Below are 282848 nucleotides of genomic sequence, written 5' to 3' on the forward strand. Positions count from 1 at the left end.
ATTTTTAATTTAATTTTAATGAGAATTCTGTAACCCCAGATTTAGGAGCCTGAGGCAGGATTATAAATTCAAGCCAATTTGGCTACATCATGAGGCCGTATTTCAAAAGAGGGTGGAGGACTGGTGATGTAGTTTGGCCCAGCATGCTTGAAAGCCTATCTATTAAATAAATAGTAAATAAACTCTTTTAACGAATCAGTTTATCAGCTGAGTATTGGTGGTGCATGATTCTAATCTCAACACTTGAGAGGCAGGGGTAAGTGAATCTCTGTAAGTTAGAGGCCAGCCTGGTCTACAGAACGAGTTCCAGGACAGCCAAGGATACGCAGAGAAATCCTGTCTCCCAAAAAAAAAAAAAAATTAATTTATCTTGGTAACTGGGGTTATCAGGGTTACAACATTAAAATCTTCACCCAAGTACCTGTCCAGGGAGAACACAAAGCCTATATATTTTGCTTTTAAGTTTATTTATCTCTGTATGCATTTATTTTGTGGAGGTAGGGGTACACACTACAGCTCATGGGTAAGTCAGAGGACAATCTTCAGGAGGCCATTCTCTCCTTCCACCATGTGGGTTCCAGGGACTGAACTCAGGCCCTTATGTTTGGTGGCAACAAGAGACTTAACCTGCTGATTCATCTTGCTGGCTCCAGTCGACATACTTCAGCAGACAGAGCCACTCATACATCTTTGGAAACCTGGGCTTAAAGGAAAATATTGCTTCAAACTCCTCTGAGAAGTAGGGCCCATTCAGTTACATGCTTTCTGGACTGTTTCTGTATGCCCAGCTTGGTCCTGGGTGATCATAGGTCACTAGAAAGAGAGTAACCGGGCCTGGAGATGCAGCTCAGTTGATAGATTGCTCAGCTGGAGGGAATCCCTAGGTCTGGTTCCCAGCACCACATAAACAGGCTGTGGTGGTGAATGCCTGTGTTCCTCGCACTTGGGTGCTGCAGCAAAAGACCATAAATTCAAGGTCATAGGGAGTTACATAGCCTGGGCTACATGAGACCCTAAAGATAGAGAGGAAGATAGATAGATAGATAGATAGATAGATAGATAGATAGATAGATAGATAGATAGACAGATGATAGACAGATGATAGATAGATAGATAGATAGATAGATAGATAGATAGATAGATAGACAGACAGACAGACAGACAGACAGACAGACAGACAGACAGATGATAGGACAAACTAGTGAACAAGAGTAAGGATACCTGGTAGGTGAGCAGGCCCTGGGGTGGCTCCCTGGGGAATTCCAGGTCTGACCCAGTCTGGGCTTCCCCAGCCTAGCCTGGAACTTGCCTCAGGATGAGTCCCTAGCCTGGTGGGCCTCTTAGAAAGTTGTGAAGCTGGTTTGAGGGTGGGAAGCCAAGAGGGAAGCAATTTCCATATAGCCCAGCCTTTATGGAGCCCGCCCCACCTGATACCAGAATAAAGGGGAGCAGATCTGGCCGGGGATCCCAGCACTTACGAGGAAGCAGGAGGTTTTTAAAAAGGTCCAGACCGAGGAAGGCTACAGCAGAGGGTCAAGGACAGCTTGGAAGGGGAGGAAGTGGAGAGAGGCCATTCAGAAGGACTCAAGACATCAGTACCCAGGGAGGAGGCCGGCTCTCACACTACCGGGAAACAGACAGAGTGGTCTCCCTACTACACCAGCCCAGGTAGGTTCCTAGGCTGAAACCAGAGCCCTGTTTTTTGTTTCATCAGGGGCTGGAACTGGGTTGGGAGGAGGCAGCCTTCACGAGCCAGGCATGGTGACTCTATCTGTAATTCTAGCAAAAGCAGGACGATTGCTTTATGTTTGAAGCCAGATTGGGAACAGAGGAAGACCCTTTCTCAAGACACAAAAGACAGAAGACAGAGACGATGGCTCAGTGGTCAGAGCACCTGCTGTGCAAGCATGAGGGGCTGAGTTAGATGCTCCCCAACTTCTACCATGTTAAAAAGCCAGTAAACCCGGCATTTGGAAGCAGGGATAGACAGTAGATCCTGGGAACTTGCAGCCAGTCTTATACTTAATAATGATCTCCTGGTTCAAGGCGGACCCTATCTCAAGGCAATTAGACAGACAGGGATAGAAGAAAATACTGATATTTTCCTCTCACTCTGAATGTGCACACATGGGGCATGCACTCATGTACATACACCACCCATGCCTGCACACATGAGCACACACATGCATGGACTTAAACACTCTCGGATTTTTTTTTAAACCATGTTCAGCGAGATGATTCAGATGGTAAAGGCACTTGTTCCTAAGCCTGATAACCTGAATTTCATCACTGAGACCCACAGAGCAGGAGAGAATTCATGTCCACAGTCCTCGGCCACACATGCACCATGGCACTGTGTACTTGCCAGTGAGGGAGTGGGGATTAAAAGCAGAGGAAGAAGAGGAAGACCCCAAGCCCTCCAGCATCCTGTGTGAGTGTGGGGTGAAGCACAGGAGATAGGGGTGGTACTAACCACAGGCTTCCTCTCCCTGCTTACTAGAGTGTGGATGTGGAAGGCCCCCACATTAAAGGCTGGGTGCTCAGCATGCAGTGCTAGAGGTGATGGAATCTTTAAGACAAGTGGGCTAGCGGGAGGAAGTCACCAAAGGGGACACGACCTTTCCTTTCTCTCTGCTCTTTCATCTCAGCTTCTGTGAGGTAAGCAGCTTTCTGCAAGATATGTTCCTCTCTCTTTACAGGCCCAAGCAGTCAGGCAGACCGACCAAGGATTACAACTATCGAAACTGTAAGACCAACATTATCTTTCTTCCTTAAAAACTGTTTCTGTCTCTGGGTGTGATGACTCGTGCCTTTAATCCTAGCACTCAGGAGGCAGAAATGGGTAAATCTTTGTGTTTGAGGGCAGTCAGATCTACATTACAAGTTCTGGGACAGCCTGGACTACATAATAAGACTCTGTCTTAAGAAAGAAAGAAAGAAAGAAAGAAAGAAAGAAAGAAAGAAAGAAAGAAAGAAGAGAGAGAAGAAGAAAGAAAGAAAAAGAAAGAAAGAAAGAAAGAAAGAAAGAAAGAAAGAAAGAAAGAAGAGAGAGAGAGGGAGGGAGGGAGGGAGGGAGGAAGGAAGAAAGGAAGAAAGAAAGGAGAAAGAGAAATGAAGGGGAAAAGTTTCAGATAACAAAACAATCTTCCACCTTGTCCAGCCAGCATAGTCTGTCTTACCAAACTGCTGAGAGGTTCTTCTAGAAGCAGACTGTAGCTACAGAGCTGTCACTTTTGAGACAGGGCAGAGTGTACTAGATACACTCTGTTATCTAGTGTTATGTTAGTGTACACTAACACAGCACTCCAAAGACTGGGAAGAATTTAAACTGGGCGTAGTAGTACATACCTATAATCCCAGCACTCAGGAGTCTCAGGTAGGAGGACCCTGAGTTTGAGGCAAGCCTAGACTTCATGGTAACACCCTGTCTCAAAATAAGATGTAAAAAGATACCAGTGTGATGACACACACACTTATAATCCCAGTACTGTGGGGCATGGAGATGGGAGGACCAGGAGCTCAAAACCAGCCCGAGCTAAGAGAGATTCTGTCTCAAGAAAAAAAAAAGTAAATTGGGGCTGGAGAGATGGCTCAGTAGTTAAGTAGTTAAGAGAACTTGTTTGCTGGGGACTTGAATTCCGATCCCAGTACCCACATCAGGTAGCTCAGAACAACTTGTAACTGCAGTTCGAAGGTACCCAACACCTTCTTTTATCTTTCATAGGCATTATTCTTTCACTGGAAAACCCACAGACAGCCAGGTGGTGGCCGCTGTAACAGGTGGTAAGGGCTGTGTCACAGGCCTTTAATCTCAGCACCGGAGGCAGGTGGATCTCCAAGTCTAAGGAAAGCCTGGTCTACAGAGTGAGTTCCAGGGCTACATGGTGATACGCTGTCTTGGAAAAAACCAAATAAACAAAAACAAACAAACAAAACCCCACATATACACAAACACGTGTTAACAATTAAAATAAGTTGAATAGAGAGATGTTTTGGAAGGTAAAGGTGTTCTTCTGAAAGCCTGACAGCTTGAGCTTTACCTCTAGATCTTGAAATGGAAGGAGAAAACTGATTCCCAAAAGCTGTCCTCTGATCTCCAGTGTCATGCCTGGCATATGCTCAAACCCACACCCTTCTCATGGACACACACTCTACCCACACATGCAGTAATAGTACATTCGAATTTAATTTTAAAGGTCTTTATATATAGATGCTCTTTTTCGAGACGGGGATTTTTCTCTGTAGCCCCGGCTATCCTGGAATTAACCATGTAGAACAGGTTGGCCTTGAATTCACTCAAGCCTTTTAAATAAAATCAAATAAAATGTAAAAGGGAGTCAGGGGATAGAGTTCAAAGGTACAGCGTTTGCCTGGCATGCATAAGGCCCTAAGTTTAATCTCCAGTACTGGAAAAAATTAACTATATATATTTTTTATATTTTTATATTTTTTTAAAGGCGAGGGCATGGACATTTCTGAGTTTGAGCTTCCCAGTCTACAGGCTTCTCCTGGCATGGATCTGACTTACTGACCTATCAGGTCACTCTGGGCGGGAACAGGACAGGATGGCGGAGACTTTGAGACCTAAATAACCTTGACCCAGGCACTCTACTCCCACACTCTTAACTCGGCTGGGGCGAGTGTGCTGTCCTGCTGCGCTTTGTTAAGTCAGGTCAATTCTCACACCCCTCTCTTCCCAGCACCTCTGAGATTCTTGCTGGGCCTCTGCCCTGAAACTGGAGCCCCACAATGATGAAAGTCCAGGGTGTCCTCTGGATCTTGCTTGGACTGTTGCTGTGGCCAGAGTCAGAGACAGGTGAGTTCAAGGGTAGAGGCCTTGGAGGAGGGGAACTTGTTTTGTTGAACCTTAGCAGGTCAAGGCTCCAGCTCTCAGCAAACTGCTATTAGGGCACCACATGTTTCCAACACCCATAGAGTCAAGGGAGTCAAGGAAGGGATGCCAGAGAGTAGACAGGGCCGGGGTGGGCAGAGCGGGGAAGAGGGCTTGGAAGCAAAAATCAAGGTTAGCTTCCTGAAGAAAGGACTCACACAACTAAGATGGGAGGAGCGAGAGCTGGGTTTGGTTGAGAAGCAGAAAAGACCTGATAATTTAAGCAGAAACAAAGTTACAGAATGGATTGCCCTCCAGACACTAGGGTACTGGATTAAAATGGCCTGGAGGCTCTGGGTGTGGAAACAATTGTCTGTATCCCCAGAACATGAAAGGCAGGAGGACCTTTAGCCGGGGATATATAATGAGTTAGAGGCCAGTCTGCACTATATAGCAAACCCTATAACAAAAGAACCAACCTTCCTAGATGCAAATTAAACCTCCTGCACTTCCTAACTGCATGACCTGAAGCAGCTAACATGTCCTCTCCATCTCAGATGCTTCATCTGTAAACAAGAAGTTTTGTGAGGATTAAATAAATTTTATGTATCACTTAGAGTGATGTCTGACACATAGTTAATGTTTAAATAAACATTGGCAATAATTCAACAACCTCTAACTCTGCTGTGAACCTGGTAACCTAACATCTAGATTCCCTTTCTTGAAAAAGGAAAACCACATTCTCCTCTCCCCATGGGCTGTTTGTTTTTTTGTCCATCTGTCTGTATATCTGTTTGCTTGAGGCAAGGTCTTACTTTGTAGCCAGAAAGGGTTGGAACTGTGAAGTTCAGGCTAGTCTTGAACTTGTGGTGGTCCTTCTGTCTCAGCTTTCTTGAGGGCTGGGATTACAGGCATGAGCCATTGTGCTCAGCTTCCTTGGTGTAAGAGGCCTCAGGTTAGAGAAAATAGCTACATAAGCCTCAGGTAATCCTTTGACATACTTTTCCTCCTAAAATTGCCCAACTGTAATCTATCACCAGAAACTGTCTGAGCTGGAGAGATGTCTCAGTGGTTAAGACAATGCACCATTGTAGAAGATCCATGTTCTGTTCCCAGCACCCACACTAGATGATTTACAACCACCAGTAACTCCAGTTCCAGTATATCCAAAACCTCTAGCATCCACATGCACATAACCCCCACCAATTAAATACAAGAGTAAAACTTGAAATAATAGTAAATTTTAATAATTCATTTTTATTTTATGTATGTGCATTGGTGTTTTAGATGCATGTGTATCTGCGTGAGGGTGTCAGAAACCCTGGAACTGGAGTTACAGATAGGTGTAAGCTGTCATGTGGGTGCTGGGAATCGAACCTGGGTTCTCTAGAAGAGCAGCCAGTGCTCTTAACCTCTGAACCACCTCTCCAACCCCAATAGTAATTTTTAAATGATCTGTCTTTACCCCTACATATGTAGAAATTCTCCATGCTTTTGGTCATTGCCAACACATACCACCAACCACCTTCTTCATTAACCTCTCTTCTGTTTGCCCCTCATTACTCTAGAACCTTGGAAACCCATTTCCGTATAGTAGCCCAAACACCAAGCTTAGAATGATGTCTTGGTCTGTTATTGTGAATACACACCATGGCCACAGCACCTCTTATAAAGGAGAGCATTTAATGAAGGTCAGTTTACGGTTTCAGAGATTTAGTCCATCATTAGGATGGTGGGAAGTATGATAGTGCACAGGCAGACCCCATGCAGGAGCTAAGTTCTATATCAGGATCCACAGACAGCAGGAAGAAGAGAGACAGCTACCTGGCCTGGTTTGAGCATTTGAAACCCCCAAGCCCCACTCCAGTGACACACTTCCCCCAACAGGGCCACATGTCTTTCAACAAGGCCATGCCTCCTAAATCCCTCTCAAATAGCACCACTCCCTAATGACCAAGCATTCTAAAATATGAGCCTATGAGGAACAGTCCTACTTAAGCCACCACAAATGCCAGCCTGGCCAGGCCTCTCCGCTACTCATAATCTTATTTTGGCTCCCCAGTGTTTATGGACAGTCCAAACTCCTTAACCAACAAGGAATAGACTGGGTGTCTCAGTTTCCCCCCTACGCAACGGTAGTGCTGGTCACAGTGGTGTCAGAAGGAATTAGGGAAATACGACATGAACAGGAGAGGGTCAGAAACAAGCGATGCTGGGTTGCTGAGCTGACACATTTTCTCCTCCTTCAGCCTCCTCCTTACCCCTGGTCATGGACTCCATCATCCAGGCCCTTGCTGAGCTTGAGCAAAAGGTGCCTGTGGCTGAGGCCAGCGGCACTGCCTCTGCACGGATACTGTCAGCCAATCACTTCAGCCCCCACAATTCTCTTCACCAGTACTTGCTGCGGAAGGCACCAAGCCACAACACGACAGAGTCAGAGCTCCACTCACTGAGCCCAGAACTTCAGGCTCTGATTTCAGAGGTGGCCCAACATGATGTACAGGATGGGAAAGAATATGGAGTGGTGCTGGCACCTGATGGCTCCACCGTAGCCGTGAAGCCTCTACTGGTTGGGCTAGAGGCTGGTTTGCAGGGGTACCGTGTTACCAACTTGTCTTCAGACTGCTTGGATACCCCTTGTGATGCTGGAGACACTACAGCAAACGTTGCAGCCATCTGGCCAGGACTAATGGATGCCTCCACAAACGCCTCTTCTACAGATGTTGGAGCCACTTCACCAAACGGAAAAGCCAAGACTCCCACCACTGTGGACAGACTCCTGGCAGTCATCTTGGCTGGAGACTTGGGACTGACATTCCTCCACAGTTCCCAGACTCAAAGTTATCCAGGCCTGGGAACTGAGGGTTGCTGGGACAAGCTTTCTGCCCCCAGGGTCTTCACACTGTTGGACCCCAAGGCATCCAGAATCACCATGGCTTTCCTCAATGGTGCCTTGGATGGAGCTCTCCTTGGGGATCACTTGAGCCGGGTTTCTAGGCCCCTGCCACCCCTCAGCCACCTGCTGAGAGAATACTATGGAGATGGAGTGGCTGGCGATCCAAATTTCCGAAGTAACTTCCGAAGGCAGAACGGGGCTGCATTGACTTCCACTCCTACCCTAGCCCAGCAGGTATGGGAGGCTCTTGTTCAGCTACAGAGACTGGAGCCAAAACAGCCACAGTTGCAGAACATGACCCAAGAAGAGCTGGCTCAGGTGGCTACCCTTGCTACCAAGGAGTTCACTGAGACTTTCCTGGGTAAGGAGTTCCCCCTGACTCCTCATAAATTCACATTCCCAGTCCCCTGTGGTGAGTGGGATCAAGGGTCCAGAGAATTTCAAGGGGACAGCAGTAAAGATAGGGACAGCTGCATAGTCAAAGAAACGCAAGAGATGGTCCTTGAGGAATAGATAAGAGTTTACCTGATTTAATTTTTTTTAAAAGAGGGATTGGGGGGTATAGCTCAGTTGGTAGAGTGTATGCATAAGACTCTGCATTCAATCCTGTCACCACAGGAAAATGCACAGTGATGCATGCTGGCAATCCCAGCTCTTAAGAGGTAGAGACCAGAGGGATATCAAGGGCAGCCTGGAATATATAATAAGGGCAGCCTGGGCTTCATGAGACCCTGAACTCTAACACCACACACACACACACACACACACGCACACACACACACACAGTAGCATACAATTGAAAGTCAACACATGGGGACTAATTTTTTTTTTTTTTTTTTTACCAATTTTATTGAGACAAGGTCTGCATAGCCCAGGCTGGTCTTGAGTTTGCAAGCCCCTTTCTTTAATCTCGTCAAATGCTGGAATTAACAGAAATGCACCATCATACTCACACTTTTGGTCTTTCTCCTGGAAGTGGCAGAGACATAACAGACTCCAAAACTGTGTTTGTCTATCTACCTATCATCTAACTATCTTTCATCTATCTATCTATCTATCTATCTATCTATCTATCTATCAATCTATCTATCTATCTATCTATCTATCCATCATCAATCATCTATCTATCTATCTGTGTGTGCCCTCTGAGTCACCTTCCTGTCCTAAAATTAGACTCTTGCCGATTCATGGAGACCAGAGGGATACCCATAGGTTCACCTTAATAGAGATTCAGTCTTCCAGAATGAAATGCTTGATGATCAGAGTCTCCCTTGCTCCTGAAGGATGCCCAGCCATTCTCCCTCGCTGCCGCTGGGGAGCCGCCCCCTACCGAGGCAACCCGACACCACTCCGGCTGCCACTGGGATTCTTATATGTGCATCACACCAACGTGCCAGCGCCACCCTGCACCACCTTCCAGCGCTGTGCCGCTAACATGCGCTCCATGCAGCGTTTCCACCAGGACGTGCGTCGCTGGGATGACATCGGCTACAGGTGAACATGGCCTAGGCTTCCGTGGGAGAGGTTGGAAGGTAGGGAGTAAAACAAATGGGCGGAGACTGGCAAGTAGAAGAGGGAGTTTGTAGTGGGCGTGGTCAAGAACCAGGATTGGGTGGAGATGAGGAGCAAGGTCCCGGATTGGGAAGGAGATATCCCGGCAAGGGATAGAGAGGGGAGAAGAGTGAAAAGTAACTTGACCAGTTCTTCAGAAAAGGCAAAGTTTTTGTTTGTTTGTTTTTCGAGACACGGTTTCTCTCTGTAGCCCTTACTGTCCTGGAACTCACTCTGTAGGCCAGGCTGGCTTCAAAGCCAGAGATCCGGCTGCCTTTGCTCCCCAGTGCTGGGATTAAAGGTGTGCGCACCCGGCTGCTTTTTGTTTTTCTTCTTTTTCCTTTCTCCTCCTCCTCCTCCTCCTCCTCCTCCTCCTCCTCCTCCTCCTCCTCCTCTCCTTTTTTTTTTTTTTTTTTTTTTTTTTTTAATAAAACAGGGTCTTATAACTGGCCTGGAGCTCTCTATGTTGAAAAAGCTGGCCTCGAACTCATAGAGTTCTGCCTGCTTCTTTCTTTGAATGCTGTGATTAAGGCATTCTGCAAGAGAGAACGGTTTCTGGGGTGGCACGTGGTATTCAAATGATACTGAATTGGATGAAACAGAGGCAGTGTACCACACTCGGTTTCATGGCACAGAGACAGACTCTGGGGGCATGGCCAGATTGGGACGTAGCCAGGTAAATTGCCCTACCCCAACCCCTCCGCAGTTTCGTGGTAGGATCCGACGGCTATGTGTACGAGGGCCGCGGCTGGCACTGGGTGGGCGCACATACGCGCGGCCACAACACTCGCGGTTTCGGCGTGGCCTTCGTGGGCAACTACACTGGGTCACTGCCCAGCGACGCAGCGCTGAAGACGGTTCGCGACGTGCTTCCGACCTGCGCCATTCGCTCAGGCCACTTGCTGCCAGACTACAAAGTGCTGGGCCACCGCCAGCTAGTTCACAGCGACTGCCCCGGTAATGCGCTCTTCAACCTGCTGCGCACCTGGCCTCACTTTACCGCGGTGAGTCTGCCTGTCACTACCCATGGCATCGTCTGTCCTGTCTGTTCTGAACACACATCTTCAGCCCTGGCCCTGCCCATGTCAGCTTGTCTTTTGCTTAACTGCCAACACCTCTGCTGGCTCCCCTTTAATTTATAACCTCAGTCTGACCTTCATTACTCATGCCTGTTAGATTACAGACCTCCAGGTGCCCAGCTCTCTCCCCCAAATCGGGCCACACCTAACTAAAGTCTCTCCGAAATTGTAGAGCAGGCCACTGTTGCCTTTCTGATGTTCTCTGACACTCGTGTCCAAGTGTTATGAGAGACTTCCTGAGGGGTCACACCTCAAATAGTAACAATTCTCTACAAAGTCCAACTTGGTTGTTTTTATTGGGTTTACTTACAGGAGTACGGATGAGGGGTTCCTCACAGGATCAGGAATGACTTTAAAAACAGCTGTATCAACTGGGTAGTGGTGGCACACTAATTAATTAATTAAATTTAATCCCAGCACTTGGACGGTAGAGGCAGGCGGATCTCTGTGAGTTCGAGGCCAGCCTGGTCTACAAGAGCTAGTTCCAGGGCAGGCTCCAAAGCTACAGAGAAACCCTGTCTCAAAAACAAACAAACAAAACAAAAACAAAAGCAGCTGTATCATGGGAACAGCCACTTCACCATGGGTGATGAGTGATGAAAGCTGCAATCCTGAGCCCTCTACACAACTTGTAAGCAGCTCGCTAGCGAAGAACCCCTCTGGGCAATTTTTGGCAACTGTGTTGTCAGTTCTGTGCCTCATCTTCTCCCGCAGCAGCTATTTAAGCTTCCCTCTAACCAGCCTTGATGGAGGGACCCTAATTCCTTCCTTGAGGGAATATTTCAATTAATAGTAAGTTGCTCTATGGCACTTAAGCAATCTTGAATTATAAGTTTATTCTTTTTTAAAAAAGGTTTATTTTATTTGTAGTGTCTGCATGTGTGTGTGTGTGTGTGTGTATGTGTGCATTACACATGTGTCAGTGCCCAAGGAGATCAAAAGTGGAAATCAGAACCCCTGTGGCAGAGTTTACCAACCCTTGTGGGCTACTTGATGGGTGCTGGGAACAGAACCCTGGTCATCTACGGGAGCAACAGGGATCTTCCCTCCTGACAGGCTCTCTACTCCTGACTTTACCTTCTTATTTAAGCCAAGCATGGTGGCTCATGACTTTGATCCCATATTCAGGAGGCAGGGACAGGCAAACTTCTGAGTTCAAGACCAGACTGGGCTACAGAGCAAGTTCCAGGACAGCCAGGCTGCACAGTAAAACCCTGTCAAAAGAAAAAGAAAAGGTTTTGTTTTTCGAGACAGGGTTTCTTTGTGTAGCCCTGGCTGGCCTGGAACTTGCTCTGTAGACACAGCTGGCCTTGAACTCACAGATATTGTGTGACTCTGCCTGACCACCACCGCCCAGCTAACAAAATCTTCTGGTCTATGGTTTGACTGCTTTGCTGACTCTTGGTGGTAGACTGCACGGTGTGGATACCCACCCTACCTCTCAAGCCCCACATCCCTGAAATATGTCAAAGCCAGGAACTCCTGAGGTGCTTTGGAACTGAAGATTCTCTTTTAGGACCTATCATGATTGTTTGCAGCCTGATGCTATTCAGATAAGGCTCTCATCTGAAGAGCAATTTGTCTTAGATCCTCACTACCAAATTTATGGCATCTTTTATTAATTTATAACAAGGCTCGAGACAAAACCCTTCTGCCTACCTTATCCCAGGCCATCCAGCCTAGTACTGACTCCAGCCTCCCATCCAGAAGCCCTCTGTTCACACAACACTAACCTGAACTGTGTGACCCTTTACTCCAATAGATTGTCTGCATGACCTCAGTCCAGTCCCTACCCCTGCCTTGCTTTTTCTACTCATCTCAGCCCTAATGGTTCTTGATGGCCTCTGGCTCGTGAAGATTCTTGGGGTTTTGTTTTGTTTTGTTTTGTTTTGTGGGATACCTGCCAAGACTCCTGAAGATTCTTACATTAGAGCAATTTAGACATAGTGATCACAGTCAGCCTAAAAGCCTAATCCTAAACCGGGCAGTGGTGGCACACACCTTTAATCCCAGCACAGAGGCAGGTGGATCTCTGTGAGTTCGAGGTCAGCCTGGACTACAAGAGCTAGTTCCAGGACAAACTCCCAAGCTACAGAGAAGCCCTGTCTCAAAAATCAAAGAGAGAAAGAAAGAAAGAAAGAAAGAAAGAAAGAAAGAAAGAAAGAAAGAAAGAAAGCCCTAATCCTAGCCTCTGATCACACCAGGACAATCCCATTACCTGTGTCTGTTTTGTTTTTTTTTTTGTTGTTTGTTTGATTGATTGGTTGTAAAACAAAGGCTTGAGGTATAGCCCAGGCTAGCCTTAAACTCATTAGCTTATGCTGCCCTCCACCTCAAGTGCTGAGGTTGTAAGGTTTCAAAGTATATCACATCCAACTGCTACTTCCATTTTACCTTCTTTTTAACATGTGTCTATGTATGTGTGCATGTGTGTTCTGATGTCTGTTGTTTAAGGGCTACTTCCTGTGTCATCATCAGGAAAGTCATCTACTTCCTTTGAGAGAAGGGCTGTCATTGACCAGAAGCTCAACAAACAGACTAGGCTTACTGGCTAGTAAGCCCCCAAGGGTCCTCTTGTCTCCAGATGCCCAGTGCTTGGATTAAAAGTTTCTGCTTTGTCCAGTATCTTTATGTGGGTTCTGGGGATCAAACTCAGGTCTTCACATTTGCAATGCAAGCATTTTACTGGTTGAGTCATTTTTGATTTTGATACAAGGTTTCCCGTTTTGAGACAAGTCCAAGAGGGATGATTCTGAACTTCTGACCCCTACTTATCTTACCACTCCTTTTCATTAAGCTATTTATCTGCCCGCCCTTGCCTGCAGATGGTTTTGTGATTGATTTAGTGTGCTTGTATTTTGTTTGTTTTAATTGGGACTTGTTGTGTAACCTGGATTTGGGGGGGGGGGCAAGGTTTCCACCATGTAGCCTCAAACTCATAGAGATCCACTTGTCTCTGCCTCCTAAATTAAAGACTAAAGGTGTGTGCCATTCATGGGTGGCCCAATGTTAACCTTGAACTTTCAAAATCATTTGGCCTCAGTCTTCCAACTGCTGGGATTACAGATGTTTTCCCACCACACCCAGGTACAACCAGCTTTGTATCCACTCTGTCACTTTGGGCCCCTATCCTGTCCCATAGCCAAGACTCCATAGCAAAGAGGGCAGACCTTACCGTGCATACACCCTAAGTCTCATATTATCTTATTTCTTCTAGGCTGAAAACTAAGAACTCCTGAGGGAGCCTTGGAGATCCAAGAAGCACTATCCCTGATGCTCCTTCCAGCAGCCACAGACCACAGACCTCCAATACAGGGACCACTGAAAGGAAGTCTCCATGCGCATCGTCTTACTCTGGCTTTACTCAAAAGTCAACTTGGAGACCAAAACCCAAGCCAAGTGTGTGGCTCAGTGCTAGAGAGCCTAGTTGACAAGAAACCTTTTCTTTCTTTTTTTCTTTTTCTTTTTGGCTTTTCGAGATGGGATCTTGTGTCCCTGGCTTTTCTGGAACTCACTCTGTAGACAAAGCTGGCTTTGAACTCACAGAGAACTCCCTGACACAGCCTTCTGAGTGCGTGCACCACCACTGCCCAGCCAAGGCTCTTGATCCTGACTCCAGCATGACAAAATAAATAAAACTTTGTGTGGGAGCTTGCATCCGTAATTTGGTAGCTTGAGGAAGGAGGATTGCTTTGAAGCTATTATAACAATGAGTGCTAGAGAGTTAGAATAAAAATGAAGGCAGTTTATTTTACAACCTTGCAAAGTCAAATGCCAACAAAAATGGCAAGCATGTTCCATTAGGGGGAAAACTGTCTTTTGAAGGGAAAGCCAAGCCAATCACCTTGTTTGTAAGGCATGTCCCCCTTAGGCTAAAATTTACTTATAAAATCTTGCAGGTGTGAGGCCCGCCTTCTCTTTGTTTTCCTGTGTTCCTCGCTGGAACTTTGGCTTTTGTAAGTTCCCTTTTCTTTCCTTTATTAAAGCTGAATATTATATATTAAAGCTAGTCTGGCTAATCATAACTGCTGATCGACCATGCCCCTTCAGTCTTTTTTTATGATTCTATTCATTCTAGATTCTATTTCCCCTTTTTTCAGTGTACAGCCTTAGTCATAATGTAGCAAGCTGCCTGTATTGCCAATCCCAAGATAACCTTTGGTTTGAAAAGGTTAGCTCAAAGGTCAAACAAAAAGGCACAAGCTATTAGGAAAAGGAACCCAATGCCTCTTACTTATCTGAACTCAAAGCCCATTTAAGGGACTTTTGTATTGAAAATGAACCACTGTATTTTGTTTCCCACCAAGGTTCTAACCTCTACCACAGAATCAAGAAAACAAAAACAAATAAATGAATTTTAGTATAAAATGATGAATTGGAGGCAACCCTAGAACTTCCTGTTGTGGGATGAGAAATTGAAGCCTGGAAGAAAAGTAACCAGGGAAAGCAGTGTTTTAAAAAAAACAGGTTTCTGGGGGCTGGAGAGATGGCTCAGCAGTTAAAAGAGGGACTGAGTTTAATTCCCAGCAACCACATGGTGGCTCACAACCAACTCTAATGAGATCTAATGCCCTCTTCTGCTGTGCAGCTATACATGCAGACTGAACACTGTAACAATAAATAAATAAATCTTGGGGGGGGGAGTAGGTTTCCACCTCATGGTGGTGGCATATGCCTTTAATCCTAATCCTAGCACTTGTTAGTCAGAGGCAGGCAGATCTCTGTGAGCTCGAGGCCAGCCTGGTCTTCAAAGTGAATTCCAGAGCAGTCAGGGCTACACAGTGAGACCCTGTCTCCAAAAACAGAACAACAACAACAACAACAACAAGCAGACTCCCACCACAGACCATCAGAACGCAGTTTTACAGGAAGACAGCATCGAACATAACCTTTACTGCCATCCCTGAGTCTAGGAGACAGAGATTCTGGGTCAATGATAGAGGATCCCTCTCAGGGAGTATTAACTCAATGACACATTGGGAGTACAGATTGAACCCCATGTCCTAAAGAAAAAAATCTGCAACAAAATTGAAGCCTGAGACTGTAGCTCAGGGACACAGTGCTTCACAGTATATTGAGGGCCCTGTGTTTCATCTCCAGTACTAGAAAAAATGAAGGAGAAAGTAAGAAAAGAAAATGTTGGGAGCAGGCTGGGTTTGCAGCAAAATAATAAAACTGGAGAATTCTGGAGATACCTCAGCAGATAAGCCTAAGGATCTGAGGTCGAATCCCCACTACTCATATAAAAAACTGCGTGCTTCCAAATGCTCCCGTAACCCCAGTGCTGTACAGGAAGATTGGTGAGGCTTTCTGTGACAGCCAAGATCCAAGCCTGGTGAGCAATCCTGTCTCAAGGAAAAAAGGCAGAGAGTATAGAGCAGAACACTTGACAGCATCCTCGTCTGACCTCCGTGAATGAATGCCACGCCCCAGTTTGGCAGAACATGGAATAGCTCCTGTACACAGTGAGTTGCCTGAATGAGGTGGACCTGTCCAAAGTAGGCACAAAGGAGAACAGAAATGTCTGGCTCTACAGGACAATTGTTGGCTGTCAGAGGGTACATTTCAGAGGTCAATGTCTGCTTAGCATATTTGAGGCCCAGAGTTCCAGTTCCAGCACTGCAAATAAAAAGCCTCCCAGTTTGATTCAGTCATTCTCCATTGTAGGAATACTCCATAACGTCACATTGCACCTTTTGAATTATCATTTTAATAAAAATATGGCTGAGTAAGGGAGCACACACTTTTACTTTCAGCTTTTGGGAGTCGGAGGTAGGCATTGCTCTGTGAGTTTGAAGCCAGCCTAGTCTATACAGCAAGTTCCAGTGCAGCTAGGGCTAGTGAGACCCTGATGTAGGAATGTTTCTATCTGTCTGCTGTTTCATTGGTTAATTAATAAAAAAAAAACTGCTTGGCCTGATAGGTCAGAAGATAGGTGGGTGGAGTAGACAGAACAGGATGCTGGGAAGAAGGGAAGTGAGGCAACCACCATGATGCAGTCGCCATGACTCTCCTCTCTGAGATGGATACAGGATAGAATCTCCCAGTAAGCCACCACCTCGTGGTGCTACACAGATTACTAAATATAGGTTAATCAAGAGGTGAGAGTTAGCCAGTAAGAGGCTAGAGCTAATGGGCCAAGCAGTATTTAAAAGAATACAATTTGTGTGTTGTTATTTCGGGTGTAAAGCTAGCCATGCGGGAGCCGGGCGGGATGAAAAGCAGGCCTGCTCGTCTCCTCATTACAAGACCCTATCTCAAAAATTAATTAACTTAAACTTTAAAAAAAATAGGAATCAGCACAATGCCTTTAAACCCAGCATTTCAGAATCAGAGACAGGTAGATTTTAGGCTAGCCTGACCTATATAACAAGTTCAAGTTCTGGACAAGCCAGAGTTAGAGAAACCCAGACTAGAAAAAAATCAAAATAAATAGATAAATAAGATAAAAACAGAGCTGAGGGTGCAGCCCAGTTATAGAGGGCCTGCATTCCTTTAGAGTTAGAGAAACCCAGTCTAGAAAAAAATCAAAATAAATAGATAAATAAGATAAAAACAGAGCTGAGGGTGCAGCCCAGTTATAGAGGGCCTGCATTCCTTTTCCATCCACACTGCAGGAACTAGGCATGATGCTGTACACCTGTAATTCCAAGGCTCAGGACAGAAAGCATAAGAATCAGGAGTGCATGGTCAGCCTCAGATGTATAGCAAATTCCCGACCAGCCTGGGAATACATGAGACCTTATCACAAAAATACGTGTAAATAAGAGCTAGAGCCATAACTCAGTGTTTAAGAGTACTTACTGCTCGTTCAGAGTTCAGTTGCCAGGACCCACACAGTGTTTCACAACTGTCTGAAACTGTCTCTGATCCCAGGGGATTCAATGCCCTCTTTTGACCTCCATGGGCAGCAGGCACACATGTGATACTCATGCACACGTGAAGGCAACAAACAAAAGCTCTCATATACATAAGAATAATCTTTTTAAAGACAGGGTTTCTCTGTGTAGCCCTGGCTGTCCTGGAACTCGCTCTGTAGACCAGGCTGGCCTTAAATTCACAGAGATCCATCTGCCTCTTCCTCCCAAGTGCTGGGACTAAAGGTGTTCACCATCACCTTACCACAATGTCCCTTTTTCAAAGCAAGAGTTTCAGGACAGGCACAGTAAAGGAGAGCATTAATCCAAGTGTGAGACCTCAGAGCCTGGGCACCTAGTGATTGCCAACACTATATGACCACAGAGCCATCCTTATTCTTCCCACTCCATGAAGCCAACTCCCCACACACAGAGTGCACTATGTAGCCCAGGCTGGCTTCCAATTCATGGCATGCAATCTTCCTGGTTGCACCTAACCAGTCCTAGGATGACATGCGTGTGTTGTCCCATGGATTCTTGATATCCTTGTCTTCGTCCAAAGTGTACCTTCTACTTGGTACAATCTTCTGCTTTCTTCTCATGCTTCAGCTTGCAAAGGTTACCTCCCTAGAGAAGCCTTCCCTGATTTTTTCCAGCCTGGGAAGAGTGGCATTTCTGCTCAACTGGTCATCCTTCATCCAGTATATCCCCCTCAGTCTTCTACACAAATTCATAACATCCACTGAATTCAGGACCTGTCCCCCTCCCCAGACTGTGAGTAGCAGGAGGACAGAAATCACTTTTATTTATTCTCTCCCCCCACCCCATCTAGCACACAGTCAGCACTCACGAAACATTTGTCAAATGTGAGCTTTAAAAAACTTTTTAGCTGGGTGGTGATGGCACATGCTTTTAATCCCAGCACTCAGGAGGCAGAGGCAAGCAGATCTCTGTGACTTTGAGGCCAGCCTGGTCTACAGAGCTGGTTCCAGGACAGCCAGTGCTGTTACACAGAGAAATCCTGTCTTAAAAAAATTAATTGCGTGTATCTGTGTACAGATATGTGCACTTGTAGCACTGAGTGTAAGTACACTCAAAAGCTAGACCTGAAGCTTCAGGTCATGTGGAGCTGGACATACAGGTGGCTGTGAGCTACCCATGCCATACCATTTCCTGCTTAACCTCAGAGTCATCTCTCCAGCCTTGAATGTGAGCTTTTTGAGACCGATACCATCATCCTTTACAAATAAGGAAGCTCAGAGAGAGGAAATGACTTGTCTGAGGTCACAGTGAGAAAGAGGGTGGCCAACACTCCAACCTGGGTCAGAACACTGCTGACTCACTATTGCCAGAACATTTGCCCATTTCTTTTTTGTTAAATATTTATTGCATTTTATTTATTTTGTCTGTGCATGTGTACACATGGGCACGTGTCATGCAGAAGAACGGAGGGGTCAGAGGACAACTTGTGAGCGTTGGCTAGCTCCTTCTACCATGAGGGTCCCAGGAAAGCACCTTTTATTCACCGAGCTATCGTGAGGGCCCAACCTCTTTTTCAAGTAAATAATTAAGAAAACAGCCGGGCGGTGGTGGCGCACACCTTTAATCCCAGCACTCGGGAGGCAGAGGCAGACGGATCTCTGTGAGTTCGAGGCCAGCCTGGTCTACAAGAGCTAGTTCCAGGACAGGCTCCAAAGCCACAGAGAAACTCTGTCTCGAAAAACCAAAAAATAAATAAATAAATAAATAAAATAATTAAGAAAACATCAAAGATGCTGACTAGATAGTGCACCAAAATTCACAAGAATTTCACAACAGAACATACCCATGTCACCAGCACTGAAACTCACAAACAGAGAATGGTAAATTCATGTTGTATGAATTTCACTTGCTTTTAAAAGTAAATGTGGGACAGGAGCTGGAGAAATGGCTCAGTGGTTAAGAGGACATGCTCCTAAACCCAAGTTTAGTTCTCAGCACTGTCAGGCAGCTAATAAACAGCTGTGACTACAGCGCCAGAATAATCCAATGTATCTGGCCTCTCTGGAGACCCTCACACGCGCTCGCACACACACACACACACACACACACATCTTCATACATACACAGAGAGATACATATACAGACACACACATGCACACACAAACACATGCACACACAGACACACATGCACACAGAGAGAGAGACGCATGCACACACACAGACACACATGTACACACAGAGACGCAGACACACACAATACACACAAGGTGGGGGTGCATTTTAATATTTATCATGGTAATTAATCCCAGCATTCAGGACACTAAAGCAGGAAGATCAAAGGTTCAAGACCAGCCTGGGCTACATAGGAGACTCTGTGGAAAGAAAAACATTCAAGCTAAAAATAAAGATCAGTTGACAAAGCATTTGTCTAACATAAATGAAACCCTAGGCTCAAGTGGGGAAATAATTCAAATGAAACCAAACAAACAAATAAAACATGCTGGATATCTAGTACACAACTATTAACCCCAGCACTTGGGAGGCAGGGGCAGGAGGATCAAAAATTTAAAACCAGCCTTATCTACATACCAAGTTCAAGGCCAGCATAGGATACAATAGACACCCAACTCAAACAAAACAGAAAAAAGGAAGCCATCGTCCAAAAGTCTCTTTTATGTCCTTACTCAGTCACTAGCCCCTCTGAATGAAACTGATTCCCTGACTCTTTAAAGAGATTTATTTTTACTATTTTTAACTGATGTGTGTGTGTGTGTGTGTGTGTGTGTTACTTGTGCTCATAAATGGGTACCGATGCCCAAGGAGGCGTGTGATCCCTTGAGCAGGAGTTACAGGCAGTTGTTAACTGTCACAGGGGTCACAGGGTCTAGGAACTGCACAGGTTTTGGTCCTCTGCAAGGGCAGTGCACACATTTCACTACTGAACCGTCCCTCCGGCCCCAATTCCCTGACTTGCAGTATCTTCATTTGCTTGGTTCTGAACTTTTTACTTCATTTTTTTCTTTGTCTTTTCTTTTTATTATTTGAAGCAGGGTCTTGCAACACAGCCCTGGCTGCTGTTGAACTCATGGAAAACCTCCTGCCTCGCAAGACTTAGAACTCTACATGAATGGACTCACCCAGCATATACGCTTTAGCTTTTGTTTTCATTCAGCACCGTGATTCTTCTGACGTCATTAGTTCAAGAACTTACTCATTTCCTTGGCTATGTGACACTCTTTGGTATGGAGATGCCACCGGGTGTTCGTTCTGCCATCAGTGAACGCCCGGGTTATTTGGAGTTATTAGTTGCAGTGTTGGTGGGCATGTCTATTGGATGTCTTCCTAGCAGGAGAAAAGCTGGGTCAGAGAAGACCTAGACAATCATGCTGGGAGGATCAGGACTAGAGATATGGCCGTTGCTGAACACGCTTGGACTTTGGTTCTACCCTAACACTGTGGTGGGGGGCTGTCCAGCCAAGTCTTTAGACTCAAGGACCAAGAGTCAAAGGCCAGCCTGGGGTACACATGCAGTGAGTTCAAGGCCCAGTCTGTGCAATAAAAAACAAAAAAGACAGGTGTGTGGTTCAGTGATAGAACATAGGCCTTGCATCCTCCCGCCCTAGGTTTCACCCCTAAGGTGGAGGAGGGTGGAAAACGGCCCAGGGAGTAATGACACTTGCCATATAGGCCTGGAAACCAGAACTCCATCCTGGGAGCTCACTTAAATGTAGAAGGAGAGAACTAACTCCATATGGTTGTCCTCTGACCACCACTGTGGCATCCACGCACAATAATAATACATGTTGATTCTTCTTTTAAAATCCATTCCAAGATGAAGGGCCGTGGTGCATGCCTTTAATTTCAGCATGCAAGAGGCAGAGGCAGGCAGATCTCTGTGAGTTTGAGACCAGAAAAGCAGAGCTGTTAGACAGAGAAACCCTGTTTCATTAAACCCACCTCCCAAATAAAAAATACATACATACATGCATGCATACATACAAACATGCATACACAAAACCTATTCCAATAAAATCTTGGCAGTGTCCCTACACAGGTGACTCCTCCCACACGCTGGCCAGCAGCAGATTTCCAGGGGTCCCTGTATCCTTTATCTAGCATGCGCCCATTTCACAGAAAGCAACTAACTGAAGCTCAAAGAGAGAAGTACATCCTACCGCCCTGTCTTTCTCGCCAGAAGCCAGCACTGCCACCCCTCCCACCTCCACATCCTGCCCCCATCATGCCCTCCTAGCCTGACTGTAAAGAGAGGGGGGGAAGAGACAGGCAGGGTCACGTGGAGCTAGGTTCCGAGGAAGGAAGCTAAGCACAGTGCAGACGGCTGCTGATTTTGGGACTGGCCAGGAAATCAAGGTAAGGGACGGTGTACGTGTGACACCCTCAAAAGTGTTCCTTGGAGGCAAACCTGAAAAGAGACCAGGCAAGATGAAGACAGAATGTGGGCAAACAATGCGCAGAACTGTCACCTTCTGGTCTCGCAGCAAAGACTCCGCCATGGACCCACCGCTGCCGAGTGAAGCGGTCCAAACGCAGCCCGCGCCACCCTCTCCACTGGCATCCTACCGCTGGCACACTGGAGGCGGAGGGGAGAAGGCTGCTGGAGGGTTCCACTGGGGCCGCTTCGCGGGTTGGGGAAGGACCCTAAGCCATCAGGAACCGATGGTGAGCAGCCAGCCAGCCCCTCGATCTCTATTTCGTCGGGTCCTCTCTGCACCCCCTAAGGTGTCACGGTCCAATCGCCTCCGGCTTACCAAGACCCTCTGGGGGAGGCACAAGAACGTGGCACCGCCGGAGGCTACATCAAATCCCAAGGCCCCAGGTACGTTCTCCCCTCTACCCGGGTTGGGGCCAGGCTGGGTGGCCGGATGCCTGGGTGTTTGTCTGTCAACCTAACATCAGCCCTCTAGACACAGGAAGTTGTGGGGAGTATGAAAGCCCAGGAGGAAGCGGCTGGGGCCCCCAGCAACCCTCATCTCTCTTTCTCCCTAAACTGGGGTGAGGGAGACTAGCAAGACCTGTAAGCAGCTGGGTTTAGCCTGAGAAGAGGCCATTGAACAGACGCACCTTAGTGCCATCCGGATGTTCAATGGCTCTTGGCCCCGATGGTTGTCTCCTTTATCCAATTGACCAAACCATTGATTGGATTAACTGGATCTCAGCTGCCTCATAGCCTATGTCTTACTTTGTTTCCTTGAATCTGAAACTCCCCATCCCTGCCTTTATTCATATATATTTCATATATTCATATATATATATATATTCATGTATATATATGAATATATATTTCATGTATTTTGTATGTGTAGGTATAGCCCATCTCCCTTATCACAGCACCTACGTTGAGGTCAGAGAAGAACCTGCATGTATTAATTTATGTTGTGGGGTCAAAGTGGTCAAATGACAGCTTTCAGGAGTCACTTCTCTCCCGCCATCAAGTAGGGCCTGGGGGATCAAAGTCAGATGCCACCCTTGGTGGCAAACACCTTTACCTATCTGAGCCGTCATGCTGGCCCAAGCAGAAGTGTTTTGATCATCGAATTCATTCTAGTCCCTAACTGAGGGCACCGAGGACAGCTGTGGGCAAAGCAGATGTTACTCCCTGCCCTGCAGAGTTCACAGAGTGGGGTGGTGGTGGTGGGGGAGGTAAATGTGAAGATGACAAATGAGAAAACTGGGAGACAGAGGAGACCATGAAGATTAGAACCTAGGAATGCAGTACAAGACATCCATTCGTAAGAAAGAGTTAAGGCTGTGGATGTGGCTCAGTGGTAGAGCACTTGCTTAACATGGGAGAAGCTGTGGGATTGTGGGTTTTATACCCATTGCCAAGAAAGAGAGAAAGAAAGAAAAAAAGTTGTATTACCCCTAGTGGTGAAGCCGGGTAGAAAATAAAGTGAGAAGATTCAGTCTTTGTTTCCTGGAAGCACAAGGTTAATTCAGCTCTTTCCTAGAAATCTTTGAAACTCCTTTAGTTCATTTCAGAGGTAGATATAGCAACGCACACCTATAATCCCAGCACTTGGAAGACAGGGGCAGGAAGATAATTGATCTAAACTAGATAACAAGACTCTATCTCAAAACAAATGAGGGTCTGGCAAGAAAAGGCTCCTGGTGGTAAGCCCAGAGAGCCACGGGGTGGGAGGAGAGAAAGGACTCCGGAAGGTTTTCCTTTGACCTCTGCAGGACGCATGGTGTACACTTCTACTCCCTGTATAAATAAACAAACTCAGGCTGTCCTCTGGCCTGCACTTGTGTGATGGCAAGTGAGTGTGTACAAACACAAACTAAACAAGCATCTTAAAAGGCAATCAGCATATAGTATTATGTGTAGAAAAATGGCTTCATATTGTAGGGATTTTTTTTTCTGAGACAGATTCTTGCTATGCAGATCTGACTGGCCTCAGACTCACAGAGATCTGCCGGTCTCTGCCTCCCATTTGATGATATTGAAGGTGTACACCATCATACCCAGCTATTTCTCTTTTTTTTCTCCAGTTTAGGGACTCACACATGAAAGGCGAGGGCTCTGCTCCTGAGCTAAGCTCCCAGCCCTGTAGAATCATTCTTTGAGGCCCTACAGGGTCCAGTACCTAGTTACCCACTACATAGGTCCAGACAGAGCTTTCTACCAAGCAGCCCTGCTCCTTCTTAGCGCTTTCTCTCCCGTGGCTCACTACTACTACTCCCACGATTGGGAACTGAGTGATGGGGGAACGTGCTTAGTATAAGCCAAGCCCAGGGCTCGGTCCTCAGTACCACAAACAAATGCTAGTTCCTAACCGGTTGCCAACACCTTCCCTCCAGCCTTTCTTGCCCTTCCTTTTATTTCCCTGGCTCTTCTCCATCTGCCAGCCTTTGTTCAGACACTCCTGCTTCCTTCTCTTCCAGCTTGGCTGGGTGAAATTGAAATTTCAGTTTAAAATCTAGTGCAGATGCCCTCTTTCGGGTGGGGAGGGGAGTCTTCCCTGGCCCACTCTGCACCAGCGCCACCTGCCCAAGAAAGAAAATTCCCATACAGTTCATTTTTGCTTTTTCTCTACCTTTCTCAAATTGAAGACTTTTCACCTTAGAGAAGTTTTCTCATCAGTGCATGTGGAAGTCAGAGGATAGCTCTGTAGAATTGGTGCTCTCCTTCCATTTTTCCATGGGTTCCAGGGATTGAATTCACATCAGGCCTGCATGGCTGCCACCCTTACCTGTTGGGCCACCTTGCTGGTCCCAGATTAGTTATTTATGTAAGAGGCCAAGGTTTGTACCCCCTCATTCTCATATTCTCTTTCTTCCTTCTTCCCTTTTAGAATAAGATCTCAGTCAGTAGCACAAAATGGCCTGAAACTCATCATCCTCACAATTCAGGTCCTAGCATTACAGGGGTGTCCTGAGTCTCAGCCTTGCCCACTGTCTTGGTTAAGAGAAGGGTGGTTGTGTTAGAAGCCTGGCTTGACCACTCGACAGCTGTGTGATTCTGGGTAGGCCACTCAACCTCTCTGGGCCTCAGTTCTAATGCCCTTTAAATGACTTTTGAAGGACTGGGCAAGAGAAGGCGTGTAAAGTGGTAAACACATGGTACTGGACACAGAGCCGCTGGGCTGTGTCCACTTCTAGGGCTAGTGAGAACAAGCCCCACAGAGGTAGAGATCGGCCCAGTGGCACCCAGTGACATGGTTGCTGCACAATGCACCTTTTCTACACGCATAGAAGGTCAGAGGGAGAAAGGGGAGGCTCTATAACCAGCATTCCCTCCTCTCCCCAGAGCCAGAGCTGGAGTTAGAAACAACCCCGGATCCTGTTGCACAAATCCCTGAGCCTCCCACTCCTGACATGCCAGTTTGGGACATTGGGGGTTTCACCCTGCTCGAAGGAAGGCTGGTGCTTCTTGGTGAGGAAGAGGTAAGAAAGAGGAAGGAGAGGGGAGGAAACTGGGCAGAGGCAGTGGCAGAGAGGTAAACACCAGAAATGTGAGCTTCATCCGTTGCCTCTTTCTGACCACCAACTTCTATGGGAGGACAGGGTCCTCGCCAAATGCGAATGGGAAGCGCCAGCTCAGAGAGCAGCATGCAGGCGTCCATGGGAAACCTCAGGGACCCAGGTAAATTGGGGAGACTGGGGAGGCTGCAGAGCTGGGAGCTTTTCAAAACGACTCATAGGCTACTACTATGCTTCCTCCCTTAACCTCCTACCTCTGACTGCCCACAGATCGCACTGCTGGAAAAACTGAGCCTGAAGCCACTGGTTCCAACCAGGTCCACAATGTTCGGGTATGGCAGCCAGTGTGACAGGGTGGGGAGTGGCCAGGGTGAGCAAGGTCTCCCAGACCTGGGTCTCACACAAGCTGTACCATCTAACTAAATCTGGAGACCCAGTATAGATATTAGGGCCAGGTGTGGTAGTGCATACCTGTAATCCCAGTACACAGAGACAGAGACAGGGTTGCTTGAGACAGACTGCCTAAAAAATAAACATTCACATACACACACCAAATGACTACTGTTTTAAATTTTGTGATCTTCTTACCTCTGCCTCCTGAGTAGAAAGAATTACAGTCCTGAGCATGGAGGACCAGGGAAAAAAGGGATCATGGGTTGGTCACTGGCCAGTTCTGACCATCTGCATCTGTTCTTGGTTGAATAAATCTAATGAGAAAATTCCTCCTTTTTATGATATATATTTGGGGGTCTGTGGAGTTTTTGTTTGTTTGTTTGTTTTATAGACAGGGTCTCTCTATGTAGCCCTTGCTGTACTGGAACTTACTATGTAGATCACACTGGCCTTGAATTCACAGAGCTCCAACTACTTCTGCCTCCTGAGTCCTGAGATTAATGGTGTACACCACCATGCCAGACCCAGGTTATATATTTATTTGGTTTTTTGAAACAGGGTTTCTCTGTGTAACAGTCCTGGCTGTCCCGGAATTCATTCTGTAGATCAGACTGACCTCAAACTCAGACAATCACTTGCCTCTGCCTCCCAAGTGCTGGGATTAAAGGCAGGAACTATCACTGCCCACTGGGTTTTATATTTTTAAAACAGTCTTATACTGTAGTTCAGAATTTTCTGTAACTTGGTTTGTAGCTGATGCTGGCCTCTGATTCTCAGAAAGTCTCCTGCATCAGCATCCTAAGTGCTGGGATTATAGATGTGAGCCACCACACCCTGTTCCTTCTCTATTTTACCAAGAGTCTATAGAGAGTTCAGGAAAATGAGTGGCTGGTGTTTTAGAGATGCAAGCTGCTGGGGTTGGGGAGCCCTGCCAGGCAAACATGAGGACCAGAATTTGGATCCTCTTCACCCATCAATTGCTAGGTGAGCATGGCAGCCTGCCTGTAAGTCTGGTACTCGGAAGGTGGAAACAAGGAATCCCCAGAACAAGCTACCAAATCACTGAGTTCTGGGTGCAGTGAGAGACCCTGCCTCCTGGTGAAGAGTGCCTTAGGAAGAATTCTTTGTTTTTCTTTTTGAGACAGGGTTTCTATGTGTTCCAGCCTGACTGTCCTGGAACTCGCTTTGTAGACCAGGCTGGCATCAAACTGATAGAGATTCTCCTGCCTCTACCTCCCTAGTGCTGGGACTAAAGGCATGCGCCGCCATGCCTGACTTTGAGGAAGATCCTTGATTCAGCCTCAGGACTCCACATACACATGTGCATACATGCACACATGCATATCATACACAAGGACACATGAAAAATATTGTAAATGTAAGAAAGGGAAGCCTGCCTATTTTACTAAGTTCTAACTCAAAAAGTATAACTTTTCATTTTTCTTCCTTCTATCATTTTTTGGATTTTGAACAAAAGCCTGCACATGCCTTTCCTGGCACTCTGGGCTTTTTCAGCAGCCCTTGCCCCCTTTTACCATGCAGATGGTTGCTGACCTTTGTTGTTGTACATGCTGGCTTTCTTGGATACTAACTCAAAAGGCATGACTAAAGAAAGAAGGAAGAAAGGGGGAGGTAGGGAAGGAAAGGGAAGGGAAAGAAATACAAGCTGTTGGGCAGGGGGGTTGCATGAAGATAGCTCTTGTTTTGAGAGCATTTGCTCCTCATGAAGCCCTGAGTTCGATCCCCAGTATTGTAAAGCATAAATATAAGCGTCATCTGCTGATTACAGATATTAGTGCAACCTGGTCATGTGCTGGGTCCTTCAAGACTAGCAGAACCTGAAGAACACTCTGAGAGGACAGAGCTGAGGAGAGAGTACAGGGTTCTACTTGGCTCACATACCTCTCTTCCCACTTAGGGTTTACTCAAGAGGCTGAAGGAGAAGAAAAGAGTCAGGTCGGAGCTGGGAGCCCACGGCCCTCGAGATGGGTAAGTCTCTGGGAAAGTGGAGGGCTTGAGGCTCAATGTTATGTCAGTCTTCGCCTCTGGGTTCCTTATCCTCACCTTCACCCCACGCCTCCCGTGTTCTGTGTTCTTTCTATTCTGTCTCATACCAGGTGGACTTGGAGACATATAGATCCCAGGCATTTTCTCATCTCTTGGTTGAAGGGTGGGAGTGGTCTCTGGAATAGATGCTATCTGAACACCCTGGATCTGGGCGCTCCAAAGAATGCATGGAAATTAAGCCACAGAGGGAAGGAAATAGCAGGTCAAATGCTAAGAGCCCGAAAGGGACAGCAGCTAGGGTGGCTAGGGATTAGAAAGGTCTGAGTGAGCAAGGAATGACCACTTGTTCCCCTTCCCTGGCTCCAGACCCCCCAGTGCTCTGGGTTCCAGGGAATCACTGGCCACACTCTCTGAGCTGGACCTGGGTGCTGAGAAGAATGTGCGAGTCTGGCCACTGCATTCTAGCCTCCTGGGGGAGCCATACTGCTTCCAGGTAAATGAGGAATGTACCTTCGCCTTTACTAAACTCTTGGCTCCACGTTAGCCTCTTTTAAATCCTTGAATCCCGTACCCAATAGGTAACCTGGACTGGCGGGAGCCGCTGTTTCTATTGTCGCTCCAGCGCTGAGAGAGACCGTTGGATCGAGGACCTTCGTCGGCAGTTTCAGCCCAGCCAGGTCATTGAGGGGGAAGGGATGGACACAAAAAGTCCTCTCACAAGCCAGCCACCCCCTTACATGCCACCCAAAGCACTTTTCCCCAAACCCTCTTGTACACACACCCACCTAGTTCACACCTGTGCAACCACCAGTCCCATGAATGTCAGACTTGCTCCCGCATCCAATTCTGGATCTATTTGCTCCCCAAGTCAGCCTACTAAGTAGTCGCCAAGTCCTTACGCCGGGCCTACTCCTTTTATATCTAAGCCCCGATGTGTGCGACACTCCCTGAAGCTAGATGTGTTTTGCTTAGCATTTCCCAGACAATCGTGGCCCCAGCCTCTTCGCTAAGAGGTCCTGCGATTTCACTGCGGGCAAGGCTCCGGATCGCGGTGTGCAACGTGTAGTCTCAGTGCGCGTCTTGGAGCCCAGACACCTCCGAAACACAACTTATACCCCACTCCCGCACGCAGGACAATGTGGAGAGGCAAGAGACGTGGCTGACCATTTGGGTGCACGAGGCCAAGGGGCTGCCCCGAGCAGCGGCACCCGGAGTGCGTGCGGAGCTGTGGCTGGACGGGGCGCTACTGGCACGCACAGCTCCGCGGGCTGGCCCAGGTCAGCTCTTCTGGGCTGAGCGCTTCCACTTCGAAGCACTGCCACCAGCTCGTCGCCTGTCACTGCGGCTACGCGGAGCAGGCCCGGCAGGTGCAGCCGTGGGCAGGGTAGCGCTGGAGCTGGACGAGGCGAGCATCCCCCGAGCGCCCGCAGCGGGCCTGGAGCGCTGGTTTCCGGTGCTAGGGGTGCCAGCCGGCGCAGCTCTAAGGGCGCGAATAAGGGTGCGACGTCTACGCGTGCTGCCGTCGGAACGCTACAAGGAATTGGCCGAGTTCCTCACCTTCCACTATGCGCGCCTGTGTGAGGCGCTGGAGTCCGCGCTGTCTGCTCAGGCCAAGGAGGAGCTGGCAGCAGCCATGGTGCGCGTGCTACGGGCCACTGGCCGGGCTCAGGTGAGGAGCAGATAGGTGGTCCCAGAGCAGACAGATAGCACTTTCTGAGTTGTGCTGCGAAGGAAGGGCCTATACAGTGTCCATCAGGGCAGGGCATCGTGAGGGGCGGGACCTACACCCTCAGGACGACTCCTGAATTTTGACTACTTGAGGCTGGTCTGGAATTTTAGCTGTTAAGGATGAGGCTTTAACTTGAATTGTGAGAGGTAGACCCTGAACTTCACCTGAGAGGGGGTAAGGCTGAACTTCAGCGAAAGGGAAGGGGCAAGAGGTGAGCCTCTAATGCTACTAGGCTCCATTTCTGTTGTGAGAGGTGGAGGCTGTGGCTTCATCTAAAAGCTGTGCCTGAATATCAGCAGGAAGGCACAACACCTGTGCCTAGGTATGAAAGCTGGGTCAATGGTTGGGATTCCCACTTTCATTCAATGTTTGATCCCTGTCCTCCACAGGCGTTAGTGACAGACCTAGGCACCGCAGAGCTGGCGCGCTGTGGAGGCCGAGAAGCACTGCTATTCCGAGAAAATACCTTAGCCACCAAGGCCATTGATGAGTACATGAAACTGGTGGCACAGGAGTACCTCCAGGAGACCCTGGGTAAGCTGAGAGAGGGATTGGTGCCAGGGGTTCAGGAGGCCCCTAGTGACCTGTCTTCTGGGAGTGAGTGGTGCCTTGGGGGTGCTAGAATATTGGGTGGGAGTGGAGCCTTGCTATTCCCCCAAGATGTTAGGTGCTTCCACAGTAAGTTGGAGATAGGGTTGGAGGCTGGGTGTGATGCGTCTGGGCTCATGACCTTAGACTGTCTGCTCTGGACCACAGGGGAAGTTGTGCAGCGTCTCTGTGCCTCCACCGAGGACTGTGAAGTGGACCCCAGCAAGTGCCGTCCACCAGAGCTGTCCAAGCACCAAGCTAGACTCCGAAACAGCTGTGAGGAGGTTTTTGAAGCCATCATCAACTCTTACAAGTGAGAACCATTGACCCGGCAACCGAGTCCAGCCCTGCCTCTCAGCCTCTGTGCTGCCCTGGCCAACCAACAAAACGCTGGGCACTCAGTTAAATTTGATTCCATATTTGACATATGTTTATATGAAGTCAAATATAGCTGCCCTGGTTTTGTTTGTTGTATCTGGAAAACCCTACACTCATGCCATACTTAACCTAACCCCAAGTAACCTAAGGACCCATTTCTTTTGCTTTTAACCACAAATGATTCTGACTGCTTAACCTTGGTCAACATAAGATTTTAATTTCAGATGATGCATTATCCTAATCCCACAACCCCTGACCTTAAGAGACCCTGTATTCCAAATCTCATGAAACTGATTATAGGAAACATGAGCATCCAGTCCTTCAGCTTCTGACCCTAGGATAACTTGCATGCCTCCTATGACTTATGATCCCAGGCAACATTGTAACTTTGCCTCATCTTAAATCATATTATACTCAGGCACCTTACTCTCATGTGGAATTATAACTCTACCCCAAACTCAGGACCACTGTTCCCACGTGATCTTATCTGCCCAAATCTAAGAATATAAACTTCAGAGGTTGCCACACTTACGCTATAAGTTCTGAGCCTCTGGGGCCCAAGCCACAAGTACTATTGTTCCAGATAGCCCCATCCCTGCAACCCAAACAATAGGTCCAATGAAAAGAATACGCACACAGGCTTCATGAATCATAGATCATAGACAAGCCATGTAATGTTTTCTATACACCAGACCTCTGGACTTATAACTTTGATCATGCATGACCTTTATGCCTCTCTATCCCCTTCCTCTAACCATTGCTTCCTCTGCCCCAGTTGGTTCCCAGCAGAGCTGGGCACTGTGTTCTCAAGCTGGAGAGAAGCATGCCAAGCACGTGGCTCTGAAGCACTGGGCCCCCGACTGGTGTGTGCCTCCCTCTTCCTAAGGCTCCTATGCCCTGCTATCTTGGCACCCAGTCTCTTTGGCCTGGCACCAGAGCACCCGGCCCCAGGCCCAGCCCGAACCCTTACACTCATCGCCAAGGTCATCCAGAATCTTGCCAACCGTGCTCCGTAGGTGCTGGGAGAATGTGAGGGTGATGACGGGACAAGGGAGTAGGGAGTTGGCAAGTGTCTGTCATGACTCAACCAGTTTGGCTCCAACGCAGGTTCGGTGAGAAGGAAGCCTACATGGCCTTTATGAATAGCTTCCTGGAAGATCATGGACCAGCCATGCAACACTTCTTGGACCAGGTGGCCGTGGTGGATGCAAATGCCACACCCAGTGGCTACCAGGGCAGTGGAGACCTGGCCCTCCAGTTGGCAGTTCTTCATGTCCAGCTCTGCACAATCTTTGCTGAACTTGACCAGGTGTGGCCTGAATCCCAAAACCCTAGATGTAGGGTAGAAAGGCAAGAAGGCTGGGAAGCGTTGGTGCCAGAGAGTTCACAGAGTGTCTTCCTTGTATGCCTTAACAGACAACCCAAGATAGCTTAGAACCACTGCCCACCATACTTCGAGCCATAGAAGAGGGCCGACCTGTACCAGTGTCTGTGCCAATGCGTCTTCCCCAGATCCCCACCAAGGTTCATTCCAGGTAACCCCAAGTCTGGCCTAGGTTCTCGTGGGTGGCAAAAGGGGTTCCTATGTTAAGATGAATAATGCCAGGAGCAGAATCATGTTGGGATCAGAGGTCAGAGGCTGTGGAAGTCATAAGGTAAGAAGACAGACCGGACTGGCTCACTAGGTGGTCAAAGAGTAAATCTTCACAGACTCAGATAGAGTTCAAGATTGGGACAGAGTCCTGTCAGAGATCAGGAAAGAGTCACCTCCAGGGTCAGGGAAAGTAGCCCTGGGGCGGGGGAGGTGAAGGCCATGAGTCAGAGGTTGTGGATGGGGTCAAATCTTGGAGACAAGATACTACAAAGGTCAGGAGGAGCGAAGATCAAGCTTAGGGCTTAGGACAAATAGGGCTAGTCATGGGGTAACAGGTTAGAGATCATTTGTTATCACAAAGCAAGAACAGAGCAAGTTCAAGGTCCAAGGTTGGAGAGAAGATGGGGTCAATTGGGAAGAAAGTAGAAATCCTTGTGAGCAGAGGTAGATGTTAGGGTAGGGCTGGGATCAATGTGACGGAAAGGGTCAGGTCAAGGTCAGAAGTCAGAGCCAAAGCTAGAGAGGGAGAAAAGAATAGATTGGGATGGAAGTCACAAGTTAAGGATAGTTTCTCAGCAAAGTCATAGGTCAAAGTGTGGTCCTAAAAGATAGTTATACAGATGTAAAAAATGGGGTTATTTCTGGTTTTAGGCTAGGGTAGCGTCAATTCCGGGATCAATTTAGGGTCTGAACTTCCACATCCCACCTCCAGCTTCTCTTCAGGGGAGAAACCCGGTTTTCTGCCACCTCGAGACCTCCCCAAGCACACCCCTCTCATTTCCAAGAGCCAATCTCTGCGCAGCTTTCAAGGGGCAGGGAGCTGGGCCCATCGGCGGCCAGATGAGGAAAGGTCCCAGCAGCGGCCGCGGCAGGTGCAGCGCACACAGAGCGTCCCTGCCAGACGGCCTGCCCGCCGCCGCCCTTCTGCAGGTCCCAGGCCAAGACTCAAAGAGTCACTAGGCACTGGCCCTGTGCCATGCGGACGGGCCTGGACTGGAGCTTCTGCCTCACTGCCTCGAAAGCCGTCGGTGCCATGGCAGCGCCAGCTGGATCAGCCTGGGGACCGATACCAAGCTTTGGGAACGCATCGACCGGTGGGCAAGGTGACATCCCGCCCAAATCCTAGCCTGGGTGTGGGGCAGGCCGCGGATAGAAATGGAACTAAGAAAGGACCTTAGTACTCGTCTAATTGACTATGAGACTCTCTTCCCTCTCCCCCCGCCCCCGGGGGCCCTACAAGTTCTCTATCAGAGTAGAAAGGTGACAAAATGAGGAAGGGACCTGAGGATAGGTCAGATTACAGCTCCTATCTTCCCCACAGCTGGCAGAGTTACAGTGCGAGGTGGCTGCACTCCGCGAGGAACAGAAAGCTCTGTCCCGTCTTGTGGAGTCGCTTAGTACCCACATCCAGGCCTTGACGGAGCAGCAGGAGCAGCTGCGCTGTCAACTGCAGGATCTGGACTCCAGACTGGGTGCTGGGTGAGTCCCTGCCTCTTCGTCAGGGCCGCCCAAATCTCATCCAGAAAGTCCTTCCCCACCGCCCTGGCCCCAGCTTCTAAAAGCTCCAACCTGTAGATGAGCAACCTCCATGTCACCAGCCCAGGCCCCAGCACCCTCTCTCACACCTGTCTTTGACTGGTGCTTTTACTTACCTTCAACCAGTTCCTCTTAACCCGATTGGACCGTCTGGGCCCTTCCCACCCATTGGTCAGTCTCCGCCTTCAAATGGTGATTGATTAATCCTTCTATCTTTTTGTCTCCCTCCGTTTTATTTTTTTTCCTTCTGTGAAGCAAGATTTAGCCCAAGCTAACCACAAACTCTTAGTCCTCTTGCCTTATCCCCTGAGTGCTGCAGTTACAGGACTGCACCACATGGCTAGTCTTTGCATCTTAGCTCTGAGCCAGACCCTGCTTCCGACACACTCTGCTCTCTAATCTGAACAAACCCCAACTCCACTCCAAGCCCCAACAACTATCCGGATGGATTCTTGGCTGTCCATCCAAGATGGAAGGGATTTTCTCAGCTTTTGACCTTCCCCCTGTCTTGCCTCTGACCCCCCACAGGATCTCAAAGTTGGATTCTGAGAGTAGTCTTCCAAGCAATGGAAGCCACAGGCTGAAAAGTCTGGTGAGATTCTTGCCTGAGATTGGAAGGGAGTGGGGAGTCTGTTTGGTGAACACCCCCACCTCAACTGCAAACCTACTTCCACTACCTTCCCAGGAGCACCGCCTGACTGAGATGGAATGTACTCAGAACCAACTGAGGGATACCCTCCACAGCCTACAGCTTCTTTCAAGGACACCAGGGTCCCGGAGCCAGCCCCTGCCTCTCAAAACACCATGTGTCAATGGGGCTGAGCTGTCAACGGGCACCTGAGTTTCTCATTCCACTCCACATGGTCTGGAAGCCAAGAGAGCCTCAGCCCTTCACGGGCATTAGTGGAGGCAGAGTGGGATACTGTGAGGTTGTCCAGTAAATCTTCATCTCAGTAAAATTCTGCCCCTACAAATGATTAATCAGAGATCATTCCTAGTTCTCCATCTCTCCCAAATTCTTACCTGGTTTGAAGCCTCCTAAAGATGGAAGTAATAAGCAGACTCTCACCATTGCTGTGACCTAGGCCATTACTCTAGGAGATTTCATTCTCTCATCTGTGAAATGTATCCAAAATTCTCTACAGAGTGCACAACTTCTAGTTAAAGGTATTCAATAAAAGGTATTAATCACTATTATGGGAAGTGTGTGCTTTTCAGTGAAGCACAGATCTTCCACCCTCCTCATCCTCTATCAGTATCTCAGGCCCCACAAGTGGTAGAATCTTTCTAGATTCCAAATCACAATCTAAGCATGGAGGCAAATGAAGGAAGGGAGTGTAAGGGCAGAATACAGTTCAGTTCTGTGGCTGGTTGAGTAAATGGGCAGGCATTTGACTCACGGATAAAAGGGTAAGACAAATGAAACAGTAGGCAGATGACTAGGTTAGCATTCACTGAATGTTTGACCTGGTAGATGTGTAAGGCAGGTCACTAATCATAATAGGTAGGTCTACTTAGAGAAGACTGACTCGTAATAGGAAATTAATACTTGAACTAAATGAGTAATCAAATGTACACACACACACACACACACACACACACACACACATTTATTGAGGTTTCAGGGGACTCCCAAATGAGCCATGGGAAAACAATAAAGTATATAGACACGAACTCCTGTCTTCTTCTCTTGGAGAAGATAAGTACACAATCGAAGGATGATTGTATGGGTGGATGCTGGTAGGATTGTTGAATCCCTTTATTATATGAATGAAGAGATATTTGGTTGCTGAAGCAATGGGCTGGTACATGAGATATGGGTGGATAGGTTAAGTGCATTTTTGGATGGATGGATAGGTGATTTGATTATTGAGTTGTTGAGTGGTTGATAGATTGAGCATGTGGATAAACAGGTGGACAAGTGGTGATTGTTGAGAGAACACAACCAGCTTGTGATGTGTATATATGAGCTACTCGGGTGTCTGAGATCTTGAAGACTAGGTGAAGGAGAGCTTATCCTTCGAGACAGACATAAAGTAGTTCTAGGGTCTTGGAGATGTTGAAGCCCAATGTAAACAATGAAGAAAGACCAGGCACCATGTGGTTAGAAGAGACTGGAAGCTAAAGACTGTCTGGGTGGGGTCCTCAATGATCTAAGAATGACCCAAGGGAAAACTTATGTTTCCTTCCCACTCCTCTGGTGTTACTAACAAACCTAGTGTAGGAAGAACCAGTGGGGTGCAGGAGGACAAGATGTTGTTATGGTAACAGAGGCCCTCCCTACACGCTCAGGTCCTGAGGACTCTTTAAGGGTGACCTGCTTGGCCACTCCCAATATGGCGGCGCGCCCGTTGGACACCCCCCCCGGAGTGGCACAAGGGGGGGGCAGACCTCCTCATCATGGCGGCGCGGCGGGGCTGTCGCGCTGAGGTCACGGCGGCGCGCCGGGGGGGCGGGGCTGCGGGGGGAGCGATTTAAAGGGACAATGTCCCCCGAGCGGTGGAGGCGGCGGCGGCGGCGGCAGCTGCGGAGGCCGTGGCACCAGCACCAAGAGCCGCTGCAGCTGTAGCGGCAGCGACGGCCGCACGAAGGAGGGGAGTTCCCAGCCGGCGGCGACGCCTACCGGGTGAGGCCAGACCCAGCCTGGGAAGCTCGCGGGCGGAGCGGAGCTGGAGCGAGCGGGGAGGGGGAGGCCTGGGCCGGGCCCGGCCGGGCGGGACCCCCTGAGGCGGGGGGCGGGGCGGGGCCTGCAGGGGCGGGGCCTGGTCGGGGGCGGGGCCGTACAGGTGGGGGAGGGGCGGGGGTCTCGAGGCAGGTGTCTCCCCCCCTTCCTCGACTCGTCCCGCGGGGTCTCCCGCCCCGAGGTGCACGGGCGAAGGGCGCATTCCCGGGACCCTGGGTCCCCCGCGGGGTGCGTCCGCGCAGCGCCACCCCTACCTCTGCGACCCTTGCGGGTCTAGGGTGGGGAACGACCATCCGGGCCGGAGCCCCCTCCCCAAGCTGCCAAAGTGCTCCGAAGTTGCGGTCCTACCCGATCCCCGCCGGCAGTGCCTACCCCAGTGGGCACCCGCAGGTGCTTTCTCTAGGCCTGGACAGGGACCCCTCCTGCCAAGACTGTCAACCCACCTTGTATAGGACCCCCGGGAGCACCCAGACCCCGAGGGCAACGCCTGCTACCAGGCCTGGAGACCCGGCCCCGCCCCGGTTGCCTGGGCCCGGCCTCACCACCATCTCCCTCGGGAGAGCGCCTCATTCCTGCCCTTCACTTTCTGCTCTACCTTGAAGGTATTTATAGGTGGAGAGGACAGCCGGCCCCCTTTCCCCCCAGGGTCCTTATTTCTGAAACAGGAACCCCATCGGTCTCTTTCATCCTCGAGCCAGAGCAACCAATATCGGTGGAGGATGCAACCAATATTATTGGAAGGTGGCAGGGTGGAGGAGCCCAGGCTTGGTATGCATGAGAGATCATGCTGAGGAGAAGGGAAAGGGTTAATGGTGGGGTCACTTGAGGCTGTGAAGAGGTTAAGGGGTTAACTCTGGATAACCTTACAAGAAGGGTCCGAGTGTGGGGAAAGTATAGGGATAATTGACAAGGGGGAACAGAAGTGAGAAAAGTGTCAGGGCAAAGATAGGGGCATTTGAGACAGTGCATTCAGGAGCTGGGAGTGTGGAAGTGGCTGGGCTCCTGGAAACTGGAGGCATGGTCATAGGTTGTGCAGGTCCAGGAAAGCCAGGAAGCAGCTGGAAAGGTGAAGCTGTAAGTGAGCGAAGGGAGGACTAGGGGGAGGTAGAAGGATTAAAGAGGGAAGACTGGGGTGACTGAGTGCATGTGTAAGTGAGGTAAATGAAGGCTGCAAAGAAGCTGGGAGAAGAGAAAGGTGTGGTATGGTGAAGCATGCTAACAGTGGAGGTGATGGGGTTATGATACATGCAAAAGGGCCTCAACACCATTTACCCCCTCACTTCAACTAGAGATAAACTGAGGCAATAGGTCTCGAAGGTAAGGACTGGGGTGTTGAGGGAGGGGGAAACTGAGACAGAATTCCTTTCTTGCTTTTCCTAAGGCCTTCTCTTTCTTTGTCCCCAGGGCCACAATGTCCCGCTGAATCTGCCAGGTACTGAGTGAAGATCAGCGGCTACCACCCATGGAGGGGTTACTGGCAGGTGGCCTGGCTGCCCCAGATCGTCCTCGAGGCCCAGAGAGACTGCCTGGCCCAGCTCCGAGAGAGGACATCGAGGGTGGGGCTGAGGCTGCTGAGGGGGAAGGTGATATTTTTCGATCTACTCATTACCTGCCTATCACCAAGGAAGGACCACGAGACATTCTGGATGGCCGCAGTGGCATTTCTGGTAAGAGGGCTCTGTGGCCCTAAGGAAGCATCCCGCTTAGTCCCCAAGGCTCAGAGAGAGCCCGGTCACCCTACTCCGCAAGGGTTGGGATTCGAATTCTGCTTGATGTCCAGAGCCTTCTCCTGGTGCTGCGCTTTGTTTTTTATTTTGCTCTTATGAAAACAAATTCCTTTGGGAGCCCATGACTATATCACAGTTGCCCAGAGGAACTAGATACATACTTGGAGTGGCCTGGCTCCCTCCTTCTGAGCTAGAAAACAATTGTATTCTAATACCCGTACCAGCACCTTGAGCTCTTGGCCCAAAGCCCACTTGTTCCTCAGGGGCAACCTGTTCCCATCAGTGTAGCTCACTCAGCTCCGTGTAGTCTTGATGGAGTGTAGCTCCTGAGCCCTGGGCCAAAACAGCTTGTGCCCTCTAGTGGTGAGGTAGAAACTGGGGCGTTAGAGATGCCTGTCACCCCTGTCTCTGCCTTGCTCTGCCCTGTACACTGTCCCTACCTCACAAATCGTTATTTATTCATTAAATACGGAGCACCTGCTGAGTGCCAGTTTCTGTTCTGGGTGCTGGAGAAACTAATCATGACAAAGAGGCAAGAGTTCCTTTCCTCCCAGGGTTGGTGTCCTAGAAGGGAAGATAAATGGACAACAAGTGGACAGATGTCCTAAGAGAGAGGTGATGATGGAGGCTATGCGGCTCTTAACCAGAGTGCCAGGATCATGCCCGGGAGACCTGGGGAAAGCCTCCTGAGGGAGTGGTATTTGAGGTAGAGCATGAAATGAATGGTGGAAAATGCCCACCGCGTGGTGGGAGCAGTAAGTGCAAAGGCCTATTGAAGGAAAGGAGCCTGGCATGTTTAAGGAATCTGGCGTGGCTGGGGAATACTTTCCCTTCATCTCCTTGGTTGACCCCCCCCCCAAAAAAAAAACTCTGGGTCCCAAGAACTTCCAAGCACCTCTTTGGTGATTCCTACATGCCAGATTCTTTGTGTGACCAAATTATGTCATACTTAGAGCCTTGGTAGGGATAGTCTCAGTTATTCATTTACCTCACATTAGGAATGGGGGATCCAAGACCCTCAGGGATGAAGTAAGTATCCCAAAGTCACAGAGTCACAGAGTCAGGCAGTAATGTGGCCTCACAACCCTCCTCCTTTTTCATGTTAGGTTTTCCTTTTTTAGAGAACTGGGGATGGCACCTTGGCCCCTGCACACTCTGCTAATGCTGTTCCACTAGATCCGTCCCAGCCCTCTTCTTGTTTTTTTAAGTTTCTTTCGTCAAGTTGTTTCTTTCTTTCTCTTTGTGTTTTGTCATCCTACATGTTAGGCAAGCACTCGACCACTAATCTTCATTTTCAGGCTTCATCTTATTTATTTATTTTATTTCTTTTTTGGTTTTTTGAGACAGGGTTTTGCTGTAGTTTTAGAATCTGTCCTGGAACTAGCTCTTGTGGACCAGGCTGGCCTTGAACTCACAGAGATCCTCCTGCCTCTGCCTCCCGAGTGCTGGGATTAAAGGCGTGCGCCACCATCGCCCAGCCTATTTTATTATTTTTGATGATATGAAAATATTGCGTGTGAATATATAGATGTGACTGCTAGTGCCTGCAGAGGCCAGGCCCATTAGCTACCTGGAGCTGGAGTTACGGACAGTTCTGAGCCACTGGGCCTCCTTTTTTTTAAGTTTTTGGTTTTCCCCATTATTATTATTTTATGTGTATGGCTGTCTTGTGTCTACGTGTATCTCTGTGTATCTCCTGCATGCAGTGCTTTTAGGAGCCAGAAGAAGGAAACAGATCCCTTGGGACTGGAGTTACAGATAGTTGTGAGCTTCCATGTGGATGCTGGGAATCGATCCCTGGGTCCTCTGGAAAAGCAGACAGTGCTCTTAACCATTGAGGTGTTTGTCCAGTCCTTCTTTTTTGATATTTGTTTGTTTCTGGGTTTTTTTTTCTTGAGACAGGATTTCTCTGTAAAACCTGGCTGTCCTGAACTCACTCTGTAGACCAGGCTGGCCTTGAACTCAGAAATCTGCCTGCTTCTGCCTCCCAAGTGCTGGCATTTTAGAGTTGTGTGCATCATGCCAGGCTTCCTTTTTAGTTTTTTAATATTTTTCTTCTTTTTTCACTTTTCTGCTTTCTTTCTTGTGTTCTGTTTTGTTTTGTTGTCCCAAAAAGTTAGGGAAGTACTCATCCACTCAGCCACATTCCCAGATCCCTTTACCCATAGCCCCCTCTCTGTACTTTTGAAGCTCCTTGATCTCCCACTACCCAGCAGCACTTCTTATGATGCTCAGGTATTTATGAACCTACTGTCATAGAGTCAAGTAAGGAGGGGACCAGGCACATGCCATCCCTGCTGTCATGGGCCCCTTTATCCGGGGCAGGGAAGAGAAACATGAACCAAGACATAGGATGAGGAGGAAGCAACCTGACAAAAAAGCAGAAGGTATCTAGAGAGAGAGAGCCCTAACTTGTAAAGGTTTGAAGGGGACTGCTGGCACCTGTCAGTCTGAGGCATCGGGAAGATGGTGAGTAACAAATCTTGAGGGCAAAGGGTTATCCCTTAGCAGCCCCCTCCTCAGAACCCAGAGAGCAGCAGGACTTTATCCCAGGTCACACAGCTAGCCAGGGCAGGACTGGGGTTTTGACTCTGTAGGAATCTGAGAAATCTGTAAATTCCAAGGGACTGGCACTTTTTCTCCATGTGCAGATAACCCAGGCTGGAGAGGTGGGGAAGGAGGGTAGGTGTGTGTCTTCACCACCCCACACCTGACTGCAGAGCAACCAGGGATTCATGTGTGTACCTCCTAGGTGGGAGGAGTAAGGAGCCACCAAGGGGGACAAAACCCATCCTCAATGGGTTCCCTGAGCAAATGGGAGCACAGGTGGGGGTGGCTGCATTGGCAGGATCAAATCATGGAGGTTAGAGAAGGCCTGGATGTTTCTCCCACTGCCCTCTCAGCCTGCTTGACCCCCCTCCTGCCCCGCCCCGCCTTCATAGACTAGACACTTGCCCCGGGAGTCTTGTGATGTCTATAAATAGGAACAGCCTCTGAGGCTGCTATTCTGTCCTGAAGCCTGGGCACTCCCTCATCCCCATGCAGCCCTCAGAACCCTTTAAGGATCCCAGGAATGACACCGCAAACTTCTCTACCTGGACAAGGATATGCCCATTACCTGTTCTGTCTTCCATTATGGCTATCAGTTGAGGCCCTGTCTGAAGTTCCATTGCAGTCCCATATACCTCTGAGGTGGGCTTCACAGGTGCAGAAAAGTCTTGTTGGATTTACATGTTCAGATCAGTGAAGAGTTTGGTGCATGCCTGCCATTGTTTGGGGGACAGGAGTCCTGGGAACAAAGAACATATCATTTCGGGATCCTGAAGGGAATGAACCAGAGCACAGAGAAAGCAAGCCTAAGGCCGCAAATGTAGCCTCCAGCTCCCACCCCAGGACATCATCAAGACAGCCGTGACACTACAGAACACCTACCTCCTCCTCCCCTCCACACATCGTTGGTTCTCTGGATGGAATGCTTCCTGTGATCTCATTGGCCCTCGTCAGTGGCCTCTTGAAGCTGGGTTCCTGTCTTTTGCATTGTACTGAGGAGGAAACTGAGACTTGGAGCCTGGAAGGCAACTTCTGATCACACTGCTGAGTTTTACACTTGGAACTCTCTGACATCAAAGTATGGATTCTTGGCTACTCTGTCAAGCTGCAGGATGCCTGGCTTAGAGTCTAAGTAGATCATGGACACTCTTTCCTCTCATTTATAAGCTGCCTCAGGAGCCAGTGAGGGATTCCGGCACTGCCACGGACTCAAGTGTTGCATCCCAGATGCCTCATGTGACCCACAGGGGCTTCTGGATCCCCTTCAGTGTGGAGGATTCAGGGCAAAACCCCCACCTCCAAGGTGTCTCAGATACATGCCCTGCTTGTTCTCCTTCCTCCAAAGTTGCTGCCACTAAAAATAGGAGCCTCATTGGAGCTGCTCAGACAAAGAGGCCAGTGTGCCCCCCGGCTCATGAAATTCTTAGACAACAGCCATTGCACACAGCCATCAAATCTGGGACACTCAGAATTTCAGAAACAGGACACCTGGGACCCTCAGACCCACATCTCTAGGCTGTACTAGGGCTGGTTAACCACTAATTGGTCACCCTCTCCTGATTAGCTCTCCTCTGTGATGTATCCAGGAGAGAACCTGTTTCTTATGATTGTTTTCCTAGCCCCCACTATCCTCTCTAGCACCCCATCATAACTTCAGTCCTTAAAATCCAAGAATGTCCTGCTTCCTGTGAGTCTACCTCTGTGGTTCTCAAATGGGGACACTCAGGTTCCATAGGGGACACTTTGGGAATGTGTAGAGACATTTTCGGATGACATGATTGCAGGAGAGGTAGGTATTAGTATCTTGTGGGTGTGTAGATGCCAAGGACATGCTGATCATCCTGCATCAGTGCAGAAGTACCTCATCCCAGAGGAGGACTCCCCCATCCAACTGTCAACACTAAAACCACTCTGCTCTAGGATATGCAAATTTTTGTGCCCCTACCCCACATTTTAGAGGCCATGCCATTGTTACAGGCACTTTCATCAGGTTCAACAGACAGACCCCACCTTCCTGACCACCGTCCTCATTTTCATTCTTCTGTCCCCAGTGGTCAGCTTTCAGTTCCCAGGGAAAATTGGATGGTGGGGGATTAGAAGAATCTGTGCCAGCCCTTGCCTTTTCTGGACTATCCTCAAATTGAGGTTGATCCAGCAATTGCATCTGTCAGGCCCTGGCCAGGGCACAAGTTCCCCCAGCGTGTTAACCTTGGCCCAAGCAATTGGCTTACTCCCTTCTTGGCATGCTTGCCATGTCAGGCAAGCGTGGCGGGTAGAGGTGCGGGCCAGGATTCCTGTGGTGGCTCCAGGCATTGGCTCTACAGGTGGATAATGGAGAGTTGGCTCTATCTGTGTTGTTGTGGGGTGGTGGGCATTCCCAAGAAGGGATTCCATTCTAGGATTTAGGCCTGGAAACGGGTCCAGAAGGCAGGCATGGGCCACGTGGGGCTCAGGGTGGCCAGGCTCCCCACTCATCATCTGGCATGGGTTTGTTTAGTACTTGCATGCCAGGTGCTGGAATGCTGCCATGAATGAGGCTGCAAATGTCCCAGTTCTCAGGGGGCTTATGTGCTTACAGGGGACCCAGACATGCAGTTATCCATAGAGAGAACCTGGCAATATCTGGGAGGGCTAAAAAATAAATGAAGCAGATGCCAGGCATGGTGGCACAAGCCTGTAATCACAGTATTCAGAAGGCAAGAGACAGGAGAATGGATGGAAGAAAGACAAGCTTGGCTGTATAATGAGTTCTAGACTAACTGGAGCTTTGTAGCAAGATTTGTCTCAAAAGCAAAACAAAGCCAGGTTTGCCTATTTTCCCAGCACTTAGAAGGCAAGAGGCAGAAAAACTGTAAGTTTTGAGGTTAGCTGGTCTTAAGAAAGACCTTGTCTCAAAAGCAAAACTAAAAGTAGGCATAGTGATACATACCTGTAACACACCTGTAGTTCCAGCACTTGGAAGATAGAGGCAGATCTGGAGTTAAAGGTCATCCTCAGTTACATATTGAATTTAAGGCCAGTCTGAACTAAGTGAGACCCTGTGCCCACAGATAGATAGATTGATAGATAAATAGATGATAGATAGATAGATAGATAGATAGATAGATAGATAGATAGATAGATAGATAAAATCAAAACAAACCAACCAACAGAAATCCAACAAAGTGGCACAAAAATAAACGTTAGGTTAAAAAAGAGACAATCATAATATCTCATTTGAATAAGTACCAAGTGCAATTGGAAAAGTCCTGCAACTGCTGGGCATAGTAGTGCCCACCTTTAATCCCAGCACTCAGGAGGCAGAGGCAGACAGATCTCAGTGAGTTTAAGGGCAGCCTGGTCTATAGAGCAAGTTCCAGGACAGACAGGGCTGCCCAGTAAGACCCTCTCTCTCTCTCTCTCTCTCTCTCTCTCTCTCTCTCTCTCCCTCCCTCCCTCACACACACACACACACACACACACGGGTGGGGGTGGCTGAGGCCAGAGAGAGTTAGGACTCAAAGCTTCATAGGGATGGAAGTTGGGGGAGCATGCACTTGGGTTACAGCAGCAAGGGCCCAGGAAAGGCAAGTGAAGTTGGAGAAACCAATAAAGACCCAGACCTCATGCATGTGCCATTGTTGTGGCAGGTGGGACTCTAGCTTTTTCCTGTAGCTAGAATGAGAAGCATATGAGTTTTCCCAGGGTATGACTTAAAAATGAAGAAACAAACACTACCCTGGTTGTTGAATGTCAGGAAACCTGGAAGGCAGCAAGTCCCTAGGATCCTCCAGAAGACCTAAGGGGATTCCTTGAGAGAACCTCCTTTCAGGGTACAAATACAGAGGTCAGAAGCCTCTGAGGGATAAGGTTGGAGGCCTACAGGGCCCCTCTTAGATACCCCACAGGCTCTTGGAGCTGAGGTATGGAGGGCCCCGGCCAGGGGAACCCCGGCCCTGGCCAGAGGGACCCCAGCCCCTCAGGGTCTCCCCTCTCTGTTGCAGATGGGCAGCCCCATCCTGGCCTCAGCGAAGCCCTCCCCCGTGCCACCTCCGCCACCCATCGGATCAGCAGCTGGTGAGTGCCACGCTGGCCCTGACCTCAGGTAGGGCAGGGGGATAAGCAGGAGTGTCTAGGCTCCATCAAAGCCCTCTGGGGAACGAGAAGGGGATAGGAGGGAATCAAGAGGCCAGGCAGGAGGAGGTGGCTCCCCATAGACCAGCCCCCGGGTGTGTGCTGGAGTAAAGGGGGAGGTCTGATAGCAACACAGAGGTCAACTCTCATTACCCCTGCCAGGAGCCAGGCCAGAAAGGGACTAGTCTGTACGCTGGACTCTTGGAGTCTAGTCTCTCTCTTAAGTGATGCTTAGATTGATGCTATGCCTCCCAGAGCCTCAGTTTTCTCATCTGAAAAATGGAAAGTTCGCTGTCACAAGATAGGTTTCACAAATTCGCCTTGAGAACTCAAGGGGCGGGGAAAGAACAGGGATCATGCCGATTCTTTTGTTGTTTATGGTGCTGGTGACAAAACTCAAAGGAGCAAGGACCTACAGGGTCAATGCAAGTGCTCTACCATCTAACCCTGAGCTGTAGCCCAACCTTGCTACTCTTTATTAAAGAGTTGGTAGATCTAATATATAATTATGATAATCTCAAGATTAACAACAGGTCTAGAAATGAATACTAACTATTATGTTCTGGCTCTCAGTTCAGCCCACTGACTCTTTGCGACAACACTGAAAGGATGGCACTTTTCATGTTGCATGGCACCAGTGAGGCTCAGAGAGTGGTACTGTGGCATCCACTTAGCCTGTCTGTACTACCTGTTTCCTCACCTGATCCATGGGTGTGATCAGTCTTCCCCTCTACCCCCATCTTGTGAAGGCAGGGTCCCTTAAAATGAAGGGAGCTATACATCAGTCATCCCAGAACTCATGAGGGAGATGCAAGAGAGTCAGGAGTTCAGGATCCTCCGCTGCTACATAGTGAATTTAAGGTCAGAATGGACCACAGAGACCCTGTCTCAAAGAAGTGTGTGTGTGTGTGTGTGTGTGTGTGTGTGTGTGTGTGTGTTGTATGTGCTTATGTGGGCACAATGGCACATACTATTCTCCCAGAACCTGGGAATTTAAAACAGGAAAGTCTTGAGTTCAGTAGCAGCCTGGGGTACATAATGGGACCCTGTCTCAAATAAATTGGCCTATACTGGTAGTACAGACCTATAATCTACAGCTACTCCTGAAGGTTAAGGAAGAGGATCTTGAGTTCAAAACCTGATTGAACTACAGAGTGAGTGCAAAGCTAGCATAATTTAACAAGATCCCATCTCAAATTTTTAAAAAGGGAGAAGGTCTAGGGATGTGGTTCTATGGTAGAGTGTTTGCCTAGGTTTGATTCCCAGCACTGGGGGGAAATGAAGAGAGAACTGATCAGGAATACTTATATTTTAAAAAGTCCGAGAACCTGGTGTGGTGGCTACAAACTTTAAATCCCAGCACTCGGGAGGCAGAGACAGGCAGATCCCTGTGAGTTTGAGGTCTGCCTAGTCTACATAATGAGTTCTAGGCCACCCAGGGCTATGTAGTGAGACACTGTGTCCCCCTGAAAAAGTTCTGTCCATCCCAAGGCTTACCAGGTATCAGGTGATTCCTAAGCACTTGAATTATATCTGTCTTTACCCTATATCTTGTTGTAGGGTTGTAGTCCCCATGTTGGCAAGCTTTTAAATAAGCATCTGCCTTGTGTGATAGTTTTCATTGGTGACAACTGTCAGAAAGTTCCTTAGATATTGTATAAGGAAGACAAGATTCCTGACTCGGAAATCATCTCCATTTTTAGGATTGGAAAACTGAGGCCCAGAGAACACTTTGCTCATCTGCTCTGACCTCCCAGCCCTACCTATCTCCCACCCAGGAAGGTCAGAGTCATTGGAACCATTAGTCACTCCTGACTCTGCCCCTCCAAGAGGGGAGGAGGTTCATCCTTTGAGCTGTCCTGCCACAAAGTTGACCTTCACCAAATTTGGGGGAGAGATGTGACAAAATCGCCAGTTTGGGGAGGACCAAGACAGAAGCAGCTTGGAGCCCAGGTCAGAGCCTTGGATCCTCCCTGGGGAAAGGTGAGAGTTGACTGTACCACCAGATTTGGGGATGCTCTCTTGAGGCTCTATCCCCCAACCTGTGGTCTCTGCACATTTCCCCAAAGATGTAACAGGGCTGGGCTGTACAGATAGGTGTACTCTAGGAATTAAACCTGGCTTTGATGGACTTCCTCACCTTTACCCTATTACTCCGAGCCTCTCCACAGTCACCCTTAAGCTGGATTTCAAGGAACTGCTCCAGCAAGCCCAGGAGGACTACTACCCTATCACTACTACCTAGGGAGGGAAGCTGAGGCTCATGCTAACCTATCCCCATTGGCACTTCCTTGCAGCTACTGGGATGGAGACAGCCTGGACTTTCAGCCGGGCTCCCCACCACCCCATCTTCTGGGCCCCTTCCCTGCTTCCCTTGATGTTCAGGGGTCTTGGGAGCACCCCATGGTCCAGGAGGCCAGGGAGGGCATCCGGTCTGAGCAGAGGTTCGAGGATTCAGTTATTGTGAGAACTATGAAACCCCATGCCAAGCTCAAGGGCTCTAGAAAGTTCTTGCACCACCAGGGTGAACTGAAGCTCTTAGAGAAATACCCTCCAAGCCACCACAAGTTTGACTGGCTCCAAGATGCAGATGAGCAGGGGCCACTGAAGGATGCAGGGTTACACCTGGACCTCCCTGCCCACCCACCGAGTGTCACTTCCTTCCGGAAGGTAATTGTGCCAGTGGATGACACTCCCAAGACACTGGACATGGAGGTTATGAGTACCAGAGAGGACCTAGAGGACTTTGCGGGACTGGCCCAGACTTCTGAGTGGGGCCTCCACACATCAGCCTCAGAAGTGGCCACACAGACCTGGACAGTGAATTCTGAAGCATCTGTGGAGCGACTGCAGCCCTTACTGTCCCCAGTTCAGACAGAGCCATACTTGTGTGAACTGTTGCAGGAAGTCGCTGATGGGGTGGACAGCCATGAGGAGGAGGAGGAGGAGGAGGAAGAAGAACCGGCTGTGTTTCCATGCATTGAGTGCAGCATCTACTTCAAGCACAAGGAGCACCTCCTAGAACACATGAGCCAGCACCGCCGAACACCAGGCCAGGAGCCCCCAGCTGAGCTGGCTCCATTGGCCTGTAGTGAGTGTGGTTGGGCCTTCACAGAGCCTACTGCCCTGGAGCAGCACTGGCAGCTGCACCAGGCTTCCCGGGAGAAGATTATCGAAGAAATACAAAAGCTTAAGCGATTTCCAGGTGATGAGGGCCGTGAAGCACGGCTGCAGTGCCCCAAGTGTGTCTTTGGCACCAATTCCTCTAGAGCCTTCATGCAGCATGCCAAGCTACATGTCCGTGAGATACTGCCCAGCCGGCAGGCCAAGGAACCTTTCAGGGGTGGCAGCCCAGTCATAGATGCTAGTACTTTTGTCTATCCCTCCTATGGAGACTCCTCAGGCCTCAATACCTGCATCTACTGTGGCTTCATGGCACCTAGCAAGAGTCTTCTCAGGGAGCACATAAGGCTAGTGCATGCCCATGCCCAGTGGGAGGAGCATGGCGAGTCTTTTGAGGAGAACCTCACTAGCCAGCCAGGTACTAGCCAGGATGCATACATCCACTTCCCTGACAATGCCACCATGGACTATTTTGGCAAATCTGAGCCTCTCTTGGCCTCTGTGTGGCAGGAGAACCCTGCTGGATATGACCCAGGCCTAGCCTTTGGCCCAGACTATCAGCAGCCAGGCATGAGAGATTTCCCACTGTTAAACTCAGGCCAGCGGCCTTTTGGAAAGCTGGCCTTTCCTTCCCCTATGGCATCTGCTTCCTACTCCATTCAGCTCAATAGAAACAAAAGCACTGTCCAGCTGCAGAGAATGGAAGACAAGAGTCGCCCTTGGAGTGAAGAGGAGGAAGAAGATGAAGACGTAGTACTGACTTCTGAAATGGATTTTACTTCTGAAAATGGGGCTTTTCCACCCTCATCCATCTCTAGCCTCATCCCTCAACCAGCCCTAGAGTTGAAGCAGACTTTCCAAGATGCTCTGCAGGCAGTTGAGGCCTCACAGGATCAGCAGCAGCAGCTCCAAGGAATGGTGCCTATTGTTCTGGTGGCGAAGCTCAGGTCCCAAGTCATGGCTGCAGCCAGCCGGGCATCCCCAAAGCTGCCACCTGAGGAACTGGGGCTAGGGAACACCCACCCGCTGGACTTCCTGCTCCTAGATACACCTTTGAGTGGATCGCTGGGTCTGGACACACTCCTAGAAGGGGATACGGCCATGGCTCTTAAGCATGAGGAACGGAAATGCCCCTACTGTCCTGATCGTTTCCACAATGGCATCGGGCTGGCCAACCATGTCCGAGGCCACCTGAACCGCGTGGGTGTCAGCTACAATGTTCGGCATTTCATCTCTGCAGAGGAGGTGAAGGCCATTGAACGCAGGTTTTCCTTCCAGAAGAAAAAGAAAAAAGGTAGGGCATCGGCCTTGCTTTGAGAATTCATCTCCCTCTCCGTTTGCCTGGGAGGCACAGAGCTGGAGAGCAGACTTAGCCACCCCCACTGTGAATCCTGCTTTAGCATCCTGCAGGGTGAAATTGGGGGCCTCCCCTCTTGAGAGACCTGGGAGCCATGGGTAGTGTTGTCACCAAATGTTGGTGGATGTGCAGGGATGCCCCAGTGCCCTGGTCACAGTGACAGCTGGAGGAAGGTGTTTGGGCACAGAAATCAGCCACAGGCAGATAATTCCATTTGATGCGTTCATGCAGTAAATGTTCTTTGAACTGTGTCCTCTCTGTTCTGGAGCAAGCCAGACAACAGTTCTGCTCTGTTAGAACTCTTGGCCTACACCAAATAAAAGGACTCTTGGTGGGTGGGCTTCAGAGCATGGGGCCCCTGTGCAGCGTGAAGATTTCAAGAAAAAAAAAAGGTTCTGATTCCAGAGGGCTGCCTCTAGGGAAAGCACACTGGGTGGTTCTGATACTGGGTAGTTCACAGCCCACTTGGGGAAGGTGCTAGTTTGGTGCTTGAGTGAATGAGAGTACACACACACACACACACACACACACACACACACACACACACACACACATGAGAGAGAAAGATACTGAAGTGTTGGGTAAGTGGTAGACAGCTAAGAAATTAGGCAGTATGACATCAAGTGACCAGGGCTGAGAAAAGAAACCCTAACTCTACCTTGAGGGCTCAGAGAGGCTCCCAGACGTGGGCATCCCATCCTCTCCTTGTCCGTTTCTTCATACAGCCTACAATTAATGTATAATAATGGAGTGATGCTAAGCAGAGGTAGACACAGAGAGGGTATTTATCCAGTACTCTCATATTGCAAATTCAGAGAAGCCTCTTCTAGAAAGGGGTCCTTAATGCTGCTTGATGTGCAAACAGGGGTCTGGGAAGTGAGGCTTCTTGGAGTGTCTGGTTTGGGGAGGGTACACATGCTGAGAGTTTCGGATCAAGCAGAAACATCAACAATAGAAGAAAAGGCAGGCATTCCAGGGTGATCTGTAGAAGCAGGGAAGTTGTGGGAAGGAGGTAGAGTTGGGATGGAAAGTGGCTCCCCTCACCACTACTTCATCTCAAGAAGGCTGTATCTTTTTTCTGCAGTGGCTAACTTTGACCCGGGCACCTTTAGCCTGATGCGATGTGACTTCTGTGGGGCTGGTTTTGATACTCGAGCTGGCCTTTCCAGTCATGCCCGGGCCCATCTGCGTGACTTTGGCATCACCAACTGGGAGCTTACCATCTCACCCATCAACATCCTGCAGGAGTTGCTAGCCACCTCAGCAGCTGAGTTGCCCCCCAGTCCCCTGGGCCGTGAGCCTGGTGGGCCACCTGGAAGCTTTCTGACTTCACGACGGCCACGTTTACCTCTGACCATGCCCTTCCCACCCACCTGGGCTGAGGACCCTGGGCCAATCTACGGAGATGGTAAGGGGAGGGAACAGACCAGACTGGAGCCCTTCCCCTTCCCCAGGGCTTCAGAGGGATGGATGGGTGAGTTGAGGGTGTCCACTCTGCTTTCTTGGAAGCATTTCATCTGTCTGTAATTCTAGCACTTAGGTAAGATGCTCAGGGCCAGCCTGAACCGCATAGCAAATTCCAGGCCTGAGCTAGGCTAAACAGTCAGACCTTATTTTTTTTTTAAAAAGCATATTAACGCCGGGCGGTGGTGGCGCACGCCTTTAATCCCAGCACTCGGGAGGCAGAGGCAGGCGGATCTCTGTGAGTTCGAGACCAGCCTGGTCTACAAGAGCTAGTTCCAGGACAGGCTCCAAAGCTACAGAGAAACCCTGTCTCGAAAAAAACCAAAAAAAAAAAAAAAGCATATTAACAAATTTTATCACCACTATATTGCCACATAAGGGTAATTTCTGTTTTATTCAAGGACTTGTTCATGGCCTTTTCTGAATTCAATTTCTCAGTGAGTTCTTTCTAGAAGCAATGGCACTTTATAAGCACAAAGCCATTGAACTCCTTACAGCGACCCTGTGAAAGTGGGTGTTTTCATCTTATCCATTTTACAGAGGAGGAAGCTGAGGCACAGAGAACTTAATTTACCTGCCCCAAATTACATAGTTAGAGGGAGCTAAGCTTTGCAATCCAGGTAGTTGGGCAACAGTTGGTTCTTTGTTCTGGGAAAATCTCCTATGTTGAATACTACATCCAATAGAACTTTGTCAGATGTCAGAAATAGTCTTTAACAATCTCTGCTGGCTGGAGGGTCACCATGGGCTACATGTAGCCATTGAGCACTTAAAATATGACTAGTACTGATCCATTGGTGATCTTACTGTAGTGGGTAGCACAGACCTAGAATCCAGACTCTAGCTGGGGGTGTGGTTCAGTGGTAGAGTACCTGCTTAGCATGGGCAAAGCCCTAGTCTGGTTCAGTCTCTAGACTCAGACAGTTCTGTCCTGCCACTCTGACAAACCCTTCCCATACTCGAGCAATTGCATGCACTAAGGCTTCAACCTTTGTCATCTCAGATATGCCAAAAAAACAAGCTGGTAGGGCAAAGGATTATTTTATTTTGCTTTGATGTTCTGGGCATGGAACCCTGGGCCTCATGCATGTTAGACAAATGCCCTCACCACTAAGCTATGCTCCTAGCCCTAGGATCATTGGGTATTTATCTCAAAGAAACTGTGAATTATTTGCTTTGTTCCAGCCACATACAGGCAGAGCTGGACTTCTGAGCTTCTTGTTTGGTGGTGTCTTAAAATCTAGAATCGGTGTTTGGTGTTAAATTACAGGATGGACACAGCAGAATTAGAGGAAAAGTGAAGGACCTGGTCTTGCAAAACTTGACATTTCTGGGAGCTTTTAAAAGACAAAGAACTCAGCTAAACATGGTGGTACACACCTTTAATTCCAGCACTCTGGAGACAGAGGCAGGTGGCTCTCTGAGTTCAAGGCCAACCTGGTGTATGTAATGAGTTCTAGGATAGCCAAGGCTGCATGAAGAGATCCTGTCTCAAGAAATAAAAATGGGAGTCAGAGAACTGAGCTGCGAGGTGTAGTTGAGTGAAATTCAAACTCCTTGACTCTGAGGAGTGAAACACATCTAAACTGGCAGAATTAATGCAGGGTACAGGGACTGGCTTTCTTCCGCGGTTCCTCTACCTACAGTTTCCAGGCTCCTGCCTAGATGTATATTTTAGACTTGGCCAGATCCACCGTCCCATCTGTAAGCCATGTAAAGACACTTGAGAATTTTCAAAGGACAGGGTGGGGATGTCAAAAGTCCATCTCTTGCTGGGTGGTGGTGGCCCACGCCTTTAATCCCAGCACTCAGGAGGCAGAGACAGGCAGATCTCTGTGAGTTCGAGGCCAGCCTGATCTACAGAGTGAGTTCCAGGACAGGCTCCAAAGATACAGAGAAACCCTGTCTTGAAAAATCACAAAAAAGTTCATCTCTTCCTTGAACAAGAAGGAAATTGAGGTACAGCAGATAGGTTGGTGACTGACTGAAGCCATATCTCAGAGAGAGGCAGAGGAATGGCACGTGGGGCTTTTTGCCTTTGGTAAAGATTGCTGGTGATTCAGCTTTTCCACCTGATTTGGTTTGTAATGTCTTAGGGATGACTGGAAGGTAGAGCCAGCTCTAAGGATGTCTTTATCTGTAGAAAGCAATCTCTGGGAGCTCCAGCTGTGACCCCTTTTTCTGTGTTACCCCAGCACAGGCCTGCATATCATGCACACATTTCTTATCTGGCGTCTGAGCCAGACACTCCCAAGGATGAGACCAAGTACCTAACAGCCAAATTCACTTATGACCAAAATATTTACACACACACACACACACACACACACACACACACATACACACACAAAGAAAAAAAATCAGTGTGTCACCTCCCAGAGGGAGCTGACCCAAACTCTAGGGTGTGAGGAAGTAGAGTCGGCTTTGCTTTGGCTTTATCTAAGGGGAGGAGAGAGTTATGGCCTGTTTAGGGAACACATGAAGATGGGGGGGATAAGGAGTAGCTGAAATTATCTTAAGAACTTTGCAAAGTAAGGATGTTCCAAATCAGGCTCAGGTTAGGGCAGTGGTCCTGCGTGGCAGTTGTTTTAGTAGGTTCTTCCCCTTTTGCCAAGTAAGCCAGAAGGGGAGGATACCAGGTTGGAGGCGGGGCAGCGGTCAGATTCTGGTTCCACCCATCTGTCAAGGAACAGCTGGACTCTGCAGTTTGAAGTTGGGGCGGGAGAGTGTGGGGTGCTAGAATCGTACGTAGGTAAGGAGGAACCGAGTTTCTTGGATGGCGGGACTGCTCTATCCAAGATCAGCTATAGATACCAGGGTGACGTGGGGATGGGGAGGATCACCGTGGTCAAGGATCTATTGTCTTTCAGGGTTGTTCTAGAAGGCTTGCCTTGAGTAAGGAAAAAGAAAGCGACAGAGTCTCAAGGCAGGTCCTAGCTCTGCTGTCAGGGTTCTAATTCTGAATGTTAATATTGAGGTGAATGTGTGTGACTGGAGTGTTCCCTTTCTAGCCGTAGGGATGTGCGGATCACGGTCTAGGGCGGCTGCTGGAGGCGTCTGGAAGCTTGACCTGTGTGCGTGAGCCCTAGCGCTCCAGGCAGCTCCCAAGAGCTTCCAAGTCAGCTCCTCAGCGCCCAGAGCATTTCGCTCGAGGCGCTCGACGCTCTTCAGGTTGCCCTGGGTGCGCCCGGAGGGGCGGAGCAGAGCACGCTCGGTGGTAGCAGCGCGCGGCGCTCCGCTGCTCTCGCCTGGGGCGGCCGCCCCGCGTGCGCCGGAGCCAAGATGGCCGCCTCCACCGCCCAGTGCCGAGTGACAAAAGCGGAGAGCAAGGCGGCGGCGGGGCCGCGCGCGGGGGGTGCCCGGGAGCGCGCGACCACGGGGGCGCCCTCGCCAAGTCCCCCGAGTCCAGACCCGGTGGTTCTCCCGGCGCCGCCGCCTCCGCCCCCGCCTCCGCCGCCACCGCCGCCGTCGCGGGACGGGCCCAAGGCCGAGCCGGAGCAGGGTCCCGGGCCCGTGCCCGTGCCCGCGCCCGCGCCGGGTAAGAGTTGGCGGAGGGGAGGGATTCGGGAGGGGAAAGTCGGCGTCCCACCCGCGTGTGCCGCCGCCACCCGCACACCGGCCGTCCGGTCTCTGGTACCCCCCCCCCCTCAGGCGCTCGGGCCCTGGGCCTCCCTCAGCCTCCTGGAGGGTCCCAGGCTTCGGAAGCACTCTGCCGCTGCTCCTCGGGACGCTCGCCGGCTCTGACAGAAGTCCCCTGCCTCTTTTGGAGTCTCAGAAGCTCCCAGTTGTCACGGTTCCGATCCCCTCGGTGTGGAAAACCACCTTTGGCCCTGCCCCATCTGACAGACGCGCCCACTTCTACCTGGAGACTTTGACAAAGTACTCGGTGTCATGATCTCGGTAGCCCCCTGGCCTATCTTCTTGCCTCTGTGGGACTCAGACTGAGCAAGGAGCGACCTTCCTAGCCCCCTGCCCTATTGCATTCTACTGGTCGTCTCCGAAGCCCATCTGACACAGTTCTTCATCCTCAGGTCTTGTTCAGAATTCGACTTCATCTCCCAGTATCCCCCATCCCTACCCCCTTTAATGGAAACTTAGACTAAGAAAACCACCCTTGAGTCCTTCTCCGCGTACCTCTTACCGGAGAAGGCGTCCTCCCTGGATGGAAGCCTAAGAAAGTTCGTGCAAACTTGTGTCATCATCACTCTGGCTGTCCCCGAGCCGCCCAGGCTCCAGATTCTTCCTTTGTCCCATTTACAGTTCAACTGCTGGAACTAGCTGTTGTATTTGAAGCTCCAGCTCCCTTGGCTGGTGGAGGTTCCCCCCCTCCCTTTCTGTCCTCAGCTTCTTGCTTTTTCTGCCTTGCCTCTCTGGCCTCCAACTCTGGTCTTTGTCTCTTTTGGCTGTTTTTACCTTCACCCCCTTATAAGTTCTACTCAGAGAGGCATTGTCTCTTAAGATGACCTCAGATAGGAGTCTCAGCTGAAATGTGTTCTCAGACCAGTCAGCCTTCTGCTGGACTGAAGCTACTGTTTGTCTCCTGTCATTGAACAATCTGTGTCTCTGCATTGTGCTGCTGTGGGGGTTTGTGGGTACAGCCTCAGCTCTCATGGAACGAATGGCTTCCAGGAGTGAGAGCAGATGCCAAGGATGAGGAAGAAGTACTTTCAGTTCTTTCAGTCCCATTCTTGGGATGGACAGCCTGACTATTGATTGGGCTGAGCCTGTCTCCTCCACCCCACAGGCCTTTGTTCTGAGGAAAACACAATGGTGGCCATGGACTTGGGGTCTCCCTTACTCCCAAAGAAGAGCCTGCCTGTCTCTGGGGCCCTGGAGCAGGTGGCCAGTCGACTGAGCAGCAAAGTGGCTGCAGAGGTTCCTCATGGCAGCAAACAGGAGCTGCCAGACCTCAAGGGTGAGTGGCCCAAGCAACAAGGCATGTTTGCTGGCCAGCATAGTCATGCTCACAGAAGCACTTTCTGGCCTGGCTGACTACCATGGGTCCCCAGGTTGGCACTCATCTTCCTTCCAGCATTATATAAAGCACCAAGGAGATAGACACCCAGCTGTCTTCAACATTGAGTTTCTATAGCTTTGGCCATATGGCCCTTGGCTACTACCTTACTGGGTGAAGAAGGGGCATCCAGGGAAGCAGTGGGCAAGGTGGGTAAGAGATCAAATTCAAACCCACGTCACTAGCCAACCTTGTTAGTTTTGAGCTTTCATATGATGATACCTATTTGTTTTTCTGTAGACTACAAGGTTGTTGAGAGTAATGATAAGCATCTTACTAGTTCCTACGTGTGTTAAGACGAGCAAAACCAAACTCGCCTTTGCATCATTAAAGTTGGGCAAGGAGGCCAAGAAGCAGATGGGGAGTGGGCAGGGCCATGGCTGGGACCTCTGACTTAGCATTTGAAGTATGCATTGAGTTACAGTGAGTGGGTTAGATATTAGCTCCATATGTGATGTATGTGTATGCATGCATGCATTTGTGTATGCATGCTGCCAGGGCATCCTGGTATGTTGCAGGTCTGAAAGACATCCCCACTGGCTAGGCAACAGAGGGTCCAGCCCTCCTGTTGTGCGCCCTTGGACACAACTCTTCCCTTCTCTGAGCCTCAGTTTCCTTACTTCCAAACAAGAAATATTAACCCCCACCAAATTAGAATTGTTACGATCAAAGGGATTTGACAGAAGCAGAACACTTCCTTTGAACTTAGATAAAGGGAGGAGAATGGGTTAGTATACCTACAAGACCTCATGGCCTTTCATCCTGGCCTCCATCTCACCCTCCAGCCCAGAGCCTGACCACCTGTGAGGTCTGCGGTGCCTGCTTTGAGACACGAAAGGGCCTGTCCAGCCATGCACGTTCCCATCTGCGGCAGCTGGGGGTCGCAGAGTCAGAAAGCAGTGGTGCTCCCATCGACCTTCTCTACGAGCTGGTGAAGCAGAAGGGCCTGTCTGACGCTCCCCTGGGGCTGCCCCCTAGCCTGACCAAGAAGTCCAGCTCACCAAAGGAGTTGGTTGCTGGGGCTGCCAGGCCTGGCCTGCTCACCCTGGCCAAACCTGTGGATGCCCCTGCTGTCAACAAAGCCATCAAGTCACCTCCTAGCTTCTCAGCCAAGGGCCTGGCCCACCCATCCAGCTCTCCACTCCTCAAGAAGGCCCCACTCACTCTGGCAGGATCTCCTACACCCAAGAATCCTGAAGACAAGAGCCCCCAGCTATCCCTGAGTCCCCGGCCGACCTCCCCAAAGACACAGTGGCCCCAGTCTGAGGATGAGGGGCCTCTGAATCTCAGTGAGTGTGGGTACTGGGAGCTGAGGGGGGTGCTGGGTATTACATTGTCCTTGGATGAGAAGGACCCAGGGTAGGAACTGAGGCCTGCATCTTCCAGATCGTGGGTCATCCAGGTCAGTACTGATTGAGGCATTCATTATGTCCCCTATTGGGGTGTCCTGAGATGATGATTTTTTCCCCATTCTGCCGATCTTCCCCTGGAGGCCTGCTACAGGTCCAAGCCTGCAGGGTCCTATTTGCTACTTAGAGGTGCTCTTGTCCTTCTCTGGCCTGATGGTGGGGTGGAGAAGGTAACCAGGGTACCTGTGGACCTGGCTTTCCTAGTGGGAGTCTGGGATATTTTGAATCATACAGGTAGATGGGTAATCTCTAACAGAGAGGAAGTCCTTACACTGCCCTTTTTTTTTTTCATGTCTTCTGGTCATGTGTGCCGAGGCTTCTCCCTGTTGGTGCACACAGGTAGAGACCCTCCACTGTGGCTGCCTGCACTTGACAAGTTGGGTTTGGGAAGAAACCCTCCAAGTTCAGCAGTCAGGTTTTGAGGTGTCCATTGTACTTTTTCCCATATGTGGCAGGTATTAGAGCCTGGTGACACCTGTGTTTTCTGGCAGCCACTTGCATTGAATCTGCTGTGGTTTTAGGAGTAGGGGTGCTCGGTAGCTTGGTGGTGCCTCCTACTCTTCACCTTTTGTCTTCTTCCATAGTTCCCCTATCAGAGTTTCAAGGGAGCATCAAGATTTGTCACTATATCCTTAAACTCCCCTACCTTCACTTGGTGCCAGTGAGCTAGGCAGGGAACAGGCTGCTCTGCTACCTGAAACCTCTAAAAAACAAACAAAAACATGTCTGCAGCATAAAACTTGGACCCATAACCACCCAGGCAGCTGAAAATCACACCAGACCCTCCTGCCTTCATCCCCTAGGGCCGACCAAGGAGGCGGCCGTGAACCCCCCCTGTGTTTTGTCTCCGCAGCTTTAGATAGTGACGGGGGCAGAGAGCTGGACTGCCAGCTGTGTGGTGCCTGGTTTGAGACCCGCAAGGGCCTGTCCAGCCACGCCCGTGCCCACCTGCGCCACCTGGGCGTCAGCGACCCGGATGCCAAGGGATCCCCCATAGACGTGCTCCACGGGCTCATCAGGAGGGACGGCATCCAGATCCGCCTCCCACCCGGGCGGGGAGCCCTGGCCCAGCTGGGGCGTCCTCCTTCTGCCTCCACGGCCCTCTCCTTGCTCCCTCCCCCACCGCCGGCCAAGAAGGCCAAGCTGAAGGCCTCGGGTATGGCCATCCCCTGGGGGAAGCAGGATCTCTCGGCCGCCGGCATTTTCTGGGCCTCTGATGTGGAGCCATCTCCTCTCAACCTCTGTAGGTTCTCGCTTCAGCTGCCCTTCCTCCCTGTGGGCCCTGGAGCCCCTCCCTGGGGGGTCATGGCCCCCTCCCTACTCCCTCCCTGTTGTCGTAGGGAGTAGACAGGGGCCCTTGGCAGTGGGCCGGCTCAACCCAGAGATTTTGTTGGCAGTGGGCTGCTGGTACCTCTCTCTTGGTCTTGGCCTCTATCACCATTTCCCTGCCTGAGAATGAAGGCCAAGGGGAAGGTCCCACCTTTTGGTGTGGAAGGTGCCCTGGGTCTGGAAAGTATATGGCACCTAGGTTGGCTGTGTCCTGTCTCCTGCCCTGTCCTTGTTGGGACCCACAAAGCTATGGCGTATTGGTACTGCCCTCTGCCAGGACAAAGGTCCTATTAACCTCTGGTGCCTCTCCCTCCCCTACCTTGCCTCTACCCAGTGTTTGACCCCACCCACCAGCTCCCTCACTTGCACCTGCCTTCCACTACTACCCTAGCTTATGGATACATTGCTGCCCATACCTAGCTGGCCAGGATACTCCTGCAGGTAACTATCCTGACGGTGCCCGCAATTTTAACTGCCCCTTTTCTTCCTGCTACAGCTTCAGGTCCAGAGCCAACAAGAGACATCCGATGTGAGTTTTGTGGTGAGTTCTTTGAGAACCGAAAGGGCCTGTCTAGCCACGCGCGCTCCCACCTCCGCCAGATGGGTGTGACTGAGTGGTATGTGAACGGCTCACCCATTGACACACTGCGGGAGATCCTGAAGAGACGGACCCAATCCAGGCCAGGTGGACACCTCCACCCACCAGGGCCTAGCCCAAAAGCCCTAGCCAAGGTGGTGGGTAGCGGAGGTCCTGGCAGCTCACTAGAAGCCCGCAGTCCCTCAGATCTTCATATTTCACCCCTGGCCAAGAAGTTGCCACCGCCACCGGGTAGTCCCCTGGGCCACTCACCAACTGCTTCTCCTCCTCCCACGGCCCGGAAGATGTTCTCAGGCCTTGCTACTCCTTCCTTGCCCAAGAAACTGAAACCTGAACAAATGAGAGTGGAGATCAAGCGGGAGATGTTGCCAGGGGCCCTGCATGGGGAGCCACACCCTTCTGAGGGTCCCTGGGGCACGCCTCGAGAAGATATGGCACCTTTGAACCTGTGTAAGTGTGACCGACCCTGTGTAGGGCAGGTAGACCGATTGGCTGGATCCCCTCCCTATACCCCCTTAGGAATATTTATAAATCACAGGACTGGAATGAAGATACTTAAGTCCAGAGAACATAGAACTTGCTGCCATTTGTTATTCCTGCAGAAGAGGCAGAATCATGTAATTAATGTCCTCCTTAGCCAATTGGTAGTGGCCTCCAACTAGATTCCTAGGGAGAATAGCTGCAAAGATCCATTAGTAATACCTGCCACTGGCTGGAATAGAGGGATGGCATTCGATGTTTGAACTGTGTCTGACATTCCTGGCTATTCGGTACTTGACATTTGGAATCCGAGTCAAGATCTCTGTATCACAATAATGTAGTAGTGATTTGGGCAAGTTTCGTCATTTGGAAGATGGAGATCAGTATAATCCCCTGCCTTGTGTCTATATAGTTTTCTTGAGAATTAAGTATGATAAAGCACTTAGCATGATGCCTTGTTGCAAAAAGGTCCTTATATATCATAATTGCTATCACGTCACTGTTATTTGCTTCCCTGGCACTCTGTCACACTATTTCATTCTTCGTGGGTTCATTATAAGCAGACAAGTGTGACTGAGGCTTCATCTTAGAACGCATATGCCAGCTCCCTGCCACGTGCTCTGAACCCTTCTGATTTTAGACCCTCCCACCTACTTTGGGAGATGGGGTTTTCATCTCCACCTTGCAGAGAAGGAAACAGGCTCAGAGAGAGGAAGTAGCTTGCCCCACCTCTCTCAGGGAGACCTGTGAAGCCAGCTAAAATTTGAGGTAATAAGACAGATAGGAGAGCTGGATATATGACGTGCCTCTGGTGGCCCAGATGAAGCAGCAGTTCAGTGGAGTCTGGAGGGAGGGGCTGTCACTGTCTTGGGCTTTGAGCTTGGAGGCTTCCTGCCCATAGCCACTGCCTCCTTCTCTTTCCCCCACTGTGGACCCCTTGCAGCATCCAGGGCAGAGCCAGTACGTGACATCCGTTGCGAGTTCTGTGGTGAGTTCTTCGAGAACCGCAAGGGCCTTTCCAGCCACGCTCGGTCCCACCTGCGCCAGATGGGTGTGACTGAGTGGTCTGTCAATGGCTCACCCATTGACACACTTCGAGAGATCCTGAAGAAGAAGTCCAAGCTGTGCCTCATTAAGAAAGAGCCTCCAGCTGGAGACCTGGCTCCTGCTCTGGCTGAGGATGGCTCCCCCACAGCAGCTCCTGGGGCTATACATTCCCCACTGCCTCTGTCACCCCTGGCTAGCCGGCCTGGAAAACCAGGAGCTGGGCCGGCCCAGGTTCCCCGGGAGCTCAGCCTGTCGCCCATCACAGGGGCTAAGCCTTCAACCACCAGCTACCTGGGCCCAGTGGCAACCAAACGGCCCCTGCAGGAGGACCGCTTCCTCCCAGCAGAGGTCAAGGCCAAGACCTACATCCAGACTGAACTGCCCTTCAAGGCAAAGACTCTCCATGAGAAGACCTCCCACTCCTGTAAGCAGTGGGTGGTAGGGTCTTGGGATGGCATTTGTCAGGGCAAGCAGGGCCCCTGAGGCAAGGTCCCTGTGGGAGGTGGGATTAGCTCCTGACTTGTTTAGGCCACCTGGGTATGCCAACACTCTTAGAACAAGCAACCTCCTCTGTCTGTAGCCACCGAGGCCTGCTGTGAGCTCTGTGGCCTTTACTTTGAAAACCGCAAAGCCCTAGCCAGCCATGCGAGGGCACACCTTCGGCAGTTCGGTGTGACAGAGTGGTGTGTCAACGGCTCTCCCATCGAGACGCTGAGTGAGTGGATCAAACACCGGCCCCAGAAAGTGGGTGCCTACCGAAGCTACATCCAGGGTGGCCGCCCCTTTACCAAGAAGTTCCGCAGTGCTGGCCATGGCCGTGACAGTGACAAACGGCCACCCCTGGGGCTGGCACCTGGGGGCCTGTCCCTGGTTGGCCGAAGTGCTGGGGGGGAACCGGGGCCTGAGGCTGGCAGGGCAGCTGACAGTGGTGAACGGCCTCTGGCAACCAGCCCACCCGGGACCGTGAAGTCAGAGGAGCACCAACGGCAAAATATCAACAGTGAGTGCTGGTGGAGGAGGGATGGGAGGGCAGTAGGCGCCTTCTAGGGCTCACCCAACCACTACATCTCAGTTGCTTAATCCCCTTCCCTTATCAGTATGCCATTCTACCTGTGCATATGGTGTCCAGTCTTGGATCCCCAAAACCTCTGTCTCCTTATGCTCACTGAAAGCAGGAGTGTCTCCAGGGTCCTAGTTCATCAAGTATCTCTGTCTCTGCTTTAGAATTTGAACGCAGACAAGCCCGCCCACCAGATGCCTCTGCAGCTCGGGGTGGTGAGGATGCCAATGACCTGCAACAGAAGCTGGAAGAGGTGCGGCAACCCCCACCCCGGGTCCGGCCAGTCCCCTCCCTGGTGCCTCGGCCCCCCCAGACGTCACTGGTCAAGTTTGTGGGCAACATCTATACCCTCAAGTGCAGGTATGCAGTTCTGGGCCTTTGCTATCTGAAGCCTGGAAATGTGACAGTCTCTGTTAGGTTGGGAGGTGGGGGTCCCATGGGCTATTTTGGGGTATGGCAGCCCAGGTTAAGCGCTTTTCACTCACAGTACAACTTACCACCCTGATACACTGAGCTTTGTAGCCAGCCAGACCTGGGTTCAGTCCTAACTCACTTCACAGCTTGACCTCAGGCAAGACCTTACCTGCTCTCTGCCTCCAATTTTCCACCTTTAAAAAGAGTTCAGTCTGGTGTGGTGATACACACCTATAATTCCAGGACTCAGGAAGCAGAGGCAGGCATATCTTTGAGTTCAAGGTCAGCTTGGTCTACTTAGGGAGTTCCAGGACCACTAGGGCTATGAGGTAAAACCCTTTCTTTAAAAAAATATAGACACCAGCAAATAGGGACTTTTGAGACTTGAACTAATCCAACTCAGTCTATATAATACAGGCCAAATCAAAAGTAGCATCCAAAGTAGGCCTATCAGCCTAGCACTTGGGAGGCTAAGACAAGAAGATTGTTACCAGTGTAAATCCAGCTGGAGTACATAGTTTTGGGCCAGCATGAGCTACAAAGGTAGAGACCATGACTCCCAGAAAAGACAAAGGATAAAGAAAGTAAAATTTCAGCCCAACTCTCTGAAGCCACAGAGCTCAAGCTCTAGGCCTATGTTCATTGGAGACCTAGCTTAAGGCTACCATAAGGGGAGGAAGGATAGTTCTTGTGAGAGTTAGACTTTGTTTCCCTGTGCCCACCACCATCTCAGAGCATGCATCTCAGGTGGCAGAGGCACTTGGAGAATCCCCTGCTTGCCTGCCATTAAAGACTTCATGCCCAGCAGACTCCACAATAGAATAGGTAACTGTCCATTAGGAGACACTGCTTCCCTTGAGTCCTGGTCTTGACATATCTACACTGAGCGGTGGTAAATATGCCTAAGCCCTTGGATTGGACTACACTTCTGCCTGTCTTTGAAGCATTGGCCACTTCCTTTCTCTTCTTTCTCAGGTTCTGTGAAGTGGAATTCCAGGGCCCACTCTCCATCCAGGAAGAGTGGGTGCGACATTTACAGCGGCACATCCTGGAGATGAACTTCTCCAAAGCAGACCCTCTGCCTGAGGAGCCCCAGGCCCCACAGGCACAGACAGCAGCTGTAGAGGCGCCCTAACATACACGCATTCCAGATCCCCTCTTGTGCCACCTGTCACCTTCTGTTTCTCCTCTGTCCTCTTCCCATTTCCCTCTTTCTTTTCCGTTTCCAAAGGAGCAAGCCAAAACCTCAAACCGGCGCCCTTTGGGGGCCGGGCACACTACATCCTGGGCGCCGGGAGCCAGCGAGCCACCTTCCCTCAGCCTGAGGACTCTGGGGCCACAAGGGTACCCTCCTTGAGCCTACCTGGTTGGTCCAGCAGGGGCAGTAGCCAGGCCTTTGGTGGTGGCCAATCTGGTTACAGGGGAGAATAGCACTTCCCTGTGTCTAGCAACCAGGCAGGGCTATGTCTGCCATCCGTGGCCATTTGCAAAGACCCCAAAGACCCCTGTTCCCTTTTGCCCCCATGAATATCTATTCTCACTCATGCACAGGCAAACATACACACACGCGCACCTCGTGAGACCTGGGATCTGCCCTAGCCCCCACAGTTCCCAAGTCAAACAACCACATCATGCCACGGTGCTTGCTCAGGGGAATCCACGCTCCCTCTGCTAACCTACTAGGGCTTGGGAGCCCCCACTGAGCCCACAATGCCACGGAAATTCTTGTTGGCTGCCCCCTCCCCCCCCAAAGGGGGCCTTCCTAGCTTGGAAGAGTTCAGAGCTGACAGCTGCCTCCTGCCATGTCAGAGCCTCAGGGGCTCCAGGGCTGGGAGGGTAGAGTGAGGGGTGGGACTCTCCTCTCCCACCCCTGCCACCCTCCCCCTTTTCACTGTTGCTTTCTTTGTATAGCTCCCTAGATCTTTCACTTTTTTAAAAAAAAAAAAAAATGCGTTTTGTGTAGAGAATAAGGAACGTGGATCTTTTTATTTTCCAATCCTGGGCCAGCTAGATACCGGGAGCTAATTGACCTTTTAACCTTTTTCAGTGGCCATCTTTTGGTTATCAATGTACCTAGAAATATGTAAATTAGATTAAATTTCTCTTCTGGAAACACCCCAGGGCAGGCAGCCAGTGTGTGTTTTTCTGTAAAGTGGACAGGCTGGCATTGGCTGATAGTGGGGCTGGGGATCAGGGTTATGCCTGGCCAGAGTCCCTGGGTTTCCCTGCTGGCCACCGAATTGACCAGACACGACTGGGGATAAATCCAAGTTCTCTGCTGTTGGCCCATGGTACTGTTGGTGGTAAGGGGCTCTGGTTACCAGGAACAGTGGCTCCCCTGAGCAGAGGAACCAGGGCTCTGGTTGGCTGGACTGGGAAGGGAGCCAAGACAAAAGGGCTGATTGGCTTTAACCAGCAGCAATAACATCTTCTGGCACTGGTGCTATTACCAAGGGAAGGAACTCCTTTTGGGTGTTGGGTAGAAGCACACATCTGCTGGCGCTTTGGGTGGGAATGAGATTGCAGAGTTGGGACTCGGCTGTCTTTAAGATAGGACTTTAAATGCAGTGCTGGGGACCCTATCCCTGGTCTTGAACATATCACACAAGTGTTATGCCACTTGTGTTACCTCCCTAGATCCAAGGTAAACGTCAAGAGACACATGAACCCAGATAACAAGGGGAAAAGGAGCTTTGTTTTTGTTTTAATAATTTATTTGATTTTTCAAGACATGGTTTGTAGCCCTGGCTGACCTGAAACTAGCTCTATAGACTAGGCTGGCTTTGAACTCAGGATCTGAATGCTGAGATTAAAGACGTGTGCCACCACTACCTGGCCTTATTTAAACTTCTACAATTTTTCTTTCTTTTCTTCCTTTCTTTTTTGGTTATGGGTTTTTTTTTTTGTTGTTGTTGTTTGTTTTGTTTTGTTTTTCGAGACAGCCGTGATGTCCTGGAACTCACTTTGTAATCCAGGCTGGCTTACAGAAATCTGCCTGCCCCTGCCTCCTGAGGGACTAAAGGCCTGCACCACCAGGCCTATCTTCTTTATCATCTAATATTCATTCAATATTTCTGAGGTGATAAGATCCTGTTGGCTCCTACTTTTTTATCCCGTGTGTCTTTTTCAGTTCATCATTTTCACAAACTAGCCAAGTGCTGCCAAGTGAGAATGATGTCATGGGGTGTGGACAGTAGTAAGCCCCTACCCAACCCTTTTTCCCCCCAGCCTCTCTGCTAGGGGAGGAGGGTTTAACAGGCTCCTGTGTCAAGCTTGCAGGGGTGGTGTACTTGACCCAGGTGTGTTCTTTTATTTGGTGGCTGGTCTCATCAGCCACTGTCATTGGTCATATACAAGACTGAGAAAAGTGGGATTTCTTATGGTAAGAACTGACCCAAATATGTTTCTTTAGCACTTGCAGGAGTGGAAGGGTGGTGTGATTAAGACAGGGTTTCTGTACGTAGCTCTGGCTGTCCTGGAACTCTACTAGGCTGGCCTTGAACTCAGTGATCTGCCTGCTTCTGCCTCCTGAGTGCTGGGATTAAAGGCATATGCCACTATCACCTGGCTAAAATCAATTTTTTAAATATAAAAGCAATAGAGTGGATTTTGAAAGATCCACTGACAGTAACATGGGAAGGCCTTCCTACCCACTATGACACTGATGGCTGTCTTTGTGCATAGTTATAATGGAAAGGTTTTCTCTTCTTTCTTTTCTTTTCCAAGATAGGATTTCTCTGTGTAACAGCCCTAACTGTCCTGGAACTAGCTCTTGTAGAACAGTCTAGCCTCGAACTCATAAGAGATCCACCTGCCTCTGCCTCCCAAGTGATAGGATTAAAGGTGTGCAATACCACCATGCAGCGGAAAGGTTTTCTTTATCCATTGCAGTACACTGATAGCTTTCTGCAAGGGTCACCTACCATTCTTACAACGGGGACCTTTTCCTAAAACTCACGAAGCAGCCTTTAACCTTTGAATGGCTTGAGCTCAATCCACAAGGACATCAGAAATTAAAACCCTGGGTGACCATGATGACTATGGCAAATGCCACAAAGTCAACCACAGGATTTAGAGGAGATATCATGGGGCCTTACTTTATTTGGATGCCAGTGAGTGGTATCCCAAAGCAGTAATAGCGCATAAAGCAGACCGCTGCATGTTCTGACTTTACATGTAGAGTGTACTGCAAGTGGCTTTCTTCCATGGGGCAACAAGGTCTGCAAAAGTAAGTTTGGAGAGGTAGTGTTATCCAGACATATCCTGGATCAATGGTAAAAATAAGCTCTTATTAATCACAGCAACTATACTACTCTACCCCCATTCCCCATCTAAATTTTGGATAAACACATTTTTTGCTGTCCTATCAACTGTATTTTAGCATGTTTCTTTGAAGGATCTGGACTTTTAAAAGAATGCTATTAGTACTACCCCTAAAGAAACTGGTAACAAGGACTGAGAGATGGCTCAGTGGCAAAGAGGACCTGGGTTTGGTTCCCATTACCCACATAGCAGCTCACGCCAGTAACTCTGATCCAGGATATCCAACACCCTCTTCTGACCAGCTCAAGCATTAGGCATGCATGTAGTTGCATGGCATTCAAGTGAAACATACATAAACCTAAAAAAATACAGCACCCTACTTCAAAATTTCCCCAAATCCAAAAGGGTGCATGAATCATAGAAGCACAATTTGATGCAGTTTCCCAGATGTTAAATTTTATTTACAGTGCTCCCTCCACACCCCCACAGGAATTATGAGATCTGTCTCATGGTGACTTTTAACACAGCCAGGCATGGCACTTAGAACAAGGCTGGTGGTTCCTGAGCTGTGTTTTTTGTTTTATGGAACTGAGCACTGAGCCCAGGTTCTCATGTGAAGTATTTGTAATAATATGTGATGCATTTAAATATATTGCATGCATAACAAATACCATACGTTGACTTTTATCTGAACAATTTTTTGAGACAAAGGTGATCCTAGCTAGCCATAAATTTGCTATGCAAACTAAGCTATGCTTGCACTCACAGAGATCTGCTTTCCTCTTGAGTGCCGAAGTTAAAAAAAAAAAATGTTACCAAGCCCAAATACTAATTTTTGAAACAAGGTCTTATACTCACAGTGTTCCTCCAGGCCCAGTCTCCCAAGTGCTAAGATTACAGGTGTAAGCCACAATGACCAGGTTTTGTCTTTTAAAATGCATCTTCTATTCTGCGGTGTTGGGGAATCTCACACAGGCCTTCCATACATGCTAGGATAAAGTGCTCTACCGCTGAGCTACATCCTCAACCCTTACAAATAATTGTTAATGTAATGCTTAATGAGAAAATATTTATTTCGTGAAACTGGCCCCAACTCTTTTTCACCTCTGTGAAACAGGGTTTTAATGTGACCTGGAGTGCCTTAGAACTCATAATTTGACCTCAAACTCGAGACCATTCTCTGCCTCAGGCCCCTGTGTTTTGGAATTACAAGCCATCTACCACACGTGACCAGGTTCATTTATTTAAACATTATGTAATTTTTGTCAGGACCTTGTTTGGCAGTTAGATCTTAATTTTCTCATTTCAGCGTGGCTTTACCATTCTCGTTTTTGAACTAAAGGCCAAATAAATACATAAACGGATTCCGCTAGCATTTCAGTAGCTGGAGTCCAGTGAACACACACCCGTCGCCCTCCACGCGTGGGCTCGGGCAGCTGGGTTGCACGTAGCCCCTCCCCTCCGAACTCTACCTGTCCTTCGGCTCCCCTTGGCCTATCAGCTCAGGCTTTGATCAACAGGAGGCGGGGGCGGGGCGGGGCCATCAGGGGTTGGCAGTGTCTCCAACCACTGTTGCGAAGAGGTGTAAAAATAGACAGCTCAGCAGCCCAGTGGACGTGAAGTCCGAGGCTGACACGAGCCAGTGAGATCAGGGGGCGGGCCGGGCGTGTGTGGAAGGGGCCCCCAGAGATTGTTGTGGCGTCAGATGCGCAGAGTAGCGGTGTCGGTCCACGGCTCGGGTGTTCGCTGTCGCCATGAGCTACACAGGTAGGCCCAGCAGAGTGAAGGGCGCGCTCCGGACCGGGGAGGGACAAGGACAGGCCGAGTCACGCCAGGCTCGCCCACGCCTCCCGTGGTGTCGCGGTCACTGCCCTCTCCGGTCACAAAATGGCGCCTCAGGCCCTTCGCTTCGGGGTCGCATCCCTCAAGCCCCAGCTGGCAGTGGCCTCAGCAGGACATCCCAGTCTCCCAGCTGCTCGAAGCCATGCTTGTCTTCTGTGACCGTAGGCCCCGAGCCCCGGCGTTAGGTCCCAGCTCCCACCGCCTACGTCCCTGGCTAGTGCCCCACGGACCTCCAGGTCCTAAGACTTAAGATTCTCAGGCCTGAGCTTTTGAGATCAGTCCGTTGTCTCGGCTGCTATCGCCATTGCCTCCCGCGCACTGTTTCGGTGCTAAACGTCGCGGATCCTTACCCAACGCCACTCCCCTCTTCATCTGGTCCAAAGCTGGGAGAAGCGCCAAGCCCCAGGGGGATGATCAGTAAATAAATGAAGGATCTGAGCTATGCAGGGAGCTTTAGGGGCCGAGCGTGAACCTTAGCGAAGAATGACTATTTTCCACATTAATCCCTTCAACTCACCGAAAAAGTGATGAGTAGGCACTGGGAATACTGACCGAAAATTTCTTAAGCAGTTTATCGGCGGGGGCAGACATTAGTAGGCTCATAAATGAGTGCACGCTGTGTTCCAGGGCCCTGGGTATCCTGAAGGGGTTCAGAGTTTCGAGGCCTCCGGGAAGAGGTGAGGTTTAAGAAGAGATGTAAGCAGAGTAAGAATAGCTGGCCCAATAACGTCCTGGACTGGAACCGCCTACCTCCTTACATCTTGCTAGGGAGATCAGTGGTATCTGAGCAAAGAGGAAGGTGGGTGATGTGCAGGATGAGGAGGTGTGGAATATGCTTAAATGACTGTCAATCATTTCTGGGTAAGTTGCCAAGGCTGCCTGGGTATACCTTGGCAGTGGCCAATGAAACTTATCAGTCAGCGCCTTAAAGCCGTAGACAGCGTCTCACACTTCGCTGGAGGTATTCCAGGCTTGAATTTAAGTGGTTGCTAGGTAACCCACATTCTGCTAGGAATATTCAAGACTTTGAATGAACCTAAGCAACGGGCTTCTGTATAGGCCCCTTATGCAAGTCCTTGGTTAAGAGCTCGCCAAGAACCTTGGGTTGGTTCTCAATCAGGGTGAATCTGCCTGCCTCCCACCTCCCGGGGGGGACATTTGACAATGTCTACAGTCCTGTTTTGTTGCCTCATCTTAGCGTGTGGAGGGGGCTGGTATGCAGTGCTACTGACATCTAGTGGATAAAGGGTAAGGCTGCTTGCTGCTCTGGGTCCTCAAGTGCCTAGTGTGGCTTCCACCACTTTTTTTTTTATACTGAACAGCTGAGGTTATGTAGGAGCGTTGGGTGGTTTTGCAGCGATATTGGAGAGGAAAATCATTAAGTAGAACTAATGCTTAATGTCTCTAGAATTAAGGTGTAATTCTCTTTACCAGGTCTGTCCAAGACTTGAAAATAGTTCTGCATTTAGAAGCAGGGCTATTGAAGAACAAGAAGATGAATGATTGTATTTTAGGGGATAGCTTGATAATAGAGCATTTGTTTTTACAGATGAAGAAAGCGAATTAGTTCACTAATGGTGAAGTTTGAATTTCAGCTTCAGATCTTGTAGGCTGTAGTCCTGGGTTTTGTGGGCACTGAAGTAGCCAAGCTAATGAGATCATGGTTAGTTTCCCTTTCCTCTGGCTAAGCTAAAAAGCCAGCTGTAACTTTATACTATGGTTCTTTCCCTTTAAAGATGCTAACCAAGAAGCTGGTCTTTGTGACTTAGAATCCCAGCACATGAGAGTTAGGAATGTAAGTTCAAGACTGGCCTGGGTGACATTAGCTGTCTCAAAAAACAAAAACCCAAAAAAGGTTAATAAATTCAAAGACATTTTAAGACACTTTTGTTAAGAGTCTTACATTATAGCTTGGACTGGCGTCTCATCTTAAAATGAGCCCAGGCTGGCCTTGAACTCATAACAGTCCTCCTGCCTCATCTTCTTTTGTATTGAATTAAGTAACTTTAATGGACTTAGAGGCTAAGTCCTGGAAGCTTTGAAGCATATGTCACTTTTATTATGTGTATACCTATATTTGGGTATGTGCACATGTGTGTGGATGTCAGGTCCTCTGGAGGTGGAGTTACAGGTGGTAGGGAGCCAATATGCTGGTGCTGGGAACTACGCTCAGCTCTCGGCAAGAGCAGTGCATTCAGCTTTGGAACCCATCTCTAGTATGAAATGGGAAGGATGGGAACAGGAGAAAAACTGCAGGAAAACAATCTAGAATCAGGCCTTCAAATGTCTGACATAGACTGGTCTTTTTATAGAACACTTATCCCACAGCATCACTGTGTTCATGATGCCACAAGTACTGTAGCTGGTGGTTCTGGGCCAGATTACATTTAGGGTGACAGTTGTCAACCCCACCTCCAGCATGACTCAAGCTTCTGTATCTGGAAAATTAATTCTAGCTATGGTTGTTTGCCACATGGTTTGGTTGCTCTGTAGGGCCATGACATGAACCCTTAGCAATACGGCATCTGTTTTTCCGCAGACTAGAAATAACCCAAGAAAGAACCTACCAGAAGTCACAAAAGTCATTTCTACATGACTTAGTGATCACACCAGCTACCTCTGTTTCTCTGGAGTGGGGGTGGGGGAGACTACATCATCTCAGGAAGGCAGAATCATTGCAGTTTATCTCAGAGGTGGTTTATCAGCATCCTTCTCCATCTCTCTGTATTTGCAGCACTGGGGATGCAACTTCAGGGCTTTCTGCATACCTGACAAGTACTCATTGTGTGTGTGTGTCTGTCTGTCTGTCTGTCTTGCAGCAGCCAGTGCAGCCTGGATAGCCAAGACTGGGGGAGGGGGGGTGCTGGGATTGAGACATGGAGGCTTCTTTTCAGGTGGAAGAACAGCAACCTTTATTTTGCCCAGCAACCTTTTATACCTGTACTCCTGTGGAGACCCACCGGCCAGAAAGAACACAAACATCCTTATCAATTACAGACCACAAGGAAGTTCCCCTATCGGCCAGGGGGAGTGAGGGAAGCTGGATCACAACAACTCCCCCCATTTTATTTTATAATATTTTATTTTATAATACCTTGCCTGTCATGGGGCCCTCTAATATTCCCTGTCTTAGGTGGCATCCTGCCCCCAAAGTATTGCCCATCCATGGCTACCCAGACACATAGCCATAAACCAAGTATCCCCAGGACTGATAGTGCCAAGGAGCCAGACCAGCACTGCAACCATCTAGCATGCACTAATTGGGTGGTAAAATTAACAAAAACAGTATTCTAAACCCCTCTCATATGACAGTTGAGTTCCATAACAGTAGCAGAAGCATGCAATACAGTGCCATGAGTAACACATAACATGATTAATTGTTGAAAAGTCCAAAGATAGTCCACTTGCTCCTGAACCAGAGCTACTTGTTGGTTCAAGATCAGTATGCCCAATTGAATATGTCCAAAGCATTGCTGACTCTTTTCAGCAAGCTGATTGACAGTCTCAGCCGTCTTTAGTCTGTGAGAGAGCAAGTCCGGCAGCAGGAGCTGTGGTGGCAAAGCTCTGCTCCAGCTGCCTTCTGGCCCCAGACACACTCTCTCTGGGTCCAAACTGCTGTATGGAGTGGAACAGAACTCAGGAAAGCAGGCTCACTGCTCCTGCTCTGGAGCCATTGAAGGGGTCCCACTTTAATAACCTTTTAAGGAGTTTGGGCATCGTCAACCTGTGTGGCTACTTCCTGCTGAGCGGGGGTGCTGCATTCTTGGGAGTATTTTACATCAACATTTCAGGGGGTCGTGGTGATTCAGACTGTGTAAATTTGCAGTGAATCCACAGGTTCTCATCCTCTGTGGAGACAAAAGCAGAAATTCTTTTCCAAAGCATCAAATCTTTAGGCCCACATTTTAAAGTAAAAATACCTTTCTTAGCAGTTCCCAGAATCAAATGTCTTTCTCCAGTCCAAAACACAAAAGACAACACAATCAACACAACGTATATCTCTACACATTTCTATCTTTTGAGGCCCTCAATTCACCCTCCTGCCTCCTCTTTATTGCTTCCCTACTGGCCAGTCTGCCAGAGGGCGCCCCTCAGAGCATCTCTGGGGATGAAAAAACACATACACATTTTAATCTGACTTGGCTTGTTCCCAGTCTGGAACATTTAAACCCCCTCCTGTACAAAATCTTTGGCTGTCTTCCTTGTTACTTCTGTGCCTTGTTGCTTTAAGAGTTTCAGTTACTTTTTGAAGCCTTTCGATTCACCCTCCTGCCTCTTTATACTTGCTTATCTTTTGGAGGATGTCCCTCAGAGTTATCTCTGTGGATGAAAAATAAAAACACTTTACCTTCCCCAATACGCTCATCGGATTTAGCCGGCGGCTGGAGTGACCCTGTTCACGTATCCCCAGTTTCCAGATCTCGGTGGAACCTCCACTTTAGCCAGCACAGCCTGGATAGCCGAGACTGGGGGGAGGGGTGCCGGGATTGAGACACAGAGGCTTCTTTCCAGGTGGAAGAACAACCACCTTTATTTTGCCCAGCAACCTTCTATACCTCTACTCCTTCTGTGGAGACCCTCCTGCCAGAAAAAAACACAAACATTCTTGTCAATTACAGACCACAAGGAAGTTCCCCTATCTACCAGGGGGAGTGAGGGGAGCTGGATCACAACATGTCTGTTTGTCTGTCTGGTATCAGAGATACGGGTTTGCCCCACCTGTCAGTCCCTATCTTTAGTTTTTTGGGTTTTTTTTTTTTGTGTGTGTGTGTGTGTGTGTGTGTGTGTGTGTGTGTGTGTGTTTAGTTCAGGTAGGAACTAAGTCTCTCATGAGTAAACATAAACCCTTTGGGGGCTGGAAAGAAGGCTCAGAGGTTAAGAGCATTGGCTACTGCTCTTCTAGAGGTCCTGAGTTCGATTCCCAATAACCACATGGTAGCTCACAACCATCTATGAGATCTGGTGCCCTCTTTTGGCATGCAGGCAGAACACTGTATACATAATAAATAACTCTTAAAAAATAAATCATTTGCTCTTCAGTTTTCTTACTGAACTTAGAATGTGTGTCTGTCACTGTGTAGTGTTTCATTATAGTTGCAGTATACTCAGGCTTCTGTATCTGTGAGCTCAGTTTGTGGGTTCAGCCCATCGAGGACTGAAAATATTTTGGGAAATGTGTATCTCTACTAATATCTCTACTAACAATGTACAGACTGCTTGCCATTATGCATTAAATAATAAACAGTATGACTTTTTGTGTAATTTACATCATGTTATGTCTTATAAGTAATTAAAGATAACTTAAAAATACAGTGGGCATTTTATTTTTTAAAAAAATGCATTTAACTTTATTTTATATGCATTGGTTTAACAGTGTCAGATTCTCTGGAACTGGAGTTTCAGACAGTTGTGAGCTGCCATGTGGGTTCTGGGAACTGAACCCAGGTCCTCCAGAACAGCCAATGCTCTTAACGACTGAACCATCTCTCTAGTCCCTACAGTGGGCATTTTATAAAAGAGACTTCAGCATTTGTGAATTTCCTTTCTTTGAGTGAGAGGGCCTGTTCTGGAATAAGTCCCCAACAGATAACTGACAACTGTACTTAAACTTGTATGTGCCAAGCCTGGTAGCACAGGCTTGTAATTCAAACATCTGCAAGGGTTACAGAGTGAATTTGAAGCCTGTTTGGGCAACTAAGCAAATATATCTCAAAACACAAAGTAAATTAAAAAGAGGACTGGAGATACAGTGCAGTGATGGAGTGCTTGCCTAGTAATCTACCCACCATACCATCGTACATTCCTATAATCCCAGCATTTGGGAGATGGAAATAGATTAAGTTTGAGGTTATGTACCTACACCCTACTTAGCAAACCAAATCAGGGCTGGAGATATGGCTCAGTAGTGGAGTCCAGGTCCCTGAATTAGATCCTTACCCCGGGCGAGGGATGGGGGGAACATCTAAAACGAGAGCACATTACATAGCTGGCTGTGATAATCTATACCTGTAGTTCCAGCTATTATAGCTCAAGCAATGTAGTGAGACTGCAAAAATTACCATATTTATGTAATATACATAAAGTCTGGGGGCATTTTGGTGGCAGTGCTGTTATAGTCATAAAAAAGTGGGTAGAATACATTGTCCTGATTATTTTCTATAGGTGAACTCCCCCGTGAATATTTTTGTGTTTAGTGGGTGTATGCACACATGTGTACAGGTGTGTGAACCAGAGGTCAACTTTGGTGTCATTTTTCTAGTGCTGGCTACTGTGGTTTTTTGTTGTTGTTTTGTTTGTTTGTTTGGTGGGGTCTCATTAGCCTAGAACTTCCTGATTGCACTGAGCAGACTGGTAAGCAAGCCCAAGGATTCACCTGGTCGTCCTCCCTAGGGAACTGTCCCACCATCCCATGGGTATATACCCCTGTGGGTATGGGGCTGATACTCAGGTCTCGATGCTTGGGCAGCAAACACTTTACTGAGCTATTTCTCCAGCCTTGCTTTCAGTGACTTTGTTGTTTTGTTTATTTAAAATTTTATTTTATTTATATGTATCTCTGTGCATTTATGTTTATTTGTTTGTGTGAGTATATCAGATATATGTATGAAAGTGCCCCTGGAGACCAGAAGAGAACATTAGATCCCTTGGAACTGGAGTTAACAGATGTGTGTGAGCTGCCTGATGTGGATTTTGTGATATGACCCTTGTCCTCATGATTGAACAGCAGTTTCTCTTAAATCCTAAGCCATCTGTCCAGCCCCTCTATGTCTGTGCATCACTATATGAATGCCTGCCCCCCCCCCCCTTTTTTTGGTTTTTTGAGACAGGGTTTCTCTGTAGGTTTTGGAGCCTGTACTGGAACTAGCACTTGTAGCCCAGGCTGGTCTCAAACTCACAGACTAGCCTGCCTCTGCCTCCTGAGTGCTGGGATTAATGGCGTGCACTACCACCGCTCGGCATGAATGCCTGCTCTTAAGAGTGTGTCAAATCCCTAAAACTATAGTTACAAATAATTGTAAGCCACCCCGTGGGTTTTTTGATTAAACCCCTGTTCTCTGAAAGAACAGGCAGTACTCATAACCACTAAATCATTTCTCCCATTTCTCCCTCACCTCAGTGTTTCATATAGACAGTTATTAAATCATCAGTACTTGAAATTTAAGCATCTTGGGAAGGCTCTGGACCCCTGGGGGGAAAACTAATTAAACACAACCTCTTTAGGGAGAATAGCAAAGAGTCAATCTATGTATTTGTGTTTTCTCCTTCCTCAAAGCCAGACTTTTCCTTCCATGGACAGTAAAGCTGAAGCTGAGTCCACAGTTTTCTTATTTGGAGCCCTTGCACCTGGATGTATTTGGAATTCCAGCTTGAAAAAACATGGTGTCTTCTTCTGGCGTCAGGGTAGTACCCTGTAATTAAATGCACTGGGGACTAGGATATAGTTTAGTGATACATTGTTGACATACCAGAGGGATCATCCCGAGGACCACAAAGCATAAGCCTTATTTATTTTGCACCACATTCATAACAGTATCCATTCTTCCAGGTCCCAGTGTGCATTTGCTCACATTTGAAGAGGGTACTTGCATGTTCATGAAGTGTAGTCAAGTGATTTATCTGACCTCATCCCTGTTGTTTCCTGCCTAGCTCTACTCTGCCCTGTCACAGGCCAAAGCAGCTTCTCTGTTCGTTAACCAATAAAAGCAACACATATACAGAAGGACTTCTCACACCACATCCCCAGTTCCGAGAGTCCTTGATTTGCAGAACTTTTTGGACTTGAAAAGGACATACCTTTTAAGAACTTTGGACAGGGAATGGGATCAGCATACTGGCTTTGATGAGGATGACATGAGATGTAGCTAAAGCATCCACCAAGGAAGCACTTGTTCACTGTTCATTGCTGGCTGTTGTTGCTATGGTTTTTTTGGGGGGGGAGGGAGGAGCAGTATCTCACTCTGTATTCCAGTGCCTTGAACTCATGGCAGTCTGCCTCAGCCTCATGAGTGCTGGTTCTTAGGCTGCAAACCTTCTACTGAACAACTATATAGGAATTTGTACCCAGATGTATCGTATTTAACATATGTTTTTGTTGGAAATGTTGTTTTTGTTAAAAACACTATCATTAATTTTGAGTTATGGGCTTAGTGGTTCTTAATCATTATTTTAACACTAAGTGTGAAAAGATATACAGGATATTAAACAAGACCCCCCCCATTTAAATTAGGCATGCCTAGAACTCGCAATCCTCCTGCCTCTGCATTCCCAGAGTATAGGGTTACAGGTATACGTGTGTAGCTTCATAGTGACTGCTGCAGAGTGGGTGAGTGTCTGAGTGTCCCTTATCCAAATGTTTATGACTTAAAGTACTTTCAGATCTTTTTTTTTTTTTTTTTTGATTTTGGAATATCCCTAATGATGCCTTTGGTAGGGTAGGGCCCAAGACTAAACAGTAAATTATTTATGTGTCACATGCACCTTGTACACATAACCTGAAGGGTTTTGTTTGGTTAGTTTTATTTTTGAAACAGGGTCTCACTGTGTAGCCCTGACTGACTTGCAACTTTTATGTAGACCAGTGGCCTTGAACTATAAAAGATTTCTGTCACTAAAAAGAACTCATCACTCTATCCTCAGTCTCCAAAGTGATGAGTTCAAGATCAGCTCAAAGTACATACAGAGATACGTCTTTAAAAAACTAGGGGATGCCAGGTGGTGGTGGTGCATGCCTTTAATCCCAGCACTCAGGAGGCAGAGGTAGGCAGATCTCTGAGTTCAAGGCCAGCCTGAGGCTTATGCTTGTAATACCTAGTATCTAGGAGACTGAAACAGGAAATATGAGACAAGTCTGGGCTACAGAGTGAAACCTATCTCAAAAAACAAAATAGCCAGGCAAGGAGACAGGATTTTTTGACATTAACATAATTTTAAAACTAACCCCGCTTTTGTTTGAAATGAAAGTAACTGAATGATAATTTGGGTACTCATTCACCACAATAGGCTAGAAACTTAAATGTTTATACTTTTTCTGTAGTACTTGTAGCAAGTTAGACATGACTGTCTTTCCATTGGTTGTGTTCAGAGGTTTACTTAAAGTATGGAATCTTGCTGGACAGTGGTGGCGCACGCCTTTAATCCCAGCACAGGAGGCAGAGGCAGGTGGATCTCTGTGAGTTTGAGGCTAGCCTGGTCTGCAGAGTGAGTTTCAGGACAGGCTCCAAATCTACACAGAGAGACCCTATCTGGAATCTACAGGTTTTAGAAGCTTCTCAGCTGAAGGGCAACCTACCTGCTAGTCTCTGTTGAAATGAAATGTTGTCTTAGTTGCTTTGCTGTGGCTGGTTTGGGGAAATTAACCACCTTGTGCATACATTTATTTAGGTTTTGTACAAGGATCCGAAACCACTTTGCAGTCCACATACTCTGACTCCAGCGCCCAGCCCACCTGTGATTATGGTAAGTGTGACCCTGGTGGGAACCAGAGTGTTCTTCTGCCTTCTGCTTGGTTACTACTGACTTTGCTGTCACACTGTCTTGCTTAACCCAGAATGATCAATGGTATTGTGGTCCATTTGAATAGCTTGTGCTTCTTTGAGGGCAATCTGTAAATTTAAATCTGTGTTGCAGTCAGATTGACTTCCTCACATTCTGTGAAAGTGATATGGTTCTTGTCCAGAGAAACAGCTTCAGCAAATCTTGAGGATCTGGGAAGAAGCCAGCCAGAGCCCAGCAGTTTTTAACATTGGAACACATGACATTGTTGTCTACAAAATTTTCAATAGAGAACAATACAAGTGATTTACAAAATAAAATTTGCAAAAAAAATAGTGCTTTAAGAACGTTTATCATTTTTGTGTTGAGTACATTCAGAGCCATCTTCTGCTGAATGCAACTGAGAAAGTTGATGGAGGAGAGGCCGCGCTGTTCTTTCAGCACCCTCAGGGTCTTGACAAAGCCGGTCATAGAAGAGCCTGACATGTCCTACTGTCTAGCTGCATTTCAGAGATTGCAGCTAGTCTCAGCCAGTGGACACACATTGAAGGGAATTTCCAATTGATAAATCAACTGTGAACAAATAGAAGTAGCCACCCAGTGAGTGCCGCAGGTGCTGCTCTGTTGCCAGTGCAGTCCAGAATTGAGAAAGCTGGTCTCTGGAGCTGTTCCCTTCTTTCACAGTGTGGGTCCTACTGGGCGTCACACTGGCCTGTTTCCCTCTCTACCTTTTCCTTTCTTTCCATTTATCATTTATGTTTGTGTACTGCTGCATGCAGTTCTCTCCTTCTACCTCTATGTGGCTTCCAGAATGAAACTCAGGTTAGTCTGCTGGATTGCCTCTATCCATTGAAAATCAGTTGAAATCTATTACTATTACTGAACTCTCTGTTCTCTTCCAGTCGCCTATTCTGTGTTCATTATTGGTAATATAAGTCTTGAAATCTGTAAGTCTTGAGTCCCATGGACTTGTACTTTTATTTTAACTTTTTGCCAGTTTTCTTTTTTAGATTTAATTGTGTTTATTTTATGTGTGTGGGTTTTTTGCCTACATGTGTGTCTGTGTCCCATATGTGTGCAGTGCCCATGGAAGGAAGGCATCAGATTCTATAGAAATGGACAGATGATTATTAGTTACCATGTGGGTGCTGAGAGGATCCTATATAAAAACAGCAAGTGTTCTTAACTGCTGAGTTATTGCTTCAGCTCCTGGATTTATTTTTTCTTTTATTTTCTCTGATATTTTTGTTCATGTTTTGAGGCAGGGGTTCAGGGGGTCTCACCCTGTAGCCTGCTGGCATGGAACTCACAAGAGGATCCGCCTGCCTCTGCCTCCCGAGTGCTGGGATTAAAGGCATGTGCCACCACTGCCCGGCCTGTCCTGGAACTCTTCTATAGACCAGGCTGGCTTCAAAGTCACAGACAATCACCTTCATTTGCTTCCCAAGTGCTGGAATTACAGGCATTTGCCACACATCTGGCTTATTTTTAAACGCTTTTTAAAAAATTGTTAGTGCTGGAAAGATGACTCAGTGCTTAAGAGTACTGCCTGCCCGTCCAAAGATTCTGAGTTCAATTTCCAACAACCACCCGGTGGCTCACAGCCATCTGTAATGTGTTCTGATTCCCTTTTCTGGCCAGCAGGCATACATGCAGGCAGAACCACTGTATATATAATAAATAAATATTTTTAAAAATTGTCTTGCTTATAATTTGCTTGCTTTTGTGCAGAAAAAATTTAAAATCATTTCATCATTTTTTTTGTCAAAATAAATCCTGAAGAGGTTTTTGTTTTGTAACCCTGTCTGGATTGGAACTTAATATATAGGCCAGACTGGCCTTAAACTCACAGATTTGCCCACTTCTACCTAGTAATATTAAAGGCATTTTGTAGCGCCATTTTTAGTCATACATTGACTTTTTAATTAATTTCTTTTTATTTTTAAAATTTCATTTATATGAATGTTTTACCTACATTTATATTTGTGCATCACTTATGTGCCTGGTGCTCTTAGAAGCCAGGAGAGGACATTGACTCCCCTAGTACTAAAGTTACATCATAAATTCTGTGTTGATATCTACCCGTATATTAGTTAGGATTCTTTAAAGGATCAGGACTAATTGTGTGTGTATGTGCGCGCGCTTGTGCTTGTGTGTGTGTGTACATATTAAAAAGGGCTTATGGACTTATAGGCTGTGGTCCCAGCAGTCCAACAATGGCTGTCTCCTGTTGGAAATATCAAGAATTTGGTAGTGTCCACAAGACTGGATGTCTCTGCAGTCCTCATCTGGTACTGGAGTCCTGGAGGATTCCTAGGGAACTGCTGGTGTCCAGTCTGCACTGGACTCCTGAAGAAGGTTCTCAAACCAGTGAAGGAGCCTCAGCAGCAGGATAGATGAACTTACCAGTGAGAGTGAGGGCAAGCAGGCAAAAAAGCTTCCTTCTTCCATGTACTTTTCTGTAGGCTGCCACCACAAGGTGTGTCTCACATTTAGGGTAAGTTCACACCTCAAATGATCCAGGCAAGAAAAGTCCCTCAGAGGCTGCCCAGCTGCTTGGGTTTTAGTTGATTCCAGATGTCAAGTCCAGATGACGGCCGACCTTAGCCATCACAACCTGGTATCTCACTGCGCAGGTAGATTATAGTCTTTAATGTTATCCAGTAGAGCATGTTCACTTGGTCTGTTGGTGTCTCTTACTGTGCTCCTCTCCTCTTTTTGAGACAGGATCTTGTTTTGTATCACCAGATGGAATGGAACTTTTGTCATTCCTCCTGACTGTCCTTCCTCAGTGCTGAGTTTATAGGTGTAGAGGACTATACTCAACTTTACTTTCTTTTAAAATTTCCTCTGCTAGCCAAGAGTAGTGGCACAAGCCTTTCATCAGCACTTGGGAAGCAAAGGTAGGCAGATAGATCTCTGTGAGGTTCGAGGTCAGCATGGTTTATGTAGCAGGGCAACCAGAGCTACATTGTGAGACCCTGTCTCAAAAATAACTATGCTGGGTGGCATTGGCATTTGCCATTAATCCCAGTACTGGGGAGGCAGGGGCAGGGGGAATCTCTGAATTTAAGGTCAGCTTGGTCTACAGAGCAAGTTCCAGGACAACTAAGGCTACATATGTATATACATACATACACTTTCTTTTGTCAACCATGAACTTACTCCCTGTGGACAAAATCAGTAGAAATGCTTTTTCTGAAGAGTCAGGTCTGTGGACACACATTCTAGGTCCAGCTTCCTTTCTGCCCCTGCCTCCTAAAAATCCATCAGAGAGTTGCCTTCATTCCAGGTATAGCAAGTAGCATATAGTGAATGCTTGCCCAAAGGGACGCCTGTAGCCCATGTAGGCATTAAACTTGTGATCCTTCCAAGTAAATGTGATTGTAGGCCTGTGCTTAACATCTGGTGGCAATCCTCTCATGGGGGTCATTTGTCTGTCTTTGAAATGTAAAGAAGTCATCCACTGATTCACTCCCACTACCTTCCCTGTGCTTCCTCAATTGGTTCTGGTAGCTCCTTGGTAGCTAAACCCTTGATGACACAGCCTGCCCCACAAACAGAGTTCAAATGTGTTTGTGCTTGCCTCCCAGACCTTCTCCCTGAGAGCTGATGTCCACTGTTTCTGGTATTGTTAATCAACGCTGTGGCCAGGCTCTGATTCTCCTTGTGACTCTGCTGACCTTTCTTGCCTGTGGACATGACTCCTGGATCACTCTTCCTTTATAAGATCTTTCTCTTCCATATGTTCTCTAAACAGCAAGCTGCATTCCAGTATGAGCAACATCTAGGAGTTGGGTTGCTCTGAGATATTTGCTGCACAGGCACAAGGTTTGGGTTTCCCCATCTGGAGAGGATGTTTGCTTTGTGAGCTTTCATGCCACAGATTATTAAATGTAGTAGTCTTCTAGAATTTCTTAGCTGGTCTCGATCATCTTCCCATTTTGTTGTATATAGCCCAAATGCAGATGGTTTCCTGTTGTCAGGGGGTTTCTGTCCTGTTCCTGCAGTTGTTAAGTCCCAAAAAAATCACACAGAGATCTACATTAGCTATAAACTGATTGGGCTAGTAGCTCAAGACTTTTTTTTTTAATAAAGATTTATTTATTTATTATGTATACAGCCTTCCTTCCATGTATGCCTGCAAGCAGAAGAGGGCACCAGATCTCACCACAGATGGCTGTGAGCCACCATGTGGTTGCCAGGAACTGAACTCAGGACCTCTGGAAGAGCAACCAGTGCTCTCAACCTCTGAGCCATCTCTCCAGCCCCTAGCTCAGACTTCTTATTAACCCTTATAATTTATATTAGTTATATTATAACTTATATTATTCATGTCTATGTTTGCCACATGTCTCGGTACCTTATTCAGCCAGGCAGTCACATCTTGCTTCTTCTGTGGCTGGATCAGGACCGCAGACCAAGCTTTCCTCTTCCCAGAATTCTCTGTTCTCATTGACCACCTCTACTTCCTGCCTCGTTGTCCCACCTATACTTCCTGCTTGGCTACTGGCCAATCAGTGTTTATTTAAAATATAGTTGACAGAATATAGACCATTGTCCCACACCATTTCTATTTAATTTCTCCATTTCTCTGTCATTCACTAAGCTGTCTTCTCACTGTGGTTTAGTTTCCTGCTCAAGGTTAAGTATGGTTTGTCTGTCAGTGGAGCAGAGATAGCCTAGGAGGTGACTGGGGCTCTCACCAGAGGGACTAGCAGAGTGGGCATCTGTGCTTGTGTCCCTCTGGGGAATCCCATTGACTCAATTCTCATGAGACTTTTGCACCTTTAGACTTTACTCTTATAAAGGTATGGATTTTTACTACATGTGATCAGTCTTAGAGTACATTTAGTTTATGATTCAGATTGTTCTTTTTTTTTTTTTTTGGTTTTTCGAGACAGGGTTTCTCTGCAGCTTTAGAGCCTGTCCTGGAGCTAGCTCTTGTAGACCAGGCTGGTCTCGAACTCACAGAGATCCGCCTGCCTCTGCCTCCCGAGTGCCAGATTGTTCTTTTTTAAGCTAGGGGTTATGCTTTCTCCAACACAGTGTTTTGTTGTTTGTTTTGTTTTGTTTTGAGACAGTTTATAAAAATCTGATATAGTCTCATAGCCTGGAACTTCCTGTGTAGACCTTGACGACCTTAAATTCACAGAGTTCTGCCTGCCTCTGTCGCCTGAGATTTTTTTAAGCAGGGTCTCACTATGTAGCCAAAGATGGCCTGGGACTTATTGTGTAGCCAAAACTTGTTTTGAACTTGAACAGATCCTTCTGCCTCTGAAATGCTAGAATTACAGATGTACATCACTATGATTGGTTCTGGGAACTGCTTATTGTCTGTCCTTCCCCTGCTGAATTGTGCACCTAGTAACTGTGATGGCATCATTCAAGGACTTCTTGGCCCTCCCTCCCTGTTAAGGCAGATGTTTAGGGTTCCTGGACCATCTGTTTCCCTGCTCCAGTTGGGTGATAGGGTGTGTTGCATGACTTTTCCTGGAGCATTGGGAACAAATGTCTATGCCCTGAGTATAGGGGTGTGTGTGTGTGTGTGTGTGTGTGTGTATGAAGAAAATCCAGTTCAGTCTAGCTTGGTGAACCTGGGTTTAATTGGGGTTACTTACAGGAGTGTGGGTGAGGGGTTATTCCTAGGAGCGCATATAATTTACAGGCATCTACATCACAGAAGAGTCTTTCTCAAAGCAGTTATTCACTGTTCATGTGTCTTTGGGTAGGGAAGGAGCCTTGTGTGCTGTTCACTACTTTCCTAAGTGAATTCAGGTAGACTCAGTCTTGTCAGGACATCATGAGGGCAGCGACACCTGATTTGATTTTAAGACAGCAATGGCCATGTAATACTCAGAGGGCAGATTTCCACAGCCATGTGATGACTACATTGTGAATATGTACTTTTTGTACAGTAGTTTGTTGTAATATTTATCCCTTCAGTAAGTCAGTCATTCAGTCATTTGTTATTTTATAATGCAGGATAAAACTCCATCTCTGACTTTTATCCCTAAACCTCATTGCTAAAACATAATTGGCTAGCTGTGTTTGATGCGTTTATATACAAGGCTCCTTAGGCCTTACACTTGCTAGGCAGACCCTGTAACCTGTAGTCTCTGAGGCACTGTGAGCTCTCTTCTTCCTCCAGTTAATGCTTATCCAGCAGTGGGAAGGTCATCTTATAAGTCTGTAGGGAAGAAGTGTAGAAGCCAAGTTTATTACCTGAGAGGGTTAAAAACAGGAGGCTCCTTAAATCCCCAAAGCCCCGGAATGCTGAATATCAGAGCAAGGAGTGGCCAGGTATGTCTGTGTGATATTGTTCAGTGTATAGCACCTTGGAAAGTTGAGTCAGATACTGAGAGCAATTATACTTTTGAATTAAATTGTATTAAGCTAAAGTTCATATTATACTAGAAGCTACTGTAGAAATAATTGCCCTTTTTGCTTTTCATAGGATATGGAACTTGGAACTCTGGGACAAATAGAGGCAAGTATCTGGCCATGCTCATCTCCTTTGGGCTGTACCAGTTATGTTTCTCTAACTGCCCGTGTGATCAAGCAGGGTTTAGGTGGGTGTCTCTGAGGCTGGCACAGGAAGCCTACCCAGCCTCAAGTGGCTAAGAGTTCACCTATCTTGTTTTTGACCAAAAACACTTTTTGTTTTCCTGTGTTTGTCTCTGTTTCCTCCTCCCTTCTTCTCACCTCCTCTATCTTTGACCCTCTGTCTTCCTATCTGCAGGCTACGAGAACTATGGTTATGGCTATGGCTATGGCCAGGATAACGCCACCAACTATGGGTATGGTATGGCCACTTCACACTCTTGGGAAATGGCTAACTCTGACACAAATGCAAACCCTAGTGCCTCGGGTAGCGCCAGTGCCGATTCCGTTTTATCCAGAATTAACCAGCGCTTAGATATGATGCCACACTTGGAGACAGACATGATACAAGGAGGTGTGTACGGCTCAGGTGGAGAAAGGTGAGTTTGGGTGCTGCTAGGGGCTAAGGCTCTTCAGGGTTGACACTCCTGTCTGCTGGAACCTTTCCTGAACACTCCTAGGTGTCTGCTTTGTTTCCCCTTGCTCTGTGCTTCCCAGACGCTGTGCTCCTATTGAGGTCCATTGTGCTTCCCTTTTCTGACCTGTCATCCTCCCTGCTAACCCCCTGTTTCCACCTCCTCTGTGTGCAGGGGGACAGCAGGCCCCAGTTGTCTTGACTATACCCACAGACTAACTCCTCAGGAGTAAAGTATCTAATGTCTCCCTTCAAGACAGCTAGGTATTCAGTCCAGATTATGGCATCTCGCACAGTGCCAGGGCAGGGCAAATTGGGTTTGGTGAGAAGAGTGAGATAAGCCTTTGGGGATAACCACTGGGAGCCAGGTCATCTCCACCCTAGAGGCTAGTCAGATAAGAGTACTTAATGGCCACTTGCTGATGCCTTATAAATGTGAACTGAATTTGTTGAAAGCACCCCTAGGGAAACTTTGTCCTAGTTTTGTGGATAGGTCTACTGAATATTTACTTGTATTCAGGTCACACTCTTTGCCTGAATATAAGTAAATGGTGGAACTGTGCCTCCCCCTCACATTTGTCCCACAGCTGAGGATCCCATATGTGTGTTGTCATTGACTGAATTGATTGTGGTTTGGTTAGGGGCAGTGCTTGTGTCATAGTAAGAAGGACACATATATTTCTAGCATAGGATGAAGGGAAGCTGGATAGCTTCGAATAGTAGCTAGGGGAGACCAAGCCCTGAGGAGGTAGGGACTGGTCTCGTCACTGAGAGGATCAAATGAAGTCTCAGGGCTCCTGGGGAAGAACAAGAGACTTGGCTTACATGGTTCACACTGCTGCAGGGTAGCTTGCTATAGTGTAGAAACTTGGAAGCAGTGCCTGGAATAAATGGCAGGTGCCATATCTTTTGTTGATGCTTCCTAGTGAGGCTTGGAGAAGAAAATACAGATAGGACCATATATCTGTGAGGTATGTGGAAAGTGAGCCTAAGCATGGGCTATAGTTGAAGGCAAATCATCTCTGTCCTCAGCAGGTGGTCCAGCCTCCTTACTAGGTGCTGTGTTGAAATTTGTGTTTACCTGTTTTCAGCGCTGGGGCTAGAAACCCCAGCCTTGAAGCTAGGCAAATGCTCTTCAGCTGGACTACAAACCCAGCCTTTTCTGACCCCTTGGTAAGCTCATAATATCTTCCAAGAAATGTTACACATTTCCTCTCACTTGTTCGAGGTAGTAAGAGTTTTACAGGATTTAAACTCCCAACCATCAAAGATGAAACTAACCCAGTGTTGTCACAAGTGTTGAAAAAACATTCTTTGTTCTTGACTTTGCTCATAAGGAACAGCTTTGACCATTGTAATTGCCATAGTTTAAATACTTTTGAAAAACTCTGGAGGCAGCCTTGCCCCTCAGTTGAATAAGAGCTATCCTTCCCTCTGTCACTACTTAGGGTTCCCAGGCAAGTGCATGGCTGTGTTCAGGTTCACTGTGAAGAGCTCTTGCTGCCCCTGATGTTCTACTCTGTGACCTTTCTGAGCAGTAAGCCTGTCTTACAGCCTTTTCTGTTATAGGACTAAGATTGGGAATGACTGAGCAGAACATGGCAGGAGCAGTAGGCTAGGCCAGTTGGAGTTGAGGAACTCCAAGGGACTCTCCCTGATGCTTGTCATCTGTCTCCACAGATATGACTCCTATGAGGCCTGTGACTCAAGGGCCATCCTGAGTGAACGAGACCTCTACAGGTCCGGCTATGACTATGGCGAGCTTGATCCTGAGATGGAAATGGCCTATGAAGGCCAATATGATGCCTACCGTGACCAGTTTCGAATGCGTGGAGGAGATACATTTGGTCCAAGGGCTCAGGGCTGGGCCCGGGATGCCCGGAGTGGACGGCCAATGGCCTCGGGCTATGGGCGCATGTGGGAAGACCCCATGGGGGCCCGGGGCCAGTGCATGCCTGGTGCCTCCCGGCTGCCCTCCCTCTTCTCCCAGAACATCATCCCCGAGTATGGCATGTTCCAGGGCATGCGTGGTGGGGGTGCCTTCTCTGGTGGCTCCCGATTTGGCTTCGGATTTGGCAATGGCATGAAGCAGATGAGGCGGACCTGGAAGACCTGGACCACAGCCGACTTCCGGGTGAGTAAGCTGGTGTACCTCTCCTGATCCTTGCTGGGGTACAGCTACCATCTCTAACTTGGCTGCTTCTTTCTGACCCAGACCAAAAAGAAGAAGAGAAAGCAGGGTGGCAGTCCTGATGAGCCAGACAGCAAAGCTACCAGAACAGACTGCTCAGACAACAGTGACTCAGAGAATGGTAAGTTATTCAGCCTGGGGTCCTGCTTCCTGTTTCTTGCCCCCAAGGGACTCCTCAACTGAGCTTGTCTATCCTCCCCTTGCAGATGAAGGCACTGAGGGGGAAGCTGCAGAGGGTACTGAAAGTGCTGAGGCTGTGGAGAAAGGCTCCCGAGCAGTAAGTAACCCTAGACCCAGGCTCTTGGTCTCTGCAGGTAGGGCCTAGGAGGACTGAACTGTCTTGAAGAAGCACAGGCTTTGTTACAAGGGTCACAGACAATGTGGTGTCACCTGTATGCATGGGTGGTGAGTGGCCAGCACAAGGAGGCTGTGTATTTGGGGGAGAGTACAGACCACTTCACCAGCAATGTGTTTCCTTGGAAGAGATGGGGATATGCAAGCTTCTATGAGCAGGTGATGGGAAGGGGTGATGTTCCCAGTTCTAACCTTTAATCCTTTAGAGCCAGTATAAGTAACTGCCCTTTTAAAAGTTGAATTTTAAAATTGTATGTTAGGAAGGAGAGGACGAGGAGGGAAAAGAGGATGGGAGAGAAGAAAGCAAAGAAGATTCAGAGAAAGGTGAGTTTTCCAGGGGTGCCTAGGTACTGGGGAGGCTCTTCCAGGTGCTGATAGTGGGAGGGATCCAACTGAGGGCAGGGTTGTGGCAGAAATATGGCTGGCTGGGGACCTTCCTTATGGGACTGGGTATGTGTAGGAAGGGCCTCTTCTTACTTTGTGCCCTCCCAGTCTGCCTGTTTTTCCTAAGCGGAGGTTATAGATGGTATGGCCCCCAGCCTAGCACTTTGGTTTTGCCTTCAGGTGGGGCCAGCAAGCAAAAGTGTGGGGAGCCCCAGGCACACCCCCTCCCCTTGGTCCCTCAGTAACACACAGTTCCAAGTCCTCAGTGGCTGGTGTCCGAGCTGGGACCCTTGGTGCAGTTTTTACGGCTCTGGTTTGCGTGTCCTCTCCCTTAGCGCCTCTCCAGCCCTTGTTGGGAGTCCGTGTCCCCCCACCTGAGTGATGAGCGCCAGCAGGTACCTAACAGTAAATCCAGCCTCAGCCCACTGTTGCCGCGGTGCCCGGTGGGGGGTGGGCAGGGCCATGTGAACGGCCTCCTTGCATCCCGCCACCCAGTCCCTCTGAACACGCCTGTGTTCCCACCAAGACAGCCTGTCTTTGCCTTCCAGCTTCTCTGCACCCACTCTGCAGAGAGTGAGGGTGTTCCAGAAAATGGAGGGGTCAGTACATGTTCCCCCCCTCTCCTGGTGCCTAAGCCAAATCTACTTCCTGCTAAGCCCAGGGCACCCAGCCCTGCTCATGGCCTGAGGCTTTATGTATACAGCTGCTCTCAGATGGACCCTCTGGAGTGGACAGCGGGTGATCAGCCACAGGTCACAGGGTCTAATCTGTTAGAGTCCTGTTGGTAATTCTGCCTTTCTGTTACCACAGGAGCCCTGACCGCCCAGGATGAGAGCAGCCTGGCCAAGCGCAAGTTGCAGGCAAGCAAGAAAAGCCAAGACAAACAGAAAAAGCGACAGCGAGACCGTATGGTGGAAAGGTAACTAACTGTCTTCCCTCCATCCCTCTGCCTCCGCCTCGCTCTGGGGCTGCCACCAGGAGAGCAGGGCCATAGCTCTGCCATCTCGCCGCCCTCTGGCCTCCCTTGGGAGCCGCCACCTGCTCTGCTGTGCATGGACCCTGCTTCCCGCCAGGCCCAGCTCCCAAGTCCTGACTCGTCCCCTGCCCCTCTGTGGCCACCTGGCGACCGCTGCCATCTATGGCCTGAGACCTGGCACTGCTCAGCACCATTACCCAGAAGTTCCAGCGCTGGGTCACTCAGCGCACAAGCCCTGAGGTGCGCAGGGGGCCCGATGCCCCTGAGGGAGGGGGCCAACTCATCAGAGACTCAAGGTCCAAGGCGCCTGTGCCACCCCAGCTAGCTGCCAAGAGGCCACCGCCGTGCCCAGGAGAGATGACAGCACCTGTGGGCTATGGCAGCCTCTGGGTCTGCTGTTGGCCCTGCCCACCGGCCCTATCAGGCCGGGCCTGTCTGTGGCTGAGCCCTTCACGTCCCTTGGTCGGGTCTGTCTGCCCTCAGGGCTCCCGCATTGGCGCTTGCCTCCTCCGCCTCAGACTCTTGCTCTTGCTGGACCTTCCACTCAGCCTCGCCGGCGCCCGGCCCCTGGGCTCTTCAGACAAAGCTGACCCCCGTGGCCCAGATAAGGACGTCCGGCAGAGGTAGGGACCCGCCCCGAGGCCTCGGTGGCGGCTGGCCTCCTCCGCCCCTTGCCACGGTGGCCTGTTCCAGCCCAGGCCCTAGACCCCAGGCTTCTGCTGTGGACACGAGGCCCAGACAGCACCTCACCCAGTGATTCCAGGCTGCCCTCTGGCAGGCCAGGCGGGCACCCTCCTTCCAGCTCAGACTGGTCTCTTCTTGGAAGAGGAAGATGAGGCAGCAGGTGCCCAGGCCTGCTGCCTACCATCCCTCCTGACACCACCCCCAGGCATTCTGAGCAGAGGATGGGCTGGGCCTTTGAGTCCCCCCGACCCCAGAAGGAAGATGCAGCACCTTTTCAGGCACTGCCTCGGGACTGTGTACTTCACTCTGCACCTCAGGGCCTCCTGGCTCTCGCCAGGGCATCCTTCCTTCTGGTCCCCAGCTGGGCCAAATGCACAAGCTCCTGCCCAGCCTTGCTAGAGAGGCCCTCCGACAACCTTCCAGCGACTTTGCCTGTTTGCAGCAGCAGCTGCCTCGGGTTCAACCTCTCCTGCCTGTGGGAAGAAAGAGTTCTTCCCCTAATCCCTACGTTGCTGTAACTGCAGCCTGCAGACTGTCCCCTTCTGTTCCTGACCCTGTCAGTCCCAGCCTACCCCTCTGCTGGGACTGCACTTCAGTTCGAGGCCTGTTTTCAAGGCCTCCAGCTGGGTTGGGTAAAATAGCAGTAACACTCCCTAGGACCATTGCAGCCTCAGCTGCTTGTTTCCCTCCTGTGGCAGGATCCAGTTTGTGTGTTCTCTCTGCAAATACCGGACCTTCTATGAGGATGAGATGGGTAGCCACCTTGACAGCAAATTCCACAAGGAACACTTCAAATATGTAGGCACCAAGCTTCCCAAACAGACAGCTGACTTCCTTCAGGTGAGCGTCTGAGCAGCACATCTGCTGCTGGTTTCTCCAGTCTCTGGAACCCCTGGGCCTGGCCCAAACATCTGTGTCTCCAATAGGAATATGTCACCAACAAGACCAAGAAGACAGAAGAGCTCCGAAAAACTGTGGAGGACCTTGATGGTCTGATCCAGCAAATCTACAGAGACCAAGATCTGACCCAAGGTGAGGAGGTTCTATCCCAGCAGGATGGCTGCCACCAGGTAGGCCCCCAGCCTACCCTTCTCTGCTTCTCAGTGAAGTGACATGATGGTCCTCTGTTCACTGAGTCTCAGGCTTGGGTGGAAGTGACAGGGAAAGTTAAGAAGCTAGTCCGATGTCTTTGGCACTTGAGACCAGTGATGACTGCTTTCTTCTGCCCCACTGCAGAAATTGCTCTGGAGCATTTTGTAAAGAAGGTGGAGGCAGCCCATTGTGCAGCCTGTGACCTCTTCATTCCCATGCAGTTTGGAATCATCCAAAAGCATCTCAAGACTATGGATCATAACCGGAACCGCAGGGTGAGTTGGGGCCCAGGTATCCTCTGATGGGGTTGTAGCCTCTGCTTGCCCATGAGACTGTGAGGGAGGCAGGGGCAAGATGGAAGGCCAAGGAGATACGTGGCCTCTTTGACAGAGGTGACATTGAACTGAACTTTTTAGGAGCAACTTGGGATATGTGTCCTTCATATGCACAAGGATCAATATCTAAATTAGTTTCAGAAAACAGAGGCCAACAAATAATACTGATGTGGCTTAAAGAGAGAGGGAATTAGCTTCAGAGGCTTGCTTCAGTCATTGGCAGTGTTTAAGTAGTCAAGTAAAAGTATTAAAGTTAATAATGAACTAGAGACATTTGCCATGAAGGATATAGAGAGCTGGTCTGGGGCCATGTGGATAAGAATGACTTTGGGAATGAAAAAGAGAAATGCTGGCAATGCAGGAACAGGACACTGGCCTGTGGGAGGAACCAGGAGCCCTGGATGATTCCCATTCCTAGGAACTGAGTAGATGGTGGTGCTGCACTGATTGCAGACAGAAGAAGTGGTATGTGATGCAGGGAAAGAAGCACAATTAGTAAGAAAGTTAGTGCATCCTGGCTCATTTTCCAGTGTGTTCCCAGGCTTTTTTGAGGCCAGAGTATGTGGTATTTATTTGGGTGGTTTTTGTTTTGTTGTGTTTTGACCTTATAATTATATCATTTTCCCCTTTCTTTTTCTTCTCCCAAATCCTCCATGTGCCTCTTCTATTTTTCTCTCTCTGAAATTCGAGGCCTCTTTTTCTTTAATTGTTGTTACATACGAGAATATGTGTGTGCACACGCACTTGCACATAAGCATGCTCATGTCTGTTTGTCTGTTCCTAACTAGATAATGCAACTTTCTCAGCCTGCATAATGTCATTTGTATGCTTATGTCTTCAGGACTGATTTAAAATTGGATAACCAAGTGTTGCACTCTTCCCTGAGGAAGACTGTTTCTCCTATTCTCAGCATTCTTATTTTTTTAAAGATTTATTTATTTATTATGTATACAACATTCCTTCCAAGTATGGGTTGCATGCCAGAAAAGGGTACCAGATCTCATTATAGATGGCTGTGAGCCACCATGTGGTTGTTGGGAATTGAACTCAGGACCTTTGGAAGAGCAGTCAGTGCTCTTAATCTCTGAGCCATCTCTCCAGCCCCTCAGCATTCTTTAGTTGCCTTTAGTTCTTTGTCTAGGATAAGTCCTCTTGAGTTTTCCGTTCCACAATAGCACGTCTGTTGGTTTCATCCTGTCCTTTTCAAGTAACGTTTAGGCAGCCGTGTTATGAGATTTCATGTATGTAGCTTCTAATATTTCTAGAAGATACAATCTCAACAAATTCCCTGTTCCTTTAGCTCTTAGAATCTTTCACTCCTTCTTCCTCAATGAATACTGAGCCTTAAATCTAAGAGTTATGTTGTAAATGTATCCTTTGGAACTGGACTCCACAGGTCTGCATATATTGATTGGTTGTGGTTTTCCCCTAATGGTCCCTGACTTTTAAAGAGAAGTATCCTTGATGGTGATTGAAGACTGCACTTATCTGTGGGAGTAATGACAAGTATTTAAAATGTATCTCAGGATTATGCTGGTTTAGTAAAGTGGTAGTTTTAGGTTCTCCTCCAAGATCCATGACTTCATTAGCTCTGGGTAGTTGGGTAGGTTTCCTGTCCCAGGCATGAGTTCCCTCCTGTTGAACAGGCCTTAAGTCCAATTAGGGAGAGAAGGTTATGGAAGTTGTAGAGTGCATTGTATTAATGAAATGTAGGAACAATTAGCAATAACTAAGAAAATATAAAGTCAGAATTTTGCCTGTGATGAAATTACAGGTGAGGTAATTTTAGTGCAGTTTAAACGCTACACGTTTGAAAGTTTCAAACTAGCCAGATATGATGGTGGCTCATACCTGTAATCCCAGCATGTGGGAGGCCAAGACAGAAGGGTTGTTGTTAGCTCCAGGCCAGCCTGGGCTGCAGAGTAAAGCTCTATTCAAGAAAGAAAAGAGCCGGGCAGTGGTGGCACTCACCTTTAATCCCAGCACTCGGGAGGCAGAGGCAGGCGGACGTCTGTGAGTTCGAGGCCAGTCTGGTAACAAAATACCTGACCATTAAATCAGCATAAAGAAGGTGAAGTTTATATTGGTTCACAGTTCAAAGGTACAATCCACCTTGGTAGCAGGAGTTTGAGACAGCTAGTTGCATTATGTAGCACCATGGAAACAGCCAGTCTTGCTTGGCTTCTTATAATCATCTCAGGACTCAGGGTCACAGAGACAGGTAGGTTTCTAAAGCTCTTTGATCAGCCAGTCTAGATAAATTGGTGAACCTCAGGTTCAGTGAGGGATCCTGAATCAAAACACAAGCACACATACACTAACTAGTACACACCCTATATACACAACTTTTTTTTTTTTAAATTAGAATTCAGTGGTTTTGGGTAGATCCCACAGACCACAGAGGTCTACAAACACACCACAGTCTGCTATAGAACACACTAGCTGTTACCTACCCCTAACTTTTCATTCATCCCTGGTTCTAGGAAGTTTCCAGTTTACTGTTTATTTGCTTATTTCTGACATTGCTTATAGATACTCAAATAATGCATGGTCTGTGATTGCTTCTTTCTCTGTGAGCATGGCATTTTCAGGGATCTCTACATTGTACCATGTATCAATTTCATTCTATGTATGGATTAATATATTCATTGTCTAAATATATTGGGTTTTGGTTTGGTTTGGTTTGGTTTTTTGAGACAGGGTTTCTCTGTGTAACAGCCCTAACTGCCCTAGCTCTTAGACCAGGCTGAGTCCCAAGTGCTGGGATTAAAGGTGTGCGCCACCACCACCCTGCTTGTTTTGGTTTTTTTAAATTCACTCATCTTCTTAGGCAGTGGTTTTCAACCTTCCTAATGCTGTAACCCTTTAATACAGTTTCTTATATTGTGGTGACCCCAACCATAATTATTTTTGTTGCTATTTCATAATAATTTTGCTGTTATAAATGTAAATATTGATATGTGGCCCCTGTGAAAGAGTCATTCAACCCCTCCCCCTAGGGATCATGACCCACAGGTTGAGAACCACTGCTCTTAAGCATTTGAGTTGTTTCCAGCTTTTGGCTATAAAGAATAATGCTCTTAGGAACATTTGTTTACTGGTTAACGTGTGGACATGTTTTTTATTTCTCTTGGCTATATGTTTAGGAATAGAATGTCTGCATTAAAATATAACTCTTAATTGCTTTAAGCAACTATGACATTGTTTTCCAAAGTAGCTACACTATTTTATATACTCACAGGCATCATAGAAATGTTCAAACTTCTCTATATTCTCACCAATGTCATATGTTTGAGATGGGGTCTCATGTAACCCAGACTGACCTCTTTATGTAGCTGAACTCCTGTCTGGAATTATAACCATGTGTCCCTGTGCCAAGTTTATATAGTATTGGAGATCAGTCCGTGGTCTTATGCATGCTAGGCAAGCAGTCTGCACGATGAACTTACATCCCCAGCCTTTTCAACAATGTTTACTCCCTAACACTTGGTCTAGCCATCCTAGTGAGTAAAAAGTGTTATTCTTGGGGAAGAGTCTACTCAGATACCTAGATCATTTAAAAATTGTGTTGTTTTCAGTTATTAGGGTTACTGTATTGCTCTTAGATGTTTTTTATTTGTATTGCTGTGGATTGAATATAGGACCTTGTTCATGATCTAGCAGTCTTCTTACTAAACTATATCCTCAGTCTTATAATTCTTTATATATTTGAGATATAAGTCCCTTATGTGATAGGCTTTGCAAATTTACTTTTACCATTTTGTAGGTTTTTCCACTTTATTTTTTCCAGAGTATCACTATATAGCTCTGACTGTCCTGGAATTCACAGCGTAGACTAGGCTGGCCTCAGAGAGATCCACCTGCCTCTTGCTCCCAAGTGCCATTAAAGGTGTGCACCATCATGCCCAGATGTTTTTTCACTTTCTTGATATGTCTTTACTTCACAGAAGGATTTGTTAATGTTGTTGTTGTTGTTGTTTTAAAATTATTTAAATGTTATTTTTAAGTGTGTACCTGTGTGTGCATGCATGTGTACACACGTGAGTGCAGTTGTCTCTGGAAGTCAGAAGAGGGCATCAAATCCACTGGAGTTAGAGCTACAGGTGGTTGTAAACCATCTAATATGAAGACTAGGAACACACTCAGGTCCTCTGGAAAAGCAATGCATGCCCTTCATCCCAGCCATCTCTCCAGCCCCTCACAAATGGTTTTTGTTTGCTTGCTTGCTTGTCTGTTTTGCCATCCTGGAATTGAACAAACCTAGAACTCTGTATGTATAGGCAAGCATTTTAGCACTGAGCGACATCCTCAGCTGTTTTATTTTGAGGCATGATCTCACAGTATAGGTCAGGCTGGCCTGGAACTCGCTAGGCTGCCCCCAGATGGCCTGGAACTGAAAATCTTCCTGCTTTAGCCACCTGAGTACTTGGATTACAGACATGCACTGTCACAGCCAGCCAAAAAAGGTTGATTTGGTTATTGTATGCTATTTAGTTTTATGTTTTACTTGTCATTTTCTCTGAAAAATCTAGTTGGTAGTCTGATAGAATTATGTTGAGTTTTAGATGAATTTGGGAAGTCCTATTTTACAATATTGTTTTCTGTTGCTTGGTGCAGTTGTCAGAGTGTTACTCTTACAGTGTTGTCTTCTATTGAATGATTACTTTGGGGGTTGTTTCTTTGCTTTTAATATTTCCTTTCAACGGTTTCTCAAAGTGTGATTTATAACTGGTATGGTGGCATAGTCTCTTAATCCAAGTGCTCAGGAGGCAGAGGCAGGTAGATCTCTCTGTGAGTTCAAGACCAGCTTGGTCTAAATAGTGAGTTTCGGGCTGACCAGGGCCAAGTTGACAGTTGTTTTTTAAAGCATTTCTATTGCATTCTTACTGCCTTTGGGTTTCTGCCTGGTGAGACATCAGCTTATAAGTTTGGATTTATTTTTTTCTTGTTGTTTTCAAGTTTTTTTTTCCTTTTTGGTTATGTATGTATGTATGTATTGGGACAGAGTTTCTCTGTGTAGTCCTGGCTGTCCTGGAACTCACTCTGTAGACCAGACTGGCCTCAAACTCTGAGATCCATCTGCCTCTGCCTCCTGAGTACTGGGATTAAAGGCATGTGCCACCATACCCAGCTTAAAATGTATTTTTAGTTGCCACTTTGAAATATGATGAAACTGCCAGGCTGTGGTGGCACCTATTTTGATGAATGAGTACTCAAATTATTCAGTTACATAAGTTAAACTGTTGCATGAAATCACTGTAAGAAAAGCTACATCTGCTGGGCGGCGGTGGCGCACGCCTTTAATCCCAGCACTCGGGAGGCAGAGGCAGGCGGATCTCTGTGAGTTCGAGGCCAGCCTGGTCTACAAGAGCTAGTTCCAGGACAGGCTCCAAAGCTACAGAGAAACCCTGTCTCGAAAAACCAAAATAAATAAATAAAGAAAGAAAGAAAGAAAGAAAGAAAGAAAGAAAGAAAGAAAGAAAGAAAAGCTACATCTGCCAGTGGTTGTGGGTGGTGGTGGTGGCGGCAGTGGTGGTGGTAGTGGTGTTGGCGGCAGCACAGGACTTTAATCCCAGCACTCAAGAGGCAGAGGCAGGCCAGTCTCAGAGTTCAGAGCCAACCTTGTCCACTGAATGAGTCCCAGGACAGCCAAGGCTATGCAGAGAATCCCTGTATCAAAAAACAAAAAAACCTGACATCAGATTGCTTCCTGTTTGCTGTTAGAGGCTTTTGGTTTGTTGTTTTAAATATGGATCAGTTTCCTTTGAATATCTTATAATTTAGATGTCTTAGAAACCACATTGTGACTGACCCTTCGCCCTCCACATTGTAGCATCTTGTTAATCTTTGCTTATCTGTGTGTTTAATGACTAGCCACATTGTGTTTTGTTTTGTTTCCTTTATATGGGTGTTGGAGTTAGACTCCCAGCCTTGTACATTCTAGACAACCACTGTACTACGAAATTACATTCCCAGGACAAGCCAAATTCTTTAGTGAGGTATTTGCTAATGAGGTCTTTTTCATTCCTATGGTGAGAATCTGATGTTATCCTTCAAGGGAGGAAACCATGGACATGTCACTGCTACCCCGAAATGACTGTGAATCACCTATCTCTTTTTTAGTCACACCAGCTAAAGAACTACATGGCTGGTTGTTCTTTTGTTTTTAGATGCTCCCTGGAATTTAACTTGCTCTCTAATTTGAACATTAAATTTGAGGTATGGCTCAGTGGTAGAATGTCTCTCTAACATGCATTGACACCCTGAGTTCAGTCCTAGCTCCCATTTTCCCCAGTTGGGACTTGTTACAGGGTTAGTTTTTGAAATTATTGTTTGAAATTTATTCTCAATCCAGGAAGGCTGTTCTTAGCTCTTATGCTGGTTCTTTGTAGCACAATCTCTAGTTCGTCTTGGATCTTCCAGGCACCTTCTACATTCTCCATTGGTTTGAAAGAGCCCTTCATCTTGAACGTCATTCTTGGTGATGAAGTTCATTCCTTTGGGAGATACTGAGAGGGTGGTCTCTAAGGGGCTATCCCAAGGCAGAGTTTGAGCCAAGGCTTGAAGAATGAAGGCAAAGAAGCACTTCTCTTTGTGTTACTCCTCAGCTTTTAGAAAGAGATAAGGGAACATGAACTGGCTCTAGCCTGTCTCTTAGCTTCTCTTTCAGCCTGGGCCCTTCCCTTTATGAACAAACCAAGGATATGCGGGTCCTTATAGTCTTAGCATGCTGTGCTCTAAGGCAAACCTTGACTCTTTACAGCAACTAAGCTGTTATCTCTTTATCAAGAATTGAGCCTCTGCAACAGGTAGCAGGGACAGGAAGAGAAATGCAGTTGCTGCTGCCACTGGTCAAAGTATTTTCTTCATTAAACATTTCTTCATCTACTGTTTGTCCTTTGGAACAAACTTAAACTGGTAGGTCTTATTTTCAAGTTTTCATCAGTTTCATTAGAGCTTGGAATCCACAGAGCCCTTAGGCTGCTGTTCTAGATATCTGTGTGTTCTAAGTAACATTTGAGGGTGTTACTGTGCGTGTTAGTGTTTGGGAGGGTTGTGTAGGTTTGGACAGTATATGCTTGCACATACATTCAGTATGCTTTGGAGGCTAGACGACAACTGTAGGATGTTATTCCTTAGTCACTGCGAGCCCCTTTCTGTCTACCTGCCTTCATTCCTTTCTTTCTGCTTTTGACAGTCTCTTAACTGGCCTAGTTAGACGCCCGCAAACCCCAGGGACCAGTTTGTCTCCACTTCGCTATACTAGGAGTTCAATCCCATGCCACCACATCCACTTTTTTATATGATATCCCAGGGTTGAACTCAGATCCTCGTATTTGCATAGCAAGTGCTTGACTGAGCCATCTCCCCAGCTACTGCTTTCTGGGTTTTGTGTGTTTATTTTGTTTTCGTTGAGTTTGCATCTCACTGTGTAGCCTAGGCTGGCCGTCAAATCTCTGTGCCTTTCCCAAGGGCTGGGATTACAGGCATCTGCCTGTTATATCCACCTGTGAAGCCGTTTTAACTTTAATTCCAAAAATCAGATAAAGATAATACCAAGATGAAACTATAAATTAGCTTACTATTAAAGATGGGAAGGTACAAAGAGAAAATATAAGTATCAACCTAGTAGTAATTTAAACACATAGTAAACTATAATTAGCCATCAGGTAGTTTTAGCACATGCCTTTGATTTCAGCACCCAGGGGGAGGGGGAGGGAGGCAAGAAGGGAGGGGGAGAGAGGGGGGGGGAGGGAGAGAGGGAGATAGGAGAGAGAGAGGAGAGAGAGATATTAGCCTGAGATCTGTGACTGTAAAGGATGACTCGGTAAGACTCTAGCAACATTCTTGGAATAAAATACTGGAAGGGAAAGTGTACATACTGTAACAGCAATCTTTTTAAAATTACAGTTATTCTTTTGTTTGTGTGTGGTGGCATGCATGTGTACTAGTTCTACATACATGTAGAAGTCTTGAACAGCTTTCTTTTTTGGGAGTTAGGTTTTCTCTCTTTATCCTGTGGGTCCCAGGGACAAAACTCGAGACCCTAGATTTGGCAGGCTGTACTTCACCCATTGAAGACATCTTACTAGCCTAGGGTTAACATTCTTAGAGAAGCTGAGTGATTATAACAAAGTGGTCTTAAGGTTAGTGGAATGTGGTAAGGGGATGGGATTTAAGATATAAAAAAGGCATGTTTAACAGTGGCCAGAAATACTAGACAAAAGGCTGTTTTGAGTTCAGACTCTTGCTAAGCAGATTAAAACTTACTGCAAAGCCAGTACAATTCAATATTTAAAAAGCTGACATGGGCCAGTAATTAACGACTAGACAGTCTCACAAGAGCCCAGTGTGTCTCAGAACTCAGCATTTGTTTAACTCAGTGTTAGTGCATGCAGGTAGGACTAGGAGATTCTGGTGAATCTCTTGGAATTTTAGAAAGCTAATCTGGTATTATACTGACCTCTGTCTTGATCTGGGAAAGAATCTTATAGTTAAATAATGAATAATTTGTCAAGGATAAGTAAAGTGGAATAAAGACCTATGTTGGGCTATCAAATTTCTGAAAATAAAGCTTGTTCTCTAGAGCCTTATGGAGGTGAGGGTGGGAGCTGATCTCACTAAAGTCCTCATGGAGACATGGGTGTACTTGTTCTCTAGAGCTGTTATGGAGGTGGGGTAGATGCTTGTTTCTCTAAAGCCTCTTTGGAGATATGAGGGTCTGCTTGTTCTCTAGACCCCTTATGGAGAGGTGAGGGTGTGTGGGTATGTGGGTATGTTTTGTGTGTGTGTGTGTGTGTGTGTGTGTGTGTGTGTGTGTGTGTATGTGTGTGTGCGCGTGCGCATGTGCGCGCATGCATGCATGTATGCTGAGATTGAGTCCAGGGTCTTACATTTGTTATGCCATTGTTTCACCAAGTTACATCCCCAGCCCTGGATTTTTTTATTTATTTATTTTTTTTTTTTGGTTTTTCGAGACAGGGTTTCTCTGCGGCTTTAGAGCCTGTCCTGGAGCTAGCTCTTGTAGACCAGGCTGGTCTCGAACTCACAGAGATCCGCCTGCCTCTGCCTCCCGAGTGCTGGGATTAAAGGCGTGCGCCACCACCGCCCGGCCCAGCCCTGGATTTTAAATTTATAAAAAAAAAAATAGAATTGCTGGGCAGTGGTGGTACATACCTTTAATGCCAGTACTTGGAGACAGAGGCAGGCAGATCTCTCAGTTAGAGCCAGCCTGGTCTACAGAGCAAGTTCCAGAACAGCCAGGGCTACACAGAGAAACTTTACCTTGGAAAAAAAAAACAAACAAACAAAAAATAGGATTATAGACCTATATTTAAGTTTAGTAGGAAAATACTGATGCATTTTATAAACTTGTGGAAAAGAAAGTTGTATCCCTGCTTCATACCATGTACTGAATTCTAGAGACTTTAAATGTGAAAAATAAAAGATCAGGAGATCAGGAGAAAATTAGATCATGTGTTTACCTTGACTGTTCCAATAAATCTTCCCGAGCAGTCCAAGTACTCTGGAAGCTAAGGGAGTTGACCTTACAGAAACTCTGGACAGTTATTTCAGTGTGCACATCAGAGCACTCAGGGTTGGTTGCTGGAGGCCAGGGCAGCAGAAGAGCAAAGATCCTTTTTATCTGACAGCAAAGACATAACAGCCAATGCTGAGAAGAGGCAGGTAAAAGGAGTTTCTTTTGCCTGATCTGTCCTTGAATCTTTGGGCTCAGATGATCTTTCTGCTTCTGCAGTAACTGGTCCTACAGATGCATCCCACTGAACAGGTCAGGCTTTATTTTTTCCCTGAGTGCTGTACAGTCAGTTGTTTTAAGGCTAGTGCAGCTATATGTGAGTCACTGTTGGACTAGAGGCTGAAAGAGACACTAGATAATCAGGCACTATCACTTGGTATTACTCATCTGGTTACAATTAAAAGCACCAACCTGAAAGTATATAAGTTGTACAGTATTTTTTAAATATTTCTCATGTTTGGTCATTATAACCAAAACCTGGAAACACAGCTGTGTTTCAACTTCTGGACACATAGATGGAGGAAGAAAGGACCTTAACCTGTTACTTGCACACTCGGTCTGTTAGTAGATAAAATATATAAAGAGGACTGACGAGGTAGCTCAATGGGTAACGGTTGTTACCTAGCCTGACAACCCCGTTTGAGCCCTGGTACACACATGATGGAAACAGAAAACCCTTTCATTCTTTCTTTGACTATCATGTTTGCACTCCTACCTCTGAAGAAATGGCCCAGCATGTTGATGTGTCCTCCAGACCTGTGACTCAGATGTGATAGAACATCTGCAATTCCAACACTCAGAAGGCTAAGAGGATATAAGTTTCAGATCCAGTTCATAAACTAGGCATATTCAGAGCTGGAAAGAGGGCTCAGCAGTTAAGAGCACTGGCTGCTCTTCCTGAGTTCAATGCCCAGCAACCACCCAGCAGCCCACAACCATCTATAATGAGATCTGGTGCCCTCTTCTGGCATGCAGTCATACATGGAGGCAGCACACTGAATTATATACATAATAAATAAAATCTAGAGATAGAGGAGAGAGAGATCCACCTGCCTCTGCCTTCCAGTAAAGGTGCTGCAATTAAAGGTGTGCACTACCACAGCCTAGCAAGGAAGAGTCTTGTGTAGCCCAAGCTGCCCTGAACTGACCTGTATAGTCAGTCAGGCTGGCCTTGAACTTGGAGTGGTCCTCCTTGCTGCCTCCTGAGTGTTGGGTTTTCAGGTGTGCACTGATGGGGCTGATTGTATTTGTTTTTATACTCTCTTTTCGTTGTTGTTTATTTTGTTTGTTTTTCGAGACAGAGTTTCTCTGTGAAACAGTCCTGGCTGTCCTGGAACTCACTCTGTAGGCAAGGCTGGCCTTGAATTTACAAAGATCTGCCCACCTCTGCCTCCCAAGTGCTGGGATTAAAGGCATATGCCACCATCACCCACCTTATACTCTCTTTATAGACAGACTCTAAACAGTCTCCTTGAGTGTGGTGGTGCACGCCTTTAATCCCAGAATTTGGAGGCAGAGGCAGGAGGATCTCAATGAGTTTGAGGCCAGCCTGGTCTACAGAGTGAGTTCCAGGACAGCCAGGGCTGTTTCACAGAGAAACCCTGTGGAGCATGGGGGAGAAAAAAGAAAAAAAAAAAAACCCTACCTCCTAGTGTGCTAGGGCAATTTGCTCCTTGTTTTGTGTGTGTGTGTGTGTGTGTGTGTGTGTGTGTGTGTTTGTAAATCAAAGGACAACTTGAGGGAACTGGTTCATATTGTCAGGCTTGGTAACATATGCCTCTACCTACTGAGCCATCTTGCCAGCCCCTTTATTATGGTTTTTACATTTTACTTTTAAGAGGTTTTATTACACCTGTTTGTGTGTGTGTGTGTGTGTGTGTGTGTGTGTGTGTGTGTATCTGGGAACTGAACCTAGGGTTGCAGGAATACTAAGTAAGCAGTCTGTCACTTAACTATTACTTCCAGTGTTATGCCCAAATCCACAATCCCCGACAAGCCAACAAGGAAACCATGAGTCCCGTATGTAAAAGCAAAAAAACTTTATTTTAATCAAGTTTGCAAACTCGGTCTCCCCCACATATCCAACGTACTAGAATAACTGGAGAGCCCCGAGCTCGATTAGAATAGGATTTCATAGTAGTAAAGATGGGGGTGAGGAGTTTCTGAAGTTTTAAGACCCCCCAATTGGCTGACATTCGTCTAGGGTTTCCTGGTGACTGTGCGCTGGCAGGTGTTTCTGTTTACAGTGCTTGGGATGCTAGAAATTTCCTTTGAATGGTCTGTTGGGTGGGGGTCGGGTGATCTCAGCTTGTGGTTTCTCCTGCAGCCCAGCTTCATAAAAACTGTTGAGACTCCAGCCTCTATTGAAATTCATCGATGGCCAGAGTCCCAGGTGATAATGGTCGGAGGAAGTAAAGACTTAGATTATCATGGCTGGCTCTCACATCAGCTCCCTCCACCTTTTTTTTTTTTTTTTTTTTTTTTTTTTTAATGTATACAATATTCTGTCTGTATGTCTGCAGGCCAGAAGAGGGCACCAGGATGGTTGTGAACCACCATGTGGTCGCTGGGAACTGAACTCAGGACCTTTGGAAGAGCAGGCAGTGCTCTTAACCTCTGAGCCATCTCTCCAGCCTCCACCTTTTTTTATTATTTTGTGTGTTTTGTCTGCATATATAAATGCTCACCATGCAGGTGCCTGGTTGCCTATGGTGGCCAGAAGAGGGCATTAGATCCCCTAGAACTGGAAATTGAACCTGTCTTTGAAAGAGTAGCCAGTGCTTTTACCGCAGAGTCACCTCTCCAGCCCCCGGGAATCTTTTTGTTTTCTGAGATGCAGTCTAAATTGCCCAAGTAGCCTTTGAAGTCTGTGTATGTCCGTGTAGGCCTTGAGTAGCTGGAATTACAGCTTGTGCCACTAGGCCTGGCAGTTACTATAGTTCCTATGTAAGCGAATCACATTTCATATACAGTAAATATGGTATGGATGAATGGAGCACTTCAGTAAGATCAGATCAGTCCCCTAGTTCCTTCCAAGCTTGTAGAGTGACCGGACAATTATGTCCAATGCGAATTTACAGACACTAGGTCTAGTTACTGGTGAATCTTAGCCTCAACTGGGTTTGCTGGGCTTCCAGAGCAGCCTCACCAGCTCCGTTTGCCCCACCCATAGCTCATGATGGAACAGTCCAAGAAGTCCTCTCTCATGGTGGCCCGCAGTATTCTTAACAACAAGCTCATTAGCAAGAAGCTGGAGCGCTATCTGAAGGTGAGGCTAAAAGGTAAAGGCGCTGTTCAGCCCTGACCTCTTCGTGGGCCTGGTCCCCCATACTGTCCCTGTGAATCCTTTCTCCTTTTAAGGTCTCCATCAATCTCTACAGGGTGAGAATCCTTTCACCGACAGCCCAGAGGAAGAGAAGGAGCAGGAGCAAGACGAGGTGGACAGTGGCGCTCTGGATGAGGGGGCTCCAGGGCTCTCAGAGAGCGTGCCAGCACAGCCCCCGGTGCCCCTGGAGCCTGCCCCAGAGACTGCAACACCGCCACCGCCACCGCCGCCGCCTCCAGAGGAGGAGGAGGGCGCCGTACCCCTGCTGGGCGGGGCGCTTCAGTGCCAGATCCGAGGGATCCCGGGTCTCGACGTGGAAGACGACGAGGAGGGAGGTGGGGGTGCTCCATAGCCCGTACCGAGAGCGGCAGGGCTCGCATGGCCGAGGCTGGAAGCCCAGCCCAATAAAGTACTTTCCCAACCCAGGTCTTCATTTGTGTTGTTCCTGAGTAGCGAGGGCGGGCCCTGGAAAGCGTCCAGAGACTAAGTGCGCTTGCGCGCGGGTGGACGCGCTAGAGAAGCTCACGCGTGCGCGAACCTGGATGCTCTTGCGCACTAGCTTACCCTTGAGGCTCAACTTCAGAGCCTAGCAACCAGGAAGGCTAGGCGGGGCCGCTAGGGCGGGCTCAGTTGGAGACCAACCAATGGTAGTGCTAGGAGGAGGGACGTAGGTCCTTCGTTTTCAGTAGCAGACGGCACGTTGAACGCATGCGTTCCAAGGGACGCTAAGAAAAGGGTCTGCTGGCGGATCGCGTCGGAGACATGGAGCAAGGCTACGGAGGTTAGTACGGGCTACTGTGCACGGACAGGAGAAAGACTGCCGCGCGGCGGTACGCGGGCCTAGCCGGCGGCCGGAACTCGCTCGCCGCAGCCCGCTCCTGCGGAGCGTCCGCTCGGACGCGCGCGCGACGCTTATTGGGCCTCCACGCAGTCGCGGGGGAAGGCGGCTGAGGCGCCGAGGCCGAGGCTGTGGCGGGTTTCTGAAGGCGCCCTGGGCCGGTTTCACTACTCAAGCCTGGAGGATCTCGGCCCGGCCCGAACCCGACTATCCTGGCGGTCTCAGTCCCGCCTTCTCTTCCGAAGACGCCACAAAATGGCGTCCCCAGGGGCGGGGCTATAGCGCGCCGGGGTGAGGTCCGGCCTGGGCCGCGGCGGCCGCGGGTGGAGTCCCGGCAATTCGTCTGCAGCCGGCGGCCGCCGTTGAGCACGTGCCCTGGGCCTTGCTTTCCCAAAGCCCAGCGGTGCGACCCCTCGTAACGACCTGGCGGGGTCTCTGCAGTGTGCGCGGTATGTGCTGCCCCTGGGAGGTGGACTCCTTCAAGGACCGGACATTGAAGGTCAGGTGCAGCGTGGTTTTGTGCAAAACCTGATGTTCTCCAACCAGGACTGCAGAATAGCCGTCCTCCCAAGTGTCACTTTACTGAGGGACTGGAGCGCTTAACTGTAACATTACGGTGGCCTAGAGGGACCAAGGGATGGCCAAAGCGGAAACGTTGCCTTTCCTAACTGAAATTTTTAGCATCTTTTTGCAGTTAGGCCTCATTTTTCGAGCGTTAATCTCTAGAATGTGAACCTCCGGGGAGGCCTTTACTCTGGGCCGAAATTACCTGCAAGAGACAGTTGGAACCCAAGGAATGGAACTCGAAGTGGGCTCAGGGAGTTGTTAGCAACTTTCAACTGCTGGAGAAAGGAAGGATCTTGAAATACCTGGAACTGGACTTGGCAGAGACCTAGGTGTAATGAGCACACGGACATCGTAGTGCTCTTGACCTTTCAGATCCTAGCTGGGTCTTGCATTCTTAGCCTTTCCCACCAGATACCTGTCAGAACCCTGCTTTATGTTCCTCAGGTTAGGGAACTTCATGATGACCCCACTTTCTACATACCAAAACTTCACATACTCCGTTAAAATACTTACAGCCTGTCTGGTTTCCTCCTCCTCACTGTTTGATGGCAGCTAGAAAGACTAGAGTCTCACAGGGACACAGTTTGTACTGGGAGATGGTTCACTTACTGTTTGTTACAAGGGCTGCTTGGTTAACGGGGTGAGGCAGAGACAGGAATCCATAGCCTGCAGAGGCTCAAAGGCAAATTCTTCCGACAGTTAAGTTCCATAACTGAAGAGCTTCAGCTCTGTTAGCTGTTAGTAAGCAGTTAGGTTTGGTGGTACTTGCTGAATGCCTGTTCTGTCAAGGCATTTGTTAATGGTGGGTGTCGGATAGTCTGGAGAGAGAGAGGTGAGGGTTCACTTTATCAAGATGAGACTGTTTGACACCAGGGACTGTGCCACTGTGGAAAGCTGTGAGCTAGGCTGCAGGGGCACAAATGAAGAGAATATAATAAATACCCTCCCATCCAGATGGGTGTTGTTTGTAGGGTAGGTAAGGAACGCTGAGGGTCAGGCTGAGGATCAAAAGCCCAGGACGTTGTTAGTTACATGAAAGCCAACTCTACAATGTAAATCACTAAATTCCCAGCTTGTTTCTCAGTTATGTGGCGTTTCTGGCAGCAACTTGAGCTGTTTTCCCACTTACGTGGTGGCTGCACCAGGAGGGTGAGCGCTATGGCCTGATGCTGTGTAGTTGGTGCTCTGTCCTCCCAAGTTTGGCTCCCTCATTTTTCTGCCTTGACCTTAGTTCGTCCAGGTAAAGTGTGATGGTCTCCAGCTGCAGGGTGGGTGGCATTGACAGTTGCTACTTCTGACAAAGGAAAACCCTTTAGATTGTGGGAGATTCTCAGAGCCCACATTTTCTTGATGGTGGATAGAATCTTGACACATGATCTGTTCACAGGCTATGGGGCATGGAGTGCTGGACCTGCCAACACCCAGGGTAAGTAAGTGGTTTCTGCTTGGCGAGTTGAATCATGGGTTCCCCCACACTGGATGCCCCTTTGTAGAAGAAGCCAATATCTGCCTTCACCAGGGTAGCCTTGCCTTGCCTTGCCTTCCTCCGGAAGCAAGCAGAGGCTGGTTAATAAGTAGAATGTGTCACTCCACCTCCCTCTCACTACCCAGTTTTCTTTTAAAATCTGGAATGAACTCAGTAGACATTGCAAGTGGCCCCAGGTTTGGGTCCCGGTAGCACCCGTCCACCCCTATTAGTCTGTGTGTACAAATCACACATTTCCTTTTATATTTGATATGTCCTGGATTGTGTTTTGTTTTGGGGTACTTTTCCTGTGAGCATTTAGAGAGATAAAACCTGTTTTTAACTCAAGCACTGTACAAAAACAGTGGACTGGATGTGGACTTAAGTTTTTGTTCACCCTTTTGTGAGTCTAGAACCTGCCCTACCCTCTACCCCATTCCAGGGCACAAAGGCTTCGCCTTTTTTCTTTTTCTCCAGTCATGGGACATGTCCCTAGCATTTTTGGAGGCAAGCCACTTTTCTGTGTATCCTTTTGTGTCCCAGGAGGTGGTCTCTAAGACACCCATGCCACATAATGTGCTATTGTTCGGCTGGGACTGATTTTCCACTTATGTCCTGTTGGTATGATTGGCTCCTGGTGAGAACTGGGCCACTACAGGGAAATATCTGAGATCCAGGCCAGACTGGCCTCTCGGTTGGCACTATGGTATAGGTCAGCATCCTGGGGTCTGCTGTTTACCTTCCTTTCCTTAGCTTTCAGGGGAGAAATCAAGCTGGCCTGGGAGAGAAATGTTGATATGGTCTGTACCCGTTCTGTAAAACATGGCAAGGACCTCTGCCACACTGTCACAGCCTGTCTTCTGGGGAAGTGAGGTGGCAGCTGTCCCTAGGGGAGTTGTAATTCTGACACTGAAGCCCTTCTGTCTTGTTTCTCCTAAGGTACATACGGAAGCAGTGTGGCCAGCTGGCAAGGTAAGACCTTCTGAAAGGGGTCTTGAGTGGGCAAGTGAAGCTCTGAGCAGCCACCCAGATGGGCTGAAGTACAGGTCTCCAGTTCCCTTCCTGGCTGTGTACACAGCTTTGTTGATGGCTAAGAGTTGTTAGGACACTGGGTGCTGAGTATCAGTGCTGGAGCTAGGCTCTTATGAGGGGGAGTTTGAACTTGGAGAGGGATTGTGGGTGCAGTGCAGAAACTGCAGCTCTCAAATGTCTTTGTCAGTACCCTGAATTGCTATTCCAAGGCTCTTAGCCACCTCTGGCTCTGTTTAGGGAACAAATCCTACTGTCTTTAGTGAAAGCCTGCTAGTACAACACCTGTGGCCCCTATCTCTGCTCTTGATCACTTGTATATTGCTGTATGATGTTGGTGAATCTTTCCCTACTAGACCAAGAATGCTTCTGTGCACGATGTCACGGGCAGCCTCATGTCCTGAAGTCTGACATGGCTTCTCTTTCTTCTGATAGGTTATGACAACTACAGCTACTACAACGCCCAGAACACCAGTGTCCCTGCCGGAGCGCCTTACAGTTATGGCCCAGCCTCATGGGAGGCCACCAAGGCCAGTGATGGTGGCCTGGCAGCTGGGAGCTCTGCCATGCATATGGCCTCTTTTGCACCAGAGCCGTGCACTGACAATTCTGACTCACTCATTGCCAAGATCAACCAGCGTTTGGACATGTTGTCCAAGGAAGGAGGCAGGGGTGGGACCAGCAGCGGTGGGGAGGGCATACAGGACCGAGACAGGTGATTAAACCTTTCCTGGTGGAATCACTTTCTGGCATCATGAGGTGGGAGTGGGTACCAACTCTTAAAAAGATGTCTTTCCTGCTCTTGTGTATTAGACAGGAGTTGGGCCCTACAGGGAGTGGGAGTGCTGCAATAAGACTTGAAGGCTAAGCCGTTGGCTGATTTAGTTAATTCCAGACTCCGTCTTCATCTGGCAAGGGTTCATACTCGCTCTTGTTAGCAATGCTTGAATGAGGCCTTGGGCTATTTTGCCTTCTGGGCATTTAAATGGATACTGGGTGTTTTGGTTTTCTGTACTGAATCTAAGGTCAGTTTAATGTAAAGTTAGGCTGAGGACTGATGATTGGGTGGCCTGGGTGGCTTAGCCAGTACCCTGGCTGCTCCTAACAGGTTGTGTACTTCCCTTGCAGCTCTTTCCGCTTCCAGCCATTTGAGCCCTATGACTCCAGGCCCTGTTTGCCTGAGCAGAATCCCTATCGCCCCAGCTACAGCTATGATTATGACTTTGACTTGGGCGCTGACCGCAATGGTAGCTTTGGTGGGACATTCAATGACTGTCGGGACCCAACACCAGAACGGGGCTCCCTTGATGGCTTCATGAGGGGCCGGGGCCAGGGCCAGACCCGATTTCAAGACCGGAGCAACTCCAGCACCTTCATACGCAGTGATCCCTTCATGCCACCCTCGTCGTCCTCGGAGCCACTGCCTGCTGCATGGAATGAACTGAACTACATGGGTGGGCGTGGTCTGGCTGGGCCCTCCACCAGCAGGCCACCTCCTTCCCTCTTCTCCCAGTCCATGACCCCTGACTACAGCATGATGGGCATGCAGGGGGTGGGCGGTTTTGGTAGCACCATGCCTTATGGATGTGGCCGGTCCCACACTCGGATACGAGATTGGGTAAGTTCACCAAGTTATGTCAGGCCTTCTTGCTTTTTCTTCCTGGCAGCATTATTGAGGTAAAAGCTGTGTGCCTGCCTGTGCTGTGTGATGCTCTTACTCCCCAGTGTGCCGTCCACTTTCACTAGGTTCACACCACTTGGTTTTAGAGCATCTCCATCAGTTCATCTGTCACAGAACAGGGCGGCCTGGGGCGGCCTGGTGAATCACATGTGTATGGCTGGCTTCTTCAAGCATGACACTGGCTCTGAACTCCAAATGTACTACAGTTTGCTTTTTAAGTCTTTTCCTGCCTGTGTTCTCTGTTCTTAAAAACTTTGATCTCATCTGTGGGGCACTTACTGGCCCAGGTTAGCGGTACATGGCATGTGCTTGTATCTGTAGCCCAGAAGGAGAGGGTTTGAGCGCTTTGGACCGGACAGCATGGGCAGGAAGCGGAAGCAGTTTCCATTGTATGAAGAGCCTGATGCCAAACTGGCCCGAGCTGACAGCGAAGGAGATTTATCTGAAAACGGTATGCTCTGGGGACCACTGTGCTGGGTAGGTGCAACATGAGTAAGTTGCCTGCTCAGGACTTGATGTGGCATTGTTTGCTGGCAGCTTTATCCCCTGTTGTCAGTCTGGTCAGTGAGCTTGGGAGCATGATTATGCTCTGGGGGCCACCACCTAGGGGCTAACACTTCTATTGCCCATATCTGGCAGATGATGGAGCTGGTGACCTACGGTCAGGAGATGAAGAATTCAGGGGGGTAAGTTCACCACAGATTCTTTGTCTCTGGGGTTTCTTCTGTCCTTTATCTTTCTTCTTTACAGAGATGAAAATAGCTGTCCTGAGCCGGGCGGTGGTGGCGCAAGCCTTTAATCCCAGCACTCGGGAGGCAGAGGCAGGTGGATCTCTGTGAGTTCGAGGCCAGCCTGGTCTACAAGAGCTAGTTCCAGGACAGGCTCCAAAGCCACAGAGAAACCCTGTCTCGAAAAATCAAAAAAAAAAAAAAAGAAAAGAAAAAAAGAAAGTAGCTGTCCTGATAGACTCAACCACACAACTATCTATCTCTTGGGAGCACCCTGTAACAACTTTTTCTCTTCTCCCCCCATACATTACATCCCAACCAGTTGTCCCCCTCCCTACTTTTCCTCTTCCCCAGAAAAAGCTCCCAAGTCCTTTCTCTTGCCTTACTGTGTTGAATATAGCTGTCAGCCTTCTAATTGTAGGACTCTGTAGGGTGCCACTGGCCCTGTCTGCAGCCTGTTGTCCTGATAGCCAGTCACTGGGGAGTGGCTGCAGAGGCCAGTTCTCAGGCCACACTACATTTCTGAGGAGGATAATTTTCTTTCTCTCTGTATGTGGAGTTAGAAAATTTCTTCTAGGTACTTCTGGCAGTCAGGTGGAGAGAAGGGTGAGGGTGGGCTAACAGGTCTTCAATAGCTCTTCTCTTCTGGGTGGCAAGAAATGGAATCCAGAGCTTAAACAGTGCCCTTCAAGTGCTCTGTCACTCTCCACCTGGCTCTACCCAGCCTTGACGCTTTTTTGAGAGTCTTGCTTGTTCCCCGTTCAGTTGACTTAGCTCTTGATGCTGGAAGTCTCTGCACATCTCTTGTCCAAGGCATTGACTCTACTTAGATAATCATAGGATCTCTATTCTAATTTGTTAGAATGCTAAATACACTTGGAAATTTGGGAAAGCCTATTTCCAATCAGTGTTGGAATTAGAATAATACAAACCAGAGCTGCTTCTAGTGGATGAGGTCTTGTTCTGTGGTACAGGACTCTATGGGATTTGCTGCTGCCACCCCTCCTCCTTCCTCCCTCCCTCTCTTCCCTCCCTCTCCCTCTCCCCCAGAGGTAGGTTTTATCACTTTGGAGAGAACCAAGTTAGTGACTTGGTAGTCATTTTTTGGGGGGGGGGGGGGTAGTCATTTTTTGGTAGTCTTTTTTTTTTTTTTTTTTTTCTTCAATGGTTTATTATTTCATGTGTATAAGTGTCTTGCCTGCATTCCTGTAAGCACACCATGTGCATGCCTGATGTGTCCTGAGGTCAGGGGTGTTAGATAGCTTGATGTTCGTGAGCCACCATGTGGCTTCTAGGGATTGAACCCAGGTCTTCTCCAAGAACAACAAGTGCTGCTGACCACCGAGCCAACTCTCCAAGCCCCCTTTGTAGTCTTCTAGTGGCAGTGAATCATAACAGAGCACTTGGGCTCTGCTCTGTGGCTCTGAGGTTTCCCTTATACTGCCTCATTTCCTAGCACCATAGCAGGCCGAGGTCTGTGGTGAGAACACACACTAGGTATTAGGGCCTAGGCTGCTTATAGAGAATTTTGAAACTTCTACCTCACTGCCTGACATTGCATTTACCTTTTTTAGGAGGACGAATTCTGTGACTCCAGGAAACAAAGAGGTAGGCATCACCCAGTATCCTTTGCAGCCTTCCTCTGTCTGACCCGCACTCACTGCCGAGCTCCATGGCATGGTTGAGGAGCTGCAGCTGTGCAGTGGGTCTACACTGTGGGAACCACCCCCAAAGCTCTGCTCCAGTCTTTGGGGCTGTGCAGTGGGTCTACATTGTGGGAACCACCCCCAAAGCTTTGCTCCAGTCTTTGGGGCAGGATTTGCTTGAAAGAGTTCATTTGCCTCAGTGGATATAGACATAGGTTATAGGAACTGGGGAGCCCATCTCTGGGTATTACCAGATACCCATGGTAGGAAAGTGTGTTTCCAAAATCTAAAGAGAAAGAAGCCCCTTTTTTTATTCCCTCTTCCCATATTCTGGCCCATCTTTGCTGTTTCTGCCATCTAGTTTTTTTTATTTTTGGGGGTTTTTTTGTTTTGCTTGTTTTTGTTTGTTTGTTTGTTTTTTGTTTTTTTTCTCAATCATCAGCCTCAGTCTATGTCTTGGCCTTTGCCAGAAATACTGGCAGCTTTGATTGTGTGGACAGAGAACAAATACCTGCTGTGGTTGGTCTTGAGGTTGCGAGGGTGACCTGTAAGGTGCTCTCAGGCCCAGATCTCAAAAGCAGTTACCAAGAACAGGTCTTGTCAGTTCTAGGGCAAGAGACCCAAGAGCCCAACAAGGTTATACCACTAGGGTGACTTGGAGAAGCCTCCTGCACTGCAAGGCCTTTGGTTCACTCTGCAGCCACTTGGTCTTCTTTCTCCATGTTCTTGTGGGCCTGTCCTAAGGGGTTTCCCTCCATGATCACAGGCTGGCCTTCACCCCTTACGATGTGCAGGCCCTTGGCTCCTTTAAGGTTCTTGGGTTAACTATTCCTCAGATGTCCCCACCTCGCACATTAAAGTTTTGCCCACAGCACAGGATTCCTCCCCAGCATTCAGCAGATCATGCAGCCGGGTAAATGCTAAAGCAAAGGTGACATGTTTGTTGCGCACAGGTCCTGCTACCCAACCGGGATGACTATGCTATTAAACAGCAGTCATAGTTTCAGGCAGTGACCTCTTGCCAAAAGTCCCACACGTCCTTTTGAGAGGCTTCTGAGCAGCGCACGCCGGTCGCCATCTTCGTGGGACAGTCTCGGGACTGGCATCAGGGGTAGGGGTTACAGTTCAGATGCTTATACAACCTTTTTTCAGCATCCAGCCCTGAGCCTGAGCCTGGGGATCTGGCGTGGTCTCATGCTGATATACTGGCCACAGGGCTCTCCTGGGAGCTATGCCAGCCCCGGGGAATGGATGGGAGGACCAATTGGTCTCTTCCCATTTTTGTTTCTAGGATTGCTTCCCACTCAGCCTTGATAAAGTCCAAGGTTGTTGGTTTTGTGAGTGGAAGATAGAGATCGGGCCAGCAAGGACTGTCAGACCTGCTGAGTCCTTAGTTCAGGTGAGGCCAACTGGATGGTCACCACAGCCCACCTAGAGGTGGGATGGAGGGCGGCAGTGCAGCTTGCTTTATTTCCTGAGGCCTTCAACTGTGCCTCTGGAGATATTTGCTGCTCTTTGAGTGACATGGGAGAAGACCCAACAACAGAGTGCTATATTGGACCAGTAGGCTGGGACAGAACAGAGTAGGTGGCCATGAGTGGGATGGGCCTCTGCCCATCAGGCCATGGGAGGAGTGAGGCAACTCCTCTGGGTTCTCATCAAAGGTCCTGGTACATAGGAGCCTGTAACAGCTCCTCAGTGCCTTGGGGTCCTGGCTCTGCCACAAAAGAAATGGAAGATGGGCACAAGGTGTGGCTGCCAAGCTGCAGCATCCAACTTGGCCCTGGAGCTGACCTTGCCTGCAGGCTCCTCAGTGTCTCGAGGGGACTTTTCTGTTACAGGAGAAAAGGAGGATGAAGACGAGGATGTGAAGAAAAGACGGGAGAAGCAAAGGAGGAGAGATAGGATGCGGGACCGAGCAGCTGACAGGTAACAGCTGACAGGCCAGTGAGGCAGATTGACAGGCTAGGTAAAGAATCTGGGCACTATCTACCTCTCCAAGCTTACCTGTCCTCCCTCTGTAATGCATGGGAGTTTGGCTTGATGTAACTCCGGCTATCAAGAACTCTTTAGCCAGGTTATTGGGAGGTACGACTTAGAGAAGTGTGTGAAAGGTGCATGTAGTTAGCTTTCTGGTTTTGCTCTAAGAATCCACCTCAGAGACCACCATCTTTCCTCGCTGTTGGGATTAGGGCCTCTACGCTAGGACTGTGGAGGTCAAATGTGCCCATCAGCAGGCCGAAGAGATGCCCAATCCTGTCTGCTGACTTGGCATTCAGCCTCCCAGGAAGTGACCTTCATTCGACAGAAGTGGCAGGAGGAGGATGTCTTGGTTCTCTGTACAAGTTGACTAATCTCTGGAATTGGACAGAGTGAGAATATATGTGTATGAGATTCTGCTGGCCAAATTTGTCTCCGAATAGAAGAATGATAAAATGCCAGACCCATAGAGTGCTATTGTAATACACCATGGGTCTGTCTGTCATGATTCATTGATTGAGTAGCTATTGGCTGGAAATCAGAGTCGCTACAGTAGTGTTTGTTGCTTCTTACATAACAGGTGCTCTTACCTACAGAGCCATCTCCCCAGACCAAATGATTTCTTAAATTTATTACTGATTGCAGGGTAGGGCATGTGTTTATGCAGAGGGGTATGTGTGTGTGTGTGTGTGTGTGTACATCTGCCACAGCATGCTTATGAAGGTCAAAGAACAGTTTGTACAGGTTAGTTCTCTTTTCATCCTGTGGTTTCCTGCAGATCCACACGAGTCTTTTAAGCTTGGTGTCAAGTGCCTTTACTCATTGAGCAATTTCTCCAAACTACTATCCTTGTTCTTAAGGCTCAGGTACTACCGTAATTTTCCTGTGCAGAAAAATGCTTAGCAAAAGAGGTCCTAACAGTAGAAACTAGGAATCGACAAAACACAAAATCATCTTTTCCTAGAAGTTCACCAAAACCTTTGATTTGGGTTGGTATAATGGGGAAAGACAGTTGTTCCACACCAGTTGCCTGAGTTTGATTCCTGGGATCCACCTAGTAGGAGAAAGCCAGCTCTCACAGATTGTCCTCTGACCTCTGCACAAACACATGCTCCACTCCCCAATAAATGAATTTTTTAAAAAGTCATTTGGTCTGGGGTGATGGTTCTGTAGGTAGGCGCACTTGCTATGTAAGCATAAGGACCTAAATTCAAATCCCCAGCACCTACAAGAAAAGCCCAACATAGCCTTGTACATCTGTAACGCAACACTAGGGGTGGGGGGGTGAGACAGGAGGATCACGGGTTTGCTGGCTGGTAAGCCTAGCTCCAGGTTCAGTGAGAGGCCCTGTCTGAAAGGAATGAGGTGTAGAGTGGTAGGGCAGGACGTCTAGCCTCCTGTTGGTTGTGCACCCACACACATAAGCGGGAAGGTGTATACACCCCTTGATTTCTAAATGATGAGAAGGTCTGGGTGTCTTCATTCATGACAGAGGGAGAGGTAATATCTTTGTTGGGGATGGAACCCAATTCATGCCAAGTAAATGCTGTAATAACTGAATTACATCTGTGGTCTCACATCTTCTGGTTGTTGTTGTTGTTGTTCTGCTTTTAATCTTCAGTCTCAGCACTAATGACCAAGGATTTCAAAGAAATTTAAGATTGTCAGCGAAATCTAGGCATGGTGGTGCACATCTTTAATCCCAGCACTTGGGAGGCAGAAGCAGGCAAGGACAGTCGAGGCTACACAGAGGGGGCTGGAGGAGGGTGTCAGAGAGAGAGCCCCCACAACTTTTAGTAGTTTATCATCAGCCCTCCCTAAAGGACCTGTGAGTGTTTCCATTTCTTTCATCACTTTAGAGAGTTCTTTTTGGCCCGGAACAGCTGGTATGCTACTGATGGAATAGTTTTCAGAAAATATTTGAGAGGCTGTACACTCTTCAGACAGTAATTTCTGTTTCCTAGCTGGATTTATTGCTCAACACCTAACAGACGGACTGGGAGGCGCTCTCTTTGAACTCCTTAAGGACAAGAAGAATCCTGTTTCCTTTTGCATTTCTGTACTTAGAGAAGAGCTAGTGATCCCTTTCCTTGTATTACCACTCCTTTCCGTGTTGCCTTTCTAGGATTCAGTTTGCCTGTTCTGTATGCAAGTTTCGTAGCTTTGAGGATGAAGAAATCCAAAAGCATCTGCAAAGCAAATTTCACAAAGAGACATTGCGGTTTATAAGTACCAAATTGCCCGACAAGACAGTGGAGTTCCTCCAGGTAAAGTCTTCCTGGAAAGCCCTGCCAGCATTAGGAGCCTGCAGAGGGTTATGGGGAATGAGAGGCCTAAACATAATCCAATTTCTTTCCCCAAAATGAAACTATTGTATGTGTTCCTGTGTCACAGAGTGATAATAGTTCTAACCACAGTGGGTTTTGCTCATGGAGCTGCTACACTAGCATCTTCTCACCCTTTGTGTAGTTGAGAAATGTCCAGATAATGCGTTCTCATTTCATTTGGTGGCATTTTTCCATCCTTCTAGGAGTACATCATAAACAGGAATAAGAAAATTGAGAAGCGGCGCCAGGAATTGTTGGAGAAGGAAAGCCCTAAACCCAAACCAGATCCATTCAAAGGTCAGTTGTGATCCCAGTGTCCAGGTTATTCTGGATGCTTTTTTTAGAGGACTCGGGTTTGATTTCAGTTATCACAGCTCACAACCGTCTGACTCCAGTCCTGAGATCCAGTGCCCTCTTTTGTCTTCTGTACATAGACAAGCATATAGACAGAATGCCTGTACACATAAAATAAATAGATTGAAGAAGAAAAATAGACGGTGCAGAGGCTTGAACAACTCTTCTATGTTGCAGTACTTAACTAGCGTGCATGAGGCCTGGAATTATTTAATCCGTACACCATAAAAAAAAAAAATAAAAACAGTCCAGAAGCTGAAGAAATGCCTTGGTATTCAGCACTTGCTAATCTCCTAGAGGTCCTGGATTTGATACCCAGGACCAACATGGCAGTTTACAGCTGTCTGTAACTCCAGTTCTTCTGACCTCCTTGGGCACCAGGCACACATGTGTAGCGGCGGTTGGAGGAATTTGGAAATAACCGAAAATAGTCCTTTTAGAATAAATCAGTTTTAATAAAAGGAGAATAAGGGAACTTACAAAGCCAAGGCTCCAGCGAAGCAGAAGGTGACGCGGGGAAAAAACAGGGGCGACTATCCCCCACCTGGTTCTTTTTAAAGGTACCTTTCTCCCCTGGGGCAGCCACGCCCCTGAACGCAGGGATTGGGCCAGCTGCCCCAACACACATGTGGTGAACAGACATGTGCGAGCAAAATGCAAGTCTTTTAAAAATTAAAAAAAAATACAGTGCAATGCCAGCCTAGGACTACCAATAACGTGAAGCCAAGTCCTGTGGGGAAAGCACAGGGTGGAAAGAAGCCCTGGGTGCAGTGAAACAAGAAACAGAGCTGCATAGCCTCTCATCAGAGCGATGTGAAACAACCCGATGTCGACAGAGCTGGAATGATGAGGTGTGGGCATAGCACTTTACAGTAGGGAGTGGGGCAGGTCTCCTGCAGGAATAGCTAGGAGAGTGAATTCCAGCCTCTCACCTTCTGTCCTCATGATGACCTTAGAGGGTGGCACAGGGGGACAGTGTGGACCTTGCTGGGAAGGAGGAAAAGAACTGCTTATATGGGTTCTGTTCCAGGGATTGGCCAGGAGCATTTCTTCAAGAAGATTGAAGCCGCACACTGCATGGCCTGTGACATGCTGATTCCTGCACAGCATCAGCTCCTCCAGCGGCATCTGCACTCTGTGGACCATAACCATAACCGGAGGGTAAGTCTTGTTTTGATTCAGACTGACTCCTGGAGTGACCGACTATTGATGTTGTCCCAGGAGTGCTTGCATTACTAGCAGGTCCTCAGTGAGCTTGTCGTCATACTGTATCCATCATTCCCAGTTCTATTAAAATGCAAGTTGAAGTATAACTGTTATTCTCACCTATGTGGAAGAGGCTGAGTTGAGAAGCAGGCTTTTATTCTGTCTTATTCTCTCTCTCTCTCTCTCTCCCTCTCCCTCTCTCTCCCTCTCTCCCTCCTCATTTCAGACAGGTTCTCACAGGGTAGCCGCCAGCTGACCTGGAACTCAAAAGACCCACCTGCCTCTGCCTCCCAGGAATTAACAGTGTATGTCTCCACACCCATCCTTGCCTTATTTCGAGGTGGGGTGGGAGTAGAAATTTGGTGACTGGATTGGCTGTATATAGTAGCTGAAATTCTGAATTGAAACTGGGTTTCTGTAAGGTGAGGCCAAGGGCCATTCAGAACTCAATGGCCTGGGGGACCAACCTGGGTTTTTGTACTAGTTTGGTTTTTCCTTGATGATGAAACTGAGTCTAAAGGCAAGGTTTAAACCAGGGGTTGGCAAGGTTTTGTTGTTGCTGTTGTTTCTTTCATAAAATGTCTGATTGTAAATACAATTTGCCTTCATCTCTGAATTCCACAGTCACAAATTGAACTAACGGAGGATTGAGAACATTTGATAGAGGAATTGCAACTGTACTGAACACAACTGCAATTCTTTAATTGTTCCCCAGCCAATACCTTACTATAGCTGATAGCACAGCCTTCGTTGTGTTAGGCTTACAAGTCATCTAAAATACAGGGAGGATATGCATAGATCCTGTACAAACACCAAGACCATTTTATAGGACATTTGGATGTCCTTTTAGTTTGTTACCTGAAGGGGCCATGAAATCAGTTCCCTGCAGTTAAGATGCTCTGGGTCCAGAGGTCTGTGCTGTGCAGCACAACTGCTTTAGATAGGCAGAAGCAACCACAGTTGATAGAGTGGGTATGGCTACATTGCTGACCATTTGGTTAGCTTGTCAATCAAGATAGAGTACCAAGGCTGGGCAGTGGTGGCGCACGCCTTTAATCCCAGCACTCAGGAGGCTCGGGAGGCAGAGGCAGGCAGATCTCTGAGTTGGAGGCAAACCTGGTTTACAAGAGCTAGTTCCAGGACAGGCTCCAAAGCTACAGAGAAGCCCTGTCTCAAAAAACCAAAAAGAAAAAAGAGTACCAGTGGCTGCCTACCCTTCTCTTAGTGCTTGGTGGTGCTTTTGTTTTGGTTTTTCAAGGCAGGGTTTCTCTATAACAGCCTTAGCTGTTCTGGAACTAACTCTAGTCCAGGCTGGCCTCAAACTCAGAGATCCACCTGCCTCTGCCTCCCAAGTGCTGGGATCAAAGGTGTGTGCTACCACCACCTGGCCTAGTTTCATTTCTTAACTGTAATAAAATGCCCCAACCAGAGACACCCTGAGAACACAGCCCACAGAATCAATTGACCACCTGAACTCATGGGGGCTCTCACAGATCAGAGAACCTTCAATGGATCTGAGCTGGGTCCTCTGCATATATGTTATGGCTGAGTAGCTTGATGTTCTTGTGGGAAATAACCCTGACCATAAGCAACTTAGTGAAGAAAGGGTTTACAATTCCAGGCTGTAGTACAGCGTTTCAAGGAAGTCCAGGTGGAGCCTGCAGGCGCTGTCACTTCAGATTAGAGAGAATGGATGCATGCGTTCTTAGTGCTCAGCTGGTTCTCTCTCCTCTTACAGGTGCCACCCCCTGACTCAAGCCAGCCTGATCTAGATAGTACAGCATTGAGACTTTCTTCCAGGTGATTGGCTTGTGTCAAGGTGACAGTTAAAGTAGCCATCACACATACTGGCTAGTTTCTGGTTTCTACTTTTGGTTGTCTTTTGCAGTTGGCTGCTGAGCAGTTCAAGAAAACAAGTCTCCATGTGGCTAAGAGTGTTTTGAACAACAAACATATAGTGAAGATGCTGGAAAAATACCTCAAGGTTTGTATTTGTGACTCCAGTGAGCCAGAAAAGCCTTGGGGGCTGGGGAGGGGGGTGGAAGATTTGTATGGAATGTAGCCAGAGTACAGTGACCAGCATTTCTGAATTTTTACTATTTACTTGTTTATATATTTATTTGCATTTTTGGGTTTTGTTTTGTTTCCTTCAGGACAGGATTTCTCTGTGTAACAGCCTTGGCTGTCCTAGACCTAGCTCTGTAGACCAGGCACGTGTCACCATACCTGGCTAGCATTTCTGAATTTTGAAAAAAATTGAAAGACAATTAAAACACATGAGGGCTATCCGGGTGGTGGTGACGCACGCCTTTAATCCCAGCACTCAGGACACAGAGATAGGTGTATCTCTATGAGTTCAAGACCAGCCTGGTCTATTGAGCAAGTTCCAGGACAGACACCAAAGCTACAGAGAAACCTTGTCTTGAAAAACCAAGAAAAAAAAAGAAAAGAAAAATACCAGGAGGGCTGGATCTGTGACATTGGGGGTTTCTAGAGACTTGCCTGTCTGAATGGGGATGTGGTGCTGTTTAGTAGATGGCTACATCACGCCATGCAAACACCAGAGAAAGTCGTGCTTGTCTAGCTGTGAAGTACTGAGCAGATGCTGATGATGTACTTTGTATAAAGCATCCAAGCTGGGTGCAGTGACACATACCTGTCGTCCCGGCTACACTGGAGCCAAGGAAGGCCTGGTCTCATAACAAAACAATGAAATAAACTACAAGTGAAATGAAAAGTGCTTAAAAATGTGGTGGCACATGCCTGAAGTACTAGCCCTTGGGAGCCAGATGCAAGAGGATTACTGAATTTGAGGCCAGCCAGGGCTGTAACACCAGGCTGAAACTGTAGATAGGGTCTCTGGGTGGCACTAGTGGTGGAGTACTTGTTTAGCGTGTGTGATAACTAGGATATCATCCCCGACATTCCCTTCCCAAAATGTGCATGACAATTAACAAATAAGGAGCCATGAATTTGAGGACAGAGGGAAACATAGGAAGAGTTGGAGCAAGGAGAGCGGAAATAGTATAAGTACAGTACTTCTATGTGTGTGAAGTTCTCAATAAATAAAAGTAATCAGAGCTGAAAGCTGCAGTATGCTGCTTTGCAGACTTCCTCAAAACAAGAGATCCTCACAAACTGGGCCTCTGGCTCTAGCACTGATTTGTGTTTCCTCTTTGTTCAGGGTGAGGATCCTTTTGCCAATGAAACAGTCGATCTTGAGACAGAAGGAGATGACAATGTTGGAGGGAAGGAAGAGACTCCAGAGGAAGTAGCTGCAGAAGTCTTAGCAGAGGTGATTACAGCAGCGGTGAGAGCTGTAGAGGGGGAAGGAGAGCCAGCTGCAGAGCGTAATGAAGTTCTAGCTGAAGAGGAAGGCCCTGTGGACACAGCAGAGACCAGAAGTGACCCCCACACTGAAAAGTCGCTAGAAGAGCAGACCTGTGAAACAGCATCTGAAAATAGGAACACTGAAGACAAGGCTAGAAGCGAGGCCACTGAGGCCAGAAATGAAGCATTCATAGCAGCAGCAGAGAGCACCATACCTGTTACAGCTATCCCAGGAATCATGGACGATGAAATGGGGCACACTGATGCAGACTCTAAAGATACCCCCACGGAATGACCTCTCTCTCCCTGTTCAAAGGGATGTATTTTATTCTCTCTTTGATTTTTAAGCAGTACTAGGGTATGTGTTACTTGGTGGAAAGACTCAGCCATTTCCTTCCCAATGTACCTCAAGGGCTGATGCTGTACAGTGGATGGCTTCCCACCTCTGTTAGAATACGAAAAGAGGTAAACATTTTCCCAAGTGGCCTTTGGCTGTCTGCACTGCAGTTAGACTAATAAAGTAGATCTTCCTGATGCTTGGTAAATACAGCAACTGACAGAATGTGGGGTTTTGTTTTGTGGTGTTTGTCTTTTGCTTGGGAAACAGCTTGATGATAGGAATATAACTTGCTCGAGTTTTTTAATTATTTAGGGGGATTCCCTTATTTACCTTCATGGTATGTGGGACATAATGGTTCAACCATCCATGTGGGTGAGAGATTTTCAAGACACTGTAGACCAGGCTGGAACTCACAGAGATCCACCTGTCTGCCTCCTGCGTGCTGGGATTAAAGGTGTGCACCGCTGTTGCTTGGTGACATTTTTTTAAATTAGATTCATTACTTTAACTTTGGCATTGAGACAGCATATTGCTTGGCCCACACTGACCTCAGAACTCAATCCTCCTGTCTCAGCCCTGGAATACTGGGATCGTGTGTATACAGCCATGACCAGCTGGATTTTGGTTGTTATAGTGTGCCGCTGTATTCTATGTTCCGTCTCTGTCATATCACAGCATTGGCCTTGGCCTGTGCGTGAGGTCTGAGAAAGCCCCTGGAGCTTTCCATAGGCTGTGTTCGCTGATCAGTTTACTTTTTTTGGGTGGGGGGGGGGGGGTCAAGACAACGGTTTCTTTGTAGCTTTGGAGCCTGTCCTGGAACTAGCTCTTGTAGACCAGGCTGGCCTTGAACTCACAGAGAGCCACCTGCTGCCTCTGCCTTCCCAGTGCTGGGATTAAAGGCATGCGCCACCACTGCCCAGCTCAGTTTTCCTTCTTTGTGTTCCATCTCACCATTAATGCAGGATGTTAGTTTTGTTGTCTCTTAATTTTGTTATTCCCACATACAAGTTTTTAGGAAGAAAGCATGAAATTATTCCATTGATGGAAAATACATATAAATTCCCATAGATGGGCTCTATCTGTACAAGCTCATACAGTTAATGAAGATGTTTCCATTCCAAGCAAATAGTATTCCTTTGGTAGTTCAGAATCTGAAAAAGGAAGGCTTAGTATGTTAAGGTAGCATGTACCAAGTTTTTATAGGATCAGAATGATGCTTTTTTTTTCCCCCTTTTGAAATTACAATGCTGTTTCCATCCTTGGACGGTACACAGCTCACATCTTGGAAACATCAGCCAATGGTGATTATTAATTATAAAAGAGGCAATAAAATACTGTAGAATTCCATCAGCACTTCTGTCAGGGAGCATTACTGGGATATGAGATGAACTTTAATGGGAATATCAATGTCAAAACTTAATAAGCAATAAAGCAATGCTACTGAAACATTTCTGTTCATTGCTGCTCAGATGTACTCTTAAAAGTGTTCTGGGAATGGAACCAAGCGCCTCATGGCAAGTGGCATTTATTTTTCTTACATTTGTTTATTTAGTGTGTGTACATGAACGTGTCATGGTGTGTACATGGATTGCAGAGGACTGCTTGCCAGAGACTCCCACCGTGGGTGGGCCCCAGGGATCCAACTCCTTTCAACAGGTTGGGCAGCTGGTACCCTCAGCTGATGAATTCCAGGGCCATAGAACCTCAATAGCACCAGGATAAAGCTACCTTACTTTTCTTTTTTCATAAACAGCAATGTGTGATAATGTCCCATGGCCCTTCTGTAAAGATAACGGGATGAGTGGGGATCCTGGCAGGTCCCATTGTGGGTGGGGTCTGAGGTGGGGTGACAGAATACACCATACAGAGACAGTGAGTGTGGAGTTTTATTGAGAAGAGGATATTGGGAGGGTGGAAGGGAGAAACACAAAGATGACAAAGATGGAGGAAAGCAGAGAGGGGGAGAGAGCTGCTTGCTTGGGCAGGAAGAGCGAGATGTTGGGAGTGGGCAGAGCTTGTCTCTTTTTTTTGTTTTTTGTTTGTTTGTGAGTGCTGGGATTAAAGGCACCATCACCCGGCCAGAGCTTGTCTCTTAAAGGAACCTCTGCACCTGGTACAATCAGGGAACTACTTACCATACACTGAGGGATGCCAGGTTCCCAAGGGGCAGGGCCAAAGTGTGCCTGGATACTAACACCTTCCTCCTTTGAACTTCAGGCTTTTTCCAAAGTGTTTCATTTTAGTTTTCAAAGTTGAAAACTATTTTATTCATTTTATTTTATTTAGGGATGTTGAGGCTCCAATTCAGAATGAATTGTTTAATCTTTTCTTTCCTTTTTTTGTTTTTGTTTTTTGAGACAGGGTTTCTCTGTAGCTTTTGTAGCCTCTCCTGGAACTAGCTCTTGTAGACCAGGCTGCCTGCAACTCACAGAGATCTGCCTGCCTCTGCCTCCTGAGTGCTGGGATTAAAGGCGTGCACCACCACTGCCTAGCTTTTGAATCTATTTTCAATAAAGGGGAAAATGGAAAAAAATATTTATGTATTTTATGTATATGTGTGTTTTGTCTACATGTATACACACCAGAAGATATAGGATTCCATGGAGTACAGTTATAGATGGTTGTAAGTTGCCATATAAGTAATTGAACTCAAGAGACTCTGGAAGAGGAGCCGGTGTTCTTAACTGCTGAGCTTTCCCTCTACCCATAAGATTTTTTTTTTTTTTTTTTTTTTTTTTTTTTTTTTTGGTTTTTCGAGACAGGGTTTCTCTGTGGCTTTGGAGCCTGTCCTGGAACTAGCTCTTGTAGACCAGGATGGTCTCGAACTCACAGAGATCCGCCTGCCTCTGCCTCCCGAGTGCTGGGATTAAAGGCGTGCGCCACCACCGCCCGGCTTATTTATGGATAGAGGGAAGGTTTTTATACCCCCACATTATACCATGGTACCCTACACTCCTTTCTACACAACCACCAGCTGTAATTCTCCCAAGCTTCATGTGGTCTTGGGACTTGAGAGAGAATGTGGAATGTGGAGAGCTAGCTGACAGATTCTATCTAGCCACCTGAGATGAGAGTCTTCGTCTTCGGTGAGCACTTTCTTTCTCTCTCTCTCTCTCTCTCTCTCTCTCTCTCTCTCTCTCTCTCTCTCTCTCTCTCTCTCCCTCCCTCCCTCCCTCCCTCTCTCTTTCTCTTTCTTTTTCAAGATAGAGTTTCTCTATGTAGCTATGACTCCTGGAACTCACTTTATAGACCAGGCTGGCCTTGAACTCACAGAGATCCGTCTGCTTCTGCCTCCCAAGTGCTGGGATTAAAGACGTGCACCACCATTGCCCTGCATAATGAGCAGCTTCTTTGGGGTCACCCATGTTCTGTAAGTTAACCCAACAAACTCATTGCTTTGCTAAGATGGACTTTGGGATCATTACTTTGTTCTGTCACTGGCATTCTATCCGGGGTTACGGGTGTATTTATATCTCCCCAGGAAATGTCCATGGCACAAACTGTGAACCAAAATAAATTGTTTTTTCCTAAAAGGTGTTTTTTTGTTTGTTTGTTTGCTTTTTGTTTTTGTCACAGCAAAGATAAAAGAAAGTAATTCATGTCACCCCAGGTGCTCTACCAGTCTGTAAGGAATTAGGAGATCTGGGTTATAAAGTGTGTGTGAAAATTCCAGTGTGAGCCGGACGGTGGTGGCGCACACCTTTAATCCCAGCACTTGGGAGGCAGAAGCAGGCGGATCTCTGAGTTCGAGGCCAGCCTGGTCTATAAGAGCTAGTTCCAGGACAGGCTCTAGAAACTACAGGGAAACCCTGTCTCGAAAAAAACAAAAAAAACAAAAAAAAAAAAAAAGAAAGAAAATTCCAGTGTGAAAATATTGGGGTCAGGTTCAAATTGCAAACTGACAGAATCAGTTCAAGACAAAACAAGTACTAAAGTTTTTCCAAAAGTGACAAAGCTATATGTATGCACCCTTGATTTTAAAAAAGTCATTACTAGGGCTGGAAAGATGGCTCATTGGTTAAGGGCACTGACTGCTCTTCCAGAGGTTCTGAGTTCAATTCCCAGCAACCACATGGTGGCTCACAACCGTCTGTGATGAGATCTGGTGACCTCTTCTAGCCTGCAGTGGCACATTGCAAATAGAACATGGTATATATAATAAATAACAAATCTTTTTTAAAAATTATTACTAAATGTTACATGTATATTCCCTTTATTGATGATGAGGCTCAAACATGTGGCCTGGGATGTGCTAAAAAAGTTCTCTATTGGGCTGGAGAGATGGCTCAGAGGTTAAGATCTGGCCTGCAAGTATACATGCAAGCAGAACACTATATGTAATAAATAAATAAATCTTAAAGTTCTCTATTGCTGAGCTATACCTATAGCCTGATAAATTAAAAAACATATGTGTATCAGTGGGTTATTTTGTGGGTAAGTTGAGACAGGGTCTCTTTACACAACCCTAGCTGTCCTAGAAATCACTCTATAGACCAGGTTTGCCTCAAACTCAAAGAATCCCCTGTAATGGTCTGCTCTGTCCCTTTAAGAGACAAGCCACGCCCACTCTCTCCCAAGTCCACTGAGGCAGGCTGATCTTCAGCTTCCAGCAGTCCTTTCTTTTCCATCTCCCTCTCAAAGAGGCAGCTTTTATCTCTCCCTTCTCCCCACTTCTCCCCATCTCCTCTTCTGTCCACCCCCACTCTCTCTCACCATTACACCCCCTGTCTCTGCCTCCCAAGTACTGGAATTAAGGGTGTACACTCATGTTCAGTCCCAGTTAAACTGAAAGCCCACAATAGAAGCAGGAAAATCATGAGTTTCAGGCCAGCCTCAGTTATACGGGGTGTTGGAGGTCAATCTGGGCTACAAGAAACCCTGACTCGGCAAAACAATAACAATAAAATATTCCTCCTACTGCAGTCCAAAAGCAAGAAAACACTTGAAAGTGTGTAAAGAACATGATTGGTAGAATGTTTGTCTAGCGTGCACAAAGCATTGGGTTCCACCCAGCAGGCGGATCTCTGTGAGTTCGAGGCCAGCCTGGTCTATAGAGCAAGTTCCAGTACAGTCAGGGCTACACAGTGAAAGACTATCTTGAAAAACAAAACCACAAATGAATTAGGCCTGGGGGGATGACTCAGTGGGTAGTGCTTGATTTAAGGTGGCGAGCAATTGAAGATACATAACCTGTAACTTCACATTATATAGCATTCCTGCATGTGCTATATAATGCATGAGAAAGACAATGTGTGTGAAATATAATGTAAACAATATATAGGGTTTCTCTGTGTAATAGTCCTGGCTGTACTGGAGCTCACTTTGTAGACTAGGCTGGCCTCGAACTCACAGAGATCCACCTGCTTCCACATCCCAAGTGTGCACCATCACAGTCTGGAAAATTTCTATTTTCTAGTAGCTACATTAAGCAAGACAGGTAAAATTAAGTACAATGTTTAATTTTTTTACATTTATTTAGTGTACACATGAGTACAGAGATTATTGGACAGCTTGCAGGAGTTCTTTGTTACTTTCACCAAGTGCCTAGATTTGAAATCAGGTGTTGTTTACTACTTCCCCAGGACTAGATACATTGTATCCTTCAGGGAAGCACTTCAAGGCATTGTGGTCTTTAATGTCTTTAATCCCAGCACTCCGAAGCAAAGGCAGGCAGATCTCTGAGTTGGAGGGCAACCTGGTCTACATAGTGAGTTCCAGGACAGCTTGGGCTACATAGACAAAACAAAATAAAATTCTGGGTGTTCTAAAGGATGTCCCTTATTGAAAGTTAACAACTCAAAAGCTTCAGGAACTCCCTGATGCACTAGACCCCCTCCCTTCCCAAGCTCATATTAAGCAGTGAGGACTACTAAGAGATACTTTCAGATCAGACTAGCAGAATCTTTTTTAAAGATTTATTTATTTATTATATAGACAGTGTTCTGTTCCCGTGTATGCCTGCAGGTCAGAAGAGGGCACCAGATCTCACTACAGATGATGTGAGAGACCATGTGGGTGCTGGGAATTGAACCCTGGACCTCCGGAAGAACAGCCAGTGCTCTTAACCACTGAGCCATCTCTCTATTTGTGAAGCCCTCAATTTGATCTCCAGCACTTCCTATGACCAGTCATGTTTGCACACAGTTGTAAAACCCTGTCTCGGGCGGGGTGGGAGGGGAGGAAACATTAGTATTCTTATTAAAGGCAAATATGGGTTTATGTTCTATGAGAAACAACTACTAATTATATGGGGTTTTTTTCAAGCTATTCTCTTGATTTTTGTTAGTTTGTAGACAGGGTTTCTCTTGTAACAGTCCTGGAACTCACTCTGTAGACAAGGCTGGCCTGGAACTCAGAGAGATCCCTTTCCTCTGCCTCCCAAGTGCTGAGATTAAAGGTGTATGCCACAGTGGCCCGCAGCCAGGCTAATATTGGGTATTTTTATGATTGGTACAAGTTAGATTTAGGCTGTTAGCAGCTTCTGTGAAATTGTTCAAACCTGGACAGACACATAACCACATCATCTCTCTTCTGCCCTTAGCATTTTGTTTGTTTTATAAAAAGCCAAGCAAGCAGGCTAGGGATGTGATTCTGTGTTGACTAGCCAGGGCTGTTATACAGAGAAACCCTGTCTTGAAAAACCTTAAAGAACTGCATTTCAGGCTGGGATGTTTTGAAAGCTGCAAGGGGTCAAATACGTACAATAAAAACAATGTTGGAAGTTGACTTAGTGTTAAAATTAGTTTGGTATACAAGGAGAGTGCCCTAGGCTTGGAGATCAGTACTAATCAATCTGGAGATTTACAGAGGCCAGCCAAGATAGAAAGACTGGTTGTGGTGGTGAACACATGTGATCTCATCACTTGGAAGGTTGGGGCAGGAAGGGTAAAAATCCTTTTTTTCCCTTCCCGATTGCTGGGACTAAAAGGTGCACGGCAGCACACAGGAAGAGTAAGAATTCTTAAGACACTTCTCCGAGAAAAGATTCCCTGATGGATTATTCCCTTATATAATTTTATGTTTATGAATATTTGCTTGCATGTATTTCAGTGTACCACATGTATGCCTGATGCCCATAGAGACCAAAAGAGGGCATCAGATCCTCCAGAATTAGAGTTATGAGATAGTTGTGAGTTGCCAAGTGGGTACCGGGAACAGAACTCAGGTCATCGAAAGAGCAAGCAGCAAGTTCTCTTAACACATATCTCTCCAGTTTCTATTTCAGAATGCATTGAAACAACGATATAATGAAGAAAATTCCATAACTGGGGGTACTGGATGTACTGAAACATGTCTGTATTTTCAGAAATTGTCAGGTCACAACCTTCTTTACACCCTAGCAATCCTCTGGCTCTTAATGTCTCTCTTCACCATCTGCCTATTTTTGAGTTTGTCATATGACCACTGTTAAATGTTTGGAATTCTGTTTTAGCCTAAAATTCTTTTCTCAGGCCGGGCGGTGGTGCACGCCTTTAATCCCAGCTCGGGAGGCAGAGGCAGGTGTATCTCTGTGAGTTGGAGGCCAGCCTGGTCTACAAGATCTAGTTCCATCCAGGACAGGCTCCAAAGCCATAGAGAAATCCTGTCTCGAAAAACCAAAATAATAATAATAATAAATAATAATAATAATAGTAAATAAAAAAGTTTAAAAAAAATCTTCTCTGAGGCCGGGCCGTGGTGGTTCACGCCTTTAATCCCAGCACTTGTTAGGCAGAAGCAGGTAGATCTCTGTGAGTTCGAGATTAATATGGTCAACAAGAGCTAGCTCCCGGACAGGCTCCAAAGCTACAGAAACCCTGTCTCTAAAAACAACAACAAAAAATCTTTTCTCGGGGCTGGAGAGATGGCTCAGAGGTTAAGAGCACTGACTGTTCTTCCAGAGGTCCTGAGTTCAATTCCCAGCAACCACATGGTGGCTCACAGCCATCTTTAATGAGATCTGGTGCCCTCTTCTGGCATGCAAGCATACATGGAAGGAATGTTGTATACATAATAAATAAATAAAATATTAAAAAAAAAGAATTGGACTTAATTTAAAAAAAAAATCTTTTCTCGTCGATCTTCCCTGTGATGATCCCCACACGTCTGCAAGGTTTCTTTCCTGGGTCTTCGTGATGGCTTCCTCCGAAAAGTCTTCTCTCTTAGTTTTCTGGTTACACTGAAGACTCCTGTCTGTGCGGTCTTCTTTTCTTGATCTTAGCTTAGCTTTTTAGTTTGCGGGATGCACTGCCTCCTTCCTCCGTCCGTGGAGTCCCTTGATTGCCTTCGAAGATTCCCCCAGCCTCGGGAGCCCGCCTTCCGTCTGCATCTCTCAATTTGCTACCAACTGCTGCTGCGATGCTCTCTGCAACTGGGAGGGCCGGCGGGACGCGCACGCCGGGCGCGGCGGCGACGCGGGGCCGCGCGCGCAGCGTGCGCGGTGACGTCACTGCGCTGGCGGCGGCGGCAGGGCTGTTTGTTCTGCTCGTCCCGCAGCCGAGGGAACCGAAGCAGTGGCGGCGGCTGCGGCTGCGGCGGCGGCTGCCGGCGGTGTCCGCAGGCGAGCGGGGCCTGTTAGTGCGGCGGCGCAGAGGGCGCGGCGGACGGGCCCCGGCTCGGCGCAGGTGGCCCGGACAGCGGGAGGCGGCGGCGTGCGGCCTAGCGTCTCAGGTGAGGACCGGTGTCCTTCGCGGTCGCGAGGCGGGCTCGCCGGGCCCCACGGCGCGGCCCGCGTAACCTGCATTGCGTAATGGAGCCGGTGCGCCACCACCTACGCCATCGGCGCGGCGCGGGGGCGGGGAGGCCGGAGCTTCGTGGGCCTGGAGCCTGCTTGCGGTCTGCTGGGGCCGCCCGCGCCGTTGGGGCGGCGGCGGCGGGGCAAGCTCGCGGGCTTTCGCAGTGGAGCGGCTTTGGCCGCCGCTGTCCCCCAGGGCACGGGCGGCATCGGGGACCGGGACCGGGGGCGCGGGCGCGCTGGGCGGCGGGACGGGCGGCCGGGGGCGGGTGGGGGGCGGGCCAAGCGCCCGGCACTTCCTGCCGCCGCCATTTTGTCAAGTGAGGAGGAGGAGGAGGAGGAGGAGGAAGCGGCTGCCGCGGAATCCGCGGTGCGCGCCCGGCCCGGGTAAGTCCGGGCTCGGGATGCTGGCCGCGGGTACTCCTAGTCCCCTTTCTGTAGTTCCCCATCGGGATTGGCCGGGGCTGCGCGGTGTGTTCCGGCGCGCTGTCCTTCCGCCACCTGGGTCCTCCTGCCGGCGCTGGGATAGTGAGTTCCCGCTTCCATAATCTTACCTTTCTGGCTATCCCTGGAGCTCTACCTAGAAAGAGGTAGAACCCGTCCAGAGGGAGAGGGCTGCCACCTCTTGCCTGCCCCAGACGGTACCCAGGGGACAGGAGAGGTGACGAAAGACTAGTGGTTCCCTCGACCCACACCCACTCCCAGTCTGGAAGCCCCCTCTTTGGGCGCTTTGTTTTGCCAGGTTCTGTGCGCTCTGGCGTCTCTTGCAATGATCTTTTTCGTTTGCGAGTGTGTGTGTGTCGGTTTAGGGTGGGGATGTGGGGGAGTTGTGATTCAGCAAAATAAAATGACCCCCCCCTCCACACACACGGAAATAGCACAACTTGAAGGAGATACCCCCAAGACGGGGACTTGGTTGGGGATGGGAAATCCCAGGTTAGTGTAGTGGACACTGTGAATACTTGTGCTCAGGCCGGTGGATGAGTCATGTGCTTCTGTTAAGTGGCTGACCTCTCTTTTATTCAAGACAGGAATTTTCTTTTTTTAAAAAAAAAGTGTTTTAGCCTGCTTATTTACTTGTTTATGCTTTGTTCAACTTGGTTAGATTATCTTCTCTCACATTCTGTGTGTGTTGAAAGTCAGTGATCTCTGTAGAGAATTGGAGTATCTTTGCTTACTATCGACGGCCCTGGTTACAAAAATCCCATACGCTGTGTGTACTAAGCCAATGTGCTCTTTAGTGCTATAATGAATGGTTGGAAAATTTTTATGAATGGAGATGTCAACTTTCAATAAACTTTAGTGTCTGTAATTGGTAAAATTGGAAGTTGTAAAGAAAGTCAGGTACAAAAAAAATTTGAAGGTTTTGTGAATGTTTTCAATTCCAAGAAGATGGCACTGTATTTTATGGCCTTTACAATAACTGTTTATTTGGTTTTTTGAGACAGGCTTTTTCTGTGTAACTGCCTTGGGTACCATGGAACTTGCTCTGTAGACCAGGTTGGCCTGGAACTCAAAGGGATACGCCTGCCTTTGATTCCTGAGTGCTGGGATTGAGGGCGGGAGTCGCGCTGACACTGTTGTTTTAAGGCCTTTCCAATAATTAAAAGAACATTCTTTTCATTTAAATTTGGATCTTTCCATGGAGGGCGTTTATAGATAACCAACTCCTTCCTACCCAGAAGATAAAGCCAGGAAGGTTGGAAAAGATAAAACTGTCAAATACTTTTGAGTTGATCAAATCAAGAAGAAAAGTGCCTAAATCTACTACAAAATACAGTGCTGCCCTGTTGGCCACCACATTTATGGGGAGACGGTAGAGTTAAGACTCAGGCTAGAGTCTCTTAAATGGTGTGTTAGTTGGTTTTAACTGGAAATAACCCACCCCTTTTATCTTGTGAGTATTCTCCTAATGCAAATTTGCCAAAGATAAGGGGTTTTGCCTACTGATAAAAGCTGGGATACAAAAGTGGCTGGGATAGTTTGGGTGTTCTGAAAGTGTGAATCTAGTTTGGAGGGCTGCAGGGGTGAAAATAGCTAAGAATTTCTGGAGAACCTTAGACCACTTAGTAACAGTTCCACTAAATTATTGGATTGTTTAAAGGAATTTAGACTTTGTTTTTAAGAGATAGTCCTTTTGAGCCAGTTTCTGTGATCTTTGCCCTAAATCACACTTTCACTATTTGGAAATAGGGAATGATGTATATTCAGGCTGTTAAATGACTTGAGAATTAGAAAATTTTGAAAGTTGGAAATTACGTTAATTTTTGTGCACTACATGCATTCTTCCCTTGGAGGCCCGAAGAGGGCCTCAGAATTCCCAGATTTAGAGGTGCAGATATTTGTGAGCAGCCATGAGGGTTCTGGGACCAGAACCTGGTTCCTCAGCAAGAATAGCAAGTACAGATGATCCCTCTTGCCAGTCTCTGGATGTTACTATATTTTGAGACAAGGTTTTACTCTAGACTAGGCTGTTGTCAAACTCTACAGTCCTCCTGTCTCAGCTTCCCAAGGGCTGTGAGCCACAACATCCTGCTTGGAATTGTTTTCAAAGAAAAGTCATTTTGGGCACTTCTGACAGCCCACTGTCATCTGTGTGGTATAAAGTATTTTGATGTCTAGAGTTTGCAGAGCTGGCACAGCTGCTTTTGTGTAGGACCCACAGTGGCCAGTTTACAATGTCCTATAACTTCAGCTCTTAGGGAATTGACAACTGTCTTATGACTTGCTGGAGCCCTGCATGCTCTGCTTATCCCTCACCAAAAGTTTGAATGACAACTTTTTGATGACATTGGTTGGAAAGAAGATGGGCAGAGTGTTACAGTAATCTCAGCACTAAGCAGAGAGGCAGGAGATTCCTCAATTATAAGATAGCCTGGGCCACAGGCTCATTCTGATAACAAATATTTGTCATTGAAAATTGCTAATAGAGCCATGTGTGGTGGCACACACCTTTAATCCTAGCATTCCAGAGGCAGAGGCAGGCAGATCGCAGGAGTTTGAGTGCTAGGATTAAAGGGTGCATCATCATCGCCCGACTAGCTACTTTTTTTTTAAAAGTTGATGGTTTTATCATTGATTCTTGTATAAATATCAATCTCTGTAATTCATTCTTTAGCTCTTACTATGTACAAGAGAACGATATTTTCTACAGTGACTTTTTGGTATCTCAAGTGTTGAGTATCAATTTTGTACAATCTGAAGTTAACACTAATTTTTTTATTAAGCTTGTTGTTTCGTTGCTGTTTGTTTTCGTTGCTGTTTGTTTTACGTTTTTAAGAACACCTTTGAGGTACATAATTCACACAACAAAATTTACCTAATTTTAGCATCTATTGCTATAATCAATTATGGGACATTTTCTATGTCCTCACAAAGGACATACTTATTTTTCTGGTAGCAAGTTACTTTCCATCCTCCCGTAATCCCTGGAAACTAATCTACTCTGCACATTTGCTCCTTCCAGATACTTCTTTAACCTTTAACCTTTAGTGCCTGACTTTCATTAAGTATGCTTTTAAATGTTTCATTTAACATGAATCAGCACTTATTCTCTCATGAGAAAATAATACTTTTTTTTTTTTCCCCAGCCTGTCCTGGAACTCACTCTTGTAGACCAGGCTGGTCTCGAACTCACAGAGATCCGTCTGCCTCTGCCTCCCGAGTGCTGGGATTAAAGGCGTGAGCCACCACCACCCGGCTCTCATGAGAAAATGATACTCATTTAGGTGTATCACATTTTATTTACTTAATTTTAATGGATAAAATGGGCTTGAGTGTAAACTTGTTTGTTTGATTGGTTTTTCAAGATAGGGTTTCTTTGTAGCTTTGGAGTCTGTCCTAGAACTCCCTCTGTAAACCAGGCTGGCCTGGAGACCCACCTTTTTCTGCCACCCAAGTGCTTGAATTAAAGGCTTTCCTCACCACCGCTCAGCTATAAAACACTTCTTTTATACAAGGTCAGGCAGGAGTGGTGGGTCAGGCAGGAGGATAGAGACTTGGTAACCCCCCCAGGGATACATTGTAAAGCCCTGTTTGTTTGTTTTGGATGTTCGAGACAGGATTTCTCAGTAGTTTTGGAGAGCCTGTCCTGGAATTAGCTCTAGTAAACCAGGCTGGCCTCCAACTCACAGAGATTTGCCTGCCTCTGACTCCTGAGTGCTGGGATTAAAGTTATGAGCCACCAGTGCCCAGCTGTAAAGCCCTGTTTATAAGAAAAAAAGTTGTGTATAAGTATTTATGTGGACATGCATTAATTTTTATGGGCGCTCTCTCTCTCTCTATATATATATATATATATCAGTCAGATGATAATTATAGTTAACATTTTGAAGATGTACAGGGACTGTTGGTTTGTTTTTTGTTTTTGTTTTCCAGCAGAGGGATTAGTTTGAGTCTGGGTCTCAGCCAAGGAAGACCTTGAATTTAGGGTCCTCCTGCCTTCACTTGAGTGCTGGAATTAACATCTGTGCTTCACCATCCTCCATTTATGTAGTGCCGGGGAATTATACACTGAATTTTGCAAATTAGGCAAGTACCTTGCTAGTTGACCTGTTTCCCCCAGCCCTGCAGAGACAAACTGCATTGCTTTGTAGTGCCTATATCATAGGGTCAAAAGAAAAGCCTAGCAAAATGCATTTAGATGAATGGAGATATGGAAGCCCGAGAATGTAGGTGCTTCCAGAAAAGCTTGATACAAGTATGTAGGAGAAAGTCTGGAACAGGTAGCCAGAGTTTTTATACTTAGTTCTTGCTGTCCTGAAATTCACTGTTTAGACCAGGCTGGCCTCAAGTCACAAACATCTACCTGTTTTCTATTTTTGCTTCTGTGTGCTGGAATTAAAGGCGAGCACCAACATGCCCAGCCCTAAAATTTTGAATTTTGTATTTCTTTTGGGTTTATGCATGTCTGCCTTAAGTATTTGTAGTGGTCAGTAACTTTGGTAGGAATTGATTCTCTCTTCTACTGCGTAGGTCTTGGGGATTGAACTCAGGACCTCAGACTTTGTTTACTTGTTGAGGCATCTCACAGGCCTTAAACCTTAAACCTCTGTGTTTTTTGGTTTGTTTTGTTTTTGAGAAGGGTTTCTGTTTCTCTAGTTTTGGAGCCTGTCCTATAACTTCCTTCTTAGGCCAGGCTGGCCTTGAACTCAGAGATTGGCCTCTCGCCTCCTGAGTGCTGGGATTAAAGGCGTGTGCTACTGCCTCCAGACCTTATCTGGTTGTTTTAAGGAAGGTGGCTCCAGGGACCCGAGCAGCCTGTGGGCTTTCAGTCACAACTCAGTTTTACCATTCTGCTCATAAGACTGTACTTGGCATCTTGAATCTGGTCCTGCTGCCTAACTTTCAGTCTCTCATTTGTCCCTGCTTGCCCTTCATGAAGCCCATCCATTCTTGCCTATTTTGCATTAAAATGAATGTCTTGTATGGCACTCATTTTAATCTTGTCACCAGTCCAGTGCTCTCTTAAGGTATTTACAATCACCAGGTGGTGGCGCACGCCTTTAATCCCAGCTCTCGGGAGACAGAGGCAGGTGGAGCTCTGAGTTCAAGGCCAGCCTGATCTACAAGAGCTAGTTCCAGGAAAGGCTCTAAATCTACAGAGAAACCCTGTCTCGAAAAACAAAAACAAGAAAAAAGAAGGTATTTACAATCTGCTTGTATTATGTAGGATAAAGAGAAAGGTGGGAAGAAGGTACCAGGCACCGAGTATATCCACAGGTAGGAATAACTTAACTCTGACCCTGATAGAGCAGGGCTTGGTTTTCTGGGCAAGTCATCTGATCACACCACTATCCACCAGGTGCCTTCCAAGGGTGCCATGTCTCCTTCTAAGCCAATTTCAGTGGAGACTAATGTAGATGATTGGTAATAAAGGTGGGAATTGCCCATCTTACCTGATGAAATACTAAGAGCAGAATAATGGGATTAGTTGGAATATACTAGGTATGAAGGTATCTGCTTTGTGATGTTTGCAATTTGGAAAAATGATCTAGCAGGAGCAGGCCTGATGATGACGTAACTTTATGAAAGAGCCAAAAGATGCTGGTGGAATGGAGACAGACACATCTCTGCATACCCTCACTGCTTCCCTTGGCTCCGTTTTGAATTGTATTGATGTCAAGGTTTGATTGATGGTCTCCAGCAAGGGATTGGTAGGATGAAGCTGACAGTTGAATGGCTTAGCAGTTATAGTTCCTGAATGTTAGGCTGGGCTCTTGCTATTGGATTTTAGGTCTTGACCACAAGAACCAATTTCTGAGGGAATACATTTTTGTTATTTTGTGTGAAATTCAGAGTTGTATTTTACTTGTTTGTTTTGAGGCAGGGTTTCTCTGTGTATTCCTGGCTGTTATGGAACTCACTCTATAGACCAGGCTTGTCTCAACCCCACAGAAATCTGCCTGCCTCTGCCTCCTAAGTGCTGAGACTAAAAAGTGCTGGGATCAAAGGTGTGAGCCGCAACTGCCCAGCTCTTTTACAAATAGGTCAGATAATTTAAACATTAACTCCAAATTAAGAGAAATTTCTGGGTATAGTGATAAACATCTTTCATCTCGGCACTGAGGTGGCAGAGGCAGGCAGACAGATCTCTTGAGTTTAAGGCCATCCTGCTATGAAGGCTAACCAAGGCTACATTGTGATACCCTATCTCCAAAACAAAATCAAACGAAGGAGAAATTGAGTAAATTTCACATCTCCTGAATGCTGGGATTAATGGTGTACTATCGTGCTTGGCTGACCCCTTTTTTTCCTCTGGAGAAAATCCTGTTAGATCTTCCATTGTGGGGTGTCTCCAGAACTTTGCAGCAAGCAATGTATGCTGCCAGCCAGCAGAGGGCACCAGACCTCATTACAGATGGTTATGAATCACCGTGTGGTTGCTGGGAATTGAACTCAGGATCTCTGGAAGAGCAGTCAGTGCTGTTAACCTCTGTGCCATCTCTCCAGCCCCTGTCAAGATTTTTTCTTTCTTTCTTTTCTTAAGGATTTATTTATTAGGGCTGGAGAGATGGCACAGAGGTTAACAGCACTGACTGCTCTTCCAAAGGTCCTGAGTTCAATTCCCGGCAACCACATGGTGGCTCACAACCATCTGTAATGGGGTCTGGTGCCCTCTTTTGGCCTGCAGGCATACACAGAGACGGAATATTGTATACATAATAAATACTTTGAAAAAACCAAAGATTTATTATGTATACAGTATTCTCAGTATTCTGTCTGCATGTATGCCTGCAGGCCAGAAGAGGGCACCAGATCTCATTACAGATGGTTATGAATCACCATGTGGTTGCCGGGAATTGAACTCAGGACCTTTGGAAGAGCAGGCAATGCTCTTAACCGCCGAGCCATCTCTCCATCCCCCCCCCTTTTTTTTTTTTCAAAAAAAAAAAGATTTATTTATTTATTATGTATGCAGCGTTCTGCATGCCTGTATGCCAAAAGAGGGCACCAGATCTCATTATAGGTACCTGGGAGGCACCATGTGGTTGCTGGGAATTGAACTCATGACCTCTGGAAGAATAGCTAATACTCTTAACCTCTGAGCCATCTCTCCAGCCCCCCAGATCTTTTCTACTTTGCAGTGGCAACTCTTCTTTTTGGTTTCTATTCAAGGCCGAAATTGCTTATTTGTTTCTAGCTGCTGTTGCATCAAGAGATTTGGACGGACACTGTGGAGACAGTGCCAGGGGAGAGGTATTGTTGGACTTTGTATTATGCAATTTCCAGAAATACTAATTAGTAATTCCTGTGTCCTTGAGTGTAGTTAATATCCCCAGTTGTCAGGTAATAAGACACATGTGACTACAGGTGGTTTGGCCTTTGAGGCTGTGTAAAATAAACAGGAAGAGGACTAGTTGGTTAAAGGGAGACTTAAATTTGAAGACTTTATACCTGAAATAGCTGGCATTTACTTTGAGGAAGCATGTATTTTATGGGAGCTGATCATTATTGTAGGGTTGAAATGAGAAACATTTATAGAACCTGCTGGTGTGGGTGGGCAGTGGTCATACTGGACAGCTACCCTTGGACTACTGTAATTTTCCAGGACTCATTTTCTTGTATATAAAATAATATAAAAGGTTTAGGTTCTAGAGTCTGGAGTTTGAGGGAAATATTGTTGCTGTTCTGTTCGTTCGTTTGTTTGAGATACGATCTCTGTACCCTTGGTTGGCATCTAATTCAGCAGTCCTTCCTTAATAGCCTTCTGAGTGTAGGGATTACAGGTGTTGAGTCACCTCACCCATAGTAATTCTTTATCTTTTTTTTTTCAAATAATGCGTCATAAAACTATTGCATTAAAGATGTGACAGGATATTACACTTTTCAAGTCTAGTTTGTAAACCCTTTGCTTGACTTTATGTATTGAAATGGTTTTTTTCTTTTGTTTTTTGAGACAGGGTTCTACACAGTTGCGAGTTGCCATGTGGATGTTGGGAATTGAACCTGGTTCCTCTGGGAGAACAATGCTCTTTTTGTTGTTGTTTTTCGAGACAAGGTTTCTCAGTAGTTGTGGATCCAGTCTTGGAACTTGCTCTGTAGACCAGGCTGCCTCTGTCTCCCAAGTGCTAGGATTAAAGGCGTGCGCCACCGCCGCCTGGCCAGCCAATGCTCTTAACTGCTTAGCTGTCTCTCCAGCCCTCTCCTCATGACTTTAATTTTATTTATGATATGTGTATATGGGTGCTTCTGAGTTTGTATATACACCATGTATGTCTGGTAGTCTCTGGAATTCAGAAGAGGGCATTGTATCTGTGAAACTAGAGTTGTAGACAGTTGTGAGCTATCCTGTGGGTGTTGAGAATCCTACCTTCTCTTAACTGCTGAGCCAGTTCCCCAGCCCACATCTTTTGTTAAGGTAGCTTTTCTTAAGGAAATAGGTCTTTTGGGGTTCAAGTAGCAAATCATCAAACTTGAGTTGGGCATCAGAGGTCGAACACCCATGTCAGATCATGCTTCTGATAATATAGGTTTCTCGGTGTGGCAAAAATAACTCAGGAATTAGAAGGATGAAAGGTTTACACTATGAAGGAATTATCAGAAAGTCTTGGTTTAGAAGTCAGATAGGCTAAGTTTCAGTAGGCTTACATGAATGATACTCCTGGAAGATGTTTTAGATTTGTCTTCCAAGTTTAGAGAAGCAACCGTTAGAGTTTCATGATTGGCTAAACTGTTTCTGTACCCAGCGTTTTGTAAAATCTGCTACTTAGCATTCTTCTACTAGTATAAAAGGGGGTGTATTGAGATTTCCATAATCAAAATAAGCTCAACTATAATAATCATTGTCATATGGTTCTTGCTGTTGAAAACAGTTGTCAAAATTGACTGAAGGAGGACAAGCAAACAGGAGGCAGACCTTTCCATTGCATCACTTTTTCTTACCAACGTTGGCTCTGAATAGAGGCCCTAGGCATAGTATTCCCCCCCCCCACACCACCCCAGGCATGAGTTCATGAACCGAACACTGCACGGGGTCTTTAGGCTGTGCTCCCCACGGGAAGTTCATTGGTCAAGAATTAGACCAGCCATACTTTTTGCTGGTGCATCAGTTTTTAGTAAAGTTTGGAGAGCCCTCTAGAATTAGAAGATCTCTTTTAAAAAAAATGCATGCATACATAGTTTGAATCTTAAAAACAGATTCATATTCAGGAGGAATTTACTGTGTTTTAGTTCTGCACTGATAAATTCTATGATGTTAAGATGTTTTGTTTTGGAGATTTTTACATATATCCCGTTCTTGTAGAGATTCACAGACTTTTGACCTCAGATTGGTCTGGAGTACTCAGTAGTGTTTGTCCCTGTAAATATCTATCCAAGGAGGGTTTTCTAGAGTCTTCAAGTTATCTCTGAATCAACAATGCTGCCATACTGCTGGAATTCTTTTAGCCTCCCTCACCTTATTACTTGTGTTTTTTTTTTTTTAATGGGAAAGAGAAATTTCAGAATAGTGTATTATAATCTACAGATGAAGAAAGGTTTTTCTTTTTTCTTTTTCTCTTTTCTTTCTTTTTTTCCCTAGAACTCTACCCTGGCTTCTTTTCACATCTCTTATCACCGAGATTTGATGTTTGCCTGGAACCTCTGCTGTAGAAAGCAACCCAGCGGTTCTTCGCCAGCCTGATCATTATTTGATGGTGTTGGATAGCTAGACTTTTGAGTATAGTCTCTTATGTAGCTTTTAGTGCCTGCTCTTAGTTATGAGAAAATTGTTCAGGTATATATGTGAATTTGCAAGCTGAAGAAGATAGTTTATAAGAAAGTAAGTGTACCATTCTTCGCACATCAGGTATGAGAACACATTATACTAGACCGCATTTGGGACTTCACTCTACTCTCCCTCCCCACTTCACTGCCTGGTGGAAGAAATAGGAAATACAATACCATAAACTTAAATAATTCATACTTCTGTAATTGGGGCAGAATTAAGTCAGAATGAAAAAGAAGTCATTACTGAGAACAGTGCAGTGTCTTATAAACTCCTTCACTCCTCTCCAATTTCTTTAATATACACTAATGACCTTTTCTGCATTCATTTACTTTTGTTAGCTTTTAGTTATTCCCATTTCTTTTTGATCCACCTGCCTCTGCCTCCCAAGTGCTGGGTTAAAGGTGTGCCCCACCACCATCTAAATAGTTATTTTCATTTCTTAGTTTAATTCCACTCATGTAAAGGCATGACTTTTATTAACTCAGGCAGTTTTTCTTTTCTGTAAGAGAAGTAAGATCACCTACAAAAGTTTTACGTTTTGTTTGTGTTTTTGAATTGGGTGCATGGGATTGGATAGGTGGTTTCCATTTCCACCCTCAGCTACCTTATCTTCACTTTCCTCAAGTTGCATCCTGTAGTCTAGAGGTCCAGTTTTGTTACTTCAACATGCTTTGTTACATGTGCTGTGGATAGTTTTGAGGGCTATCTTGATTCATCAGGTCTCATTTTGAAAAACCTCACTGAATAAAGGTAACACTTCTATGTGTTGTTTCAATGTTGCTAGAGCAGCTTAAACATGTTATAGATGTTTTATTTTTTATTTTATTTTTTAAAAAATATTATGTATACAATATTCTGTCTGTGTGTCTGCCTGTGGGCCAGAAGAGGGCATCAGATCTCATTTCAGATGGTTGTGAAGCCACCATGTGGTTGCTGGGAATTGAACTCAGGACCTTTGGAAGAGCAGGCAATGCTCTTAACCACTGAGCCATCTCTCCAGCCCCCTGTTATAGATGTTTTAAAGAGAGGCTTCTTTTACTTCTTGAGCACATGTAACAGTGGAAATAGCATCTAGCAATGCCAGTATTGACAAGCTTTGCCTCAGTAGTCTGTGACTTACTTGATGGGTATGAATTGCTTCCTCCTCTTCTGTCCAATGATTCTTGGATACTGGATATTAGTCCTCAGAAGTCCACTATTAAGCTTTGGGATTGAGTGCTACATTATGCAATTTTCTCTCCCAGAGGTGCGCCCTCCCCTTAGATAATCTGGTTTCATCCTTATAACAGAGATCATCTTTTAATCAGTTGACAGATAGTTTGGTTGTTTCAACTTTCTGTCTCTTATGAGTAATGCTGTGATATTTTGTACATGAAGGGTTTTGTTTTTGTAGAAATGTGCTTCCTTTCCTTGGATATATAAATGAAAGGATAGAATTATGAGTTTTGTAATACCCTTGTTTAAGTAGTTTTCAAGGAACTTCCAAATGGGTGTTCAAAGTGTTTGCCTTATGTTACATTCTTCGGGATTCTGTTTGGTTTTTTGTTTTTCTACACCCTTGCCTGTTTTATTTGGGGGGGGGCAGGTCTCTTGGGCTTTGAACTCTTTATGTAACTCAGGCTATTTTCAAACTCACTCTCTTTGGCCTTCTGGTTGGGATTAGAGATTTGTGTCACCACACTCAGCTTAGTAGTCATGATACTGTTTCTCAGATGAGTCTTGTCATGAGACACTCCAGTTCCTGTAGGGTGACCCTCTATACTGGCCTGAATGAATGATGTGGTCAAGATATATGTTGAATTTATTTTCTCTGTGCTTTTGCTCATTTTCCTCTATATCTTACATATTTTACATGTATGTGCGTGGACATTTGTGTAATCAGAATTGTTTTTATTGGGAGTACAGAACGGGCACATTAAGAGAGCAGTGTTGTCATGAGCATTTTCCATGTAAAATATGTGTAAGTTTCTCAGCAAATGCATAGGAATGGAATACCTGGGTTAGCAGGGATGCTGATATAAAATGACCAAGTATTTTTTTTTTTTTTTTTTTTTGAGACAAGTTTTTTCTGTAGCGTTGGGGCCTGTACTGGAACTAGCTCTTGTAGACCAGGCTGGCCTCGAACTCACAGAGCTTTCCTTGCCAAGTTTTTAATGTTCATTCACATTTTCAGTATAGGTTAATGGAATTAATTTTGCCAGTTTTGACATGTAAAATGTCATTGTGATTTTTAATTAAAAAGATATTGGTAGGATATGAGCACTATTGTCTTTGTGGGTAGTTTGGTGTCCCCTCTGCATGTTTTAGACATTTAGAGTTGTTTGATAGAGGATCTTATATTTTTTTTAAGTATTTATTTATTTATTTATTACGTATACAATATTCTGTCTGTGTATGCCTGAAGGCCAGAAGAGAGCACCAGACCCCATTACAGATGGTTGTGAGCCACCATGTGGTTGCTAGTAATTGAACTCAGGACCTTTGAAAGAGCAGGCAATGTTCTTAACCGCTGAGCCATCTCTCCAGCCCGAGGATCTTATTTTTAATGTATGTGAATTTATTAACTTCTCCTTTGTGCTTTGCAAGAACACTCCTGATACTAGCTACATTCTGTGTTGATAAAATTTTCTGTAAAGGGCTAGTTATAAAGGTGCTTTTACCATCAAGCCTGATGACTTGAGTTTGATCCTCAAGACCCACATAGTAGGAGAGAAACGGTTCCCAAATGTTGTTTTGACTTCCACTGGTCTGCATTCCCCACCCAAATGATTAAATTTGATAAGAATACTTAAAGTCTTTTTTAAAAAGTTGTACGATTTGCCTTTCCAATCTGTGTGAGTTTGAAGTTTAGGTAAAGGGGTCGTGCAGATTCTAGGCTGACTTTTTTGTTCTAGCTAATGAGCTTGACTGGATCTAAACCCAAAGTCCTGTACTCTTATTGCTCAAGATCCTTATGAGATTGAAATACCATTGTGAGCCCCATGCCTCGGTGTAGACGGTCAGTAATTGCTTCATGGTCTGAGTACAGACGGATTTTATTTATTTACTTACTCATTTATTTTTTTTATTTATTCTGATTTTTCTAGATAGGGTTTCTCCGTGTGGCCCTGATTGTAGTCCTGACTGTCCTGGAACTCACTCTGTAGTCCAGGCTGGCCTCAAATTCACAGATCCACCTGCCACTGCCTCCCGAGTGCTGAGATTAAAGTGTCTCACTACCACCTGACAAGGTTCATTCTTTAAACATGTGGGTGGTCAGGAAAAGTTGGCACTTAACTGAGAAAATTGCTACTAATGCATTGCTTACCAATTCCAGTTGTGACAACTAGGCTCAGCAAATTTCCTAGTGGGGGTACTATTGGTTCTCAGGTACATGTGCTTAGCCAGTTTTAGTTCATATCATTCTAGATATGAATTAGTTCTATGCATTCTAGAAGTGAAAGCACAAGACTTTCCTTCTGGGAAGCTAGGAAGATAAGATATGAAATATTTGCTTTACAGTCATGAAGACTGAGAATCCATGTAAAAAAATAGAAAAAAATTTCAGATGAAGTGACATTTACTTGTAATTTCAGTATTGATACTGAGATGTAGTGACAAGTGGATCCTCTGGAACTTGACAGCTAGGCAGCTTAGTTCACTTGGCAAGCTTTAGGCTAGTGAAAGATCCATTCTCAAAAACAAAAAAACAAGGCGGGTGGTTCTAAGGAAAGACATGATTGTCCTTTGACGTACTCTCTCTCTCTGTCACTCTCCCTCTCTCTCCTCTCTCTCACACACCCACACACCTGGCTTCTGTTTTCTGTATGCCTGTGGTCAAACAAGTGGGCTGCAGGGGATCTGGTGACTTTGTTTTGACATTTGTGCCACAACATGTCTTCTCTGAATACTTTGTGAAGGGATAGGAGGGATTGAAATTGTGTGGTAGGTTTAAAGATGTAGGCAGTGAGAGAAGTATTTTTCTGGAGGAAGGTAGGTAGTGACCATGAAGGATCAATGGATAGTTCTTTTAAATTTTACTCGAAGTAATCAGATGTCAGAATGACAATATTCAAAGGTCTTTGAATCTATGTATGGCTTGCTAATGGGATCTTGATTGTGCTGGGGTTTTTTTGGTTTGTTTTTTGGGGTTTTTCGAGACAGGGTTAGACCCTGTGTAGACCCTTGCTGTCCTGGACCTCACTCTGTAGACCAGGCTGACCTTGAACTCACAGCGATCCACCTGCCTCTGCCTCCCTAGTGCTGGGAATAAAGGCGAGCGCCACCACTGCCTGGCTATGCTTGGAGTTTCTGATAAATTTCATTTGTGGGACAGAGTCTTGTTAGCTTGCCTAGGTTAGCCTTAAATTGATCTGCTTCTGAGTAGTGAGACTTAGGAGTGGTATGGCCACTGTGCCTGTCCTTGCTGTATGTTAGTTAGGGTCTTTGTCCTGTGTCTTACAATGAAGGCTGTTGTAACAGGAGTATAAAAATTAGCCATCAGATACTTATCCCTTTCTTCACTTTAAAACCTGGAAACATCAGGCAGATGTTGGGATTTGTTGAGAGAGACTGGCCTATAGTGATGGGAAAGCAACTATCTGTTTATACTACAGTTAAAGGGGACAACTAAGGTGTGGGTACAATTTTGATTCTAAGCACTATTGTGACTTGTCTTGAAAACATGAAAATAGGTGTTTAGCTTTTTTCATTCTATTTTAATGACAGTTTATATTTTAATCACAGACAGATTTGTCATTTTAGTGCTGCTTTTTCCTCTCAACATGAAGATGTTTTGTAGGGGCTACTTACTAATTTTGACTTTTTAGCATTTCAGCATTTTTCTGTCTAGAATTTTTCATCAGCTCTCTGAAGACATGAGTATCTTTGCTAGAGATTGGATCAACACTTTAAAATTTGGCAAAGGTCTCTCAGAAAGTATTACTATGAAAAAATACTTCTTAGCAATTTTTGCTCTGTCAACAGTTATCCCAAAAGGTTAGCCATCTATTAGGCACTTTGAATTTGCTGTGCATTGGTTTTCTCTTCCTCTTTTTTAAATACATATTTTATTGATAATTTATTGAGCTCTACATTTTTCTCTGCTCCCCTCCCTGCCTCTCCCCATTCTCTTCCTCTTAACTAAGAATGAATGCTTACTTTTCTCCAATGAGTATGAACACAGGGATTATATAGTCTGTGTTTTTTCTGTTTTCTTATATTTTTGATACATGGTCTTAGTAGAGGCTTGACCTCCAGCTTCCCAGTGCGATTATACGTCTGCCCTAATTGATCCATCTATCCTTCCCTGCCTGCCTCCCTTTCTCCCTCCCTCCTCCCCTTCCTCTGTAGTAAGGAACTGCTTGTTCGTCCCAGCAGCCCAGAACACAGAAGCTGAATTAATTAAATCACTGCAGGCCCATTAGCTCTAGCTTCGTATTGGCTAACTCCCACATCTTAATTTAACCCATCTTCATTAATCTGTGCATCACCATGAGGTCGTGGCCTACCAGCAAAGTTTCAGCACATCTATCTCTGTTGGATCCATGACGTCTCCCTTCTTTCTCCCAACATTCAGTCCATTCTTCCCCGCCTACCTAAGTTATGCCCTATCAACCAAAGCAGTTTCTTTATTCATTAATGGTAATCACCGCACACAGAGGGTACTCCCACATCATCCCTCCTCCTCCTCCATTTTTAAAATAGAAAACACTTCATGAATTTGCATGTTATCCTTGTACAAGGCCATGATAAATCTTCTTTGTGTCGTTCCAATTTTAAAATATGTGCAACTGAAGCAAGCACTTTATTCTCTTAAGATTGTGGATTGTGGTATTGGGGCTGGAAGGATGCTTTTCTAGAGGACCTGGGTTTGATTCCTAGTACCCATATGGCTACTGACAACTCTTAAGTCCAGCTCGAAGGGATCTGACAGTCTCTTCTTACCTCTGAGGGTACCAGGCATGCATAAAATAGAGAGGCATGCAGACAAAACATTCAACACACAGACATACACATTGTCTTGATTGCTGCTTTGCCTTTTCTTTTTTCTTTTCTTTTCTTTTTTTTTTTTTTTTTTTTTTTTTTTTGGTAAAAATAGGGGTCTTACTATGTAACCTTTGTTTGCCCAGAGTTCCCTTTTTAGACCAGGATGGCCTTGAATTCATAGGTATCCTCCTGTGTCTGTCTTTGCTTTTGTAAATGTTCAGCACAAATACTAAAGTCACCAGCACCATTACTTTACATAAAGACCGTTCAGAAACACAAAATTTTCAGCAAGCTGTGTTCTACTTTTGTTTTAGAGAAGTTTCTAGTCTGAGCAGAGTTAAGTCTAGTTTAGAGATTTGTTTTTACTGATGTTCTCTCAGTCTCTGTGATTAAACACATGTATCATTTTGTAAAGTTACTTTTTTATAAGTGTGAACTAGCAATTAAGTTTCTGAATCTTTAAAAAATATTTGTATATAAGAATGCTTTGCTTACACTATGTATGTATGTATGTATGCATGCATATAATATGCCTGGTGCCTTCAGAGATCAGAAGGAGACATTGGATCCTCTGGAATTGTCATCACAGCCTGTTTTGAGCCACCATGTTGGCATTGGTAACTAAGCCCCGGTCCTGTAAGAGCAACAAGTGCCCTAACACTGAACCTTCTCTCCATCCCCCATGTGTGCATCTTTTTGTCTACAGTTGATAAGTACTCTCCCATATTTGGGTGTGTATTTGTTTTGATTTTGAGATAAGAGACTGGCCTCAAATTTACTATATAGTTCAAGTTGACCTTGAACTCCTTTCCTCTATCTTGCTGAAATTTCATCACACCAGGGTATGTGTGTGCTTGTATGTATACACGAGTGGGGTTCTATTTACTTACTTACTTACTTACTTACTTATTTATTTATTTTGGTTTTTCGAGACAGGGTTTCTCTGTAGCTTTTGAGCCTACGAGTGGGGTTTTATGTATTCTAGGCAAGTTCTCTTATCTACTGTGCTACATCCCTAGCCCCCACACATTCTTTTTAAAGATTAATTTGTTTTATTTTCTGTGTATGAGGGTTTTGTCTTCATGTCTGTGTGTGTACTATATGCCTGGCTGGTGCCTCTGGAGGCCAGAAGAAGGTATTTGTATTCCCTAGAACTGGAGTACAGTGTGAGCTGTGGTGTGAATGCTGGAAATTGAACTCAGGTCCTCTGGAAGAACAGCCAGTGCTCTTAACCAAACCATCTCTCAAGCTTTTATCCTCCTTTTTTTGAGACAGGGTTTCTGTTATGTTGGCTATTCTAGGACTTACTATATAGACCGTACTGGCCTTGAATGAACCCTTTGTCTGATTCTGCCTCTCCCAGAATTTCCACATTCTTTAAAAAAAAATATTTTTAATAGCCTAGCAGTGGTGGTACATGCCTTTAATTCCAGCATTTAGGAGGCAGAGGCAGGCAGATCTCTGAGTTCGAGGCTAGCCTGGTCTACAGAGGGAGTTCCAGGACAGCCAGAGTTGTTACACAGAGAAACCCTCTCTAACCCCCCCCCCCCAATTGTTTATGTATATGGGTGTTTTGCTTGCTCGTATGTCTGCACCATGAGCGTGCAATACCTTAGATCATAAGAGGGTTCAGATCCCCTGGGACTATAGTTACAGACAGTTGTGAAGCACCTGGTATGGGATAGGAATCAAGTATAGGTTTTCTGGAAGAGCAGCCAATTCTCCTAGCCACTGTCCAACACATGGGTTTTAAAAATAATCTCCCAAGTCATTAATCAGAGGCTCCATTTTGCAAGGGTTTTTAGTAACATTTAGTTTTTTAAAAAGATTTTTTTTTTAATTATGTATCTGTGGATATGAGTATGTGCACATGAATGCAATGTCCTCAAGGGCAGAAGGTGTCAGATTTCCTGGCTTTGCAGTTGGCCATGGTAGTTGTAAGCTATTTGATGTTCGTGCTGGTTGGTCCTCTGAAAGAATAACACACACTCTTAAATGCTGAGTCATCTCTCTAGTATCTCATTCTTTTTACTATAAACCTTGAAAGGGCTTACTTAGGTGAGTAAGATGCAAAGTAGATGACCACTTACTGTAAGATAGCGCTAGAATATCATTTTATGCTCCCCTGAGTGATGGGTACTGAGTGACTACTCAGGTTTTGCCCAGGAAGGAAGGAGCATGAACATTATATACCCCAGAATCCCCTCATGCTGTATCACCAAAAGAACTGTGGAACTATATTATTTTTCCGTGTGTCTTTAAACATGGGTTCTTATTTGAGAGTTCTGCCTGAGGCTAAAACATTACAAAATAAATTGCAGTTGTGTGAATGAACTCTAGGAGGAGGTGGTAGTAGTAGCTGAGCTTGGAAACCCAACGTTCTGCCTACATGCCCTTTCATCCAGCTCATGCTCGTTTTCTCTCTCTCTCTCTCTCTCTCTCTCTCTCTCTCTCTCTCTCTCTCTCTCTCTCATATATGATAAAAGGATTGGATGACTTGTAGATGGGGCTAGAGATATAGTTGAGCCCATGTTCAATTCCTTGAATGCACATGACAGCTTAAAACTGCCTATAACCCTAGTTTCAGGAGCCCAGTGCTCTCTTCTGGCTTCCACAGGCACTTACCTGGCAGTAAAGTGATGCACAGACACAGCAAGTCAAACACTCATACACCTAAAATAGAAAGAAAAGAACTGGGGGTACTGGAGAGATGGCTCAAAAGTTAAGAGCACTCAATTCCCAGCAATCACTTGGTGGCTCACAACCATCTATAATGAGATCTGGTGCCCTCTTCTGGCGCATGTATACATAATAAATAAATCTTAAAAAACAAAACAAAAGAACACTTGGCTTGTCTATCTAGACCTTTTTTTCCCTACATGTGCATGTGTAAGGCTCAGCCTTTCGTGATTATTTTAAGCTTCAAATGCTTTGGGACCTTCCAACCTGCTAGGTTCCTCACTTGATATTGTCACTTCATATCAGCTTGGAAAGAAGGGGTTACAGACACAATCACAGTAGCACAATATGGAAGATAAAGTTGGGTGCTTGTAATTTCAAATCTCAGTTAGTTGGTGATATATAAGAAAACAGCTATTTTCACCTGTTACCTGTGTCACGTTATCTGTAAACATCTTGCATCTGCAACTTTGCTTTTAGTTCTAGAACATTTTTTGTTGATTCTTTGGTATCCTCTAGGGAGGTAATCATGGCATCTTCAAAGAAAGTTTTAGTTACTTCCTCCCAGTCATACCTTTCTTTTGTTTCCTTTTGTTATTAGATTAGTTAGGACTTCAGCACAATTTAGAGGACACCCTTGCTTGTCCAGATCATAAAGGGCAAAGCCTCTAATTCTTCAGTATTAAGGTCTTGTGAATGTGATACAACAATCTGTCCACTTTCAGAACATTTGGGAAGATCATGAGGGCAGATACAGGGTTGTGGAAGACAGGGTAAGCTAGTGTATTTAAAGAAATCTTAGGTGAACTACCTCAGCAAGAGAAATAGGGAAACTTAGTAGTTTCCCTGATCCTACCACATACTGGATGCATAACCGAGGAGGTGTTAGGCATGTGGACCACTGACCCTAGACTTAGGGTGGCATCCCTGGACTGCAGTGGAATGTTGTACAGCTTTTTTAGCAAGTTGGTTCTCTGAAGTTGACAGATTCTACCAACATTCATCTTTAACTGTAGAATTTGTTCCTTGGACTGTTACCCCCTTGCTTGGAACCTCTAATTGGTAGCAGAGTAGGAAAATAATAAACAACAGAGGCAAAAGTATGATGTTGAGTGTTTTTGGACATGCTAGTTTGTTTACTGAACAGCCTTTCTGGCATGGAGCCTCCTTGCCTGCCACTCTCTGTCCTTGACTGCCACACCACTTCACCACTCAGGGACCAGGGTCCCACAGTCCGCCAGTGGCTAAGCCTACCAAGGAGCTTGGATGTCAGCCAGGCCCTGGAGCCCTGGGCTCTGAGGGAATTGGTGATTTTGTTCATTTTGGATTATTCCTGGCATCTAGCCGTCATTTGCGTTCTTCCCTGGGAACCTGGCAGAGGAGTCTCAAAAATTGGCTCAATCTGCCCGTGGAAACACAAGCCTGCTCTAGGTTGTTAGTTTTTTCTGATATATTGAGACTTCCAACAAAAACAGTTGAAAAAAGGGTGGGGGTGATTATCACTAGGTTTTCAGGTCAGTGCTTTATATCATTCTGTCCCCTTTCCATTCTCGTCTTCTAGCCATCAAGATAGCTGTGTTCCAGTTTTGCTCAGAATCGGTAGTGAAAAAGTCCTCCTCTTCTCATTCACTTGTTTGTGTTTGGACTGGACAAAACAATGGCTCTAAGAAAATCTGCATGCCAGGGTATATTTACTGCATTGCATTGGGGTTTTCCAATTTGATTTGATTCTTCCTCCACTGAACTGTATATTCAGGCCTTTGTCAGTTACAGCTGCAGTAATGTGTGGAAAGAGAATGTTACACTTACTCATATCCATTTAATGTTTTGTTGAGTACAGAAATGTTTAGCTTTGGATTATGAGGAAATTGTTGCCAAGTTGTGAAAACTCAGAGATTTCTGGTGCCTCTAACATGGCTCTTTTATTTCTTCATTGTTCTCAATTGTGCTTTGGGTCAGAATCATGTCTTGAAGGTTAGAATCAACAGGGAAGGCTTTTTAAAATGCAACACTTGAGCCAGGCAGTGGTGACTCACACCTTTAATCCCAAGACTTGGGAGACAGAGCAGGTACACCTCTGATTTTGAGACCAGCCTGGTCTATAAAGCAAGTTCCAGGACAGACAGGACTGTTACATAGAGAAACCCTGTGTCAAACCCCCTCCACCCCCGCCAAAAAAAGGGAAAGAAAGGCAGGCGCGGGAGAGTGGGGGATACAACACTTAATAGGGACCCCTCTATTGAAATACCTGGAGGAGCCTAAGTAAGCATCAAAAAAATGTAAAAGTGTCCTAGATGCTACCAGCTGTGTTGCACTCCATTGCTTTTAGTCTTACCCTGTGTCAATGCTTGGCTATTTAAAAATACTAGATATTAGATTTCTCTTGTTGAGCATGACTGTTAAGTTAATGAATGGTAGTTTGGTTTGTTATGGCCCAGTTGACTGTTTCAGCTGTACTTAAACTGATAAAATCTGATAAATTAATCGTTACCACCTTCAGTGTTGAGGCTATTTCTATTGGTCATGAATGGCCACTTTTTTTTTAAGATTTATTTATTATGTATACAACATTCTGCCTTGATGTATGCCCGCACGCCAGAGGAGGGCGCCCAATCTCAGTACAGATGGTTGTGTGAGCCACCATGTGGTTGCTGGGAATTAAACTCCGGACCTCTGGAAGAGCAGCCAGTGCTCTTAACCTCTGAGCCATCTCTTCAGCCCCCATGAATGGCCACTTTTTTTAAAAAAAATTTTTGCCTCTTGTATCATTACCACCATGATAGTACTATTCGCAATAGTCATGGACGTTCAAAAGGTTTAAACTAGCTTGGGCTTCATAGCGGGGACCTATTAACAGAATTAAACAGTAGAAACAACCTTAACTTAGGAAATACGCAAAATGTAGTTATACCCATACAGTGTAGTATCCTTCAGACTTAAAGGAGACTGACATGATTCTGGTGGATCCTGAACACAGTATACCAGGTGAAAACAGCCAAATGCAAGTAGACAAATAATGGTTTTCTTTTCTTTTCATTTTTTCTTTCCTCTCCTCTTTTTCTCTTCTTTGGTTTTTCTCTGAGGAAGGGTTTTTCTGTAGGTTTGGGGCCTGTCTTGGAACTCACTTTGTAGACCAGGTTGATCTCGAACTCACGGAGATCCGCCTGTCTCTGCCTCCGCCTCCTGAGTGCTGGGAGCACTGTCCCCGCAAATAATGATGGTTTTCTACTCAGAAGATATTTGTACAATCATATAGACAAAAATAGAATAGTGGTTCCAGGACAGAAGTGAGGAGTGACTGTTTAGTGGGCATACTTTTATGTTGGATGATGGACAGGTTTTGAGGAAGGATAGGAATGATGATTGTACAATGAGGATTGTAAATGTCCTTAGCACTACTGAGTCTCTCACTTTCTAGCCTCGCCTGGCACTCTACCACAAACCATACATGTAAAAATTGGTGTTCTGAGCCAGGTGGCGGCGGCTCATGCCTTCATATCAGATATTTACATCATGATTCATAACAGCAAAATTACAGTTATGAAGTAGCAACAAAATTTTATGGTTGGAAAGTCACCAATATGAAGAGAAGCTGTATTAAAGGGTTCCAGCATTAGAAAGGTTGAGAACCATTGACCTAAACTGTCCTAGACCTTTGTGGTACAGGTTGCTTATAATTCGGAAATTCCTCTTTCAGTATGCTGTAGTTGAAACTGGTTGGTTTTAAAATGGCTGTCAGAATGACTGCCAGACAATTTAACTTTTTTATAATTACATCTGCTGTTAACTGATAGACGTACCCTATGTGTCATGATAGTTGATGAATACTCTGGCCTCTGTTGATACTGATAGCAACTGAATTCCTAGAAAATTTCCGAAGATTCTTTTCTTTATTAGCCTACCCCTCCTCATTTTTTTTTTTTTACTCTGTACCTGTAATTTTCCAATCCCTTGAGGTTGAGGATGATTTGGAGGTTAATTTTTTCCTTTTGTTGTTTACTGAAGTAAAAGTTACGCTGTTGGGTCCATAATTTTCAAAGTGAAAAAAGAATTCAGAATTCCCAAAATGAATTGCATATATCTGAAAATGTAACAGTATAAACCTCTGGGTTCTGTCATTATAGCCTGCTTGAGAGGGTGAGGTAGATCAAATCATACTTAATTCATCAAAGAGGAATCAGCAGGTAAAATAGCAAGAACAGCATGTACAGTCACAAAGTTGTAATGTAGGTTTGGTTTCATGAACTGTCTTATGCAAAGTAATAGATATACTACTTTTTCCTGAGCTTTTCTGGTGTTGCTGTTGAAGACTGGAAGCTGAGACTAAAACTTCAGAATCAAAAGAGGTAGTTAATCTGGGAAGCCAACTTCATACAAATTTGTTCATAAATGGGATATTCCAGTGGAGAAAGTTGGGTGGATTGTGTCATTCCACTTATTATATTATATGGAGGAAATGAGAAAAGATTAAGAACCACAGAACCTCACTAGTGGAACCAATAAGGAATACCGCATTTTACCTGACCAGGTTCTCTCATTCCTTTGCTCCCTCCACTTTCTCTTTTCTATTTTATTTCTAATGGCCTGTCTTTGTGAGGCCATGACAACAAATGTTTTTATATCATATCTTAAAGGTTTTGTTGTGCAACAAAGTATGTAGTAAGTCATTTATTGAGTGGCTGAGTGAGAAGTCCAGTTTTCAACCTAATAAACAGTTCAGACGACAGAGTTGAGGTGATGGACGTGCTCTCCAAGCCTACTGTTGTTCCTTGACCAGCCTTAACCAAGTTAATTCGCAGCCCATTCTTTACCTTCACACGACTTTCTTGTAGGGAGGAGACAATCAAAGTCAGAAGGAATTCTTATAAAGGCTTGTTAGTAATTAGGTAAAGATAAATAGTGGACAGATCTCAGGAACAGTTTGTACCCTTACTGCAACTTATTGATTGGGCTATTGTGCCATGGAGCTTATTTTCCATCTGGGTCCTGCTGGAGTAGTCAGATATATATCTTCGACCTCTGTAACTGAAGATTTCTTTCCCTCTTTGGTGGTACTGGGAATGAAATCTGGTGCTTTGTGAGGTATAAGTACTCTGCCATCTGTTTATATCCCTATGCTAAGGACACCGCCTCCCCCAAGAAAGGGTTTCTCTTTATAGCCCTGTTATCCTGGAACTGGCTCTAAAGAGCATGCTGACCTTGAACTCAGTTCTGCTTGCCTCTGCTTCCTAAGTGCTGGAATTAAAGGGTGTGGATCACTACCACCTGGCTCAAGAATACTTTTAAAGCCTCAGATTGATCGTTGGTTTGAAATCAAGTCTTTAGTAGATATATCTAACAGTAAAAGACAGTGAGCCAACTGTAGGTTGTGTGTGTGTATGTTGGGGGGTATATTTTATGAATATGTCTTGGAAAAAGAAACAATAAAAACGTGATAAGTATTGTATTGGAGAAGGAAGGAGATAAATGGGTTCTGTGAATTAGGGCTCTCTAGGATATAACTAAAGTCTGGTGGTATAGAATATGGTGGCCCTGGAGGGGAAGGCAACTCACTTCAGTCAGATTTGCCTGGATTCTTTAATGGGTTGGTATTTTGTGTTAAAATGAGTGAAAAAGTCTTTTCTCTCAGGCTTAGAGCATTCATTTGGGGGGTGTTCTGGGGTGCACTGCATCCATTTATTATTAAAAGGGTGGACGCTTGTACTGGATTTAGTAAGATTTTTCTTTAGCACCCATAGTACGTTTCTTCACCTGAAAGTCTCATACATTTTGATGCCATTTCTATGGCAACTAGTGAACTCCCAAGGGAAGCAGGTTCTATTTTTGTGTCTAGAATGATAACAGGATTAGCCAGTGCTGAGTTATGAAGAGAATTGAGCTTACCCGCTACAATTGTTTAATATTTATTTATTTATTATGAACACAATTTTCTGTCTGTGTGTAGGCCAGAAGAGGGTACCAGATCTCATTACAGATGGTTGTGAGCCACCATGTGGTTGCTGGGAATTGAACTCAGGACCTCTGGAAGAGCAGGCAATGCTCTTAACCACTGATCCATCTCTCCAGTCCCCCCTCCCCCACTACAAATTTTTAAAAATTAATTTTATTACTGCTTAGCCTGACTGGCTCTGGGACTCGCCAAGTAGAGCAGGCTCTCCTTGAACTCACAGAGATTTCCCTGCCCCTGTTTCCTAAGTGCTGGAATTAAAGGTGTACACCACCTCTTCCCACTGTCTGTCCTTTTAATAATCTACATGTCCCTCTACATAGTTTGCTATTAGAGTTTGGGGCCGCAGGCCTTGATAGGATATGTTTCTTTTACATGTATGTCTGCGCCACAGAAGGGGAGGGCATAAGATCTCCCAAGAACTGGAGTTGACAGTTGTGACTACCTGATGTGGGTGCTGAGAACTGAACCTGGACACTCTGGGAAAGCAGTCAATGCTCCTTTTGTTGTGTTGTGTTGTGTATTTTTCTTTCTTTCTTTTTTAAGTCCCAAATAGATCCTCAGTAAAATAATTAATGACTTTATTCTCTGGGTATACAAATTTGTATATAGAATATATATATCTTGGTGTATTCGGTGTGGTAGTCCACTCCTCTCTCAAAAAACCGAGGGTTGGGCTGGAGAGATGGCTCAGTGGTTAAGAGCATTGGCTGCTCTTTCAGAGGTCCTGAGTTCAATTCCCAGCAACCACATGGTGGCTCACAACTATCTGTAATGAGATCTGGCGCACAAGCATATATGCAGGCAGAATGTTGTATACATAACTAACTAAATAAATCTTTAGGGAAAAAAACAAAATTCTGAGGTTTGGGAGTATAGCTCAGCAATAAAGCACTTGTCTACAGAGTCCCATCTGTAATATAGCAGGGGATGGAAGTAGGAGAAAACATACTTAGCTTTCCAAAAGCTGGGGTTACAGAATTGTGCCATTATTGCCAGCTCAAAAAGGCATCTGTTTTTAACTTGTTTACTATGTTTCAAAAACCAGATTTCTTCAAAAAGTAAAAATTGTGATTGCTTCTTTCCTTTCACCCACTGCCTCAGGAAATTTGCCTTGACCCCTTACTACTAAGGTAGGCACCTGTGACACTCTGTGAGGTATCTCTGTCTGGACCTGGTTATAGGTGGTGTGCCATGGGCGTACAAGTCATTGTCCCCATAAGCCACATCTGTCTTAGCTTTTGTTTTTGTAGCTTAGATTTAGCTTCATGGTACAGTTTAGAGTCAGGAAAAATGCTTCTTCAAATCTGGGGCATGAAAACAAATGCACCTAATCTTAAAGTTCATTCTTTTGAGACAGGGTTTCATGTAGCTGAGGCTGCTCTTGAATACCTATCTTCCTGCCTCAACAGGTGTGCACCAGCAGCTAGAAAACCTACTCTTCTACTAGAATCATTTGAAGATAACACTGCCTGGTAGGTTTCTGACTTAGGCATCAGTTGAATTGAACCTAGAATGTAAATAACAGAGGCATGAGAATGATGGGATAAGGGAGAGCTAACAAAGACAAGCTGAGGTAGAACACTGGACACATTTCTGATTCAGTTACTTCAGAGTTCTTTTCCTTTAGAGTGTTATGGACAGAGGAATTTATTGGAGCCAGGAGTGCATGCCTATTGGAGTTTCTTTAACAAAGATGGATGCTCTCACCAATAACCTTTGCCTGTCTGTGAAAGGCCCAGCAATCTATTTCTGTGACCTTTCTGTTCCCTAAGCAGATGATTCTGTAGGCATGTTTCCCAGCATTTGTTCACGGCATTCACAGAGCGGTATCTTCAGAGGTCTGCCTTCCCATCCCTGAGGGGTCCTAAATGTTCCCTCACTTACGGCAGAACACTGACTTGTGTATACCAGTTGCTCAGCTGTTGAGACAAGAAGAGAGAATGCTATAAATAAAGCTCATTGATTTTTGTACCCTTTTGGAGAAGCCATGTAATGATGTAAAGAGTTAGACTCTGGAAACTTCTTTATAGGTTAATTGGCCATATCCCTTAGTGTATTTTCCTTGTTCTAGGATTTTCCTTTAGTTTCTGCTGTATGTGGAAGTATTAAAGTACCTCACGTTAGTATTTTTTTTTTTTTTTTTTTTTTTCGAGACAGGGTTTCTCTGTAGCTTTGGAGCCTGTCCTGGAACTAGCTCTTGTAGAGCAGGCTGGTCTCGAACTCACAGAGATCCGCCTGCCTCTGCCTCCCGAGTGCTGGGATTAAAGGCGTGCGCCACCGCCGCCCGGCTACGTTAGTATTTTTTTAGAGTGGATTTCTGCTGCTTCCTTTGCATATACTATTTATTTGACTCTTGGAGAACAAACTTGTTTTCCCCCTACTTTAAGCTGACAATAGCCTAAGACCATATGATTCCTACCTGCCACCTCTAACCTGCTGTACTATGTTATTTTTAAACTTGATGCTTAAATCAAATCCATTCCAAGCTCTTAAACTCTTTTTTTCTTTTTAGTTTGATTTTTGAAACTGGGTTGGTTTCTCTGTAGCTTTGGAGCCTGTCCTGGAATGCACTCTGTAGACCAGGCTGGTCTCAAACTCAAAGAAATCCACCTGTTTCTGCCTCTCGAGTGATGGGATTAAAGATGTGCGCCACCACCGCCCAGCTTGTTCCAAACTCTTAAATTATTTTTGAGTCTTACTCAGTCGTTTTCCTCCCCTCTTGGAGGATGTGTGCACTGGGGATTGAAATAAGAGCTTTGTACATGATAAACGTGTGCTTCGCACTGATCTATGCCCTTAGCACCCCCTTCCCCTTTGTGTTTTTTTTTCTGGTCCTGTAGTAGCCTCTCTGCTAAATTTGTTGCTGTTCCCTTCCCCTCAACAAAGATCTCAAAAGGTTTGTATGATGTGTACTTCTTAGTAAGATGACTAGCTAGTAGACAGATTGCCATCCCTGTGGGAGCATGGTCTTCTCTTTTTAGTTCTCCCAGTTTCTCTCACATTTGAAGAGAAATCTCATCAGACGTAAGAAACCAAATGCAGCCAAGGCTGCTTTCATTGTGGTTATTTTTATACTGGCTTTCTGTTCTAGCATCTAGCGCTGGATTTTAACTTAGGTCCTTTTATTAATTAAAAGTTTTGTTTTTGAGAAGGTCTCACATGTAGGTAAGGTTGGCTTCGAATCCAGGAACTTCAAAATTCAGCCCCTATGGTTCTAGGAGTACATGTACACACACCACAGTGCTTTTTGGAAGCTTTCAAATCCTTAAGAAAGATTCATCAGTTAAAATTGTGCTTTATTTACTTTTTTTCTTCTCTGTTCTCCTTATGAGGTCTTACTATGTTGCCAGGTTGGCCTTTAATTTCATGCTTTAGAGATCTTGCTCTTTCCTCAGCCTCTAGAGTAGTTCACCTCCCCCCTGAAGCTTCAGATGTGATATTTTACTTTCTCTGTAATTTCACAAAGATCTTTTTATGAAGATGGCTCAGTGGATAAAAGCACTTGCTGTGAAAATATGAGTTGAGGTCCCACAACCTTTGTAAAAGCAATGAAGGTGTGTGGCTGTCAATTGTTATCCTAGCACTAAGCCAGGATAAGCTGGCTAGTTAGAGTGCATAGAGAGATCCTGTCTTAATATGAGTTCAATCAAGGAAGATACCCAGTATCAATTTCAGGCCTATAGGCACATATCACACACAGAGACACATGTATACCTGTATGCATGCTAAAATGAAATAATGAGGGCATTCTTGTTGGATGTGGTGGTGAATGCTTGTAATCTAGGTACTTAGAAGACAGAGCCAAAGGATCATGAATTCAAAGCCAGCCCAAGCAACCTTGTCTCAGTAGACAAACAGGACATTCTCTTGTAATCAGGGATGGATGCAAATGGATATTTACATACAGCATCATGGTTTATAATAACCATACAAACTGAAAAAAAAATAAAGAGGGGGTGCTGGGCAGATGGCCCAGTGATTAAGAGCACTGACTGCTCTAACAGAGGAAGCTGGTTTGGTTCCCAGCACCCCTGCAATGGCTCACAACCATCTGTGACTCTAGTTCCATGGAATCCGATTCCTGTGACCTCTTCTGGCATTTGGCATACATGTGGCGCACATATATACATGTAAGCAAAAACACTCATACATTACAAAAAGAAATTGGAAGTGTCCAGAAACTGAACATGTACATGTGTGGTTTATGTGTGTAGTCAACTTTAAAACCAGAAAGGGTCCTCTGACGTATGCTGTAAGGTGGATCCTGTTAAATGAAATAATCCATGAAGTTGCACTCAAGTGAGGAGGCCTCTAGGTAGTTAGTTGCCAGGACTGAAATTAGCGAAACAGGGAGTTAGTGTTTAATGGATGCAGGATGGAAAAAGTTACAGAGATGTGTGGGTGGTGGTTATATAGTAACATAAATGTACCTGAAGGTTTTAGTATTTCTTTAAAAAGGAGAGGTGGGTTAGCATAGTGGCTGTGCCTGTCATTCCAGTGTATCGGGAAGGCTAGGGCAGGAAGGAGACACATGATTTAGAGGCCAGATTGGGGCACTGCTTATCAATAACCTCTCTCCAAAGGTAACGAAGCTGGTTTGGTGGCTAACTCCTTTGATCTCTGAGTTTCAGGCCAGCCAGGGCTACAGAGTGAGACCCTGACTCAAAAAACACAAAACAGACATGAGATTTGGGCCTTGTCCTTTTAACACCACAGCAGCCTTAAATATTTTTTTGTTTGTTTTTCCAAGATGAGCTTTCTCTGTTGCCCTGACTGTTCTGGAACTTGCTTTGTAGACCAGGCTGGACTCAAACTCAGAGATCACCTGCTTCTGCCTTCCAATTGCAGGATTTAAAGGTGTGCACTACTGCCACCTGAACCCCCCCCCCCCCCCCCCCCCCCAGTAAGCAGCTGTTTTTGTTTTTCTAAGACAGGGTGTCTTTCTCTGTGTAGCCTTGGCTGTCCTAAGCTCTTTAGACCAGGCTGGCCTCAAACTCAGAGACACCCCCCCAACCTCGCTGCCACTGCCTCCCAAGTGCTGGGTTTAAAGGTGTGGGCCACCACCACCTGACTAGTAAGGAGTTTTGTAACAGGAAAATCAACGATTTTATCCTGTATTGAAATCCTCCTGTGTTGTTTCCAAAAATGTCTTCTCCCATTTACACTTACTACATAGTTTGCTTTTAAGTAAGCATTCTGAATTAACAGACATGCACTACTAATGTTCAGCATGTGCTGTGTGCTGGGGTTTGAACCTGAAGGCTTCATGCACGCATCTAAGTAACTACTGCCAGTTGATCTGCATGTGCATTTCTGACCAATAGATTTTTGAGTGAAAATTTTTCTTAGAATATGAGTTGTACAGTGTGGAGTGCCAAGATTAGGTATGGAACATTAAACTTTTTCAAAAATTATTTTGGGGGTTTGTGAAAGAACACAAGTGATTATGTGAAAGCCAGAGGGTAACTTTTGGGCGTTGGTTCTCCTGTGGGTTATGGGGATCAAAGTAGGTTGTCACACTTTTACGGTAAGCCCTTTTACTTGGGCTATCATCCTTCCTCCAACCCTGCTTCTTTTTGTTGTTTGTTTCAGAAGACAAGGCTGGCCTAAACTTGGAGTTTGCCCCCAGGCCTAGCCAATAATGTGATAATGTTATAAACATCACATGTTGAAATATTTTGGACATGAGAGGTTTAGCAAGCAAACTGTTGACTTTACCTCATAATGTGCCATATAATAACGTTATCGTATTTCTGTGGATACACATGGATAGAGTGTCATTTCTGGGGCATTACACTAGACCCTCTTAACTTTCCTTTCTATATTGATGCAGAAGTCTTTTGTCCTTTGGTGAATTCTTGGCTGATAATCTCATTTTTCCTACTGAGATCTCAGGCTGTTTGAGTGCCCCATTGCCTGCCCAGTCTCATCCCACTCCACCAAGTGTTAAGTCTAACAAATTAGGTTACTTCTAGTGTGTCCCTACTTACACCCGGGTATTTAAGATATTTTTAATGTATTTTTCCTCCTAGACTGGAAATATTTACCAGCCAGGGAGATGGGGAAGAGAAAAAAAAATACAAGATAGATTATTTTTATATTTTTTTCCTCCTCTGGTTTTAGTCTGTTGTTCTGTACTTTAAACTTATTACGTGAATATTTTATCTTTTTAGTTCTTACACAGAAGCAACAAGGAGTTCCATGGAGTACTACATTTTCATCTGCTGTGTGATAGTTTCTGCCTGGAGTTTGGTTTGCTGTGGGCTAAAAGTTCCCTATTGATAAATAGCTTTCTTCTTTTTTATTTTTTAGTTTATTTATTTTTATTTCGGGTTTTGGAGTAGGAGCTCATGTATCCCAGGTAGGCTTCAAACTGTTTCTGAAGCAAAGAACAACCTTGGACTTCTGATCCTATTCTTGACTCTACCCACCGCCGTCCTAGGTGTGTATAGGTATAGTCATACGCTACCCTGCCCAGATTATATGACTCAATACTGATCTATGTTCCAAGTCTAGCTTTTCTTATTTAGACCCACAAGGTGAGTAGTCTGCAGGGGAGTAAGGTTCTGAGTCTAAGATGCCAATCTATGTTGCTGAGGTTCCTCTGGATACCTAGATACACCAGGGAGGGGTTGATTATTATTGCCCTTTCACAGACACAAGGGCGATTGGGAAAACCCCAAGAGGAAATGAGACAGACCTTATGTTACCTGCTTTTTTTTTTTTCCTGTACCACTTCCCTCTTGCTAGTGTTGGTTGGAGGTACTTGATTTCTGTGGGTTACTTTGTGGAAAAAAGATGGATTTAATGTCAAATGCAACATTATTTCTTGCGAGGTAATAGCTCTTATTCAAGGGTTTTTCTTTTTCTTTTGTTTCCTTTTTTTTTTTTTTTTTTTTTTTGGTGGGGATGCTGCTTTTAACTGTTCTAATTTTAAAGTGATGTAGGGTTTATTTCCATTCAGCCCCCAGTCATACTGGAAGTTACTAAGAAGGTGTCAGTTTAAGTGCAAGCACCCCCTTCAAACTGACTTTGGTTAATTTTCTTCTCAGTAAAAAATGGAACATTGGCTGAGGACTCTGCAAGTTCTTGTTATTCTTAAAAAGAAAAAAAAGGAAACAGCTGTTTTGTCAGGCCAGGCGTGGTGGCACACAGCACTCAGGAGGCAGACGTGGGCAGATCTTTGAGTTCAAGGCCAGCCTGGTCTACAGAGTGAGGTCCAGAACAGACTCCAAAGCTACAGAGAAACTCTGTCTCGAAAAATAAACAAACAAAACACCACTATTTTATAACATTTTCCTTTCCCCTTCTCTTCAGAAAGTCTGGAATTCTGTGGAACAGTGCCTACAAACTAGCCCTCAGGCTAGTTGGAGTTTCATTCTTACCTTTTTGCCTGTCTGTAGTTGCTTTCACATTGTGGTGACAGAAGAAAAGATTAAGAGACCTGTGCTCATCATGCATAGCTGACAGTATTTACTCTGTGCTCCTTTACAAGAAAAGTTAGCTTAGCAAGCTTGATCACGTCCATATCAGTGTTTGGTTTATTTTGATTTCCACTGCATGTTCTTACAGAAACATTTTAAAATCATGAATTTGGGGGGGGGGGAGGTTTGAGACAGGGTTTATCTGTAGCTTTGGAGCCTGTAGACCAGGTTGGCTTCAAACTCACAGATAAATTCATGAATCTTTCTGTCCAGATTTAGCTGTCTGTCAGTGACATGATGTGACCTCTGTGTAACAGTACAGCTTTTTTCCCCAATTATATACACAAGCTGTTTGTCTATCAAGATCACTGGCAACCTTTATAGAGAAGAGGGAAAAAGTTCAACTCTCATATTCCCAGTGTCTGCCTACTGCTTTTTTTATAAAGGCAAGGCAGTAGAATTCTAGTTAGTGTAGTTGTAGCCAGCCCAGCTTCTGCTCTTCCTGGCTGTAAGGTCTTTGTTGCCCCATGCCTTCCCCCACCCCGTTGGGGAGGCAGAACTTGAGTGTATATCACATTCCCTTAGCAGAAAGGCTGGCTTATTTTCATCTTCACTTATGTGGTTCAAGAGAAGATTCAGGGTCTGCAGTACTGTAGAGTCTAACTTGGCAGGACCAAGAAAGGAGGGGCAGTATATACAAACTGATCAAAAAAGGATTAAGGCTTCTAAGAGCTGCCTCGGCACACAGCCACTGCTCCAGGCAGTGCAGTCTAGCTCGTGATATAAGTGTTGTTCTCACCAGCTGCAAGAACTAGTCAGAAAAGTAATCATGGTTGTACTTCCCCACTGACACAGATTGCACAATTAAATGGTGCTATCATCATAATTGTGAAGTAGCCGCTACTCTAGGACCAGGAGAGGAATGGGCCTTTTCACACTCATGTTGTATAACCAGTATTTCAGCAAAGATGTTCCTAGGGCAGGGCAAAATATGCTGCAACTTGACAGTAATGAGAAATGTGTGTTTAATTTCTTTCATTTCTGTTTGAGATTGTAATATGATTAGATTATGTCATTCCTCTAGTCCCCCCCCATATGTCCCTCCTTGTCCTTTTTCAAATTCATGGTCTTTTAAAATTGGTCATTGTTCACGTGCATATGTGTATGCATATATATTAAATATATTTATTTATTTAATTATGTATACAATATTCTGTCTGTGTATGCCTGAAGGCCAGAAGAGGGCACCAGACCTCATTACAGATGGTTGTGAGCAACCATGTGGTTGCTGGGAATTGAACTCAGGACCTTTGGAAGAGCAGGCAATGCTCTTAACCGCTGAGCCATCTCTCCAGCCCCATGCATATATATATATTTTAAGTATAAATAAAACCTGCTCAGTATATGTAAAGTTACTTTTATGTTTTCAAGGTTGACCATTTGGTATTAGATAACCAATTGGTGTGTTTTTCCCTGAGGAAGACTCTTTCTCCCACTGTCAGCATTCCTTAGTTGCCCATGTTCTTTGTGTAGGATTAGAGCTTTGTGGCCTGCTCTCAGCATGTCTATTGTTTGTCCTTGTTCAGCTTGTCTTTAGGCTGTTGTGTTGGTGAGACATGGGTATAACTTGGCATTACTAGGAGACAGTCTCACAGCAATCTTCCTGATCCTCTCTAGCTCTTACAACCTTTTGACCACCTCTTCCACAATGTTCCATGAGCTTTAAGGTACAGGAGTGTTTTTAGTTGTATTCATTTGGACTGGTCTCTATAAATCTCTGCATTTTGATTGGTTGAGGTTTTCTGTAATGGTCTCTGTTGTAAAGAGAAGTTTCCTTCACAAGAAGTAAGAACTGTATTCCTCTGTGGGCATAAGGACAAATATTTAGAAGGTAGTTAGGGATTATACTGATTTAGTTAAGTGGTACTTGTAGGTTCTCCTCCAAGATATATGACTTCACTAGCCCTTGGTAGTTGGCTAAGTTTCTAGTACCAAGTATAATTTTCCCTCCTGTTGAACAGGTCTTGAGTGCAATCTTGGTAGCTCTTGGCTACCACGAAGGGATGTGTACTGTGCTTGCTGGTCATCATTGTGTTTCATTGGAGGCATACCTGGGTTGGTCTGTTTGTTGCTTCCCTCCTTTGGAAGCTTGCATAGTACCATGAAAAGCGAGTTTTCAGTGAAGAGGCGTTCAGGTCAGTTCCAGTTCAGGGACCTCTCTGCCCTGTGTCTGAAGTACATGATGTCTTCAGAAATAGGAACTTTACTTCCACCTCTCCAGAGTAACCCGAGGCATAGCAATAGCATGCATGTTTGGGAGTCTCTTAAACTGCCCTAATGAACAACTCTAAAGAGGGCTTCTCATTCCTGTTAGGAGCTTTTCTTATTAGGTGGTTTTGGATCTAGGAGGGATCATTGTGAGCCCAAATGAGAAAATATCATTCATAAATATATGTGTGTGTGTGTGTGTGTGTGTGTGTATGTATATATAAACATAATGTGTATATTGGTTTATTCTTTAGTGAATAAGTTAATAGTATGACTTTTATTCTTACTGTTATTTTACCCTCCTTTCATTTTTTTTCTCCATTCTCCCTCCCTAAGTACTCCCCACACACTTTCCAGATCAGATCACTTATATCCTGCTTCACCTCTATTGTTCCCCCAGCCCCATACACTGGCAATGGTCCCTTTCTTACTTTCCTAAGTTTTACTACAGCTATTCCAGGGTATGTACTCAAGAGAAATAAGATGAAACTTTTGTCTTTCTGGATCTGGGTTACCTCACTCTATGTTATTCCATCCATTTATCTGCAAAGTCCTTGTTCATTTTTCTTTATTATTGCCAGTGTCAGTGCCCCTTACCTCTTTGTTTTTGTTTGTGGTAGACTCTGTCATTGCCTCAAATGCTTTATGCAAATACCTTGTACTCATAGAAAAGCACCACGATTTAAGGATATATGTGAATTTGAATGTATTTTTCCTATGTGCCTGGAACTGGCCACATTGGCCAGCAGGAAACAAGTTTAAACTATATTCTTTCAGGCCTCTTCTTATACCCAAGCTTAAGTGGGGAATTGTGCTTTTGATTTTGCCTATAATGATGTGCAATTCTCCTTGCAAACAGATGACCAGTTACCACAAGGTGTCTCAGTTCTGATTGATTTGTTGGGACCGAAAAATGTTTGGAGATGGCACTACTAGAAATCTGACTTGAGCCCCAGCTCATGATGCTCTGTAGTGAGGGTAGGCCTTCTGAGGGATGAAGTGTTATTAACCAAGGTGGAAGCTCATGGTTATTGCTCTTATGCTTTTGAGGCTGCTCTGAATCAGTACACTAAGTGCTCACTACTCCATGTGACATCCATTTGACTGATGTGTTGTCACGGGTATCATGGTGAAGGTGATGATACCACTGTATGGCTTGTGAGGTTTCTGTGAGAAACTAATATAGCTCAAGTCTGTAATACAGAGCATAAAGTATCATTAGCACAATAAGTAAAGAGATTTTCTACACTTTAGGGCAGATGATACAGTGATGGCTTTCAATTAATAAGCACTCATAACTGTTACCTCCCTGGCATTTTACTGTCTGTGTGTTGTAGCTTTAGGAAGAAGGTGAGTCTGACAGGACAAGACAGAACTGGTGGTGTTACTGGGGCATCAATGGACTAGGAGACTGGAACCAGAGAAACAAAATGGGACTGGTCACATCCACTCGGTTTACTAAACTTATTAGCAATGGGCAACACATTCCGTACTAGCAGCTGAGGCCTGAGATTAAAGACATTCACCATCACTGCTGAGCTATCAATGTTCTTAAAATAACCTTATCACAATGTTAAGAGGGGAGATGATATCAAAGAATGTCTTTGAGAAGGCTGGTGAGATGGCTGAGAGGTGAAGAGCCCTGACTTCAATCACAGCAACCACATGGTGGCTCACAACTATCTATAATGAGATCTGGTACCCTCTTCTGGTATGCAGGCAGAAAGAACACTGTATACATAATAAATGAATGAAGGAATGAATCTTTTCTTTTTTACAAAAAGTGTCCTTGAGAAGAAGACATAATCAGAAGTTGGTGAACTTTGGAAGTTATATATATGCATACACACAGTTTATGTTAATGGATATAAATACAAATTTAGAGGTTCACAAACTTTCACAGCATCCTTAAAAATCTCAAAAGTTGGGCCTGTGGAGATGGCTCAGAGGTTAAGTACTTGCTTTCCAAGCATGAGGACCAGAGTTCAGATACTCAGAAACTCACATAAATGCCGGATGGACACAGTGGCTATAGGGACAAGTTGGCTAGTAAGGCTTGCCTTATCGGTGAGCTCTCGGCTGGATTGAGAGATCTTGTCTCAATCAATTAAGGTGAAAGAGCAAGTGTCTCAAAGTCAACCAAGGGCCTACACACATTGAAACACATGGATATACCCAGCACAAACATACCCGTGTGTGTAAAATAGGTAAAGGTAATTTTGCCTTTTTACGTGTATGTACCAAAGTAAACATTCAGTAGTTTTATTTTTTTAGGTAGATACAAACAACTGAAACTACTAATGCCCCAACAGCTGTTGCTGTTACAAAATTTTGAAAGGAGAATACATTGTGTGTATAGTTACTTCCCAATGACTGTCTTTCTCAAGCATTATACAGTAAATACAACCTCCCAGAACCAGTATGGATACTCCCTGCTTCCTCCTTTTATATGGATTTTTTTCTGTGATTCTTCCTTTTTATTACAGTAATACCAAGCTGTTAAGTTTTGGAAATTACATGAGATTATTTAAAAGGAACACATTAGAGCCTAACATGGTCAACTGCTTTGTGTTAACAGTGCTTGCAGTGCCCCTCTCAGGGCACCTTGGCATCAACACCACACTCTGCACCCTTACTTCATGTTTCCCATTTTGTTCGTAAACTCAAAAAATTAGAGGCTTTCTTCTGAAGCAGATTCAGAATCAGAATATCCACTTAGGTCATAAAGCATTTAGAGTTAAACAATAGGTGGAATTCTCTCACTGTTCCCTTGGCCTTTTTCTTATTCTTATCTTAGTGAATGGGGACTTTTGACCCCTGGTCACAGGTCAGAATGAAAATAGAAAGGGAAGCAACTTTTTTGGACACCCCCCCACACGCACACACACTGGAAAAGTTGACTTGGAAACATTGCCTTAACTCTCAGTTCTTCAGCTACCCTTCTGTTTGCTCCTCATAGTTGCTACTGTCTCTCTTTTCACTGTACTAACCAGACCTGTCTTGGCTTACCTCAGCATAGGAGGGGAGGGGAGGCACATATGGTGTGTCTTGCCCTCAGAACAGCTATCTTCTCTCCCAGTCCATGGCCAGAGCAGCAGCCCAGATTTTTTCCGTGATTCTTACTGGTGTTACCTTTTCAACTCAAAGGGAATGTCATGTCAATTGCTAAATACCCCAGGCTGCCATGGAGCTCCAGTGAGACACACTGGCTAAGTAAATGACTCTGCCTGATAGTTACTACATTGTCCACTTTTCCAGAGCCATGAGACTGAGCTAGAAACTCCACAGTAACAGTCTTCTGTGTGATAGAATGAAAATGACTTCAAGACAGGCTTTAAGACTCAAGTTTGTGAGTGTACTCACTGGAAGATCAAGGAAGCATCAGTTGCTGGGTAGGAGGTTGGCACCTGTCTCTGTGTGCTTTTAGCAGAGTAAACGGTCTGAGGGTGACAGGGATGGTGACAGTCAATGCTGTGGAGCATGGATGGTTGAGGCCTAGTGAGGATGATGTTGAAGGGAGGCTAAATAGATCATCTCTGCTATATATGCTCTGCCCCAGACACAGATGAGAGATTCTGGTTGACCTCTTCACTTTGTTTTGTTTATGTTTAGGGGTGGGGCTTACTGCGATAGGGGTGGATTCTTGAAATTCCTAGAACATTTCATTTTCCCACAGGTGTACACGGGAATACTATTAACAGGGTGAGGATGAGAGTCCTGGACTGTTAACCTGTCCCTCTGCTCTGTGGCCTCCTTGCCCATGCTCACCGGGCACATGTTCAATACACAGCATCAAAAGGAGAGGGAAGGTGTGTGTGTATATGTTCATGCATGTCATTCATTCATGACTGTATTTCAGGTTGTCTTTGAACTCATTGTAGTGAGAAGCGGCGGGCTGCGTTCCCGCCGCCCAGTCGCCGGCTAGCTTTACACCCGAAATAATTACATGGAAACTGTATTTTTTTAAAACACTGCCTGGCCCATAGTTTTAGCCTCTTATTGGTTAATTTTTACATCTTTTTTTAACCCATATTTAGTAATTTGGGTAGCACCACGAGGTGTGCCTTACCAGGAGAGATCTTAACCTGTGTCCATCTCGGAGAGGAGCAGCATGGAGACTCACTATGGCGAATCCCTGAAGCGTCTCCCCAACTCTACTTCCTTGTTCCCACAATTCTATTTTGTCTACTCCACCTACCTAATTTTTTGTTCTTAAAGGGCCAAGGCAGTTTTTTTTATTAATAATGAAAGTAACACATAGACACTCCTCCATCACTTCCCCTTTTTTTGTTTAAACAAAAAAGAAAGGCTTCAACTTTAACATAGCAAAATTACATATAACAGTTATCAAGCAAGTATTACAGTTACAATATTTAAATCTATTTTATCTTTTATCATAACTAAGGAAAGCTAGCCGGTTGCAGTTTATTGCCCAAATGGCTAACAAACTCCATAAGTAGCCTCTTTGATGCCCATCTTTTTCTCGAAGTAGATTGGTGCTGCCAGGAGCAGACGTGTCTCATTGTCATGAAAAACCCTAAGTTATTAAAACATTAAATGCCATATTCTGCAGTCTTTGAAAGATATGAAGAATGTCTATCTAACTGAAATATATCTCTACATATCTAGAAAATCTAATAACTTGACTACAAGCTTAACTATTATCAATGATTATCCATTAACAACCTATATTTTCTAATTATACATTACAGTTTTTAAAATGAACTACAATCACAATAGCTTAATCAAGATCAGAAATACATATACATATAACAAATTGACCTTAAAATCCATACCAATGTAAATTATTTATATCTATATCATATCCCCCTTTAAATGTAAAAGAACATTTATAAACAATATTTGGGAATGTGGGCGCAGTTTTTTCTCTCCAAACTGCTTTCTGCTGAATGGGGGCGCTGTTATTTAGGTCTTTTATGGTATAACCTGTGTGCTAGGTTCCTCTCAGTTGGCAGTTGAGTGAAGTAATTTTTTGAAGATGTTTACAGCAACCTTTCAGGAGGGCGTGGTCTATCATACCATATTGGGATAGAAGCAATCCACAGAGTCTCGTCCTCTGTGAAAACAAAAGAAGAAACTCTTTTCCAAAGCATCATGTTCTTAGATCCAAATCCTGAAGTCATACCGTTAAAATGTCCATTTTGGTTTAGACTGGCAGCCCATATAATGAAATGTCTCTCTGTATTTAGCTCCTTTACAGTCAAAAATTTCAAAGAAAACACAATAAAATACATAATCCAGACTCTCTGTGAATTTTTTATTTTTACGTGGCTTATTTTTACTCTATCACTTTACTTTATTTTGTCTCTTTAAAGACTTTACCCCTTTTTTAAGGCATTAACTTTATTTTTTATATTTTTTTTTTCTCTTTTAAGCCTACGTGAGCCATTTAAAGGCCTTTTATGTCTGAATATTTTTTATTGTGAATCTGTAATTTTTTACTATCCAGGAGCACTTTTTAAAAGGTTAACCACTTCTTAAAAACTTAAGTTGCACCAGGTAGAGGTAATACAGTACCTGTTTACAGCCAAGTCTAAACCTTAACTGCGCTGTTATTATGGTAATTACGACAGACCTGTCTGAGGTCAGCACAGTTTAGCATGGCAGAGCAGAGCCAAAGCCGCTCCTGCCTCAGTCATTTGGTGCCCCTGAGCCGCACACAGTTCCAGGCACACAGCAGTCCACATTGGAGCCGCACTCAGCAGTTTAATTCTGAGACTGAGCGTGCAGCACAGAAACTCTTTTCATCCAAGTTACAGCCGAATCTGACGCGCAGAGCAGTCTGAAAACACCTCTCTCTCTATGGCGGCAGGAATCCGCAAATGCTGTCCCGCTCGCCTAAGCCTGATTCCGCCATCTGCCCAGGTGCAGGAAGGGAGCAGTGAGCCATTGGCATGGTCTCAGAGTACTTTCTTTCCGATACCAGGCGGGCAAGGTTTTTAAGTGGATTTAGCCCCACGTTGGGCGCCAATCTGTAGTGAGAAGCGGCGGGCTGCGTTCCCGCCGCCCAGTCGCCGGCTAGCTTTACACCCGAAATAATTACATGGAAACTGTATTTTTTTAAAACACTGCCTGGCCCATAGTTTTAGCCTCTTATTGGTTAATTTTTACATCTTTTTTTAACCCATATTTAGTAATTTGGGTAGCACCACGAGGTGTGCCTTACCAGGAGAGATCTTAACCTGTGTCCATCTCGGAGAGGAGCAGCATGGAGACTCACTATGGCGAATCCCTGAAGCGTCTCCCCAACTCTACTTCCTTGTTCCCACAATTCTGTTTTGTCTACTCCACCTACCTAATTTTTTGTTCTTAAAGGGCCAAGGCAGTTTTTTTTATTAATAATGAAAGTAACACATAGACACTCCTCCATCAACTCATGATCTTGCCTCGGCCTCTTTAGTTTTGGTATTGCAGTGTCAACCAGACTGGAGGTCTTTATTGGACACCCCTCCCCCCCACACTCACACATCTGTCTCTCTTTATTCTAAAGCATTTTAAAGGAAAGAAACACCATAGACCATGATGCTGGAGTCATGTGGTGTTTTACCATGCTTGCTCACCAAATGAAGTTGTTCCAAAGACTCATGGTCTTGAATCCATGGCTCACTTCTCTCCTCACCTTGGGGGGTCCTTTACACAGGCTGGCTGGCTGGTCTTTATTTAACCATCAGCCCAGTCAGACTTAAGTGAGGTAGATACAACTTTAGTTTCAACTGTGGTACCCTTTCACCATCTCTAATTCTGTGTTGGAGAGATGCCAGGATGAGGCTTTATATCCATGAAACCCTTCCTCATCCCACTTCTTAAAGAGGGAGAGGTTGCTAGTCCTTGAGTTGTGGTTTATTTATAAGGATTAGTTTATTTCGTTAGGATAGTTGGATTGACAAGTATGGATGACCTTTTTTTTTTTTTTTAAATGAGCAGTAGCCTTTTATGAGATTACTCAGTAACCATGCATTATTTGAGTTACTCAGAAAATGTTCTCAGTAATTGTAAAGCTGTCCAAAGTCAGGTGAATAGGACTTGCTGATACTTCCTTTGTAGCCCTGGCCTTTTCTTTGTGCTTCATAAGCCACAGTTACAAACAAGGGCTTACATAATCTTACCCTGTTATGCTACCAGCATCCTCTGAAGGTGTTCAGGTGAGGAAAGGGTTATGCAGATTTGCAAAACATACCTTTATTATACCTTCTTCCTTGTGAACTCTGTAGTTCTTGGTGGCTTTGCTTGCTCCTGATAAGCTTCTACTGAGTTCTCTGCCCCTGGCTGTTGATATGTTATATATACCTATCTTCTGTGCTAGATGGTCAGGCATTTAGTATACTGGTATTGTGCGCAATAGGCATGTATTCTTACTACTGAACTGTGTCCAGACAGTCTCCTTTTTATTTTATTTATTTATTTTTTTTGAGACAGTCTTGAGTACTGAGTTGTCCAAGCAGGTCTTAAATTTGGTAAACTACTTTCCTTAGTCTCCAGAGTAACCAGGATTACAGGCCCTTATCACCAGGCCTAGCTAGATAGCCAGTCTTAGAGAGGCACTAGGGTCCTTTTAATTGGGTTATTAAAATTCCGACCAGTTTTTGGCAATTGATCACAATCTTTGGAGTCTGCAGCCAGGGTCACTTGTCATTTCTAGCATAGTCTATGTGCTGTGGTCTCTTATGGGACTTTTTTTCTTTTCTGTGTAGAGTGCCTGGTGAAGAATGTGATGGGATCTCTAGCATGTCTACGGAGAGCGGCCCTGGGACAAGATTGAGAAATCTGCCAGTAATGGGGGATGGACTAGAAACCTCCCAAATGTCTACAACGCAGGCCCAGGCCCAACCCCAGCCAGCAAATGCAGCCAGCACCAATCCTCCACCTCCAGAGACCTCCAACCCTAATAAGCCCAAGAGGCAGACCAATCAACTGCAATATCTGCTCAGAGTGGTGCTCAAGACACTATGGAAACACCAGTTTGCGTGGCCTTTCCAGCAGCCTGTGGATGCCGTCAAACTGAACCTCCCTGTGAGTAGCTGTCAGTCTCCTAGTGAAGGCAAATTCTGCAGATGGGTGGAAATGAGTCTGAACACCAGTATCCACAGTGGCCTTTCAGTATATGGTTATAGCAGTCCTGAAAATCAAACAGGAAAAGAAAAAGGGAAGCTAATCTTCCCTTTTTGAACATAATATTTCTTAGTTAATTGGGACCCCAGTGAAAGTTGTATAGGAAGAGATTAAAATAAGGTGAGCTGAAGTCAGAACCCCAACTAGTAGGCCAAGCCCTTTTTTCTCCTCTAAGCTGTGGTTGGTCAGCCTGTGTAGAAAGGGAACTGATTTACAGCAACAGCAGTTGCTTGCATCACCACCAAAGCACTGCCAAGCTGGTAAAGATATTGGAGCATCTCCCAGAGAACATGGTTGAAGGGGACTGTGTTATATGTCCCCTAGGGATATTACACTTCCTGTCGCCCTCCAGAACATACTTTATCTTGGTTTTTCCTTCCTCCCTCCCTTCCCTTCCTTTTTTGCTTTCTTTCAGGATGTCCCATTTGTATACATCCCTAGCAGACAGCTCTATAATCTGAACTAATTCACTGAACCTCAGGAGTGCTTGGAACAAATGCGTTCATATTTCTAAGTTTCTCTCTGGAATGTGTTGTTTTCATGTACTCCTGGCAAATGTGTTATGTGGTAGTAGCCATTATCCAAGTTGGGTCTTTGAGAGTTAGAACTCTTTATGTGTCTTTAGTCTCTGCCAGATGTTCAGGTTCTTCAAAATGTGAGACCCTACTCTGGCCTGTCTTCAAAACCATAACTGTGATCAATGTTTGGTGTGTGTCCACCAAATATGTTTTCAGGCCTTAGGAGACAACCACAGCGACGTTCTTAGATCAGATGGAATAGAAGAAACTGGAGATGGAAGGCGGGTTCCAAAACTTTAGAAGAAAGGCTTTATGGAAAAGAGAATTACCAGCAGACAGCAGTCCCCAGATTTCTACATCAGAGAACACAGAGAGACAAAAAGAGAAGGGTCTTACACTGGCAGTAGGAAGATGTGACACAGAAGTTGAAGCCAGATTTACGATTGTTTGAGTGAGATAACTACTGTTTGAAGAAGCTAGAATAGAAGGTCGTTTTGTTATGGGAGGAAACAATAGGGGCAGAGGCACAGAGGCCTCAAAGGGCAGAGTCTAAGGCAAGGGATTGCTAGGGAACTCAGGCAAAGAGGTTACAGGGATATCCTGATCAGTAAGTGTCGTGTGGTAGGTGAAACTTGACTATTAAAATCTGTCAAGTGCACAGGCTGGAATTCCTGAACGTGTGCTAGAATTTCCCTTTCTTGGGTGGTGTGAATCCCACCCCTCTGCTAATTTGGATGTCACCTTTAGCAGCCTTTTTAAAAATAAAAGGACAGAGTCTTGCATGTCCCAGACTGGTCCTGAACTTGTTACCTAGTCTAGTCTGGCCTTTGCGCTCCATACCATCCTACCCTTATCTTCTAAGTTCTAGAATCCCACTGATTTTCATGTCTTCAAAGAAGGGCTGCTGGGCAAGAGTGATTGATCTTAAGACCTTTACTCTAAGTAGACCTGGATCTAACCAGCTGGTGGCTGGTGAAGCTAATACTTCTCTGGAGCTCTGCCTATTGCATTTTGTATTTATGTCTTCACATGTAATTTTTACCTCTTGTCCTACCTTAAACCTACTCCCTTAGCTCTCAGTTCTTTTCATCCCCATGCTTTACTGTTGTCCTTTTTACCCTTGAACGACTTGCCAGTCTGCAACACAGGTCCAGATACTATTCTCATATTTTTGTTCACAGAATAAAATCTGTCCAGATTTCCACAGGAGTTAATTAATTTTGTCATTCGTTCTCTAGGGAAGGGAGGAGGCAGCATGAAATAGGTTTAAAAGTCTGATTTTGAGTTGCCTTTTGGTATGGGTGTGCACATGTAGCCCTTACCAAAGCAAGGCACCTGTATGTGCCTCCTCTTAATGGGTAATAGTGACCTTTTCTTTATGGGTGATGGCACAACTCAAAACCTTATTGCCCACTTTATTTTTGGGACAGTATATTGGTGCTCTCCTCTGTCCCTCAGCCCCTTTTTAAAAGGCTGTGTGATTTGATTTCCCTGATACTTATTTAGACTGAAAGGATATTTTAACACCCTAAAAGAGAAGGGGAGCTTGTAAGGCCCCACCCCTATCTGAGGATCTAATGACAATTGACGGCTGCTGGGTGAAGGACAGTCAGTTTTGGGGGATATGTCCACTGGGAGGTTACTGATGCTCCTAATGGTCCTACCTGTGTGCATACAGGTAGCACTAATTTGACTTAGTTTAATATTTTAAAAGGATAAGAACAGGCCTGAATGAGGGGACTAGGAAACGAGGGCAAATATGATCGAGATATATTGTGCATATACAAAATCCCCTCTCTTCCTCCCTCCATCCCTCCGTTTCTTCCTTTTAGTAAAAAGTATTTGCATTTGTTTTTCTTTGGAAGACAACCTGTTAGGTTGCACATTTGCCATCTAGTGTTTAGGAATCTCTCCTTTACCCACTTTACCTTCAGTTCCTTACTGATACCATGAAAAATCTTTGAGTGTGGTGAGAGAGGGGCTTAAGCATAGGTAGCCAGTCCAGCATGATGACTGCTCAGGTGACTCTGGCCTTCTTGGATCTGTTTCTCAGGATTACTATAAGATCATTAAAACACCCATGGATATGGGAACAATAAAGAAACGCTTGGAAAACAACTATTACTGGAATGCTCAGGAATGTATCCAGGACTTCAACACTATGTTTACAAATTGTTACATCTACAACAAGGTGAGATGTGGTGGGGGTCAGGGGTCCAGCTTGGGAATGAGAAGAAGTAAAAATGGGGCACTTGTCAGGATCCTAGGGGTAGGGTTGCTGGGAACAGCTGGGCTTATAAGTATGATAGTAAGATACTGCAGAAGTAGGGTGATGGGACCTGTAATTGTGCCTAGGACAGGGTGTTTCTTTTATGGGAGGAGGGTACTATCCTTATTAGCCTGAAGTACCTGCCTCTAGTACTCTGGGGATTTTATTTTAGTTCTTGAGCATGTCTGATAGAGAACATATGAGGACAGACGACACTAGATGGTCCGTTGGGATGGTGTAAATTGTTAGATGAGAGGACCTGTGCAACTAGAGTCTTTCAGAGGTGCGCTCAAGCACAAACCTTGATGTGAGAATGTACAGTGGGGTTAATTGCAGACTCCCACCTGTTCTGTGGGTCACAGTCTCCTGGAACTGTGGACATGGCCATAATATTGAGTGCCCCCCGGTCTTATATATAGACCCAAGGGTCACTTCCTAACCCTGTAGCCAAACGTTTCGGCTCGGCTATGCCATGAAGCCAGATCATTTGTTTACAGTTCAGACCACAGATGTGATTAAAACCAACCCTTTCAAATAGAACGACTCTGGAGGGAGACACTATACAGAACTCAGCTTTTGACCTCTGCTCGTGTAGTGGGTAAAATTGCCCAGAAGAGATGGGTAGGTGAGTTTCTTGAAGTTTACTGTGTTTTGTAAAGCCTTAGTTCTCACCACTTAGGTGAACAGCAAAATGTACGGACTAGACCCTCAGTTGAGAGCTGAATGGGGACAGCATGTTTTGGACTTGGTGATTAGAGTGGGAATCCATAAAGGCATTGTGATAAAGGCTTCATCTAATCCCCACTGAGCTGCCTCTAGGGTATATTGGGGAGCATTGTTGGAGCCCTAAAAAGCATTCGTCACAAGAAATGCTATGTAATTTATTTCTAGTGAATTCATTTAAGTTGTATTTGAAGAAACCCCAAAGTCAAGGAGTATAGAGGTTGACCGGGTTGATAGGTACATAAGGCACAAAGATGGTTTCTTGGAGCTTAAAACTGAAAGAGAAATACAGTTGGAGAGGTCTTGTTAGGGATACCTAGTAGCATAACCTTAATGGCCCCTTGGAATCCAGATTTTGGAAGGAGCCTGGATACAATGCTCCATGTGTTGGGGCATGGGGGTGGTTTTGGTGTCCTGTCCACAAAGATGGGAAGAGGGGGCCTTCCAGCTCTACCCCACCTGTTTCCTCATCCAGCCTGGAGATGACATCGTCTTAATGGCAGAAGCTCTGGAGAAGCTCTTCTTGCAAAAAATTAATGAACTGCCCACAGAAGAAACTGAGATCATGATAGTCCAAACAAAAGGAAGAGGACGAGGGAGAAAAGAAACAGGTAGGGTATTTGAAATAGCAAGTAAAACAGCTGTTTTCTCCCATATCTTGTTTTCCAAGTTTAGAAGAATATCAGGGATTACAGGGACATAGGTGATGACAGGAAATATTGGAGTGCTGTTTGAACAGGATGGGTTGTTTTAGTATTGCCTATGCAATTCAGGGGTCTCACGAATCTGTCTCCCCCCAGCAGAAGTCACTGGGCCCTGAGTGGTTGATGGACTTGGGTAATAAAGAAAGCACTGTTTGAATTCTTCACCTTTAGTGTTGTAGATTTTTTTTTTAACTATTGAGTTTCATTCTTAGCCCTGCTTTTCCATTTTAGAATAAAGAAATTAGCCTGACCAGTGGGTATTGTAACTAGTGTCTCAATCCTAAAATCTTAAGGTTTGTTACCTGAATTGCTAGTTATGTTTGCCAATGATGTGCAGTCATTTGAAGCCAATAACTTACTCTATTCCTTGTCTGTCTGCACATTCTGCCTCCTCTGTGTCTATGTCCTTTATGATTCTGAGCTACAAAAGAGTGATAGTTTTCAGATGATTCCTGGATGTGAGTTTGCTTCTTTGTAGAGATGTTTTTAGCCTGGCCTCCCACCTTGCTCCAAAGTGGCAAAAAAAAAAAAAAAAAAAAAAAAAAGACCAACAACAACAAAAAAAAACCACACTAAATCCAATGTAGCTGTTGAAATAACCAAGCTCTTGAAAAACCAGTCACGTGGATGCTCCCCTTCAACACCTTCCCCCCTTCTCCTCCTCTGCTTTTCTCCCTTCTTCCCTCTCCACCCTTTTAGACAGGGTCTCTATGTTAACTCAGACTCTTGATGTCTCTTGAGTATTGTCATTACAGATGTACACTATGATGCAAAGCCAGGTCATTCTTTTGGCACATACACATAATAAGTCACATCCCTTAGCCATACATTCAGAGTCTACCCCTTACTGTTTGGGATCAACAGTTAGGATTCTTTGTACACAGGGCAGGAATGGAAATGTCTTCTCTACAGGTACTGGATGAGACCCAGGCTTGGTGACTAGATAAGAAAATTGGGAAACTCAATAGATCCTGCCCCTCTTGCTCTTCATATGGTACCTCGACATACTGCCCTAGGGCAGCCATAGCTGCAGAGTGCCTTTTCTTTCTTTTATTCCCTTCCCTTCCCCCACTTCTTCCCTTTGTTCCTAAGACAGGGTCTGTAATTATATATCCTGGGTTGGCCCCAAACTCTCAATCCTTTGTACCTTGGCCTCCTCATTGCTGTGATTACAGGCTTTGAAGGCTTGCTTTTATAGGGTATTGGGTTTGTTCTCTTTCCACAGCATCCAGTGTGTAGAGGATGTGGCAGTATGGGGTATAGTCCTTGGTCCATCAGCTCACATTTGAGTTGTAGTTATAATCCTTTGTTTTTTATACTGATTTGGTATGCCATGTTTATTTTGTGTTGGAACTTATGGTACAACATCAAGGAAACAACCTGGGTTGTCATGAGAGGCAAAAATTGTGTACTAATCCCAGTGGCTCTGCGAGTTGAAGTCATGCTAGTTTCTGAAGAAACCTTGCAAGTTTGGCTGCTAACCTCAGCCCTGGGGACACAAGGATATATTTGGTGCACTGTGATGTCTGGAATGTTTGGGGTGGTCTTACTCACTAAAGCAAGTGTTCCACATAAATGTGTATGGATGTTTTGTCAGGGTCAGCCAGTGTGTGCCAGAACACCCTTTAACCTCTTACTTTCTATGATTGGTAGGGACAGCAAAGCCTGGTGTATCCACGGTACCAAACACAACTCAAGCATCAACTCCTCCGCAGACCCAGACACCTCAGCAGAACCCTCCTCCACCTGTGCAGGCCACAACTCACCCCTTTCCTGCTGTCACCCCAGACCTCATTGTTCAGCCTCCTATCGTGACAGTGGTGCCTCCCCAGCCACTTCAGACGCCTCCATCAGTACCCCCCCAGCCACCACCCCCACCTGCTCCAGCTCCACAGCCTGTGCAGAGTCACCCGCCCATCATTGCAGCCACCCCACAGCCTGTGAAGGTGAGCATCCTGGGCACTGGTGAACTGCTGCCATCAGAGACGGGCTTGAAGGAAACAGGTAGCTTCTTTTAGTTGTTCCTTCTGTGGGCTCTGTGGTCAAGACCCTGGTATTAAACAGGAAACCTCTTCAGTAGGTTCTGTGGCCCCTAAGGGAGCAAATACTCAGTTTTGTGCCTTCTGTTTCTGGCTGGTCCTGTCCCGGCTGTGAAAAACAGTTGTACGACAGGGTCTCTGTACTTTAGGGCCTGTCCTGAATGTTGGGAGCCTAGTCAGGGCTTGGTATCAGAGGTGATCCTGAAGAGCAACTGTACTGGCCAGAGCCTCTGATTGAGCCTTTTGTGCCTATGCTCATGGCAGACAAAGAAAGGGGTGAAGAGGAAAGCAGATACCACCACCCCCACCACCATCGACCCCATTCATGAGCCACCCTCACTGGCCCCAGAGCCCAAGACCTCCAAGCTGGGTCCTCGGCGGGAGAGCAGCAGACCTGTGAAGCCCCCAAAGAAGGATGTACCGGACTCACAGCAGCACCCAGCACCAGAGAAGAGCAGCAAGATCTCTGAGCAACTCAAGTGCTGCAGTGGCATCCTCAAGGAGATGTTTGCCAAGAAACACGCTGCCTATGCCTGGCCCTTCTACAAACCTGTGGATGTGGAGGCACTGGGTCTGCACGACTACTGTGACATCATTAAACATCCCATGGACATGAGCACAATCAAGGTTAGCCACCAGGCTCCTGGGATGGTGGGCAGAGGATTTTTTCTAGACCAACCCAATAGTTATGTGGGTGCCCCTGCAGGGCCTTGTTGAAACACATACTAACCTAATGTACTTGGCCATTTTGTTTTAGGTAGTGGTTCTGCCTCTTCTTTTTATAGGAGATGTAAAATACACACTCTGAGACTCTCTGAATGCCCCTGTGCACCTTGCAGATGTACTAAGAGACTTTGGGTGCTCTGGGTTTAGTGTGATGGGCAAAGCTTTGCTGTCTTCTATGTAGAAGACACAGCACCATCTACCAACATTTTTACCAAAATATTTTAAGGCTTTTTTTCCTTTTTTTCTTTTTAAATAATTGTGATTTTTTTCTCTTAGAAGTAGAATAGCATTACTCAAATAGGAAACAATGCTGTGTTCCTTGAACCAAGTTCTATTCTTTATCTTCAAAACAAGTACATAAAAAATCAACTGGATCCAGTCTTTTTAATCTTCAGCTTTGGCATAATCTCTTCTGGAGTTCCGTGTGTTCAATTTCCCTTTAGACCTTAGTGACCTCAGTAGGTAAGCTTGGTGTTAAGAGGTCATTTCCCAGCTCTGTGGCTTGACAGTCTTCTTGTCTCTTACTGAGAATTGGATTGACAATCTATTGTCTGTGTCCCCCTTACCCATACCTAGCCAGGATTAAACTGAGGACCACTAAGAGGCCACCTTATTTCCACAAACATTACCACTTGGCATTGCACACTCTACCCTCCTTTAGAACAGTAACAGACATGGCTAACTAGGCTCTATCTTGTATTTCCAGTCTAAACTAGAGTCCCGTGAGTACAGAGATGCCCAGGAATTTGGTGCTGATGTTCGATTGATGTTCTCCAACTGCTACAAGTACAACCCCCCTGACCATGAAGTGGTAGCCATGGCTCGAAAACTCCAGGTGAGGCTCTGAGAAGGATAGGCCATACCTTATATGGGCCTGGGCAGATAGTAATTCTGTTATTTCACTCAATAATGTTGGGGGACTGGGGAGGAGGTTTGTTTTGTTGTTGTTGTTTGCTTGTTTGCTTCTTCTCCTTCCTTTCTTCCTTTGTTTCTTTTTCGAGACAGGATATCTCTTATGTAGGCCTGACTGTCCTGGTACTCAATATAAACTAGGCTGACATCAAACTAGCAGAGGTCCCCTCCTCCCCCCAACAACAACATACGTAACAATTTAAGTAATGGCATATACACATTTTAAGTCAGGGTTGTTAAAACTAAAATAGGGTGGCTGGTTTTTGTTTCCACTGATAGTCCTTTCTCCTTCATCTACATTCAGTTGCTCTGGTCTTGTGTTAAAAAAGCATGCATGTTGTGCCTGGCCTTAGTCTTTTCAAAATAGAAGAGACCTTCCTGTCTTAAGTGGGCAGGGGCACTCCCAAATATAGACATTGTGCCACAGTTGTATTCACATGTGAGCCAGAATAGTGGGATATTTTCCCATCAGCTTTGCAAGCCTTCATTTGCCTTTTAGTTGCAAAGTGGCTGTTGATATGTTGGTTTGTGTGGTTGTAGATCCTAATGGATGTAGTTCTCATGCTCTATTCTTAAAGTTGACAGTTCTGAAGAGTACACAAATTGAATTGAATGTATAAACTGCCTCCTCTTTTCATTTGTTTATGTACAGGGTCTTATACTGTAGCCCAGGCAGGCAGGCAGGCCTCAAACTATCAGTAATCCTCTTGTATCAGCCTTCCCAGTGCTGGGATTATAGATGTGAGCCACTGTGGCCGGCTTTTCTTTCTTCTTCTATTTCTCTTTCTCCTGGAGGAGGCTTTAAGTGGGTTAATGATGGTTAAAATTGGAGAATAAAGGCAATATTTAATACCTTTATAACCTGCCTTTTACTTATTATTTTTAATTTTATTTTTATGTATGTGTCTGTGTATGCCATGTATATGGGTACCCACAGAGGCCAGAAGAGGACACCGGATGCCTTGGATTTGGAGTTAAAGGGAATTATGAACTGCCTGACGTGGGTGTTGGGAACTGAACTTGAGACCTGTAAGGTGCAATCTTACTGAGCCATCTCTTCAGACTCCAGACCTGCCTTTTTTAAAGGAAACATATAAGATCATAATTCCCAGCCATTTTTCCTTAGTGCATTGGTTGCTATTGCTCTCAGGTCAGTGGTCTGTAGGCCGAGCAACCTGCTGTTAAGAGACACAGGTATGTTGATTGTAGATCTCAAGGTTTCCTTAGGTCTTATAGCAGTCTCTAGGTACTTCCAGGCCAGAGATGAGAATTTGCAAAGCTATTGGTGACTCATTGGTCTTTGTCACATAGATACCATTTCATCCCCAGGATTCCCTGCCTCCCTACTTCTGTTGGCTTCACTTACATGCTTCATGATATCAATAGCATCTTCTCCTTTCACCAGAATTAAGACACTTCAGTCATTTGACTTCTGGTGATGGGTTGCCTTTGGTGCAGAGAATTTTCAGTTTGGAGGATAGCTTGATAGGATTGTTGTTAGTGTTGAACTGGCTCTTAATTCAAATGCATGCTCAGGCTAGAAGGATTTTTTTTTGTTTTGTTTTGATTTGTTTTACATTTATGTGTATAGGCGTTTTAACTGCATGTCTGTGCAGGCCAGAAGAGGGTAGCAGATTGACAAGTCAGGAGTTGTGAGCTGTCAGTCACCTTGTGGATGCTGGGGACCAAACCTAAATCCTATATAAGAACATCCAGTACTTTTAACCACTGAGCCATCTCTCCAGTGAGTGGAAAGTTGTTATCTTTAGTTTTGTTTATCTGACTTGCATTGGGGTCTAGTGTTTCCTCATCAGTTTGGTGCTAATCTGTCATTTACTAGTCCTTATGGAATTCAGGCTTTTTAGTTTTACTATAATTCTCAAAAAAATTTTTTATTAGAGATAGTCTCACTGTGTATCTCTGGCTAGCCTTACCTCTGCCTTTTGAGTGCTGGGATTAATGATAATGCTCCACCCTATCCAGCTGACTGCTATTCTTTTTTTTTTTTTTTTTTTTTTTTCTGACTGCTATTCTTAAACAGGTTCACCAAGTGGCAGTGTGCCTTTAGACTTGGATCTTAGGGCACCTCATCTCCCGCACAGTTTCTTGAAGCCAGGGCCAAGATTTGATATCTGTGCTGTATACTTGCCCCATTTAGGAAACTTCAAAGCCTAAAAAAAAATGCTATCTTGAACAACTTCGTTTATTTCTTTCTTTATTTGGTTTTTTGAGACAGGGTTTCTTTGTATAGCTTTGGAGCCTGTCTTAGAATTGCTCTATAGGACAGGGTGGCCTTGAACACACTAAGATCTGCTTGCCTCTGACTCCTGAGTGCTGGGATTAAAGGTGTGCGCCACCTCCCTGCTTTGAACTACTTTATTAAAGAAGGGAGAGAAAAAGGAACCACTGTATTATCTGTCTAGCTTTCCTTTTGGATTTTTTTTTCCTGTCCTAGGACCTTGCCATTACTTCCTCTTTGCAATTTCTACTTCTCTGAAGGGGACCTTTTTTTTTCCATTTTGGTGTCTTGTTTAAGGACTGTGCACGCATCTGTCTGTCTGTGTGCTTATGTGCCTGTGTGCCTTTCTCTTCTTAGTGGGTGAAGTTGTCCAAGCGTGTCATTTTAACTCACATTTTGGTCACCAAGCTATTTGCCACGTAGCAGCCTCAAGAGACGAGTTCTTCCTAGGCATTGACTTGATAACAAACTCAACTTAGATGAGATGCTTACTCTCAAGAGGGTCTGCTTGAGACAGGGGTGGAGGTTTTTTGCCAGTGTTTCTGAAAATAGCATTATCTTTTGCCAGGGGAGTTTTTCTTCTGGAAAGGAGTTGTGTTTGTAGAATATTTGTGCTTTGTGTTTTTCTCTAAATGCCCCCATATTAGAATGCTATAAGTAGTTAGAAAGGGACCCACAAAACTTTCACCCTTGCTTACCTCTTTAAGAGACACTGTAGGGATGAAACTGGAGAAATGACTAGTTGGTTAAGAGTGCTTTCTGTGCATCATGAGGACTAGAAATTGGATCTCAGAACCCACATAATAAACCAAGCATCCTGTACATGCTTATAACCCCAATTCTGAGGGGGATGGAGACAGCAGGATAACTAACCCTTGCTAGCTTCTTACTCAAGAAAACATAAGCCTCAGGTTCTGAGAAAGACTTTCTTAAGTAAATAGGTGAGTGATATAGGAAGACACCTGATGTCCTCTTCTGGTATACAAGTGTGCACATAGGTGTGCACACACACTCCCTCCCCATAAGTAGATATTCACACAGGCACATACACTCAAAATTTTTAAAAATGAGTATTGAGATCCACTTTGGTTTCTTAATTAGGTTGTGCTGCAATAGTAGAATTTACTTGGAAAAGTAATATAGAAAAGGATCCATCCACTTCATTTTTGAGTTTGTACCTACATCTGACTTCTGGACTGGTTTATCTGAGACCATTTGGACAAACATCTAGCATCTGAATTTGACTGAAAGGACTTTTATGCTTTTGTTTTGTTTATATGAGATGGTTTCTCTTTGTAGCCCTGGCTGTCCTGAAACTTGCTCTGTAGACCAAGATGACCACAAACTCAGAGTTTCACCTGCCCCCTTTTATCTTTCCATTATACATCATGTACAGCCTGGGCTAGGTGAGGCTACTTAATATTCTAACACACACATACACGCAAAATACTAGACATGGAGTTTTAGGGCAGATTGTAACTGAACCTACCTTGAGCCCAACAAGAGATCTGATTGTTATATTCCTGGTGAGTGCTATTGTTACTGCTCCTGAAACTATTGTCTTCCTGTCACTGCCCCATTACTGCCATCTATGTTCTCTTCTTGACCTAGGTGTTCTCCTGAGTGATATTCTACACATCTTTTCTAGTCCCTCCTAGTTCTTTCTGCTCCCTTGCTGTTTCTTCTTAGTACTGCTTTGTGTTCAGTGATGGTCCTGCTTTCCACAGTTCTCTTGGTTCCTTTAAGGTAGGAAACTCCCAGCAAGGTCATCTTCCCATAGCTCTTGTGTTTTCCTGATGCTTCTACCTCTAGTAGAGCAGGATTCCTGGGTCCCACAAAAAGAAAAGGATGAGTCATATAACTGAACACGTTTTGGAAGCCAGTAGCCCTATTTCTGCTTGATGCTGTTTTCTCACCTTGACCATTTTCTTGTCATGTATTACTTGTTATTTGGTCTCGGCCTTGGACAAGTCAGAGCACTTAGAGAATGGATGGAGCCTCAAAGTGCTGTCTACCCTGGTTGTGTCCATAACAGCCAGTTTTAAAAAGAAGGGAAATTTCTCTATGGTAAAGGGTGTTTCAAGGGCTCAAGAAATATGGCTTAGAGGTTAAGAGTACTGGCTGCTCTTCCAGGGGTCCTGAATCCAATTCCCAGCAACCACATGGTAACTCACAACCATCTGTAATGAGATCTGGTGCCCTCTTCTGGCCTCAAGGCATACATGGAGGCAAAATGTTGTATAAATAAGAAATAAATCTTTAATTAAAAAAGGTAGATGTAGATACACGGCCTGATACAGCTTTCCCTTGAGTCTTCCTGTGTTCTGGGAAGAATTGGTCACTTCCCTTACAAAGTCCTGGCATTTCTCATTATATTGCTCTGTTCTGCTTGGCTTTAGGCCTGGTCTTTTGTTTTTCGTTCTTTTGAGACAGAATGTCTCTGTACTTTGGAGACTGCTTTAGAACTCACTATAGACCAGGCTGGCCTTGAACCCACAGAGGTCCACCTGTCTTTGCCTACCAAGTTCTGGGGTTAAAGGCACATGCTAACACTGCCCAGCCTTAGGCCCGTCTTAACAGACACCCATGGCTCTAGCTGTATGCATGCATATGTGTCTTTGTTGGGGGGTTGGATTTTGGAAACAGGGTTTCTGTGTAGCCCTGACTGTCTTATAAAGTACTTTGTAGACCAGCCTAGCTTCAAATTTAGAGTAAGATTTATGCCACTACCAACTGACTGCTTTTTGAGGGGCCATAACGCCTGTCTGTGTTAAAGATACTGAGTAGTAGATTGAGCTTCTGCCACATAGCAAGTGTTTTGGGAATAGGAGTCTTAGTTGTTTCAATAGGTACCTCTGCTTTGGTGTGACACCCCTTTCTTGTCTGGTCTTCTGTCTCGTCCAATGCTGGTCACCTCCTGTTGTATACATTTGTCCAGGGATTTGCTCTAATTTATTTCTAATTAAGAAATTATTGCATGCCTAATACTTGATCAGCTACACTTACACAGAACAGAATGCCAGATAAGACCTTACTGTGGGAGAAGGACGCCAAGCTTTGCATAATGGTATTGCAAATGTGAGAAACAGTACCATAGTTACATGCCTGCAGTAGAGGGAATCTTCTCCTAGATGCTTGTTTATAGAGCTTTCAGGACAGGCATCTGGAAAGTTGAGTGTGTCCTAAGTTAAAACTGTAATACTTAGCTACCACATCTCTCAGCAGCAAATACACAGATGAACGCACACACTTGCTGTGGAATAATCCTTCTTTACACTGTGACTATGCTTTACACTGTGACTATGTCACTATGGTTGCCTTAATAAGCAATCTGACTCGTCAGAAGCTGAACAGGATAAAGTTAGGCAGGAAAGCCAAATTGAGAATGATAGGATGAGGAAATGTGGAGTCATAGGAGTTGCCAGCCAGCCAGAGAACAAGTCAGACACACAAAATGGGACAGAGATGAAAGCCACGAGTGTAGAGGCAGCATGTAGATTAATAGAAATGGGTTAGATTGTAAGAGCTAGTTAGTAATAAGTGTGAGCTATTGGCTGAGCATTTGTAGTTAATATAAGCCTCTGAGTGATTATTTGAGAAGCAGCTGCATGAATGGAAAACTCTTGACTACACACACATCTTTTGAAGCAGGGACACAGCAAAAGGAATGTTCCTTCAGTGTGAATTGCTACACTGATTGTTTTATTCTTTTATTAATTCTTTGAAATTTTAATACAGTGTATTTTGACCATAACATGCCCATCTCCTCTTAATCCCTCCTAGATCTATCCTTCATTTTATTTCATTCTTAAAGATCTTTCTGGGAAGCTAGCCTTATTCCTTATATGTCTGTTCTGCAAGTCATCATTGAATTGACTGTGTAGTCCCCACCGTGGGTGGGTGGGTGGGGGTCTGCTAGTTGGTTTGCTGCTTGACTTGATCCCTGTGAGCGGAAACAGGGGTTACTGCTCCATGAGTTGTATTATTACTCCATGTAACTCTCAGCTGGTCTTGAGAGTCTCAAGTGAGTTGCTGTGCCCAGAATCACTGGCTTCTCTTCTGATTATTACCACACAAGGTACTCTTCCTTCCTAATACCTGTCATAAACATCCCATTCCATTCCCCAGCATTGCTGGAGGTACCTGAGCCAAGGATTTGCATCTGCTCAGTTAAGCGTACACAGACAACTCTTGAGTTATATATAGCAAGGCAGATGCAGACGTGTTTTCTCTCTTTGGGAAGGCCAGCAAGTGCTCCTGTCAGACAGCTACAGACCTGGCCTACTGCTTACTGAGTACCTTCAAACTAATGTTCTCAGACTAGTCGTTCACCTGACTCTTTGTATATCCTCTAGAGAATGAATGCTCAGCCAGATCAGGACTGGTTGTAAGCCTTGTGTGCTTGCGCACGTGTGGGGGGGGTGGGAGGGTTGGGTGGAACTATCCTATAATCTCTTACTTCTTGTTGATTTGGTTGAAGAAGCTTTAAAAGCTAAACATCCTCATAGGCTTAGCTTTTCCTCCATAGGATGTGTTTGAAATGCGCTTTGCCAAGATGCCTGATGAGCCTGAAGAGCCAGTAGTTACAGTGTCCTCCCCTGCAGTGCCACCCCCTACAAAGGTGGTGGCCCCACCCTCATCTAGTGACAGCAGCAGTGATAGTTCCTCCGACAGTGACAGTTCCACTGATGATTCTGAGGAAGAGCGAGCCCAGCGGCTGGCTGAGCTCCAGGAGCAGGTAAGAGAACTTTTGGTTCTATGCCCCAGAGACCAGGGTAGTTTCTCAGAGGTTTTCAAGAGATGTTCTTGAATCTGCTTTTCCAAAGATTCCCTTGTGGCATTTCCTTTTAGCCAATGGAATTTTAATCCTGTAGAAGTATGGGTTGTGTGTTTAAATAGGACTCAGGCATATTTTCTGGACACATGGGCTTCAGAATCCTGAAGCTCCCTCCTACGGTAATCTTAATGTTTACATTGGTCATCAAGCCTCAGTATTTCAGTAGACACTTTACCTAGTATTTTAGAAACCTTCTCCTCAGAAACATCCTGGGGCTAAGATAGCTAGGAGATTTAGCGTCTGTCAACTTGAGAAGCTCCTCTTATAGAGATGTAGCAATCCTGAGAGATCAAGTAGTGGGTGGCCACTTCAGGGATCTCGTTGGTTTGGCAAGTCCACGGCAGCCTATCTTATGTTTCTCCCATGCCCACTGCCTGATAGCCAAGCATATACTGTTTCCATGACATAGAGCTGTACTCCAGGGTTTAGGTGGGTTAGTTTGTTTTTGCAACAGGTTCCCACTGTAACCCTGGCTGGCCTAGAACTTTATAGAGATCTACCTAGCTCTGCCTCCCAAATGAGGGAAGGGGACTAAAGGCCTGGCCTAATCGTGATCTCGTTTGTTTGTTTGCTTGCTTGCTTGCTCCACAGCTCAAAGCAGTGCATGAACAGCTTGCAGCCCTCTCACAGCCCCAGCAGAACAAACCAAAGAAAAAAGAGAAGGACAAGAAGGAAAAGAAAAAGGAAAAGCACAAAAAGAAAGAGGAAGTAGAGGAAAATAAGAAAAGCAAAGCCAAGGAACTTCCTCCGAAAAAGACAAAGAAAAATAACAGCAGCAACAGCAATGTGAGGTCTGTGCTTCCCAATTTTTCTGTCTTTGGTGGTGGTGACCCCAGAAACCCATGCATGGTAAGGACAAAGACCACTCTGTTGGTGCAGCCACCATTCCCGGTTGGTGCCCGGTCATAAGCACTTAGCTGTTAATTTCTCCCTCTGCTTTTTTCCCTTCATGAACTTTGATAGCTCACTGTGTTTGAGGAGAGAGGGTGCAAGTAGCCACCGTGCAGCCATAGCAGAACTTCAGCTCCTGAGGCCTGGTCTTTCTTATTGCTAGTATCCTTAAATCCTATTTCCAGTCAGGTGTGGGCAGTCAGCCCCTACCCACCCACATACTTTGGAGGGATATGTGCACATCTTCCTCAGGAGACCCATTCTTAACTGTCTGTATCATCCCTTTGTAGCAAGAAGGAACCAGCACCCATGAAGAGCAAGCCCCCTCCCACATATGAATCAGAGGAAGAGGACAAGTGTAAGCCCATGTCCTATGAGGAGAAGAGGCAGCTGAGTCTAGACATTAACAAACTTCCTGGTGAGAAGCTGGGCCGTGTAGTACATATCATCCAGTCGAGGGAGCCATCACTCAAGAACTCCAACCCTGATGAGATTGAGATTGACTTTGAGACTCTGAAACCGTCCACACTGCGAGAGTTGGAACGCTATGTCACCTCTTGTTTGCGGAAGAAAAGAAAACCTCAAGGTATACTTGGGAACTCTCTGTATAGGTATCCTTTCCATGGAAACCCTTAGTTAGCCCTCTTCCAACTTAGCACTCCACACTTGAAACACCACTCCCACATATATGAATTCTGTACCTTTGCCATAGAAACCCCACACTGGATCCTGGGTTGTTGGTTCTTTTCTGGACCTCTTTGGTGTTTGCTGAAGCCTTCTTGAACCTGTCTTGACAGCAGCTGTTTACTTTTCTGTTGGCCAGCCATATAGTCTTCCAGAAATGATCTCCCACCTCTGTTGAGGTGAGGCCAGGAGGAAAGGGGTGCCTGGAATTCCCAGGAATGTGTAATTATGTTTGTTAGTTCAGTACTCAGCCCCACTTTTGCGAGCAGAAGTGATGTCCACCTCATCCGTACTCCCAGCCTTCCAGACATCTCTTACATTTTATGCATGCTTCGCATTGGCATACACCTTTCCCTTTTAGTGCTAGAGGGTTTAGCTTGGGATATCTGTCAAAGTATTTTTTATACTGCTTTCTTAGTCCTTAGAACTTTGCTCTGGATCTGCTGTTTAGTGACATTATTTGAACTTCATTCATGCAACTAAACAGGAAGGCTAGGAGAACCCCTTGAGCTCTTTGCATGTTTTGCTGTGCTTTGGACATAATATCCTATATGAAGAATGCCTATTTACCCAAAAGCTAGTAGTATATTTTATGAAGAAATTACTGCTTTGCTTGGTCTTCTGAATCCATGAGAAACCATTCAGAGGGTATCATAAGAGATTGATTAAAATTACAGCACAAGCTTTGTTTTAACTAATGTGTAGTAGGCTACCAGTGAGAAAAATGTGTGGCTCTCAGGGTTTGGACTGGTAGAAGCTGTCAGGAGCAGTCTAAAAGCCAATGGGGAGCATGCTTCCCACTGATCCTGTCTCTGGACAGTGGGAGTATGCTATGGCTAGCAGCAGCTGCCTGGGTGGGTATCCTTTCTGATACAAGTCTATTATTTGGGTTACAGCTGAAAAGGTTGATGTGATTGCTGGTTCTTCCAAGATGAAGGGCTTCTCGTCCTCTGAGTCGGAGAGCACCAGTGAATCCAGCTCCTCTGACAGTGAAGACTCTGAAACAGGTTAGTTGACTCCTGTTTAAATATTTTATCAAACTACCCCACTCGTCCCTCATAGTAGTCCTTTGTCCAGGTTGCTCAAGAGATCAGAGTTGGTAGTCTCTGAGAACTGCCTGGGTCCTGCTGGCTACCCATTCATCATATTAACTTTCTCACTGCAGGGTTAAGCAAGACACCCTGTATAGCAGCAATTTCTTCTTTCTATGAGGGTAGAGGGCAGACCTGAGGACTGCAGGTATTAGGGTCCCAATCAGCCTTGGTGTGGAATGCTCCTATTCCCTTTCAATGCTCTGGCATCATAGTTGGCATGGAAGCAGTTTTGGCCACATTTTAGCAGAGAGTGGAGCCAAGTCACCTGCATCTGGCAGCCTGCATGATCAGTCAGCTTTGAGCCCTGGGCTCTAAACCCTGGGAATTGCCATTTTCTTTTCCACAGTGTGCTCAATGCTGTTTGTGTTGGCTGTTCCTTCCCAGCTCTGCTCTATCTGTGCACTAGAACATGTATGTCTTGCTCTTCTCCTGGCCCTTTCTTGTGCTCTTTGGGCCTATACAAGAGTGTTCAGTTCCTGTGTTCTTTCTGAGCAGCAGCTGCAGAGCTGGAGATGGGAGCAGGTGGTAATGATGGGAACAGGTTGTTTTCCCAGATGTACACTTTTTCTTCATTGTTCCCAGAGGAGCAGGTGCTCACATAGGCCTCAAGGGAAAGATAGGGGAAAAGGCATGGTGTATACCTGAGTTGCCTGACACATGGCTTCTGTGAGCAGGGTTACCTCTAGGCTGGTCAGGTTCCATCAGCTGAGCAGAGATAAATTACAGTCCACCTCGGAACCAGCCCAAGGGTCTTAGTTGTGCTCTACTAAATGTGCTGGTGTGTGTGAGGTTTATAGTGGGAAGTGGGTCTGTGTGCTAAACGGCTCTTGTCAGTATTCCATGGATCTCTCACTTGTGGAATAATGACCTACCTGATTGTGTCGAGGACGGTCAACACTCCCTTAGAGCAGCTAGGATGAACTCTGTTGCTCTCAGTTATTTGCACAGGTCCACTCCCAAAGAAATTGGGAGTTAAGGGGAAAAGGTATTTTTGTGAGTCAATGGAGTAGACTGAGGCCTTTCCAGGGACAGTTAGTTCTCTGTACTGCCTTGTTTTTAATTAGCAGTGTTATTACTAAGGAAATGTAATCCATTACATTGGTTGTTCTGCATTTGTTCAACACAGACTGCAGAAGTTACCACGTCCAAAGAAACTGACCTCAGAGCCTCGCAATTATTTTCCCCCTTTTCATTCTAACCTAAACACTGGCCTTGCTTCCTTATGAACCAGCAGGGGGAGCTGCATCCTAGCCTGCTGGGAAGCGCTGGCTCTGAGCCACTTTCTGCTTGAACTGGGGCCACCGCCTTCAGTAGGGTGAATGGGGTGAATGAATGTATTCTTGGGGCTCCATTAGCATTCTTGGTGGCCACTGACTTTTCACTTTCATTGCCAGCCAAGCTTCAGATTTGCCTTTCCTCTGGATTTTTTGTGCTTCCTGTATTTTCTAGATCATTCCTCCTAAGATTTTGCAGCCTTTTCTAAGAATCTAAGTAATCAAAAGACAGTCCCAGAGACTGATCCTGACATGATGCTGAATAGTTTGGCTTATCTTTGGGATCTTAGGAAACTCTGACCCCTCACACAAACAAATGTTTGAGCTACTGTCTCCATAGCCCTTATCTTTAGATGGAAGTCCTCCTATGGTCTCACATGAGTGCTGTGTCCCTGTCTTTCCTGATGGCTGCCATGATGACATTTCCAGCAGCTTTCTGCTACTGTTACAGAGAGAAGAATTTTTTTTTTCAGCCCACCTCCTCCCTTAAGTGGAAAGCTTGTGCAACAAGTAATCCGAGAGTCCTGGGAACAGCTGTCCTGGCGGAAAGGAGAGTGAGATTTAAAGTGATGGAGCGATTAACCGGCAGACTTGTAGGCCGTGGCCGTCTAACGCTGACCATTTGTTTGGCTGCCTGGGCTAAGCGCCTCCCTCTTTGCAGATGATGCCCTTCCCACTTTTGTTTTGCTTGCTAGCTGTCTTTTGTCTTCATTTAGGCCACTGGTATTGCCAGTGGAGCAGTAGATTTTTATTTCCTGCTGTGTGCAGAGTGCTATGTTGTGGGGTTGTTGATACTACTACTTAGGAAGGACCTGCTGAATTTTTGTTACAGATCCCCAGATAGGACATACAAACACATACAAGGACGAATGGACACATGCATGCACCAGTGAAACAAAGCTTTTGTTTCCTCATGCCGCACAGACACTGCGCTTTGTGGGATGTGGAGTGCAGGGATGGGCAGATCCTCTAGCAGCTGATTCATGGGTCTAGGAAGCCCAGCAGCCCCAACTTCTCTCACCTTGACAGGAGAGTAGGGCAGAGGTGGAATAAACACTGAAAGTGTTTGGTCTTTTGGGTTTAGTTTATGTCTTCCTTGTTCTTATGTTTCTATTTAACTTTAAGCTAAAATTTCTCAAAGGGCCTATTTTTGTCACATAATTAAGGGTCAGTTCTACAGGCATGGCTCACTGACATGAAGCACGTAGAGAAACTGAAGAGAAGTATTCAGTAGGGGAACCTTTCTACCATGACAAGGTCAGACCACTCTGCAGATGATTGGGTGGGATGCTTTGCTAGATGAATTTCAGCCCCTATGTATATATGCCCTTATGTTCTATAGCAGCACCAGTGACCATCTTGACACTTCCTTGAGCCCAGCTGTTTGTTGTTGGTTTTTTTTTTTTTAATTGTTATGTTTTTATTGAGCTTTGATTCTAGCTTGAGTCTGGAACTGCTCAGGGGTTCAGTGTTAGAACAAGCAGAATAAGGCCCAGTTGCCACCTCCCTCCCTCCCAACTTCTAGGAAGTCTTCAGACCTAGGCTGGGCAAGCCGGAACAAGACACTGTGGCTCTCCCTTTTCCATTACTCTCCCAGCTGTGGCCATGCAATCACCAGCATAGGATCAGATCAGCTGTCATGTGGGGTAAGGGATGTCCTAAGATTCTTTTTCAGTTCTCTCATCATATTACTGGTACCTGGTTCTTCTCACGTATCTTCCACAGGTGTTTATGGGCTTGGGTGGCTATATAGCATGCGCTCGCGCTCTCTCTCTCTCTCTCTCTCTCTCTCTCTCTCTCTCTCTCTCTCTCTCCCTCTCTCCCTCTCTCTCCCCATCCCCCCTCTTTCTCTCATGCCACCTCTGGACTGCACCTGCCTGGGGTGGATAGGAATAGTGAAAAGGCTCTGGGACTGTGGATTGTTCATGCAAGAGCACAGTCCAGCTATTTTAGTCTTATTTCCTTTTCCCAGGATTGGAGCAAGTGGGTGTTCCTTAATAGCTCCAGGGTAAAGAGGAATGTGTGGTGTTTTGGAAAGACTGGAGCTGGGAAGTGCAGACAGAGGCCATGAGACACTCTTGGGGCTTTGATCAGGAAGCCAACCTCAGCTCCCTGGCCCCAGAATCTTTGAGGGACTCCTTCAGTCCTATCTCAGGGATATGTTGATCCTGCTGCCAGAATGTGGCAGTTGTTTCAGAAAGGTGTAAGGCCCCTCAAGATTGGGAATTGTGCAGAGCCAGGTGGCACATCTAGAAGTCCAGGAGTTACAGTTTGGAGGGATTTGGGGCTTCCCTGGGGTGAGGGCCAGCCTTGTGGAATGTGGCCTACAGTAAGAGGCTGAGTGGGCGGGTTTTTCCCAGGCATGTTCTGGGACTAGGGATTGTTACATCCATAATTCCAGCAGAGGCGCCACTCTGCTACGTGTGGGAACCAGTCCAGGCCCCTCTCTGGAGCAGAATCCATATTGGATGGCCTGAAAAGGGATGGAAAAGACAAGGCCTTTTCTCTGGCCTCTCCCGCCCCTCAACAAATGTTGTCACCAGTTCCTCTTTTTATAGTTTCTGCTTTTGTTTTGGGGATATGGTGGTAGTAGAGATGACTTTGCTCCTTGCCTTCCTCAGTGGGAAATGTATAATGTAGTGCTGCCTCCTTTGTTGGGACCTTTTCTTCCCTAACCACATTATGTGGAAAGGTTGGTTAGCTGACGCTTGGTGACTTTGATTATACCTGGCTGGTAAGAGACAACTCAGCACCTCTCTCATTCTAATGGGACATCAGGGGTAAAGAAAATACCAGTGCACTCAGACAGGGCACATATGGAACTCGTTAAGAGAAACAGTTGTTCTGTTGAGAAGTGCAGACAGGCTTCAGGCAATTTTAGAGACTTCTACATATATTGTGGCCTTTGTGTATGCAGATTTATCCATCCCTGTTGAAGCAGGCCAGGCAGGGATGGGACTCTTGGTTTCCAATAAGGTTCTCCTGTGCCCTTTCAGTCACTAGGGCACAGAAGCTGGCTCAGTCTGCAATTCTTCTGTTCTTGTAACTTGAACGGTACATTCCACACCATTCTCTCACACTGGTTTCTTTCTCCCTCTACGTAGGTCCTGCCTAATCATTGGACACGGACTCTTAATAAAACGGTCTTCAGTTCCAGATTCCTTCCCAGCGAGCTATAGCTTAAGTCCATTTTCTTCAGTGAAAGGGACAGAACTCCATCAAGTTATGGAATTGCTCAGAGCCCTGGGCCTGTCCCCTGGGGTGGATTAGTCATGTTCAGCAGCATACATGTAGTCTCACCTTCAGGAAGGCTGCCTGCCTGGCCTGCTGCCTGGTCCTCTCTGTACAAAGACTGCCTGGCTGTCCAGCCCAGCTTCCCTGGTCATCTGGGGTCCTCTGGGTGGGTGGCATCTCCTTGAGGATGATAATAACCCCCTCTATGCATATGTGTGGTGCTGCTCTGTGTGAAGCCTGATTGCAGTGTGTTTTCTCTCTTCATCCCTTCCCTCTTTTCTGAGACTCCAAACCTTGCAGTGACTTTAGCCCAGGAAAGATATAATTCACCCTGAGGATGAACATTTTGACCTATGTGGGGCCTTTAGAGGCCAACTGGTTTCCCAAAGGCTATTTAGATCCACTCTGGCTGACTTGATGAGGTGGAGACTGTGACCAGCTTTAGTTTATCTATTGCCTCCTGAAGTCTCCATTGTTCCCATAGAGCACTAAAAGTTAAGTGGTCTGGTGGGCATTTCCCCAAGTTCTTTGGTCTTTTCTCTTCAAGCCACATAAGAAAAATACCTTCATGGCTGCTAAGGGACATAAAAGGCCCATCAGGCCCCACTAGCAAACCCTGTCAGGCTCTGGGAAGTGGGCAAGAAGGATATCATGGCTCCTTGTGCAGTGCTTCTCCAAGTTCTGTTGTCACCCATGTCATTGTCCAAGACCATCTTCATCTTCCTATAATGTCAGTCAGAATTATTGGGGTTAGAGCAGGAAAGAATGGGCCACATCATCCAAACCTTTACAGAGACAAACCAAAGTAGGCTGGGTTTTTTTTTTCCTTTTTTTGGAGGGGGGGGGGTGTCCTTAAAAAACAAGTATTGGCCCTGACCATTTTTTACTCACAAATCTCGCATCTTAGCAGAAAACTGACTGCCCAACGTTAAAAGGCACCCCCAAGGAATTTCATCTGCATTTTAGCAGGTTCTTTCCTTTTTTAAAATGTGCTTTTACATACTTCTGAGAAGACTGACACATTGGAGCCTGCCTTCTCCTAGGGCTTAAAGCAGGCTGAGGTGGTGCTATGCCCTTTCCCAGGTTCTAGAATCCTTGGGTTGCTTGCTGCCCTGTACCTGATAAGGCCTTTGGGTCTCAGGCTCCCTCGAACATCCAATGGCTCCTCAGTGATACCGCTGAGTTCATAGGCCATTCCAAGTCCTCTGTATCTAGCTTCAAGTTAGCTTCTTTTGCCAAACAGACTATTTTGAGCTGCCCTTTGGCCTGTGCGTGACGTGTTCCCAGTGAACTTGGCTTGACTGGGATGGGGGGGGGGGGGTGCTTCTTGCCCAGATATTCCCACAGGACAGTTGGGAAGCTGTTGGCATTATCTTTCTGGGAAGATTTTTTTTGCTATCTTGGACCAAATGATGGCCTACATTCCCACAGTATCGTGACTATGTGCTGCCCCTGCCCTTCCCCACACCCTCTATACACGGGACAACTTGTCCTTTATATTCTTTACTGTCCAGAATATCCCTGGTTATGTGCGTCTTCTGTGTGACAGGAACACTTAGGACCTGTTGAACTTGAAAGATCTTCAGACTATCAATTGTATTTGGTGACCTGGGTACACAGCAGCCAGAAAGGACAGCATCCCACCTACTTTTCCTTGTTCCTAGTTTTTTCTGTTCCTGGGCAACGGGAGGTACCCTTGGAGGGCCTTAGTGTACCAACTGGCTGTGGGGTCCTGATGGGAGCCATCCAGGACAGTAGAGGGCTCTTCTCTGCCCCATATTGCCTTAGCCTGCCCTTAAACCTTTGTCTCCTTTATTCAAGTGGGGCTGGGCTGGGGTGGAAGAAATCAGTGTTTGAATCAGATTTTACAAGATCATTTTACTTTGTACTATGCCATCCTAATGTAAAGATGGAATTTGTGTTGGAGTTTAAGATTGTTATGGAATAAAGATCACATAGTATTTGAGGCCATCTCCATGTAACTCTTTCTAGAGAGTTTTGTGTGGGGGGTGTCTGGAGCTCGTGTGTCATGAAGCTGTGTGCTTACTGTCTTGTCTTCTTACTGGCAACCCAACACAAGCATTGGGCCACAGGAGCTTCACGGGAGCCTCACAACATGCAACTTCACTAGTTCCACCTAGGCCTGGGGCATGGGGGGGCTGCCTGTGCCTCCTCTTGCAGTCTGAAGATTCCAGAATATTCCTGTGACCTTTCCAATGCAGCTGACATGCTTCCTAGAACCTGGGTATCCAACTGCTCTTGCCTGGTCTTGTGGACCTCTGCTCATAATATGAGGCAGGTGTGAGGGGTTGGAGCCATTGTCCCTTTAGTGTAAGTGGGCAAACAATGCTTTGTTCAATGTTACCAGACAACAGGCGGAGCCCCTCTCCTTCCTAGATAGCTCACATTCAGTTTAGCATCTGGGTAACACCTCTAGTGCTTTCCCAGGTCACACTTGACACAGTGGTTCAGCTTTATCCCCTAGCTTCTCTATGCTGAAATCCCCTCAAGAGTGTACTCAGCATTTATTTTGAGCAACCTTCCTCCCAACCAAGTCCTTTTCTCTCCCCCTTCCCACTCCACCTTTTTACACTGGAAGTGCTAATAGAGGAGCCTGTCCACTCACTGACTGTCCCAGCCACCCCCCCCCCCCACTACTGAGTTAGCGGCTGTGCCCCCCTGCCATACAAATCCTTCTGCTTCCATACTCAAAGCAACCAAATGTCCGGATTCTATAAATCTTCCCAGCATCCCCCTTTAAAATGTTTTCCCTTTAAGAGAGTTTCTTACCAAGTTTGTTCTTCTGACCCAAGGAGAGCCCTGCTTCCTGGCATCAAGATTTGGGGCTCAGCCTTGGGTTTCCATATGCTGGGTGTCCTTACTTGCTGCCCTTTGCCATTTGTATGAAGACATAGTTTTGGGTGCTAGGGTCTTTCTGTGTCTTGTCAGTGTTGCATGGAGTGGCAAACTTAGGCATAAGGTCCCATCTTAACTCCTGCTGGTAACATGCTACATAGCAGGGGCCATGCCCTGCACAGTAGCTTGACACAGCTACGAACAGAGAAGTAACCTCGACGCTAGCAGTAAGAACTGGTACTCTGACAAGGTGTTTGGGGTAAGCCATAGCAAAGAAACAAATCATTCTTTCGTGACAGAATCTGAAAGGCTCTGTACTATGGATGGACCCAGACTCCAACCTGGTATAATTGTACTGTTTGTTAGCCCAGAAGCGCTGGCCAAGTTGTTAATCCTTCTCCTGGAGCATTCTGCTGGTAAACTTTCCTTATTACAGAGTCTAACGTGGTGACAGAGGTATGCACCTAGATTTTTAACAAGCCTCACAAAGACTGACACATTCACATACCTGAAGCACCAGGCCTTCAGCCTCTTGAAGAGCCAGGGCACATTAACTGTTTCAGAGAAGGGACATGACTTGAGAATCAGAGAAAGGGGGTCAATGCCATGCCATCTATTTGGCAGCAAGCACCTACCCTCTTTGTTCATGGTCGTTCTGGGGAGGCCATCCTGCTTCCTTATTTCCAAAAGGTAAAACTTTCTGTGTTAGTTCTCTACAGAAATTTACTTAGCTACCCTGTGACTCTGGTCAGGTCATGCACTGATCTCTCTCAGGTCCTGCTTGAACACTCTGAGGCAAAGAAGGTTCCTAAATTGTTGTTTCAGCTGTGTGGCCTTGAATGGTTGTCCTCGCTTTTTAGAGTATTGTTCTCAACTGTCCAATACATGGGTTATTGCAAACATCCTGACTCATTGCGAAACATAGCAGGTAATAGTCTAGAGTGTGCTGACACTACTGCCTAAGGTCTAACTCATGAATTGGGGAAATGTAAGGTAAGGTCTCTATAATTCAGATTCTGATATAGCCAGGGCCTTGGCTATTTCTGGTGCCTGTAGTCTGGAGCTTACTGAGGCATTTTCCAGGCATAGTTCCTTGGGAAAACCACGGAGAGGTGGATAGGTGACACGCCCACCCTGATGGCCCAGTGCAGTCTAGCCTTTGTCCTGAGTGTCCTGTATTGTCCTCTTCTGTATCCAAGGCCAATCCATGATTACTCCCCCAGAGTCTCACTACCTTGTCTTCTCTCTGCAGAGATGGCACCCAAGTCAAAAAAGAAGGGACACCCTGGGAGGGACCAAAAAAAGGTATGTGCTTCAGGGGTGTCTCCTCCTCGGGTGTTAGATGACCCCCTTAGCTGAAAGGATGCTGTGGATCTGACCCCGACTGTTTTCTCATGTCTGACATCAACCTGTGTATCTTTTTGTATGTCTACAGCATCATCACCATCACCATCCACAGATGCAGACAGCCCCAGCTCCTGTGCCCCAGCAGCCACCTCCGCCTCCCCAGCAGCCTCCTCCACCCCCACCTCCGCAGCAGCAGCAGCAACAGCAACCCCCACCCCCACCCCCGCCGCCCTCCATGCCACAGCAGACTGCCCCAGCGATGAAGTCCTCGCCCCCACCCTTCATCACTGCCCAGGTACCCGTCCTGGAACCACAGCTACCAGGCAGTGTGTTTGACCCTATTGGCCACTTCACCCAGCCCATCTTGCACCTGCCGCAGCCGGAGCTGCCACCTCATCTGCCCCAGCCGCCTGAGCACAGCACTCCACCCCATCTCAACCAGCATACCGTAGTTTCTCCTCCAGGTGAGCCATGGCCATCTCTCTTTTTGCCACCTTGGTTCTACCACATCATTACCAGGTATCTAGGTTCCCTGTTAGCATCAACAATCAAGTCAGTTGCTTCTCTGGGACCTGACTGGCATGTCAGAAGATTGTAGTTATGGGGTCCAGGCATTGTGTTAGAAAAGATTGGACTTGTCTGCAACTCTAGGTTTAGGGCATGGAGGAGACATTCGTTCTCAATAGTTTACTGTAGAACATGGATGGGGTGGAGAGTTGCTCAAATTGTTGGCATACTGGTAAATGTCTGTGAATAGGTATCAGACCTACAGTGAAGCTTGAAGGTCTGTGCAGGGAACTAGAGGAAGGGTCAGGGACACAAAATATAGGACAGGATGACTGCAAGGAGCCTACTCCAATTGGTCTTTCTGGAAGCTGTCTTTATTGTGCTATTTGGAAGCTTGGGAAAATTGGAGGAAGAACAGAAAGAGGTCACCATATTCTAAACAAGGTCGGGACAGAGCAGAAAAGACAGTCCAGAATCATAGATAGATAACTAAGGCCTCACTTCCATATTTTTTGTCATTCCAGCTTTGCACAATGCGCTGCCCCAGCAACCATCTCGGCCTAGCAACCGAGCCGCTGCTCTGCCCCCAAAGCCTACCCGACCCCCAGCTGTGTCCCCTGCCCTGGCGCAGCCCTCCCTACTCCCCCAGCCACCTATGGCTCAGCCCCCCCAAGTGCTGCTGGAAGATGAAGAGCCACCTGCCCCACCCCTCACCTCAATGCAGATGCAGTTATACCTACAGCAGCTGCAGAAGGTGCAGCCCCCCACACCACTACTCCCTTCTGTGAAGGTGCAATCCCAACCCCCACCGCCTTTGCCGCCCCCACCCCACCCTTCTGTTCAGCAGCAGCAGCTCCAGCAACAGCCTCCACCACCCCCACCTCCCCAGCCCCAACCACCACCCCAGCAACAGCACCAGCCCCCACCACGGCCAGTTCACTTGCCATCCATGCCCTTTTCTGCTCACATCCAGCAACCCCCGCCACCCCCAGGCCAGCAGCCTACTCACCCACCCACAGGCCAGCAGCCACCTCCTCCACCACAGCCTGCTAAGCCCCAGCAAGTCATCCAGCATCACCCTTCCCCCCGACACCACAAGTCAGACCCCTACTCAGCTGGTAAGTAGCCTATTTTTGTACTCGGAGTCTGGAGATGGGCCTGGTGATTTATTCTGGCAATGTGGTGTTTCTAGCTTCAGAGCCAAACTTTGTAGCACTGTGTAGTTGGGAATATCACTGCCCCTGCTTTGTGTTTATCAGGTTGTCTTGCTCACAAGCAGAGATAGCCCAGACAAAGACCTCCCTTGACCTTACTCCTACTAAGTAGAAGCCAGGATCTACCCATTTAAGGTTAGGATAGGTTTCTTAGAGATGACCATGAGGTGAGCAGAAGCTAATTGGTGAACAGGTTGGGAATCAGGCTCTGTATACTGATCCCTGAAGACCCAGGTGGCATTGCATGGCCCATGTTGGTGAATATGGCTGGGACTCAGGAACCATGCCTCTCTCCAGCCTAGTGCAGACTTCCCATTCTTCAACAGTGTTGCTTAGGCCATACCTTTCACCCTTCTTTTTTGTTTATTTGTTTGCTTGCTTCCTTGCTTTTTAAAGACAGTTTCTCTGTGGAGCCCTGGCTGTCTTGGAACTTGATCTGTAGAGCAGACTGGCCTTGAACTCACACAGATCTGCCTGTCTGCCTCCTGAGTGCGAGTGCGTGTGCCACCACCTCGGGGCTTCTTATTCTTCGGGCACTTGACTTTTAAATGCTGGTAACCAAAATGCTCTGGCCATCTATGGCTGGAAAAGGTTCTAATGATGTTTGAGCTATAGAATGGCGTACCTGGACTCACGAGGCACTATACATTTACAATGTGGTCTGTCTTAGGGTTGAGCTAAATTGAGCAACAAAGCAGGATTGTGACCTCTCCTAGACTCAACACAAGCTGCCAGGTGCACCATGCCCTGAGCTGAGAGCAGCTGTTGGTTCTCTCTGGAAACAGTAGAGTTGGACATGGCCACCCATGCAGCTATGCTGTTACTACCCTGTGCAAGGAAGCTGATTAACAGGTGGCAGGAGAGTCAACCAGTTCTGGACAGGACAGCCTCCATCCACTTTCTCTTAGCGTCCTCAGGGCCCCACCCATGACACATAAGGAACCATATGGGTTGGGACCTAGCTGACAGCTCTGGGATAAAAACCAAATTCAGTTGGACTCCCGGCCAATTTCCCAACACCATCCCTGAACTGCTAAGACAGCTCTCCAAAGCCACCAACAAAATCCTAGACCAAAGCCTTCTGTTGTCCATCCAGGTCAGCCTCACAAAATGTTCTTGACAACACTGCCACGGGTAAACTACGGACAAGTGGAGCCAGGGTGCTAGCTTCCAAGGGAGTTCTGACAAGCTGAAAACTCACCCTACTAGATTTTGGTGCTAGCCCAACAATGTAGTCAAGAGTCTGCCACATAGGTGATATTATGGTCTGCTTTAGGTCTGCCAAATTGGACACCTTAGACTGGAGGAGAGAGGGTGAGATATGGGAGGATCTAAGGATTCCTGTGCTAGCTAGTATAGTAGCTTAGAAATGGAACCTGGAAGACTAGTCTGGGCTGTAGCTAACTGAGCTATAAACAGGTGGCAAGGCCCCTTTCTAGCTGGGATTTATGTGGAGAGCAAGCTATGTGGGAATGGCTGAGATTCAGCTTCTCCAGTTCCCAGACTCTGGCTCACTAAACTAGCTCAGTTTCCTTACTGGTACAGCTGAGTGTCAGAACTAAATGTTCGGAATTTCCTTTGCTAGCATAGAGCTCCCTAGCACTCCTAACCTGTGCTGTGTACTTAGGTGGCCACCTTACACCTGTTGCTTAGATGTGGGTAGTAGACTGACTGAGCTCTGGGACCTGTTGTACTTGCCTTGCCCAGGTAGAAGTCAGTCCCAACATTCTGTAGGATGAGCTTGGAAGCCGCATTGGGGGAAGACCATCTTCACCCCAGGGCCTGGGCTCCGTTTCCTCTGCAACCACACATACTATAGGGGCCAAAGTGGATTATCTGGTTGAGTCTTTAGAATTTGTTTATCATCTCCCTTGTATAGCCCAGGTTAAATTTAGAGCTTTCTGGGGGCTTTTAAAAAGCTCTGGCATGCAGGTGCCACATGAGATCTAATGTGTTGGGTTATGTGTTTAGTGAAGCTTCCTGGGTAATGCTGAGGTGCAGAAGAATCAAACCTTGGAACTTAGCACCTTAGAACTACAGAAAAGCTTTTGGGGGCATCCAACTTAGGAGCATAAACAGGCTCCGCATTTTGGGACTGGGGATTCTCATTCCCTCAAGGTAGGGTGGTCATGTTCTTACCAGGTATAATAGATACTGTAAGTCTCCAAGCTTGTTTGGGCCACATGATAGTCTATGACTAGCCTGGCCTTTCTTTCATTACTGTTTTTTCAAGGCACAAATGGCTCAGGGCTAATGGCCTGTATACTAGCCCCAACACAGTTCTTGTCTTGTCTCCTAGGTCACCTTCGTGAAGCCCCCTCTCCGCTTATGATACATTCCCCTCAGATGCCACAGTTCCAGAGTCTGACTCATCAATCTCCACCTCAGCAAAGTGTCCAGCCTAAGAAGCAGGTAAAGGGCAGAGCTGAGCCACAGCCCCCAGGGCCAGTCATGGGCCGAGGCCAGGGATGCCCACCTGCCTCACCGGCTGCCGTGCCTATGCTGTCCCAGGAGCTGCGCCCACCCTCAGTCGTCCAGCCCCAGCCCCTGGTGGTAGTAAAGGAGGAGAAGATTCATTCACCAATCATCCGCAGCGAGCCTTTCAGCACCTCACTGCGACCAGAGCCCCCCAAGCACCCAGAGAGCATCAAGGCCCCAGGCCACCTGCCCCAGCGTGAGTGTCCTCCCTGCCTGCACCTGGGACTTGGGCCCCAGACCCATGTTGGTGATGACCTATACGCCATGAGCCACACCTTTCAGGTGGCCCAGACCCACATATCGTTTGTAAATTCTAGGGCCTGAGATGAAGCCTGTAGATGTGGGGAGGCCTGTGATCCGGCCCCCAGAGCAGACTGCACCCCCATCAGGAGCCCCTGACAAGGACAAACAGAAACAGGAGCCAAAAACACCAGTGGCACCCAAAAAGGTAAGGATAGTAGTACTCTGAGGTACTCATCTCTTTGAAATTGAAATAATTTTGGTGAGCATAAGCTTCCTGTCATATCCTGTGCAACAGGTCTTTACCTGGCACCTGATCTCTGCCTCTATAGGACCTGAAAATCAAGAACATGGGCTCCTGGGCCAGTCTGGTACAGAAGCATCCAACCACCCCATCCTCCACAGCCAAGTCCTCAAGTGACAGCTTCGAGCATTTCCGTCGTGCTGCTCGAGAGAAGGAGGAGCGGGAAAAGGCCCTGAAGGCTCAGGCTGAGCATGCGGAGAAGGAGAAGGAGCGGCTGAGGCAGGAGCGTATGAGGTGGGCTGGGGTCCATGCAGGGCACTGGGGCTCCCAGGGCCATACTGGACTCCAGGCTGACCTGGGGCCCCGCTCTGCCCAGGAGCCGAGAGGATGAAGATGCGCTGGAACAGGCACGTCGAGCCCATGAGGAGGCACGACGGCGCCAGGAGCAGCAGCAGCAGCAGCAGAGACAGGAGCAACAGCAGCAGCAGCAGCAGCAGCAGGCAGCTGCTGTGGCCGCTGCCGCCGCCCCCCAAGCCCAGAGTTCTCAACCCCAGTCTATGCTGGACCAGCAGAGGGAATTGGCTCGAAAACGAGAGCAGGAGCGGAGGCGCAGGGAGGCAGTGAGTAGGGGAACCTGGTGGGAACTTTGGGCAGGAGTCCACCTTGAAGATCCTGGGATAAAGGTCGTCCTAGGACCTAGGGAGGGAAGGATAGGCAGTGAGCCCAGGCTGGTTGTAATACACCTGGCTGGTCTCCTGAGTTCACTGGCACCTGGGTTTGAACAGGGGTTAAAAGGACCAGGATGGGTATGAGGGAACAGCACCTGGTGGAACAGTGCACCCCAAACTCACTTCTTCCTCCTTCTTCCCCTCCAGATGGCAGCTACGATTGACATGAATTTCCAGAGTGATCTTTTGTCAATATTTGAAGAAAATCTTTTTTGAGAGCACCTAGGTGACTTCTGCCTTTTTCTGGCAAAAATACTGACTCTCCATAGTGTTAGGGGCAGCAGTGGAAGCAGTAGCAGCGGCCGGAGGTGTCTCTGGGCCTGGCTCTCCTGCATGCTATGCCCGGGGCAGGCCTGACGGGCAGCTGAGGATCACAGAGCCCATCTGCCTTACAGCCAGTCGGACAGACGTCCTACCACACATGCCACCCCTCAGAGGACGTCAGTTCAGAGCACGCCTCAATATGAGTCAAGTGCCGGCTGGACCTGAGGCCTGTGTCCCCGCTTGCGGGGCAGAGGCCCTTCTCTGCGCCAAATGTCTACACAGTATACACAGGACATTGTTGCTGCCGCCACCATGACTGGTTTTCTGTCCCTGAGAACATGACGTTCGTGACGTCCTACCCGTTGGGAGTCTTTCACACCCCAGCCATCGCTGCCCACTCCCAGGAGGTCAGGGCAAGCCTGTGTGGACTGGAACAGCAAGGCACTGGCCCACCCCCTTGCTGGCACTGACTTTGCCTTGAACAGACCCTCTCCCCTCCCCCCACAAGCCTTTAATTGAGAGTCGCTCTCTATAATAAGTGTTCGCTTGTGCAAAAGGGAATAGTGTCATGGAAGTGTGTGTGTGTCCATGGCAATTCAGATAGAGGTGACTGTTCACATATATGGACAGGCCTCACCTGGGGAGTAAGGCCACCAACCAAAGTCAGTTCCTTCCCACCTGTGTTTCTGATTTTGTTTTGTTTTGTTTTTCCTATATATATATATATTTTTTTTTTTGTTGAATTCTATTTTATTTTTAATTCTCTCTTCTCCTTCAGACACAGTGGCACTGCTTATCTCCAAAATGGTGTGATCGTCTCCTCATTGAGTGGCGGCTCCCACCGCGCTGTGGGTAGTGTGTGACCGTGGCTGTACTGTATAGTGAACATAGTTGGCATATCTTTGTTTGAAGTTTGTTGGTGACTCCACCAAACTGGTGTTAAAAAAAAAAGCAACAAAAAAAACAAAACAAAAAACTTCACAAAAAACCCACACAAAACAAAATCCTGCTTGTATTCAGTTTCAAACTTTATTAGTCTTATTTTTAATTATAAAACCAGAAAGCTGCAATTTTTTTCCTCTCCCTCTATTTGTTGACTTTGTTTTTGTTTTTTGTTTTTTTATGTCAAATCTGTTTGTTTTTACCAAGAAAGGGAGAGCCTGGGGATGAGGTGGGCCCCAGGCACGGGGGGGGCTGCAGACTGAGGCAGAAGCTCCCCATCTAGCACCTGGTTAGACCAGTGGGCTGCACCCCCCCCCTTTTTTTTTTTAAATTGGAGCCCCTGGTGAGGTTACATGTGCCATGAGAACCCACTACACCACAGTGCTGGTGCCTCGGTGTTGGCCAAACTCTGGAGTCACTGACTGGCTTGACTTTCATATGGTGAATATGCATTTGGTCTGTACTGATCATGGAATAAACACATCTCTCTTTTTTAATGCTGGTGTCTCCCTGACATTTCTTTGTGAACCAACTAGGTTTTCTAGTTTGCTTAGGCTAGGCCCAGGTCCCCAGGTACCTTTGCATAAGATTTAACAACAGTGACCACTGAGCCCCTCTACACTGGCTGGTCCTTCCTTTCCTGGGCAGGAGTTGCTTGGGCTCAGTTTCCCCACAAACTGAAGCTGTAACAGGGAGCCAGAAACCCTGTCAATACCTGAACTAGGTGGTGATGGGCTTCAGTGATACCTTGGCCAATATCCAGACTACACTCTGATTGAGGGCCCTTCTCCATCCTGGTCCCCTCTTCACGCAAGGATCTGGGCTACTTTTCCCACCATGCTTGCCTCTACCTAACTTCTAATTTGATTTAAGCTCAGGGTTAACCAGATACTCCTAGGTAAGTGTACATTCCCTCCAAATAGGATCTCTGTATCCCCACATATCAACACATTTCTGCTGAGAAAGCCTCCAGATGGCTTTGCTGCCTTGTGCTCACCTGTTCACACATGCCCCAGCTACAAGGCATGGGTGGCACCCAAGAACAGTCCCTAAGATGTAAGATAAATAATTATATGTATGCAGAGACAAGTTGAAATGTTTCTAGCACTGTTAATCCATACCTTGGCCCCCTCAACCAGAAAGGCCAACCTCAGTGTAGGGCACAGTTAGGGTACCTAGCCAGTGTTCACTTCCCTATCCTTAAGGTCCTATCCCCCTCCAAGCATTTCATATACTACTGTGCAGGAACAGTGGTGTTCTGGTCCTCTGAGGTTTCTACCACATCCCACTCATGTTTTCTCTCGTTGAGATGATTTCCTCATGCTGGGCCCCACTTTTGAGCTGGGGAAATGATTTATCTGTACGTTCTTGCTCAAGTTTTACATGACCTCCACACCTTCCTGATAGGTGTTCCTCTAACTGGGTTGTAATTAGAACTGGGATCTATTTAATTTCTGACCATTTTCAAATCCTTCTTACAGTTTTAGTCCTATACAAGAATAAGAGGTGTGTACAAGCCCCTAATGTACTGTATGCACGGGTTGCTTGGCCAATAATTATGTCAGTGAATCTTGTATTAAAATACTTTAGACATTTGTAGAAGGGAATTCGTAGACTTTTCACTTATATACTAAAGGGTTTTTTTTTTGTGCAGTTCTCATTGCAAAAATAAACATTTGTACTGAATATAAAGTTACCCTCCTGTGATTACTGATGTCTTTTTGAGTGTAGAATTGGAAAATGGAGGTGAATTGGGGTTTAGAGACAAGATTGTATAGTATGGAGTTCAATGAAGGGAAGTTCTCAGATGCCTATCAGCCAAAGAGCCAAGTCGGAGGCTCAGGAGAGATCCTGGGAACACTTACGTGAGATAATTGATTTTATGGAATATTAAGCCAAAGTTAGCCGGGTGGGGTGGTGGTTCACACTTACATTGCAACACTCAGGAGGGGTGGAGGCAGGAAAAATGTGAGTAGGTGGCCAGCCTGTTCCCCCTCCCCCAAAAAACAATACTAGTTAGTCATGTGAGAAAAGAAAGGATGGTAAAGTCTAAGAACAATAAAGACGTGTAATTCTGCTCAAGTGTGTTGTTTACTGAGGCCAAACAATGTGTATGGCCATTTGCCACGGGTTTAATCATCCTTGGGTAGAATAAATAGTACTGTTTAGAGTCCTGTTTGATAAAGCGTGTAACAGTGGGAAGTGTAGAAAAGTGAGGAACCACGTCCAATAAATGGTGAGAGTGACTTGATAAACCGGGCGGTTGTGGTGCACACCTTTAATGCCAGCACTCTCCGTGAGTTCAGGGCCAGCCAGGTCTACAAGAGCTAGTTCCAGGACAGGCCCCAAAGCTACAGAGAAACCCTGTCTCGGAAAACAAACAAATGAAAAAGTGACTTGATAGACAATGCTCCAAGATGGTAAAAGTATAGCCACTTAGAAGGGAGTGTGGCTCAGCTGGTAGCATGCTTGACAGCATGAAAGAGGTTCCAGGTTCAGTTGCATCATCACACAAGCCAGAGGTGGTGAGATGCATCCCTGTAATTGTAACACCCGGAAACAAAAGCAGGGAGGATCAGAAGTTCCTGGTCATTCCCTAAATTGAAACCAGCTCTAGGGTCTATAGGACCCTGTCCCCTAAGAACTACTCACTTAGGCATCTGTGGCTTTGTTCAGGAGGCTAAAGCACAAGAGGATTATAAGATCTTGTCTCTCTGGACAGTGGTGGCACACTGGAGGTAGAGGCAGGCAGATCTTTGTGAATTTGAGGCTACAGAGTGAGTTCCAGGACAGGCTCCAAAGCTATACAGAAACGCTCGGGGTTGGGGGAGTCTAAAAATTTTGTACAGATGGCTTATGTCTTATAATCTCATAAAGCCAAAAGAGGAGGAGATTGTAGGCCATCCTAAAATACATAATTGTAAGAGTCAGTCTGGAAAAAAATAAATAGTAATTGCCCCCACTTTAGTGAAAATAGATTTTCAGTTAAGGGGGGTGGGTAATTCTGATTATAATTTTCCCTTTCTCTACTCCTAGTTTTGCCCCACCTCCCCTCTCCTGGATCCATTTCCTTTCTGTCTCTCATTAGAAAAGAACAGATTTCTAAAAGACTGAGGTTGGACAAGGCAACCTAGCAGAAGGAAAAAGAGCCCCAAGAGCAGGCTCAAGAATCAGAAACCCTGGCCTGGTGGTGGTGGCACATGCCTTTAAGCCCAGCACTTGGGAGGCAGAGGTAGAGGAATCTATTAGTTCAAGGCCAGCCTGATCTACAAAGGAAGTTCTGGGACAATGAGGGCTACACAGGCTCAAAAAACCCAAACGAGTCCGGTCTCTGGCCTAGGCGGCAGAAGCAAGATGACGAAAGGAACGTCATCCTTCGGAAAGCGTCGCAACAAGACGCACACGTGGTGCCGCCGCTGTGGCTCTAAGGCCTACCACCTTCAGAAGTCTACCTGTGGCAAATGTGGCTACCCTGCCAAGCGCAAGAGAAAGTGTAACTGGAGTGCCAAGGCTAAGAGAGAAACACTACCGGGACTGGGCGGATGAGGCACCTAAAAATTGTCTACCGAAGATTCAGACATGGATTCCGTGAAGGGACAACCCCTAAATCCAAGAGGGCAGCTGTTGCAGCATCCAGTTCATCTTGAGGATTTCAATCTATCATAAAATAAATGTTCTGGTTTCAAAAAAAAAAAAAACAAACGAACAAGAAAAAATTGTTCACACACTCAGAAATCCAAGCTATATACCTGGAAAACCTGGGCAGACTTATGCAGGTCCTATGCTTCAGTCTCTGAGTTCAAATGAGAGCCTTGTTCCCCTGGTGTCCTCCATCCCCTCTGACTCCTTTCCACAGAGGAACCCCTAAAGAAGGGGGTTCCCTGAGCTCTGAGAGAAGGGATTTGATGGAGACCTCCCCTTTAGAGCTGTAGGTTCCAAGGGCTCTGTCTCTGCATCTGCTCCAGGAGCTGCAGGAGGAAGCTTCTCTGATGATAACTGAAAAAGGCATTGCCAGCCTGCAGAGTACCTTCCCACACCAGAGACACTAGAAAATAGGGGTGAAGGCTCCGTGTGAGCACCATCTCCGCTTCTCCATGTTCAATGAGTTGTTTTACCAACAGCCTGGATTGTTTGGGGATTCCCATAGGACCCCCCAATACTAGAACCCCCATTGGTAACAAGAGATGGCCAGCTGGGGTTTCGTATCCCCTATTATTAGGAGACCTCATTCGAATCATCTTATATTTTAGGATGTTTTCACTGCACTAGGTTTCCATACCATCCCTTAAGTGCCCAATTCCAGCTATCTCTCCCCCATTTCCTCTCTCATCCCTATTTCCCCTCCCTACCTGATCCTCCTGTTCCAATCCCCACATGTCCCCACGTGAAATCTAGTCTAAAATTCCTCACAGGGAGATTCATGTTTCCCCCTAGTTCCTTTCTCTATACCTAACCTCTCTGGGTCTACAGATTGTAGGTTGGTTATCATTAATTTTAATGGTTGATTCCCACATTTAAGTTAATTTATACCATATTTATCTTTCTAGGTCTGGGTTACCTCAAGGTGATGTTTTCCTGGTTCCATTCATTTGCCTACAAATTTCATGCCTGCAATTTTTTTTAACGACTGAGTAATAGCAATCAAGTTTTTTGTTTGTTTGTTTGTTTCATTTTTGAGACAGGGTTTCTCTGTAGCTTTGGTGCCTGTCCTGGAACTAGCTCTTGTAGACCAGGCTGGCCTTGAACTCAGAGAGATCTGCCTGCCTCGGCCTCCCGAGTGCTGGGATTAAAGGCATGTGCCACCACCACCCGGCCAGCAATCAAGTTTTTTAAGGCTAAGGGTGAAGCTCCCTGATGAAGTGCTTACCCTGCACGTGCAAAAGCTCTGGGCTCTGTCACTAGTAAGTACCACAGTAACAGAAGCAGCTACAGAAGTGCATCTTTCTAAATAACCAGTATATCTCTGATACCTAAATAACCACCAGAAGAAATCTGAAATCTTGTCAGTGGCCTCAGTGTTGAATGAAGCACAGACTGCTGCTTCTGTGTTGTCCTGGGTTGCTGCTAAGCCAGATATACGACTCCAGGCAAAATGACCTCATCCCCGAATTTCAGGTTCATAATCTAATGTGAGAATATGATAATGCTACCTACATGTACCAGGGTTTCTATAAGGGTTAAATAATGGGTGTTCCTAAAATAGTCAAGGATCTTGAGAAAGGTTGCAAAAGAAGCTAGCCTCTTGCTGAGATACAACTCATACCGGGTACTGCCCTGCTTCCTCTTTGAAACAGAGCCCCAGTGACCCAGTCTGCCCAGGCTAGCTCCAGCTTCCAGTTCTCTGGGAGGCAGGGTCTGCCTATGGTTGTCTGCCACCTACAGAGCCTGCACCTCAACACCGGCTGTTTAACACCTAGGCCCCACCTGTCGTTTAGAAATCAATGGCCACTGCTATCCAATCACAGTCGTGTAGGGGTAAAGCACTGGTGGGTTCATTCAGACCAGGTCAAGGGAATGTCGAGCCCTCTGGCTTGGGAAGTATTGGGGAAGTACACGGGGAGACTCCTCCTGCCCCACACCTGCCTACTACTCCCAGCTGTATAATGTTGTCTGGCCTTCCGCTTCTGGATTTGTTCCACACTCACGTTTCCAGCCCCTTTCCAGCTCCAGAACAAATTTCAGTTCTTGGGTCTGGCCTTTACCCAAGCCTTCAAGCCCAGCCTAGGTCTTTCTCAGCCAAATACAGACTCCGCCTAATTCCTCCTCCACCTTCATAAACCACGCCCTTCACCCTTGCGGGGCTTCTGGACTAAATTAGGTCTATCCACCCTGGATATGCCACGCCCCTTCGTTCAAGGCTTCACCCACCTCACAGGGCGCTTGCCTCTGTTCCTCCAGGCTTCACCTCTCCTTTCTTAAGAGCCTTGCCAGTTGCTGGTTTTGTTTGTTTGTTGTTCGTTTGCTTTTTAATGTAGCCCTGACCGGACTAGAACATGCTTAGTAAAGCGGCTGCCTTCGAACTCAGAGATCTGTCTGTTTCTGCTTCCCGAGGGCTGAGATTAAAGCACCGAGGGGTGCATGTGCTGCAGCATGAGTGTGGACAGAGGACAACTTCTGAGGGTTAGGTCTCTCCTTCCACTGTGTAGTTCCCTGGGATCGAATCTCCAGGCTCTGGACACTGCCGCCTGCTACTGGAATCATTTTAATCCCCTGTTCCTGTCTTAAACTTTATTCAAGATGTCCTAAGGCGCCGCCCACGGTCCCTCTTTTCCCCCAAGTTCCTCCCCAACCACAGAAACCAGGTCCTCTTAGGCTCCACCTCCTCATCCTTAAGTGTCTCATCCGGCCCAGGTAGTTCACCTGCCACTTCGGAGTGAGTCATGTGCGGTGGCAGTCTTTGCCCCAGCGGGTCACCTGCTTCCTCAGCGGGTCCCGCAGCGCTGGACAGCACAGTGGGATCCAAAAACAAAGACGGTGAGCCCCTGGGGCCAGCACCTCCGGGCTCAGTCTTTCCGTCCAGGACTCTGTCCGTCGTCCCCGAGCACGAAGATATGCCGGAGTTTGTGGTGACGGCGCTGTTGGCGCCCTCACGCCTCTCGCTGAAGTTGCTGCGAGCTTTAGTGATGAGCCTGGTGTATTTGGCTGCCTTGGTGGCCGCGGTCGTCTACAGCTGCATCGCGCTCACCAACGTGCTGTGCCGCCCCCGTCGGGGCTGTCGCGGCCGCCAGCGGTTGTCGGCACCTGACTGCCTGAGAGACTCCACGCTGGGCCAGCACTGCTTTTCTGACCCTTAGGGTGAGTGCCTCTTGGAGGCAGGTTTCGTGGGGTGAATGCAGAATGAAGAAAGGGGGTTGAAACGTCCAAATCGATCTCGGAGGCTCGTCTAGGAAGGAAGCTCCCTTACCTTCCTCAGTTCTTACTTAGATTGGGCCCTCCTGCAGAGTTCGGGTCTGCGGCTTCACTATGTCTCCGCTGGTCGTGGCAACGGGCCCCTCATGCTGTTTCTGCATGGCTTCCCAGAGAACTGGTACGTCTGGGTCCCTGGGTTCTGGTGCTCCCTGGACTGGGTAGAGCTCTGACCACGGGTTACTTAGGAAATGGGAACCAACGGGGTTGAGTAGCCATGAGGATACAGAGCATATGAAGTCCACATGGGGTGCAAAGGGATCTAGATGCTGGCCCAGGGGGCTGGTTATCCCCTGAAGAGATTGAACAAGAGGGTTTGCTGAGGTGAGGTGGCCTTGGGCCTCTCTACCTGGGATTCCCCCATTTCCTTTCTAAGAAGTCCAGAGCAGAAATGTGGGGTGACTCAAGGTATCTGCCAGGTATAGGAGGTACATCCTGCAGGCGCTGACTCAACTCCAAACTCCCTCACCCGGCAGGTTCTCCTGGCGCCACCAGCTTCGGGAGTTTCAGAGCCATTTCCATGTGGTAGCTGTCGACCTGCGTGGTTATGGCCCCTCTGATGCTCCAAAGGATGTGGATTGTTATACTGTTGACCTGCTGTTGGCTGATATCAAGGATGTCATTCTAGGCCTGGGTATGAGTCAGTGCCCAGCTCAGGAGAGGCCTGTCCCCGCCCCTCATCTCCTCATCTTCGCCCCTTTTGGGACCCACTCCTATACTCCTGCCTCACCCCTACTAACACCATCGTGTCTGTGCCCCCTACTCCCCCAGGGTACTCCAAGTGCATCCTTGTGAGCCATGACTGGGGGGCTGTCCTTGCCTGGAATTTCTCTATCTACTTCCCGTCTCTAGTGGAGCGGATGGTCGTGGTCAGTGGACCTCCTATGTCAGTGTTCCAAGGTGAGTTGGGAGTGTTGGGATATGCCTCAATGCCAGGGTACTTATACGTACCTGTCACCATGTCAGGGACTGAAATCAATGAGAGTACCCTTAGGAACAATCCACATTTTTTTCTTTGAGCACTTTCAGGTTGGAGGTGAGTCTAACAAAATGCTTTGGACTAGGGCTGGAGTATATGAGCATTTGTTTAGTATATTAGAGGGCCTGGATGTAATCTCCAACGTTTTGAAAGAGAGAAAAGGGAGGGAAAGAGAGAGAGAGAGAGGAGGGAGAGGACGCCCCAGTCAGGAGTGTTTCTGATTTTGTATTTTATTTTATAATATTTACACATATAAAAAGATAACTTGTTGCTAGAGCCTAAATCTAAGCATGAAATTAATTTAATCTTCCTATACACTTTCTACACATAAACTGAAAGTAATTAACACAATAATTTTAGCAATTTTGTATATGAAGGAAGTTTGTGGAGCTGGCTATACTAACATATACCTATTCCTGGCGGGGGCGGGGGCTGGAAAGAGAGCTCAGTAGTGAAGAGCACTCGCTGTTCAAAAAATCCAAGTGCACACCTTTAATCCCAGCGCTCGGGAGGCAGAGGCAGGCGGATCTCTGTGAGTTTGAGGCCAGCCTGGTCTATGGAGCTAGTTCCAAGGGTATACAAAAATACCCAGTCCCAAAAAAAAAAAAAAAAGAAAAAAGAAAGAAAGAAAAAAATGGGGGGAGATGAGGGTGGTCAACCCTGCCTGCCAGTTGCCTAGGATAAACTTGCAGGCGTCCCTTCACAAGGCTCCTGAGCTTATAAAAGTGCTGCTAGCTTCACGTTCCAGCGGAGCGAAACCGAGGCAAAGGCAACAATGTTGTCTCTTCAACCCCCCCCCTCTCTTTTCCTGAGAAAGGAGTCACACTCGTGTAGCCTTAGCCGGCGTGGAGCTTGCTATATCTACCAGACTGGTCTCAGACTCATAGAGAGACATTTGCCTCTGCCTCCTGTACACCCAGCATTGATGTCTTTCTTTTGACAGCAGAGACACAGGCAACTCATCAACCACACCACAACAGGATCAGGTGCCCTCTCTGGCCACCTAATGTCTTTTGTCACTTGGCCTTTATTGGTTAGATGGTGTGGGGGTGGAGGGGGAGGTAACAGAATCTAGCACGTTAAGATTGCTAATCACATACTACTCTACACTGAACTACACCCCATACCTTACCTGAAATAGCACTGTAATCTTTACTGTGTTCGGTATCTGTCTCATTCTACCCCTTTCTGCAGGAGTCTGGTACGCAGTAGGTGCTCAATAAATGTTTACTGGGTGAAACAGGTGTCCAGGCCTAAGCAGGGGAAACTTGCTGGTATCTCTGGGGGCACTCAGGAGCTGCAGAGGGAGGCACCCCATTCTTTTTTGTTTCTTTGTTTGTTTTTGCTTTTTCAAGACAGGGTTTTCTGTGTAACCCTGGCTGTCCTGGAACTTGCACTGTAGACCAGGCTGGCCTCGAACTCAGAGATCCACCTGGCTTTGCCTCCTGTGTGCTGGGATTAAAGGTGTGCGTTACCACTGCCTGTTCTTTTTTTTAATATTTATTTATTTATTTATTTATTACGTATACAATATTCTGTCTGTGTGTATGCCTGCAGGCCAGAAGAGGGCACCAGACCCCATTACAGATGGTTGTGAGCCACCATGTGGTTGCTGGGAATTGAACTCAGGACCTTTGGAAGAGCAAGCAGTGCTCTTAACCTCTGAGCCATCTCTCCAGCCCCCCTGCCTGTTCTTTTTTAAAGAGTTATTTTTGTTATCTTTCTCTGTTTCTCTCTCTCTCTCTCTCTCTCTCTCTCTGTGTGTGTGTGTGTGTGTGTGTGTGTGTGTGTATGTGTGTGGTGTGTGTGTATGTGTGTGTGCATGAATGCCATGGAGGCCAGAAGAGGGCATTAGATTCCATGGAGCTAGATTTACAGGCCACCCAATGTGAGTACTAGGAAACAAACTTAGTTTCCTCTGGAAAAGCAGCAAGCACTTCTAAACACTGAGCCATGGCTCCAGCTTTGCCTGTTCCGCAGCTGTAAAGACAGCTTGGCAGGTCATTACCTGGCCAGAGTGTTCACAGTACTTGACTAGCATCTTCACAGACAGACCAGCAGTAGTGGTGCTCTAGACGCCTGTGTGCCTGAGCTGGGTGCGTAAGGATATAGGATCACAGGGCTATCTCAAGCCCAGAACTCACATCTTTTACGTTCTTCCCAGAATACTCAATCCGTCACATTGGCCAGTTATTCCGATCAAACTACATGTTCCTGTTCCAGCTCCCCTGGCTTCCAGAGACGCTATTATCTTTGTCCGACTTCCAGGTACAGTGAGGGCTGAGGTCTAGGAATGGGGGATAGCAGATTGGGGTTGAGAAGGCTGGACACTGAAACCGGCACTCTACTGTGTACACCCAGATTCTAAAAGCCGTTTTCACCGACCGCAAGACGGGCATCCCTCATCTCACCCCTTGTGAACTCGAAGCTTTCCTTTATCACTTCTCACAACCTGGAGGCCTCACCGGGCCCATCAACTACTATCGGAACCTGTTCAGGTAAGGCTACACCCAGGAGAGAAGCTCAGGAGAGTGCCACCCCCTCCCACGAAAAACCGAGGATAGCCATTTTTCTTTCTAATTGTCTATCTTGGCCATAGGAACTTCCCCCTGGAGCCCCAAGAACTGTCCACACCCACACTGCTGCTGTGGGGGGAGAAAGACCACACCTTACAGCAGGGGCTTGTGGGAGCCATTGGTAGTCGCTTTGTGCCAGGTCGGCTGGAAAGCCACATCCTGCCAGGCAGTGGGCATTGGATTCCACAGAGCCATCCTCAGGAGATGCATCAGCACATGTGGGCCTTCTTGCAAGACCTGCTGGACGAGTAGTCCCTGCTCCCCAGCCCAACAGATACATAATACATGCGGGATCACGTAACCACGTCCTTGTATACCTGAGAGTCTGTGCAGTGTGTGCACAGAATGGACTCCCAGCTCACCCACAACAAATGGCTCCTGCGTTGCACACAAAAAGCAACTATGGGTGCCCTGCCTCACACATAGCATGGGTGTTTGCATGTGTGAGAAACCACTTGGACTCTGGCAGCCAGGAATGCTTCTCCCTTATGGAGTTAGTTGATGGGACTCACCTTTCCAAAGTGTTCCTTCCTCAGTGGCTACACAAACCACAAATTCTATCCTTTCTATCTGGTTTTCCACCTCCAGTCTGCAGCTTAGGGCTTATTCAATAGTGCATGCAATTTTTCTTTTTGTTTTTTGAGACAGAATTTCTCTGTGTAGCCCTGGCTTTCCAGGAACTCACTTTGTAGAGCAGGCTGACCTTGAACTCAAACATTTGCCTGCCTCCACCTCTGGAGTGCTGGGATTAAAGGCCTGCAGCTCCACCACCAGATGCATCCAATTTCTTCCTGATCTACAGGGATACTTGTTAATTAGCTAAAATGAAGTTTCATTTGCTATGAAAAATACAGTGTTTGTGGGAAGGTGACTTAGGAGTTAAGATCATTTGTTGCTCTTGTGGAGAATACGAGTTCAGTTCTCAGCCCTCATATGGGGTTTCACAACCATCTGTAAATCCATGTCCAAGGGATCTGTACCCTCTTCTGGCATCTCTGAGACACAGGCATGCACATAGTGCACACACATACATTCAAGCAAACACTCATACACATAAAAAAAAATTCAATGAAGGGCTGGAGAGACGGCTCAGCGGTTAAGAGCATTGCCTGCTCTTCCAAAGGTCCTGAGTTCAATTCCCAGCAACCACTTGGTGGCTCACAACCATCTGTAATGAGGTCTGCAGGAAGAATACTGTATACATAATAAACAAATAAATAAAAAATTTTTAAAAATTCAATGCAGAAAAAATTTTTTTTCAGAACAGGGTTTCTCTGTGAAGCCTTCACTGTCCTGGAACTCACTCTGTAGACCAGACTGACCTTGAACTCACAGACACCCACCTGCCTCTGCCTCCGGAGTACTGGGATTAAAGGCGTGTACCACCGCTGCCCAGCAAGAAATACATATTTTTAAAAATACAGTGCCTTGGTCACAACAACTGTGTTTTAGCTGCCAAATCACCTAAGCACCGAAAGTTGTATCAGACTCTTTCAGTGATGGGATCACCGGTAAAGAAAGATGTCCAGTAGATGAGGGCACTTGCCACCAAGCCTGACAGTTCAGCTGAATGTGCACACAACCACATGCATTCAAAATAAGTAAATCAACTTTTACAAAGAAAGAGGGGCTTGTTGGACATAATGGTGCCCCTCTGTAGTCTCAACACTTGAAGAGCTGAGGTGAATATTGTCTTATTCACAGCCATCCTGAGCTTCACAGCAATACCATGCCTTAATAAGTGAATAACAAGAGCTTTTCCCCTGCTGCTTCCGAGCTGTGAGGAGGTGGAAGGTAGGGTGTGATCAAGATTCAGCCTTGCGGGGCTGGAGAGATGGCTCAGAGGTTAAGAGCATTGCCTGCTCTTCCAAAGGTCCTGAGTTCAATTCCCAGCAACCACATGGTGGCTCACAACCATCTGTAATGGGGTCTGGTGCCCTCTTCTGGCCTGCAGGCACACACACAGACAGAATATTGTATACATAATAAATAAATATTTTTTAAAAAAAAAAGATTCAGCCTTGCCTGTAATCCGCTGCCAAGGGCCACAGCCGAGGAAGGCATTGCAGCTGGAGGTGTAACGGACCTCAGGACTGCTTTACAAGAGGTGCTGAAGATCGCCGTCATCCACAACAGCCAAGAGTTTGGCATCCGTGAAGCTGTCAGGGTCTTAGACAAATGCTAAGTCCATCCTGTGTGCTGACATCCAGCTGCAATGAGCCTCTGCCAAGCTGCTGGAGACGCTTTGTGCTGAGCAATGTAATCACTGTTGGTGACAACAAGAAACCAGGGGAATGGGTAGGCCTTAAGACTGAGGGGGAGGGGAAGCCAGGTACAGTGGTTGGTTGCAGTTGTGTAGTGGTCAAGGGCTACGGCTAAGACTCTCAGGCCAAGGATGTCTTCGAAGGGTTTAAATGGAGGGAAAAATAAATACAACTTTTAGCTCATTTTCTCAAAAATAAGCAAATAAATAAGAACAACAAAGAGTAAGGAACCTCCCTGCCAGCTTCTAATCACCTCACCAAGAATGAATCCTCATAGGAGGACAGGTGAGTGCTTCCACTCCTCTCCAGCTAACCCAGGGCAGCTCCCAATTATCCCCCTCTCCATCATGACCAAATTCAAGGCAGGTTAAATTCTCTGTTCTCATCCTGTCTCAGATCCTCAGAGAAATTACTATGGGTTTATTAGAAAGCCTGGGATGCTAGACTCGGCACAAGAAGGGACCAGCTCACTGCATGGCCATCTGGAAGCTTGTGATGGTGCTTGTCACTAGGCCTGATGACCTGATGACCTCAATCCCTGAGGCTCACACGATGGAAGGTCAGACCTGACTCTCACAACTTATTCTCTGACCTCCACATGCACACACACACACACACACACACAAACTATATGAAATATATTTCATCTGGGATCCATCTGGGATCTGAGGCCTCCAGCTCTTATTATCTTCTGTCCCAAATTGCCATTTTTTGTTATTCATAGCTGAGGCCAGTGTTGAGCTGGAGATTTTTTTTTTTCAAAGCCTCCTGCGTACTGGGATTACAGGTGTATGTTCTCATATATGACTTGGCCAAGATTCTGCTGAGTGTCTACAGGCCTATAAACCCAGCCTCCAAATGATGGGGTTACAAACAGAGGGTGAGGGTTGGGCATGGTGGGTGGTGCAAGCCTATAATCTCAGTACAGTGGAGGCTGTGGAAGATGATCACAGGTTCAAGGCCAACCTGAGCAACAGAGTGAGCCTGAAACCAGCTAAGGCTACAGAACAAAACCCAGTCTTAGAAAAATAAAACGATTACAGACCAAGTGTGAGGTGGACCACCAGCTCCAAAGTGGTCATAATAATCATAATATTATTTCTATTACCTAATCTTTTATAATTAATTAGCTAATTAGCTGATGTATTTATTTAGAGACAGGGTCTCACTGTATAGCCTAGAATTTGTTATGGAGACCAGGCTGATTGGGAACTCACAGAGATCAGTTGCTTTTGGCTCACTAGTACTTGGATTAAAGGAGTAAAAGGCGTATACTACCATGTCTAGCTGTTTATTATGTTGTTGTTTTTAATTTTTATTTATTTGTTTTGAGACAGGATATCACCTTGTAGCCCTAGCTGGCCTCAAACCCACAGAGATCTACTTGTCACTGCCTCCTAAGAACTAGAATCAAAGGCATGTACCCTACTCTCTCTTTTGTAAAATTGCATTCTATTTATTTATTTCATGTGCATTTGTGTGTGTGTGTGTGTGTGTGTGTGTGTGTGTAGGGTGTGTGTATGCGGGATGTCACAGGACATCTTGCGGGAGTTAGTTATTTCTGTCTGCTAGGTGAGTCCTGGAACCAGAATGCAGATCATTAGGCTTGGTGATCAGGTATCTTTACCCACCCAACCATCCTACCTGTCTGCCTTCTTGTTTTTTAAAATTACATTTATTTAGTTATTGTGTGTGTGGTGTTGGAGATACAATGCTTGCTGAGGAAGTCAGAAGTCAGCTTGCAAAAGTTCCCCCTCTCCTTCTACTGTGTGTGTCTCAGGGATTAAGTCAGGACATCGGGCTGCAGCCAGCACCTTTCCCAGATGCGCTATCCTGTGGGCCCCCACTGCCCTGGCTTTTGCTCATCCTCTGGAAACAATATCACCTGTAGCATGAGGGCTTGAGAAACCTGAAAAAATGCTATTTTGGAAATGAGCCTGTCTAACCAGAGCCCCCTGTACTGGCCATTGTTCTGTCCTCCCTTGCCCCTAAAGAGACATGCTTGTGCCGACTCCTGCCACTGTTTTCAGTTTGGGGCATAGATCTTGAGTCATAGAATGGACCATCTTGGAATTCTGGAGTTCACTGACGGGGAGGGATTAAGAGGCTATGTCAGTGAGTGACAGAATTCAGATAAGGCCTCCCTGAGGAGCCACAGTCCTCGAGGGGGCCGACACGGATGAACTTTTCCCAGGAATGGGAAACAGTTCCTAGGAAGGTCTGAGGAGGGAATGAGCTCTGGACATTGGAGTAACAGGAGGCTAGTCACTCTCACACCATCAGAGGCTGCAAGCTGACTGATTGTCAAAGAAAGCCCAGCGATTTTTTTTTTTCCCCGCAGAGGAGGTACATGGCTTGCATTTTGAAGAGCTGCCTGTGGCGGCTGGACAGTTCATGCAAGAATGAGCAGGGGGAACAGGAAAGGACTTTCTCAGACTGCAGAGTGGGGACTCTCAGGGCCCGGCCTACACACACTATAGAGTGGAATCAAGGCCTGCCTCCCTGCAGGTCAGGAGGAGGGGCTCTCAGAGCCTAGAGTGGAGGTCTGGGATGAGAAAATCTGTAGGCTGGATGAGAATCGACACCAAGGTGGTGGGTCCACTGATGGTTGCCAGGGTGACGGGAGAAGGGTTGATGGTTGACCAGAACGAGGTAGCGGTTGTCTGGGTGACTAGAGAGGCCCAGGCAAAGGCTGACCAGAGGCCTTGGACAGTTGCTGGGATGGTTGCCAGGGTAACCTGAAGGCTCTGCCTTCTGTCAGTCCATCCTAGTCAGTCTCCCCCACCCCCACCCCACCCCATTTCACCCCTCGCTCAGTTGCAGAGAGGGAGTGGGAGCCTGGCAGAGGAAAGGTCTTCTAAAGTGGGGATCATATTCATTGGTCAGAGTCCTCCGACTAAGGTTGGTCTTCCCCAGCCTGAGGCAATCAACTGGGGAGCCAATTTCTTCTGACTTGGGGACCTAGCATAAACATCGCTTTGGGCGGGAGTGGAGGGCTGGGTTTCAAACCAGGTCTCTAAGCCCTTGCCTTCAGCCCCCTTCCCACCATCCATCCATCCACCCACTCACTCGTCCATTCATTCATTCGTTTGTTCATCAGTTCATGCCTCTCTGGTCGAACACTGTCAGTCAGAGGAGACAAAGCTAGACAGGGACAGAGACGCGGCAAGAATGTGATCTGGCCCCGTGTAGTAAGGAACCCAGCAGGGGCAGTGACCTGGTAAGAGGAAGCGAAGGAAGATTGCCTGGAAGGGGCCAGTTTAAGAGTGGAATGTTGGGGAAAAAAACGTGCTCCACCTTAAGTAAGCCCCTCACCCTCGCTGATTTATCGTTTCTTCCATTCTTCAGGCTGGTGTGGGCTAAAATGACACAGCGTTGTAAGAAACTTCAAACTACCAGCAAGGAAGAAGATAGGACAAATTTGTGCGTGGAACTTTATTTGGGGGCGAGTAAGGGGGTCAGATAGAGTGGAGGCAGAGCCAGAGAGGGTGAGGCAGGCTGAACTGAGATGACCGTGGTTAAGTCTAGGCAAAGGGAGACGCAGATGTACAGGGAAGGCACTGGGGCAGATTAGAGGCATGTCTAATCTAAGAGAGCTGGTTTCTTGGGACAGGGTTCTAGAAACATCTCATGGGTCCAAGGACAGAGATAGCCTTAGCATGCACAGGGGGAGGAATACTGGAGCGGGGATATCTTCCCAGAGCAAAGAGGGCCCCCGTATCTAGGGAGAGAGGAAGAATCAGGCTAGTGTGCACGTCCCCCCACCCCAGCTATGGAAGCAAGACAAAAGTGTCAAAAGAAGCCTGGTATAGACTGTGGTTTCAAAAGATGCTGAGCGATAGAGGGTGAGGACCAAGTATGCAGACTCCTGGAGGTCCCAGAGAGCTGTTTTCCCCCATATTGAGAAGGAGGAAAGCTGGACAGAGCTGGGTACCCTGAGGGAGGCTAAGCGGGGTGGTGGGGGGATGGCCAGAGGCCTTGGAACCTTCCTGTACCAAGTGGGTAGGGAGAGAATGGGGAAACATTGGGAGCCTCTGATGAGGCATGGGAAAGAAAATACGTCTTCAGAGCCTAGAAACAGGCATTTAAGTACACAGGCCAGCTGAAGCGATCTGAATTGGGAAGGGCCCAAGAACTAATGTCTTTCTCTCTTCCAAAATCATCTTCTGTCAGTGCCTCTCTTTGTCCAAGCCTACAGAAAAGGTAAAACAGACAAGGGTAAAACAAGAAGGAGAAAGGTAGGTCTGGGAGTTGAGAGATGAGCATTGGCTGTTGTTAAGAAGGTGGGAGTAATTTATTCTATAGCCTTTTCCTGTGTATTTTATTTTTATTGTGTGTGTGTGTGTGTGTGCGCGCACATGCGTATGGATGTATTCATGGCGTTAATATGAAGGTCAGAGGATAGCTTTGTAAAATGGGTTCTCTCTGTCCACCTTTATGTGAGCTCTGGGGATTGAACCCGCGAAGTCAGGCTTGTGCAGGAAGCATCTTTGCCTGCTGAGCCACTATCTTGCCAGTCCTTCACTTTTTAATTTTGCCTTTTATCTATCTACCTACCTACCTATCTGTCTGTCTGTCTGTCTGTCTGTCTGTCTGTCTGTCTATCCATCCCCTATCTATCTATCTATCTATCTATCTATCTATCTATCTATCTATCTATCTATCTATCTATCTACCTACCTATCTATCTATCTATCTATCTATCTATCTATCTATCTATCTATCTATCTATTTATCTTGCTTCTTGTGTCAGGATCTCTCTATGTAGCTTGTTCAGAGCACTCTTGAATTTTCTCTGTAGCTTAACCTGGCCTCAAACTCTTAGCCTCCACTTCCCAAGCTCAGGGATCACAAGCATGCACACCATGCCCAGCTTCTTTAGGCTTTTTGAAGAATAAATATTCATTTCATTTTTGTTTATGTGTATGTTTGAGTTTATGTAGTGGGGAGCTGTGGGCCGGATTCCCGCCGCCCTGCTCCCGCATGCTTAGCTTTACACGCGAAATAACAACACACAAACTGTATTCATTTAAATACTGCCTGGCCCATTATTTTCTGTCTCTTACTCACATCTTGACTAACCCATATCTAATAATCTGTGTAACACCACAAATGGTGTCTTACCGGGAAAGATTCAGCATGTCTGACCTGGTGGCTAGCTTCATCGCATCTGTCTCACTGAGGAGAGGCAGGGCAGTCTGACTAACTTAGGAGAGGCGTGGCATCTGACTGAGCCATCTACCTCACTTCCTTCTTCCTATTCTGTCTACTCCACCCATCTAAGGGCTGGCCAGGGCAGTTTCTTTATTAAAACAGAAGACCCTCCCACATCAAGTTTATGCATAGTCATGTCCATTTATGTGCACCTCATATGTGCAGACTTTTAAGAATTGTATCCTTTCTCTGAGTTTGAGTACAACGTGGGATGCAGAGTGAGTTCCAGGACGGACAGCCAGGGATACATAGAAAAACTCTGTCTCAAAAAAACAGCCAGGTCGTGGTGGTGCATGCCTTTAGTCCCAGCACTCGGGAGGCAGAGGCAGGTGGGTCTCTATGAGTTTGAGGCCAGCCTGGTCTACAAGAGCTAGTTTCAGGACAGGCTCCAAAGCTACAGAGAATCCCTGTCTAAAAAAACAACAACCGGGCTGGAGAGATGGCTCAGCGGTTAAGAGCATTGCCTGCTCTTCCAAAGGTCCTGAGTTCAATTCTCAGCAACCACATGGTGGCTCACAACCATCTGTAATAGGGTGCCCTCTTCTGGCCTGCAGGCACATACACAGACAGGATATTGTATACATAATAATAAAATAAATAAATAAATATTAAAAAAAACAACAACCACAACAACAACAAAAAACAAAAAAAAAACAAAAAAAAACCAAAAAAATAGAAACAAAAAACTAACAAACAAAGCAAAAAAAAAATGTATCCTTTAGTGTCTGGAGAGATGACTCAGTGGTTAAGAGCATGCATTACTCTTTTAGAGTACCTGAGTTTGATTCCCAGTACCCATGTCAAAAAGCCACACCTTCTAATGGTGTCACTCCCTTTGGGGGCCACTTTCAAACCACCACAAGGAGTAGGCTAGTCCTGAGGATGTACTCATTACTAGTCCCGCCTTCTTATTGGTTCAATTGACAGTTCGTTAGGACTGAGGCCGAATACCTAGTGACAGAGCCCTTGCCAGGTCTATGTGCAGCCTGCTGCTAGGGAGTGGCCATGCCATTTTAGGCAGTTTTGTAGTTCAGGCATCAGAGAATCCCAGGGAGGCTGTGTCAGCAGGCCTGGCTGGGTCCCCAGCCCACAAGTCCTGGAGTTTAGCTTTGCCACACATATCCAGGGAGCCCCTGCCTTTCTCCATGGCAGTGGTACCCTTTCTGGGTGTGCGGTAGGAGGACCTCGCCACGGATTCGACACAGAGGGCGGTTCTCAGACGAAAAGCTAAGGGCATGTTCTCAGGTTCCTAGTCCGTGTGCCTACAGCCGTGTCTTGGCCTGGTCCCATGTCCCAAGTCCCCAGGGACTGAGCTCATGGACGAGAAATGTAGTCCCTAGCCAAGGCGGCCAGCAGGGTCAAGGGAGGAGGCGCTTGCCCATCCACACCACACAGGTCTGAGCAGCCAAAGGCTGCAAAGTTGTGGGAACGGCCACTGTGCCACTCCTGGGCCCTTGGGACCCTGGAATCTTGAGCAATGCTTCCACCATAGCTAGAGAAAGACAACAGGGATTTGAAGCAGATGGAAAGCCTCTTTCTGTCCAATTCCTGTTTTGTGGCCGCATCTTCCTTTGGTCTCCACTCTCATATGTCAGCTTCGCCGTTGTGTGCGCAATTTCCTGTCTAAAAGGAGCCCCTGGATCAACAAATTCCCTGGGTACTTTTGGTGCAGGACTTCTCAGCCCCCTTTAGAGCGTCCATTCCAAGAGAAAGCTTCCATTCAGATGGCTCAGGAGAGAACAAGGCCTACCCGAGGGCTCTAGCTTTGCTCTCTCTACACCCAGACCCTTCTCTGGATTCCACGATCACTTGGATGGTTCTGAAAAGTGTGGTTAGGAACCACCATGACGAGTTTTACAAGCATCCTAACCCCTCCCGTTGCTTCCTGGGTTACCAAATCCTGCCCTAGAACTCCCCCTCCCCCCCCACTCATTCGCTGTTGGGGGCTCTTGGGAGTCTCATCTTTCATCCGAACCTCAGGAAACCCTCAATTTCCTGTGGGAGGGTCGTGGCTACAGACGGAGATATAGACACCTCCCGCCTCTTCTGAACAAGGCTGAATCATGGGGACAGCTAAGGGGTGGGGAGAAGACCTCAGCTCAATAGGAGGAAGGGCTTCCTGGAGAGGAATCCCTTTCTTTTTTAATTTCTTTTTTATCTTTAAAATGTGTATTCATCTTGTAGGGAGAAGGGCATAAGTTCGGAGGTCGGTCAAATAATGACTTGCTAGAGTTGGGTGTTTCCTAACATGTGGGGCCCAGGAGTTGAATTCTGGTTAGCAGGCTTGGTGTTGAGCACCTTCAGCCATTTATGTATTCATTTCAGTTTTGAGGCATGGTCATACTATTCAGCCCTGGGCTGGTCAGGAATTTGATATGAGCACTTATGAGGCCTTGCTCAAACTCATAGAGATCCACCTGCTTCTACCTCTCAAGGGCTGGATTAAAGGCCATGACACCATGACCAGTTTCAATTTTTTTTTTTTTTTTTTTGGTTTCTCGAGACAGGGTTTCTCTGTAGCTTTAGAGCCTGTCCTGGAACTAGCTCTTGTAGACCAGGCTGGTCTCAAACTCACAGAGATCCGCCTGCCTCTGCCTCCCGAGTGCTGGGATTAAAGGGGTGTGGCCACCACTGCCTGACAATTTCTATTTTATGTATGAGTGCCTGCATGCCTGAAGAGGGCATTGGATTCTATTATAGATAAACTCTGCCTCAGAAAACTAAAGCAAAACAGAACAAAAAACTGTGGCAAATTCCGAAGTGTAGCTCTTCACATGGGATGTGGAAGGGCTTCGTTTTCTTTAAGGACCTGGTCACTGGGAGTTTGACCATGCTCCAACACAAGTTGGACTTGGTGTTTTCTTTTGGAGGGGAGAAGGGCACAGGAATGGGAAGTGAATGTGATTGGGGTGCATTGTACAAAATTCCCAAATAATTAATAAAAATATTACGTTGGGGAAAAATAAAAGCATTTGTTGTCAGTTCCTGATTGGAGAGAAAGCCAAAGGGTCCTCCCATCCCTGACAGAGAGAAAAGTCTGGGCCAGGACCAGGACACTACAGACCTGCTGGTTGAAGAAAGAGTTTGACGTAGGATAGCGAAAGGGTTTTTAAAGAGTTATGGCCTAACGCCAGACCTAGTGACCCGAGTTTGATGCCCAGAACCCACATAGCAGAAAGAGAGGACCAACTTGCAGTTGTTCTTTGACACATACACATGTGGCAAATGCATATGCATCACATCTCTTATCCACAAAATAAATAAAATGCAAACCAGGCAGTGGTGGCCATGCCTTTAATCCCAGCACTCGGGAGGCAGAAGCAGGCGGATCTCTGTGAGTTCGAGGCCGGCCTGATCTATAGAGTGAGTTCCAGAACAGCCAGGGCTGTTACATAGAGAAACCCCATCTCCAAAACAAAGCAAAACAAAACAAAACAAAACAAACAAACAAAGCAAAAGACAAAAACAAAACAAAAGCCAAGCAAGCAAGCAAACAAACAAATAAATGCATTTTTAGATTTATCTTTTATCAATGTTGATCATGTGTGTGTCTGTGTACAGATTTATGCACATGAGTACAATTGTCTTTGGAGGCAAAAGGAGTCAGATTCTCTAGAGTTGGGCTACAGGCCGTTGTGAGCAGTCCAACATGGGCTATGGGAAGCCAACTCAGGTCGCGAGAACAGTAGCACTCTTAACCCCTGAGCCGTCTCTCTAGTGCCAATAAGATATAACAGAAAGTTGTTTCAAAAGGGAGGCTGCTAGAGAGGAATGAACGATAGGATGGGGAGGTAGAGCTGGGATTGCCTCTTGGGCTATAGAGAAGAGGGGCTTGAGCTGCACCTGCCCAGACTGATTAGAGACACGGCTGAGTCAGCTGACAGCTTACTCAGCACGCTGCGGAGAATCAGACTGCCCTCCTTCTTGTGCAACATTTTTTTTCCTTTGTCCAGCCTCTACTCCTTCCTTACCCCTCCCCTGTAATCCACATGGCCTGGGATCCCTTAGACCCCAGTTCAGATCTGAGTTCTTAACGCTAAGGAAGTAGCTCACTGGTACAACCAGTTGCCTGGCACGCACCAGGTCCTGGGTTCCATCTTCGGAACTGCAAAACCAAACCTAATGACAAAGCAGGCAGAGCAGCACGCACCTTAAATCCCAGTACTCGGGAGACAGAGGCAGATGCGCCTCTGTGAGTTCAGAGCCAGGCTGGTCTACTGAGTGAGTTCCAGGACAGCCAGGACTACAGTCTCAAAACACCAAAACCAAACAAAAATCTAATGAAAGCAACAGGGCTGGTGAGAGGGCTCAGTGGGTAAAGGCACTTGCCAGGCAAACGGGTGACCTGATTTCAATCTTCAGGACCCACACCAAGGAAGGGGAGAACCTATGTCACTAAGCTATCCTCTGACTCCACACTTGAGCCATGGAGTACAGGAACACACACACATACACACACATGCACACGCACACGCACACACACACACTACTAAAACCACAATAAACTCAGCTCTTTTACAGAGCATCCATGAAATCATGGTTGTTGTCAAAGTTGTCCTGCTTCACCCCTAAGCTGGGCAGGTAGCTCTTCTCCCACACAAGGGATACACCTGGGAGGGGCGTGGACGAATCCTGGACGTCAGCTCTGACAGCAGCTCTGCTCAGTCATTTAGCTTTCCCTCTATGTCCCCTTGCTTTCCTTTCTCATTAACATTCTCTTTCAGTCTCCCTCACCTGCTCCTTCTGCAGCTGTTAAGGGTTGTCTAAAGGAACTGAGAGAACTTGTATAGTAAAGCTCTTGCTTAGCTCATGTGAGGCCTTAACATCATCTAAAGGAATCTGGGCTGTATGCTCATGGCAAACTGAAGCAGGAAGATCATTCACTCTTTAAAAATGTTTTTAATATTTGTTTGGTGTGTGTGTGTGTGTGCATATAGGTATGTGGTGGTTTGAATAGGTATGGTCCCATCCCATAGACTCATGTGTTTGAATATTTGGCTCACAGGCCATGGCACTATTAGGAGGTGTGACCTGGTTGGAGAAGATGTGGCCTGGTTGGAGGAAGTGAGTCACTAGGGGTGGGCTTTGAGGTCTCATATGCTCAAGCTATACCCAGTGTGGGACATACAGTTCACTTCCTGTTGCCTGCGGATCAAGCTGTAGAACTCTCTGCTCCTTCTCTAGCACCATATCTGCCTTCAAGCTGCCATGTTTCCACCCATGATGATAACAGCCTAAACCTCTGAAACTGTAAACCTGTACCAATTCAATATTTTTAATAAGAGCAGCAGAACCCTAACTAAGATGGTGCATTTGTAGAGATCAGAGGACAGCTTACAGGAGTCACTCTCTCCTTCCACAGGGACAAGCCATCTTACTAGGGCACTTTTTTCTTGTTTGAGACAGCATCTCAGGTAGCCTAAGCTGTCCTAGGACTCTCTACATAGCTGGAGATGACCTTGGGTGTCTGGTCCTCCCACCGTCACCTCCAATGTGCTGTGATTACAGGCATGTGCTACTGTGACTGCTTTTGTTTTTAAACTGTGGTGTTGGAGATCCAACCCAGGATTTTGTGTACAATAAGCTAGCACTGCACGGATTAAACTACATTCCCAGCCTTGGAAGAGCATTTGAGCACAGCAAATCAAGATCAGCATGGCAATGTAGTAAGTCTTTCTCTCCATCTCAAAACAAAATCTACACACACACACACACACACACACACACACACAATAAAATAAAAAAAATGTAGTTGATGATGTAACTCAGTAGAAGGCATTTGTCTGGCAAATGTAAGGTCTTTTGGTAAATTCTCCAGAACTTCCAAATTCTAAGTGAAAAAGAAAAGCCATGTGTGGCATGGTGGTGCATGCCTTTAATCCCAGCAGTGAGGACGCAAAAGGCAGGCAGCTCTCTATGGGGTCTAGGTCAGCTGGCCTACATAGTGAGTTCCAAGCAACCCAATGGTACATACTGACACCTTGTCTCACCTCACAGCCACAAAAAAAGAAAAGCCAGTCAGAAAGTTCAGGATTCCATTTATATGGAATACTGGGGTGCCAAGAGAGATGGCTCAGAACCAAAGTCGATGACCCGCATTTGATCCAAGTCCAACTGGTGGAAGAGGAGAATTGACACCTGCAAGTTGTCCTTAGACCTCCATTCACACACACACACACACATACGCACACGCACACACACACGTACACACACATGCACACGCACACACACGCGCACACACACACGCACACGCACGCACGCACACGCACGCAAACGCACACATACACACACACACACACACATACACACACATTAAAGACAGGGTCTCTCTATGTAGCTTTTGCTGTCCTGGAACTTGCTCTGTAGACCAGGCTGGCCTCAAATTCACAGAGATTCTCCTGCCTCTGCCTTGAGAGAAGGTGTGCGATATGAAATCCTGGCCAATAAAAAATGCATTTATTTATTGTGTATCTGGTGTTGGGGACATGTGTTCTAATTCTTGGGGTCAGAAGACAGCTTGTGGATATTCCATCCTGCCCTGCCCCCACCTTGGCCCTTTTGTCCGGGCGGCATCCCTGGGCTGCCTGGAATCCCTGATCCTGTCCCCTGAACTTCCATCTGGACTGAACCTCTACCTGGCGATAGATGAAGAAAATGACAGAGCCCCACATTGGAGCACCGGACTGAGCTCCCAAGGTCCTGATGAGGAGCAGAAGGAGAGAGAACATGAGAAAGAAAGTCAGGACCGTGAGGGAACCTCCACCTGGTGATAGATGAAGAAAATGACTGAGCCCCACATTGGAGCACTGGACTGAGCTCCCAAGGTCCTGATGAGGAGCAGAAGGAGAGAGAACATGAGAAAGAAAGTCAGGAACGTGAGGGGTGCGTTCACTCATGGAGACAGTGGGACAGAACTAATGGGAGATCACCAACTCCAGTTGGAATGGGACTAATGGATCATGCAACCAAACCCATCTCTCTGAATGTGGCCAACAGTGGGGGCTGACTGAGAAGCAAAGGACAATGGCGCTGGGCTCTGATTCTTCTGCATGGACGGGCTCTGTGGGAGCCTTCTCAGCTTGGTCGATCACCTTCCTGGACCTGGGGGGACTTGGGAGGACCTTGGTCTTAACATAGAGTGGGGAACCCTGATGGCTCCTTGGCCTGGAGAGGGAGGGAGGGGAGGTATGGGTGGAGGGGAGAGGAGGGAAGGGGGAGGAGGAGGGGAGGGAAAGGGGAGGAGGAGGGGAGGAGAAAATATAAAAAAAAAACCAAAAAAACAAAAAAACAAAAAAAATAAAAGATGAGGCAGTTTTAAAAAGAAAAAAAAAAAAGAAGACAGCTTGTGGGAGTTGCTTTTCTCCTTCCACTACATTGATGTTTGAGTGTGCCCTTCCAGGATTCTATGTGTCATCTGGCCCAGCCTTTGGTCTCTCAGTGCTGGGGATGTCACTTCCACCCTTCCTGCTCTTGAGACTCCCCTGGGACAGAGCTTAGGACCTCCAGAGTTTCCATTCTCATCCCAGAAGGGGGGTCTGTCAGAAGCCTTTGCAGGTCAACTGGTACTGTAAAACTCAGTTAATGGCCATGAAAAGATAGGCCTCCCCAGGCATGGAGGTGGCACACGCCTTTAATTCCAGCACTTGGGAGGCAGAGGCAGATGGATCTCTGAGTTCAAGGCCAGCTTGGTCTACAAACTGAGTTCTAGGCAGCCAGGGTTACACAGAGAAGCTTTGTCTCGAAAAACCAAAATAATAAAAAAAAAGAAAGAAAAGATGGGCCTCATGGTGAAAACATGTAGAATGTGGGTGTGCTAGGGGCTGGTGTGAACCTTTAAAAAGTTTGCATCTTACTTATTTCTCTTGTGTGTGTGTGCACAGTGTCTGTTTAGGGGTGCGTGTGCCATAGGGTGCATGTGGCGTCAGAAGACAATTTATATGTGTTGGTTCTTTCATTCTACTATGGGGGGGGGTGTCCCAGGAGTTGAACTCAGGTGTTTGGGATTGACTGCAAGCACCTTTCCCCCTTCAGTAGACCTTTGTGACCAGCGCACTGTAGGAGAAAGGAGGTTGCTTCCTGCAAGAACGGCACACAAGCACATGAGACTCACGTGCACTCGACTCCTGGCAAGACTGTAAATGTTGCCCGGGTTTATGGCATAGTTAGGTACGAGTTTTGAACTGGTTGATGTTTCGTGTCCTCACGAAACTTCTGTATGGGTTTGCTTGGGTCTGACCGAGGCTACGTGTTCATTAGACTCTCAGGACCTAGGCTGGGAAGGTTTGGAGTGTTGTTGGTGGTGGGTGTCTACGTTTGTGTCCTGGCTATGTATGTGTGCCCTGGCTTTGGTTGTGTGCTGGAGGATGGGTATGTATGCTCATGATCTGGATGCCTGTCATGTCATACCGGTTAGGTCCATATCTCTCGTGGCCGACGTGAGTGTACCAAGGTCCGCTGGTCCAGGCTTGCGGGGTAGAGGGTCGGACCCCAGGAGGCCGGGCAGGGGGCGGGGGCGCTCAGGGCCGGCCCCGGGGCGGGGCGAACCGCCCAGGGCTGGGGGCGGGGCGGTCCGGCAGCCTCACTTCGGCGAAGTTGGCGGCGCGGAGGCTGGCCCGGGACGCGCCCGGAGCCCTGGGAAAGAGGGAGGAGGGAAGAGGGAGGAGGGAGGGTCGCGGCCGCCATGGGGCCGGGGGCCCGGGGCCGCCGCCGCCGTCGTCGCCTGATGGCCCTGCCACCGCCACCACCGCCCATGCGGGCGCTGCCCCTGCTGCTGCTGCTAGCGGGGCCGGGGGCTGCAGGTGAGGGATCAGGGACATGGAGGGTGGGACTGGGGTTGCAGGGGCGGGGAAGCACAAAATAACCTAAGTTTGGTACTTAGGGGACCTGTAAGCCCAGGACTAGAGCCGGGGCAGAGGTGCAGAAGCTGGGGTCTGTATGCCAGTCATGAGGCGCGCAGGGATTCGTTATAGGAAGGAAGGGTCCTAGAGGCCCAAGGAATCAAGATCCTTGAATGAACCAGGAGACGGAGCCTGGAGACTCGGATGTGGGAATCTGGAATTTGGGGGCTAGAATTTGGAGGCGAGGTGTATCAAAAGTTCCAGGCTCACCCCATCCTACTTCTGCCTGGAAAGGTTAGGGTGAAGGCTCAAGGACCCCCAAGGCCTAGGACCCCCAAGGCCTAGGACCCCCTTGCACAAAAGGTTCTCCCCCATCCCGGGCGGGCCGGGAGTGGTGGTGGTGGGGGGGGGCAAAGTGGGGGCGCGAAGTTCTCTGAGCTCTGAACTCGGAGAAAACTTCTCAGGCCGGAGAGCTACAAGACCTGGCACTGGAGCGCGAGGAGCCGGAGCTGAAGCCCCAACGGCGCCCGCGCCCCCTCCCCTGCGTGCCGTCCGCTCCCTCTTCTGGCCGCTAGGATCCCACAGCCTCAGTACCCCGCCTCTCTACCGGGAGAAGAAGGGGCGAGGCCCACGTGCTCCTCTCCGGCTTCTGGGCCCCCTCCCTATGGCCGGAGCCCCTCCTCAGCCGGCCCGGGGGCCCCCCGCCCCTCCTCCTCCAATCTTCACTCCCCTCCCCCGCTCGGGACAATGGCTGCGCCGTCTAGACACCCCCTCCCCCCGGCCGGCCTCGCGCTTTCTTTGCCAGACAAAGCGGGACCCATGGAGGGCCAGAGCGGGGACTGAGGGGGCGCCCCCATCCCCGCCCCGGGAGGCCTGATCAGCGGGGGAGGGGCATAAGCCGGTGGCCTGGGCCAGGGGTTCTAGGGAGCCTACGGTGGGACTCAGGGTTGGGCCCAGAGAGAGTTGCAGAGAGGGACCGGCGTCCCTAGCTTCGCCTCTGGGCTCATCTAGGCAGGACCGGGCAGGAGCCACCGCCTCCGCAGGGCCAGCGCAGACTCATGGCCTGTCACACATTGAGAGATGCAAATGTGCATGTGCGCAGGTCTAGCACACCTACTGATGCACACTTGGCACACACAAGACACACCTACGTGTTCACTGTTCATATGCCGATGTGCATTCATACAGGGTCAAATATGATCACACATGCATGGATCTACCAGGACTTGATGTGCATTCATAGTCAAGGTCATCCTCATAGGTGCCAATGCATGACCTGTACAGACACACCCTGGCCACACAGCTATATGTTTGAATAATGCTGCTCATATAGGTGGATGCACAGCACATGCAGCTTGTATGTTTGTGTGCACATGTAGTACTTGACTATGCTGCTCACAGATAACCAGCGTGGAAATATGCACATACACTTTCACTATTAGCCACACAGTGGCCTAATACTCTCAAGTCTTCACGGACTGTCACACAAACTCACAAGCATGTGTGCATAACAAACACACACAGGGCTCGCACAGTCGTGTCTCCCATCAAACAGTTTCCAGTGTGATGTCACAAAAATGACTAGGTCCCTCATTCTTAGCTCATTCTCTTGTGTTTCTCTCAGTTGCTGTCTGGCCTATCCCCCTTTCTCCCCATTCTTTCTCCCTCCAAGGAACACACTTCGGCAGTGGCCCGCACCTGCCTGAGCACATAATTCTCCACTAACTCAGACCTGGCCACACCTCTCACCCATCTGGCAAGACTGACACACCCAAGAGGGACACAGCCCTGAGGGATGGGGACACTGGATAGGGCAGCACACATCTTGCAACAGATGCCTCTCCCTTATACTACACACCCTGCTCTTGTAGTACCCAAAGCCATCTCTACTGCTGTCATCAGTTACTCCTGTGTGCACACTTTGCCTGCTCTTTCAAGAGCAAGCAGGCTTGGCTGACTGAGGTAGATACCCCAACATTAAGGGAAGGTAAACCCAGAGGCCCACTGTTCCCCGCCTCCTCCATTCTTCCATGACATGGGCTTGAAGATGTACCCCTTCTCTATTATGCACATCTTAATTTGGCAACTTCCTGAGCCCCCACATCTGGCACAAGTCAACTCCTCCTTCCCACCCCTGCCTTGTGGTTCCCAGGGCTTGAGCTGGCAGGGACAGCTGCGGCCCCAACAGCTGGGGCTGGGGCGGGGGGCCGTGGGAACTGTAGATAGGGGGCCTCTCAGTACCCACAGAGACACCCTTCCAGCCCATGCAGCTGTTGCCTGGCAGACAGGAAAGGAGGGTCTGTCCTTTTGGTTTTGGGTTCTGGGTGCCTGTCTGACCTCTCCACCTTCTTTTGCCCTCACATAGCTCCCCCTTGCCTGGATGGAAGCCCATGTGCAAATGGAGGTCGGTGCACCCAGCAGCCCTCCAGGGAGGCTGCCTGCCTGTGAGTGTCTGGCCCACTGCCATCAGTGGCCCTGCATGGGGAGGGAATCTGTCCTCTTCCTCAGCTTCTGAGTCTCCTGGGGATTGCTGGTATCACTTCCTCCATGTGTGTGGCTTGGGTAACCTCTTGTGTTTCCCTATTGGGAATTGGACAGAGTTAAGAGCGGAGGCTCTCTGAACTTCATCTGGCTGGGGTTCAAATCCCACATCATGTTGCTAAGTGGCTGAGACTTAAACCCGTAAAGTCACAGTATTCTGGAATGGAAAATTGATTCCTAGGGCCAATGACAGGGACTTGACAATGCTGAGGATGTCCATAGCCTCCCATTATCTCAGGATTCAGGAGGCACAAAGGCTGCCTATACTAGAGTCGTGTTGTATTGCTCTCTGGTTTGTGTGACCTTGGGTTAGTCACTTCTCTTTCTGTACCTCCTGCATCTGTGAACTAGGAAGGCTTTCTCTGGCATATGACCGTGAAGGAGCCCAAGATTATTTCTTCAATAATACAAGGAAATGCAGAGGGTTGGGGGAAGAAGAGCAGGGGTTGGGAAAGAGCTAACTAGAGGCAGACAGAGCTCTGAGTTTGGGACATCTGGAGCTAGTGCTGAGAACCCTTGGAGGGAGCCACTTTTGCATCTGTAATGCGTTTTCTTTCACGAGGTTGGCTGTGAGGATTTGAAAAGAACCTTAAACTGGGTGGTTTACATTGTCTTTCCCAGCAGAAGCAGGAGGATTGCCTTTAGTTGAAGGTCAGCTTCCACTACAAATTGAGTTCCATGCCTGCCTATGCCACAGTAGGACTGTCTCAAGAACGTTTTGTTTTTGTGTTTAAAGGTAGGGGGCCCAGCGAGATAGCTCAAGTAGATAAAGGAGCTTGCTGCCAAACTTGGCAACCTGAGTTAAATTCTGGGGACCCACAAGGTGGAAGGGGAGAGCCAACTTCTACAAGTTGTTCTCTGACCTACACACACACACACACACACACACACACACACAAAATAATGTAATAAAGCATTAAAAATACATTTAAAAATGAGAGAGACTTTCGAAGCTCTTTGAGGGATGGAGGTGTTCAGTGGTGAGTGCTTGCTTAGCCTGGGTTGTGTGTGTGTGTGTGTGTGTGTGTGTGTGTGTGTGTGTGTGTAGGGGGACAGGGTGGGACGGACCTCAAGGTTTGTGTCCTTATTGGGCTTGGTTTCATTTTAATAGTAATAGCAGTCCATCCAGCAGCTATTAATTAGTTCATAAATGTGTTCATTTACTCAGTACCGTGTAGGCTAGCCCGTGGGTCAGCCTCAAGCTAGGTGGGACCAGGATGACTTCCATATAGAAGAGCCTCCTTTGAAGTCAAACTGGCAGATGACCTCAAGTGGCTGGAACCCCATTTAGCTTCACTTGGGGCCTGCTGCCCGAGGAGCATCCTGAGGCTGGGGGTTTATGCTGGTGGAAGTGGGAGGGCAGCTTGGAGGGAGTCACTTGGAAGGGAGGTTGAGCCACCGGGGCCGGGCGCCTGCGCAGTGGATCTACACGCCTGGACTACTGCCGACAGGTGAATACGCCCGAGGCCGCCCCGCCCCTTGACAGGTGAATCACCGGCTCACGCGGCCTCCGGGAGCCTGGATCGCGCGGAGTGGAGCCCTCTCAGGTTCCAGAGTAGATCTCGTGGGGAGCCTCACCCTATGTCCCCCTCTGCCGTCAACCCTCTCCTTTAATTTCTCAACACCTCCTGTCTGCTTAGGGGTGACCTCCAACTGTCACTTTCTTCCACCGATACCCCCTCAAATCCGTGTGCTCCCTTCCCCCCCACCCCTCCCCACCCCAAACAGGCTCCAGAGCTCTCCCTCCCTCGGTCCTCCCCTGCCTTGCCGGTCGGTCAGTTTCCTCCTTGGAAGCCGCGCTCTCTGCCACCGCCCCCCTCCCCACGTCTCCCCGCCCCCCAAGCTCAGGCCGCGGGGCGGGGCGCAGGGCCCGGGTTGGAACCGGCCCGACCGGTCGGCGGGGGCGCCGGGCGTAGAGCGTGGGAACCCGCCCGCGGCGCAGGGAGGGGGCCGCGCCCAGCCTGGCTTTGGTACCCGCAGTCCCCGGCGCCCTGCGCGCAGCGCCCCCTCCTGGCGCGCCATCGTCACCGCTCTGCTGGTCTTTGGGGAAGCGGGTAGAGCATCTCCTCTCGGTTTCCAGAATTCGAACGCCTCCCCCTCCCCTGCCGGGCTGAGCCTCTACTCATTTAGCTGGGAAGGGAATTCCGGGGCGCGGCGGGCGGAGGGAGGTATTGTAATGTGACTCTAAAAACTGAGTCACCTGCTTTGAGTTCTGCCCCTGGCCTTGGTTCCGACTGAGCTAGGGGATCCACGCAGGGAGTCGGGAGGGTAGGGTAGAGGAGAGGAGGGTCGAGGTAGGGGTGACGTAGGTTGTGTCACTGCAGAACCAGGACCTTTCATCCACCCTCCTTAGTCCTCCTCACCCCTGTCCTTGGGAAGTCTGAAAGCTTAAAGTCTTCAGTTCTTAGTTTCTTACACTTAGGATACCTTGTTGGGTTTGGGGACGGGGTTGCAGGCTGCAGGCGCATCCAGCATGAGAGTTGAGATTGCCAATGAGAAGCCCCGCCTGATCCATGGAAGGACCGTTGTATGCACTTGAAAGGAGTTTAGGGTTTGTGGCTATCTTCTGTCTGTCCATGTGAGCGAGAGTTTTCCATATACGCGTGGGAGGCTGTGGCTTGGTGTCTGTTTGCCAGGCCAGTATGCCCAGCTGTATGTCTCTGTGGCTTCTGGGTCCTTCAGGGTGTGTCTTAGGAGTCTTAGGCTTTTCTTTTGTTGTTCCCACCACCTGGAATGCCCTTCCCCACATCACCCTTTGGCTCACCCTTTTTACTTTCTTTAGTGTGTGAAAATGTAACACCCGCTCATTCTGTCACCCTTAGGCTGCCTGTGAGTTCCCTATGGTTGCTGTAACAGATTATCACAAACAGGGTGGTTTAAAACAACAGAAATGTACTCTGGAAAAATCTTGGAGGCTGGAAGTCGGAAATTAAGGCGTTGCCAGGACTGGCTTTCCCCTACAGACGTTCCATGGATCCCCTTACTGTCTCTTCCAGCTTCTGGCTGGCTCAGGCACTCCTTGGCTTATGACTGCCTCACCCTGCTCTCTGCTTTGTCGGCACATGGCCTTTCTTCTCTCTATTCCAAGTCAGTTTCTATCTCAGTCTCTCCCTTTCTTGTCTTGCGGCCCTGACTTCTTTCTCTTGTGTCCTGGAGTGGAACCCAGGGCCCTGCACACACCAGGCAAGAATTCTGCCATTGAGCCCCATTCCTAGACTTTCTCTTCTAAAGAGACTGAATGTCCAGGTGGGTGAAATGACTCAGTGGTTTAGAGTACATACTGCTTTTGCAGAGACCCCAAATTTGAATCCCAGCCATCAGATGGTTACCCACCTGTCACTCCAGCCCCAAGGGTTCTGATGATCTCTTCTGGTCTCTGAGTACACTGCACTCCAGTGCACATATGCCCACATATGTATACACATAATTAAAAAAGAAATAAATAGGGGCTGGAAAAATGGCTCTGCAGTTAAGAGCACTTATTATTCTTTCGTTCAACCTGGGTTGGGTTCCTAGAACCCATATGATGGCTCACAACTATCCTTAATATCTGTGCTTTCTTCAGACCTCCATGGGCAGCAGGCAAGTACATTGTGTACATACATGCATAACAGGAAGAACACTCATCCATATGAAAGTAAGCCAATCTTTAAAAGAAAAAGACATCTGTCATTTGCAATGGCTTGGATAATTCAGAGTGAATTCATCTTGAAATCCTTCCTAACCATATTGGCTAACATTCTTTGTCCTTCCTTATTTTCTCTTGTGCTGGATATTGAACTCAGGGCTTTGTGCATGCCAGGCAAGTACAGTATCACTGAGATATATTCCCAACTCTCTTGTTATTTGTTTAAAAATAAATATATATTTATTTTGAGACAGGGTCTTGCTATGTGGCTAAGGCTGGCTTTGAACTCCTGATCCACCTGCTTAAACCTCCCGAGTTCCAGGTTTATAAGTGTGAGCCACCTCCTTAAAAAAAATAAGGTGAAGTCACAACTTGTGGCACATGGACATGTTCTTCAGGGGAATACCATGTCTTCACAAGCCCTGTGGCTTATACAAGCTGTTGCTGGCATGTTTTATGCTAATTTGTTAATTTATTTTCTTTGCCTGACCTGGTTATGAGGACCAAGAGGGTAAGAATCACTTTTATTTTATGTGCTTCTGTGTTGTAGTTTGTAGTAGATGTCGATAATATTTGTTGTCAGACTAAATCGGTATGGCTGGGACTGGTGGCATGCACCTTTAAACCAAGCGATCTAGAGGCAGAGGCAGAGACAAGTAAATTTCAATGAGTTCCAGGCTAGCCAGGAGTATGTAGTGAAACCCTATCTTAAAAAAAAAAGAAAGACTAAGTGGATGTTTGACAGTTCATTTGGCACATGTGTTTGATGATTGTGTCTTGTGTTATCTGTTGGGGATTGCCATGCTTAATATTGTCCTCACCACACATCTCTTCCCACAGGTGCCTGCCAGGCTGGGTGGGTGAGCGGTGCCAGCTGGAAGACCCTTGCCACTCAGGCCCCTGTGCTGGCCGTGGCGTCTGCCAGAGTTCAGTGGTGGCAGGCACTGCCCGATTCTCCTGTCGCTGTCCCCGTGGCTTCCGAGGTGAAGGGGTGGGCTTGGATGGGAGCCCGAGTTAGGCAAGGATGTGGTCAGTCCCAAGCTCACCCTCTCCTGGTTCTTCCAGGCCCAGACTGCTCCCTGCCAGACCCCTGCCTCAGCAGCCCTTGTGCTCACGGTGCCCGCTGCTCAGTGGGGTCGGATGGCCGCTTTGTCTGCTCCTGTCCACCTGGTTACCAGGGTCGCAGCTGTCGAGGTGATGTCGATGAGTGCCGAGGGGGTGGATCCTGCCACCACGGCGGTACCTGCCTCAACACTCCCGGCTCCTTCCGCTGCCAGTGTCCGCTTGGCTACACGGGGCTGCTGTGTGAGAACCCCACAGTGCCCTGTGCCCCTTCCCCGTGTCGTAATGGTGGCACTTGTAGGCAGAGTAGTGATACCACTTATGACTGTGCTTGTCTTCCTGGTGAGTAAGTGGTACCCAGGGGAGGCAGCTGGGGATGATAGACTAGCCTCCTAGTGACCATCCTTACCTTGTCCTCCCCTACTAGGCTTTGAGGGCCAGAATTGTGAGGTCAATGTGGATGACTGCCCTGGACATCGGTGTCTCAATGGGGGAACATGTGTGGATGGTGTCAACACTTACAACTGCCAGTGCCCTCCTGAGTGGACAGGTGGGCACTAGGGCTGTAAGGAGCTGGGGCTGACGTTGGGTGGGTACACAGGCAACCTAGACCAGTTCATCTTTGTGTCCTAGGCCAGTTCTGCACAGAGGACGTGGATGAATGTCAGTTGCAGCCCAATGCCTGCCACAATGGGGGCACCTGCTTCAATCTACTGGGTGGCCACAGCTGTGTCTGTGTCAATGGCTGGACGGGTGAGAGCTGCAGTCAAAATATTGATGACTGTGCTACGGCTGTGTGCTTCCACGGGGCCACCTGCCATGACCGTGTGGCCTCTTTCTACTGTGCCTGCCCTATGGGCAAGACAGGTGAGTGGTCATTTTATTTGTAGGCAGCAGGATGCCAGTTAGGGTTTCAGAAGGGAAGGTGAAGATAGACTCTGATTTGAGTATTAGAAAGATTGTGATGGGGCTGGGGTGTTGCTTATCAGTAGAGTGTGTGCTTAATGTGCACCAGGCCCTGGTTCAGTCCTTAACATGAAGGGAAGCAAAGATGAGGAAAAAAGGGAGGAGGGAGGGAGGGAAAGAAGGAGGGTATGTTGGATTTGGGAGGCAGGCTGAACCTCTGTCCTGTGAGGGCCTGGCATACAGTCCAAGGCAGATGCCACTGGACTGGGGGAACTACTAAGATGTCTGACTGGGGAAGAGGCAGCACCTCGGGCAGTTAGAAAGGGCAGAGAGTGTGTTCAGAGGGGTACGTGGATAGTGGGGAATGGTGGCACACACCTTTAATTCCAGTGGCAGATCTCTGTCAGTTAGAGGCCAGCCTGGTCTTCAGAGTGAGTTCCAGGACAGCCGAGGCTGTTACACAGAGAAACCGTTTTGATTCCCCCACCCCCCCAAAAAATTTATTTTATGTATTTGTGTTGTCTGTATGTATGTCTGGTTCCACATGTATGACTGGTATGCTCAGAGGTCAGAAGAATGAATCAGATCCCCTGGCACTGAAGTTACAGATGGTTCTGAATTGCCTTATGGGTGCTGTGAATCAAAATGAGCTCTTCTGGAAGAGCAGCTAGTGCTCTTAGCTGCTGAGCCATCCTTCCAGCCCTTAGTGACTTGTTTGTAAAACATTTCCAAGTTATTTTCAAATGGTTTAGAAGAAGCAGGTTAAAAGATAAATAATAGTGAACCAAATGCTCCATATGTAAAACATATTCTGTATATTTCAATTTTTTTTCATAGTAAGTGGCTTAAAAAAAAGAGCAGATATCGGCTGGAGAGATGGCTCAGCCTTTAAAGGCTAGGCTCACAAACAAAAATTTAAGAGTTTGGTTCCCAGCACCCACGGCTGTCTCTACATCCACAAAAATAAAATAAAATAATAAAAAAGTAGATACTAAATACACTGCTGGTTAATAATATAAGCAAGAAACAGGAGGCATCCAGGTGTGGTGGTGCATGTCTTTGATCCCAGCACTTGGGAGGCAGAGGCAGCCAGGTGAGCCAGGATAGCCAGGGCTACACAGAGAAACCCTGCCTCGAAAAACAAACAAAACAAAACAACAACAAAAAGAGGAAGCAAGCGAGATGAGCCAGATTGATGCTCAGGGGGTTAAAGGTGCTTGCTGAATAAGCCTGGCAATCTGAGGTCCACCACAGGGAACCACATGGTAGAAGGAGAGCATCAGCAACCCAGGTTACCCTCTGACCTCTATACATGCATGTTGACATGTGCAAACCCCCCAGATAAGTGAATTAACTAAAAAAGCAATAATAAACAAAATTCTGACAGCTGGGAGTGATGCTTGGTGCCACCATTCATGCTTTGTATGCTGGGGTCCTGTGATTCCATCCTTAGAACCAACCTTCTTCCTCAAATGCTAGGTGTGTGGGAACTTTGGGCAGACCTGGGGACCAGCTCTCTCTCTCTCTCTCTCTCTCTCTCTCTCTCTCTCTCTCTCTCTCTCTCTCTCTCTCTCTCTCTCTCTCTCTCAGAATAAAAAGCAGATATATTCAATTCAGTCACATTGGGAAGAGTACAAAGGGACCCAGTCATCATCTCCCCAATCAAGTCTCTGTTCAGGGACCCGAAGAGAGATTAAAGTTTAAATAGAGTGCCAGAGATATGCTCACCTAAGCTCTGCTAAGACCTGAGTCCCCAGGAGGTCATAGTTCATAGAGGAGAACCTGGTGCTATTGACTTGTTTAAATGTATGTGCTAAGAAAGGCTTCAGAAGTGGCTGCGGGGTTAACAGTGGCTGCTCTTGCAAAGGACCCAGGTTCAATTCTCAGTACGCACATGGTAGCTACCATCTGTAATTCTAGAGCATTTGATGTCCTTTTCTGACCTCCTAGGGTGCCAGATGCATGTTGCATGCCTGCAGGCAAAGCACTTATACACATAAAATAATTATTTTCTAAAAAATGGTTGTATTGTGGTTGGGTACTCAACCCGATATGAGGCATTTATATTAACTTCTTCCCCAGAAGGCTCAGGGAGCATCTTGATCTTGGCTTAACTTTTCTCAGGCCTCCTGTGTCATCTGGACGATGCGTGTGTCAGCAACCCCTGCCACGAGGATGCTATCTGTGACACCAACCCTGTGAGTGGTCGGGCCATCTGCACCTGTCCACCCGGCTTCACTGGAGGGGCATGTGACCAGGATGTGGATGAGTGTTCCATTGGTGAGAGGGGTACCCTCTGGAGATGAGTCTGAAGACAGGGGAGAGACTGAGCCGTGGTTGGCCATGTTCATCCTGTCTGTGTCCTTCTTCCGCAGGTGCCAACCCCTGCGAACATTTGGGTCGGTGTGTGAACACACAGGGTTCTTTCCTGTGTCAGTGTGGCCGTGGCTACACTGGACCTCGCTGTGAGACCGATGTCAATGAGTGTCTATCTGGGCCCTGCCGCAACCAGGCCACATGTCTTGACCGAATTGGCCAGTTCACCTGCATCTGTATGGCAGGTGGGTGGTGGCTGTGGCTTGGGTGGGTCCTGAAGGCTGGGCATGGAAGCACTTGCCTGTATTTACAGTACTTGTGAGGCAGAGGCAGCCTGGTCTACATGGTGAGTTCTAGGATTATGAAGTGAAACCCTGTCTTGAATAAAATAAAATAAAATCACATAAGAAGGGGCTAGAGAGGTAGTTTAGTGGTTAAGAGTAGTTCCTTCTTTTCTAGAGGACTGAGTGGTTCTCAGCACCCATATGAGGCAGTTTGCAACTGCCTGTTCCTCTAAATCCAGGGGATATACCACCCTCTTCTGGCCTCTGAGGATACCCCTTTCTCTCTCACACATACATCCAAACAAACAAACAAAAAAACAAACAAACAACAAACAAACAGCATTTCAAGTCAGCTATAACACTTTCAGTACATAGGGAATTGCAGGTCAGCCAGGGCTACATAGTGAGATCCTGTCTGGAACTTGCCAGGCTGACCTTGAACTCACAGAGATCCACCTGCCTCTGCTTTCCAAACATTTGGATTGAAAGGTTTGCCACTGTGCCTGGTAACAATATTTCTTTCAAAAAATGCATTCGTTTATACATGTGTATGTGTGCTTGTGCACACATGTGTCTGTACATACGAATGCATGCATTGATGAGTTCATGGCATAGCGTGAGTGTGGAGATTACAGGACAGCTTTCAGGAGTCAATTCTCCTTCCACAGTGAGGGGTCCAGTTGTCAGCCTTGGCAACAAGTGTCCTCATCTGTTGAGCTGTCTTACTGGCCCCAACCTAGGTTTAAAGTAAAACTTCCTGGCTGGAGAGAGGGAGCGAGTTCTGTGTCTTTAGGGTAAAACCCTGTGACCCTGGATAAGGTAGGAGCAGGACCAGAGCAGAATTTTGCCAGATGATATTGGAGGGGAAGCTTCATCAACCTTGGTCCACATGAGACCACAGTTAGGTGAGGGTTCAGTTGTTTGAAACTAAATCTGAGTTTGTGCTCGTGGACGCCTGTAATCCCAGCATTTGGGTATCTGAAGCAGGAGGACCATTAGTTGCAGGCTAGCTCAAGGTATGCAGAAGGAACCTGTCTCAACGAAACAACAACAAAATCAAAGCCCTGAAACTAAAGAGAAAAAGACCCCTGAGGGGAACTTCCCATGCCTCATCCCATCCCCTTTCAGGCTTCACAGGGACCTACTGTGAAGTGGACATAGATGAATGTCAGAGCAGCCCGTGTGTCAATGGTGGCGTCTGCAAGGATCGTGTCAATGGCTTCAGCTGCACCTGCCCCTCTGGTGAGGATCCCGGGGCAGGGAGCCCGGTGTGGCAGGTTATGACACATTGAAACTTAAAGTAATTAGTTAATTAATTACTTTTTTGTGTAGGTGGTTTCTTTTCTTCCACTATATGGGTCTTGGGAATCGAACTCAGGTGGTCAGGCTTCACTGGCAAAGCCTTTCTCCTCTGGGATGTCTCCCTGGCCTTGAGTACACCGAAATTAATTTAAAACAAAGCAAAGGGGGGTTTTCCCACTCAACGAAGGCAGGGAGCCTGCTTTGATTATGAATGTCATCTTTCTTCACTCCTTACTCCCAGGATTCAGTGGGTCCACGTGCCAGCTGGACGTGGACGAATGTGCAAGCACTCCCTGCCGGAATGGCGCCAAGTGTGTGGACCAGCCCGATGGCTATGAGTGTCGCTGTGCAGAGGGTGAGTGTGGACCATGAAACTGTGGCAAGAATCACAAGGTGTGCTGGTGGGCTGCTGGGTGTCAAGGACCAATAACAGAATTAGGGACAGCCTCAGAGGAGGGTTTCAACGAGGCCAGGGCAGGGCCAGTGACACCCGATGCATAGCTGATGATGGAGGTAGGCAGTGTTCTGGGCAGGATTCAGGGTGCAGCTGGCAGTGGGATTTAAAGAGGGGGCTTCTGGGTCGGGGGTGGCACTTGGAGCTGGGTGGAATGGGAGGGAGAAGGAGCGGGGCCTGACACCCGAGCTAGAATTGGGTTGAGACTATAGCCATGGACAAGTGGGTACCCTCCTGTCCTCGCAGGCTTTGAGGGCACCCTGTGTGAGCGAAATGTGGACGACTGCTCTCCGGACCCCTGCCACCACGGGCGCTGTGTCGACGGCATCGCTAGCTTCTCATGTGCCTGTGCCCCAGGATACACGGGCACACGCTGTGAGAGCCAGGTGGATGAGTGTCGCAGCCAGCCCTGCCGCTACGGTGGCAAATGCCTAGACTTGGTGGACAAGTACCTCTGCCGCTGTCCTCCGGGAACCACAGGTGGGGTTTGGGGCTGAGCTGTGACAGGAATCGGGTGTGTGCGTGGGTGTTGGTGAGGAGTTTGGAAGTGGTGCTTGACAATAGTGGTGACTCCCTGCTCTATTCCCCTCCCTGCAGGTGTAAACTGCGAAGTCAACATTGATGATTGTGCCAGCAACCCCTGTACCTTTGGAGTCTGCCACGATGGCATCAACCGCTATGATTGCGTCTGTCAGCCGGGCTTCACAGGTGGGCAGATGGCTGCCATGGAGTGGGGAGGGCCTTGTAGCATAAGGATTAAGCTCCAGTGTCTTATGGGTGGGCTTCCCCCCACCTTTATTTTTAAAAAATTACATTTTATTTGTTTGTGTATGTGTGAAGTTCACAGGACAACTTGGTAGAGTCAGGTCTCTCCCACTATATAGGTTTTAGGGATCCAACTCAGTCATGGTAGCAAGCCTTTTTTTCCCTTGTGAACCATTTTGTCATCCCCTTCTTCCCTTTATTTGCACACACACAAGATTTCCTAGAGCCAGACGTGATGATGTACGCCTGTCACCACAATACTCGGGAGGCAAAGGTAGCCTTGGTGCAAGTTTGAGGCTAGCCTGAGCTTCATAGTGAGCACTAGGCCAGCCAGGGCTACATGGCAAAATCACATTTCACAGTAAAACACCACAGAGAGTGCTGGAGAGCTGGCTCTGCTGCTCTAGTAGAGAACTGGGGTTCAGTTCCCAGTGCCCACATGCTAGCTCATAACTTCTTGGTTTTTTTTTTTTTTTTTTGGTTTTTCGAGACAGGGTTTCTCTGCCGCTTTAGAGCCTATCCTGGAGCTAGCTCTTGTAGACCAGGCTGGTCTCGAACTCACAGAGATCCGCCTGCCTCTGCCTCCTGAGTGCTGGGATTAAAGGCGTGCGCCACCACCGCCCGTTGTTTTTGTTTTTTAAATATAAAATAAAATGTAATTAAATAAGACAAAACCAACACATTGGAGTGATAAAACAAAACCAGAAGGAGAAGACACAAGGATCAGAGACCCATTGGGTGGTGGTGGCACATGCCCTTAAGCCCAGCACTTGAGAGGAAGAGGCAGGAGGATCTCTGTGAGTTCAAGGCCAGCCTGGTCTACAGAGCTAGTTCCAGGACAGTCAGGGCTACACAGAGAAACCCTGTCTCGTAAAAAAAAAAAAAAAAAAAAAAAAACCAAAACAATGACCACAACAATAAAAAGAATCAGAGAGCCACTCATCCACACACTCAGGAATCCCAGAAAACATAAACTGGAGACTATAATATATATGCAGAAAACTTGGTTCAGGCCCGTGTAGGCATGTGCATACTGTCCCTGTCTCTGTGGGTTCATATGAGCTTTGAACATGTTGATTTAGAGGGCCTTGTTTTCTTCGTGTCCTCCATACCCTCTGGTTTCCACTCTCCTGCCTCCTCTTCCTCAGGATTTCCTGAGCCCCGAGGAGAGGGATTTGATGGAGATACCCCATCCATCTAGGGCTGAGTTTTCCCAGGCCTCTCACTCTGCACAATGGCTGTGGTTCTTCGTATGCTCCTATCTGCTGCAGGAGGAAGCTTCTCTGATGATGAGCAAGGCACTGATCTACGAATGTAGCAGAATGTCATTAGGAGCCATTTGATCACCACTTTTTCTCTTAAGATTAGTAGTATTTGGTTGTATCATAGGTCCCAGGGCTATCTAGTCTCAGGTTCTTGGCTTCTGAGGCAAATGTCGGGTATGGGTTTCATCTTGAGTGGGCCTTAAGTCAAATCAGATGTTGGCTGGTATATTGATTGGTTACTCCCACAAGCTAAGGGGCTCCTTTACACTAGCAGGTCTTGGAGGCAGGACACCATTAGATCAAAGGGTTTGTGGCTGGGTTGGTGCTCTCTCTTTCTCTCTCTCTCTCTCTCTCTCTCTCTCTCTCTCTCTCTCTCTCTCTCTCTCTCTCTCTCTCTCTCTCTCCGACAGGGTTTCTCTATAGCTTTGGATCCTGTCCTGGAACTAGCTCTTGTAGTTGTAGACCAGGCTGGCCTCAAACTCAGAGATCCACCTGCCTCTGCCTCATGTTTGTGGCACCACCATTAGGCTTTGGGTTGGTGTTCTTGTTTCTCCTTTGGTAACTTGCAGAGTACCTTCCTGTATCAAATACCCTAGAACATAGACGGCTCTATGTAGACACCAGTTCTATTTCTCCCATGTTCAATGTGTTTCACAACTGCTTGTTGCTCCAGTTCTGGGAATCTAATGCCCTCTGCTGACTTTCATGGGCACTGGGCGCACACCATGGTGCACTAATGTACATACAAACACTCACATGAAATAAATAAATAATAAATAAACAATAAACTTTCTAAAAAGCAGGAAAAGAAAGGAGAGATGATGGAGAGAGGGAGGGAGGAAGGGAGGCTGGCAGAGAGAGAGAGAGAGAGAGAGAGAGAGAGAGAGAGAGAGAGAGAGAGAGAGAGCGCACACCTACTCGTGGCATCCTGAGCTTGCTCACTTATTGGTTTGAGGTTCTCACCCTGTCATCAGAATGTGGGCCCCACGTGGGGATGCAGCTATGTGATACAGAACAAAGTGTCCCTCTCCCTCAGTCGGCACCACTGTCTTGGTTCTGGGACGAAGTTGCCTGTATGCTTCCCAGGGCCTCTCTGCAATGTGGAGATTAACGAGTGTGCATCCAGCCCTTGTGGAGAGGGTGGCTCCTGTGTGGACGGGGAAAACGGCTTCCGTTGCCTCTGCCCACCTGGCTCCCTGCCTCCTCTCTGCCTGCCTGCGAATCATCCCTGTGCGCACAAGCCCTGCAGTCATGGAGTCTGCCACGATGCATCTGGCGGGTGAGGCCCCTCCCCAACGCTGGACCCCTCTTCTGCTGTCTCTCTGGTCACCTGCCACCCCTGACTGCCTCCCCCACCAGGTTCCGCTGTGTGTGTGAGCCTGGTTGGAGTGGCCCCCGCTGCAGCCAGAGCCTGGCTCCAGATGCCTGTGAGTCCCAGCCCTGCCAGGCTGGCGGCACCTGTACCAGTGATGGAAGAGGCTTCCACTGTACCTGTCCCCCTGGATTTCAGGGTGTGTCTCCCTACCTTCCTCCTCAGAGCCCCTGATACCCTTGTTTCTCATGTTTCCTTTCTACTCTTTTAAAGCTTTGTCCCCGCACCCGACCCCGCGGCCCTCCGCCCTGTGTGTTTCTGTATGCGCGAGGTGTGCTTAAATACTGAATCATCTCTCCAACCCCTCTTCATTTTCCTTTTCCTTTCTTCTTTCTTCCTTTCCTTCTTTCTTCCTTTCCTTCCTTCCTTCTTCCTTCCTTCCTTCCTTCCTTCCTTCCTTCCTTCCTTCTTTCCTTCCTTCCTTCCTTCCTTCCTTCTTTTCTTTCTTTCTTTTTTGGTCTTTTCTGGATATCAGGGTGGGACTCCATGGCTGGGGGGACGGGAGCAGTAAGTCTTTCAAGACTATCTAAATCTTGCTGGTTCTCTACAGGCCGTCAGTGTGAGGTGCTGTCCCCCTGTACTCCAAGCCTCTGTGAGCATGGAGGCCACTGTGAGTCTGACTCTGGCCAGCTGACTGTCTGTTCCTGTCCCCCAGGCTGGCAAGGTATACCAGTGTCCCCCTTCTTCTCTTTTCTCTCTTCCTCCCTTTCTACCTCTTTTTCCTTCCTCCTCCTTTCCCTCTTCCTTATTTTCCTGCTCCTCTGGGAAGCCAAATGGGACCCACCCCTGCTCTGCCTTTGAAGGTCCTTCCTTCTGGGAAAATAGTTGGATCTAGACATTCACAGCCCTTGGGAGTCAGCTCAAGATAAGAGGGAGCCATCTGGGGCTGAGAATGCTGGAGTGCCTGAGGTTTGATGGCCATTTCCTGTCTCAGCCTGCGGATTCTTGAGCTGCAGGCCCCCCTCACACCCCACTTTACCCCTCTAACTTAATTACTTCCCCTCTCACCTCCAGGCTCTCGGTGCCAGCAGGATGTGGACGAGTGTGCTGGTGCCTCCCCCTGTGGCCCCCATGGTACCTGCACCAACCTGCCTGGGAGCTTCAGGTGTATCTGCCATGGGGGATACACTGGCCCTTTCTGTGATCAGGACATTGACGACTGTGACCCCAGTAAGTGTAGGGAGCCATGGGGGTGCTTCCCCAGGGAACCCACCCATCAAACCATATTATGTGCCTGGCACCGTGTTGCTGTATCCTCATGCATAATGGCCTTAGTTCCATCTGCAGCACTGCTGAATAAATATTGGACTGGTGAGATGGCTCTGCAGGTAAAGGGGCTTGCTGCTAAGCCTGATGACCCGAGTTCAATCCTCTCTACACAAATACCATGTGTATACACACGTGCACATGCGCACACACACATGCACACACACAAAGTAATAATAAAAAATTACAAAAATGTTATAAAAAGTTTAAAAAATGTTTTACTTAAGCCAATATAGAAAATATTTTTGGGCAGTGGTGACTGGCACATGCCTTTAATCCCAGCACTTGTGAGACAGAGGCAGGCAGATCTCTGTGAGTTTGAGGCCAACCCTGGTCTACAGAGTGAGTTCCAGGACAGTCAGAGCTACACAGAGAAACAAACAAACAAACGAAAAACCAAACCAAAACAAAAAACAAATAAAAAAGAAAAATATCTTAATTTCCACAGATCAGCCTTTGAAAATTTAAATCTGCTAAATGTATTTTACATCTGCAGCTTTTTAAATTTGAACTGGCAGCAATATCAAGGGCCCATTAGCCTCATGGCCGGTAATGGCTACCCTGTTCACACAAGCCTGCGCTGAGCTCACAAATCTGAGTAGGCAGTAGAAGTACATGAGTTCCTTGGTACTGTGAGATTGGCCCCAGAGCTTCCAGGGATGCCAGACTCTATGGGTACTCCAGCCCCTTATTTTAAAATGGATTAATGTTTGCAAATAACCTCTACATACAAGAGACTTTCAGTCATCTCTAGATATCTTACTTTTTATTTAAATGTTTTTACATTTACTTATTATTGTGTGTATGTGTGTGGGTATGTATGTGCCACATGTAGAGGTCAGAGGACAGTTTTTGGGGCTTCTGTTCTTCCACCTTGAGGGACCTGGGGCTCTGATTTAGGATATTGGGCTTGGTGGCAGGTGCCTTGTTCATGCTGAGCCATCTCACCAACTTAGACTTAATTTTTAATTTAAATTTTATTATTGTGTGTATGGTGTGTTTGTGTTCGTGTACACACATGTTAAGTTGCATGTGTGGAGGCCACAAGATAGCTAGGGGTTGGTTATCTCCTACCGTGTGGGTCCTGGGGATTGGACTCAGGTGGTCAAGTCATGTGTGGCAGGCATCTTTACTGGCTGAACCACCTTCCTGGACTCTCTGGACAGCCTAAGCACTAAGCACAGTGCAGATGTCATGCGTGTGTTTCCTATGCTCTGTTGCTTAGGGGATAATGAGAGGAAAGTTTTCATGTGCAGCCTTTGTGTGATCTCTGATTTTCACCCTTTCCTCTGCTGGTTGAACCTGCGGATTTTTGTAAGCAGATTTTTCTTTGGGGACATTATTAATTATGAAAGATTGACCTTAGCTTAGGCTTGCTTCTAGCTAGTTCTTACAACTTAAATTAATCCATATCTTTTAATCTGTATCCTTTTACGCAGCTAGGTTACTTTTACTCTGTATTGCCTATACAGAGTATGTGTCTGACTGCTTTTTCTTTCTCTGTGTCTGGCTGGTGACCTCATCTTTCTTCTTCCCAGAGCTCTCTGTCCCCAGGAGTCCCGCCTAACCTCTTCCTGCCTAGCTAATGGCCGTTTGGCTCTTTATTAAACCAATCACAGTGACACATCTTCACACAGTGTAAAGGAATATTTCATAACAGATTCTGAATTTCAGGATAGGTAGGGCCAGCTTTATAACTCACAGGGGATTTTTGAAATTTTACTTTTCCCAATTAATTAATTTTTTCCAGCCCAAACACAGTTTCCTCTCCCTCCCTCTTCTCTTCCCAGGACTCCACTCCCAACCTTAATTGTTCCTCCCCATCTACTCCTCCTCCAAAGGAGATTTAAAAACATTTTTTTTTACATTTATGTATTTGTGTATGTATTGCACACGTGTATAGCATTCATGTGGAGGTCAGAAGACAACTTGTAGGAAGAGGTTTGCTCACAAAAGGGAGCAAACTTTTATCTCTGAACAAGAGTGTCTGTCTGGGCCATGAGTGGTGGTACATGCCTTTAATTTCTGCACTCAGAAGGCAGAATGCAGTCTCATCTCTGAGTTCAAGGCCAGCCTATTGCATATTGAACTCCAGACAAAAAACAGTGTCCCCTCTGTGTTGAATCTGGCTTCTTCCTGAGTTTTCTCCTGTGAAGTGTAGTTGGGTCAGGGCGGGCTGATGTTGGCAAAGGGAATGACCAGACTTCCTTCCCCCTCACTGCAGATCCATGCCTCAATGGTGGTTCCTGCCAGGACGGCGTGGCCTCCTTTACCTGCTCTTGCCTCACTGGTTTTGCTGGTCCTACCTGTGCTCGGGATGTGGATGAGTGTCTGAGCAATCCCTGTGGCCCTGGCACCTGTACTGATCACGTGGCCTCCTTCACCTGTGCCTGTCCACCTGGCTATGGAGGCTTCCACTGTGAGAATGATCTGCCAGACTGCAGCCCCAGGTGTGTGGGGCCTGTGACAAAATGGGGACCAGGGAGGGCTTCCCGACCTGGCATCTGTCTGAGGGCTTTGATGTTGATGGCGCTTATCTGAGGAAAAGGCAAGGCTGGATGGAAGTCACAGACTCCAGTCCTTGCAAGGCCCAGACTGGGACAGGATCCATAGGTACTGGGATAGGATCCATAGGTGGCGGGCCAGGTGAAATCTCTACAGAACTATAGCTTGCTGGGGACAGTGAGGATCAGACATTGGAAAACACTTGATTCTAGGAGGGGCAGGGTGGGCTTCAAGGTGGTGGAGCTTGACCCCCCTTGTCTTAATCTCCAGTTCCTGCTTCAATGGAGGAACCTGCGTGGATGACGTTAACTCCTTCAGCTGTCTGTGTCACCCTGGCTACACGGGCACCCACTGCCAATATGAGACCGACCCCTGCCTCTCCCGGCCCTGTCTGCATGGGGGCGTCTGCAACCCCACCCACCCAGGGTTTCATTGCACCTGCCGGGAGGGCTTCACTGGGAATCTGTGTCAGGTGGGTGGTGGCTAAGGTCTTTGGGGGAAAGAGTCCAGAAACCAGGTGGGGCCTGTGGGGCATCCTGAAGGGAGAAGCCCACCTTGATTCTAGGGTCTCTCCCAGTGCTGACCTTGAGGGCTTCTTTTGCAGAACCTGGTGGACTGGTGCAGCCAGTCACCCTGTCAGAATGGGGGTCGCTGTGTCCAGACTGGGGCCTACTGCATTTGTCCCCCCGGGTGGAGTGGCCGCCTGTGTGACATAAAAAGTCTACCCTGCAAAGAGGCTGCAGCCCAGATGGGTGAGGGACAGCATGTGTCGGGTGTGTGAGGCTGAAAGATGGTGCATATCTCTTGCTAGTATTAGTCGAACGATGGGGTCACATAGCATGTGGATCTAATGAGGTGTGTGGCCCAGTATGTGTGTGGCTGTGGTATAGTTGGCCAGGATGGGGAGACAGCTGGGATGCTGTGTGTGTGTGTGTGTGTGTGTGTGTGTGTGTGTGTGTGACTGAGCCTGCATGGGCATCAAAGTTGGATATTATGGAAAGAGACCAGGCCAGTTGACAAACTGCCTGACAGCCCTCTGGAATGTGGGTAAGACAGCAGGGTTGCTGGATTGTGTGATGTGGGCCGGAAGAGGGAAGGGTACATGGCTGCCTCACACCCGACGTCACTTTCTGCTCCTCAGGGGTACAGTTGGAGCAGCTGTGTCAGGCAGGTGGGCAGTGTGTAGACAAGGACCACGCCCACTACTGTATGTGTCCAGAGGGCCGCACTGGTAGTCACTGTGAACAGGAAGTGGACCCCTGCACAGCCCAGCCCTGCCACCATGGGGGCACCTGTCGTGGTTACATGGGGGGCTATGTGTGTGAGGTAAGTGTGCATCCCAGGGAGAGGGAAGAGAAGCTAATCATGCATGGTGTGTTTCTTTTTCCTGGTGGGGGAACAGGAATGCTTCATGCGTGGAGGTGAGAACTCTACCACTGAGATTCATCCCTAGTCCGCATGTCTGGTTTGTACGTTTTTGTTTTTTGTTTTTTTTTTTTGTTTTTGTTTTTTTGTTTTTTTCGAGGCAAGGTTTCTCTGTAGCTTTGGAGCCTGTCCTGGACCTAGCTCTTGTAGACCAGTCTGGCCTTGAGCTCTCAGAGATCCGCCTGCCTCTGCCTCCTGAGTGCTGGGATTAAAGGCGTGCGCCACCACCGCCCAGAATTTTTTTCCAGTTTAGTTAGTTTTTGAGACACAGTCTGCCATGTAGCCCTGGCTATCCTGGATTTTGCTATATAGTCCAGACTGGCCTCATAGAGATCCAGCTGCCTCTGGCTGGATTAAAGACATTCGCCACCATACCTGGCTGTGTGTCTCCTCCTCCTTCTTCAACACCTTCACTATGTAACTCTGGCTGCACTTGAGCTATTAGAGATCTATCTGCCTCCTGAGTGCTGGGATTAGAGGAGAGTGCAGCCAGACCTAGCAGTCTTTATCTCTCTGTGGGTAAGTGTCTGTGTGTGTGTGTGTGTGCACTGGGGGTACAACAGTAGTGTGCTCAGAAGCCTGAGGAAGACAACAGGCGTCTTCCTCTGTTACTGTGCTTTATTCCTTTGAGGTTCTCTCACAGCACCTGAAGTTAGGCTGGTAGCAGTGCCCCAGCATTCCTCCTGTCTCTACCCCTGGCACCTGAGTTACAGACACAGAAGACCACGCCTCGCTCTTTGAGTGGGTGCTGGGGATTTGAACTCAAATCTTCATGCTTGTGCAGCAAATGCTCTCACTCACGGAGCCATTTCTTCAGCTCCTAACCCTCATGTCTTTGTGAATGGATTTGGGCACGTTTGTGTGAGTTTCTGTCTTCAGTTCTGTGCTTCTCTGTGGGCATGAGTGCCTGTGTCTAGATGGGTGTGTTCCCTGTGTTTTCATGAACATATGTCCCTGTATGCTGAGTGTGCTGGTGGCCTTCACAATCTCACTTTGACCAAAAGCAACTTGAGGGAGGAAATGGTTTACTCACAGGTTATAATCCGCCATTGAGGGAAACCAGGGAAGGAGCCCAAGGCAGGAAACTGCAGGCCGAAATGGGAGCAGAGACCGAGGGACATCACTTACTGGCTTGCATCCTTTGAATTGCTCAGCCACCTTTCGTATATAGCTCAAGCCCACCTGCCCCCCGGGATGGGATCACCCAGAGTGGGCTGGGTCCCTCCACATCAAGCAGTCGAGAAAATACCCCGACAGTCATGCTGCAGGCCAATCTGAAGGAGGCAGTTTCTCAAGTGAGAGTCCTTCTCAGACGTGTCTAGGTTTGGTTCAAGTTGGCAAAAAAAGAAAAAAAAAAAAAAAAGAAAAAACCAAAAAACCAAACCAAAACAAAAAAAGCACAGTGTGTTTCCTTGTACTGGGTAAGTCTCCCCTCTGTATTGGCTGTATATTGGATGTCTACATGTGTCCTTTTGTCCTGGGCTTCTGTGTTCACAGGTATGCCTAGGCATGTCTGTGTCCCCTCGATCTGACTGACTTCCTTTCTTGCCCCACTACAGTGTCCTGCTGGCTATTCTGGTGACAGTTGTGAGGACGATGTGGATGAGTGTGCCTCCCAGCCCTGCCAGCATGGAGGCTCCTGTATTGATCTCGTGGCCCGCTATCTCTGTTCCTGTCCCCCTGGCACACTCGGTATGTCGAGGCCAGGGTTAGGGACAGGCTGAGAGGCTGTTTCCACTCCCCACTGACCACTCTCCCATTCCCAGGAGTGCTCTGTGAGATCAATGAGGACGACTGTGGTCCAGGCCCATCCTTGGATTCGGGCCTGCGGTGTCTACACAACGGTACCTGTGTGGACCTGGTGGGTGGCTTCCGCTGTAACTGTCCCCCCGGATACACGGGTTTGCACTGTGAGGCGGACATCAATGAGTGCCGCCCAGGTGCCTGCCATGCAGCTCACACCCGGGACTGCCTACAAGATCCGGGTGGGCACTTCCGCTGCCTCTGCCATCCTGGCTTCACAGGGCCTCGCTGTCAGACTGCCCTGTCCCCTTGCGAGTCCCAACCGTGTCAGCATGGAGGCCAGTGCCATCCCAGCTCAGGCCCTGGAGGTGGGCTGACCTTCACCTGTCACTGTGTCCAGGTAGGTGTGAGTGGCCCGGGTGGAGGCTCTTGGGGAAGGAGAAGGGGGCATGGCCTCAGGGAAGGGTATGGTCTATAAGGGAAAAGTGGAAGGCAAAAGGATTCTGAGAGATGCTGAATTATGGTTTGGAGAGTAACTTAGTGAAGTTGTGGCTTCCTGGGGGTCATTCCTGTGGCTTCCTGGGGGTCCTGAGGTCCTTAGAGAAAAGGGGAGGTCGCTGAACTTGGAGAGGTTGGGAGAGGGAGGGAAGGAGGGAGGGAGGGAGGGTGGGTTATCGTTTCTAAAATCTTGACATTCACTCTTCTCTCTTTTCCACCCTCCTGCTCTTTTCTTCTCATTATCATTTTTTCCCTTTTGATTCCCTCATCCCATCAATAGCCGTTCTGGGGTCTGCGTTGTGAGAGGATAGCACGCTCCTGCCGAGAACTGCAGTGTCCGATGGGTATCCCATGCCAGCAGACCGCCCGTGGGCCACGCTGTGCTTGTCCTCCTGGGCTGTCCGGTCCCTTCTGCCGGGTCTCTAGAGCGTCACCCTCAGGCACTACTAACGCCAGCTGCACAGCTTCCACTTGTCTGCATGGGGGTTCATGCCTGCCTGTGCAGATCGTCCCTTTCTTCCGCTGTGTATGTGCTCCGGGCTGGACTGGCCCGCGTTGCGAGACTCCATCTACAGCCTCTGAAATCCCCGAGGAGCCACGGTGCCCGAGAGCCGCCTGCCAGGCCAAGAGAGGGGACCAGAATTGCGATCGCGAGTGCAACACCCCGGGTTGTGGCTGGGACGGCGGAGACTGCTCGCTGAACGTGGACGACCCCTGGCGGCAGTGCGAGGCACTGCAGTGCTGGCGTCTCTTCAACAACAGCCGGTGTGACCCAGCCTGCAGCTCCCCAGCCTGCCTCTATGACAACTTTGACTGCTATGCTGGTGGCCGCGAACGCACCTGCAAGTGAGCTCATAACTCTGTCCCCCTGCCCATCTGAATTGCTGCACTGTCTGTCAGTGAGTCACATCTGACCCAGTTTTCCTGCAAGTCCGTTTTTGGACTGTCTGATGGAGCTGTTTCTTCGTTTTTCACAGCTGCCACTGTCTGGGGTTCCATTTACCTGTGTGCCTCATCTTTGACCATTTGTATTTCCCTCTACACATCTCACCCGTTTGTTTCTGCCTGCCTGAAGTCACACATTCCATCTGTCTATACTTACGACTTTTTAATCTGTCTTTCTTAAAATTTTAAAAATTAAGCTGGGTATAGTGGCTCACACCTTTAATCCCAGGACCTGCGTAGCAGAGGCAGGCAGGTCTCTATATGAATTCGAGGCCAGGTTGGTCTCTATGTAGTGAGTTTCAGGCCAAACAGGGCTACATGGTGAGAGCTTGCCTCAAACCAAAACGTTACACTTTCTTTTTTAGTGTGTGTGCGTGTGGCGGTCAGAGAACCCACTCGCAGGAATCTGCCCTCTCCTTCTACCCTGTGGGCCCTGAGGCTGTCTGTATGCTCAGCTATCTGTACTTTGGCTTGTCCATCCATCCGTCTGCTGGTCTGTTCTGTGTGCCATCTGTCTGCCCGTCTTTGTGCCACATTTGTTCATTCATATGCCTCTAATGGCCATCCTCCTGTCCCGTGGATCCTCTGTCTCCCTCCGTGTGCCTTCCATCTCCTTGTACCCCTGTCTGTCGCATCTCCTTGCTTGTCCCTCTCCATCCAATAGTTCTACATCCCTGCATCCGTTCGTGTGTCCCTCTGTTTGTCTGGAATGCCCCTCCTGCCTTCGTCTCTTAATCATCTTCCATTCCAACCTTCCCAAGCCCTTCAGTTATCCCGACCGCCTCAGATGTCCCATGCTTGCTCTTCAGTGGGGATGCTGTGCTTACTCCTACTGGCTGAATTGTTTTTCCCTGAAGCAGTTCCTCCCACCTTCTTCAAACCTTTGCTTAGATGGTGTTATCTACATTGTGAACTACTTCCTAGTATTTAATTCCAAACACTGCCACATATACATTTATATTAACCATTTATTGTCATCTAATTAGAATGTTGTATATTCTCCTCACCTGTCTCCTATGACATCTCTCTCCACCCACAGGGATGCCAGTTTTTCTGGGGCAAGGAATTGTGGGTGGGATCTTGGTATCTATGGTAGCATGTAGCAGGTGCTCAATTAATAGTCAATGCATTGATACTGGTTGAACATCCCTGATCCCAAACCCGGAACCCCGAACTGTGTGGAGTGATGGCACAGTGGAAAATTCCATCCTTTACCTCATTGATAAATTGCAGTCAAAATTCATGTTGGGATGTAGTTCAGTGGCAGAGCACTGCCTAGATGGCATGAGGCCCTTGGTTTCATCCCCAGGGGATAAAACAACCCCAAAACTCAGGCACATTAGAGGTATAGAGTTACTTTTGGGCTATGTGGGCTTTTGTGTTTAGGCTTGGACATTATTCATGAGGTGCCTTACATAAATTATGTATAGAAGGCTGGGGGTGTAGCTCAGTTGGTAGAATGCTTGCCTAACATACACAGAGTCCTGGGTTTTGTCTCAAGCACCAGCTAACCTGTGAGCGGTGATGTATGCTTGTGATCCCGGCACTCAGCTGGTGGAGGCAGGAGGACAGTTCATGATCACCCTCAGCTACATAGTTTTTCTTTCTTTTTTTTATTTAATAGGGTTAGGGTTTTACTATGTAGCCCTGCCTGGCCTGGAATTGGCTATGTAGCCCAGGCTGGCCCTGAAACACCCCTGCCTCTGCCTAGAGTACTGGGATTAGAGGTGTGTGCCAGCATGCCTGGCTAACATAGGGAGTTTGAGGCCAGCCTGAGATACATGAGATCTTATCTTAAAACGATATGTATTGAAAGATAATTTATGCATATATAATATTTAAGAAAATATGCAAATAGTTTAAAACCCAAATTAATACATTTAAGTAATAAATTAAACTCTGAAATAGCTTTGGTCCCAAGTATTTCGAATTAGGAACACAGAACCTGTGGTTATGCAACCAGCAGCTGCATTTACAGAAAGTCTGACGTATGGAAGGTCATTCGAGCCTCCTGTGCAAGCACTGTGCAGTAGTGCTCTTTGCTATGTGTGCATTTAGGTGTCTGAGGGAATCCCTGATCGTGTGTTCTCTGCCTCCAGCCCGGTGTATGAGAAGTACTGTGCCGACCACTTTGCAGATGGCCGCTGTGACCAGGGCTGCAATACTGAGGAGTGTGGCTGGGATGGACTGGACTGTGCCAGCGAGGTCCCGGCCCTTCTGGCCCGAGGGGTTCTAGTCCTCACGGTTCTTCTGCCCCCTGAAGAGTTGTTGCGTTCCAGCGCTGACTTCCTACAGCGACTCAGCGCTATTTTACGCACCTCGCTGCGCTTCCGCCTGGATGCTCGTGGCCAGGCCATGGTCTTCCCCTACCACCGGCCAAGCTCTGGCTCCGAGTCCCGTGTCCGGCGCGAACTGGGTCCCGAGGTGATTGGGTGAGTGACTGTAGCCCAAGGCTGGGTACAGTGGGCAGGGCGCCGATGATCTAGACCTTGCATTTCACCCTTCTTAATTGAGAGCGCTCCTTGGCAATACGTCTTCTACAGGTTTTTCTTTTCTTTACTTTTAAAGATTTATTTATCTATTTATATATAGCATTATGCCTCTATGTATACCTGTACACCAGAAGAGGGCACCAGATCTCATATATGGTTGTGAGTCTTCATGTGGTTGCTGGGAATTGAACTCAGGATCTCTGGAAGAGCAGCCAGTGCTCTTAACTTCTGAGCCATCTCTCCAGCCCTTGCACGGGTTTTTAAGTGTCTGTGAGTTTTTTTTTTTTTCTGTTTTTTGTGGGTCATGTTTATCTTGTGTACACTACAGGGAACCCAGCTGCAGTGCTAGGGTTTTACCCTTCAAATGCAGATGACAACACCTCCTAGTGGTAACAATGAGAAATGCCTTCAGATGTGAATGTGTCTTGGGGGGGGGGGGGAGTAGGGAGGCTACCTGGTGGGAGTGTGGGGGTGGCGGTTCAAAATGGCACTGCGGATCTGGTGCTACTGCCTCCAGGCAGGTTGTTTCTAGAGCAGTTAAAGGCATGTGTGGACTTCAAAATAACTTCAATTAAAAAGTATTCCTTATCGTGTATATGATGTGTGTGCGTTCCCAAGAGCCGTGACACTCCAGCCACTGCATGCATGCAGAGGTTAGAGGACTATTTTGTGGACTCAGTTCTCTTTGCATCTTTATGTGAGTGCTTAGTGCTTCAAACCTGGTTGTCAGGCTTGCATGGTAAGCACTTTGCCTGCTGAGCTGTTTCGCAGACATTTTCCCCCCTTATTTTAGTTTGCTTTATTTTGTTTTGTGTTTTATAGGCTCTGGCCTGGAAACTTCCATGTAGGAAGTTGGCTTTGAACTCATGGTCGGCCCATCTCAGCCCTCCAAAGTACTAGGATTATAGATATATACTATATCTCTGATATACATACTTTCTCTATGCCTCCTACCCTCCTCCATCTCATGAAAGTTGCAGAACTAGCCCCTGGTGACCAGACAGGGGGGATTGGAAGTGGGAGGGGCATTTGCTGAGGTTTGGGCTGACCCCCAAAAGGAGGGCTGGATTTCAGAGATGCTGTGGTTTGCACGTTCTGATTGGATGCAGCCAGAATGGGGGAGATGGGTGATGTGGTGCATGTGCCCTTTCTTGGCTAAAGTGGCTCAGTGTTGAGGACACAGGGTGAAAGCAGGGGCTATGCTGGATCTTGCTATTCTTAGGGGTCCTGAGGTTTGGGGAGGAACCCTGGGAGATGAGGGCTGAAGACAAGACAACTGGGTATGGAAGATCATTGGAGGGAAAGAAGGGAGACTCAGGGAAGCAGGAGAGAAGGAAATGAATGAAGGAATCCTAAGGGTCGATGGGTATTAGAGCCGGTGGCTCAGTGGTGGAGTACCTGCCTTGCAAATTCAAGGCTCTGAGTTCTTTTCCGGCACCACAGGAAACAGAGGAGAAAAGTAAGCTTTTAGAGGAGCTGAGATATGGCTGCAATGTCCCAGCAAAGGGCTACATCTAGTTTCCACTAGGGTGAACAAAGACCCTATTAGATTCACAGCTTTGGGACCCTGGTGGTCAACAAGACCTGTTGGGAGAGACAGTGGGGTTGGATACCAGCTGAGAGTTGGGCGGGTGGTGTGGAGACGGAGGTGGCTTTCTGAGGTTTGGTGTCTAGGATGCTGTAAACAACTGCTGAGCCTTTGGGTACCTTTGCTCTGTTCCCACAGCTCTGTAGTGATGCTGGAGATTGACAATCGGCTCTGCCTGCAGTCACCCGAGAATGACCACTGCTTCCCCGATGCCCAGAGCGCTGCTGATTACCTGGGAGCCTTGTCAGCAGTAGAGCGACTTGATTTCCCATACCCACTGCGGGACGTTCGAGGTGAGGTGGGAAGAAGTGAGGGACATCAGAGCATGTGACCCCAGGGAGTGGTACAATCCTAAAGTGTGACCGAAGTCCCGTGAGGAAAGTTTTGTCTTCTGGTTGAAGCCCAACCTGATGACTAGAGCCTTGGCCCATAGCTAAGCCAGCCACATGAGTAAGAGCCTCTCACGGTTGGACCCTTGTAGTTGCTCCATGGCTAAAGCCTTGCTTCATATCTATCGCCCGTGATTGAAACCTTGCCTGGTTGTTCCTGCTCTGCTATTTGACCGAGGGCTCATCCACTGCTTCTTTCTTACAGGAGAGCCACTGGAGCCTCCAGAGCAGAGTGTGCCATTGCTGCCACTGCTGGTGGCAGGTGCCGTCTTTCTGCTGGTCATCTTTATCCTGGGTGTCATGGTTGCCAGGCGCAAGCGCGAGCACAGCACTCTCTGGTTCCCTGAGGGCTTTGCACTACACAAGGACATAGCAGCTGGCCACAAGGGCCGGAGGGAGCCTGTGGGACAAGATGCACTGGGCATGAAGTGAGGACCTTGTCTGCTCTCTATCCCTAACTATGGGACCCTTGGAAGTTCTTTCTGGACCATCCCCACCTTGGTTATGCTCCAACCTCTGACCCCTGACCTGCTTTTAACTTCAGACTCCATCTGGAGCTTCAGTGTTCATCCTCTTGACCAAAGACTCCATGATCCCTGGGGATTACCCCTGATCCCTGACCTTTGACCTTATTTTCTATTTCTCTCCATTTCCTGACTCATATCCTTCTCTGGCCCCATCCTGAGTTGGCCTCCCAGACATCATTCTGATTCGTTCCCGTGTGACTGCTGGCCTCATCTTTGTCATCATCTCGACCTGTCCCTGACCAGGAGGACTTGATGTCTTGATGATCCCTGCCTCACCTCTGGCTTCAACCCACCCATGCCCTTGATCTCACCTCAGACCCCTGTTTCTACCCAATCCCAATGTTCATTTCCCTGTGATCATCCTCAATTCCAAGCCTTCTACTTGACTTATCCCTCAATACCTACAACCATATTCTGATTTTAACCTTCCCCTAGGATTCCAGGACTCCTCGTCGTGACATTTTCAGTCTCGGCCACCCATCCATTTGTCATGACAGCACCTCCTCTTCATGAGCGTCGACACCGTCCTCTACAGCCTACAGTTTGCTCATCTCTCTCTGTTCTATTGTGTGTGCCACTCCTGACACCTTAAGGTTCTGGCTCAGTACTTTAAGTGATTGCTGAGCAGCCGTGCCAACTGGAGTGTGAATCCCTAGAACCCATATAAATGTTATAAATTCCCTAAATGCTTGGTGGGCACGGCAGCGTAGCCATGACAAATCATGACACGAGACTTGTTATTAGTTATGAATGCTTGGCCTTATCTTAGCTGTTCTTTTAATCTTTTTCTCTTTATCTACATTATGCCTCGGGGCTTTGTACCTTTTGTATGTTCTACTTTCACTGCTTCCTCCATGTCTGGTTGGCTGGCAGTTAGCTGCCTGTCTTCTGGCCTCGGGCGTCTCCTTTTCTTTCTCCCTCATTTTCTCTTCTCTTCTCCCCTCTTATATTCTCTCTGCACACCAGTTCTGCTTATCCCTCTGCTGCCTAGCTATTGGCTGTTCAGCTTTTTTTTTTTTTTTTTTTTGGTTTTTCGAGACAGGGTTTCTCTGTGGCTTTGGAGCCTGTCCTGGAACTAGCTCTTGTAGACCAGGCTGGCCTTGAACTCACAGAGATCCGCCTGCCTCTGCCTCCCGAGTGCTGGGATTAAAGGCGTGCGCCACCGCCGCCCGGCGGCTGTTCAGCTTTTTATAAGGCCAATCAGGTGCCTGAGGCAGGCAAGGTGAAGCACCAACACACCTTTACACAATTAAATAAATGCAGCATAAACAAATGTAACCCACCTTTACATAGTTAAAGTAATATTCCACAATATGGCAGCCTGCCTTGGAAGATGAAGTCCTGATTCCTAGAGCCAGCTGACGAGTGAGAATTGTCTTATCAGTGAGGTCTTGGTTTGATTGAGAGACCCTGTTTCAATGACCAAGACTGAAGAGAGATTGAAGATGATTCCTATTTATCAGCTTCATAACTGCACACCTACATGCACACCTGTGTGTCCAAACACTTGTGCGCACACACACAGGCACACATAAATGAGAAAAAATTTTGATTGCAACCTGACACCATTCTTGTAACTTCATCTCTGCCCTTCCATCTCTCTTTGGAACCTGTGTCAACAACCTAAGACCCTTCCTCAATTCCTGACCCATGACCTCCTCTGTGACTTCTGCTTGAGTTGAACCCTAAATCCTCCTTCCAGGTCAGATGTCTCCAGTGCACTTTCTCATGTCTTTTTCTTCCTGTTTTCCCCAAGGAACATGGCCAAAGGCGAGAGTCTGATGGGAGAGGTGGCCACAGACTGGATGGACTCAGAGTGCCCAGAGGCCAAGAGACTGAAGGTATTGCCTACTTCTCTTACCCTTTCCCCCTCAGGATCACAGGTCGGGATGCCCTGGTCAGCTGAGAGGCCCAGGGGAGTCTCCATTGTCTCCATTGCTGTGGCTCCAGACAATTGCCACATCTGTGTGACCTCATTTTCTTCTTAATGAGGCTCTGTTGCCTTGTTAGGAGGGAAGGAGATTTGCTACAGGCGTGGATGGGAGTTACCCTTCTCTATCTGGTTCTTTCTCATGCAGGTTCCTGTTCCTAGGGTCACCCTATAACAGTGATTTTCGGTCTGTGGGTTGCGACCAAGGGGTCAAACAACTCTTTCACAGAGATCACATTTCATATATCCTGCATATTATATATTTATATTACAATTCATAATAGTAGCAAAATTACAGTTGTGAAGTAGCAATAGAATAGTTGTATGCTTGCAGCGGTGGGGGGAGGGGAAGGGGAGGTGGTCACCACGGCATGAGGAACCGTGTTAAAGGGTTGCAGCATTAGGAAAGTTGAGAACCACTGCCTTAGAGGGAGCACCCTGGCTCACAGAGTGACCGTTTTTTCTGTCCTTTGGCCGGTATGTCCAGTCTGAAAGTGTTCCCAGGCTGCTCTTGGGTTCTATTCATCTCTAGGAACCATCCCCATTGGTCTGCTCTCTCCATTTTCAGACGGTTCAGTCGATAAAGTGCTGAGGTCCTGAGCTTGTTTCCCAGGACCCACCTAAGAAACAAACAAACAAACAAACAAATAAATAAAACACCAACCAACAACCCAGGTGTCATGTAGAACACTTGTAATCCCAGTGCTAGGGAGGCGGAGACAGCAGACTCCTGGCTGGTTAGCTAGTCTGGCCTCCTTAGCAAGATCCTGGTCAGTGAGAACCTGTCTCATAAAAAAGATGGACAGCGTCTGAGCAATGACATCTGGGGTGGCTCTTTGCACACACACATATGCGCACACACATGTGCACACATACGTATGCACACACACGCGCGCATACACACACACACGTGCACGCACACGCACGCACACACAGTACCTGAGGGCTGGATAATGTATAAAGAAAATCTTCCGGCTGGAGAGATGGCTCAGTGGTTAAGAGCATTGGCAGCTCTTCCAGAGGACCTGAGTTCAATTCCCAGCAACCACATGGTGGCTCACAACCATCTGTAATGAGATCTGGTGCCCTCTTCTGGCGTGTGGGCATACATGGAGGCAGAATGTTGTATACATAATAAATAAATAAATAAATCTAAAAAAAAAAGGAAATCTTCCTGCCTCAGTGGCTGGGTTTACAGGCATGTGTCACAAGCATCCACATCTCTTTTACGAGGAATCTGTAATTCCCAGAGTATGAGGACTGCATTTAATTTTTTTAAAATTCCAAATATTTATTTATATTTAATTTTAAAAATTGGAGGGTGGAACATTAGGCCGTCCTCAGGGAATCCTGAAGAAGAGGGGGAGGAAGGTTTGTAGAAGCCAGAGTGGTCAAGAACGTCACAAGAAAACCCACAGAATCAACTAACCTGGGCTCATGGGAGCTCACAGAGACTGAACTGACAGTCAGGGAGCCTGGGATTGACCTAGGCCTAGGCCCTCTGCATGTATGTTACAGTTGTGTAGCTTGGTCTTCTTGTGGGACTCCTAACAGTGGGAGTGGGGGTGTCTCTGATTCTTTCGCCGGCTTTTGGGACCCTTTTCCTCATACTGGGTTGCCTCTTCCATCCTTCAACTTGACATGCCGTGTTTGGTTGGGAGGCATGCCCTCCTCTGAATAGAAATGGAGGAGTGGATGTAGGGGTGGACAGCTGGAAAGAGAGGAAGGAGGGAAAACAGTGGTTGTGTTGCAAAAATAGATAAATAAAAAAATATAAAACAAAGTATTGGAGGCTGGAGAGATGGCTCAGCAATTAAGTGCTGGCTGCCCTTCTAGAGGACCTTGTTTGGTTCCCAGCACCCACATAATGGCTTACACATGTTTGTAACTCTAGTTCCAGAAGATGGGATCTGATGCCTTCTTCTGGATTCCGTGGGCATCAAGCATGCGTGTGGTACAAAGACATACAGGCACAGCACCCATTTACATAACTTAAATCACCTTTTTTCAAAATTATGTTTTATTTATTTCGTGTATGTGTGGGCACATGTAACACAGTGTTGTATGGAGATCAGAGGACAGCTTTGAAGAATCAATTTTCTAACCCATGTGGATCCCCTGGCTTCAAATCAGGTCATCAGGCTTAGCAGCAAATGTGCTTACCCGTTGAGCCATTTTGCTATCCTAGAACCAACTATATAGACCAGGCCAGGCGCAAACTCAAGAGATCCACCTACCTCAGCCTCCCAAGTGCTGGTAGTATTAAGGATGTAGCTAACATTCTGTATTCTTTTGAGTCTTAACATGTAGACCACACTGGCTGCAAACATTTATCCTCCTGCCTCCACTTCATGGGTGCTAGATTATAGGTTGTGCCACTGTGACAGCTTTATTTGGATAATTAAAGAAATTTACATTGCCAGGTGGTGGCACCTCTTTAATCCCAGCACTCGGGAGGCAGGTGGATCTCTGTGAATTTGAGGCCAACCTGGTCTACAAGAGCTAGTTCCAGATAGGCTCCAAAGCTACAGAAAAACCCTGACTCTAAAAACTTAAAAAAAAAAAAGTTTTGTTCTTTTTTCTTTTTAAACATTTATTTTTATGTATGTGTGTACATGTTTGCATGTGTGGTCACATGAGTGCTAAGGCAGTGTGTGGAGAGCCATGTCTAATCTGCAAACACGTTTGCATGTCGAGCTCCCTTCCTGCTCCTACTTTATTTTTTTGAGACAGCAGGCTATCAATGGTCCCCTAGACTTGGATACAGCTTAATCAGTGGCACCTGAGGAACTGCCCACCCACTCTCTGGTACTGCCTCTCCCACCACCAAATGGGAGATCAGAGCCTGGATCTGTGTCCCTCCAGGTAGAGGAGCCAGGCATGGGGGCTGAGGAGCCTGTGGACTGTCGCCAGTGGACCCAGCACCACCTGGTTGCCGCTGATATCCGTGTGGCCCCCGCCATGGCGCTGACTCCACCCCAGGGTGATGCAGATACTGATGGCATGGATGTTAACGTACGTGGCCCTGGTGAGTACCCCTCCCCGGAGAGGCTCCTCGGTGGTCCTATTGATAGATCTCACATGGGACTGTATTCTGGGAGTGTCTGGGGTCTATGCCTGGTTTGTGTGTTAAGCCACACTTCAGGCTGTAAGTGATAAGGGCCCAATGCAAAGTTAAGTAAAACAGCATGCACTGATATGTAGCTGCAACTTTAAAGCTAATTGGAGGCTTCATGAGGCTGAGATTTCCTCCTTCCCTCCCTCCCTCCGTCCCTTCCTCCCTCCCTCTCTCCCTCCCTCCCTTTTCTCTTTCTTTCCCAAAATAGCCCTGACTGGTCCTGGAACTCACTCTGTAGGCCAGGCTGAACTCAGAGAAATCCACCTGCCTCTGACTTCCAAGTGCTGGGATTAAGGTGTGGGCCACAATGCCTGGTTGGGGGGTATTTTTTTATTACACCTATTTGTGTGTTATTCATACACAAGGAGTTCAGAGGACACCTTGCTGGCATTGGTTGTCTCCTACCACACTCTGGGTCCTAGGGATCAAATTCAGGCAGTCCAGTTTGGTGTTCAAACCCCTGGTTCATGGGCATTTGATTCATTTTTTTCTACTTAGCTCCAGCTGTACAGCTTGTCAGGAAAGTATCAGAATGCATTCTGACTGGGCAGGCTAGAACCACGTACTCATCCTGAGGCCAATCAATGTGGCTAGGTGGCTATAATATACAGATAAACCAGTCTCTGTCTGGTCTAAGTAGGGCTTGCCACTGGAGAATGCGTGAAAAGGAGAACGAGGGAAGAGGTGGTACCCCCTCCCCTTGTTCTATAAATGCTTTGCTTCCTGGGATCCCTTTTGTGATCTTTGTTGGGGTGGCTTTGCAGTTGGGAGAACTTACCTCTGTCTTGTGCGGTGTGTCCGAGTTGCATCTACTACAGAGCCCCTGACATTATCCCTCAAGAAGATCCCTATGCCAGTGACTCCTTCCTGGTCCCTGCAGATGGCTTCACCCCGCTTATGCTGGCCTCCTTTTGTGGGGGAGCCCTGGAGCCGATGCCGGCCGAGGAAGACGAGGCGGATGACGCGTCAGCCAGCATCATATCAGACCTGATCTGCCAGGGGGCCCAGCTTGGAGCACGAACTGACCGCACTGGCGAGACCGCCCTGCATCTGGCTGCCCGCTATGCCCGTGCGGATGCCGCCAAGCGGCTACTGGATGCTGGGGCAGACACCAACGCCCAGGACCATTCGGGCCGCACCCCTCTGCACACAGCAGTGACGGCGGATGCCCAGGGTGTTTTTCAGGTGAGACAGGCTTGTCTCTTCAGACTGCAGAGCTACTGGGTGGTCATCGGAGTCACCTGGATTTGAGCCCTCGTCTGTCTGTCAAAGCTTGTTTTTGTCGTTTGGAAATGACGATATTTGGGACCTGCCAAGAATAAGTAGTGCCTGACCTAGAGGTTTTTTTTTTTTTTTTTTTTTTTTTTTTTCGAGATAGGGTTTCCCTGTAGTTTCTAGAGCCTGTCCTGGAACTAGCTCTTGTAGACCAGGCTGGCCTCGAACTCAGAGATCCGCCTGCCTCTGCCTCCCGAGTGCTGGGATTAAAGGCGTGCGCCACCACCGCCCGGCCCTGACCTAGAGTTTTTAAAAAAGTGTGGAGGTCAGAGGATAACTTTTAACAATTGGTTCTCAGGAGCTGGAGAGGTGACTCAGTGGTTAAGGGCATTTAGAGCTGCTCTTCAGAAGACCTGAGTTTGGTTCCCAGCATGCACATCTGGTTGCTCACAACCACCTGTGGTTCCAGCTCCAGGGGATCTGACACACTCTTCCGGCCTCCTCAGACCCTGCGCGTGTGCCTGCACACACACACAATTAATTTTTAAAATTAATTTAAAAATTAATTAATTAAAAGCCAACAACCAGGAATTGGTTTTCTCCTTCCACCATGTAGATCCTGAGGATCAAATGCAGGTCTTCAGGCTTGGCAGGCAGCCTTTACCTGTTGAGCGATCTCCCTGACCCTCTGACTTACATTTTTCTACTTGTAGCCTCTGCTTTTTCACTTTTTCACTTTTTCACTTTTTCACTTTTTCACTTTGGCACATGGTTTTGATCCCAGCCACTAATCTACAGAGTGAGTTATAGGACAGCCAGGGTTGTCCAGTGAGACCCTGTCTTAGAGATTAAAAACAAAGATTTTTTGTTTTTCTTAATTTTAGCATATAAAGTGCTGTGTTTTATTATGGTATTATTTTTTATTTGCACGTTTGAGTTTTTTGTAAGTGCTGATGTGTGCATGTGTGTTGGTGCTTTACTTTGTGTGTGGTTTGTTTGTGTGGCATATGTGTATCTGTGTATACACATGCCTGCTGTCCAGCTGCAGCAGCCAAAGGAGGCTGTTGGATGTCTTCTTTTCTTTTCTTTTCTTTTTGAGAGAGGCTTTCTCTGTGTAGCCCTGGCTATTCTGGAACTTGCTTTGTAGACCAGACTGGCCTCGAATTTACAGAGATCCACCTGCCTCCCAAGCATTGGGATTAAAGGTGTGTGCTACCACTGCCCAGCTTGCTGTTGGATATCTTGCTCTACTGTTCTCTATCTTATTTTTTTCTTTGAGACAGACTCCATCATTGAACCTGGAGCTAGGCTGGTAGCCAGCAAGCTCTCTTGATTCTCCTGTCCTCTCCCACACAGCCTGAGGGTTATACACATGACAAAATTTGGCCTTTTTTTTTTTTCCAACATGGGCTTTGATAAAGCCATCTCCCTAGCCTCCTACATATTATTCTTTAAATCTATTTTTCAATGAAGTTATTTTCTATTTACAATGGGATTAGCAAAAATATCACCCCATTGTAAGTCAGGAAGTACCTGAAGCTCGTGGGTCCCAAGGCTGTGGGGTTTGGGGCTCTCAGGGTGCCATGCATTCCTCTGCTCCTGCATGATGTCCTGCCATGACTTTTTTTTTTAATTGTTATTTTTATTAAAAGATTCTCATCAGGAACCGCTCCACTGACCTGGATGCTCGCATGGCAGATGGCTCTACTGCACTGATCCTGGCGGCCCGCCTGGCAGTGGAGGGCATGGTGGAAGAGCTCATTGCCAGCCATGCCGATGTCAACGCTGTGGATGAGCTGGGTGAGTGCTGAGGATGTGATGGGTGGGACCTCTTGGTGCTGCTGCCTTCTTAGTGTGAACTCACACCCATGTTGACACCAAGTATATGTTCAGCTGTGCACACCAGGGCTCCCACATGGCTGGAACAGGACTCATAGGGTGCCTCCAGTTTAGGAAAGAATGTAGATTCCCCAAGACGTGCTCTTTGCTTCTCCTTCTCTTCCTCTCCTTTCCCTCCCTGCTCCTTGACCCTTTCCCTCCCCCCCTTTCCTTTCCCTCCCTGCTCCTTGGCCCTTTCCCTCCCCTCCCCTCCTCTCCCCTTCCCTTCCCTTCCCTTCCCTTCCCTTCCCTTTCCTTCCCTTCCCTTCCCTTCCCTTCCCTTCCCTTTCCCTCTCTTTCCCTTCCCTTTCTCCCCTCCCTTCCCTTTTCCTCCCTCCCCTTCCTTTTCCTTCTCTCTTCCCTTCCCTTCCCTTCCTCTCTCCGTGCTCCTTGACCCTCTCCTTAGCTTGACTGGTATACAATAGTGAGTTTCATTAAGTTTTGTTTTTATGGACAGCACACTCTGATGACATCCACTCCCCTTTCACTTCCTCTCTCCTTCCTATCGGGTCCTGCCCCCTACAGTCCACCACCAGAGCTTATGTGGTCCTTTCCCTGTTCTTTCTAGAGTCCAAATAGTCAATAAACCCTGAAGTACTTGTCTTTGAGTCTGCGTTACTTCGCTTACCATGATGGTCTCCTATTCTCATCAGTTTCCTTGAAAATCATATAATCTGACCCCCCCACCCCCTTTTGAGACAAGGTCTCATGTAACCCAGGCTTGCTACCAACTGACTGTGTAGCCAAAGATTGAACTCCTGATCCTCCTGCCTCTCTTTCCCAAGTGAGGCATTTGCCACCGCCTAGTTAATTTTCCTTCTTTGCTTCAGCTGAATAACACTCCATTATTAACACAGTGTTGATAGGTACCTGGGCTTATTCCATAGTGTAGATGCGGTGGGTGCCACAGTTGGCGTGGGTGTGCGGGTGCCTCTATTGTATGCTGACTCCCAGGAGAACCATAGTTGGACCATAGGGCAGTTCTACATTCAAGTGTTTGAGGACACCTGTAATGTCCTCTATAGTGGCTGTGCTAGTTACACTCCCATCACTAGTGCATTTCTCTCTCTCTCTCTCTCTCTCTCTCTCTCTCTCTCTCTCTCTCTCTCTCTCTCCTCCCCCCCCCCTTTTTTTTTTTTTTTTTTTTTTGGTTTTTCGAGACAGGGTTTCCCTGTAGTTTCTAGAGCCTGTCCTGGAGCTAGCTCTTGTAGACCAGGCTGGCCTCGAACTCAGAGATCCGCCTGCCTCTGCCTCCCGAGTGCTGGGATTAAAGGCGTGCGCCACCACCGCCCGGCCTCTCTCCTCCTTCTTAATGAAAGTCATTCTGGTAGCATTTCAGTATAGTTTTTCCCCCCAATACACTATTTCTTTGAATAGTTCTGGTTATCCTGGAACTTGCTTGTAGAGCAGGCTGGCCTTGAACTCAGAGATCTGCCTGTCTCTGCCTCTTGAGTGCTGGGACTCCAGTTGTGTGCCACCACTGCCTGGCTATCTCAGTATAATTTTAATTTGTATTTTATTTTTCTTTATGGCTAAGGTGGATGGTAAGGGTTTTTGTTTGTTTGTTTGTTTTGATCATTGCTGTTGTTTTGTTTACAACAAGGTCTCACTATGTAGCCCAGGCTGGCCTGGAACTAGCTCTGTAGACCAGGCTGGCCTTGAACTCAGAGAGATCTACCTTCCTCTGATTTCAGAGGCTGAGATTCAAAGCTTGTGCCAGAATGTCTGTTCTTTGAACGTTTTAAATGTATTTATTGACTATTGGTTTTTCTCTTGTGAACTGTGCAGCTAATTGTCTTATTTATTGAATTGATTGTGCTGCTTTACATATTCTGACTACTGATCCCTTGTTAGACAAATAGCTGGCAAAGATATTTTTCCCATTCTATGAGGACACTTTTATCATTAACTGTTTTTTATTTTTGTTGTTGTTTTGGTTTTTGGTCACACTGGGGACAAAAGCTGATGCCTTGCTCACACTAGGCAGGAGCTCCAATGGTTGGACAGCATCCCCAGCCTGACTGGGCTTTGTTGGGAAAAATGGACTCTGCTGCCACCTGCTGGACAGGTGTCATAAACTAGCAACTCTGGCAATCTGTGAGGGCAGTTTCCTGGTCTTGGGTATGACCTGGGCAGAGTCACAGCAAGCTGTCCCTGTGTCCAAAGGGTCTCACACAGCTGTAGACACACTCGGACATTCACAAACATCCTGTAGAGTACCCTTTGGTTCTCAGCTTCATCCTCATTGACATCTGTGATTGGACAGTTGGTGGTTGGTGTGTTGGGTGAGGGTCTGGACTGGGCACTATAGCATGTGGGACAACATTCCACTTCTGGGTAACTTGGACTTCTTAACTGGGTCCTCTGTTTCATCCATAAAAGGATTTAGAAATGGACTCAGAAGAGAGCTCAAACACAGTTTTATTAGTGTTTGATAGAAAAGCAATAGCAACTGAGATGTGAGTCTCTCTGGAACAGAGAGATGGGGGAAAGGAAGAGAAATTTGTGTCTTTTGAGATGGTGGCCAGAAAGCTGCAGCCTGGTGGCAGCCTGGGGAGGGGTAAGCTTCAGAGGACAAGTAAGTTCAGAGAATCAGGAAACCATGCCCAGGCTTTGCTCAGTATCCAGAGGAAAATAGAGGTCGGGCAGTGGTGGCTCATGCTTTTAATCCCACACTCAGAGGCAGAGGCAGGTTGGAGTCTATGAGTTCAAGGCCAGCCTGGTCTACAGAGTGAGTTTCAGGACAGCCAGGGCTACACGGAGAAACCCTGTCTTGAAAAACAAAAAAACAAAACAAATAAAAAATAGAAAAGAAGGAAAAGGGGGCTTAGTGGTTCAAGTACTTGCTGTACACGTGTGAAGGCCTGAGTTTGGATCTCCAGAGACCTATGTAAACAATAAGTGGGTGTGATGGCCAGCTGTGTGTAATTCCAGAGACAGGGATCCTTAGAGCAAGCTGCCAAACAGGATTAGTATGCTCTTGAGTTCTGGGTTTGACTGAGAGATCCTACCTCAATGAATATGGTGGAAGATCCAGCCTCCACATGCACACAAACATGTGCATACACATACACCCACACATAAGACCATACATGCACGGCCACATGCACACACACATGTGCATACACACACACATACAAGACCATACATGCACGGCCACATGCACACACACATGTGCATACACACACACACACAAAACGATACATGCACAGCCAAAGAAGAAAACAGAAAATACACAGGCTGCATAGAGGAGGCTCCAAAGTGCTGCCTGATGGAAATTCTACAAGCAGCCTTATTCGAGAGAGGGACTCCTAGGAAGGAAAGTACTTTATGTCATTAAGGGGATAATTAGTCCTCTCCTGTCCTTAGCATGTCTTCAGGTGACTCAGATTTCCTGGAGGGACAAAGGCAGAGTCCTGGACTGGTCACTAATAGGCCCTACTGGGCTATTTATAAAAGGTGTCATTTTTATTTTATGTGTCTGTGTACCACATGCATGCAGTGCCCACACAGGCCAGAAGAGGGTGTCAGATCTTCTGGAACTGCAGTTACAGGCAGTTGTGAACTGTCATGTGAGTGCTGAACCTGGGTCTCCTGGAAGAGCAGCCACTGCTCTTCTGAACTATGTCTCCAGCAATTCAAGTTAACTCTGAAAAGGAGACAGCTGTATGCAGCATGTCGGGTTTCCACCAAGGGCCAGAGGCCATACTCAGGTTCTGTTAAGGAAACAGCTTTGCTCTAGTGGGCTTCCGCATACCCAGGCACCTCCAGTGTTTCCTATGGTAATTTGAACTGTACTGAATGGCAAGCTGATGTGTCCGTTTTCTTTGTTACCAGGGTGATGGGAGGTGGACTCCAAAGCATCAATGGCCTCTAAGATTAACAGACAAAAGTCCTTGGGGCAGGGGATGGGGGGGGTTGTTCATTCATGGTTGATATTAGATAATTTTTAAAAAGCAGCTATGTAGAGACTGAAGGCAGAGAGAAAGAGAGAGAGAGACAGAGACAGAGAGAGACAGAGACAGAGAGAGACAGAGAGAGACAAGAGAGAGACAGAGACAGATGTGGTCTGACCTGAAGCGGGAACATGTTCTTTCATAGCGAAGAGTGCATCTTGTAACCCATGCCTGTGGATGACCAAAATGCCTACATGGGATGTGGCCTCTTAATAGGGGTGGAAATGACTTCCTTTGTTTGCCTGTCCTGTCTTGGGGACCTGACATGAACCTGGCTCTGATTTTATCTACAGGGAAATCAGCCTTACACTGGGCTGCAGCTGTAAACAATGTGGAGGCTACCTTGGCTCTGCTGAAAAATGGAGCCAACAAGGACATGCAGGACAGCAAGGTGAGTCCTTGGGAGCTGGTACTGCCACAGCCCTTGTAAGGTGGCACAGCAGGCTTGGGAAAAGCCTTTGGGGGCTTTCATCTTGCCTATAGTCAGCTTTCAGGAGTGGGGGTCAGGCCTGCAGGCTCTGACAGCAGATCAAAGGAGGACATTTGTGGTAGTTGCTGTGTGACAATGGGCAAGGTGCTACACATCTCTGAAACTCAGTGTCCTCCTTGTGAGTTAGGGAAGCAATAGATCCTCTATTGCATTTGTGAGCTTCAGCAAGCAGACTCATTTGTCAAGCACTGAGCAGGTCCTCAGAAAAAAGCAAATGTTAGGTTGATTGTCAAAAACCCTTGCCTAAGGTTCAGTCCATAATCTCTTTTATCTTATTACTTTTTTTTATTATGTAAACAATATTCGGTCTGTGTGTATGCCTGCAGGTCAGAAGAGGGCACTAGAGCTCATTACAGATGGTTGTGAGCCATCATGTGGTTGCTGGGAATTGAACTCAGGACCTTTGGAAGAGCAGGCAATGCTCTTAACCTCTGAGCCATCTCTCCAGCCCCCTACCTTGTTACTTTTATTTACTGTTTATGTTTGCTTCCACAGCAAGGGTGTGGAGGTCAGAGGACAACTTGTGGGAGTCGGTTCTCTCCTCATATTATTTAGGTTCTGTTGTTTGAACTTAGGTTATCAGGCACCTTTACCTGTTGACCCATCCAGTGGTTTTACTTTTTAAAATATGGAATATATATATATATATATATATATAATGTATAATATATTATACATTATATATGTATATATATGTATATATATTTTTGAGACTGACTTTGTACCCCAACCTAGCTTTGAACTCACAATTCTCATGTTTCTGCTGCCGAAATGCTGGTATATACTGTTATTCCTGGCTATTTTTTTCAGTGATGTATTTTATTTTTAAATAGTGTGTGTGTGTGTGTGTGTGTGTGTGTGTGTGTGTGTAGGTATGTGGACATAAGTTGCGGGTTCCCTTGAGGCCAGAAGAATGTGTTGAACCCCCCTGGAGCTGGAGTTCCAGGCAGGTGTGAGTTGCCTGTTTGCGTACCAAGGATGGAAGTGAACAGGCTTGGTCACAAGTGCATCTACCCACTGTGCCGTCTGTGCCGTCTTGCCATTACCACACCTGGCTTTTGATTTCTTTCTTTTTTCCTTTTTTGTCAAGGTCTCACTATGTAGACCAGACTAGCCTGGAACTCACAGAGATTCACCTGTCTTTGCCCCTCCCCCCCAGGTGCTAGGATTAAAAGTGTGCATCACTATGAGAGCCCTGACACCTGGCTTTTTAATCTTTTACAAATCATTGTATCAGCATGTAATTTATTTTGATGACCGGAGATTTTGATGCCCCTTTAAATTTTGTGCCCAAGGTAAGTCCTGGCCAGATGCACCTGCTGCAAGCACATGGCTGAGGGGAGAGAGCTTGTTCCTTCAGCAGAGCTGGGATCCCAACCCAGATCCATCTGTCTTCAGGGTTCACAGGATGCCCTAGGAACTAGAGACCTAGGTGTGGGGCAGAGAGTGACTGACATCTGTGGGTTCTGCCCCTTCCTTCCCTCAGGAGGAGACGCCACTGTTCCTGGCTGCCCGTGAGGGCAGTTTTGAGGCTGCCAAGCTGCTGCTGGACCATTTTGCCAACCGGGAGATCACAGATCACCTGGACAGGCTGCCCCGGGATGTAGCCCAAGAGCGGTTGCACCAGGACATTGTGCGGTTGCTGGACCAGCCCAGTGGCCCCCGGAGTCCCCCCGGTCCCCATGGCTTGGGGCCTCTGCTCTGCCCACCAGGGGCCTTCCTTCCTGGGCTCAAAGCGGTGCAGTCTGGGACCAAGAAGAGCAGAAGACCACCTGGCAAGACGGGGCTGGGGCCACAGGGAACCCGGGGTCGGGGCAAGAAGCTGACACTGGCCTGCCCAGGCCCTCTGGCAGACAGCTCTGTCACGCTGTCGCCTGTGGACTCGCTGGACTCCCCAAGGCCTTTCGGTGGGCCCCCTGCTTCTCCTGGAGGCTTCCCCCTGGAGGGTCCCTATGCTACCACGGCTACTGCGGTGTCCTTGGCCCAGCTTGGTGCAAATCGGGCAGGCCCCCTGGGGCGCCAGCCTCCCGGGGGTTGTGTCCTCAGTCTGGGTTTACTCAACCCTGTGGCTGTGCCCCTCGACTGGGCCCGGCTGCCTCCACCTGCCCCACCAGGGCCCTCATTCCTGTTGCCCCTGGCTCCAGGACCCCAACTACTCAACCCGGGAACCCCAGTTTCTCCTCAGGAGCGACCGCCACCCTACCTGGCGGCCCCAGGACATGGAGAGGAATACCCTGCAGCGGGGACCCACAGCAGCCCCACAAAGGCCCGCTTCCTGCGGGTTCCCAGCGAGCATCCTTATTTGACCCCATCTCCAGAGTCCCCAGAGCACTGGGCCAGCCCATCCCCTCCCTCCCTCTCAGACTGGTCCGACTCCACTCCTAGCCCAGCAACTGCCACTGGTGCCACAGCGGCTGGAGCCCTACCTGCTCAGCCACACCCCATGCCTGTTCCCTCCCTCCCTCAGTCCCAGACTCAGCTGGGGCCCCAGCCAGAAGTCACCCCCAAGAGACAGGTGATGGCCTAAGTTCTTGGATCTTGGCGAGCAGGGGTGGAGGCGGGGTTGAAGTAACTCCCCTCCCTGGTTTCTCTCTTCTTTTTAATTTTATTCTCATCCGTTTCTCTCTGTTCTGTACCAGCCTTCCTGCACCTCTCCGTCTTGTAGTGTGACCAAGCTGGTCACAAGCCCAGACCCCCAGTCTTCCTTTATTTATAATGGGTAGGGGCTGACCTCCCACCATCTCGGCCCTCCAAGGGGTCTGGGACTTCTTGACCCCTCACCCTACTCCCCCCCGCCCCCCCCCACCCCGCGCACCTTTTGTTTTTGCCTCTTCTTATTTTCTCACACTCTGGAATGAGTGAGTTATTTTTTCTTTTTTACGTTTTGTATAGAGACAAATTCATTTAAGCAAACTTATTATTATTATTATTTTTTACAAAATATATATATGGAGATGCTCCCCGCCCCTGCAAATCCCTCCAACGCCCCCGTGGGGCTGAGTCTGTGGGCCCATTCGGCCGATCCGGACTCTGTGTACCGAGTACACAGACAGGACTAGGGTCCCGTGTACTGAGTATGCGGCCCTGGTATATACCAAGTAGCCAGCCTTGGGCACACCCTCCCCTGGGGTCAGGGGACACTTGGGAGCCTCCTTCCCCTCCCCATACCCTTTCCTGACTTCACTGCATTCCAGATAAGACTTGTAGACTCACTGAGAAAGAGGTCTTTCCCACCAAAGCCCCCACTCCAGGTCCCCCTCCTGGGCCTGGCTCACTTTTTAGGGTGGGGGGACGTCATGTATTTTGTATGCATTCCACTTCTAATTGTAAATACAGGGCTGAAGTTGGGGAGGCACTACCTGTGGGAGTGGCACCCCCTCTTCCTGGTATTCCCTCGGCTCAGCCTCACTGCCTAATAGCAATGTTTTTAGGCTATTTTTATAATATGGCACTTGGTCACAGTCCATTGTAACTGAATTCCCAGGTCTTGCATTGTACAACCCTCACCTCCCAGTTTCCTTACCACCTAATAAAGGAATAGTTAACACCCAGTGTCTTTGGTTTCTGTCCAAAGTGGGCACTTCTGGGTCTCTGCTTACACAGGGCTAATTTGAACTCCTATTTTGGAGAAAAATCATATGGTTTTCCAGTCCATCTTTGGTTCCTTATTGGCCATGTGTCCTAGCTTCATTTCTGTTACTTTAAACAAGAACCTAATAAAAAAAAAAGAAACTTAGAGGAGAGAGGAGTTTATTCTAGCTTACAGTTCCAGGTTAGAGTTCATTATTATGAGGAACTCAAGGCAAGAACTTAAAACAGTCGTATCACTTCGACAGTCACGAGCATAGAGAAAGAAACGAATGCATGCAAGCTTCTTTGTGTTCAGCTGGATTCTACACTCTTACACAATTCAGAAATGTCTGTCTAGGGAATGGTGCCACCCACAGTAGGCTGGGTCTTTTTACATCAATTGACTTAATTAAGACAATCCCCTATGGACATGCTCTCAAGTCAACCTGCTGTAGACAGCTTCTCTTCCCAGGTGTTTGTAGATTCTGTCAAAGTGTTAAGCATCGCATCAGGTGATTCCAGTCATTGGATCTTGGGTGGATATCTACTTTAAGATGAACCAATAGAACGCCTTGTTTGAGAGCTTTCTTTCTTTAAAAAAATTATTATTAATGTTGTTTTTGAGACAGGGTTTCTTTATGTAGCCCTGGCTGTTCTGGAACTCCCTTTGTAGACCAGGCTGACCTTGAACTCAGAGATCTGCCTGCCTCTGCTTCCTGAGTGCTGTGATTAAAAAAAGTGGGTCACCAAACCTGGCTTAAAAATTATTATTATTGTGTGTTTGTGTGTGTATGAATGTGGGCAGGAGGATGCCATGCGTGCACGTGGAGGTCAGAGGACAGCATTTAGAGTTTGTTTTCACCTGTTGGGGTCTGGGGAGCAAAATGAGCTCATCAGATTTCCCAGAAAGCACTTTTACCTTCTCTATTGCCTGAGGAAAAAATTGTAAAAATGTGTTTTATTACATTTTTATTTATGTATTTGAATGTGGCGGGGGCACACATTGGAGTCATGTGATGACCAGAGGACACATTTTGGGAATCAGTCTTTCCTTCCGCAATGTAAGTTCTGGATTGAGCTCAGATCCTCAGACTTGGTGACAAGAGCCTTTACCCACTGAGCAATCCTACCAGTCATGGAGAGTTTCTTAACTGGTGTTCTTTGTTTGATGCAAGGTCTCACTTATATAGCTCAGGCTAGACTCTTCATTAATTTTTCTGCCTTAACCTCCCTGGTGCTGTGGGGATTACAGTTGTAATCAACCATGCCCTATTAATGCTTTTAAGGTCATGGGATGATAAAGAAAAATTGCTGAACGCGAGGTGTGACTCAGTGGTAGAGCCCTTGCTTGGCATGTACTGTGTCCTGGGCTCCTGGTGAAATTGGTAGCCAATTTGGATCAGTGGGCACATTTTTTCCCATGTGGGTTTTTGTTTTTGAGGGCCTTAAACTGTAGCTCAAGGTGTCATGGGACTTACATAACCTAAACTGGCCTTGGATGCTTGCTCTTTCTACATTAATCTCTGTGACTTTTTTTTTATGTCAACTTGACACAAACTTAGACCTATCTAGGAAGAGGGAATTTCAACTGAGAAGTTGCCTAGGTTGTATAAGGGAGGAGGCTGAAGCAGCCAGGAGGAACAGTGCTCCTCTCTGGTCTCTGCTTCTGTTCCTGCCTCCTGGTTCCTGCCCTGAGTTCGCTTCATGATGAACTCTAAGCTGTAAGGTGAAATAAATCTTTTCCAATCCAAGTTGCTTTTGGTAATGGTGTTTATCATAGTAATAGAAAGCAGACTAAAACAGCCTCCCAAGTGCTGGGGTTACAGATGTGAGTTGCCATGGCTCTTTTTCTTGCATATTCTTTTTCCTTTTTCCTCTTTTTTGCTTTGTTTTTAATTAATTAATTAAAAACAATCTTTTCTCATTTTAAATACCAATCCCAGTTCCCACTCCCTCTCCTCCTCCCACTTCCTCCATCTTCCTCCCACCCCATCCCCATTCACTCCTCAGAGAGGGTAAGGCTTCCCACAGGGAGTCAACAAAGTTTAGCACAGTGCTTTGAGGTAGAACCAAGGCCCTCCCCCACTGTATCTAGGTTGAGTAAGGTATCCCTCCAAAGAGAATGGGCTCCAAAAGTCACTTCAAACAGTAGAGATAAATCCTGGTCCTGCTGCCAGTGGCCCCATAGACTGTCCCAGTCACACTACTGTCACCCACATTTAGAGGGCCTAGTTTGGTCCTATGCTGGTTCTCTCACTGTCATTCTGGAATCAGTGAACTACTGTTAGCTCAGGTAAACCGTCTCTGTGGGTTCCCCCATCATGTATTCTCACTCCTCCCTCTCTTTGACTGGATGTTAAAGGCTCAGCCAAGTGCTCTGCTGTGGATCTCTGCATCTGTTCCCATCAGTTTCTGGATGAAGGTTTATGATGACAATAAGTAGCATCAGTCTGATTACAGGGCAAGGCCAGTTCAGGCACCCTCTCCACTATTGCTTAGATTCTTAGCTGGGGTCATCCTTGTGGATTCCTGGGAATTTCTCTAGTGCCAGGTTTCTTGCTAGCCCCATAATGACTCTATCAATAAAAGTATCTCTTTTTTTTGCTCTTCCTCTCTGTCCTCCCATCTCAAACATCCCATTCCCCCATGTTCTTCTCCCTTTCCCCCTTTTCCCTCCCCTCCTCCCTTCACCCCTACATTCCCAATTTTATCAGTAGATCTTGTCTATTTCCCCTTCCTGGGGCATCCATGTATGTTTCTCTTAGGGTTCTCCTTGTTACCAATCTTGTCTGGATTTGTGGGCTATCGTCTGGTTATCCTTTGCTTTACGTCTAATATCCACTTATGAGTGAGTACATACCATGCTGATCTTTCTGGGTCTGAATTACCTCACTCAGGATGTTTTTTTTTCTAATTCCATTCATTTGCATGCAAATTTCAAGATGTAATTTTTTTTTTAAAACTGCTAAGTAATGCTCTATTGTGTAAATGTACCACATTTTCTTTATTCATTCTCTAGTTGAGCAGCATCTAGGTTGTTTCTAGATTCTGGCTATTACAAATAGTGGTGCTATGAACATAGCTGAGCAAATGTCCTTGTATTGTGATTGAACATTCTTTGGGTATATACCCAAAAGTGGTATTGCTGGGTCTTGAGGTAGGTTGAGTCCCAGTTTTCTGAGAAACTGCCCATACTGATTTCCAAAGTGGCTGTACAAGTTTGCATTCCTACCTCAATGAAGGAGTGTTCTCCTTATTCTGCATCTTCTTTAGCATAAGCTATCATTGGTGTTTTTGATCTTGTCTATTCTTACAGGTGTAAGATGATATTTTAGAGTCATTTTGATTTGTATTTCCCTGATGGCTAAGGATGTTGAGCAGTTCCTTAAGTGTCTTTTAAGATTCTTCTGTTGAGAATTCTTTGTTTGGATCTATACCCCCTTTTAAATTAGATTATTTGGTATTTTGATGTCTAGTTTCTTAAGTTCTTTATATATTTTGGAGATCAGTCCTCTGTCCTATGTGGAGTTGGTGAAGATCTTTTCCCATTCTGTAGGCTGCTGTTTTGTCTTATTGACTGTGTCCTTTGCCTTACAGAAGCTTCTCAGTTTCAGAAGGTCCCATTTATTTATTGTTGCTCTCAGTGTCTGTGCTACTGGTGTTATATTTAGGAAGTTGTCTCCTGTGCCCATGTGTTCAAGGCTACTTCCCACTTTCTCTTCTATGAGGCTCAGTGTGGCTGGATTTATGTTGAAATCTTTCATTTGGACTTGAGTTTTTTTCCATGTGAATAGATATGGATCTATTTGCATTCTTCTACATGTAGATATCCAGTTATGCCAAGACCATTTGTTGAAGATGCTTTCTTTTTTCCATTATATAATTTCAGCTTCTTTGTCAAAGTCAGGTGTTTATAGGGGTGCAGATTAATATCAGGGTCTTTGATTCGATTCCATTGGTCCACTCATCTGTTTTTATGCCAATACCAAGCTGTTTTCATTACTGTAGCTCTATAATAGAGCTTCATTTCAGGGATGGTAATGTCTCTGGGGGGACAGGAGAATCATCACTGATGTGCAGACAGGACAGAGGGACTCAGAAATGATCAGTTATTACCCAGTCAGCAAGTTTTCTCAACATGTAAGACAGTTGTCAGAACTTAGAAGGCAAAGATACTTCACATGTGGGAGGAAAAAGAAGAAATGTTAGTGTCATAGTTTACTTTCTATTGCTGTATAAAACACTCTGACAAGAACAGCTTCGGGGAGGAAGGGTTTATTAGCTCACAGTTCCAGATTAAAGACAGTCATAGCAGCATGAGCTCATGACAGCTAGTCTCATCCTGTGACAGTCAAGAGCAGAGAGGAATGAATGCATACATACTCAGTTGCTTCTTTGCTCGTGTTTGGCTTGGTTTCTCCATTCTTACACAGTTCAGGACCCCTTACCTAGGGAATGGCGCTGCCAACAGTGGGCTGAGTCTTTGTACATAAATGAATTGAGCCAGTTTCCCGTAGACCTGCCCATAGGCCAATACTATGCAGACAGTCCCTCATTCAGACTCTCTTTGCAGGTGATTCTAAGTTGTATCAAGTTGACAATTAAAGGTAACTGTCACAGTTGCTTCACTGAGTATCTCTATAAGCAGGGCCCAAGAGAAAATCATTTATCTTGGGGGTAATCCAAAAAACAAACAAACAAGCAAACAACCCACCCAACAGTGCCTGGTTGTATTAGCTCAGTGGTAGGTTGCCCATCTAGCAAGCATGAGGGCCTGGGCTAAATCCCTAGTGCTGTTAACAAGAAAACAACAAGAGCAACAAAAACAAGACAAAGAAATGACTTTGGAGGTGGCTGTGAGACAGTTAAGGGACACAGTCAGCACAAAGCCCGTCAACTTGGAATTTTACCTGTGGAGGCAATTGCAATGACATCATACTTGGAATCTCTGAAAAGCGTTGAGAAACACACACATCAGTGCCATTCTCCCTAAGGACAAGGGACATGGGGCTTATCTGCCAACTCCCATTATTTCCTTGTTGAGGGCCCCACGAGATGGCACTTGCTGTGCAAGTTCGTGACCTGAATTCTGCCCGTAGAACCCACATGGAAATGGAAGCAGAAAACCGGTTCCTTAAAGTTGTCCTCTGACCTCCTTGGCTTGTGCCTCACGACCAAAATGATGATGATGACAATAATGGGGGCGACACAATGATCATAACTAAAATAAACTAAACAAGGGCTGCTGAGATGGCTCATCAGTTACAGGAAACTGCCACCAAGCCTGATACCTGACTTCAATCCCTGGAACCCTTACGGCGGAAGAACTGACTGTGGAAAGTCGTCCTCTGATCTCCACTCCCAAGTTATGACACTCTGTACTCGTCTTCTTTCTACTCCCCTTCTCTCCTGCCCTCTCTCTCCCTCCCCCCTCTCACACATTAATTTGAAGTACAATACTCTAATATCGACCCTCATTCTGTTCCTCTGGCTCTGTAGCTTCAACTGTTCAGTGTCTGCCTTTTGAAGCTGAAGAGTGTGGACCACCTCATTAAAACGATCCCAAGAAAATAAAAGACAATAAAGTCTTACATGGGCCACATCATGAGTGTAAGAAAG

At 47.0% G+C, this 282848-nt stretch overlaps 8 protein-coding genes, 1 non-coding gene and 2 pseudogenes across 35 annotated transcripts; 10 read left to right on the top strand and 1 right to left on the bottom strand.

The window, feature by feature from the left end:
- Positions 1-4593: 4593 nt before the first annotated feature.
- Positions 4594-13748, top strand: Pglyrp2 (peptidoglycan recognition protein 2). The gene is made up of 5 exons (XM_038318819.1): positions 4594-4816; positions 7081-8088; positions 9011-9221; positions 9985-10282; positions 13575-13748. Exons 1-5 carry the CDS (start codon positions 4750-4752, stop codon positions 13584-13586), a joined length of 1596 nt encoding a protein of 531 aa, XP_038174747.1. The 5' UTR covers positions 4594-4749; the 3' UTR covers positions 13587-13748.
- A 127-nt stretch (positions 13749-13875) lies between these two features.
- Positions 13876-35039, top strand: Rasal3 (RAS protein activator like 3). 4 transcript variants are annotated; one of them, XM_038318818.1, is made up of 19 exons: positions 13876-14313; positions 20247-21567; positions 21696-22033; positions 24968-25104; positions 25225-25303; positions 25411-25472; positions 27452-27522; positions 27907-28033; positions 28119-28217; positions 28673-29209; positions 29659-29803; positions 30026-30170; positions 31011-31247; positions 31343-31544; positions 31652-31770; positions 32542-32932; positions 33151-33308; positions 33894-33957; positions 34051-35039. In XM_038318818.1, exons 3-19 carry the CDS (start codon positions 21709-21711, stop codon positions 34204-34206), a joined length of 3054 nt encoding a protein of 1017 aa, XP_038174746.1. In that variant the 5' UTR covers positions 13876-14313; positions 20247-21567; positions 21696-21708; the 3' UTR covers positions 34207-35039. The 4 variants fall into 4 exon arrangements, with proteins under 4 accessions (XP_038174746.1, XP_038174744.1, XP_038174743.1 ...); XM_038318816.1 differs by having other exon boundaries at positions 20244-22033; XM_038318815.1 differs by having other exon boundaries at positions 20247-22033.
- Positions 35040-35855: 816 nt separating this feature from the next.
- Positions 35856-63862, top strand: Wiz (WIZ zinc finger). Of its 13 annotated transcripts, none has more exons than XM_042054476.1 (13): positions 36154-36650; positions 37453-37715; positions 44309-44381; positions 46736-48855; positions 50003-50326; positions 55127-55297; positions 56182-56685; positions 57659-58048; positions 58631-59182; positions 60156-60683; positions 60840-61259; positions 61484-61679; positions 62709-63862. In XM_042054476.1, exons 2-13 carry the CDS (start codon positions 37511-37513, stop codon positions 62866-62868), a joined length of 5643 nt encoding a protein of 1880 aa, XP_041910410.1. In that variant the 5' UTR covers positions 36154-36650; positions 37453-37510; the 3' UTR covers positions 62869-63862. The 13 variants fall into 13 exon arrangements, with proteins under 13 accessions (XP_038174734.1, XP_041910410.1, XP_038174735.1 ...); XM_038318801.1 differs by lacking the exon at positions 36154-36650 and adding an exon at positions 46142-46421 and having other exon boundaries at positions 37650-37715; XM_038318802.2 differs by lacking the exon at positions 36154-36650 and adding an exon at positions 46142-46421 and having other exon boundaries at positions 37650-37715; positions 57659-57961.
- A 3749-nt stretch (positions 63863-67611) lies between these two features.
- Positions 67612-103652, top strand: Akap8l (A-kinase anchoring protein 8 like). Of its 3 annotated transcripts, none has more exons than XM_038318428.2 (14): positions 67612-67763; positions 77220-77294; positions 83788-83820; positions 84073-84313; positions 86029-86482; positions 86564-86660; positions 86746-86816; positions 87154-87217; positions 88088-88196; positions 89636-89777; positions 89864-89969; positions 90174-90304; positions 103075-103170; positions 103283-103652. In XM_038318428.2, exons 1-14 carry the CDS (start codon positions 67751-67753, stop codon positions 103577-103579), a joined length of 1929 nt encoding a protein of 642 aa, XP_038174356.1. In that variant the 5' UTR covers positions 67612-67750; the 3' UTR covers positions 103580-103652. The 3 variants fall into 3 exon arrangements, with proteins under 3 accessions (XP_038174356.1, XP_038174357.1, XP_038174359.1); XM_038318429.2 differs by having other exon boundaries at positions 84073-84130; XM_038318431.1 differs by having other exon boundaries at positions 103075-103183; positions 103283-103374.
- A 252-nt stretch (positions 103653-103904) lies between these two features.
- On the top strand, positions 103905-120940 carry Akap8 (A-kinase anchoring protein 8). Its single transcript, XM_038318746.1, has 14 exons — positions 103905-104008; positions 106020-106058; positions 107037-107069; positions 107562-107841; positions 108255-108744; positions 109129-109258; positions 109447-109493; positions 111110-111143; positions 113023-113110; positions 115287-115428; positions 115692-115785; positions 116873-117003; positions 118937-119032; positions 120233-120940. The coding sequence occupies exons 1-14, from the start codon at positions 103990-103992 to the stop codon at positions 120671-120673; spliced, it is 2064 nt and encodes a 687-aa protein (XP_038174674.1). The 5' UTR covers positions 103905-103989; the 3' UTR covers positions 120674-120940.
- An 8238-nt stretch (positions 120941-129178) lies between these two features.
- Brd4 (bromodomain containing 4) lies at positions 129179-205520 on the top strand. Of its 10 annotated transcripts, XM_038318026.1 has the most exons (20): positions 129718-129818; positions 171642-171960; positions 174631-174768; positions 176045-176180; positions 177927-178219; positions 178577-178939; positions 179745-179873; positions 186718-186927; positions 187618-187817; positions 188208-188503; positions 189498-189608; positions 198312-198364; positions 198495-198870; positions 199438-200031; positions 202427-202539; positions 202639-202801; positions 202923-203053; positions 203178-203383; positions 203466-203709; positions 203965-205520. In XM_038318026.1, the coding sequence occupies exons 2-20, from the start codon at positions 171676-171678 to the stop codon at positions 204031-204033; spliced, it is 4110 nt and encodes a 1369-aa protein (XP_038173954.1). In that variant the 5' UTR covers positions 129718-129818; positions 171642-171675; the 3' UTR covers positions 204034-205520. The 10 variants fall into 10 exon arrangements, 9 of the variants coding, with proteins under 9 accessions (XP_038173951.1, XP_038173954.1, XP_038173950.1 ...); XM_038318023.1 differs by lacking the exon at positions 129718-129818 and adding an exon at positions 129179-129367 and having other exon boundaries at positions 202427-202801; XM_038318022.1 differs by having other exon boundaries at positions 202427-202801.
- LOC119808521 lies at positions 145319-145425 on the bottom strand. Its single transcript, XR_005284457.1, has one exon. It is a non-coding gene; the product is annotated as a U6 spliceosomal RNA (small nuclear RNA).
- Positions 205521-208377: 2857 nt separating the features above from the next.
- LOC119808200 lies at positions 208378-208670 on the top strand (annotated as a pseudogene).
- A 2733-nt stretch (positions 208671-211403) lies between these two features.
- Ephx3 (epoxide hydrolase 3) lies at positions 211404-215736 on the top strand. Its single transcript, XM_038319341.1, is given in 8 exon segments — positions 211404-211802; positions 211804-211818; positions 211965-212050; positions 212406-212563; positions 212701-212829; positions 215073-215176; positions 215270-215406; positions 215508-215736. Coding segments are annotated over 8 exon segments (1257 nt in total).
- A 119-nt stretch (positions 215737-215855) lies between these two features.
- On the top strand, positions 215856-217914 carry LOC119807285 (annotated as a pseudogene).
- A 13722-nt stretch (positions 217915-231636) lies between these two features.
- Positions 231637-277210, top strand: Notch3 (notch receptor 3). Its single transcript, XM_038320442.1, has 32 exons — positions 231637-231760; positions 234165-234243; positions 238809-238951; positions 239034-239372; positions 239458-239580; positions 239664-239897; positions 242061-242216; positions 242312-242497; positions 243665-243778; positions 244080-244193; positions 244539-244772; positions 244890-245000; positions 247409-247601; positions 247682-247833; positions 248245-248358; positions 248709-248864; positions 251185-251410; positions 251736-251937; positions 252070-252217; positions 252607-252791; positions 254450-254582; positions 254657-255033; positions 255412-255977; positions 258176-258508; positions 260295-260449; positions 260751-260973; positions 262829-262913; positions 265868-266030; positions 267001-267305; positions 268988-269135; positions 273463-273560; positions 275146-277210. Exons 1-32 carry the CDS (start codon positions 231643-231645, stop codon positions 276184-276186), a joined length of 6954 nt encoding a protein of 2317 aa, XP_038176370.1. The 5' UTR covers positions 231637-231642; the 3' UTR covers positions 276187-277210.
- Positions 277211-282848: the final 5638 nt, after the last annotated feature.

The sequence above is a fragment of the Arvicola amphibius genome, chromosome 2 (genome assembly GCF_903992535.2).
Source record: "Arvicola amphibius chromosome 2, mArvAmp1.2, whole genome shotgun sequence".
NCBI lineage: Eukaryota > Metazoa > Chordata > Mammalia > Rodentia > Cricetidae > Arvicola > Arvicola amphibius.

Excerpts from the sequence above, each read along its gene's own strand:
- Wiz (XM_042054476.1), top strand. The coding sequence starts at position 37,511 with ATGGAGGGGTTACTGGCAGGTGGCCTGGCTGCCCCAGATCGTCCTCGA. Across the intron at positions 50,327-55,126 it reads TGGGCCAATCTACGGAGATG|GCCTTTGTTCTGAGGAAAAC; the intron begins GTAAGGGGAGGG and ends TCCACCCCACAG. Across the intron at positions 56,686-57,658 it reads TGAGGGGCCTCTGAATCTCA|CTTTAGATAGTGACGGGGGC; the intron begins GTGAGTGTGGGT and ends TTGTCTCCGCAG.
- Rasal3 (XM_038318816.1), top strand. The coding sequence starts at position 21,640 with ATGAAGACAGAATGTGGGCAAACAATGCGCAGAACTGTCACCTTCTGG. Across the intron at positions 22,034-24,967 it reads ATCAAATCCCAAGGCCCCAG|AGCCAGAGCTGGAGTTAGAA; the intron begins GTACGTTCTCCC and ends TCCTCTCCCCAG. Across the intron at positions 29,210-29,658 it reads GGGCCACTGGCCGGGCTCAG|GCGTTAGTGACAGACCTAGG; the intron begins GTGAGGAGCAGA and ends TGTCCTCCACAG.
- Pglyrp2 (XM_038318819.1), top strand. The coding sequence starts at position 4,750 with ATGATGAAAGTCCAGGGTGTCCTCTGGATCTTGCTTGGACTGTTGCTG. Across the intron at positions 8,089-9,010 it reads GTTCACTGAGACTTTCCTGG|GATGCCCAGCCATTCTCCCT; the intron begins GTAAGGAGTTCC and ends TTGCTCCTGAAG. Across the intron at positions 9,222-9,984 it reads TGGGATGACATCGGCTACAG|TTTCGTGGTAGGATCCGACG; the intron begins GTGAACATGGCC and ends ACCCCTCCGCAG.
- Akap8 (XM_038318746.1), top strand. Across the intron at positions 109,494-111,109 it reads GAGATGAAGAATTCAGGGGG|GAGGACGAATTCTGTGACTC; the intron begins GTAAGTTCACCA and ends TACCTTTTTTAG. Across the intron at positions 115,429-115,691 it reads AGACAGTGGAGTTCCTCCAG|GAGTACATCATAAACAGGAA; the intron begins GTAAAGTCTTCC and ends CCATCCTTCTAG.
- Akap8l (XM_038318428.2), top strand. Across the intron at positions 88,197-89,635 it reads CGAGACCGTATGGTGGAAAG|GATCCAGTTTGTGTGTTCTC; the intron begins GTAACTAACTGT and ends CTCCTGTGGCAG. Across the intron at positions 89,970-90,173 it reads AGACCAAGATCTGACCCAAG|AAATTGCTCTGGAGCATTTT; the intron begins GTGAGGAGGTTC and ends GCCCCACTGCAG.
- Brd4 (XM_038318023.1), top strand. The coding sequence starts at position 171,676 with ATGTCTACGGAGAGCGGCCCTGGGACAAGATTGAGAAATCTGCCAGTA. Across the intron at positions 186,928-187,617 it reads TGGCTGAGCTCCAGGAGCAG|CTCAAAGCAGTGCATGAACA; the intron begins GTAAGAGAACTT and ends CTTGCTCCACAG. Across the intron at positions 187,818-188,207 it reads AGCAGCAACAGCAATGTGAG|CAAGAAGGAACCAGCACCCA; the intron begins GTCTGTGCTTCC and ends ATCCCTTTGTAG.
- Notch3 (XM_038320442.1), top strand. The coding sequence starts at position 231,643 with ATGGGGCCGGGGGCCCGGGGCCGCCGCCGCCGTCGTCGCCTGATGGCC. Across the intron at positions 242,217-242,311 it reads TGTGGATGAGTGTTCCATTG|GTGCCAACCCCTGCGAACAT; the intron begins GTGAGAGGGGTA and ends CTTCTTCCGCAG. Across the intron at positions 244,194-244,538 it reads TGAGTGTCGCTGTGCAGAGG|GCTTTGAGGGCACCCTGTGT; the intron begins GTGAGTGTGGAC and ends CTGTCCTCGCAG.